Raw genomic sequence first — 288,358 nt, 5'->3', positions numbered from 1 at the left:
AGGAGCGCTGCTTAAATTTCCTATTTAATTTCATAGAGTGACTGTCTGATGACTATGGACAGGAGGATCATATTCTGAATGTAACCCTTCGCTCTGTTCTACATCTATCCTGTGAATCAAGGAGCCTGAATTTTATAACATTTGTTATTTGGCACCAAACAGGATATATTACAAATTGCATGGTTAACTATTTGCCAACCAGATTACGCTTTTCCATGGCAGTGAGGGATGCAGTCAATTTAAAGAGCGTGTTGCAACATCCCAGTCATTAATGCATGAGGTGTAGAAGATACGGTATCTCTGCATATGTGGGTTCTATTCAGAGGATGACCCTTAATGAAGCTGCAGAAATAAGGATATGCAATGTATATTTTATAATACCCAACGGTGAGAATTTGCATCGTCAAGATCTGAGAGCAAAATACAGGCTGTGCTTATATTATATCATCTGTATGCAGGTAGGGATCACAAGAAAGCTTCAGGGTGCTGGAAATTTCCCATACACCTGCAAGATATTCTTACATTAACTCATATTAGAGGTTTGAAGAAGTAGAGCTCAGCTGAAAATCTAAAAACTCTGATATGATTCTTTTAGTGCTAATGTCATATTCATGGACTAATGGGTCCAGGAGGGAGAAATGTGGGGAATTTTTGGTGAGATCTTTACACTGCAGTAGCCTGTAATCTCATACATTGTGAAAACCTGGGGGGTGAATTTACACGTGGCAGATTTCTGAGATTTAAAATCAATTCCTTGTATGGGAATGGAGTTGTTTCATCATCAAGGTCATAGTTTAGACGACTTGAATTAAAGGGGTTTATGGTCCAAATTGATAAGGCTAGGTTCACATTGCGCTAGGTGAGTCCGTCTAACGGACACGTTTTTAAGTAGTGAAAACCCAATGTAACGGACATTGTAACGCACCCATAGACTTGCATTGTCTGACGCAGCGTTTGTCACATTACGTTTTTTTATGACGGACCTGGGAGCGCGGCTTGCAGCGTTTTCAGGTCCAGTCAAGCTAACGCAAGACTAACGGAAACGTTAATTCTGCCATTGAAGGCTATTGCAAACGCAGCCAGACGCAAATCAGGCAAAATTCCCAAATAAAATCATATGTTTGAATTGCTTTTGAGGGTGGTCCATGTGGTCATGTGACAGGAAATATGATTTCAGCCATTTTTAGGAGGAGTGACAATACTACACAGTTTCCAGACGCCTGCAGCACATTGTGAGAGTGTATTGCAAGAGATCAGAGGCAATGTAAGTACAATTCTATGTATTATCTATAATATAACGGTGGGAGCGTCACTCTGTCCAAAGCCTTTATAGACTGCGCAAGCGCGATGCACCTGTGCAGCCAGGACCCCACAGACAGAGTGACGCAGCCGGGGACCCGCACAACAACTTCCTTATCCTCCCCCAATATACCGGCCATGGTGGCTCCGTGCTCCCCTGCATACCCGCAACATACCGGTCATGGGAGCTCCTCACACCCCTATATCCCTCCCAATATACCGGCCATGGGGGCTCCGTGCTCTGCAGCTCAGGTCAGGGTAGATTTAGATCCCAGCAGAGCTCCAGGACCTTCGATGATGTCACCACCATGTGATAAGTGTGGGCGGAGTCAGCCCTCCACTGTGCTGGCTTCAAGGGTGCTGTATCTTATATAGCTAGCCACACTCAGGCTGTAATTATAGCCGTCCTCCTCAGGCAGTACAGGCAGGCACGCTCTATATAGCCGCGCTCCTCAGGCAGTACAGGCAGGCATGCTCTATACAGCCGCCCTTAGGCAGTACATGCAGGCACACTCTATACAGCCGCCCTCCTCAGGCAGTACAGGCAGGCACGCTCTATACAGCCACCCTCCTCAGGCAGTACAGGAAGGCACGCTCTATACAGCCGCCCTTAGGCAGTACAGGCAGGCACGCTCTATACAGCCGCCCTCCTCAGGCAGTACAGGCAGGCACGCTCTATACAGCTGCCCTCCTCAGGCAGTACAGGCAGGCACGCTCTATACAACCGCCCTCAGGCAGTACAGGCAGGCACGCTCTATACAGCCGCCCTCCTCAGGCAGTACAGGCAGGCACGCTCTATACAGCCGCCCTAAGGCAGTACAGGCAGGCACGCTCTATACAGCCACCCTCAGGCAGTACAGGCAGGCACGCTCTATACAGGCAGTACAGGCAGGCACGCTCTATACAGCCGCCCTCCTCAGGCAATACAGGCAGGCACGCTCTATACAGCCGCCCTTAGGCAGTACAAGCAGGCACGCTCTATACAGCCACCCTCCTCAGGCAGTACAGGCAGGCACACTCTATACAGCCGCCCTTAGGCAGTACAGGCAGGCATGCTCTATACAGCCGCCCTCCTCAGGCAGTACAGGCAGGCACGCTCTATACAGCCTGTTGTGAATTCTGTTGTCGGGCTCCCTCCTGTGGTCATGAATGGTGCTTCGGCTGGTTCTGTCCATGGACTTCCTCTGGTGGGTGTTTCTGAGTTTCCTTCTACAGGTGACGAGGTTGATTCGTTAGCTGGCTGCTCTATTTAACTCCACTTAGATCTTTGCTCCATGCCACCTGTCAATGTTCCAGTATTGGTCTAGTTCACTCCTGGATCGTTCTTGTGACCTGTCTTCCCAGCAGAAGCTAAGTTCCTGCTTGTATTTTCTTTGGTTTGCTATTTTTCTGCCCAGCTTGCTATTTTTATTGTTGTCTTGCTTGCTGGAAGCTCTGGGACGCAGAGGGAGCGCCTCCGCACCGTGAGTCGGTGCGGAGGGTCTTTTTGCGCCCTCTGCGTGGTCTTTTTGCAGGTTTTTGTGCTGACCGCAAAGCAACCTTTCCTATCTTCAGTCTGTTCAGTCTGTTCAGAAAGTCGGGCTTCACTTTGCTAAATCTATTTCATCTCTGTGTTTGTATTTTCATCTTTACTCACAGTCATTATATGTGGGGGGCTGCCTTTTCCTTTGGGGAATTTCTCTGAGGCAAGGTAGGCTTTATTTTTCTATCTTCAGGGCTAGCTAGTTCCTCCTGTGCCGAGTTGCATAGGGAGCGTTAGGAGCAATCCACGGCTATTTCTAGTGTGTGTGATAGGATTAGGGATTGCGGTCAGCAGAGTTCCCACGTCCCAGAGCTCGTCCTTTATTATCAGTAACTATCAGGTCATTCCGTGTGCTCTTAACCACCAAGTCCGTTATTGTCCTGACCACCAGGTCATAACAGTACAGGTGGCCGTCTTTGTCACGGGATGTGTGTTCTTTTGTGCAGTCCTGTGGGACTTGTGCTCGGGCTAAGCCCTGCTGTTCTCATGCCAGTGGGTTGCTTTTGCCCTTGCCGGTCCCGAAGAGGCCCTGGACGCATATTTCTATGGATTTTATTTCGGATCTCCTCGTCTCTCAAAAGATGTCGGTCATTTGGGTGGTTTGTGATCGCTTTTCTAAGATGGTCCATTTGGTACCTTTGTCTAAATTGCCTTCCTCCTCTGATTTGGTGCCATTATTTTTCCAGCATGTGGTTCGTTTACAATGGTATTCCGGAGAACATCGTTTCTGACAGAGGTTCCCAGTTTGTTTCGAGGTTTTGGCGATCCTTTTGTGCTAGGATGGGCATTGATTTGTCTTTTTCCTCGGCTTTTCATCCTCAGACAAATGGCCAAACCGAACGAACTAATCAGACTTTGGAAACATATCTGAGATGCTTTGTTTCTGCTGATCAGGATGATTGGGTGTCCTTTTTGCCGTTGGCTGAGTTCGCCCTTAATAATCGGGCCAGCTCGGCTACTTTGGTTTTGCCGTTTTTCTGCAATTCTGGTTTCCATCCTCGTTTCTCTTCAGGGCAGGTTGAGTCTTCGGACTGTCCTGGTGTAGATACTGTGGTGGATAGGTTGCAGCAGATTTGGACTCATGTGGTGGACAATTTGACATTGTCCCAGGAGAAGGCTCAACGTTTCGCTAACCGCCGGCGCTGTGTGGGTCCCCGACTTCGTGTTGGGGATTTGGTTTGGTTGTCGTCTCGTTATGTTCCTATGAAGGTTTCATCTCCTAAGTTTAAGCCTCGTTTCATTGGTCCGTATAAGATTTCTGAGGTTATCAATCCTGTGTCATTTCGTTTGGCCCTTCCTGCTTCTTTTGCCATCCATAATGTGTTCCATAGGTCGTTATTGCGGAGATACGTGGCGCCTGTGGTTCCATCAGTTGATCCTCCTGCCCCGGTGTTGGTTGAGGGGGAGTTGGAGTATGTGGTGGAGAAGATTTTGGATTCTCGTATTTCGAGACGGAAACTCCAGTACCTGGTCAAGTGGAAGGGTTATGGTCAGGAAGATAATTCCTGGGTTTTTGCCTCTGATGCTCATGCTGCCGATCTGGTTTGTGCCTTTCATTTGGCTCATCCTGATCGGCCTGGGGGCTCTGGTGAGGGTTCGGTGACCCCTCCTCAAGGGGGGGTACTGTTGTGAATTCTGTTGTCGGGCTCCCTCCTGTGGTCATGAATGGTACTTCGGCTGGTTCTGTCCATGGACTTCCTCTGGTGGGTGTTTCTGAGTTTCCTTCCACAGGTGACGAGGTTGATTCGTTAGCTGGCTGCTCTATTTAACTCCACTTAGATCTTTGCTCCATGCCACCTGTCAATGTTCCAGTATTGGTCTAGTTCACTCCTGGATCGTTCTTGTGACCTGTCTTCCCAGCAGAAGCTAAGTTCCTGCTTGTATTTTCTTTGGTTTGCTATTTTTCTGTCCAGCTTGCTATTTTTATTGTTGTCTTGCTTGCTGGAAGCTCTGGGACGCAGAGGGAGTGCCTCCGCACCGTGAGTCGGTGCGGAGGGTCTTTTTGCACCCTCTGCGTGGTCTTTTTGTAGGTTTTTGTGCTGACCGCAAAGCAACCTTTTCTATCTTCAGTCTGTTCAGAAAGTCGGGCCTCACTTTGCTAAATCTATTTCATCTCTGTGCTTGTATTTTCATCTTTACTCACAGTCATTATATGTGGGGGGGCTGCCTTTTCCTTTGGGGAATTTCTCTGAGGCAAGGTAGGCTTTATTTTTCTATCTTCAGGGCTAGCTAGTTCCTTAGGCTGTGCCGAGTTGCATAGGGAGCGTTAGGAGCAATCCACGGCTATTTCTAGTGTGTGTGATAGGATTAGGAATTGCGGTCAGCAGAGTTCCCACGTCCCAGAGCTCGTCCTTTATTATCAGTAACTATCAGGTCATTCCGTGTGCTCTTAACCACCAGGTCCATTATTGTCCTGACCACCAGGTCATAACAACAGCCGCTCTTAGGCAGTACAGGCAGGCACGCTCTATACAGGCAGTACAGGCAGGCACGCTCTATACAGCTGCCCTCCTCAGGCAGTACAGGCAGGCACACTCTATACAGCCGCCCTTAGGCAGTACAGGCAGGCATGCTCTATACAGCCGCCCTCCTCAGGCAGTACAGACAGGCATGCTCTATACAGCCGTCCTTAGGCAGTACAGGCAGGCACGTACTATACAGCCGCCCTCAGGCAGTACAGGCAGGCACGCTCTATACAGCCGCCCTCAGGCAGTACAGCCGCCCTCAGGCAATACAGCAACCCTCAGGCTATACAGCCGCCATCAGGCTATACAGCTGCCCTCAGGCAATACAGCCGCACTCAGGCAATACAGCCGCACTCAGGCAATACAGCCGCACTCAGGCAATACAGGAACGCTCAGTATAGCTGCACTCAGTACAGCCGCACTCAGGCAGTACAGCCATGCTCAGTACAGCCGCACTCAGTATAGCCGCACTCAGGCAGTGCAGGCACGCTCATTATAGCCGCACTCAGGCAGCACAGCCGCACTCAGGCAGTAGAGCAGGAGAGAGAGAGATGGGAGCAGCATATGACAGAATGGGGGTGCAGGATGGGTGCAGCACATGACAGAATGGGGGTGCAGGATGGGTGCAGCACCTGACAGAATGGGGGCGCAGGATGGGTGCAGCACATGACAGAATGGGGCGCAGGATGGGTGCAGCACATGACAGAATGGGGGTGCAGGATGGGTGCAGCACATGACAGAATGGAGGCACCGGGTGGGAGCAGCACATGACAGGATGGGGTCCAGGATGGGACCACCACATGACAGGATGGGGGCGCAGGATGGGAGCACTACATGACAGGATGGGGGTGCTGGATGGGAGCACATGACAGGATGACGGCACCAGAAGAGTAGCACATGACAAGATGGAGGTGCAGAAAACAGGATGAGGGCGCAGGATGGGGGCTGCACATGACAGGAAGGGGGCGCATGATGGGAGCAGCACATACCAGGATGGAGACCATATACCAATATAAATGCTCACCACCCGGGCGTAGAACGGGTTTAATAGCTAGTTATATTATATATCTCTGTATACATCATGGGAGTGTGTAGTGCCCGTCGGATGTGTGTTTGCTAAAAATGTATTGTTTTGTTTGCACACAGATGTCGGATAGTGAGGCAAGCAGCAGCAGCAGCGTGTCTGCCGTGTTTTCTTCGCAAACGGTAGGCTTGCACTTTAAAAAGCCACAATAATGTTTTTGTTTGTCACTCCAGTGTATTGAGGTAAGCACGTGTATAATCATGTTTTTATTGCAAATAGGAGTCATCGGAGCCCGAGCCTGCTAGCCCCCCCCAAGAAACAGGCCAAAGCGACAAAGGTACATGGCACACATTTTGTAAATTTTTATTTTTTTTAACTACAACATAGGTTGTTGAACAAGGAGGACAGAGGAAAAAAAAAGCAGCCTCGCCGCCTGTCGTCGCCACACCTCCCAGTGGTAAATATCACGCTCTTAATGTTCCTTTTTGACACAAAGAAAAAAAAACCTTTCCCTTTTTTTGTATTTAAAAATCTACTATTTTTTTAGTATTAAAAAAGCTAATAAATCTACTAAAAAAAACTAATCAAACATATCCACTATTTATCTACTATCTATCCACTATCTATCTACTATCTATCTATCTATCCACTATTTATCTACAATCTATCTATCCACTATCTACTATCTATCCACTATTTATCTACAATCTATCTATCCACTGTTGTGAGTTCTGTTTTTGGGCTCCCTCTGGTGGTTACTGATGGTACTGGGTGACTTGTCTTTCCTGGGTCTCTGGGTTCCACCTGTTCCATCAGGATATGGGAGTTTCCTATTTAACCTGGCTTTGCTGGCATTTCCTCGCCGGTTATCAATGTATCCAGTGTGTCTTGTTACCTCTGCTCCCTGCTCCTAGAACCTTCTGGTCAAGCTAAGTTTGGATTTTCCTGTTTTGGTGTTTTGCTTTATTTGGTTTTTTAGTCCAGCCTGCAGATATGTGATTATTGCTGCTGGTTGCTCTAGTGGGCTGAAATTGCTCCTCATGTACCATGAGTTGGCACATGAGTTCAAGTAATTTCAGGATGGTTTTTTGAAGGGTTTTTCGCTGACCGCGCAGTTCACTTTTGTATCCTCTGCTATCTAGCTTTAGCGGGCCTCATTTTGCTGAAACTGTTTTCATACTGCGTATGTGCTTTCCTCTCTTTTCACCGTCATTATATGTGGGGGGCTGCTATTTCTGTGGGGTATTTCTCTGGAGGCAAGAGAGGTCTGTGTTTCTTCTAATAGGGGAAGTTAGATCTTCGGCTGGAGCGAGACGTCTAGGATCATCGTAGGCACGTTCCCCGGCTACTTTTATTTGTGTGTTAGGTTCAGGGTCGCGGTCAGCTCAGGTTCCATCGCCCTAGAGCTTGTTTGTATCTGTGCTTGTCCTTTAGTGATCCCCTGCCATTGGGATCATGACAGTATAACCGGCCCACAAAGTGTTAATTGTATTGGCTGAAGTAGGAGGATAAGTAGTCTGAGGAGGTTTTTTTTTTTTTTTTTTTTTTTTTTCCCTCAGAGTTTGCTGCCTAGCCTTATTGCAGCCTGGCTACTTCCTCCTCCTCTTAATCTTTGAATGGCTCTGATCCCAGCTGTTTATCATGGACGTCCAGAGTTTGGCTTCCAGCCTGAATAATCTTGCCGCTAAGGTTCAAAATATACAGGATTTTGTTGTACATGCTCCTATGTCTGAACCTAGAATTCCTGTCCCAGAGTTTTTTTCTGGAGATAGATCTCGTTTTCTGAATTTTAGGAACAATTGCAAGTTGTTTCTTTCTTTGAAATCTCGCTCCTCTGGAGACCCTGCTCAGCAAGTCAAGATTATTATATCTTTCCTGCGGGGTGACCCTCAGGATTGGGCATTTGCATTGGCACCAGGGGACCCTGCATTGCTTAATGCGGATGCGTTTTTTCTGGCATTGGGTTTGCTCTATGAGGAACCTAACCAAGAGATTCAGGCTGAAAAAGCTTTGTTGGCCCTCTCTCAGGGGCAAGATGAAGCAGAAATTTATTGTCAAAAATTTCGGAAGTGGTCGGTGCTTACTCAGTGGAATGAGTGCGCCCTGGCTGCAAGGTTCAGAGATGGCCTTTCTGAGGCCATTAAAGATGTTATGGTGGGGTTCCCTGCGCCTACTGGTCTGAATGAGTCTATGACTATGGCTATTCAGATTGATCGGCGTTTACGGGAGCGCAAACCTGTGCACCATTTGGCGGTGTCGTCTGAACCGTCACCTGAGATAATGCAATGTGATAAAATTCAGTCCAGAAGTGAACGGCAAAATTATAGGCGGAAAAAAAGGTTGTGCTTTTATTGTGGTGATTCAGCTCATGTTATATCAGCATGCTCTAAACGCACAAAAAAGGTTGATAAGTCTGTTGCCATTAGTACTTTACAGTCTAAGTTCATTCTGTCTGTGACTCTGATTTGTTCATTATCATCCATTTCCGTCGATGCCTATGTGGATTCAGGCGCTGCCCTGAGTCTTATGGATTGGTCATTTGCCAATCGCTGTGGGTTTAGTCTGGAGCCTCTGGAAGTCCCTATTCCTTTGAAGGGAATTGACTCTACACCTTTGGCTATGAATAAACCTCAGTACTGGACACAAGTGACCATGCGTATGACTCCTGTTCATCAGGAGGTGATTCGCTTCCTGGTACTGTATAATTTGTATGATGTTCTAGTACTTGGTCTGCCATGGTTACAAACTCATAATCCAGTCCTTGACTGGAAAAAAATGTCTGTGTTAAGCTGGGGTTGTCAGGGGGTTCATGATGATGCACCTCCGATTTCTATCGCTTCATCTACTCCTTCTGAGATTCCTGTGTTTTTGTCTGACTATCGGGATGTTTTTGAGGAGCCTAAGCTCAGTTCGCTTCCTCCTCACAGGGATTGCGATTGTGCTATAAATTTAATTCCAGGCAGTAAATTTCCTAAAGGTCGTTTGTTCAATCTGTCAGTGCCAGAGCATACTGCTATGCGGGATTATGTTAAGGAGTCCTTGGAAAAGGGACATATCCGTCCATCTTTGTCCCCTTTGGGAGCAGGTTTTTTTTTCGTGGCCAAAAAAGATGGTTCCTTGAGGCCTTGTATAGATTATCGTCTTTTGAATAAGATTACCGTAAAATATCAGTATCCTTTGCCATTGTTGACTGATTTGTTTGCTCGCATTAAGGGGGCTAAATGGTTCACTAAGATTGATCTTCGGGGTGCGTATAATCTTATACGAATAAAGCAAGGTGATGAGTGGAAAACCGCATTTAATACGCCTGAGGGCCATTTTGAGTATTTGGTAATGCCTTTCGGACTTTCTAATGCTCCTTCAGTCTTCCAGTCCTTTATGCACGATATTTTCCGTGAATATCTGGATAAATTTATGATTGTGTATTTGGATGATATTTTGGTTTTTTCTGATGACTGGGAGTCTCATGTTCAGCAGGTCAGGAAGGTGTTTCAGGTCCTGCGGGCCAATTCCTTGTTTGTAAAAGGCTCAAAGTGTCTCTTTGGAGTCCAGAAGATTTCTTTTTTGGGGTATATTTTTTCCCCTTCTACTATTGAGATGGATCCCGTCAAGGTTCAGGCTATTTGTGACTGGACGCAGCCTACATCTCTTAAGAGTCTACAGAAGTTCTTGGGCTTTGCTAATTTCTATCGTCGTTTTATAACTAATTTTTCCAGTGTTGTTAAGCCTTTGACGGATTTGACTAAGAAGGGTGCTGATGTTGCTAATTGGTCTCCTGCGGCTGTGGAGGCCTTTCAGGAACTTAAGCGCCGGTTTTCTTCTGCTCCTGTGTTGCGTCAGCCAGATGTTTCGCTCCCTTTTCAGGTTGAGGTTGATGCTTCCGAGATTGGAGCGGGGGCGGTTTTGTCGCAGAGAAGCTCCGATGGCTCAGTGATGAAGCCATGCGCGTTTTTTTCTAGAAAGTTTTCGCCGGCTGAGCGGAATTATGATGTTGGTAATCGGGAACTTTTGGCCATGAAGTGGGCATTTGAGGAGTGGCGTCATTGGCTAGAGGGTGCTAGACATCGTGTGGTGGTCTTGACTGATCACAAAAATTTGATTTACCTTGAGTCTGCCAGGCGTCTGAATCCTAGACAGGCGCGTTGGTCACTGTTTTTCTCTCGTTTCAATTTTGTGGTTTCATACCTGCCAGGTTCAAAGAATGTGAAGGCGGTGCTCTTTCTAGGAGATTTGTGCCTGACTCCCTTGGAAATTCTGAGCCCTCTGGTATCCTTAGGGATGGGGTGATTTTGTCTGCTGTCTCCCCAGACTTGCGACGTGCTTTGCAGGAGTTTCAGGCGGGTAAACCTGATCGTTGTCCGCCTGAGAGACTGTTTGTTCCGGATAATTGGACCAGTAGAGTCATCTCCGAGGTCCATTCTTCTGCGTTGGCAGGTCATCCTGGAATATTTGGTACTAGAGACTTGGTGGCCAGGTCTTTTTGGTGGCCTTCCTTGTCGAGGGATGTGCGTTCTTTTGTGCAGTCTTGTGAGGTTTGTGCTCGGGCTAAGCCTTGCTGTTCTCGGGCCAGTGGATTGTTGTCACCTTTGCCTATCCCGAAGAGGCCTTGGACGCACATTTCCATGGACTTTATTTCGGATCTCCCTGTCTCTCAAAAAATGTCCGTCATCTGGGTTGTGTGTGATCGCTTTTCTAAAATGGTTCATCTGGTACCCTTGCCTAAGTTACCTTCCTCCTCTGAGTTGGTCCCTCTGTTTTTTCAGAATGTGGTTCGTTTGCATGGGATTCCTGAGAACATCGTTTCTGACAGGGGATCCCAGTTTGTGTCTAGATTTTGGCGGACGTTCTGTGCTAAGATGGGCATTGATTTGTCCTTTTCGTCTGCATTCCATCCTCAGACGAATGGCCAGACTGAACGAACTAATCAGACCTTGGAAACTTATTTAAGGTGTTTTGTTTCTGCTGATCAGGATGACTGGGTTACCTTTTTGCCGTTGGCCGAATTTGCCCTTAATAATCGGGCTAGTTCTGCTACCTTGGTTTCTCCTTTCTTTTGTAATTCGGGGTTTCATCCTCGTTTTTCCTCTGGTCAGGTGGAACCTTCTGATTGTCCTGGAGTGGACATGGTGGTGGATAGGTTGCATCGGATTTGGAGTCATGTGGTGGACAATTTGAAGTTGTCCCAGGAGAAGGCTCAGCAGTTTGCTAATCGCCGTCGCCGCGTGGGTCCTCGACTTCTTGTTGGGGACTTGGTGTGGTTGTCTTCTCGTTTTGTTCCTATGAAGGTCTCTTCTCCTAAGTTCAAGCCTCGGTTCATCGGTCCCTATAGGATCTTGGAAATTCTTAACCCTGTGTCGTTTCGTTTGGATCTCCCGGCATCGTTTGCTATTCATAATGTGTTCCATCGGTCGTTGTTGCGGAAGTATGAGGTACCTGTTATTCCTTCGCTTGAGCCTCCTGCTCCAGTGCTGGTGGAGGGAGAATTGGAGTATGTTGTGGAGAAGATCTTGGATTCTCGTGTTTCCAGACGGAAACTCCAGTATTTGGTCAAGTGGAAGGGTTATGGTCAGGAGGATAATTCTTGGGTGGTTGCCTCGGATGTTCATGCTGATGATTTGGTTCGCGCTTTTCATAGGGCTCATCCTGGTCGCCCTGGTGGTTCTCGTGAGGGTTCGGTGACCCCTCCTCAAGGGGGGGGTACTGTTGTGAGTTCTGTTTTTGGGCTCCCTCTGGTGGTTACTGATGGTACTGGGTGACTTGTCTTTCCTGGGTCTCTGGGTTCCACCTGTTCCATCAGGATATGGGAGTTTCCTATTTAACCTGGCTTTGCTGGCATTTCCTCGCCGGTTATCAATGTATCCAGTGTGTCTTGTTACCTCTGCTCCCTGCTCCTAGAACCTTCTGGTCAAGCTAAGTTTGGATTTTCCTGTTTTGGTGTTTTGCTTTATTTGGTTTTTTAGTCCAGCCTGCAGATATGTGATTATTGCTGCTGGTTGCTCTAGTGGGCTGAAATTGCTCCTCATGTACCATGAGTTGGCACATGAGTTCAAGTAATTTCAGGATGGTTTTTTGAAGGGTTTTTCGCTGACCGCGCAGTTCACTTTTGTATCCTCTGCTATCTAGCTTTAGCGGGCCTCATTTTGCTGAAACTGTTTTCATACTGCGTATGTGCTTTCCTCTCATTTCACCGTCATTATATGTGGGGGGCTGCTATTTCTGTGGGGTATTTCTCTGGAGGCAAGAGAGGTCTGTGTTTCTTCTAATAGGGGAAGTTAGATCTTCGGCTGGAGCGAGACGTCTAGGATCATCGTAGGCACGTTCCCCGGCTACTTTTATTTGTGTGTTAGGTTCAGGGTCGCGGTCAGCTCAGGTTCCATCGCCCTAGAGCTTGTTTGTATCTGTGCTTGTCCTTTAGTGATCCCCTGCCATTGGGATCATGACAATCCACTATCTATCTACTATCTATCCACTATTTATCTACAATTTATCTATCCACTATATATCTACTATATCTATAAACTATCTATCAACTATCTATCTATCTGTCTATCTATCCATCCAGTGAAATTTAACCTTTCAATATAACGTTTTGTGTTTACATAGTCCAAGCCGCCCAGCAAAAAAAAAAAAAAAGGATTGTGGTTGACTAATAGCCCTTGGACATTCATAACGAGACGCTGATCAATTTAGTGGAAGCCAATCCATCCATAAGGGACCAAAGCAACAGCTCCCACCACGACATAGTCAAAAACAGGAAGTTGGGGGATAAAATTATATGCCATTTTGACCCACGATACATGGAGAAGTCGGCATCCTCTAAGAAAAAAATTGGTAAATATTGTTGAACTTAACTTGCAAAATGTAAAGATTGCAAACAGTCAAACTTTTTTTTGCAATATTTAAAAAAAAAAACAACTAAATCTACTAAAAAACTTACTAAAAATTTTTTTTTTTATTTATCTACTATCTATGTATCTATCTATCTATCTATCTACTATCTATCTACTATTTATCAACTATCTAACAACTATCTATCTATCCACTATCTATCTACTATTTATCTATCAACTATCTATCATTATCTATTCATCTAATTTGCTTTTCTTTAAAGCCGATGCTGTCCATACCCGTTGGAGATCGATTAGGGATCGCTTTGTACGTGACTTCCGCAACAGCCAAACCACACCCAGTGGATCTGGTGGCAAACGGGTCACCCCATATGTGCATTATGAGCAATTGCTCTTTCTGCAAAAAACTTCGTCGCAGCGCTCGTAGGTAAAAAGATTTTTTAGGTGTGCGAGACAAAATAGTTTAAATTAAAATAATTAAGTTTTTTTTTTGGTTACAGAACGATATGCAGTACCGCTGCGCCTAGAGAGGCAGAGGAACTGGAGCCATCTCCACTGCAACCAAGCCATCAGACGGGCGCTGAAGATGTGTCTGGCATGAGCAAGCCACGATCTTTGGAGAGAAGCACTGTGGCTTCTGGTGTCGGTGCCCGTTTGCAAGCACAGCGTGGACGCAAGCGAGCATCCCAAAAAGATGAAGCTGATGCCATAATTGTCGATGGACTCCAACGGGTAGAGGATATGTGTCGCAGTGAACACAGAGACCTGAGGCTGGAAATTACGGACTTGCAATCCCGTGAGTCTGTATATGCAGCCAATGAGTGGAAGCTCCTGTTTTTGTCCTATGTCCCTGTAGCTCAAAATATCCCAGCACACAGAAACATTATGTTTAGGCAAAGACTGAATGACCTACTTGAGGAATTTGTGGGCCCCCAGGAACCCACTTCCTCGAGAACAAGAAGCATGGACATGCCGGCCTACAACCCACAATACAGAGGCCGGGGTGAACCGAGCATGGAACAGCAGAGGCAATGTAGCAGTCCATCGTACAGTTGGGCAGACAATACGGCGCAGTATCACAGTCTATAAGTACTGTTTACTGTCACCAACCTGTTTTAATTTCATCGTTTACATTTTTTGTATTTAATTTCATTTCAGCCAATTTTTTGTGTATGTTTTTGTTCATCCCTATGGGATATCATATGTTAAAACCGTCTAGCAACACTGCGTTTGAAAAATTTTCTAACATTTATAGTAAACTGTTACTTTAAAATTTCATATTCTTGTATGGCTTTAACTTTTTACACTACATAATATGACTTTAACTTTTTACACTAGATAAATAAGGTTATGGGAACTCAAACAAACAAATATTGCCCCACACTTTTCATCTATAACATCAGGCTATAACATCAGGCTTCAACATTTTCACACGTGTATGTCTTGCCATGGAACAAGGCCTTCATGTGTGAAGTAACTAGCAAATTGATCACGAATCCTCATAATTTCAACTGTAGACCGAACAGCAGTCGAATCTATGCTGATGAGGTTCGACTCACAGTCATCGTGGTCAACCACCTGGGGTTCATGTCTGGAAACAAAATTGTGCAGGCAGATGCATGCCTTCCCTACACGGTCCACATAATGTCTTGCCCGGCTCAAGCGATAATTAAAAATGCATCTTGTGGAGTTTAGAGTACGGCTTGAGTACGGCTTTAGAGGATTTTGTCCGAGTTGGAACGCCTCATCCCCAACTAAAACATAGGGCAAACTTGGGCCTTCGGTCCCCGGAAGAGGTCATGCTGAGGGTATGTTGAAGTTGTTGCTGTACAAACATCTCCCCATGTTGGAGTCTCTGAAGACTCTGGAATCGTTCGTCCGGCCATACGCACCAATATCCACAGCAACAAAACGGTATCTAGCATCCGCAATAGCCATCAATACAATAGAAAAGTATTTTTTGTAGTTATAGTTTAGGGATCCACTATGCGCTGGTTTCTGAATACGAATGTGCTTGCCGTCCACGGCACCAATACAATTGGGGAAATTAGCCACATCCTCTAAATGTTGGGAAATCGCTAGCCACATTTCTGTTGTCGGGGTTGGTAGCACAAGTGGTTGCAAGTTGTTCCAAGTGGCATCACAAGTTTCCCGAACCAGTTGGCAAATGGTTGACTTCCCAAGTCTAAATTGGAAATGCAGTGACGCAAAAGATTCTCCGGTAGCCAGATATCTGTCGGCAATCACAAAGAAAAAAAAAATATTGTTAGGATTTTAAAGGACAACTAACAAAAAGGCTAGTTAAAATGGAATAATACAATTGCCTAAATGTACATAATTACGCCCCACGATAAATTACATGTTGTCTTTGTCAATAGAAGAATGTTTTAAAAAAAAATGATAATTACCTCAGAGTCACCACTAAACGTTGCTCCGCACAAATGCTTTCACGGAAAGTGCTGCACTGATGATGTATCTCATTCTTCACATGCGAGAGCAAAACACCAAAGGTCTCAATGGACATCCGTAGATAACGTTGGAATTTGAAGGGATGATCCCGAAGCTGAACACACAGGGTGTGAAAGGCACCATATGTATTCCATAAGAAATTCACTTCATGGATCCAATATCTCCTTTGAGAAATGCGCTTTCTCTGCCGAAGTCACAACCGCATCAAGCAAAATCTAACGAGTTCAGACACAAACATCTTGCTAGCAGAAGTTCACTCAATGCTTTCAAAATGGAGAATGTGTATGCACCCACAACCGACACTGACAAAAGGAAAAAACAAAAAAACAACTGTATTGATAGTGCCAAACGCAGACAAACGGATGCTTCACGAACGGAAATCAGAATGACATAAACACAGTGACGTGCGTTAACACAAGCGTTAACGTGAAGCCAAATTTTCAACAAATTTGGCTCTTTTCTGTACATGCATTTAACGGAATGTACTTAACGCAATGTGAACCTAGCCTAAGTCTGCAGTCACTCTGTGTGACTGCAGACTTATGATTCCCCCCCGCGCACGTACTGTGCGCTGCAATGATTTGCCGGTTTCTGACCCCAGAGTATAAATTGGCCTAGGCCATAATATGTCTGTGGTAAAATTAAGCCTAGGCTGCTTTATCCCCGGGTATAGTCTGGACTCGGGGTACACTATGGCCTGTTACACAGGTGTCAGAAACTGGCGAATTCCTGAAGCACACAATGTGTGCATAGTGACTGCAGACTTATCGATTTTGACCGGCAACCCCTTTAACCCCTTCCTGACCTCGGACGGGATAGTACGTTCGAGGTCAGATCCCCTGCTTTGATGCGGGCTCTGGCGGTGAGCCCACACCAAAGCCGGGACATGTTAGCTGTTTTATATATGGAAAATGTGATGTCCATATATATATTTGGACAGAGACAACATTTTTCTAATTTTGGTTATAGACATTACCACAATGAATTTTAAACAAAACAATTCAGATGCAGTTGAGGCTCAAACTTTCAGCTTTCATTTGAGGGTATCCACATTAAAATTGGATGAAGGGTTTAGGAGTTTCAGCTTCTTAACATGTGCCACCCTGTTTTTAAAGGGACCAAAAGTAATTGGACAGTTGATTCCAAGGCTATTTCATGGACAGGTGTGGGCGATCCCTTTGTTATGTCATTCGCAATTAAGCACATAAAAGACCTGGAGTTGATTTGAAGTGTGGTGATTGCATTTGGAAGGTTTTGCTGTTTAGTAAACATGCGGTCAAAGGAGCTTTCCATGCAGGTGAAACAAGCCATCCTTAAGCTGCAAAAACAGAAAAAAAATCATCCGAGAAATTGCTACAATATTAGGAGTGGTAAAATCTACAGTTTGGTACATCCTGAGAAAGAAAGAAAGCACTGGTGAACTCATCAATGCAAAAAGACCTGGGTGCCCATGGAAGACAACAGTGGAGGATGATCGCAGAATAATCTCCATGGTGAAGAGAAACCCCTTCACAGGAGCCAACCAAGTGAACAACACTCTCCGGGAGGTCGGCGTATCAATATCCAAATCTACCATAAAGAGAAGACTGTATGAAAGTAAATACAGAGCGTTCACTGCACGGTGCAAGCCACTCATAAGCATCAAGAATAAAAAGGCTGGACTGGACTTTGCTAAAAAACATCTAAAAAAGCCAGCACAGTTCTGGGAGAACATTCTTTGGACAGATGAAACCAAGATCAACCTCTACCAGAATGATGGAAAGAGAAAAGTATGGCGAAGGCGTGGTCCAGCTCATGATCCAAAGCATACCACATCATCTGTAAAACACGGTGGAGGCAGTGTGATGGCTTGGGCATGCATGGCTGCCAGTGGCACTGGGTCACTAGTGTTTATTGATGATGTGACACAGGACAGAAGCAGCTGAATGAATTCTGATGTATTCAGAGACATACTGTGTGCTCAGATCCAGCCAAATGCAGCCAAACTGATTGGTCGTCGTTTCATACTACAGATGAACAATGACCCAAAACATAAAGCCAAAGCAACCCAGGAGTTTATTAAAGCAAAGAAGTGGAATATTCTTGAATGGCCAAGTCAGTCACCTGATCTCAACCCAATTGAGCATGCATTTCACTTGTTAAAGACTAAACTTCAGACAGAAAGGCCCACAAACAAACAGCAACTGATAACCACCGCAGTGAAGGCCTGGCAGAGCATCAAAAAGGAGAAAACACAGCGACTGATGATGTCCATGAGTTCAAGACTTCAGACAGGCATTGCCAACAAAGGGTTTTCAACCAAGTACTAAAAATGAACATTTTATTTAAAATTATTTAATCTGACCAATTACTTTTGGTCCCTTTAAAAACAGGGTGGCACATTTTAAGGAGCTGAAACTCCTAAACCCTTCATCCAATTTTAATGTGGATACCCTCAAATGAAAGCTGAAAGTCTGAACTTCAACTGCATCTGAATTGATTTTTTTTAATTCATTGTGGTAATGTCTATAACCAAAATTAGAAAAATGTTGTCTCTGTCCAAATATATATGGACCTAACTGTATATATATATATATATATATATATATATATATATATATATATATATATATATATATAATTTGTATATATATATATATGTATGTATATATATATATATATACATACAGTGCAGAGCAAAAGTTTGGACACACCTTCTCATTTAAAGATTTTTCTGTATTTTCATGACTATGAAAATTGTATATTCACACTGAAAGCATCAAAACTATGAATTAACACTTGTGGAATTATATACTTAACAAAAAAGTGTGAAGCAACTGAAAATATGTCCTATATTCTAGGTTCTTCACAGTAGCCACCTTTTGCTTTGATGACTGCTTTGCACATTCTGGGCATTCTCTTGATGAGCTTCAAGAGGCAGTCACCGGAAATGGTTTTCACTTCAAAGGTGTGCCCTGTCAGGTTTAATAAGTGGGATTTCTTGCCTTATAAATGGGGTTGGGACCATCAGTTGTGTTGTGCAGAAGTCTGGTGTATTCACAGCTGGTAGTCCTACTGAATAGACTGTTAGCTGCTTTTTTCTTGCCATAATACAAATTCTAAGTGAAGAAAGGTCAGTCAATCCGAAAAATTGAGATAACTTTGAAAGTGTCACCAAGTGCAGTGGCAAAAACCATCAAGTCCTACAAAGAAACTGGCTCTAAGGGGACCGCCCCAGGAAAGGAAGACCAAGAGTCATCTCTGCTTCTCAGGATAAGTTTATCCGAGTCACCAGCCTCAGAAATCGCAGGTTAACAGCAGCTTGGATTAGAGGTCAATGCCACACAAAGTTCTAGCAGCAGGCACATCTCTACAACAACTGTTAAGAGGAGACTTTATGCAGCAGGTCTTCATGGTAAAATAGATGGTAGGAAACCACTGCTAACGACAGGCAACAAGCAGAAGAGACTTGTTTGGGCTAAAGAACACAAGGAATGGACATTAGACCGGTGGAAATCTGTGCTTTGGTCTGATGAGTCCAAATTTGAGATCTTTGGTTCCAACCACCGTGTCTTTGTGCAACGCAGAAAAGGTGAACGGTTGGACTCTACATGCCTGGTTCCCACAGTGAAGCATGGAGGAGGAGGTGTGATGGTGTGGGGGTGCTTTGCTGGTGACACTGTTGGGGATTTATTCAAAATTGAAGGTATACTGAACCAGCATGGCTACCACAGCATCTTGCAGCAGCATGCTATTCCATCAGGTTTGCGTTTAGTTGGACCATCATTTATTTTTCAACAGTACAATGACCCAACACACCTCCAGGCTGTGTAAGGGCTATTTGACCAAGAAGGAGAGCAATGGGGTGCTATGCCAGATGACCTGGCCTCCACAGTCACCAGACCTGAACCCAATCGAGATGGTTTGGGGTGAGATGGGGTGAGATGGAGTGAAGGCAAAAGGGCCAACAAGCGCTAAGCATCTCTGGGAATGCCTTCAAGATTGTTAGAAGACCTTTTCCGGTGACTACGTCTTGAAGCTCATCAAGAGAATGCCAAGAGCAGTCATCAAAGCAAAAGGTGGCTACTTTGAAGGACCTAGAATATAAGACATATTTTCAGTTGTTTCACACTTTTTTGTTAAGTATATAATTCCACATGTGTTAATTCATAGTTTTGATGCCTTCAGTATGAATGTACAATTTTCATAGTCATGAAAATACAGAAAAATGTTTAACTGAGAAGGTGTGTCCAAACTTTTGGTCTGTACTGTATATACTGCTCAAAATATAAAGTGAACACTTTAACAACACAATGTGACTCCAAGTCAATCACACTTCTGAGAAATCAACCTGTCCAGTTATGAAGCAACACTGACTGTGAATCAATTCCTTCTGCTGTTGTGCAAATGAAACAGACAACAGGTAGAAATGATAGGCAGTTAGCAAGACAACCCCTATAAAGGAGTGGTTCTGCAGGGGCTGACCACAGACAGTTTCTCTGTTCTCATCCTTTTTGGCTGTTGTTTTGGTCACTTTTGCATTTTTGTCATTGCTCTCACCCCTAGAGGTACTGAACAGCAGTATGAAACGTTGTCTACAACCCACAGAAGTTGCTCAAGGATGGCACATCAATGCGAGCTGAGCATGAAGCAGATACCGAGAGACAGGCCAGTACACCAGGAGATGTGGAGGGGGCGGTATGAGGGCAGCAACCCAGAAGCAGTCATGAAAATACAGAAAAATCTTTAAATGAGAAGGTGTGTCCAAACGTTTGGTCTGTACTGTACATAAATATATACATAATGTGCAAACACACACGCTAATATATATATATTTATTTATTTTTTCCTGAGCTGTATACAGAGCAATAGCCTCCTACTTCCATTACATTTTTTAGATCCATTTATGATAACTGGGTATGAGAATTAATTATCATTTGTCATGGTAGTTATAATTTTTGTTCAATAAGAGAAATCTATAGGGTATAACGAATTTCCATCTTAGTTTCTGTACTTATTGCTATGTACCTGGGTGTTTGTGTTCTCCTGCGATCCTTCGCTAACTGCAATCCCTTAGGGTACCGTCACACAGTGCAATTTTCATCGCTACGACGGTACGATCCGTGACGCTCCAGCGTCGTAACAATATCGCTCCAGCGTCGTAGACTGCTGTCACACTTTGCAATCTACGACGCTGGAGCGATAATTTCATGACGTATGTGCGATGTAGAAGCCGTTGGTTACTATGCGCACATCGTATACGATATATGTTACACCATGCAATCATACCGCCACAGCGGGACACTAGACGACGAAAGAAAGTTTCAAACGATCTGCTACGACGTACGATTCTCAGCGGGGTCCCTGATCGCAGGAGCGTGTCAGACATTGCGATATCGCTCGAACGTCACAGATATATCGCTCGAACGTCACGAATCGTGCCGTCGTAGCGATCAAAATTTCACTGTGTGACGGTAACCTTATCCCTCTTTACATCACAGATTACGCTTTTGTATTTCAATACTGCAGTGCAGTGTACGTTCACATGTACAAATCCCTTGCGGTAGCAGTCAGTATGGATCTGGGCTGTATGCCACTTTTGGTAGCGCAGAGCTGAGAGATATTGATCATAGATGACCAATCCTGCAGCCTTAGCTGATTAATCGCAGCATATCTACATTGACTGCAGAGCCAGACTGCAGTCAAACAAAAGGAGCAACGTTTATTCCTTTTTATCCTTCATGGCTTACTCTTTATGAGCACCCCCCCTCCCCCCCTCCCAGCGCCTCCACATTGCAGTTTGCTTTGTGAAATAAATTTGCCATTCCTTTTGGAGCTACTGAGAAACTAAGCGATCTAGCGTTCCCTGGTTCATAAAGAGTAAGACACAAATCCAAATGTAGTAAAAAGTACTGAGGGATTGGTGGATGCAGACAGGGCTATCATTCATGGTAGTAGCGGCGTACCAAACTCCATCATAAAGCTCTTTTAGTATAATAGAGAGGGGGATGTCCAGTCTACTATCTAAAGAGAAAAGCCCAGACTGGCACAACTCCAAGGGCAGTGTCCCAAGACTGTAGATTCTGTCATCCGAGAGAACTGGGTCAATTATGCAGATTACACTCAGATCAAACTCTGATCAGAGTGTGATCATAGTGCGATCCGATTCTCCATTCTATTATTTTCTCCATCTTCTCCATTCTATCAGTAGAAATTGGACAGCACTCAGATGTCATCCAAGTGCAGTCCGAGGTGTTCCACAGATTCATAGACTTGCATGGCCGAGTGAGATCCGAATATCACGCATGCAGTCATTTTTTTTTTCCCTTGGACAGGCTCTGCTAGAGGAAAAAAATTAGACATGTGCACAGCTCCATAGGATAGCATTGGTCCAGGCACAATCCAATGTTTTGTCGGATCACACGTAAACCAAAAATACGCTGGTGTGTACCTGCCCTAATATGGAGAAATGTACAGTAAGTAGAATGCCTTAGAATCAAGGGAAAGGAAAAATAGCTTTTACCACCACCATTTTTCTTAGTTAATCCCTTTCAGATATTGGGCGTAATAGTACGCCCATGTCGGAATCCCTCCCTTTGATGTGGACTCAGGTGGTCGGCACTCATGGCAAGGGAGCATTTCTGTTACGCACAGGCGATCTGATCATCGCCTGTGTGTGGCACAAGCGATCAGACAACTGCAGCTTCTAGTCTCCCATGGAAATATTGAAGCATGCAAAAAGTAAAAAAAAAAAAAAAAAGTTTTAAAAAATATTTAAAAAAATATAAAAGTTCAAATCACCCCCCTTTCACCCCATTAAAAAAAAAAAAATCAAACATACACGTTTGGTATCGTCGCATTCCGAATTGCCCGATCTATCAATATAAAAAAATAATTAACCCAATCGGTAAACGGCGTAGCGAGAAAAATTCAAAACGCCAGAATTACTTTTTTTTTTGTTGCTGCCACATTGCAATAAAATGCAATAACGGGCGATTAAAAGATTGTTTCTACACCAAAGTGGGATCAGTAAAAACATCAGATCGGCATGCAAAAAATAAGCCCTCACCCAACCCGAGATCACGAAAAATGGAGATGCTACGGGTATCGGAAAATGGCAACATTATTTTTAAACAAAGTTTGGATTTTTTTTCCGCCCATTAAATAAAAAAGAACCTAGACATGTTTGGTGTCTATGAACTCGTAATAACCTGTAAAATCATAATGGCAGGTCAGTTTAAGCATTTAGTGAACATGGTAAATAAAAAAACTAAACAAAAAAACACTGTGGAATTGCATATTTTTTTTTTTGCAATTTCACCGCACTTGGAAATTGTTTCTCATTTTCCAGTATAAGCTATGTTAAAACCAATGGTGTTGTTCAAAAGTACAACTCGCCCCGCAAAAAACAAGCCCTCACCTGGTCATTTTGACTGAAAAAATAAAAAAGATAGGGCTCTGGGAAGAAGGGGTGGTGCAGAAAACGAAAACACAAAAACGAAAATACCTACGGTCGTTGAGGGGTTAATATCACTTTTCTTTCTTGACAAAATGTATGGGGCATCTCCACACAATGTTTAATTCATATAGCCTTGTTCTGGCAAATCACCACTAATCGGAGATGCCTTCCCGAATTAGACATTTATGAAATATGCAACTTAAGAAGGGTTTTTTCTTAAACAAACAAGATACAGCTGACCGCACCTCCAGGACGCCAGCTAGCAGGCACACCGGACCCGACAAGCAAGGATTGCAGCCGAACAGACAAGACTTCGGGTGCTGATGCCGAGAAAGTCCAACATACAGGAATCCAAGGGAAAAAGAACCGGCAGCACTCACCAGTCTTGACGGCAGGTAATAGTTTATTGGTGCATATTCCTCACGGCTCGGGGGTGCATATATACAGAGAAGTGTGCAGGTAAAACGACGGCCGTTTCACGCTACTCGAGCGCTTCAACAGGTATATATATATCTTTCCTGTATATCTACATGGACATTTCCCTTGTTAGCAATTGTTAGCAATAGATGTGGCTTGGACGCACATATCAACCCAATTCCCACTTGGGTTATGATGTCCAACTATCACCGGGTCGGTGAAGCAGCCCTTGCGGAGAATAGCATTACGCTCAATGACCTCCAGATTACATGACCTTTCCTGCGGATGTGTTATGTATGTTCCGACAATTAAGAAACAAAATACAGATTACAGATGGACATTATATTAATGTGGTCTCCTTTCTCTGGGTGTCCCAGTTCTTCTCAGCCCTTATCCACATGCATGTCACTTGACAAACGGTAAGGTTAGGACCGTTCCAGTTAGAGTCACCGTGAAGTGGTGGGATGGATTTTGCTTTTTTTTAATCAATATTATTTTCATGCACGATGATATTTATTTATTTACTGCAGGGTATTCAATCATTATCTTTGGTTTTTCCTTGTGGGCATTAGTTGTGGTTTGGACCCACAAATGAACCCGGTTCCCACTTGGGTTATGATATCCAACTATCACCGGGTCGGTGATGCGGCGCTTGCAGAGAACAGCATCCTGCTGAATGACCTCCAGATTACATGACCTTTCCTGCGGATGTGTTACGTATGTTCCGACAATTAGGAAACAAAATACAGATCACAGATGGAATAATAAGAGCTGAGCGTCAGTCAAGTGGTTGATACATTTAATCTCTGCCAGCTGCAGTCATTTGTAAAGCTGGATTATTTCGTCCGATTTACTGGCTTCCAGAGACAGACTGTGAAACAAGAGCAGACTCCAGAGGATGGGTAGGGAAGCTGAGGAGGCGCAGCTAGAATATCACTTTAGAGATTTAATGTCTCTTTTCAAAACCGCATTATGTTAGGGAATCCACCCCCAACAGCAACTGGGAAATGTTCATGCAGAGTAATTTTGTAGCCTAATTGTTTAAGATGATTTAAGAACCTACTCAAGTGAAAAGTAGCCCGGATGTAAAAAGATGAAAATTAGCGACAGTGACTGAAATTGCAGTGTATCAACATTGCATTTAATGATTTCCTATGGTGCTGCATAGTCTCCTGCAATTTAGTGACAAATTAGCAGATGTTTCCAAATATGTTGGATTTTCCATTGCTGGTCGCACGCCGCATGCAACTAACTTGCCATAGACTTCACGGTAAGTTGCATACGACTTCAATTTGCATGCAACTTGTCTGCAATTTGGTTGATTTCTTTACACCAGAATCGCAGCTCTAGAATAGTGACCCCACAGAAAGTTACAGCTAAGTTGGCCAGATAGTTTTGGTCAGGCGACTTGTCTGAGAATTTCTGTAGCACACCACGTTGCTGTGCAGCCCTAGTATTTGACTGGTGTCAGCAATCTGTGTTTTGCAATTCGAATACAGACTGTAATGCACGGGATGGCTAGAGTTTTTTCAGGAGGAGAAACTCTAAAACCAACAAGAGTTCAAAAATATGACTTTTGATTGGAGAACTGGAGCTTTTCTTCTCCATAAACTCAGAGAGAACATACACTTATTGGCATATATGAGGCTGTTGAGTTCACTGCCATCCATGGCTGACCCATGCATTGAGGTCCATACTTGGACTGCGAAACACAGATTTTCTAAACTGCCCTTAAAATGTATTTGAAGAGCTGCAACTTATAAAATATCACATTCTGAGTATTTAGAGAGGTTCTCCACATAAATCTATTTTTTTTTTTAAATATTGTTAACCTGGCTGCAAATTGCAGGGAAAGGAATAGGTTAGATATATCGTTATCGTTAGCCTTATGCAACATACTAACTGTGTTTCAACACTTTCTGAATTAGATATTTCATGAATGATCTCTTGGAGCAGTATGTCTTAAACTATCTGGATCACCGTTAATTTTTTCCTGAGACGTAGACTTTAATCAAGATCGTGTTGCTCCCTTTGGAAGAGAATAAAGGCAAGGCGCACAGCTATATACATGTAATATTAACTAGGAGGGTGCAAAAAGCAGTAATAAACAGAACCAGAAAAAATATGTAGAAAAAAGCATCACTGCATAACATGCACACCATCCAAATAATAACAAATGTGTAAAGAAAAATATAGTTTATTAATACATCTAAAACACACCAAAGAATAAATAAAACATACTTAAAAACCAAAAGCAAAACATCACAGGTTGAATAGCTATACCAAATAAGGCAAACACCAATACCTAACCTAACTGGCTCATATAATGATATCCCATGCGGCTATAACAGAGTAGACCAGCCACTAATACCGATCCAGCAGGGGAAGATAAATACAGTATATCCCCACAGGTACATGGCCATGGCCAGATTGGTGACCAAAGTCCTAAAATAGGTAGGACAAAGGGTAGAAACAATCAGCCATATAAGCAGCACAAATAAAGGCTCATAGTGAGATCCAAATGTGCATACAACCTGGTGTAATCCAATATGGATATTGGATTACACCAGGTTGTATGGATATTTGGATCTCACTATGAGCCTTTATTTGTGCTGCTTATATGGCTGATTGTTTCTACCCTTTGTCCTACCTATTTTAGGACTTTGGTCACCAATCTGGCCATGGCCATGTACCTGTGGGGATATACTGTATTTATCTTCCCCTGCTGGATCGGTATTAGTGGCTGGTCTACTCTGTTATAGCCGCATGGGATATCATTATATGAGCCAGTTAGGTTAGGTATTGGTGTTTGCCTTATTTGGTATAGCTATTCAACCTGTGATGTTTTGCTTTTGGTTTTTAAGTATGTTTTATTTATTCTTTGGTGTGTTTTAGATGTATTAATAAACTATATTTTTCTTTACACATTTGTTATTATTTGGATGGTGTGCATGTTATGCAGTGATGCTTTTTTCTACATATTTTTTCTGACTCCCTTTGGAAGAGACTGCAACAAAATCACCTTTATGCCAAGTTGGAAAAGTTTCTTCATTCGTCAGATACATAATCTCATCTGGAGGTGTAAGCATGAATCTAGAAAAAGTTTCCACTATTTTGGATTGGTCATAAACTGTTGGTCTCAAAGCCCTTCAAAAATTCCTAGGCTTTTCAAATTGTTACAACCAGTTCATTTAAAAGTTGTCTGATGTGGCTCTTCCTTTCTAAAGCTCTAACATGGAAGGGAAGGAAGGGCACATGTTTCTGGAACTTAAAGTAGATGCCTCTGTTATTGGTGTGGGAGCAGTTTTCTTACAGAATTCCTCTGGAGCAAGAAATTATTTCTGTGGATTCTTCTCAAAGAAATTTCTTCCAGCAGAACAGAATGATTCCATCGGTAACCTTGAGCTCTTAGAAATAAAATTAGCCCTTGAGGAATAGCAATCTACTTGATGGAGCTAAATTTCTAGTGACCACTGTGAGGGATTGACTCATTGACTGCTTGCAATGGTAGACACAGGAACACTTCTTGAGTAAGTCCTCTACTGATGTATTATAACACAGCATAAACCATGGCAGGGTGTAACAAAATAAACATGGCCTTTCAGGCAAAATAGCAAACAAAAGATAAAGTATAGCAAAGTCCTTGTGTTGGCAGGACTGGCCCACAGAGAACACCATAAGTCTTCATGGCTGGTTATCCCCTTCAGCACATAGCATGCTGGAGAGAAACTTATGGGTTTTAGATCACGGAAGAAAGCAATCTTTGTGACACATATCTCCCCTCACATACAGTGCCAGTGACCCTGACACACCACTTATACTGACCTAAAAAATCTGAAGTAAAATTAGTCCATAGGCTCAACTTAATGCCTTCCAAGTTTGATGGTCTCTTCTCATGGTTTGACCTCATTGTCACCTACAATCCTGTTGAGAACACCTCAAGGCCAACACCTTATCATTTGACCCATGTGATGCTTCTGATGTACCCTTATGTGTAGTTGAACCTAAGCATGTTCTTGATACTACTTCGTCATCTTCCCATTTTGATTCTGCACCCAAAGGTCATTCTCTGATCTCAAAAGCAACATGCCCTGTCTGAGGAACATAAAGTGTTTGTAGCATGGAGTATGTACAGTGAAGAGCAAAAGGGTAACAATGTTTTGAACGTTTGACTTTCAAGCTCCATATCTCACCAGCATGTGGGGGTGCACGCAAGCGTCCCAGCAGCAAAGCGTCACGAAGCTAAGCGTCATGATACAGCAATTATTCCATGGCAAAGAACTAACATCCATCTTCTCTCTTCACACAGGCACAACTTTCCACCTCTGCTTGCTGTCTCATCTGCTGCAATAGACTCTAATGGTATAACTTCCCACCTCTGCTTGCTGTCTCATCTGCTGCAATAGACTCGAATGGTATAACTTCCCACCTCTGCTTGCTGTCTCATCAGCTGCAATAGACTCCACCAACCTCAACCCCTACCCTACCTCACATCGAAACCTTAATAATCTTACTAATATTAATTGCACTCCTTCATCTCCTTCTTTTAATTGCGCCCTTTGGAATCCACGGTCTATATGTAACAAGCTTCCTTTCCTACACAATTACTTTCTGAAAAACTCTCTGAATCTGGTGGCCCTCGCGGAAACCTGGATTCAGGATTCTGACACTGTCTCTCCTGCTGCCATTTCCCATGGTGGCTTACAATTCTCACATTCTCCGAGACCCACAAACAGACATGGTGGTGGAATCGGTATACTTCTCTCCCTACAATGCACCTTCCAGGTCATCCCCCAGTTCCATCACTCATTCCCTTCTTTTGAGGTCCACACCATCAGGCTCTTTCGTCCCCTCTCCCTCAGAGTAGCGGTCATATACCGGCCCCCAGGCTCACCCACCCACTTCCCGGACCATTTCTCTGCCTGGCTGCCACACTTCATGTCCTCAAAACTACCAACCCTTATCCTGGGAGACTTCAACATCCCCACTAACAGCCCCACTTCCACATCTGCATCCCAGCTTCTATCACTAACCACTTCCTTAGGCCTCTCACAGCTCTCAACATCTGAAACACACAAAGACGGTAACACCCTGGACCTGGTCTTCGCCCGGCTCTGTTCAATCTCCTACCTAGATAACTCACTGCAATCTCTAGAATCCGCCCTTTTCTCACCATGGAAACAACAAAAACGCTCACTGTCACCCTGATCCACTCCTGCCTGGACTAATGTAATGCTCTATTAATTGGCCTCCCCCTCACTCGACTTTCCCCTCTCCAGTCCATCCTTAATGCAGCAGCCAGGGTCGTCCATCTGGCTAATCATTACTCGGACGCGTCCGCTCTTCGCCAGTCGTTACACTGGCTGCCCATTCATTACTGGATACAATTCAAAGTACTTGTTCTCACCCACAAAGCTCTCCACAGTGCGGCACCACCTTACTCCCTCATTTCTGTCTATTGGCCTAACCGACCACTGCGCTCTGCAAATGACTTTCGACTAACCTCTGCACTAATCCGTACTTCCCACTCCCGACTCCAAGACCTCTCCTGTGCTGCGCCAATCCTCTGGAATGCTCTACCCCAACATATAAGGACCATCCACAATTTGCATCGTTTTAGGCGCTCGCTCAAAACACATTTGTTCAGAGCGGCCTACCACGTTCACTAACCAAAGTCATTTTATATTTGGGGGAGTGTGTAGCCCAGTCACTATCTCCATCTATCTATTTTGATAAATCCGCAGGGCAAAAGAACTGCGTTTTTCCTGCGGATTTATCGCGGATTTTACGTAGTTTTTGTGCGGATTCTACTGCGGTTTTTCACCTGCGGTTTTTTAATATGGAGCAGGTGTTAAACCGCTGCGGATTCCGCACAAAGAATTGACATGCTGTGAAAAATAAGCCGCAGCGTTTCCGCGCGTTTTTTTCTGCAGCATGTGCATAGTGGTTTTTGTTTTCCATAGGTTAACATGGTACTGTACACCGCATGGAAAACTGCTGCAGATCCGCAGTAAAAACCGCAACGTGTGCACATACCCTTAAGCTGTAAAGCGCTGCGGAATATGTTGGCACTATATAAATAAAGATTATTATTATTATCCACTATTGCTTAGATCGTAAGACTAACATCATTTTATAGACAATCATCTTGGCTTTCTCATATATAAATTTGAATTGCAACTATTTAGCATATGATTAGTTATGCAGATTCTTGTCATTTCACTGCATTGTTATTGTGTTGGTCCTGGTGGTCAAAAAATATTTTTCTTCCTGAATACTACAAGATACAACCTGTTCTCACATTCCCTAATAGCTCAGTGTGTTATTTGGTTACTTCCAAAGTGAAAAGTGACAGGTTTGATTCGATGAGTAGTCATGAAAACAACTTCCCAAAAAAAGAGAAAGAGCATCACCCAGCTCATTGATAGTGGTCTCTTGGCCAAGAAAATTGCCAAACTGCATCATGTGAGCACCATGACAGTTGGAAAAACATGAAATGAAGGCCGTCCATCCATTGAGAAGCCAAATGGTTTACATCCAGGCAAAATATCAGAGTTAACAAGTAGGCTCATCAATTCTGGCGCGATAAACAAGCAGAAGAGGTGGCTCGTATGCTTCATAGTAGAGAGATCACAGACGTCGATGCAAGCACCGTGAGAAGCACAGGAATGGAGGCTCAAAAAAAGGTGAAGAAACCTCAACTTCAATATTGCCATAAGAAGTGTCTGCTTGAGTTTGCAAACAAGAACAAAAAGTGGACATTTAAAGATTATAAATGGGTGATTTGAAGCGATGACACAAAAGTCGACAGACTAGGCTCCTATAAGTGAAAATGGATCTAAAAGAAACAGTTGAAAAAGGGGCTAACGAATTAAGAAATTGAAGGAAATGTCAAGTTTCGTGGAAGAAGCCCGATGATTTTTGGTTGTTTCACAGCCAATGGTATTGGCTAGAGTTGAGCGACTTTTACTTTCTTCGGATCGAGTCGGGTTTCGCGAAACCCAACTTTGTCAAAAGTCGGGTCGGGTCAAATCGGCCGATTATTGCAAAAAGTCAGGGGCCGACTGAAACAGGAAATCCAATGCAAGTCAATGGGGAATCAAAGTTGGCAGTGAGTGGAGGACAGGGAAGCACCTACTGCCCATTTTAATGCCAAAAACATCAATTCTTATTACTTAAGCTTGTCAATCTTAATTTACTTTATAATAATAGTTAGGCGTTGAAAACTGGGGGTCATTTGGCTAAAGTTGTGGTGGGGTAGGGCAAGCTCAAGATTTTCGTGGGCCCAGAAAACGCGGAATACGTCACGGCGGTGGAGCAGGGAGAGGTAAGTATTTCAACTTTGCAAGTGCTGTGATCCTGGGCAAGCAGGGGGGACCCACTCATTGGTACTGGCACAGGGCCACTCATAGTACGGCTGTGTGTTTGACGGTGGGGGCGCCTCCCACTGGCAAAGACACTTTTGCGTACTATGAGGGGCCCTGTGCCAGTGATGTCGCCAACATGTATGCCCCCCCACCTGATGAAGGAACCTGCACTTTCATGTGCACCTTACTCTTTGTCCCCGTGTAAGGTGGTATAGTATGTGGGAAGGTGAACCTGACTTTCAGCAGGGTCAGATTCTGGCCTTGTAGAGTGCAAGGGGAATGTAATGGTCTGGGTCAATGTACCAGCAGACTCATCTAGCAGTGGCTGGACAATGGGCAGGATGAGGAGGAAACACAGATATAGGCCCAAATAATAAAATGATTAAGACGTTAGTCGAAACGCGTCGGAAGAACGCTGCCATGTGTGCATAATGCTGTAAGAAATTATACTTATTTACAAGTGGTGTACCATAGGATACAACCCTTTCCTTTTTTTTTAAATGAAGAAATAAATTTAGTGATTTTACTACATTCCTGCTGGATTCATCGATTTTTCTGTGGACTGAGTGCTCAACTTTTCCATGCAGGAACAGGTGTGGAATAGCCGATATTCAGGTGAGCTGACTATCTTTTGTTTTTTTGCAAATAATAAAGTAGGCTAAATGCAGTTCAAAATTGGTAACAGGACTAAACTGGCGGCATTGCTTTGTTGAGTGGAGGACAACTGTAATGAGTGGCAGACAAAGTAGGCCCAAATAATAAAGTAGGCTGAATGCAGTTCAAAATTGGTAACAGGACTAAACAGGCGGCAATTGTTATGAACAGGTGATTCAGAACCCCAATGGACCTGGTGGTTACGAGCACAGAAAATGACCTGAAAGTTGCTAATCACATAGGACGAGCTCTGTTGTGATAGACAATTCAGTAACACAATGTAAATAGCGATCAGAGCACATACAGTGATCTGACAATAACCCAAAAATAATAGAACGAGCTCTGAGACGTGGAAACTCTGTAAACCGCAATTCCTGATCCTCTCCAAACACAACTAGAGGCAGCTGTGGATTGCGCCTAACGCTCCCTATGCAACTCGGCACAGCCTGAGAAACTAACTAGCCTGAAGATAGAAAAATAAGCCTACCTTGCCTCAGAGAAATACCCCAAAGAAAAAGGCAGCCCCCCACATATAATGACTGTGAGTAAGATGAAAAGACAAACGTAGGGATGAAATAGATTCAGCAAAGTGAGGCCCGATATTCTAGACAGAACGAGGATAGGAAAGATAACGGCACGGAGGTACACCCTTTGCGTCCCAGAGCTTCCAGCAAAACAAATAGACAAGCTGGACAGAAAAAATAGCAACAAATAGCAAAGAAGCACTTAGCTATGCAGAGCAGCAGGCCACAGGAATGATCCAGAGAAACACAAGTCCAACACTGGAACATTGACAGGAAGCATGGATCAAAGCATCAGGTGGAGTTAAGTAGAGAAGCAGCTAACGACCTCACCAGATCACCTGAGGGAGGAAACTCAGAAGCTGCAATACCACTTTCCTCCACAAACGGAAGCTCCCAGAGAGAATCAGCCGAAGTACCACTTGTGACCACAGGAGTGAACTCTGCCACAGAATTCACAACAGTACCCCCCCTTGAGGAGGGGTCACCGAACCCTCACCAGAGCCCCCAGGCCGACCAGGATGAGCCACATGAAAGGCACGAACAAGATCGGGAGCATGGACATCATAGGCAAAAACCCAGGAATTATCTTCCTGAGCATAACCGTTCCATTTAACCAGATACTGGAGTTTCCGTCTTGAAACACGAGAATCCAAAATCTTCTCCACAATATACTCCAATTCCCCCTCCACCAAAACCGGGGCAGGAGGCTCAACAGATGGGACCATAGGTGCCACGTATCTCCGCAACAATGACCTATGGAATACGTTATGTATGGAAAAAGAATCTGGAAGGGTCAGACGAAAAGACACAGGATTAAGAACCTCAGAAATCCTATACGGACCAATAAAACGAGGTTTAAACTTAGGAGAGGAAACCTTCATAGGAATATGACGAGAAGATAACCAAACCAGATCCCCAACACGAAGTCGGGGACCCACACGGCGTCTGCGATTAGCGAAAAGTTGAGCCTTCTCCTGGGACAAGGTCAAATTGTCCACTACCTGAGTCCAAATCTGCTGCAACCTGTCCATCACAGTATCCACACCAGGACAGTCCGAAGACTCAACCTGTCCTGAAGAGAATCGAGGATGGAACCCAGAATTGCAGAAAAACGGTGAAACCAAGGTAGCCGAGCTGGCCCGATTATTAAGGGCGAACTCAGCCAAAGGCAAAAAGGACACCCAGTCATCCTGATCAGCAGAAACAAAGCATCTCAGATATGTTTCCAAGGTCTGATTGGTTCGTTCGGTCTGGCCATTAGTCTGAGGATGGAAAGCCGAGGAAAAAGACAAGTCAATGCCCATCCTACCACAAAAGGCTCGCCAAAACCTCGAAACAAACTGGGAACCTCTGTCAGAAACAATATTCTCTGGAATGCCATGCAAACGAACCACATGCTGGAAGAACAAAGGCACCAAATCAGAGGAGGAAGGCAATTTAGACAAGGGTACCAGATGGACCATCTTAGAAAAGCGATCACAGACCACCCAAATGACTGACATCTTTTGAGAAACGGGAAGGTCAGAAAAAAAATCCATAGAGATATGTGTCCAAGGCCTCTTCGGGACCGGCAAGGGCAAAAGCAACCCACTGGCACGAGAACAGCAGGGCTTAGCCCGAGCACAAATCCCACAGGACTGCACAAAAGTACGCACATCCCGCGACAGAGAGGGCCACCAAAAGGATCTAGCCACTAACTCTCTGGTACCAAAGATTCCAGGATGACCAGCCAACACCGAACAATGAAGTTCAGAGATAACTCTATTCGTCCACCTATCAGGGACAAACAGTTTCTCCACTGGGCAACGATCAGGTTTATTAGCCTGAAATTTTTGCAGCACCCGCCGCAAATCAGGGGAGATGGCAGACACAATTACTCCTTCCTTGAGGATACCCGCCGGCTCAGATAAACCCGGAGAGTCGGGCACAAAACTCCTAGACAGAGCATCCGCCTTCACATTTTTAGAGCCCGGAAGGTACGAAATCACAAAGTCAAAACGGGCAAAAAACAACGACCAACGAGCTTGTCTAGGATTCAAGCGCTTGGCAGACTCGAGATAAGTCAAGTTCTTATGATCAGTCAATACCACCACGTGATGCTTAGCTCCTTCAAGCCAATGACGCCACTCCTCGAATGCCCACTTCATGGCCAGCAACTCTCGGTTGCCCACATCATAATTTCGCTCAGCAGGCGAAAACTTCCTGGAAAAGAAAGTGCATGGTTTCATCACTGAGCAACCAGAACCTCTCTGTGACAAAACAGCACCTGCTCCAATCTCAGAAGCATCAAACTCGACCTGGAACGGAAGAGAAACATCTGGTTGACACAACACAGGGGCAGAAGAAAAACGACGCTTCAACTCTTGAAAAGCTTCCACAGCAGCAGAAGACCAATTGACCAAATTAGCACCCTTCTTGGTCAAATCGGTCAATGGTTTGGCAACACTAGAAAAATTACAGATGAAGTGACGATAAAAATTAGCAAAGCCCAGGAACTTTTGCAGACTTTTCAGAGATGTCGGCTGAGTCCAATCATGGATGGCTTGGACCTTAACCGGATCCATCTCGATAGTAGACGGGGAAAAGATGAACCCCAAAAATGAAACCTTCTGCACACCAAAGAGACACTTTGATCCCTTCACAAACAAAGAATTAGCACGCAGGACCTGAAAAACCGTTCTGACCTGCTTCACATGAGACTCCCAATCATCCGAGAAGATCAAAATGTCATCCAAGTACACAATCAGGAATTTATCCAGGTACTCACGGAAGATGTCATGCATAAAGGATTGAAACACTGATGGAGCATTGGCAAGTCCGAACGGCATCACTAGATACTCAAAATGACCCTCGGGCGTATTAAATGCAGTTTTCCATTCATCGCCTTGCCTGATTCTCACCAGATTATACGCACCACGAAGATCTATCTTAGTGAACCAACTAGCCCCCTTAATCCGTGCAAACAAATCAGATAACAATGGCAAGGGGTACTGAAATTTAACAGTGATCTTAAGAAGGCGGTAATCTATACACGGTCTCAGCGAACCATCCTTCTTGGCTACAAAAAAGAACCCTGCTCCTAATGGCGACGATGACGGGCGAATATGCCCCTTCTCCAGGGATTCCTTCACATAACTGTGCATAGCGGTGTGCTCAGGCACGGATAAATTAAGCAGTCGACCTTTTGGGAATTTACTACCAGGAATCAAATTGATAGCACAATCACAATCCCTATGCGGAGGCAGGGCATCGGACTTGGGCTCATCAAATACATCCCGGTAATCAGACAAGAACTCTGGAACCTCAGAAGGGGTGGATGACGAAATTGACAGAAATGGAACATCACCATGTACCCCCTGACAACCCCAGCTGGACACCAACATGGAATTCCAATCCAATACTGGATTATGGGCTTGTAGCCATGGCAACCCCAACACGACCACATCATGCAGATTATGCAACACCAGAAAGCGAATAACCTCCTGATGTGCAGGAGCCATGCACATGGTCAGCTGGGTCCAGTATTGAGGCTTATTCTTGGCCAAAGGTGTAGCATCAATTCCTCTCAATGGAATAGGACACTGCAAGGGCTCCAATAAAAACCCACAACGTTTAGCATAATCCAAGTCCATCAAATTCAGGGCAGCGCCTGAATCCACAAACGCCATGACAGAATACGACGACAAGGAGCATATCAAGGTAACGGACAGAAGAAATTTTGACTGTACAGTACCAATGGTGGCAGACCTAGCGAACCGCTTAGTGAGCTTAGGACAATCAGAGATAGCATGAGTGGAATTACCACAGTAGAAACACAGCCCATTCAGACGTCTGTGTTCTTGCCGTTCAACTCTGGTCATAGTCCTATCGCACTGCATAGGCTCAGGTTTAATCTCAGGTAATACCGCCAAATGGTGCACAGATTTACGCTCATGCAAGCGTCGACCGATCTGAATGGCCAAAGACATAGACTCATTCAAACCAGCGGGCATAGGAAATCCCACCATGACATCCTTAATAGCTTCAGAGAGACCCTTTCTGAAAATGGCTGCAAGCGCAGATTCATTCCATTGAGTGAGCACGGACCATTTTCTAAATTTCTGGCAATATAGCTCTATCTCATCCTGAGCCTGACAAAGAGCCAGCAAATTCTTTTCTGCCTGATCTACTGAATTAGGCTCATCGTACAGCAATCCAAGCGCCAGGAAAAACGCATCGATATCACTCAATGCAGGATCTCCTGACGCAAGAGAAAACGCCCAGTCCTGAGGGTCGCCGCGCAAAAAAGAAATGACGATCCTAACCTGTTGCGCTGGGTCACCAGAGGAGCGAGGTTTCAAAGCCAGAAACAGTTTACAATTATTCTTGAAACTCAGATATTTAGTTCTATCTCCAAAAAACAAATCTGGAATAGGAATTCTAGGTTCTAACAAAGAATTCTGAACCACAAAATTTTGAATATCTTGAACTCTTGCCGTGAGCTGATCTACACATGAAGACAGACCTTTAATGTCCATTGTAACACCTGTGTCCTGAACCACCCAAATGTCTAGGGGAAGAAAAAGACAAATCACAGTGCAAAGGAAAAAAAATGGTCTCAGAACTTCTTTTTTCCCTCTATTGAGAATCATTAGTACTGAGGCTTCCTGTACTGTTGTGATAGACAATTCAGTAACACAATGTACATAGCGATCAGAGCACATACAGTGATCTGACAATAACCCAAAAATAATAGAACGAGCTCTGAGACATGGAAACTCTGTAAACCGCAATTCCTGATCCTCTCCAAACACAACTAGAGGCAGCTATGGGTTGCGCCTAACGCTCCCTATGCAACTCGGCACAGCCTGAGAAACTAACTAGCCTGAAGATAGAAAAATAAGCCTACCTTGCCTCAGAGAAATACCCCAAAGGAAAAGGCAGCCCCCCACATATAATGACTGTGAGTAAGATGAAAAGACAAACGTAGGGATGAAATAGATTCAGCAAAGTGAGGCCCGATATTCTAGACAGAACGAGGATAGGAAAGATAACTTTGCGGTCTACACAAAACCCTAAAGAAAACCACGCAAAGGGGGCAAAAAGACCCTCCGTACCGAACTAACGGCACGGAGGTACACCCTTTGCGTCCCAGAGCTTCCAGCAAAACAAATAGACAAGCTGGACAGAAAAAATAGCAACAAATAGCAAAGAAGCACTTAGCTATGCAGAGCAGCAGGCCACAGGAATGATCCAGAGAAACACAAGTCCAACACTGGAACATTGACAGGAAGCATGGATCAAAGCATCAGGTGGAGTTAAGTAGAGAAGCAGCTAACGACCTCACCAGATCACCTGAGGGAGGAAACTCAGAAGCTGCAGTACCACTTTCCTCCACAAACGGAAGCTCCCAGAGAGAATCAGCCGAAGTACCACTTGTGACCACAGGAGTGAACTCTGCCACAGAATTCACAACAGAGCTCTGAGACGTGGGAACTCTGCTGACCGCAATCCCTAATCCTATCACACCACACTAGAGGTAGCCGTGGATTGCTCCTAACGCTCCCTATGCAACTCGGCACAGCCTAAGAAACTAGCTAGCCCTGAAGATAGAAAATAAAGCCTACCTTGCCTCAGAGAAATTCCCCAAAGGAAAAGGCAGCCCCCCACATATAATGACTGTGAGTAAAGATGAAAATACAAACACAGAGAAGAAATAGATTTAGCAAAGTGAGGCCCGACTTACTGAACAGACCGAGGATAGGAAAGGTTACTTTGCGGTCAGCACAAAAACCTACAAAAAGACCACGCAGAGGGCGCAAAAAGACCCTCAGCACCGACTTACGGTGCGGAGGCGCTCCCTCTGCGTCCCAGAGCTTCCAGCAAGCAAGAAAACAAATTAAATAGCAAGCTGGACAGAAAAATAGCAAACCAAAGAAATACAAGCTGGAACTTAGCTTCTGATGGGAAGACAGGTCACAAGAACGATCCAGGAGTGAACTAGACCAATACTGGAACATTGACAGGTGGCATGGAGCAAAGATCTAAGTGGAGTTAAATAGAGCAGCAGCTAACGAATTAACCTCGTCACCTGTGGAAGGAAACTCAGAAACACCCACCAGAGGAAGTCCATGGACAGAACCAGCCGAAGTACCATTCATGACCACAGGAGGGAGCCCGACAACAGAATTCACAACAGGGGAGACTGAACTAAAACTCAGGCCCAGTGTATATAACAATGCAATCTAAGTGGCAGAAAGTGGCTGGCTGATATACGACAAACTAACAGGACTGAAGTATTTCCACTTTGTGAGAATTTGAATCTCACTTTTTTGGGGGGAAACTGAACAAAAACTCAGGACAATGATAAATGTTCTTTTCCTCAAGAAATCCCGCTTAATTCTGTTACACTGTTTGACTCCCATATTTTGCACCGTTATCTTTTCAGTTCATTTTCTACTGTTTTCTACCTGCGAGGAGAATATTGTCCCTATTAATAAATTCCCCCCAACAGTTGGTCTGTCTGTTCCGTGGTGACATACTCAACCCTGCACCCTATTACACTAGTAATACATGTGTGTAGGATTTACCTTTGGCCACCTGGATGTGCATACGCCAGGGTGCATTGTACTATGATCACCTTTAGTAAACTTGGCGGAAATTTGTGGGTTACCTTCACATATAGGATGCACTTCTTTATAATATCCATTAGGTCAGTTGGCAGCAAATATTTGGTGTTATTATATTTTTTCAACTGATCATGAATTAATATTTGCATATTTCAGTGCTGTCCTGTGTATATTAACAATAACCTGCTCTGCTTATTGCCTTGTGGAGACTTTCTAATGGCTCCTTTAGCCGTTTTTTTGTGTTTTAAATGATTTTAACTGTGTCCTGGTTTGCCTTTTTGTATTATTATATTTAATAAAATTTACTATTGAAGGTTGATCCCATTAGTTTGCACACATGGAGTGTTTGTGGCGTATAGCACGGAGTGTGTGTAGTATGACGTCTGTGTGGTTTGTAGCATGAAGTGTGAAGCATCCAGATTTAAAAATACAGGCAGTGCAGATAAACTTTAGGTGTAAATGTCTTCAAACATCTAACAAATGAATAAAATGCACATTCATAAAGTGATTGGTTTGTTTATTTCTGAAAAAAAATCACTGTTCATGGCAGCAAAATGTACGATGACCCCGGGAAATTTACTGCCAATAACATGATACTGTAAGGCAAGGGCGTGGAATCTCATTTCTGCCAAGGGCCATCCTTCGGGGGCCATACATATTCCATGTTAACTTTGCCCACAAAGTATGTTCTGAAGCTGTCACTAGTGTCAGGAAATAATCTTTCATTGCACACACCTTAGCTTTCAGTAGTGACTAGTGAACACTGCATGCGCGTGCTTACAGAACAAGAATGAACTAATGGGCTGACAGCCGGCAAAATACAACTGCCGGCTCAAGCAGTGCAGTCCCTGGGAATCTGCCCGGAGGCCGGATAAAAGGACATCAAGGTCCTTAAATGGCCCACGGTCTGAGGTTCCCCACCACTGCTGTAAGGGGACAGATCGAATGTATTAGCGATTGTTCTGTCCCCATCATTCTTCGCTAGCCTGTGTAAACAAGCGCCCAATGACTTGAATATAGTCGAACAACTCTCTTTTAATGGTCGAAATCACACTGTGTAAATGATGCTGTAATATATTAGCATTTTAGGTTTAACTTTTAATTTTGCCCATGATTACACTTAGTCAAATACTGGTCTTGCCCCTATTATTCAGTTGAAAGCTAAAGATAGGTCCTCCAGAGGTAGGACATTCTCTGTAACCACTCTCCACTCAACCCAAGAGATAATGATCCTGAATAAAGAGGTCCCTCTATTAACTCAAAGCACCACTCCAGTGGTTTTTTTTTTCATTTTACTGCTGGACTGGTGCCACTAATTTAAGTTCCCTACCCCTAGTATTATGCTTACCAGTCACCGTCCTCATCTCTTATTGGCGCCGCTAAAGACGGTCTGCAGCAGATTGTGAAGTGTGATTGTGATCGCTCCAGTGTTTGTTTGGTGATCCAGTAGTCACAAATCAAATGTAAATGTATGAGGCCAAAATGAAGCTCTCATAGACTTACACTACGAGCTTGTTAACTCTGACTTCCATTACCTCTGACTAAATGCTTTTCTCGTCATGATGAAGAAGACTGTAGTACTTTGAAACGCATTGACTAAATAAAGAAAAAACGCATGTACTTTCTGTAAGATTTTGGATTATATCTTCCTTATCTGTGTCCACCTCTGACTTCCGGTCAGTCAGACGTTGCGATCACAAGATGACGGAACAGGACTGGAGAGGCGCTGAGAAGACGATGGCTGGTAAGTACAGTATAAGACTAGGGACAGGGAACTTAAATTAGCAGCACCACTCCAGCACTGAAATAAAAAAAAATGCTGGAGGGGTACTTTAAAATTTACTAATGGGGTGTATGATAATATCTTTTCTTATATGGGATGTGTCACTAGATTTGCCAAAATAAAGTGTAAACATTATTAAATGGACATCTTAGACCTGATGAGGGTTATTTATTTACTTTCGCATTAGGATTATACAGCCATTATGACATGGAGTTTCAAGGATGCGCATTCTATGAGTTCCAGGTAAAGTTGGAATCATAAAATTCTCATTTCAGGTAGGAATGCTTTCCAAAAGGATTATACGGCTGTTTTGATATTTTCATAAATACACCAGCCTCATTTGGGCTGAGAAGCATAATAACATATGCAGTTTGTTTTGCAAAATCTGCATTAACTCGACCATCCTTTTACGGCTTTTATGACCTAATAAATCCTACCCCTAGGTCAGTGTTCCCCAACTCCAATCCTCAAGAGCCACCAAAACATCATGTTTTCAGGATTTCCTTAGTATTACACAGGTGATACTTGCATCAGCTGGATGACCAAGAATCCCATCACCTGTGTAATACTAAGGAAATCCTGAAAACATGACCTGGCTGACAAGGCTCTTGAGGACCAAAGTTGGGGAACACTGCCCTAGGTGATAGCAAAATACGATCTGCTAGATGAATGTCACAATTCCACCAGTACTAATGCTGGTATTCTTGTCACCACTTGATTCTGCAGGCTGCATAGCCAAATTACGAAATATTAGATTTTTCACTCACTTACCTGCATTTATTTTACTCATATAGAGCCATCATATTCTGCAGTGCTTTGCAGACATCATCATCCCCATTGTGGCTCACCTTCTAGATTCCCTATCAGTATGTCTTTGGAATTTGGGAGGAAACTGCAGAACCCAAAGGAAACCCACGCAAACAAAGGGAGAACATACAAACTTCTTTCAGATCCAGTCCTTGGATGGATTTGAGCCCAGTACTAGAGATGGGCAGACCCCTGAATGTTCGGGTCTGACATGTTCGGCCAAATAATTAAAAAAGTTTGGGTACCAGAACAGTACCTGGACAGCATTCACTTGAATGAGTGGCATGAATATCCAGTGTTTTCCGCACTGTCATGCAAACACTGCTTCTGATCGGTGGTAAAATCATTACTGCCTGTCAGACAGCCGCGGTTCCCATTCTGTTAAATGATAATGTGAGCCCCCAGCTGTGATCAGAGGTATAAAGTTTACCACTGGTCACTGGTGTGGGCTGACGGGACTACTGCTCCCATCAGCCTATGCCTGCTGATGCTAATATCAGTGAGGGCTGGAGCGGTTGATTGGAGTATTAATTAGTTTAGTTCCTGGATCCTGTAAGAAACCGACATCCCATGCGTGAGAGCAAATGATTTAGACCACATCTCATCCATAATTTCTTTATTTAACTCCTTTTGCCACTGGACCATACATTTGAGTAACCCGTCTCCCATCCCCTCCGACACTATCAGACCATAATTCAAGGATACAGCGTGTGCTGAGCCCTGTGGAAGAAAGCATAGGCGCTCAAAAGAAGTAGGCACATGTGGAGGTGTCCACTCCGGGACCAGGGACCTAATATAACTCTGAAGTTGAAAGTATTGTAGCCAAGATCCCGGAGCCTGTCTCCTATCTCCCAAAATGTCCCCCATGGATCTAATACCCCTCTGGTCAATCCCATCTTTAATTTGTGGTATTACTCCCTGAGTGATGGGAGGTATGAAAGAAGTTGATCCTTGTAGAACCGTAGGGAGTTGGGGATTATCTATTAAAGGAGTCCCAGTATTATTGCCAACGAGAAACGTTTTGCATAACGTCTCCAAGCAAGTACTATAGTGTATAATGTAGGAGACATATCAAACTTCTTCAAATCAATATCGTATGGTAGCCAGAACACCCCCTGGTAGAGACTCGGGCACAATTCATGTTCAATGTCAACCCACAGTTTGGATGTCTTGCTCTTGGGTCTGGAAGGCCCGTCTCCTCGTTTTCCTTGTGTCTGACCAGTTGGGTGTGACTTAATCGAGAGCCACCGCTGTACCAAACAAATTTCCTCAATATTTTGCGTAGACTATCAAAAAACAGTTTGTCTATATCCCATGGAAAAGTCTGAAAAAAATATAATATTTTGGGCAAAATATCCATTTTTAGGGCATTGATCCTTCCAAACCATGAGAGTGGAAGATTCTGCCAAGTTTCAATCTCCTTTTCCAAAGTTCATTTAAGAGGGAGGGGAAATTGAGATCGAATATTTTCGGAGTGTCTGCAGGGATACTAATACCCAAATATTTAATATGATGTTGACTCCATCGGAATGAAAAGTCAGACTTGAGCTGATCTACTTCATATTCAGATAAAGTGATGTGGAGCAATTCTGATTTCTGGAGATTCACCTTAAAGTTACTCAATCTACTGAACTTTTCAAATTCTTTCAATACAGATGGAAGACTGACTTTAGGAGAGGTAATATACATCAAAAAATCATCCGCGAATAAGGCTAACTTATGTTCTGCATGTCCCACTTGTATTCCCTTTATAGATGAATTCTGCCTAAGGATTCCATTATTATAATATATAGATATGGAGACAACAGACAGCCCTGTCTAGTCCCATTCCCTATGGTGAACAGGGTCAACAGGCACCCATTTATCCTTACTCTGGCCGAAGGATCATAGTATAGGGCCATAATCCAATGTCTCATTCTTTGCTGTATACCAATTGCCTCTAATGCAGCCTCCATGAAACTCCAGTTCACCCTGTCAAATGCCTTCTCGGCGTCTACCGAGAGTAGGCATAATGGAATCTTCCTAATTCGGAAACCTCGAGATCAGTGACATAGTTTTTATAGTGTTGTCCCTTGCTTCTCTGCCCGGTACAAACCCCACTTGCTCTCTATGGATTATATTTGGAATATGGGGGGTTAATCTTAAAGCTATCATCTTGGAATATAGCTTAATATCAACATTGATCAAAGATATCGGGCGAAAACTAGAACATAACGAGGGGTATTTAACTTCTTTATGTACCACTGTAATATGTGCCTGTGTGGAATGAAATGGGAAATGGCAGGTCTGAGATATTGTGTGGAAAGCTTTCAACATTAACGGAGAGCATAACTCCTGACATGTTCTAAAGAACTTGGGTGTAAACCCATCAGGTCCCGGAGTTTTCCCTACTTTTAAGTTCTGAATAGCCTCTTTTAGCTCCACATCAGAGAAGTCTTGTTGTAATGAATGAGCCACCTCCTCTTGGAGAGCACTTGGAGAATAACTGTCTAAATACTCCACTATTTTCTGTTTTGTGGTTGAGGTAGGAATATTACCCTGCTGGGGTAAATTATATAAACCAGCATAGTATGTTCTGAATTCCTCTAAAGTTTCAGATGTGAACTAAAGTCCCAGATGAAGAATTTATATTGAAAGCAAGTCTAGGATGGAGCGATCTTGCCAGTAAGCGTCCACATTTGTCCCCAAATTCAAAATAATTTTTACGCATCTTGTCCCTTATACATAAAGTCTTTTGTTCCAAAATAGAAAGAGCTTATTGTCTAAGAGACAAGATTTCTGCTTTAAGTATATCATTGGGGGCCGCCTAATTGGCTGCTTCTTTGGTTCCCAGCAAGACGAGAGTATCCATTAAGGTTTGGGCCCTTTCTTTCTTGAGTCTAGAACCATGAGCTATGAAAATTTCCTTCAGTATACATTTTAGGGCTTCCCATTTAATGGGTTCCGGTGTGGGGTTATTAGAATGGTCCACTGAGAAATGATTAACCGCCCTCTTAATGTCCGTCATACACGATTCGTCCTTTAGAAGATTGTCATTCAGTCTCCATGTGTATTTCCCACCCCTTCTCTCTTCATGTATCTCCAACTTTCCATATGGAGCGCCCCCAGACACAGGGCCACGAGTTCTCGGTACCGGGCCTCTCTGGTTCGGTTCTGAGACTGTCACGGTGGCTAGACCCGGTCCGCGACCCTGCTAAGGGGCGTCCAATAAAGGTGGTACAGTCTGTCAGGGATTCGTGACGCCACCTGTGGTGTTCGGTCAGGGTGACCAACGCTGCTGTGGGGTCCGCTGGGGTGATGGAATGGCAGCTGGATGGTATACCTTCCCACAGGTGAAGTATGTCCCCAGGGCTTCCCAGTAAGGTGGATGGTGATGGTGTGAGGTGCAGTCAATAACGAGGACACAGGGTTGCAGTCTCTTTCCCTCTTTACTGAAGACTTCAGGATCCTCAATCCAGAGCACGCTTAACAGGGCTATCTGAGATTGGCCGGTCCGATGGGCACTTCCAGAGTTCCCTTTGCAGGTGGAAATCAGTGCCTACCACTAGCACCTGTGTGTTGTAGTGCTACCCTGCTGAGCATTCGGAATAGTCCTCACAACTGCTGTTCTCGTTCATTCCGTTCTTTCTAATTCTCTCTCGCTTGTTCCAGATGTTACTAGTTTCTCATCCCCCAGTATGTTATGGCTAGGACGCACCAGTATGACGGGAAGGCTCGGAGCTCTTCCAGGACCCTAGAGACGCCCCTCTCCACGCGTTGCCCCCTATGTCTTCATAGGAAATTTAAGGTAGACAGCCAACCTATAATTAACTGTCCTGCGGAGTTCGAAGTAAGGCCTAGAGTCAGTTACTCCCGCGGTGTTCCGGCCACCAGCTACGCGCCTCAGTAGGATGTTGCCTCGGTCTCATGGCACGACTCTTACTGGTTCTCCTTTGTGCTTGATCTCGTTTCTCACTGTTCCACAATATTCTTCCCTTCATGTCAGTTTCTTAGGATACCGCCGTGGGGTGTGCAGGTGCGGTTCCGTAACGTTCTGCTCTGTTCGCTAAGCACCTGCCAGGTTCCCACGCCTGACAGGGACTCCCCTGTGCCTTCTCTCTGCAACACCCCCTGCCACGGGATGTTGCCTGAATCCAACCCAGTCAGCTTCTGACTAACTTCCTATCCAAACCCTAGTTTTACCAGTGTGAGGAGTGGCCCAATAAAGCCTTTTTCTCCTCCTAGTGGCCAGAGTGTGAAGTGTAATGTGTGCTGGTGATACCTGGTCAGTAGAATTCCTTCAGTGCCATCAGACATACCATCGCTCCCCTTAGTGGCAGTGTCATACTGCAACGACCAGATCTCTGGGGTGCTGCACTCCCCTGTTGTGAATTCTGTGGCCAAGCTCCCTCCTGTGGTCGTGAGTGGTACTGCGGCTGGTTCTGTCTATAAGCTTCCTTTGGTGGATGAGAGTGGTACTGCGGCTTCTGAGTTTCCTTCCTCAGGTGATGAGGTTAAGTCGTTAGGTGCTGCTCTATTTAACTCCACCTGGTGCTTTGATCCTGGCCTCCAGTCAATGTTCTAGTATTGGTCTTGCTTCCTCCTGGATCGTTCCTGTGGCCTCTCTATCCTGCATAAGCTAAGTTCTGCTTGTGTTATTTTTGTTTGCTATATTTTCTGTCCAGCTTGCTATATTGGTTTTTTCTTGCTTGCTGGAAGCTCTGAGACGCAGAGGGAGCACCTCCGTACCGTTAGTCGGTGCGGAGGGTATTTTTGCCCCTCTGCGTGGTTGTTTGTAGGTTTTTGTGTTGACCGCAAAGCTATCTTTCCTATCCTCGGTCTATTCAGTAAGTCGGGCCTCACTTTGCTAAATCTATTTCATCTCTGTGTTTGTATTTCATCTTTACTCACAGTCATTATATGTGGGGGGCTGCCTTTTCCTTTGGGGAATTTCTCTGAGGCAAGGTAGGCTTATTTTTCTATCTTCAGGGCTAGTTAGTTTCTCAGGCTGTGCCGAGTTGCATAGGGAGCGTTAGGCGCAATCCACGGCTACCTCTAGTGTGGTGTGTTAGGATTAGGGATTGCGGTCAGCAGAGTTTCCACGTCTCAGAGCTTGTCCTATGTTTTTGGTAAATGTCAGTTCACCTTGTGTGCTCTGAACTTCAAGGTCCATTGTGGTTCTGAATTACCTGTTCATAACACTCCCCCCCGGTTAAATCCAGTACTCCTGGACTGGGAAGAAGAACAACAATACATTTCAGCAAAAGACATACAAAATTTTTGAAATGCTTCAAACAAGTAAATAGAACAATTCTTCCCTTTATGGGAGGTGAGGACACTTGAACGTTACAAACAAAACAAGGTTAAATATTTTTTTTAAATAACATTTTATTCTACAGACTATAAATAACTCTTATCACCCAGCCGGGTATTCTACTAAGTGCAAATTCTGAACAATAATTTAACTTTTCCTTTAAGGGCGTATAAGCTGAACCCACTAAAGGCCTACTATAAAATACTATAAAATAACTCAACTTGTCTTTCCTTTCTAGCTTCACCAATGCAGGACCGCCTAGCTCCTGGGCCAGGCCTACTGTCATTGTCTCTCTTCCAACAACCAACTGTCGTTCTACGGTTCTCAGGAGGACTCTCTCTCTAACCCCTACGGGTTCACTTTCAATCTTTCCTGTCCTCAATCTCTATTAACATTATCAAACTTTTCTAAATTTCAACATTATCAACATTTCAACCTTTCCTAAGGCAACATGTAAACATTCCCTTTAAGAGGGAGCCGAGTCTCTAGGAGGTAGTGTAGATTCTCCCTGTCTGCAAGTCCAATGAAAGAAAGACTTTCTGCATCATGTCCAGAAGCATTATCTTCGCAAAGTCTTCTTTCTTTTGTAAAACCAGTAGGGAGCACCTTTAAGAAGGTGCAAACTATATACAAAACAGTTTTGGAATCATTCACTGTTCATGATCCGGCAGTCTTTGGGAAACAATGATAACTTGTGCAAACATAGAAAAAGAAATGTAAAACAATAGGGATCCCGGGTAAACGAAGGGACCCCTTTAAGAGATAACCCTGGACGGGTTTAAAGTAGCAGTTTGAAGATAAAGAGTTAACTATGTACATACTCGGTTCTTTGAGGTTTATTGCTGCGACGGTTGCGGTCTTACCTCGCAGACCACCCCTCTCGGCCGAGGACGGGTGGGACCCCCAATGACACGCGGGGCCTGGTCTGTCTGGTGGTCCTCAGCAGGGGCTTCACCCTCGGGAACCTCAGCTGCGACCTGAAGGACTGCGCATCGCTGTACACCCCTGGCCACCCAACCGGTCTCCCTCTGCCATCGGGTGTAGGTCACAGCATCCCCAGGTCTCAGGTCACGATCCTCATCGACCGTTCCATAACAGGGCTCCACCTCGCTCCGGTTGACACGGACCTGCAAGGGCTCTCCAATCTCCTGGATGACCCCCTCTCCTCCTTGGAGTTATAGAAGACCACCACCCCCCACTGTGATGGTGGGACCTTCTCCACTTCTGTGAGGTCAATCATCGTCACAGGTCGAGGCTGTTTCCTCCATGCCACTAGGCGTCGCTGGTGTTCCGTCACCGGCAGGATCCTCAGGTCCGGCTCCTGCGGAGCGCGATTCCCTAGTCGGGTGCGGGGATCTGACGCGGCCGGGGTGGGTAGAGGAGGGGACACGGGGGAGAGACGAATCTCCGTCGGGTGGCCCAGCCGGGAACTCACCCGAGCGCGGGCCTCCAGGCAGCGCGCCAGCCACCGAGCCTCAGCGGCGGCCACCCAGCCATCAGGCATCCGTCCGCCGGGTTTTCCTTCAGGCAGCTCCACAGTGGTCGATCTCTGCAGCGGCGGTGACTCCGGAGTCGCCGCGGGTGATGCAGGCCTGCGCCTGGCCGGGTCGTCTCCATGTGGTGGCCTGGAAGTCGCCATCTTTGTCCCCTCCTCTGGATCTTCTTCCCGGGCTCTTTTTTGGGGGCGGCTCCGTCCCCACTGTCCCCACCCTCCATAGAGGATGAGAAGGCGGACATCAGCGGCTGACGGGCCCGCCCTCAGGATACAACAATACTTAGACTGGGCGGCCATTATCTTTCGCGCTCTTCAGCTCTTTCACGCCCACTTCCACGCCCTTCTTCTCCTGCGCTCCTTGTGGCGCGGTAATGGCGGCGGTTTTGGCGGGAATCTTGCGGCAGATAGCAGTACACAGTCTATGCAATAAATCACAGTCCAAACACGTTTCAATCACAGTTCCAAGGCACACATGACCTGCTTCTCAGGCTTAAGTACGATCCTGTTCGTGACGCCAAGTTGGATCGCTCCCAGACACAGGGCCACGAGTTCTCGGTACCGGGCCTCTCTGGTTCGGTTCTGAGACTGTCACGGTGGCTAGACCCAGTCGGCGACCCTGCTAAGGGGCGTCCAATAAAGGTGGTACAGTCAGTCAGGGATTCGTGCACCACCTGTGGTGTTCGGTCAGGGTGACCGACGCTGCTGTGGGGTCCGCTGGGGTGATGGAATGGCACCGGGATGGTATACCTTCCCACAAGTGAAGTATGTCCCCAGGGCTTCCCAGTTAGGTGGATGGTGATGGTGTGAGGTGCAGTCAATAACGTGGACACAGGGTTGCAGTCTCTTTCCCTCTTTACTGAAGACTTCAGGATCCTCAATCCAGATCACGCTTAACAGGGCTATCTGAGACCGGCCGGTCCGATGGGCACTTCCAGAGTTCCCTTTGCAGGTGGAAATCAGTGCCTACCACTAGCGCCTGTGTGTTGTAGTGCTACCCTGCTGAGCATTCGGAATAGTCCTCACAACTGCTGTTCTCGTTCGTTCGTTCTTTCTAATTCTCTCTCGCTTGTTCCAGATGTTACTAGTTTCTCGTCCCCCAGTATGTTATGGCTAGGACGCACCAGTATGACGGGAAGGCTCGGAGCTCTTCTGGGACCTTAGAGACGCCCCTCTCCACACATTGCCCCCTATGTCTTCGTAGGAAATTTAAGGTAGACAGCCAACCTATAATTAACTGTCCTGCGGAGTTCGAAGTAAGGCCTAGAGTCAGTTACTCCCGCGGTGTTCCGGCCACCGGCTACGCGCCTCAGTAGGATGTTGCCTCGGTCTCACGGCACGACTCCTACTGGTTCTCCTTTGTGCTTGATCTCGTTTCTCACTGTTCCACAATATCCTTCCCTTCGTGTCACTTTCTTAGGATACCGCCGCGGGGTGTGCAGGCACGGTTCCGTAACGTTCTGCTCTGTTTGCTAGGCACCTGCCAGGTTCCCACGCCTGACAGGGACCCCCTGTGCCTTCTCCCTGCAACACCCCCTGCCACGGGATGTTGCCTGAATCCAACCCAGTCAGCTTCTGACTAACTTCCTATCCAACCCCTAGTTTTACCAGTGTGAGGAGTGGCCCAATAAATAAAGCCTTTTTCTCCCCTTAGTGGCCGGAGTGTGAAGTGTAATGTGTGCTGGTGATACCTGGTCAGTAGAATTCCGTCAGTGCCATCAGACATACCATCACTCCCCTTAGTGGCAGAGTGTCATACTGCAACGACCAGATCTCTGGGGAGCTGCACATATACCGGGGCATGATCTGACCATAGGATGGTATCTACAGAGCAGCCTGGGTTATTGTCTAGCAGAGCACGTAAGATGAATATATGATCCAAGCTAGAATAGCTGTTATGTGCCAATGAATGATAGCTATAGTCCCTGATCCCCGGATGAAGCACCCGCCACATGTCCACCAGGCTAAGAGCCAGTAGATCCTATTTTAATTTATGCAGTGCCAGAAGGGAGACAGAGGACCTACCCGAAGATGAATCCAATGAAGGGTCCAGAGCGAGGTTGAAATCTCCTCCCAAAATGATGTTAGAGCCATCTGTAAATTCAGTCAGCAGTTGCAGGACCCCAGAACCAAAACTCACTTGACCCTGGTTCGGAAAATATATATTAGCAAACATTTATAGAGTTCAAGAAAGTAAGCTTAAGGAAGATAAATCTCCCTTCTGGGTCTATCCTTGTGGCTGTTACCTTAGGTTGAAATGTCTTGTGGAATGCGACAGAAACCCCACAAACCTTACGAGGATGACAGTGATACCAGACTGGGTAGAATTTAGGGACACACTTAGATACATTGGTGGCTAAGAAGTGGGTTTCCTGAAACATAACTACATTTATTTGTTTCTTATGAAAGTGATATAGTACTTGTCTCCATTTCTCAGGTTTATTAAGACCCCTTGCATTATATGTGCAGAACGTTAACCCCGACATCCACAGATGTCATCAGGAGAATTAGAGAAGATAAAGGAAAGATATAGGAAGTAAAAGCAGAGAGAAAATAAGGGGTTATCATCAGAGTAATAACCCCAGAAGGTTTCTAATATAGACAATTGTCTAAAACAGCAATTACGCTGCAAACCCTAGGTGAGGTAACGAGGCTGCACACGGTCAGAGGCGATCTCTTCGCGTCCCAGTATATATATATATATATATATATATATATATATATATATATATGAGACCCTTCGGGTCATCTGCATAGAGAGGCATATAATGACATATTTACCCAGTATATAAGAACAAAAAAAAAGGGAATATGTGCATTAAATCAGTTCCTTTCCAGAAACTTCTGGTGAATTGTGCTATAATATTTCCTTATCTTACTGGTACAGTAACACTAAACATAAGAACAGGTACTATTGGGAACATAGATCAAATCGAGATAAAACTAAATACGTAGTTAAGACTGTTTCCATCGTTTCGGATTTAACTGCACAGTGGAAAAGCCGCTTCCAAGAGTCATTCTCCAAGCGATATAGAAGTGTCTTGAATGGATCGAAGTCGACATCCCTTCAAAGAACAACCGGGGATCGATTACCTCCCATCTGCCTTGATCGTGGAGAGGCTGGTTGCCCTTGTTCTCTGGGAGGCAGGTGTTTCGGGGATCCCAACGTTGGCCAGTCTGGGAGTTTCATCATGGGTATTTCAAATATTCCAAGAAACTTTGAAAGATCACCTATATGATGAAAAATTGTCGTCTTTCCACCTTTTCTGGCAATCAATTGAAAGGGATATCCCCAGCGATATTGAATATTCCTGTCTTTTAGCGAGCTCAATAGAGGCTTCAAAGTCCGGCGTAGTTGTATTGTTCTGCGAGCCAGATCGGGGAATACTATGAGAGGAGTGTCTTTATATGAAATGGGATCTCTATCCCTGATTCCTTTTAGGATTGCTTCCTTTTCTTTATAAAAATGAATCTGGCATATAACATTCCAGGGTCTGGTTATATCTGTGGGTTTGGGCCCCAGAGCTCTATGTATGCGGTAAATTTCAATATTGCCCTGTTTTGTATTTTGCAATATGTCACTGAAAATTTTTTGGGCCCATTTTTCCAGTTGTGGAGGTTCCACTTCCTCACTAAGACCACGAATACGTAAATTATTACGCCTGTGTCTATTTTCGATGTCATCTAAATGAGTGAGGATATCATTGATTTGGATGGAGTGATCTTGTAGCACTTGTTGGTGACAGTATAGCTGTTGGTAATGCTATTCCTGTATACCCTCCATGTCCGCAATAAGCTGTCCCTCATGTTGTATTTCTCTTTTGAGAGTAAACATGTCCTCCTTATAAGAGGCTTCCAGTTTATGTAATAAAGAATCCATCTCCTGCTTGGTTGGAATGGCTTTGATATGCACTTTCCAGTCCCATTCGTCGTCTGCCATCTGCACCTGTGAATTTTGCCTGTGTCCCGAGTACATGCTGCGGGGGAAGGATGATGGTGATAGGTAGTTCTCGCCGTGTCCAGGCGGCTGAGCCCGATATGACATGTGGGGTGGGGATTCTTTTGGAGTGGTGCTGCTCCCTCTTGTTCCTGCTCCCTTCCCCTGTCTGGTACCTGTCAGAATCTCGCAGCCTCGAGTCTCCACCACATTCTCCTGTTGTGCACGAGGAACGCCAGCCGGCGTCATCTTGGACAGCATGTCTCCGGTCTGCTGGAGTGCAGAGTGTTCAAAAAAGCAGGTAATTTCACCTTTTCCTCTGGTCGGGGGTGCTGTAGCTAATGAAGATCTCATCTTACGTCTCATTCCAGGGGCTTTGTTGCTATCCTATGCCTCTATGTTGGGTTTATTGCTGGAATCACGCCGGAGCTCTGCCCCTCTGCTTCCCATCTGGCCATGAGCAAGCCACGCCCCCTTTTAAAATTATTTAAATAAAACATTAAAAAAAACACGTGGTGTCCCTCCCATTTTTGACAACCAGCCAAGCTAAAGCAGACAGCTGGAGGCTGGTATTCTCAGGCTGCTAAGGGGCCATAAATATTGCCCCCAGCTTAAAAAGAGCAGCCCTGCAGAAATTTTGTTGTAACCTTGGCCAGATCTGTGCCTTGCCACAATTCTGTCTCTGAGCTCCTTGGCCAGTTCCTTTGACCTCATGATTCTCATTTGGTCTGACATGCACTATGAGCTGTGAGGTCTTATATAGACAGGTGTGTGCCTTTCCAAATCAAGTCCTCTCAGTTTAATTAGGTTGATGGATAGAAAATCTGGCACTCAACTTAATTGTAAAATAGTGAAGAACTTTATTCAGTCCATAGAGAGTAGTACAGCAAACGTTTCGGTCAAACCTGACACATTGGTATACTCATTTACTTCATGTGCAGTTTCTTGTTGCGTGTGATCATTCCCCCTTCGTCTGTGCTTTCTCCCCCCCACCTGTTGCGTTTTTTGTCTGGCGGTGGTTATTCTTTGGAGTGCACATCCTATTTTCGTTGAGGGAAACGTCTGAAGCACTGTCCTGATTATCCGATGAATCTGGATCTGACGAGGTAACGTATACATGCGATTTTGGTTTTTTCTTGAAGCTTTTACGTTTTTGGTGAGACTGGCTTTGTTTAAGTATCGATTTCGGGGTCTTATTCACATTAGTCCAATTGCCCCAGTCGTATACCTTATTGGAGGAATAATCATTGGAATCCCTTGTAAATTTTCTTTTTTTGCGATCCATGATTTGTTCCTCCATAGCCATTAGTAACACACAGATGGAACAAAAGCCATACATATGTTTCCAATATAGCCCCCAATTCACTAAAATCAAAGATATCATTAGCAGGTATTTACCCATCCTATATGAAGACCCACAATTGTATGACATATTGAATTCTGGTGTAAATGTGGTATCCAGAAGGGCCCCGACAATCGGCAACAAAATAGCCCCCAGTATGTTCTGTTCAAAAACTAAACCAATAAAAACCTGGTTAAATTAACCAGGGTTCTTTAGATGTGGTACACACAATTGCAGCACCTGTAAATTTGCTAGTATTGAAAAAACTTTCTACAATGCAGATGAATCAATTAAATTTGATATAAAGCAGTACATTAACTGTAACTCATTTAATGTGGTGTATAAAATCAAATGTACAGAGTGCAACCTATCATATGTGGGCTGCACGTCCAGAAAACTAAAAACACGTATTAGAGAACATTTGTATGATATAGGTAATACCCTCAATGAAAACAGGAACATGTCGGCAGCGTCCAAACATTTTGTAATGCACCATGCACGTAGTACTGTAAGTCTCAAGGTCCAGGGAATAGAACGGGTTAATGCGTCTCCCCGCGGTGGCGATATTAGACGCCGGCTTCTCACACGAGAAGCATATTGGATTTTCCAACTAAATACCCGTGTCCCAACAGGATTGAACAAAAGACATGAAACTATGCTACACTATTGCTGATTGTGAGTTGATTATTTTCATTTTTTATGTTGTTATATTGTTAATAATGGTTTTAGAAGAAAAAAAAAAAAAGGACCTTTCAAATTGTCATGTGATCCACATAAGTGATCTGGTTGGGTGAGTCTCCTCATATAGAGGAAGCGCTACCAGATCCAGGTATGGCTTTGATAAAGATCATCTTGATCGAAACGCGTTGCCGTTAGTCTCTGTCACCTTGGGCACTTACCGATGGGAGTCTGTACACTATGGACATTTGGATTTTATGCTTGGATTCAATAAACGGATTGTTTTAAGGAGCTGGAACTCAATCTTTTTGTTCTCCCTGATGATCGTCACGTCTACCTGCAGCGGAGTTCCGTGCACCTGCGGTGATTACTGGTGAGCTGGCTACAAACTTTTCTATATATAGCAATACAAAGGTGACATCAACCCCACAAATATGAACCCCACTTGCACTTGCTACCGCTACAGGGCAAGTGGGAAGAGCCGGGCAAAGCGCAATAATTGCAAGGCTGGTTGTCAAAAATGGGAGGGACCCCATATCGCTTTTTAAATTATTGATTTATTTAATATAAAAAAACAGCTTGGGATCCTTCTATTCTTGATAACCAACCATGCTAGCTGTTAGTTTTACCTGGCTGATTATCAAAAATACAGGGGAGCCCCACGCCGCTTTTTAAAAATATTATTTAGAGCGTAGGGGCCAGCTGATGAATACGTTCATAAGCTGCTCCTGCTCTCGCTGTTATTAGTGGCAGCAGGCGTAGCGTGATGGGGGCAGTAGACCTATCAGACCACGCCAGTGACCGGAGGTAAGCTTCGTACCACTGAACACAGCTGCGGCAGCATGGGAACCGTGGCAGTCTGACCGGCGGTAATGATTTTACTGCCGGTCAGAAGCAGTGTTTGCACATGACAGCGCAACAAACACCCGGTGTTTGGGGGGCCGAACCCGAACTGTAACACTGACTTCCTGGTGAAGTCCGTGTTGGATTTCCGTGCCTGAACAGTAGGTGTTCGGTACGACCGCTGAACTTTACTGTTTGGGTTCGTCCATCTCTACCGAGTACCCCAGCGCTTCAAAGCCACAGTGCTAACCACTGAGCTACCTAAAAGTAAGAATACTATAGTGTCATAGTGGTATGTATTTTGTGAGTGTTGATGCTTCCTCCATTTCAATTCTGACTCGGCAGTTTCACATGTAAGAGTATATGACTTCTACTGTATGTGACTTCTTATTTTTAGTTTCCCTGAATTTGCTGGTGTGATGCATCCTTGGAACTTACTACTAGGGCTCATTCACACGACCGTATTTTCAGTCCAAGTGCTGTCCGTGGAATAAACGAACAGCACTTGGACCAATGTTATCCAGTGGGACACTGCAAATGAGCGATTTGTTTTTCACTGCGTGTGAATAAATTCTCAGCATGAACTAGTTTCTTCCATAAATTTGATGAAACTCACCCATTTACCGTAAGTCTATGGGTGCGTAAAAAAAAATCTAATGCTGTACGGAGACACAGTATGGCATCAGTCTTTTTTTTTACGGATACACTGCAATTCTGTAACATAGGAAACTGTAAATGATTAATAGCTGCTATAAAAAAAAAAAAGATTGTTTACGGATGACAAGTAAGAAATAAATGGTTGTGTGAACCTGCCCTATTACAGTTGTAAAGTACAGACTTTGAAGGAGAGTGCTAAACACCATCAGCTCTAGCGAATCTTTCATCTATGGTGAGAAACATCGCATCATCTATTTACATAATAAAACAAACATACTGTGACTGTGTAATGTATTATTTTCCTGCTCCGTATCCTTTTCAGTTAACTATAGCTGTACATCTACTTGTACTAAAAGCATTTTATGGAAAAAGCAAATATATTTGTTATCTGCCGTCTTTTATCATACAATATATTGCTCCACTCGAGGGCAAATTGCACTGGTGGCAAAGTATATATCTACTTAATGTTAAATTATAGATAGCGCCATAAATAAAACCGCGTCGCGGGCTGTCATTATGCACGTATCAGCAACGTACTGTAGCTATTATTTACAAAGCCTGGAGCAAGACAAGTGCGGCAAAAGTAAGGGATTCGTGGTGATTTATGTTTTTATCACCATAATTAAATTGATGCATGATCTTTAATTTTGAGGCTTATTTTTCCGTTATCAGACACAGATCAGATTCTTCCGGGCATGCTGAGAGTTCTAGTTCCACCCGATGTACTGATTGTAACCTAGCATTGTCGGCAGATTATCCCAGTAGTATCTTTACACATGTCCGACAGTCTATAAATACATCATGATATAAAATAGTCAGGCAAGGACACCCGGTGACATTTCTGAGAATCTGATTCGTGTTCCGAGAACCTCCACGGAAGCTTGAAAATGTCAATGTGTCTATTTGCCCAGCATTAGGCCCCATTAATTGCGTTATTCAGGCGCACGGCTGCAAGTCTACGGACGTAAAGGTCACGGAATTATTCAACAAAAATGACACGGCTCAACGAGACCCATTACATGTTTATTACATATTTCACCAAACAATACATAGGTGTATCCCACCTGGCACGGCCAGTGGGACCCACATAATATTCCAAATGCAGAACAAAGCACCTGCATAGCAAGGATAGAGAGCCCTTTTGATTGCATAAGTGCAGTTTAGTAGATAAATGAGAAGCTAGAGACAGGATCCTCTTCCCTGGATAGCATCAGATACTTATGGAGAGATTTAGGTGCCTTCCTACCTGGTTGTGTGGTATAGCAGCCACCTTCAGATTGATAAAGGAGAAACCGGACTTTATATCACCCCATAGTAAGACTGAGAAGTGTAAACTGCAGGTACTGATATTCGTCATTAAGTCCAGTAGCAGCAAATGTCCATCAGTTATGATTACTACAGCGCCACAGTCCATCACTATGCAGGTCAATCACTTATCACTATAGTCAAGCTAAGTAGAGTCACATCACATAATCACCGGATTTACATTCAGAGCAGTTTCACAGTTCTATATCTCTACAGCCGTGTAATTAGTCAGGTTATTGCAGTCAAACAGTCCTATAAGAGAACAGGTCAAGGTCAGAATAGTCAGTAAGCCACAAGGATGTAGCATGGTGTGCTAACAGTGGAGATACTTGTCATGCAGGCAGTTAGATACAGATTTGGGACTCTCTGGAGTCCTGTCTTATCATCTCCCACATGCTTCTGTTTGTGTTAAGTTACAGCAGCCTTAGCTTTTTTCTGGCTGTTATAACTTGATGCAGGCAGCAGCTCTGACAGAACAGATAGAGGAGTGAAGGGGGATGGAGAGAAGAGAGCAAATCAGGCAGGAAGCAAGTCTGCTCATCACTGCTCCTGCTGTGAAGTTACATCAGCCTGAGCTTTTTGCTGGCTGTTATAACTTGATGCAGGCAGCAGCTCTGACAGAACAGATAGAGGAGTGAAGGGGGATGGAAAGAAGAGAGCAATTCAGGCAGGAAGCAAGTCTACTCATCACTGCTCCTGCTGTGAATTTACACCAGCCTAAGCTTTTTGCTGGTTGTTATAACTTCATGCAGGCAGCAGTTCTGACAGAACAGATAGAGGAGTGAAGGGGGATGGAGAGAAGAGAGCAATTCAGACTGGAAGCAAGTCTGCTCATCACTGCTCCTGCTGTGAATTTATATCAGCCTAAGCTTTTTGCTGGCTGTTATAACTTGATGCAGGCAGCAGCTCTGACAGAACAGATCGAGGAGTGAATGGGGATGGAGAGAAGAGAGCAATTCAGGCAGGAAGCAAGTCTGCTCATCACTGCTCCTGCTGTGAATTTACACCAGCCTAAGCTTTTTGCTGGCTGTTATAACTTCATGCAGGCAGCAGGTTTGACAGAACAGATAGAGGAGTGAAGGGGGATGGAGAGAAGAGAGCAATTCAGACTGCAAGCAAGTCTGCTCATCACTGCTCCTGCTGTGAATTTACATCAGCCTAAGCTTTTTGCTGGCTGTTATAACTTGATGCAGGCAGCAGCTCTGACAGAACAGATCGAGGAGTGAATGGGGATGGAGAGAAGAGAGCAATTCAGGCAGGAAGCAAGTCTGCTCATCACTGCTCCTGCTGTGAATTTACATCAGCCTAAGCTTTTTGCTGGCTGTTATAACTTGATGCAGGCAGCAGCTCTGACAGAACAGATCGAGGAGTGAATGGGGATGGAGAGAAGAGAGCAATTCAGGCAGGAAGCAAGTCTGCTCATCACTGCTCCTGCTGTGAAGTTATATCAGCCTGAGCTTTTTGCTGGCTGTTATAACTTGATGCAGGCAGGAGCTCTGACAGAACAGATAGAGGAGTGAAGGGGGATGGAGAGAAGAGAGCAATTCAGGCAGGAAGCAAGTCTGCTCATCACTGCTCCTGCTGTGAAGTTACATCAGCCTGAGCTTTTTGCTGGCTGTTATAACTTCATGCAGGCAGCAGGTCTGACAGAACAGATAGAGGAGTGAAGGGGGATGAGAGAAGAGAGCAATTCAGGCAGTAAGCAAGTCTGCTCATCACTGCTCCTGCTGTGAAGTTACACCAGCCTAAGCTTTTTGCTGGCTGTTATAACTTCATGCAGGCAGCAGGTCTGACAGAACAGATAGAGGAGTGAAGGGGGATGAGAGAAGAGAGCAATTCAGGCAGTAAGCAAGTCTGCTCATCACTGCTCCTGCTGTGAAGTTACACCAGCCTAAGCTTTTTGCTGGCTGTTATAGCTTGATGCAGGCAGCAGGTTTGACAGAACAGATAGAGGAGTGAAGGGGGATGGAGAGAAGAGAGCAATTCAGACTGGAAGCAAGTCTGCTCATTACTGCTCCTGCTATGAAGTTACAGCAGTTTACAAAAGGAAGTATATAAGTATATCCATGTGTGTAATGATTACATGTAAGCATTTATATAAGTGTGTATATTATCTATGTTCAATATGTATTGTTTGTAATGTATGCATACATGTATTGTATTTGCATGTGTGTAATGTGCATACAGTCATAGCTGAAAGTGTTGGCACCCTTGAAATTGTCCCAGAAAATTATTGCAATTGCACGTTTTGTTATACACATGTTTACTTCCTTTGTGTGTATTGGAAAAACACACACAAAAAAAAACCGGAAAAAAGACAAAGCTGACATAATCTCACACAAAACTCTAAAATTATTGGCACCTTCAGCTTAATATTTAGGTGCACACTTTTTTGAAAAAACCATTCTAGGTGAAATACTTCATTTTATGGAACAATTTCAGGGGTGCCAACACTTCCAGCTATGATTATATATGTGTTTAATGTGTGTGTGTGAATTGTGTCCATGTGTGTGTAGAGTGTGTATCATTTATCAATACTGTATATTGTGCAGTATAACAGTACTATGTATGTATGATTTTGCTGCACAATGTATCTGTACATTGTAAAAGCAGATTGGAGGTTACCACGCTTGTGGAATTAGAATCCACGGGAGGAAATAAATGATGGGTGCCATGTCTCCTGCTGGTGTAGTGCAGCAATAGTAGAAGAGAAGAGAGCGGCACTGACGCGTTTCCTGCTATGATTAAGGGCATCAGTTTTTTATCCTGTATGTCAGTTTTGAGGCTTGATAAATAAAGATACCGTTTTTAATCAGCTGATTGAAGTGCCGCTCTCTTCTCTTCTTCTAATGCCTCTATACAGTATAACTGCATTATGTACGTGTGTGGTACAGCGGTACAACATATGTGTGCGCTATACCTGCACTGTGGTATGTGGATAGTAGCACTATGTATGTGTGAGGTGTTGTAGTACTATGCATGTAGGCAAATTCATCATGGCTAATTGTTTAGGTAAGTGACTTCGGCACAGATCACTGAGCAAACTTAGATAACGCTTTCCGTAAAAGTCAAGAGTCAACTCCAGTCTATAAGTTCCTATGGTCTAAGGGGTTTTTATAAAGTCTATTGCAAATGAAAGGAGTTGGTCACTACTTGGGCAAACCCTTCCTATTCCCCCATTTACTTGCCTTCCGCACCCATGTTGTTCCAGTGCTGTCGGCACCGGGTTTCCCACCATTCGCGTGACATTGTTATGCCACGTCAGCGCTGTAGCCGGTCTATCCAAATTTTATTTGAGGGAAGCGTGAGCAGTGTAGCCCCTTAGCAGCCCCTGGGGTGGCATGAGAACGTCACATAAATTCTGTCTTGACACTGGCGTCGGTGTGGGAGATGAGTATCTGTTTTTTGGGGTGGGAGTTTAAACCAGGAGATCAACATTTATAAAGGGAATGTTCAACAGAAACCTCAGAAAATATGGCTACCCTCAAAATCATTTACAGAAAAAATAGTTAAAAATGCAATGAAATAAGTCAGAAACTAAAAACAGATTTAAAAAAAAGAGTAAATCAGTATCTAGTTTAATTTGTAAAAAAACACACAAAAATAAGTGATAAATTCCCTTAAGCCTCACGGTCTAATATCTAAATGTAGCATAATTTCTGTTTCTTAGTACCAGACAGAACTGGTACCGTTACTCAGTTGTTGTCAGCGCCATTAAGGGTCAGGGGTTTATTAGTCACTTCCACACCTGAAAATCTTAAAATAAGTTATTTTTCGTGTATTTTGTTTCTTAGTAATTCCCATCTCATGATTTACAATAAATAAAATAATTTATCAATGTCTGGGGAAGTTTTCCAGCTTCTACTAAAGTGCATTTATTGCAGCAGGGCATAGGCGTGCAGCATACACTTCCATGGCCCATTGAACCAGCATGCGTGGGATATGGAACCATGGCACCAGGACAATTCATTGAACCAAGAAGCTTACAATCTTCCCACCTGAAACAAGTAGAAAAAGTGTCATGTTTAAGATGTACAAACATTCCAAACACTGAAATTCATAACATCATTTGTAGTGGCCCTGTGGGGCCCATTTCACTAGTTAAGCATCGATTTTCCCTTCTATATCAGATATGACTCTAAAGGCGCAGTCAGTTGGCCGTACAAATCAGAGTGAGACCTGAACGCGGTGTACAGACTGGCCAGCGGCTCTCCCCTCCCAAGCGTGACAGTTGCATAGAAATACATGAAGCTGCTATGTTTGGGTCAGGAGAGCAGCCAGCCAGTCTGTTCACTGGGCTCCGATCCATATGGCCATTACAATGCAAATAACAGTGATTGGTTCCCTGTAGGGGTCAATTCAGTAAACAAGGCTTACATTTAAAAATTCCTTGCCTTTTGATTAGTAAATCTAAAATGCAATTTATGCAATAGAGATGAGCGGGTCGATTTCCGGGACTAAGGTCCAGCATCCACAACAAGAGTCCCATGAATCTCTTACCTTCCAGCATCCACGACGTGGAAATTCATGTGTCAATCAATATATTCAATGTGCGTGTAAATTTTAGTGTTTGCTGAAAAATTTGCTTTTGTATTGCAGTCACAGAAAATTTGAACCTGCAAATTTATTTCGCTCTCAGAAGTGACAACTATGTTTTTAGCAAAGTACATTCCAGAATGGTGACAGCCTCCATCTTGGCTGAGAACTTCTCCGATCTGTCCAAACCTGGTTTAAATTAGATCAGACTTGAGCTTTTTTCCTACCCACCTTGAATTCATTTTCATGAGAGGTGAGACTGTTTAGTGTAGGGTTGTTCCAGGTGGACTTGACATGTGCACTAAGATCCTCACATTTAGGCCTCGTTCAGACATCTGATTTTTAGAGTGCTAGCTGTGTTTGTATGTGGAAAATTGCAAAGAAATATCTGACTTTGATCCAAAGATCGGATCAAAATCGGCAACGCAATTCAATGAATCTGAAAAAAATCGGACCGAAAAATAGATAACCCTTGGACCAAACTCTGATCAGAATAATTCATTCCCCCGTGGCTAAGTGGTTAGCAGTACTAAAGTCATAAAGTCATGGCCATCCACATTAAGTTTTAATAATGTGTCTAATTTTGTTTTACATATTTTAGGTCTGCAAATTTTAAGGTACGAGCTTTCAATGTAAAGGAGGGAAAATGCTGTACCTATAAAGGTTTTTTACTGCCTCTGACCCTGAATATCTGACTACATATTTTCTTCCATTGAATTCATACATGGATGTTGAGTCATAAAGATGTTCTCCTCTGGAAGCAACATCATCCTCTTTATGCAATAACATAAAGCTATAGGGACATGATCTGTTCCCGTACGGTACAGATATTCAAACTGGGACTGTAGACTCTCGTGGACCATCCACAAATTCATATTTCACTTCAAATTACAACAAAAAAATTGTCTATAGCAGATCTTAAAAGAAAAAATGAAGCAAATACTGTTCAAAAGTTTTAGGCAGGTGTGGATATATGCTGCAAAGTGAGAATGCTTTTCTAAGTGTTAATAGTTTATAGTTTCAGAACTAGCAGCAGTGAGTGGGATCCAGATACTGGTAAAACAAGTCTGGCTAGAAGTGCCCTTCATAGACCAATGGCAGTACAAAAACATACATTTGACTAGGAAACAAGGCCAAGTGACTCAACTATGACTGATAACATAACTGGGGTGAAGAAAAATGTCAGCAGGTACCCTGGACTGAGGAGTCAAAATGTGAAATATTTGGCTGTAACTGAAGGCAGTTTGTTAACCGAAAAGCTGGAGATCAGGACGATAATGAGTGTCTGCAGGAACAGTGAAGCATGGTGGAGGCTCCTTGCAAGTTTGGTCAGCATTAATGTTGGTCAGCATTAATGATTATCTCAATACTAAGAAATACAAGAAGATACTTTTCCATCTAGTATACCATCAGGAAGGCATGTGATTGACACCAAATTTATACTGCAGCAGGACAATGACCCCCAAACCAACATCCAATGTCATTAAGAACTATCTTCTGCGTAAAGAAGAACAAGGAATCCTGTAAGTGATGATACGGCCCCCACAGAGCTGATCTCACATTATCCAATCTGTCTGGGATTACATGAGGAGACAGAAGGATTTGCACAAGCAACATCCACAGAAGATCTGTGGTTAGTTCTACAAGATGTTTTGAACCTCCCTGCTGAGCTCCTTCAAAAACTGTTTGTGACAATGTACCTAGAAGAAATGATGGAGGCAAAGGGTGGTCACACCAAATATTGATGTGTTTTAGATTGCTCTTTTATTCATTCACTTTGCCTTTTGTTAATTGATAACAATAAAGTATTAACATTTGTATTTTTTTATTGCAGTCTTATTTATTGGCACAAATGACAAAGTTAGAGGTAGGTGAAAGGTCCTTAAAAACGATTTCAGGGAATTATGCTGCAAGCTGAAAGCAAGGACCTCCAACGTGGTATTTTCTGAAATACTACCTGTACCACGTGCCACGCCAGAGAGGCAATGGGAGATTAGGGAGGTTAATAAGTGGCTCAAGAATTGGTATGGGAAGGAGGGGTTTGGGTTCCTGCAGAACTGGGCCGACTTCTCAGTTGGCTACAGGTTCTACGCTAGGGACGGGCTGCACCTCAGTGGGGAAGGTGCAGCTGTGCTGGAGGAGAAAATGGCTAGAAGGTTGGAGGAGTGTTTAAACTAGGGAATTGGGGGGAGGGTATTCATTTTATAGGAGGGGAAGATAGTGCAGATAGAGACCTGGGCACAAATAAGGAAGTTGGGGGTGGCGGTGGCATGGGCGGTGGGGTTAGAACAATTATTAATTTAAGAAAGAATAGAGTTAGAGATACATAAAGTGTATGTATAATAATGCCAGAAGCCTCGCCAACAAAATGGACGAATTAGAATTAATGTTGTTGGAGCATAATTATGACATGGTGGGGATATCTGAAACATGGCTGGATGAGAGCCATGACTGGGCTGTTAACTTGCAGGACTATAGTCTGTTCAGAAATGACAGAACGGATAAGCGAAGGGGAGGTGTGTGTTTATATGTAAAATCATCCTTAAAACCCATCCTGCGTGATAATATAGGTGAATCTAATGAAAATGTAGAGTCCCTGTGGGTGGAGATAAGAGGAGGGGGAAAAAATAATAAATTACTGATAGGTATTTGTTATAAGTCTCCAAAAATAATGGAAGCAATGGAGTATATCCTCATAATGCAAATAGATGAAGCTGCGACTCAAGGAGAAGTCATTATTATGCAGGACTTCAACTACCCTGAAATAGATTGGGGAACAGAGACCTGCAGTTCCAGCAAAGGTAATCGGTTTTTGAAAACTATGAGAGAAAATTACCTTTCACAACTGGTTCAGGACCCAACAAGAAGGGGGGCACTGCTAGACCTAATATTAACCAACAGGCCAGACCGCATATCAAATATAAGGGTTAGGCTTGGTTCACATTGCGTTCAGGGGCAATGTTAAACGGAGTACACCGCAGCATAATGTGTGACGGATCCGAGTGACGGACCCGAGTGACGGACCCGAGACGCTGGCTGCAGCGTTTCCGGTCCAACACTGCTAGCACAGATGGAGCTAGCAGAAGCTCCATCTGCGCTAGCGTGATGTAGCGCCGGCACTTGCGTTAGCAGCAGCCCGTTAGCGTATGTGCTGAATGCAATGTGACCCTAGCCTTAGGGGTCACTTGGGGAATAGTGATCACAAAATAATAAGTTTTCATGTATCCTTCAATAAGATGTGTAGTAGAGGGGTTACAAGGACACTAAACTTCAGGAGGGCAAATTTCCAACGGATGAGAGATGATCTTAGTGCAATTAACTGGGACGATATCCTGAGACATAAAAATACACAAAGAAAATGGGAGACGTTTATTAGCATCCTGGATAGGACCTGTGCACAGTATATAACGTATGGGAATAAACATACTAGAAATAGGAGGAAACCAATATAGCTAAATAGAGCTGTAAGGGGCGAAATAAGTGACAAAAAGAAAGCATTTAGAGAATTAAAGGAAGAAGGTAGTGAGGAGGCATTAAATAAATACAGAAAATTAAATAAATTCTGTAAAAAGCAAATCAAGGTTTCAAAAATTGAGACAGAGAGACTCATTGCCAGAGAGAGTAAAAATAATCCCAAAATATTCTTTAACTACGTAAATAGTAAGAAACTAAAAAATGATAATGTTGGTCCCCTTAAAAATAGTCTGGGTGAAATGGTGGATGAGGATGAGGAAATAGCCAATATGCTAAATGACTTTTTTTAATCAGTATTTACACAAGAAAATTCCATGGCAGACAATATGATCAGTGATAACAAAAATTCCCTATTAAATGTCACCTGCTTAACCCAGCAGGAAGTACGGCGGCATCTAAAAATCACTCAAATTGACAAATCTCCGGGCCCGGATGGGATACACCCCCGAGTACTGCAGGAATTAAGTACAGTCATTGATAGACCATTATTTTTAATCTTTAAAGACTCCATAATAACGGCATGTACCACAGGACTGGCGTATAGTAAATGTGGTGCCAATATTCAAAAAGGGGACAAAAGCTGAACTCTGAAATTATAGGCCAGTAAGCTTAACCTCTACTGTGGGTAAAATCCTGGAGGGCATTCTAAGGGATGCTATACTGGAGTATCTGAAGAGGAATAACCTCATGACACAGTATCAACATGGGTTTACTAGGGACCGTTCCTGTCAGACTAATCTGATCAATTTCTATGAAGAGGTAAGTTCCGGACTGGACCAAGGGAACCCAGTGGACGTAGTGTATATGGACTTTTCAAAAGCTTTTGATATGGTGCCACACAAAAGGTTGATACATAAAATGAGAATAATGGGGATAGGGGAAAATATGTGTAAGTGGGTTAAGAGCTGGCTCAGGGATAGGAAACAAAGGGTGGTTATTAATGGAGCACATTCGGACTGGGTCGTGGTTAGCAGTGGGGTACCACAGGGGTCAGTATTGGGCCCTCTTCTTTTTAACATATTTATTAATGACCTTGTAGGGGGCATACAGAGTGGAATTTCAATATTTGCAGATGACAGTAAACTCTGCAGGGTAATCAATACAGAGGAGGACAATTTTATATTACAGGATGATTTATGTAAACTAGAAGCTTGGGCTGACAAATGGCAAATGAGCTTTAATGGGGATAAATGTAAGGTCATGCACTTGGGTAGAAGTAATAAGATGTATAACTATGTGCTTAATTCTAAAACTCTGGGCAAGACCATCAATGAAAATGACCTTGGCGTATGGGTGGATGACAAACTCACATTTAGTGGCCAGTGTCAGGCAGCTGCTACAAAGGCAAATAAAATAATGGGATGCATTAAAAGAGGCATAGATGCTCATGAGGACAACATAATTTTACCTCTATACAAGTCACTAGTTCGACCACACTTAGAATACTGTGTACAGTTCTGGTCTCCGGTGTATAAGAAAGACATAGCTGAACTGGAGCGGGTGCAGAGAAGAGCAACAAAAGTTATTAGAGGACTGGGGGGTCTGCAATACCAAGATAGGTTATTACACTTGGGGCTATTTAGTTTGGAACAACGAAGGCTAAGGGGTGATCTTATCTTAATGTATAAGTATATGAGGGGACAGGACAAAGACCTTTCTGATGATCTTTTTAATCATAGACCTGAGACAGGGACAAGGGGGCATCCTCTACGTCTGGAGGAAAGAAAGTTTAAGCATAACAACAGACGCGGGTTCTTTACTGTAAGAGCAGTGAGACTATGGAACTCTCTGCCATATGATGTTGTAATGATTGATTCATTACTTAAATTTAAGAGGGGACTGGATACCTTTCTTGAAAAGTATAATGCTACAGGATATATATACTAGATTCCTTGTTAGGGTGTTGATCCAGGGAACTAGTCTGATTGTCGTATGTGGAGTCGGGAAGGAATTTTTTTCCCCAGTGTGGAGCTTACTCTTTGCCACATGGTTTTTTTTTGCCTTCCTCTGGATCAACATGTTAGGGCATGTTAGGTTAGGCTATGGGTTGAACTAGATGGACTTAAAGTCTACCTTCATCCTTAATTACTATGTTACCATGTTACTACGTTACTGTTTTAAGCAAGTGTGTAAAAAAAGTACTGTAATTTCCTGCGATTTATGTCTACAGCTTCTTTGCAGATCTCTTTTTCCGTGGAAACAGACTTCAAGCAAACAGTATGTAGTCTGATCCTGCAATAACCCGCTCTTCCGTCTGTTTCTTAAAGGGTTTCTCTAGTGCCTCTCACATCCACATCAGGCACAGCCGGTAAGTAACCTAAACTTTTCTTGTTCAAGATATTTGCTAACTGTGCACAAGGTTTGCCTGGCACTTGTTGTCCCAAAATTATTAGCGCCTCCACCTCCCGATGTGGAAGTAAGAGGGGCCAGTGAAACCTTTTAAGTGAACGTTTACAAAACTGTATTGCAGCCATAATTCTTTGTTTTTCGTACAACTGCATTTCCTGGCTTCACGGTAGTCTTGTGACCCAAACTAACCCCATAATCGGCATATATAATTCTATTAGTTTGGGTCACTAGACTCTCGGTCAAATCGGGAATTGTAGCTGTAATGGTGCCCAGAAAAATGGCTGCAATATTGTCGTGAGTACCTTTCCTTATTCATACTAACACACCATATATTTGCTAGTGAGCAGTGAAACAGATATAGTTACATAGTTACATAGTTATTAAGGTTGAAGGAAGACTATATGTCCATCTAGTTCAACCCATAGCCTAACCTAACATGCCCTAACATGTTGATCCAGAGGAAGGCAAAAAAAACCCATGTGGCAAAGAGTAAGCTCCACATTGGGGAAAAAAATTCCTTCCCGACTCCACATACGGCAATCAGACTAGTTCCCTGGATCAACGCCCTATCAAGGAATCTAGTGTATATACCCTGTAACATTATACTTTTCCAGAAAGGTATCCAGTCCCCTCTTAAATTTAAGTAATGAATCACTCATTACAACATCATACTGCAGAGAGTTCCATAGTCTCACTGCTCTTACAGTAAAGAATCCGCGTCTGTTATTATGCTTAAACCTTTTTTCCTCCAAACGCAGAGGATGCCCCCCTTGTCCCTGTTTCAGGTCTATGATTAAAAAGATCATCAGAAAGGTCTTTGTACTGTCCCCTCATATATTTATACATTAAAATAAGATCACCCCTTAGTCTTCGTTTTTCCAAACTAAATAGCCCCAAGTGTAATAACCTATCTTGGTATTGCAGATCCCCCAGTCCTCTAATAACCTTGGTCGCTCTTCTCTGCACCCGCTCCAGTTCAGCTATGTCTTTCTTAAACACCGGAGACCAGAACTGTGCACAGTATTCTAAGTGTGGTCGAACTAGTGACTTGTATAGAGGTAAAATTATGTTCTCCTCATGAGCATCTATGCCTCTTTTAATGCATCCCATTATTTTATTTGCCTTTGTAGCAGCTGCCTGACACTGGCCCCTGAATATGAGTTTGTCATCCACCCATACACCCAGGTCTTTTTCATTGACGGTTCTGCCCAGAGTTTTAGAATTAAGCACATAATTATACATCTTATTACTTCTACCCAAGTGCATGACCTTACATTTATCCCCATTAAAGCTCATTTGCCATTTATCAGCCCAAGCTTCTAGTTTACATAAATCATCCTGTAATATAAAATTGTCCTCCTCTGCATTGATTACCCTGCAGAGTTTAGTGTCATCTGCAAATATTGAAATTCTACTCTGAATGCCCCCTACAAGGTCATTAATAAATATGTTAAAAAGAAGAGGGCCCAATACGGACCCCTGTGGTACCCCACTGCTAACCGCTACCCAGTCCGAGTGTGCTCCATTAATAACCACCCTTTGTTTCCTATCCCTGAGCCAGCTCTCAACCCACTTGCACATATTTTCCCCTATCCCCATTATTCTCATTTTATGTATCAACCTTTTGTGTGGCACCGTATCAAAAGCTTTTGAAAAGTCCATATACACTACATCCACTGGGTTCCCTTGGTCCAATCCGGAACTTACCTCTTCATAGAAACTGATCAAATTAGTCTGACATGAACGGTCCCTACTAAACCCGTGCTGATACTGGGTCATGAGGTTATTCCTCTTCAGATACTCCAGTATAGCGTCCCTTAGAATGCCCTCCAGGATTTTACCCACAGTAGAGGTTAAGCTTACTGGCCTATAATTTCCGAGTTCAGTTTTTGTTCCCTTTTTGAATATTGGCACCACATTTGCTATACGCCAGTCAGTATGAATACAGGATCATGCAACAAGGATGGGTTTGAAGTCTGTAACCATGGACACACATAGATCTACACAGGAGCTGTGTACACAAATGAAAGGACATTTCTACACAAGATTTTTAGCCTAATTTTTTTTTCTTCATTCTTTTTTTATGTATTGCAACAATATAAGAAATGTGGTCATGAATGTGGATACCATGTTCAAATTATTTATATGTCACAGTTAAATGTTGTGAACAGGCAGGAACGTCTCCAGCCATTTCATTCTCCAACACCAATCCTAAAAAAACTCACAGGGACTCGAAAAAAAAATTGAAAATGTAATAACCTGCCCAACCCAAGCAGTAAGACTTTTATAATCCACAATTAACACATTATGGTACCTGAGTCTTGTCCTACAGACAAGTGCACACATGGGCGCAGAGCTCTACTGCGGAGAGGAAATGAAAGCAAGGACTCTTGACAAGGATAGTTATAGGCAGTGGGTATCTATGTAAGAGGTTGATCAGAGCAAGTTAATAAGTCCAAGGTGTGTAGGGGCAATGAGAAGATTCTATCTGAGAGTCAACGTGCAGTTTCAGACTTTAATTAACAGGAATACCATTATCTGCTTCATCTCGTACGTTCTGCTCCAGGGATTCTGAATCCATCTCCTCTAACCAGAGCTTGTTAAAAAGGTAGCATGTGGCCAGATGATATAATGTTGTGGTTGTAGGGGGGTGATGTCTACCTTCGACCTATTCACATTAAAAGACGTCACCAACATAGATGGTAAACTAAAGTTATTTTTTAACTAAATAATTGTTTTTAGACATATTTTACCAACCTTTTCAGCCCCCTTGTGAATGGAGATCACCTTTGTTCCGGAACTCATGTCTGCTCATTTGGAACTCACCACGACCACTGCAGCCTGTGATTGACTGCAGGAGTTGGGTGACTGGAAGAGCACTACATTGGACATTTCTCCTAGTTACTTGACTGCCGCAACCAATCACATGCTGCAGCGGTCATGGTGACCAATGGAGCAGAGCACATAGCGGCCTTTGCTGGATCCGCGGGACTGCTGATAGGGGAGTATGCATCCACTTATCATTTTAAAACCATTCATTACTAAAAAATATATTTTTATGTTAGAGAACCCCCTTATATTGTAACCATATATTGTTTTAATTGTGGTAGCTGAATTCATAGGGGGGGGGGGTCTCTGTGTACCATGGAGGATACCAAGCAGCTGCTCTTTTGTAATTGGAAAATGTACTTAAAGGGGTTGCACACCACCTTCAAACATTTTCTCAATGTGCCCAGGGGGAAAAGGCGGACTGGACAGCATGTGAAGGCTGCAATGGATGCGCTCCCATGGCTGCAGTGGATCCGTGATTCTCCTCGCCAGATGTTGATGCCATGAGATTCCACACATTGGGACATAGGCCCCATTCTTTACAGATGTAGGCATTCTTAAAATGACAAAAAAATCAATCAGAAAGATCTCTCAGCACCTAAGAGTGTGCCTCGACATCTAACAATACAAATTCAATGCTTTTGCTAATTGTTGAAGAGTTAACTTTCTTATGTATTAGTTTAAGAACGGTTTCATCCATAGGTGAATGTCCTCTTTTTTTTGTCTTCTCACAATGGGCACATTAAGAAATATGCTTGAAAGTGGCAGATAAGCACTTCAGGTCATGTAACTGGAAGAGTGGCACAAGAACATGTCTTGTATGGTCAGGGATCTGGGGGATTGTCTATCAGTTCCTTAAAACAAACTAATTCTTATCTTTGCTGTAGGGCTCATCCGCTTGTATATCCACTACAGATACCTGCCAAATAAAGTTGGTACAATTATACGACAGTAAATACTGCCAGCTATATTTTCATTAAATCCTTTTCTGAAAATGTGCATTGCACAACCCTCCGCCTGTTCAAAATCTCTGAGTTAGGTGAGCTCGTTCGGATGCCTCTCCTTAAAAGGCACTTGACATGAGAGCTGAACTTCAAAGGGATTGTTTCCTAAACAGGGGGAACAACTATCTTCATCAGTCTCATAGAAAGTGAATAAAGTGGTGATCAATCATGCATTTGCATTGCCAAGTGGCGTAACTTGAAGCTTGAGGGCCACAATGCAAAATCTCCAATGGGGCCCTCACAACTAAGGCAGGTCTTTAATAGTAATAGTCTTTTCACATGGGGCAAAGGGATCTTTGGAGACCCATAGGCTCCAGGGGCTGGGTGCAATTGCTACCCCTGCACCTACTATAGTAATGCCCCTGGCACTACCCCTCCAAAACAGAGCCCTCAAGGTTGATATTAGTCCTACCAGCTGGACCATCAATCTCTCACTTATCCACATGAAATATGTTTATAGAAAGAAAGCCCCTTTAAATGTTTGCATGACCCTCACATCTTTCCTTGCTACAATTGCACATCTTCTGTGACTTTCATGGAAAGGTATGTCGCACCGTCTGTCATTCTGTGTGCTGCAATCCTATCCTGATGATTAATGTGTGTTAGGACAGTGTCCGTGCCCTCAGCATTGGCCTACAGCTGCAGAAAACATCTTTATTCGATAATTGCGGGGCGGGGGGGAGGCGTACTGCCAAATGTTGGTGAGATTCCCAGAGGAAGAATTTCCGATTTTGGCTTAACTTCCTTGATTAAATTTGTCACCACTTATTTTCAACTAAAAGGATTATCAGGTCTTACAACAAGTTCTGTTAAAGCCTATACTTTACGGAAAGATTTTTGAATCTGCCAGGGAGGCTGGAGGTGAGAACGCTCCACTGCCTCGCTGTGCCAGTCTAGACGTAGGATTTCACTGCGTAGAATAATCTGTTTAACGCTCGCGAAAATTGGTAGAGGAAGCGGCAAAGATGGAGGTGGGGGCGACTGAATGCGCTGAAGAGATTAATGGCTTCTGAGAATTTTACACATGAACCATCGGTAATTCTATTAACAAGAAAACAGGATAATTGCGTTCATTTGTTCTGCATAATATTAGCTTGATACATGTTCTTGATAAATGAAGCATAATTATTCCATAGAGGCAGCGTCTTATAAGCACTATGGTTTAGACAGTGACCTTGACAAACAGCGCGGACGCTTTTAGTCCTTTAAGTGTTGGCTTCCTGAGCGCAAAGCAGTTTTTTTCTTGTTGCAGCTTTTATTTTTAATCCTATCTAGAATTTAATGTGACCTTGTCACGTTGAACATGCTGATCTATCTGCAGGCAGGATGAGTAGATCAGATTGATGTATCGCTATATGGTTCAACCATGGAGAGATTTCGAAATGGCATGAGAAGTGAATATCTACCCTTGTACACTATTTTTTCATATGCCCAGGATTTTGTGTTGGTTCATTCCTTAATATATTTTATGCTGATTTGACATAAAATTTTCTAATTCAGGTCTTCAAAGTCAAAATCCTACAGTCCCCATTAGGGGGCGCTCAGTAGCTTCCTGCATACTTTTTATTCATTGTTTTCAATAAGAACAAGAAGTAAGCTCCTAAGCTCCCTCTAGTGATGACTGCAGGCAAACAAAATTTTAGAATTTAAAAAATATTAAGAATCTGTCACTGAATGCTGGGAGTCACAATAGAGACCAAGGCTCTAGACAGAGTGTGCAGATATACCAATCACACTAATAAAGGGTATGATATACTTTTCTTTGATTATGCAGCCAGGCTTATAAAAACATTACTGTAATCACAAAATGACTATATCACCAAGCAGGGAACCAATCACAGTCCATTCACTGTTCACCTACATCATATTTAAAGAGGACCTGTCACTTACTCAAAAATATTGCGATAAATACCGTGTAAAAATCCCTGAGCTTCCCAGATTCTGCCACTTTTTTTAGTTTTGCGCCATGTTGCTCCATTGCAGAGATAATCACATTTGTTTCTTCTGGAACACAGTATGTGAAATCTCTTCTTAAAGTCCATCTGGGCATTGTCACGGTCTTATATGGGGGTGTGTGCCTTCACAGCCAATCAGCACTGCCAATCAGCAGATAATCCATCAATGTCAAATGCTGCTGAGCTGTGATTGACAGCGTCTGCGAGGGAGGGGTGAAAGCGACACTCCCAGAGTAGACTGTTAAGATACTCCCAGTTGCACCACAAGCATAGATTTCACATAATCCTTTCCTAAAGCAACAAATGTTAATATCTCTGCGATGGAGCGACGCATTGCAAAACAGAAAAGAGCTGCAGACTTAGGGGAGCTCTAGGACTTTTACAGTGTATTTTACTAATTTTTTGGAGCAGTTTCTCTTTAAGGTTGAACTACTATCATAGATATATACAGTGAACAGAGAATTACAGTACAAATATTATCTCAACCAATGAAAGCAGCAAAATTATGATACATTCGGAATAATAATTGGAAAACATCCCAACAATTCACTAGCGTGGTTTCTAATGGAGATGTGTAAAATATTGAACAGATTTACCTTTTTATAGCGACTATTCCATATTTATCTTATATGTGAATTAAAGAACAAATCCAATCAGAATTAATTTTCTAATCCTTGATGTCAAATCAAATATGTTAACTTACTTTCAATTTTTCTGAATGTTGGACCCATCAAGGCACCAGATTTCATATTTTTTTTACTCTTGGGAAAGTTTTTCAGTGCCCCCCGTCCCACAAAGAAAAAGAGGAAAAAACTATGTGACAACAGTTTTGAGCATAATTCTGGCTCACAAAAGTAGCTACCACTTTTCAAATTGAATGAGTTGATGCGTGCCCCTTGTGGACAAGAATACAACTGCAATAATTCTACGGCATATAGACAAAACTATAATAACTATAATACTGCCCCCGGTGGACAATAATATAACTACTACAATAATACTAACCCCTGTATAGAGCAGAACTTGGAGCTACAGTGCTCATATGGAGAATTTTATTATCTGACTGGGGTTGTCCTTTAAACATATAGGCAACTCTCGTTGCCGTCAGGGATTTCCTTCCTCTTTAGTGTTTAGAGGGTCTCATGGTATATGCTAGTTTACAATACATTCCTTGGGTAAATCAATTGGCAATCCCAATTATTGTCTCATAGCATTAGATAAATCTTGCTGCAAAATTAAGCTCAAAGTCAGTGAAGACAAAAGCATTTCTGTATAGGTGAGTGAGGGAGCCCAGAACTGGCCGCGTCCCAGGCAGACATTCAATGAGTCGTTCTGCTAGCACAAAAATATGTGGGACATGAACCTGCATCCCGCAAAGCAGCATGTTAAGGTCACAGAAAACATTGGAGCAAGCAGAGGAAATCTGTACAGGAGGTTACGAAAAAGGAGAATCCGTTAAGATCCAATGTCGACCACTGAGAGACATCCACAAAGGAGCCGTTCACCAAACAAGTCCACACTACACTCCAGACAGAAACACGACTAAAATGACAATATTCTTAGCAATAAGGCACTCCTGCAAGCAGATTGCACTGTTCCCCTTCTTTTCATACCAAAATATATTACTTTTTTGTAATTTCTAATGTTCCCCACACTGCACTTTTACAATAGATGAACATTAAATATGAAGGCTGTAAGATGTACAAAGCCACTGCTTGGTGCGGTCCAGGGTCCAGAAAGTGGCACATGATCTTATATGAAGGCAAAAAAGTTCTAGAGGATCAGATACTATTGATTATGTGTGTCCCTCTTTGTCCTAGTCACCTATATGTTGCAGCCTACACCTACAAGTTGGCTGCTTACTCATAAAAAGCACCCATTGCCCGTGGTATAACTTGAAGTTGGGTCCAATAAAAGATCTACCGGTATATTGTGGCTAAAGCCAAATGCCAATAATATTCTTCTATGGGTAAACTTTAAAAGGAATCTGTAAGCAGCATTTCTCCCCCATCTATTTACTGTATATGCGCACGTAACTCTTCAAAGAGAAGTTCAGCAATAACTTTTGATGGCCAGTCCATCCCTCTTACTGAGAAATCAGGGTCTGAATTGACATGCAAGTGATGCTGAAGAACTATGGTAGATCTGAAGCCTCTGTTATTTCAGCTCTATTCTTTTCCCAGAACTGCCTCCTTCTGCTTGATTAACAGCCTCTGTACTGTATGACTTCAAACAAAGGAGCTGTTGGTCAAGCAAGAAAAGGCAGCGCTGAGTGCAGAATAGAGCCGGAGTGACAGAGGATTCAGATCTTCCATCTAATTTGCATATCAATTCAAATGCTGACTCCTCATTAGTGGAGGAACGGACTGACCATGTAAAGGTATCGCTGGACTGGTCTTTGAAAGAGCTAAGTGCGAATATAAATTGTTTGAGAGTGAAATTCAGCTCAGAGATTCCCTTTAATGCAGTGTAACTCCATATTTTAATGACCCCAATCATAGTCACATATCTATAGCCAAATCTCTGATTATATGGTATCTCATCCACTGGAAGCCACGTGGGCAATCCACATGCTTCAAAGTATATCATGTTCAGACGAGAATATTTTATAACTGGTAGTGCCATCTTTAGTCAAAGACTATAGCTTGGTCTATTGTCGTTAATAGTAGATGGGATTCTGGAATTTTGTTGTTCTACTTGGAAACTACGGATGATTAAAGTTCAGTTTCTTTACTTAGGAGCAGTGAACATAAAATGGTTACTGCCAGAAGGGAAGCTCATTCTTAGCTACTTGGGACATGACACTCCATTTGTTTCCCATTTAGCATAGCCATAACCCATAATATTCCATAATAAATTATACAATCCTAATAAATATTTTCAAGGCCTCCATCATACACACCAAAATCATCCAACCAACATTAAAATTGAGGTCTGCAACACTCACTACAAACCCACTCTCCTTTTGTCTATGCTCCAGATCACACAGCTACCTTTACCAAGGTCAGAAGAGGTAGAAGTCCTTAGTAGTAAAATGTCCTATATCTTCACACCTTCTGAGGACCACCAGAGCTTACAATCATCTGTACTTTGAGCATCACTGATCAAGGAATGCATACTCTCAGTGGGCATTGGATCCACGTCCATTCAGCATCTTGTAGGGCACAGAAAGAATTATCACGGGCACAATTAAAAAGTCAACTAGTTCTCTGCACTTCTGCCCAAGGGACACTCTTCTTACTTTGATGGTTTGTTCACGTAGGCTGGCAATGTGGCCCGTGTGAGAAGCTTTATACATGGGTTGCTTCCAGAAACTTAATGTAAAGTCATAACTCTCATAATCGCCATTTGCCTTTGGCAACAGAAATGTCTTTCTTTTTATTTTTTTTTTACGATTCCTTGCAGTCTGGAGCAAAGTTGAGCAAATCCCCAGAGATGAAAGGCTTATATTTTTGAGGCTTCAAATATATAGGATACATTATATATACATATACATAATGTATATTTAGATAGAGTATATACATGTAACAGTGTCTATATACAAATCAGAAAGGCTTTAAGTAAGGGCAACACTAGGAACAACAGTTAAGGCTGCACGAGTGTAACTTTCTCAATAAATCAGATGTGGATGGATACAAGGGTGAAGACCTATCAAGTATCTATAGAGAATATCACCTACGAGTCTGAAAAAAGGCTGTAACAAACTTTTTAGTCTGGATTGTGTGGTTTAGTGAAAAAAAAGGGTTTGATCTTACAATTGTGCGAATGTAACTTGTCCAGTCTCGCAAAAAGTTGTGCCTTGTTAGACATGATTGTTTTTTTAATTACGGGTTTGAGAAACATCAGAAAGAACAACTTGATATAGGGAGTTCTATCTTTCGATCAGTCTAAACATTTTAAGAGAAGTTACACTTAGCAAGATGCAATGACACCAATTTGAGGAACGTCATACAGAACATTGACCAAAATGATGAACCCATGTCTCTGATGTCTTCAAAAATGAAGCTTCTGAATGAAGATAAAAGATACTTCATGGATGTAGTTTGATTTTTCTGTCCAGTACACATTCATAGCTGATTCTTAGGTGTCTGTATGAGTTTAATGAGACAATTCTGGAAGAGAATTCCATCTGCGTGGAGGAACAACTGCGATAGGACATAAGACCATTACGGTTTTGGTCATTTATCTCAAAATGAATATCTTCCAGTTTCAGACAACATACCGAGTGCATGTGCAATATATAATTGTAATACATAACAATGTATGTACACATTCACGGATAACGAAATTTTAAGCTGTATATATGCGAGGTGGAGGGGAACAAATCCCCAAAAGGTGGTTTCTGCTCCTCTGGAGCAAATTAACTTAGGACTCTTAAAAAGTCTTTGATTCTTGTACAGACTATAGTTAGAGAGTTAGAGTATTTTAATTTCAACAGGGAGGGTGAAAATCTGCTGAAGAAGATATTGCCCTCATTTTTTGTCTATACAGTAGTGAGATTTAAGTCGGCAGAACCCTAGTTGAAGTGTCTCTCCTCTGCTCTTATGAGAAGTTGACCAGTCCTATATTAAACAACCAATGGATTTCCACTTTATTTCCATTGTATATATGAATTGCATCCAAACGGAGGTGTTTTTTTCAGTACACCTCCATCATCTTGGTCACAAAGCAGTGATTTGTGTTAGTTCTGCTTGTGGATTAGTCCCCACTTGGTCTATTTCTCCGCCCAACATGGGCAGTTCCATGCCTAGTCATGCTGGATTATTCGGTCCATCTGAGTTCTTGCAGGCGTAGGCAACATCTTTGGCAATGCTGCACATGCGGTTGGACATTTGCAACTCGGCACGAAAAGCCGAGGGGAAGCAGAATTTCTTGAAGCATGCTTTAAAGTTCTCATCTAAGAAGGCATAGAGAACAGGGTTGAGACTGCTGTTGATATAGCCTAAAGCAATGCAAAAATGAAGTATGGCCACCTTGACATCACTGTTGGGCTTAGCTCCAAGGCTCTGCACTAGCACATAAATCTGAATGGGGGTCCAACAGATAATGAACACAGCTACAACCACCAGGACCAGCCTTGTAATCCGTCGAAGGTTTCGGTCCTTCTCTCTTGACCCAGACAAGACTCTGACTTTTTTCAACCTTCTGATCATCAAACTGTAGCAGATGGTGATGATAAGGACAGGTATTACAAAAGAAAAAAGGAAAACGCAAGTACCAAAGACTGGTTCCCAATAATGTTCTGGATCAGGAAGCTGCACCATGCACTCAATATCTGTAGGGAAAGAAGACACAGTGTTATAGAAGACATGCCAGAGAATGCAGAGCGATAAAACTGCCTAGTTACATGCAAATTGCCAATAATTCACACACAATGGGCACAGGAAAATTACAGGTTCAATCGTCCTCTGCCGCACAAACACAATGTATCCAGAGTAACTCTGTAATTTTCTGCCTTAGAAATATTATATCAGTTTATACCTATTGATTTCTACTGTTATTGCAGTTTCTGTATTTTTCCCCCATACCTGTATATTTTCAGCCATCTCTGCTCTATTACTGTGACTTGTGACTGGAGGATGATTACCTAATACTCTACATTATAAGCAAACCTGGTCTGGAAATGAATTAGACCTTCTCAATTTTTCCACAACATCATAGTAAAAAAATCACCATTGTTGCTTCTCTCTTAAAAATCAGCTCTCACCTATTTGACCACAACGATTATGTCCTTCACTTATGATCGCATTATCCAATGAAATATTGATGTTTTTACAATGGAAAAAAAGACCCAGAGATTGAAAACTGCACCACTGAAAGGTTTAGCTTGAAAGGAAATGATCTGCAGGACACGCAGGGTATTTGTGCAATGTTTTCGTCTGGGGAACAGGGGAGCACAACAAATGAAAATCTGATGTGCCATTGGGGAGCACATTGGAAGTTCATCTCCTACCATTGTACTCAAAAGTGCTATAGAAAAAAACCTCATGAGTTCTTATTTGTCATCAATGGCCCAGTTGTAGGTGGAAATCTTCTAATTCATGACCGACACTTCAAAAAGTTATTCAATGGGTGCAAATATATCACTATATTAGTTTATAGCAGACATCTTCTATATAATGCCGTAATCAAAAGAAAGCTTGTGCTGGAGAAAGGACTTCTTTATTCTACTTCTGCAGTTTGTGGCTTGGTCTTAAAGCTCCTACACACATTAAAGAGTGTTTTACTGGTCGAACGATCATTTGACAATGATCATAAGACTGACACAGTAACATACATTTCAGGCAATATTGCCTATTATTGTCATTCAACCTTCCAGTTCATGTTCAGCGAGACGGAGTGATGATTGAACTAATCATTCTGAGAATGAACTGTCAACCGCCAAAGAATTTTATCACAGCCGGTTTCATTTTAAACAATGACCATCTTGTGATTGGGGTGTAAAATGATGACTAGTTCCTTAGTTTTTACCTGATGAGGAACACTCATTTTGGTTGAAATCATTAATTGTCTCAATTTTATCCTAATGTGTTGAGTGACCCTAGGGACCTTTGAAGGACTGAGTAATGGAAAGGTTTACTTAAATGGTTTAGCTTGATCCTACCACTTAAATATTTTTAGTTTCAGTATGGATTTGGCTTTTGGGAATGTTTGACATCAGTCCACATTGCTACCTAGTTATCAGGGGAAGATGGGCTCGGGTGGAATAACAAAGAACAGTTGAGTCCACCTGAAACTTCAAGATGCCAAGACTACGCTCATGTCAATCTGGGTCTGCAGTATAGGGGTCTTTCAAATATGAAGGTTAAGTATAATACAGGTTTGTTCTGATAGTCGGTATATAGCTATTAATTAGATCTTTTTATATCTTGTATGTTTCTTATTGTGTTGTATGTATTTATAATTTTCATTTTTTCGCAAACTGTACTATTTCACTTAGCCATTTTGTGTCATGGCTGAAGGGAGGTAAGAACATTTCTAAAACAATCCACAGCGAGGAGATTGGAACAAAAAAAAATCCTCTAAACTGCATGCTCGCAAACGCCAGAAGCCTGACAAACAAGATGGAAGAACTAGAAGCAGAAATATCTACAGGTAACTTTGACATAGTGGGAATAACCGAGACATGGTTAGAGGAAAGCTATGACTGGGCAGTTAACTTACAGGGTTACAGTCTGTTTAGAAAGGATCGTAAAAATCGGAGAGGAGGAGGGGTTTGTCTCTATGTAAAGTCTTGTCTAAAGTCCACTTTAAGGGAGGATATTAGCGAAGGAAATGAGGATGTCGAGTCCATATGGGTCAAAATTCATGGAGGGAAAAATGGTAACAAAATTCTCATTGGGGTCTGTTACAAACCCCCAAATATAACAGAAACCATGGAAAGTCTACTTCTAAAGCAGATAGATGAAGCTGCAACCCATAATGAGGTCCTGGTTATGGGGGACTTTAACTACCCGGATATTAACTGGGAAACAGAAACCTGTGAAACCCATAAAGGCAACAGGTTTCTGCTAATAACCAAGAAAAATTATCCTTCACAATTGGTGCAGAATCCAACCAGAGGAGCAGCATTTTTAGACCTAATACTATCTAATAGACCTGACAGAATAATAAATCTGCAGGTGGTTGGGCATCTAGGAAATAGCGACCACAATATTGTACAGTTTCACCTGTCTTTCACTAGGGGGACTTGTCAGGAAGTCACAAAAACACTGAACTTTAGGAAGGCAAAGTTTGACCAGCTTAGAGATGCCCTTAATCTGGTAGACTGGGACAATATCCTCAGAAATAAGAATACAGATAATAAATGGGAAATGTTTAAGAACATCCTAAATAGGCAGTGTAAGTGGTTTATACCTTGTGGGAATAAAAGGACTAGAAATAGGAAAAACCCAATGTGGCTAAACAAAGAAGTAAGACAGGCAATTAACAGTAAAAAGAAAGCATTTGCACTACTAAAGCAGGATGGCACCATTGAAGCTCTAAAAAACTATAGGGAGAAAAATACTTTATCTAAAAAACTAATTAAAGCTGCCAAAAAGGAAACAGAGAAGCACATTGCTAAGGAGAGTAAAACTAATCCCAAACTGTTCTTCAACTATATCAATAGTAAAAGAATAAAAACTGAAAATGTAGGCCCCTTAAAAAATAGTGAGGAAAGAATGGTTGTAGATGACGAGGAAAAAGCTAACATATTAAACACTTTCTTCTTCACGGTATTCACGGTGGAAAATGAAATGCTAGGTGAAATCCCAAGAAACAATGAAAACCCTATGTTAAGGGTCACCAATCTAACCCACGAAGAGGTCCGAAACCGGCTAAATAAGATTAAAATAGATAAATCTCCGGGTCCGGATGGCATACACCCACGAGTACTAAGAGAACTAAGTAATGTAATAGATAAACCATTATTTCTTATTTTTAGGGACTCTATAGTGACAGGGTCTGTTCCGCAGGACTGGCGCATAGCAAATGTGGTGCCAATATTCAAAAAGGGCTCTAAAAGTGAACCTGGAAATTATAGGCCAGTAAGTCTAACCTCTATTGTTGGTAAAATATTTGAAGGGTTTCTGAGGGATGATATTCTGGATTATCTCAATGAGAATAACTGTTTAACTCCATATCAGCATGGGTTTATGAGAAATCGCTCCTGTCAAACCAATCTAATCAGTTTTTATGAAGAGGTAAGCTATAGGCTGGACCACGGTGAGTCATTGGACGTGGTATATCTCGATTTTTCCAAAGCGTTTGATACCGTGCCGCACAAGAGGTTGGTACACAAAATGAGAATGCTTGGTCTGGGGGAAATTGTGTGTAAATGGGTTAGTAACTGGCTTAGTGATAGAAAGCAGAGGGTGGTTATAAATGGTATAGTCTCTAACTGGGTCGCTGTGACCAGTGGGGTACCGCATGGGTCAGTATTGGGACCTGTTCTCTTCAACATATTCATTAATGATCTGGTAGAAGGTTTACACAGTAAAATATCGATATTTGCAGATGATACAAAACTATGTAAAGCAGTTAATACAAGAGAAGATAGTATTCTGCTACAGATGGATCTGGATAAGTTGGAAACTTGGGCTGAGAGGTGGCAGATGAGGTTTAACAATGATAAATGTAAGGTTATACACATGGGAAGAAGGAATCAATATCACCATTACACACTGAATGGGAAACCACTGGGTAAATCTGACAGGGAGAAGGACTTGGGGATCCTAGTTAATGATAAACTTACCTGGAGCAGTTAGTGCCAGGCAGCAGCTGCCAAGGCAAACAGGATCATGGGGTGCATTAAGAGAGGTCTGGATACACATGATGAGAGCATTATACTGCCTCTGTACAAATCCCTAGTTAGACCGCACATGGAGTACTGTGTCCAGTTTTGGGCACCAGTGCTCAGGAAGGATATAATGGAACTAGAGAGAGTACAAAGGAGGGCAACACAATTAATAAAGGGGATGGGAGAACTACAATACCCAGATAGATTAGCGAAATTAGGATTATTTAGTCTAGAAAAAAGACGACTGAGGGGCGATCTAATAACCATGTATAAGTATATAAGGGGACAATACAAATATCTCGCTGAGGATCTGTTTATACCAAGGAAGGTGACGGGCACAAGGGGGCATTCTTTGCATCTGGAGGAGAGAAGGTTTTTCCACCAACATAGAAGAGGATTCTTTACTGTTAGGGCAGTGAGAATCTGGAATTGCTTGCCTGAAGAGGTGGTGATGGCGAACTCAGTCGAGGGGTTCAAGAGAGGCCTGGATGTCTTCCTGGAGCAGAACAATATTGTATCATACAATTATTAGGTTCTGTAGAAGGACGTAGATCTGGGGATTTATTATGATGGAATATAGGCTGAACTGGATGGACAAATGTCTTTTTTCGGCCTTACTAACTATGTTACTATGTTACTATGTTACTATGGCCGTGGCCACGCTGAATGCAAGTGTATTGAGTGATGCCGGACACAGTTTAGTTGGAATGTGGCCAGAATTATGCAAATCACATACTTGCAGTTTGATGACCGCCCGCTTCTGGTGCTTGTACCAGAGAATCCTCACAAAGTGCAGTGTGCACATACCCCAAGGCCAGACAACCCTTTTAATGGCAGATATGTTCTTCTTTAATCAGATTCCACCAAACATAAAATACTAAACACTTATTAAAGACTAAATCCTTCAGAAAGATCCACGCCATCCTTATTTGAACTCATCAGTGAATGTAAATGACTTTGGAAGCCAGTTCCTCACTTGGCGACTCATCTGCCAATAGCCAAGTGCACATCACAGGCAGCTAAATCGAGACACTAATCCCAAGGTGATTAATCTTCACTTACTTCATTTTGTCTCTCAAAAGTCACAGCTACTGACTTAGGCTTGTGAAATATAACTTTAATAACACTCCCTGTTAGTAGAATATAAAACCCTTTGAGAATGTGAAAATAAAGTCAGCACTAAGAAAGCAGGAGGCGACTGTCACCAACGACAGCTGGAAAAATAGTAAGCATAGGGACATGTTTGCCAGGGCTTGTTCTGCCTGGGCAATTTACTTGTATAAAAGAAGCATTTGCTCTTCAAGCGGCAGTGAACGATGGATTTTATCGGCGTCTCATCTTGGTCCTCTGTATGTGTTGTGTTGATCACAGCAGGGAGAGGGCTCTACAATGATACTGGCTTAATAAGATCTTATTTCCCCAGAGACTGTTGTCTTTCCCCCACCTCTTGCCCAGATCCGGCAGTGCAACTGCAGACAAGATGCTTTTATTACCACCTGATGTCTTTGTTTTTATAAACCTGCAAAAATCAAAGCTAAAAAAGGAAATACAACGACAGGGGAAAAAAATCCCAATAATGAGATATCTACACAGGGATCTTTAGCCGAATCAATAAATACATATAGCATTAAGGGCAAAATAAAAAAAGAAATAAAAACACCTCTAAATCCTTAAAGGGAATCTGTCAGTAAGATTAAGCCTCCTAAGCCGTCTATATGGGTATGCAGCTCATAGGAACTGAATAAAATGATACCTTGATATCTGCAATCTGATGTCTTGTTCCATAGAAATCCATGTTTTTCTTAATGAGTAAATGAGCAGTTAAAAGATCTATGGGCTGGACATAGATCTCTCATCTGCCCCCAGAATTTATTTTAAATGAAGTGGGCATTACCAGTATGATACATGTAGATCAGGAGAGCCGACTGTCACTCAATACATGTCTCACACTTAATTCAAAATAAGCTCTGGAGGCAGATTCTCAATAAGATATATGCCCACCCAGAGATCTCAACAGCTCATTTACACATTAGGGAAAATGAGGATTTCTCTGGAATAAGACATTGTATGGCATATATCAAGGTATACTTTTATTCAGCTTCCTATGATCTACATGCTCATATAGATGTTTTAGGGTTGATCCTACTGACAGATTCCCTTTAAAACATTTTTCTTCTCTCCATAGGATTGCTACAGAAAATAGCTTCGCTTTTCTACTTCCTGCAAAAGGGAATAAACTCCTCCGAACTCGTTCACCAATTCTCTTTGGAGATGCTACAGATATTCATGGTGCCATTTCTTACAAGTGCAGTGCTAATCCAAATTCAGGTATCAAGGACCTTTCCAGTCTGGTAATTAGTCTCGGTTTAAAATTTAAAGACTGCCACCGATATTTTCTTCAAAAGATGACTTAACTGCATCCTAATAAATATGCACAGGACACTGATAGTGTAGGTACATTAATGCGCTGGATGCTTGAGCATAGAGTAAGATGCTCACCAGCTTCTTTCTGCTCTAACATCCTTGTAATTAGGAGCGTGACGGATCATTTAAGACGTCTCCATTATACGAGTGACATTTCTACATATTAATCTTTTATTGTGCTGGTATTTATGCATAAGAATGACATTTCCGATGTGAAGGTGAACAATGTGTCTTATTAAAATTGTAATTTGAAAGCGTCAGCTGTACATATAGTGAAAGCCAGGACACATCAATAAGTTTGCGCTTACCATCTGCAGGAACGGCTCCTTTGCATTGCCTCAATAAAGTAGGCAAGTCTGCACAGAGTTGTTAAGCTTGGCGAAAAGAGGGTACAAGAACTGGATATGTTATTATTGGTTAGATTGGGACCTTAGTTTCATTGTCCCACTGTTTAGTGCATGAGGCTCTGTGTAAAGTCGGGGTCACACTTTCGTGTGCAATGCGAGAAACTCGTGCCAATACCTGGCACTGCCGCTAGCACTTGGGACCGGCTGCATGTATTTCTATGCAGCTGAATGTTCTGCTCTCGAGTGCCAGCAGCAGTGCCGAGTATTAATGTGAGAGACTTGCGCGAGTTTCTCGCATTACACATGCAACTGTGACCCCGGCCTAATAGGAGGAAACATTGCACCTAAGGGTATCTTTCTGATACTAGGTCATAAAAAAGTCAGTAGTAAATGTTACTATTGATTGGGATTGAAGCAGAAGAAAAGTGGGAAAATTTGGACGAAAAGTGGATTAATGGTCCCAATGGATCCGATACTCAGATGACATCTCTCTGTGCCATAATCATAAACTCAGTTGTCATTGGTAGGGATGAGATGACCCATAGAAGTTCAGTTCTGGTCTGGAACCCTCTACCACAACACATCAGACTCTCGCCTACCATCGAAGCCTTCAAAAAGAACCTGAAGACCCACCTCTTCAGACAAGCTTACAACCTGCAGTAACCACCGATCGACCAAACTGCTGCATGACCATCTCTACCCTCACCTACTATATTCTCACCCATCCCTTGTAGATTGTGAGCCTTCGCGGGCAGGGTCCTCATTCCTCCTGTACCAGTTATGACTTGTATTGTTTAAGATTATTGTACTTGTTTTTATTATGCATACCCCTCCTCACATGTAAAGCGCCATGGAATAAATGGCGCTATAACAATAAATAATAATAATAATAATAATAATAATAATAATAGTACAAAGTTCCGTTAAGGTACCAGAACTTTACTCAAACTTGAACCAGAACCCGAACCCCATTGAATTGTATAGGAACATGAACTTTGCAGCTGGAAAAAATCACTGTTTCTCATAAACACCTGGATTTATGAGTCACTACATGGATACAATTCATACCTTCACGAGATGGACTCAGGATAACTAAGAACATTATTCCCACTGCCTCTCCATTTGTAAGAAAATGCCTAATTTGATTACCTTGGCTTATCTTTAGGAGGCATCACACTTTCCCACTTTCCCACCACCCTGAGCAAATGTCCTCCTGTAGTATTCTCTAAATGTTGTGCTTGTTTCTTATTAATCTATTTGTAATCTTGCCTGAAGAAGAAGCCACTGTGCTCTGAAAGCTTGCAAACATATTATTTTCTGGTTAGCCAATAAAGTTATCACTCATAGAACACTTCTGTCATCATTGGGCAGAAAAGTATTCACATCGACCAATATGTGGGAATCTCCTTATTAAACAGATGGAATTATCAGTTTTTTTTCTTCACATGTTCTTGAGTTTATGTTGAGTTTATTAACAAACACAAACCATTGGACTTTATACATTATATCTAATTTCATGCCTAATTTGTTGAATTATACAGTCATATGATGTAAATCTGATTGTGCTTAATAAAAACTTTGAAATAGGGAAAAGTTGATAAAATTGGTGGAGATTTTAAGAGTTCGGACTTCCAATGACTGCAGGACCTAATGAACCTAATTGCTTCTGTGGCTCCAAATGCAAGGTTTTTCTGCTGTGGGAAACAGAAAAGTAATATCATTCCTCATTCATGGATTTATCACAGTCATGTTTGGTGTGGTCAGGATGGTAAAAATATACTTGGAAACATGGCGGCCATATTATTCCACGAGGGAGATAATGACATAAAGTCGAATTAGGCCTTAAACTTTGTTTTTCTTTACATATTACTATCTTCCTCTTACCCCATAAAGTATGTGTTAGGTGTCGGGTTCCCGCCTCTGCACAGTGGGAATCTCGAGCCATCTCCGCTGCGGTCTCCCATTCTTCTCCAGCCGCAGTGGAGCCTGCTCAGCAGAGATGTCGGTCCCAGCGTCTGACACAGGCTGATACTGGGCGACTGGTTACTACTGTTATTCCAGGCTCTGCCTTTGTAGCCAGCGCTGATCAGCAGTGAGCAGATCTTTCTGGGAATAAGTCCTGCTATTCCCATATTGGGCATGCCCATGGCACGTCCTCCCATTGGAGGTCGAGGGTCACATGCGCAGGTCCTGAAGCGGTTCCTGTTGGACCACTTGGAAGGTCCTTGAGTGCTAAAACTATAAAAGGTTCGCATGGCCGCACTGTAATGCACTAGTATCAAACCTATGCTATGAGCTCAGCGGCAGTGTGGTCATGGTTGTATGTGGTCAGGGTTTGGCTGAAATAAGCTCCTAGAATACCGGCACCTCCGGTGAGGAATTTTGTGTCTGTGGATTCAGGGCTGGCGTATAGCCATTAGAATTCCAGCTCCACAGGAGAGGAGTTGCTTGTGTGCTCTTCTGATTGCATGACCACTGTTGGTTCTGTTAGGTAGCTGTGATCTCCTGTGAGGTTAACAGGGCACGGCATTCTCTTTTCGTAGTGAATCTGTGAAGTAACAGAGTTCGCTTATACCGCCATATAGCACCACCTGTTACTAGCAGCAGGTTCCTCTTCTGCACAGTGGTCCCCGGGTTGCGAAAGCACCTACTATCTTATATATACAGTACAGACCAAAAGTTTGGACACACCTTCTCATTTAAAGATTTTTCTGTATTTTCATGACTATGAAAATTGTACATTCACACTGAAGGCATCAAAACTATCAAATAACACATGTGGAATTATATACTTAACAAACAAGTGTGAAACAACTGAAATTATGTCTTATATTCTAGGTTCTTCAAAATAGCCACCTTTTGCTTTGATGACTGCCTTGCACACTCTTGGCATTCTCTTGATGAGCTTCAAGAGGTAGCCACCGGGAATGGTCTTCCAACAATCTTGAAGAAGTTCCCAGAGATGCTTAGCACTTGTTGGCCCTTTTACCTTCACTCTGCAGTCCAGCTCACCCCAAAGCATCTCGATTGGGTTCAGGTCTGGTGACTGCGGAGGCCAGGTCATCTGGCGTAGCAGCCCATCACTCTCCTTCTTGGTCAAATAGCCCTTACACAGCCTGGAGGTGTGTTTGGGGTCATTGTCCTGTTGAAACATAATTGATGGTCCAACTAAACGCAAACCGGATGGAATAGCATGCCCCTGCAAGATCACTCCCCTTGATAAAGCGTTGCTGGGAGCACGCAAAACGCGCGTCGGGGTGTTTTCTTTGGGGTCATCCAACATCCTACTCGGGGCGTATTGACTTCTGCCTATGGTAAGACTTTTCCCTCAGGAAAAATATTTAATGTTGGCAATGATTTTCTGAGACTTCTTATGTAGGGGGCGGCTTCTTTACCAATAATGGCTCATGGTACTACATAAGCACCTTAGAACCTTATGAAAATGTTTGCACAATCGGGCAGCGGCAATATGTAGCCTCCACCATGTCTCTACACTTTTTTATGTGTGTTTTCTTCCTGTATTTGTCTTAATATTTGATGGATTTTTGTGATGGTTTATGGTTACTGGATCTACTGGTCGTGATCTTACTATTAATAAATAATACTTTGATAAATCGTACCTGGTTGCTCCTGTTTCTCCTTGTATGTGTAAGATGCTGTGGTAGCCTTGCTGGTTCAGTGTGCCTTCAATTTTGAAAAAATCCCTAACAGTGTCACCAGCAAAGCACCCCCACACCATCACACCTCCTCCATGCTTCACGGTGGGAGCCAGGCATGTAGAGTCCATCTGTTCACCTTTTCTGCGTCGCACAAAGACACGGTGGTTGGAACCAAAGATCTCAAATTTGGACTCATCAGACCAAAGCACAGATTTCCACTGGTCTAATGTCCATTCCTTATGTTCTTTAGCCCAAACAAGTTTCTTCTGCTTGTTGCCTGTCCTTAGCAGTGGTTTCCTAGCAGCTATTTTACCATGAAGGCCTGCTGCACAAAGTCTCCCCTTAACAGTTGTTGTGGAGATATGTCTGCTGCTAGAACTCTGTGTGGCATTGACCTGGTCTCTAATCTGAGCTGCAGTTAACCTGCGATTTCTGAGGCTGGTGACTCGGATAAACTTATCCTCAGAAGCAGAGGTGACTCTTGGTCTTCCTTTCCTGGGGCGATCCTCATGTGAGCCAGGTTCTTTGTAGCGCTTGATTGTTTTTGCAACTGCACTTAGGGACACTTTCAAAGTTTTCTCAATTTTTTGGACTGACTGACCTCCATTTCTTAAAGTAATGATGGCCACTCATTTTTCTTTACTTAGCTGCTTTTTTCTTGCCATAATACAAATTCTAACAGTCTATTCAGTAGGACTATCAGCTGTGCATCCACCAGACTTCTGCACAACACAACGTATGGTCCCAACTCCATTTGTAAGGCAAGAAATTCCACTTATTAAACCTGACAGGGCACACCTGTAAGGTGAAAACCATTCCCGGTGACTACCTCTTGAAGCTCATCAAGAGAATGCCAAGAGTGTGCAAAGCAGTCATCAAAGCAAAAGGTGGCTACTTTGAAGAACCTAGAATATAAGACATAATTACAGTTGGTTCACACTTTTTTGTTAAGTATATAATTCCACATGTGTTAATTCATAGTTTTGATGCCTTCAGTGTGAATGTACAATTTTCATAGTTATGAAAATACAGAAAAATCTTTAAATGAGAAGGTGTGTCGAAACTTTTGGTCTGTACTGTATATATATTCAGACCTAATAAAACATCTTATCAAGAGAACCTCAGGGTCAGACCCAAGGATAAACAACATATATTGCAGATCATGGGCAGCACGGTGGCTCAGTGGATAGCACAGCAGCCTTGCAGCGCTGGAGTCCTGTGTTCTAATCCCACCTTGGACAACATCTGCAAAGAGTTTGTATGTTCTCTCCGTGTTTGTGTGGGTTTCCTCCCACATTCCAAAGACATACTGATAGGGAATTTAGATTGTGAGCCCCATCGGGGACAGCAATGATAATGTGTGCATGTGTGTAAAGCGCTGTGGAATGTGTTAGCGCTATATAAAAATAAAGATTATTATCTACGTTTTCCAAAGCGGTCTCTCACAGATCCAATCCGTAAGACATTTCTGTTTTTAACCCTTTTATACAATATTGTTTTTGCCTTGTGTGTATGTGTTTTTAATACTTAGTCTTGTCATAACTTTTTTTAAGCCCTGTACCAAATTTTTCATATATTAAATCTAAAATGTAATAACATAGTAACATAGTAACATAGTTAGTAAGGCCGAAAAAAGACATTTGTCCATCCAGTTCAGCCTATATTCCATCATAATAAATCCCCAGATCTACGTCCTTCTACAGAACCTAATAATTGTATGATACAATATTGTTCTGCTCCAGGAAGACATCCAGGCCTCTCTTGAACCCCTCGACTGAGTTCGCCATCACCACCTCCTCAGGCAAGCAATTCCAGATTCTCACTGCCCTAACAGTAAAGAATCCTCTTCTATGTTGGTGGAAAAACCTTCTCTCCTCCAGACGCAAAGAATGCCCCCTTGTGCCCGTCACCTTCCTTGGTATAAACAGATCCTCAGCGAGATATTTGTATTGTCCCCTTATATACTTATACATGGTTATTAGATCGCCCCTCAGTCGTCTTTTTTCTAGACTAAATAATCCTAATTTCGCTAATCTATCTGGGTATTGTAGTTCTCCCATCCCCTTTATTAATTTTGTTGCCCTCCTTTGTACTCTCTCTAGTTCCATTATATCCTTCCTGAGCACCGGTGCCCAAAACTGGACACAGTACTCCATGTGCGGTCTAACTAGGGATTTGTACAGAGGCAGTATAATGCTCTCATCATGTGTATCCAGACCTCTTTTAATGCACCCCATGATCCTGTTTGCCTTGGCAGCTGCTGCCTGGCACTGGCTGCTCCAGGTAAGTTTATCATTAACTAGGATCCCCAAGTCCTTCTCCCTGTCAGATTTACCCAGTGGTTTCCCGTTCAGTGTGTAATGGTGATATTGATTCCCTCTTCCCATGTGTATAACCTTACATTTATCATTGTTAAACCTCATCTGCCACCTTTCAGCCCAAGTTTCCAACTTATCCAGATCCATCTGTAGCAGAATACTAGTTTGTTCTTTGCTGCTCTAAATGTACCCAAAACCTCGAAGAGGGAAAATATGGCCTGGTTGTGTTACCTTTGGTATGCCAGAGTGAGAGAACTGTACCTGTCAGGTGCTTGGGAAAGTTGGCATCCTGCTGGCCTCGTGGTTGCGGCAAAAAGTCTAGAGTGAATGTGTAGACTGGCTGTGGGGTTGTGCATAGCTCCTTGCCAGCCTATTGTGATATGTGAATGGACTAGTAAGGAGCGAAGTCCCCTTTTACAATTACAATCGAGTCACGTGTGCAGCGAGTGACAAGTTTTATCACCAGTTCCTAGCATACTTCATTGTTCCTCCAACTCTGGAAGGAGATGACATCATTAATGGTCATTTTGGCTTGGTGGCATTGTTTGTACAGGTAAGAAAATGCTCCTTATAGACTATATTTCCAATCTGATTCTGCAGTCACGGAGTGAACACTGCAGGCAGTTGTCCGCATTTGCATTCATATATTTCACCCTGCAGCAAGCACCCTGCAGTATGAGCAGAGGACATGAATTATAGATGTGATTGTAATATCACATAGCGTTCAGTGATAGGGATGTGGTGGCGTTAAACCTCGGCAGATCAGTTTCAGAAGCGTCTCCCCCCCACCTCTCTCCACTCTTTCTCTTCCTCAATCCGCTGTGCATGCACTTTAGACAATAAGCAGCCACATTAATTGCAGCTTCAGCTGAAAATAAAATTGAATCATTTTGGAAAAAAGAAAAAAATAATATAATTTTTTTCTCCGCAACAACATAAAAGCGGGTCATGAGTTACACTAGCCACGGATAATTATAAACTTGGCGAAACTAACCTTCTTTACAGATAAACCTTAATTATAATAATATTTCACTGCTGGAGAGAACAAATTCACTCCGCAGATTAGGTTTAATTGCAGTAAGTCACAAACAACCTCTATTTTACTAGACTCATTAACTCTTTCATAGAACCAATGTTGGTTAATAGACAGTCACAAAGAAATCGGTAATTTCGGGTACAGCCTACCGGTCATTAAAAATACTGCCTTTGTTGGAAATCATCTAAAATAATAGTTCAGATAAAAACTCAGACACTAATTTTCTACATATTAGAACAATTATTTTCTAAACTCCAAATCCTTAAATGTCACAGGATTATATCCTGGCTGCTTGCAGCCACCACTAGGGGGCGCTTAGTGCATACAGTTTTCTTATTGAGTTCACTGCATAAGTGGAATACATATATCTTCTACTAGTGGTAAATACAGACATACACAGAATTTGATCATTTTAAGGTCATCTTTAGATGTGATCACAACTCAACTATTGTCAGTACTGGATCATGGCAGGTAAACTTCCATTTTGAAAGCTTCCTGTGTTGTTACATGACCAGTGCTGTGTGTGAAGGAGTTCATTTCAGCAGACTGTAGACTTGTAAATCCTCACAAAGCATGCACTGTGTGCTGAGGATTCTCCAGTGCCGATGTCGGAAGCAGTGGGTACATGATCGCAAATATATGATTTCCATACATGCGATCACATGCCGACTAGATGTGTGCAGCTTTGCTCAATACAAGCAAATTGAGAGAGGCAGAACATGTCTAGTCAGAATGTGGCTGGAAGAATGCACTCCTGGCATCGGCAACAGAGAATTCTCATAGTCTGTCCACACTATGTGAGGATCCACAGGCCTGCAGTCACAGAGTGCCTGCATATTTGTAGATAAAGATTTTGAAAATTCACCACACACTCTTTGTGGATTATTTTTCCAAATGGCTTGCAATTTTATTCATACAATAAATCAGGGAGCGCAGCAATAGCTTAAGAATAACATTGGTTAACATACAGGGGTTGGCCAAAATAATGGAAACACCTGGAAACATCAACAAAAGTTAGTTTAATAAGGTGTAGGTCCACCTTTTGCGGCTATCACAGCCTCAATTCTTCGAGGTATGGATTCATACAAGGTGTGAATTGTTTCCAAAGGAATTTTAGCCCATTCTGCAGTTAAAACACCCTCCAGTTCTTTGAGCGACGATGGCGGTGGAAATCGACGTCTAACTTGAATCTCTAAATTCGACCATAAATGCTCAATAATGTTGAGGCCTGGGGATTGTGGAGGTCAGATGAGATGCTCAACTTGATTAGGATGTTCCTCGTGCCATGCTTTAACAGTTCTAGCTGTATGAATTGGTGCATTATCATCCTGAAAGATGGCGTTCCCCTCCGGGAACGGTGCTTGAACCATTGGATGCACTTGGTCGCCCAAAATGCCTAAATAATCTCGGCTGTTATTTCTTCCATGAAGAGATATCATTGGCCCGGCGGATCTCCAAGAAATAGCACCCCAGATCATTACAGAACCTCCACCATGTTTTACGGTTGGGAGAAGGCAGTCTGGATGGAATGCTTCTTTCGGCTGTCTCCAAACGTACAATCGGCCGGAGGTCGGAAATAGGGTAAACGATGATTCGTCTGAGAATATCACATGTTTCCACTGCTCGAGGGACCAATTCCGGAGGTTTCTACACCACTCTAAACGCTTGGAAACATTTGTCATTGAGAGCAGCAGTTTTGTATTTGCAGCTCTTCTGTGGAATCCAGCTTTGTGCAGCTCCCGACGAACAGTTTTCATGGAAACTGGGTTCTGTAGGTGTTCATTGAGCTTACCAGTGATTTTCGGAGCCGTGGTCTTGCGATCCTCTCTCACAATTCGCTTTAGAGTCCGAAGATCTCTCTGTCAACTTCGACTTTCAGCCTGACCTGTGCTTTGCTGCGGACGTTTTTCTTTCTCTTTCCAACGGAGTCATTACTTTGGAGACAGTACCTCTTGACACGCCAAGCATTCGGGCACTTTCTGTTACACTAGCTCCTGCCATACGAGCACCAACAATTTGGCCTCTTTGAAAATCAAAGAGGTCTGCCATTGGTATCAGGTTCTCATCAATGTTCTTACAAATATGCAAAACAAACAGATAATTTACATACACATATCACATAACACAAATAATCAACTACAAAACATTACCATATGTCACGGTTTGCATGTTTATCACATTTATCACATTGATTATTATGCCAAAACGTTAGGTGTTTCCATTATTTTGTCCAACCCCTGTATATATTTTTCTAAATATCCAAATAGTGTAAGGCAGTGGCCAACCAATGCAAAATATGGACCCAATATGGAAAAATGGTCAACTGAATCTAAAAAAACACAGAGAACTCATAACAATCACAAAAGTCCAGCAAATTATGAATATAAAAATTATACTTTATTAACCAATAATACAAAAATGCAGGGGATATTACAGTAACTGTGAAACACACATGAAAAACACTTGGGGGCTAGCAAGACCCAGAGGACCAGACTCCAGGTATTATAAATGTAGTATTGAAAGCTGGCATCACAAAGGAAAGGGGGTATTAAATAAACACCCTTGTATAATAACACCATACAACAATATTGTAGGGGTACATATACAACAGTCTAACGTCATAGCATCATACATTTAAAACTGTTGTGTAGTATATATGTCCCCATAAGCAGCAACATCACTGCTCATCAGTATATCAATGACTGATTTAATCAGATAACAGGTTGCATGGCCACAACACAACACAACACAACACAACACTACACAACACAACACAACACATCTAGCATAGAGTGCTAAGGTATAAAGCAGAAGTGATGCACAATCGATTATATACATAGTTCCCAAAATTATCAGATGTTAAAGTTTATGGCCCAGAGGGTCCAGCTGCCTGCCCCGACGCACGTTTCGGATGGCACCTTCGTCAGTTTTAAATGAATGATGCTATGATGCTAGACTGTTGTATATGTACCCCTACAATATTGTTGTATGGTGTTATTATGCAAGGGTGTTTATTTTATACTTCCTTTCCTTTGTGATGCCAACTTTCAATATTATAATAACTGGATTCTGGTCCTCTGGGTCTTGCTAGCCCCAAGTGTGTTTCATGTGTGTTTCACAGTTACTGTAATATCCTCTGCATTTTTTGTATTATTGGTTAATAAAGTATAATTTTTATAATAATAATAATAATCTTTATTTTTATATAGCGCTAACATATTCCGCAGCGCTTTACAGTTTGCACACATTATCATCACTGTCCCCGATTGGGCTCACAATCTAGAATTCCTATCAATATGTCTTTGGCATGTGGGAGGAAACCGGAGTGCCCGGAGGAAACCCACGCAAACACGGAGAGAACATACAAACTCTTTGCAGATGTTGTCCTGGGTGGGATTAGAACCCAGGACCCCAGCGCTGCAAGGCTGCAGTGCTAACCACTGCGCCACCGTGCTGCCCAAATTATATTCATAATTTGCTGGACTTTGGTGATCGTTATAAGTTCTCTGTGTTTTTTAGATTCAGTTGACGATTTGTCCATATTGGACCCATATTTTGCATTGGTTGGCCACTGCCTTACACTATCTATTTGGATATTTAGAAAAATATATATGTCAACCATTGTTATTCTCAAGCTATTGCTATGCTCCCTGATTTATTGTATGAATAAAATTGCAAGCAATTTGGAAAAATAATCCACAAAGAGTGTGCGGTGAATTTTCATAATCTATGCTTAGGACCTTTGGTCCATTACACCAGCACCTCGTGATTTTTGGGCTGAGTGCATGCTAAAAATTAATTTCTATATTTGCAGATAAAGGCCGGACAACCATTTTACGCCAGTCCTCTACTTAGCATGTGTATTGGTCATAATAGTAACATAGTAACATAGTTAGTAAGGCCGAAAAAAGACATTTGTCCATCCAGTTCAGCCTATATTCCATCATAATAAATACCCAGATCTACGTCCTTCTACAGAACCTAATAATTGTATGATACAATATTGTTCTGCTCCAGGAAGACATCCAGGCCTCTCTTGAACCCCTCGACTGAGTTCGCCATCACCACCTCCTCAGGCAAGCAATTCCAGATTCTCACTGCCCTAACAGTAAAGAATCCTCTTCTATGTTGGTGGAAAAACCTTCTCTCCTCCAGACGCAAAGAATGCCCCCTTGTGCCCGTCACCTTCCTTGGTATAAACAGATCCTCAGCGAGATATTTGTATTGTCCCCTTATATACTTATACATGGTTATTAAATCGCCCCTAAGGGTTTTCCTTAGCCAGCCCCCTTAACACACAGCGCCAATAATGTACCAAAACAAGAATGAAAAAAACCTTAAAGTATAGCTGCCAGGATACAGGATCGATAACATATGAGTAACTCATTTCTATTTCGTTTTCAACACATTTTTGTTTCATTTTTTAACATATCTTAAGATCATTTTCTGACCAATTCCTTTAACTCCAACAGCAGTATCTGGAATAATAATAACATCTTATCTTTCCAAATTACCTCCATACTGACCTTCATTATCCATTTCTGCTGATCCCATGACCATTACAGGGACCCCAATGAAGGAGGCCAGAATCCAGATACAGACATTGACAACTTTTGCTTTGTGCGGTGTGCGGATGTCAAGGGCTTTGACAGGATGACAAATGGCAATGTACCGGTCCACGCTCATCATGGTCAGTGTAAAGGTGCTGGTGAACATGTTGTAGTAATCGATAGCGATGGCAATCTTACAGAGAGCATTGCCGAAAGGCCAGATTCCCATGATAATGTCCGTCCCTTGGAATGGGAGAGTTATCAACACTAAGGCATCGGCCATGGCCAGGTTAAAGATGTAGATGTTGGTGGCGGTTTTCATCTTCGTATACCTGAAATTAACCAAAAGATGTGTTATTAGGTGCAATGGCTTATACAAAAAATGTAGTATCGCAGAAACCAGTGACAACCCAGAGTTCTGGCATGTATCCAAATAATGCTTCATTAGTGGAAGATTCAATTTATAGATAGCATAGAAGGACCTTTTATATAAGATTATGTGTTTCATTACTGACGTCTTTATCAAGTCAGAAAACACGACAGATGACCTGCCATTTTTTTTTACTTGATAAAGATGCCGGTACAGTTTTGAAACGCATTGTCGTATATAAAAGAACCTTCTTTGTTATCTCCTTGCAACAATAACTCTTTTTCCATCAGCGCAGCCTATTTTTATAAGTAATAATCCTTTTATGAACATTTTATCTTGGAATCCCTCTCCAGCCACGAGGCAGCAGCAGGTGCAATTTTTAACATGGCCACCGAATTATCCCCTAGGTGAGCGATACATTGTTTTTCATTTTAAATAGGGTCACCCTTTTGAGTGCGCTTTCCCCACAGCTCCTACTATCAATTTATAGGTAGACACCAGAAGATCTGACAATTGTGCTTTCTAGGACATAAAGGGGTTGCCCACTATTGGACAACCACTTATAAAATGGCCATAGGAAGATAAACCAAAAAATATAACACCTTTCGGACCGGCGCTGGTATTCTGTGCTCATTGTTGCATCCCCTGCCGGTCTGCTAGCTTCTTCCGCTCAGGAGAAATCTGAACGCTGCAGCTGATCAGAAGCGGTAGACACATTGCTAAGTATGGAGGAACAGTGCCAGTCTGAGAGGTGAGTATCAATTTCTATTTTTCACCTCCTTATGCCAGTTAATAAGGGGTTGTCCAGTGGAGAAAAAACTGGAAAACCCCTTTAACAAAGCAAACTAAAACTGCCCATACATGACAGATAGCTGTAAGATCATGGGGATATCTAATCCAATCCAACCTCCATACTCAGCCGAGTATCTAGAGAGAAGGAAGTAACGAAGGCGTGGCCAGACCAGACACCTATGATAGCAATTTATCTTCCCTGGAAATAAAGGGATACCATGCCCGATCCTTAATTCCTCCAATATCATTTGTCAGAGGTGAGTAGGCACACCCTCATGTATATCAGATGTATGGACAGCCAAATTAAAAATGGCAGATTTGGCTGACATTATTTAACAATTAAGGTCCGACAGGATAGATGATAAATGTGTAATTGCTGGAGGACCGTCAATTAAGACCATCATTATTCCCGAAAATGGGGGCCAAAAGACCCTTGTGTGAATCAATCGATAGTAAGCATGTGTAGCCAATGCTACATTAACTGTCCTGAGGAGTTACAGACCCTCACTATGGTTGCATTCACACAACGGACTTTAGGCCCAATGTGGGTCTCCACAGTCAGACCTCCAATAATGATACATTTATCACCAATCCTATGATTAGGTGATACATTTTATTTATAGGACAACCCCAATAAAGGGAAGGTGCCGTGATTTTTATTTTTGTATTAATAATTATTGATTATATAATGAATTATTTTTAATACAAAATTAAATGCATTGGTGTTTAATAGTTTTTTTTAATTAATAATTTATGCAGCCATTGAGGGCTGCCATTTTCATTTTCTGGTGAGTAAGTGTCTGAGCACAACACATAAGCGGTTGGTGTCTGACCACATCTCCTACGCTGTGGCTGCCTCCAGCTTTGACCTTGCCGCTCCTCCTGGCCTGCCCAGTCTACAGCTGTTGGAGGAGATGGGTGCCATTTTGTTTAAGCCGCAGCTAAGCTATGAGCTAGAATTTCCGCCCATCACCGATCACAGTGCTCAGCACTCTGATTAAAACATTAATACTTTCAATCTTTTAAATTGTAAAATAAAAATATTGCGGTCATATTCCCTTTAACTCTGTAGAACAATGTATCACTATTTTCTGAGCTGAGCACAGACGAGACTAAATTAAACTATACCAAAAGTAAATGTTGGGGACACGATTCAGAGCCTTCTAGGGATGAGCCAACACATAAAACCTGTTGCCAGAGTTTTCAGTTCCATGCGTCCGGATTAAAAATTTCTGCCTTGGCAGGACTGTCTGCCACACGTACGTAATACATATCCAGGACTGCACAGAGGAGCTTTGCATTTTATAGGATTAGTTCTACGTAGTGTTGGAAAGCTCAGCGGGGAAATTTTATCATCAGATTACGGTTTCTCACTGCATTCAATGGTGGAACGACTTTCTATTATATTAGCTGCTGAATTTTATCAGAGAAATATACTGTATATGACATTTTACAGGTCAGTGTGTCATGTAATACAAGGTGGCTCAGTGGTTGCCACTGTTGCTTTGCAGCACTGAGACCCTGGGCTCAAATCCCACCAAGGACAGCATCAGTTTGCATGAGATTGTGAGTCCCAAAGGGGACAGTGATGATGTCTGTAAAGCGCTGTGGAAACTAATGCCGCTATATAAAAAAATAATATAAATAATACTGTGTCTTACTGCTGCCTTTTGCATAAGTCCAATGCTGCCCCCTTAACCTCAGTTGGGCACATATTATACAGAACAACATCTGTCTGATGTGAAACGATTCATATAAAATAATTCACCAGTTAGATATATAGCACTTGAAATAAGTGTTGAATAAGTCAACAATTCTCTAAGTACATTTACAGTATATCAGTGAGTACACCTCTCAAATTTTTGTAAGTATTTTATTATATGTTTTCATGGGACTGAAGCGATGGCCGGGGGACCTCCACTGTGCAGGAAGACTACTGTACACAAGATGAGGTGCAAACAGCAAAGGGTAGATTTATTGGAAGGCAAGGAATGAAGTGGATGAGGAAGATACAAAAAGGGTATGCAATGGCAAAAGATAATGTACAAGAGTTATATTCTTTAGCTTGTCTGTAAAATAGCACGGTGCTCCAACTGTCACAGACTCAATATATGTCACACAAGTAAATGCAAACAATAAACAAAGAAGGATTTCCAGGTTTCCCTGGCCTTTACTAAGCAGGCCTCATGGCTGCTGTGTTCTGACTACTGAAGCCTTCACTAGGCCCTGACATGTGCACAAAACAAGAACAAACTCACGGTGATGTTGGGGACTCAGATCCATTCCCAGGGGGCCCCTGTTGTTAATTCTGTTATCGAACTCCCTCCTGTGGTCTTGAATGGTACTTCGGCGAGTTCTGTCCATGGACTCCCTCTGGTGGCTGTGAGTGGAGTTGCTGGTTCTGAGGTTCCTTCCACAGGTGACCTAGGTTATTCTTAGGCTGGCTTCTCTATTTAACTCCACTCAGATCGTTACTCCATGCCAGCGGTCAATGTTCCTGTACTGGTTCAGTTCGCTCTTGGATCTTTCTGGTGACCTGTCTCTTCCTGCAAGAAGCTATGTCCCCAATTGTTATTTTCTGTTCATTGTTTCCTTGTCCAGCTTGCTTTCATGATTTTGCTTTGCTAGCTGGAAGCTCTGGGATGCAGAGTGGCACCTCCGCACCGTGAGTCATGCGGGGGCTTTTTGCACACTCTGCGTGGTCTTTTGTAGTTTTTTGTGCTGACCGCAAAGATACCTTTCCTATCCTCTGTCTATTTAGTTAGTCTGGCCTCCCTTTGCTAAAACCTGTTTCATTTCTGTGTTTGTGACTTTCATCTTAACTCACAGTTAATATTTGTGGGGGGCTACCTTTTCCTTTGGGGAAATTTCTCTGAGGCAAAGTAGGCTTTATTTTCTATCTCTAGGGCTAGCTAGTTCTTAGGCTGTGATGAGGCGTCTAGGCCATGTCAGGTACGCTCCACGGCTATTTCTAGTGTGTGTGATAGGATTAGGGATTGCGGTCAGCAGAGTTCCCACTTCCCAGAGCTTGTCCTGTATTGGTTTAACCATCAGGTCATTTCGGGTGCTCCTAACCACCAGGTCATAACAGGCCCCCTACAGTCTAGTACGGTGGTGCGCACGGCTTTCAGCCAGCTCCGTGAAACGTGGTCTTCTCCTTGCTTCGGGATCCTGGAGGTGCTCCTGGAAACTGTAAATTCCTTTCTCGGTATCTTCGTGGCTCCTCGAACTAACACAGGACAGCCACCCTCATGGCACCCGGAAAAGTCTGTGAAATCTCACAAGTCCCTTCGTTACAGGCTGGGGGTCCCCTCTTGCAGCTATATCTGCAACACAGTTCTCCTCTCTTGCAGCTATAAGCACAAAGTTCTCTCTGCAGAAGCCTCAGCTCACACACGCTGTTCAGGCTCCACCCCTGCCATCTCCACAGTCCATTTCATTCACACAGTATATCCCAGGGGAGAAGCAAAACATTCCATCCTGCCAGACAAGGGGGTGCAGTCTCTTAAAGTAACAGTGTGTCCCTCACTGTCCATAACAGCACCACCCTCCTACAGGACAACACTGAACATGACACTTTAATACAATGTAGTCAGTTTACAGCTTGTACAACAGTGTAAATTTGGTGTGCTCTTTAAATAACTCAACACAGCCATTAATGTCCACTGGCAGCAAAAGTGAGTACACCCCTAAGTGAAAATGGCCAAATTGTGCCCAATTAGCTATTTTCCCTTGCCGGTGTCATGTGACTTATTAATGTTACGGTCTCAGGTGTGAATGGGGGGCAGGTGTATTAAATTTGGTGTTATCACAATCACACTCTCTCATATTGGTCACTAGAAGTTTAATATGGCCACACCTCGTGGCAAAGAACTCTAAGGATCTGGAAAAAAAATTGTTGCTGTACATAAAGATAACCTAAGCTATAAGATGATTGCAATCACTCTGAAAATGAGCTGCAGTATAGTGGCCAAGACCATACAGCAGTTTAACAAGACAAGTTTTCACTCAGAACAGGGTTCGCCATTGTCGACCAAAAAAGTATAGTGCACGTTCTCAGTGTCATATCCAGAGCCTGTCATTTCAAAATAGATGTATGAGTGCTGCTAGCATTGCTGCAGATGTTAAGGGAATGGAGGTCAGCCTGTCAGTACTCAGACCATAAGCCACACAAACTGCATCAAATTGGTCTGCATTGCTGTCGCATCTTCTAATGATGATGCACAAAAACGCCCACAGTTTGCTAAAGACAAGCAGACTAAGGATATGGATTACTTGAACCAAGTTCTACGGTCTGATGAGACCAAGAAAAACTTATTTGCTTCAGATAGTGTCAAGCGTTTGTGGCAGCAACCATGTGAGGAGAACAAAGACAACTGTGTCTTACCTACAGTCAAGCATGGTGGTGGGAGTGTCATGGATTGCTGCTGCATGAGTGCTGCCGGTTGTGAGGAACTATAGTTTATTGAGGGAACCATGAATGCCAACATGTACTGTGATATACTGAAGCAGAGCATGATCCCCTCCCTTAGGAAACTAAGCTGCAGGGCAGTATTCCAACATGATAACAACCACAAACACCTCCAAGACAACCACTCCTTGCTAAAGAATCTGAGGATAAAGGTGCTGGATTGGCGATGCAAGTCTCCAGACCTAAACCCTATTGAACATCTGTGGGGCATCCTCAATCGGAAGGTCTTTAACATCCACCAGCTCCGTGATGTCATCATGGAGAAGTGGAAGAGGATTCCAGTGGCAACCTGTGAAGCTCTAGTGAACTCCATGCCCAAGAGAGTTAAGGTAGTGCTTGAAAATAATGGTGGCCACACAAAATATTGACACTTTGAGCACAATTTGACCATTTTCACTTAGGGGTGAGCTCACTTTTGTTGGCAGCTGTTTGTTGAGATATATAGAGGGCACACCAAAATTACACTGCTATACAAGCTGTACACTGACTACTTTACATTGTATCAAACTATTATATCTTCAGTGTTGTCCCATGAAAAGATATTGTAAAATATTTAAAAAAATGTGAGGGGTCTACTCACTTTTGTGATATACTGTTATTCTCACTATTTGTGGGGAACAGGCTAAAAAATCAAACCATAGATGTCCATATATTAAGTTATGTGTAGTAATGAAAAATGAAGCAGGGAAAAAGTATTGAACCCATCAAAACTTATGACACCATCTGAAATCTAAGTATCAGTAATTAGAAAGCAATCCTGCCACTTAATATGAGGTAGTCCAATTGATGGTCTATAAATGGTGTTTCATTACTAAGGACCCACACAAGAAACATTTCATGATGGATAAAACCAGTGAGCTGTGTCAAGACCTTTGCAAACTTATTGTTGCAAAACATTCTGGTGGCATTAGTTACACAAGAATTTCTAAACTGCTGAAGGTTCCAGTGAGCACTTTTGGGGCCATAATCCGGAAATGGGAAGAACATAATTTCACCACAAACCAGCCATGATCAGGCCCTCCCCACAAGATTTCATACAGAGAAATGAAAATAATTCCCAGAAGAGTTGTCCAAGAGCCAAGGACCACCTGTGGATAGCTACAGAAAGACCTGTAATCAGCAGGTACAAGGTTTTCAAAGAAATCAATAAGTAACAAAATGCATGTACAAGCGCGCTTAAAATTTCCTCAACAACATTAAGACAAACCTGTGAAATACTGGGAGAATAAGGTCTGGTCAAATTAGATTAAAATGAACTCTTTGGATGCCATAATACACACCATGTTTGAAGGCCAAAATGCACTGCATATCATCCCCAAAACACCAAACCGACAGTGAAGTTTGGAGGTGGGCAGTGGCAAACTTCAAATAATTGAAGGAAGGATGAATGGACAAATGTACCAGGAAATTTTTGAGAAAAATCTGCTGTCATCTACCAGGATGATGACTATGAAACAAGAGTGGTCACTTCAGCAAGATAACGATCAAAAACACACAGCCAACGAAACTCTCGATTGGTTTCAGAAAAAGAAAATAAAGTTGCTGGAACAGCCCGGCCAATCACCTGACCTGAATTCAATAGAAAATGTATGGAAGGAACTAAAGCTCAGAGTCCATAGAAGGAGCACACAGAACCTTCAGGATTGGATGAGTGTTTGTGTGGAACAATGGGCAAAAATCACGGGATTTGGATGTTTAACCCCCTGCAGTTCGCCCCCAGCAGCTCGCCCCCAGCAGTTCGCCCCTGGGTACATTTCACCCCCACATTTCGCCCTCAGCATTTCGCCCCTGGGTACATTTCGCCCCCGAACATTTCGTCCCTAGCATTTGGCCCCCAGGACATTTCGCCCCCGCACATTTCACTCCCGCACATTTTGCCCCCAGCAGTTCGCCCCCAGCAGTTCGCTCTTGGGTACATTTCGCCCCCGCACATTTCGTCAAACATCAGGGGGTGAACTTCTGGGGGTGAACTGCCGGGGGCGAAACATCCGGGGGCAAACTGCCAGGGCGAAGTGGGCGAACTGCTGGGGACGAAATGTGCGGGTGTGAAATGTGCGGGGGCGAAACATCCTGGGGGCCAAAAGCTGGGGATGAAATGTTCGGGGGCGAAATGAACAAACATCCGGGGGCGAACTGCTGGGGGTGAACTGCTGGGTGCGAAACATCCTGGGGGCCAAATGCTGGGGACGAAATGTGCGGGGGTGAAATGTACCCGGGGTGAACTGCTGGGGGCGAACTTCTGGGGGCGAAATGTGCGGGGGTGAAATATGCGGGTGCGAAACATCCTGGGACCAAATGCTGGGGATGAAAGGAGTGGGGGCAAATGTACCCAGGGGCAAACTGCTGGGGGCGAACTGCTGGGGGCAAACTGCTGGGGGCGAACTGCAGTGGCAAAACATCCTATAACCCAAAATCACACTTGAACAATGCATGTAACTATGGTAGTTTCTCCATAAAAGAGGATTTTGTACGAAGTATTAATTACATTGCGGTAAGCATGTTCAATACTTTTTTCCTGTGTCATTTCTTATTATTACACATCCAGTTGTTGCTGATAGTGTTGGCATCCTAGAAATTGTTCCAGAAAATCAAGTATTCTCCCACAAAATTATTGCAATTACACATTTTTTGTTATACACATGTTAATTTCCTTTCTGTGTATTGGAACAATACAAAAATAGAGAAAAGAAGGCAAATTTTACATAATTTCACACAAACCCCCAAAATGCGCCGTACAAAATTGTTGGCACCCTCAACTTACTATTTGCACACAATTTGGAATAAATAAGTGCAATCAATCACTTCCTACAGTCATTAGCAAGCTTATTACACCTTACCAGGGGAACTTTGGAACACTCTTATTTTGCAAATTGCTCCAGGTCTCTCATATTTGAAGGGTGTCTTCTACCAAAAGCAATTTTACGATCTCTCCACCGCTGTTCAATGGAATTTAGATTCAGATTTATTGCTGGCCACTTCAGAACTCTTGGAAGCTTTGTTGACATCCATTTCTGGATGATTCGTGAAGTATGTTTGTGGTCATTATCCTGCTGGAAGACCCATGACTTAGGATGCAAACCCATCTTTCTGACAATGGTCACTGCATTGCTGACCAAAATCCTTTGGTAATCTTCAGATTTCATGATGCTTTACCAACAGTCAAGCCACCCAAGAGGCAGCAAAACAACTCCATAACATCTTTGAACCTCCACCCTATTTGACTGTAGGTACTGTGTTCTCATTCCATTTTCGATAAACAGTAGAATTATGTGTTTTACGAAAAAGCATCTGTCCACAATAAATTTTCCCGGAAGGATTTTAGCTTACTTATGTATATTTTGCAACTTCAGTCTAGCTTTTTTATGTCTCTGTGTCAGCAGCAGAGGGCCTCCTGCATCTCCTGCCATAGCATTTCATTTCATTCAAATGTAGACGGATAGTTTGTACTGACATTGATGCACCCTGAGCCTGCAGGAGAGCTTGAATTTCTTTGGAACTTGATTGTGGCCGGGTTATCCACCATCTGGATTATGCTGCGTTGCAACCTTTCAATTTTTCTCTGCCATCCACATGCAGGGAGATTAGCTACAGTGCCATGGATTGTAAACTTCTTGATCATGTTGTGCACCGTGGATAAAAGAACATCAAGATCTCTGGAGATGGGGCTGTAACCGTGAGGTTGTTGACATTTTTCACCAATTTTGCTTCTCAAATCCTTAAACAGTTCTCCTCTTTCTGTTCTTCATGCTTAGTGTGGCACACACATATACACACAATGCAAAGATTTAGTCTATTTCTCCCCTTGTCTGATTTCAGGTGTGATTTTCATATGACCCACCTCTGTTACCTGCTACAGATGAGTTTGAACTGGCATCTCATGCTTGAAACAAAGTTGTTTATCCACAATTTTGGAAAGGTGCCCGCAATTTTGTCAGGCCCATTTTTGGGGTTTTGTGTGAAACTATGTCCAATATTCCCACTTTTTCTCCGTTTTTTTTTTTTTGTGTTGGTCCAATACACATAAACAAAATAAACATATGTATAACAAAGCATGTGTAACTGCACTAATTTTCTGGGAGAAATACTTAATTTTCCAGAAAAATTTCAAGGGTGCTAACACTTTCGGCCATGACTGTAACTTGATTTCTTTGCCTGTGTCGATTGGATGGGTTGTTACCGACATCTGGTGAGAATTTCATGTCAGTAGCATCTTTAGAAATATATTTACTTGGAAAATTAGTGACATGTTCAATACTCAATTTACCTGTTGTAAATTTGGAAATATTCAGAATAGAAGAAGCAGTGATCCACAGGGGACCGGTCATAAAGGGAAGTATTACCAAGAAAATCCCACCTAACACCATTGCCATCAAAATATGTTAGAAGATATCTGCAGTGGGGCTCTGCGTCCTGTCATATCCAGATCACTAGAACATTGGTTGACCAGGTTGACCTCTGATTATAATGCCTTGGTCCATCTGAGAGATTATTGATTGTATGCGTTCATTCGCTACAATAGGACTGAATCCACATTACAGCCCCAGTGCATTAAGTGGAGTCCACTGTCCGCACTAGTATGTATCTCATAGGTGTCTGTATTTATAGTGCCACATCTCAGTAGCATAATGCATTGTAGATTAATTATAGGGAATACTCTCGTAAACTCCCATTAATAACCTCCAAAAGTGGGAGTTGATGTTAAATTATATCCTGTTTAGAGAGCAGGCAGATTTTTCACTAATTCATCTTGATGAGGTATCTTGCAGTTGTAGTGACAAAACTGTAACGGTGAACTGTTAGTGGAAGACTAGCAGCACTTAAAAGGCCATCCATGGACTAGCTTTATCCAAGGACAACCCTGGCCTTCACATTTTAACCTCTATACAAGTATCTGGATTTACACAGTGACCCCTTGGTTGAGTCCACTTAATGGCTGCTGGTTGGTGGAGTGGTGTGGCAAGGGATAGTCAGAAAGTCAGGTCAGTAGCGGGACAGTCAAAATACAAGCCAAAGTCAGACACAATAAACAAACTAGCTGCTTAGCAGCAGAGTAAAAGAAGTGAACCAGGGTAAATAGAACTTATAATTGGCACTGGAGGTAGGGAGCTAGGGGTTTAAGTGGGCTAATGCCCCATCCAAAACTCAGAGCAGGGAGCTAATGAGACAATTAACCCACAAGTGCTGCACTGTCTTCCTGCATGGTCCACAACAAAGGTGCGGCACTACCCAGTGACAGTGCCAGATGGAGCAAGTACAAGCATGGATGTCACACAAACGCAGATTATTAATTTTATATATCAGCCCTGGCTATACTATAGGTGAAAAAGTGAAATTAACCTCTTGCCTAACATGATCCAAGCAGGAAATAATGAATTTTAAGGCATGTGAGCATCAACCAAAGATAACAGAACAATTTGCTGCAATAGGATAATCCCATGACACATATTTCACTGACTCGAATACAAGATACTTTATTTCCCACCTGCATTGCAAATCCCATTTGAATTGATGTAACGATATACAGCAGATTTTTCACATTATAACCTCGGTTTCTTCATTCTTGACCCCAAAATGTAAAGCAAATAGAATACTTTCAGCCGGGTAAAGGTTTGGTCCTTACATGAAGACATGCTACAAGTAGAAGTAGGCAGCAGTGCGACAAGATCACAGGGTATAAGACCACTATGTGACTTATTGAGTTGATGTTCCAACATAATATGGTAATGGTTTTAGCTGGAAGTCTCTCGGTGCACACATTTGGGCCGTTCTTGATTTCCCTCGAGCTATTTCCACCCTTGGGCTGTGAATTATTGAAATTACATGGAAATGAGGGTTGGTGCAGAGCAGATGTAGCCGTCATTTAAAACACACGCTGAGCCTTCCTGCTGATCTTTGTAGTAGAGGATATAACACAGAGGCTGAATATGTACAATGGAAATACAGAATACCTGTCACGGAGTGATGAAATAGACCCCAGCACGCATAAAAGAAAAGAATATATTAAGAAGTAGATTAAAGGACCACTAGACCTAAATCATAAATGGTATTAAAAAGAGGATATTACAGTGAAGCTTGATGTTAGGATATCTGCTGTCGATCTCATATAAGTGCATGAGTGATTAAAAGAATGTCCTCTTCTCTTTTATGGTAAAGAAATGGAAATTAATGAATTCACTAACTATCTATTGTATCATTACTATGTGGGTAAGTACGCTGACAAAACTAACCATCTCACAAGTTGAGGGTTCATTGCTGACTTGGCTCTGGTACACAGTGTCTACAAGATATAGTGTTGGGAGTCTTAGGGCACATCTATTATTTTGATTTCAAAACTAGCTCCAAGAGTAGGGTGCTCTTGAAACACCGTTTCTTTTCTGTCTCTATGTACCAGTACTCACATGAAGAGATATCATCAGACAGCTTGACAGAGGCATGTATGAAGATTTCCAGAAGAAGATTTATTTTCAAGTTGATTCTTGTAGTTATGCACAAATACAGTTTGGAAAAAAGTCTACACTGAACAGGCATACAAGGCAAGAGCTTCTTAAGATGGCTGACATATTCAGAATGTGGAAGAAGAAAGGAGGGGTTACTGATATCAGAGCTAGTGAAGCAGACAGGGAAACCTTATTGCATAGCAACGCAACAACAATAATACAATACAATACTGTATAATTCCCAAGTCAGGGGATATGACATCAATTGACCATGGAATTTTGGGATTTTGAGCTTGGCACAATAGTAGTAATATAGATCAGAATGATTACAACTACTACTTTTCCCACCTCCTGGAAAAGACCACATTATAATCTGGTGGAGCACAGGGGAGGGCCCTGTCAATTACTGCTAATATAGAAAAGCATTGAATATGTGGACCCAGGTTGTAGCAGAATTATCTCTCCCATATTTTCCTCAACCTGTTTTGAAGGAAATCATCTTTGATTTCATAAAAAGAGAGAAGACACAAGCGTTCAACGCGTCAAAGACACAAAACTGGCTAATAATGGCTCAGTTACAGCTCTGGCAAAAATGAAGAGACCACCACATCAAAATCCTGTCATGGGCAGCCCAATCTCCAGACCTGAACCCCATTGAAAACCTCTGGAATGTAATCAAGAGAATGATGGATAGTCACAAGCCATCAAACAAAGAAGAACTGCTTACATTTTTGCACCAAAAGCAGTGTGAAATACTGGTGGAAAACATGCCAAGACGCATGAAAGCTGTGATTAAAAATCATGGTTATTCCACAAAAAATTGATTTCTGAAGTCTTCCTGAGTTAAAACATTAGTATTGTTGTTTCTAAATGATTATGAACTTTGCATTATTTGAGATCCGAAAGAACAGGTTTTTTTTTTAATTTTGACCATTTTTCTTTGTCACAAAAAAAATACAAAATTAATTGCTTGGAAATTCGGAGACATGTTATCAGAAGTTTAAAGAAAAAAAGAACAATTTATATTTTACTCAAAAATATACATATAAAGAGAAAAATAAGACATGCTGAACATTTTGCAGTCTCTTAATTTTTGCCAGAGCTGTATTCTTTAAAGCTGATAAATGACCAGATACTGTAAATCTGATTATCTTGATTCTCTTCACTTCAATATCAAGTCGATTAAGTGCAATAAGTACAGTGGCCATATGTTTTCTTCTGTATTCAAAACTGTTAAGAGCATTATCATGCAATTTCATTTTAAAAGATTTTACAGAAGTTTTGCTGTACTACACAATGTAACTAGAAAAAAGCTCAATAATGGTAGACTGAATAGCACCTTGGCCCTGATGCATAATCTGTACCTGATACCACCAATTCTCACATTCCTTCTAAACCAATATATTCCTATCCTCTTATGTGACAAAGGTGCTCCATCGTTTTCCAGCACCAGAACTGGACACAGTATTCCAGATGAGGTCTGACCAAGGAGAAGTAGCGGGGGATAATTACTTCAAGTGATCTAGACTCTATGTTTCTCTTAATACATCCTAGAACTGTGTTTGCATTTTTTGCTGCTTCATCACATTGTTGACTCATTTGCTGCTGTGATCTATTAGTAAACCCAAGTCTTTTTCACACATGCTGGTCCTCTCATTCCATAGATGTAATTTTGTTTTTTCTTGCCCAGATGTAGAATCTTGCATTTCCCCCATTACATACCATTCTGTTAGTTGTTGCCCATTGTTCAAGCTTAGCCAGATCCTTCTGAATCCTTTCTCTGTCTTCTCTAGTGTTAGTTATCCCTCCTAGTTCCTAGCTTTACAACATCTGGAAATTTGATCAGTTTACCTTCAGTTTCCATATCTAAATCATTTATAAAAACAACACTGGTACCAGGACAGAGCTTTGTGGTACCCCAATTAAAACACACTTGGATGTACAACCATTTATTACCACTCTTTGAGTACGATGACTGAGCCAGTTATGAATCCACCTAACCATAGCCTTGTCAATCCAATACTTGGCCATTTTTTCAGTAAGGATAGTATGAGATACTTTATCAAATGCTTTGCTATCTACCACATTTCTCTGATCCACCCAGTCAGTGATTCCTTCAAAGAAGGAAATTATATTAGTCTGGCATGACTTGTCTGCTACAAAATGCCATGGCTCTGGTTAATTACTATATTCTTATCCAAGTACTTACATACATGCTGTTTAATAATTTGTTCAAAGATCTTTCCTCGTATAGAGGCAAGGCTCACTGGCCTGTAATTTGCTGGCTCCATCTTTCCTTTTTTGAAGACACGGACAACATTTGCCCTTCTCCAATCTTCTTGGACTTCTCCTGTTCTCCGCGATTTTTCAAAGATTCTTGCTAATGGTTCTGCAATTTCCTCTGCTAACTCTTTAAGTACATTAGGATGTAATTCATCTGGATCTGGCAATTTAAATTAATTTAAATTATCTATGTGTTCTCTCACCATCTCACAGTTTATCTCTTATTCCTTCGACACTGAGAAGGCAAGTTGATGTTACAATTGCTTCCTTAGTGAACACATGCAAAATAGGAATTTAAACCCCTCATGACATGCGCCGTACTAGTACTGCTCTGCGGGAACTGAGTTCCCGCAAACCGCAGTACTAGTACGGCGGCACGATCGCACGGCCTCATGCTGAGCGCCGCGGCGATCGCGTGAGGGTGTCAGCTGTATATGACAACTGACACCCCGCAGCAATAGTGACAGCAACATAGAGGGGCATCGCACAGGGACGGGGGCTCCCTGCGCTCTCCCACCGGAACAACACGATGTGATGCTAGGGTTAGGGTTGGGGCTAAAGTTAGGTTTGGGACTAAAGTTAGGGTTAGGGTTGGGGCTAAAGTTAGGGTTTGGATTACATTTACAGTTGGGATTAGGATTGGGATTAGGGTTAGGGGTGTGGTTAGGGTTATGGTTGGGATTAGGGTTAGGGGTGTGTTTGGGTTAGGGTTTCAGTTAGAATTGGGGGTTTCCGCTGTTTAGGCACATCAGGGGCTCTCCAAACGCGGCATGGCGTCCGATCTCAATTCCAGCCAATTCTGCGTTGAAAAACTAAAACAGTGCTCCTTCCCTTCCGAGCTCTCCCTTGCACCCAAACAGGGGTTTATCCCGACATATGGAGTATCAGCGTACTCAGAATAAATTGGACAACAAATTTTAGGGTCCAATTTCTCTTGTTACCCTTGGGAAAATACAAAACCGGGGGCTAAAAAATAATTTTTGTGGAAAAAGAAGGATTTTTTATTTTCACGACTCTGCGTTATAAACTGTAGTGAAACACTTGGGGGTTCAAAGTTCTCACAACACATCTAGATAAATTCCTTGGCGGGTCTAGTTTCCAATATGGGGTCACTTGTGGGGGGTTTCTAATGTTTACGTACATCAGGGGCTCTGCAAATGCAACGTGACGCCTGCGGACCAATCCATCTAAGTCTGCATTTCAAATGGCGCTCCTTAACTTCCGAGCTCTGCCGTGTGCTCAAATAGTGATTTTCCCCCACATATGGGGTCTCAGCATACTCAGGACAAATTGGAGAACAACTTTTGGAGTCCAATTTGTCCTGTTACCCTTGGGAAAATTAAAATTTGGGAGATAAAATATCATTTTCGTGGAAAAAAATATATAATTTATTTTCACGGCTCTGCGTTATAAACTGTAGTGAAACACTTGGGGGTTTAAAGTTCTCACAACACATCTAGATAAGTTCCTTTTGGGGTTTAGTTTCCAATATGGAGTCACTTTGTGGGGGGTTTCTACTGTTTAGGTACATCAGAGGCTCTGCAAATGCAATGTTACGCCTGTAGACCATATCCATCTAAGTCTGCATTCCAAACGGCGCTCCTTCCCTTCAGACCTCTGCCGTGCACCCAAACAGTGGTTCCCCCCACATATGGGGTATCAACATACTCAGGACAAATTGGACAACAACTTTTGCGGTGCAATTTCTCTTGTTACCCTTGGGGAAAAAAATTGTGGGCTAAAAGATCATTTTGTGGAAAGAAAAAATGATTTTTTAATTTTCACGGTTCTACATTCTAAACTTCTGTGAAGTACTTGGGGGTTCAAAGTGCTCACCACACATCTAGATTAGTTCCCTAGGGGTTTTCTTTGCAAAATGGTGTCACTTGTGGGGGGTTTCCACTGTTTACGCACATCAGGGGCTCTCCAAACACGACATGGTGTCCGATCTCAATTCCTGCCAATTATGCATTGAAAAGTCAAACGGCGCTCCTTCCCTTCCAAGCTCTGCCATGCTCCCAAACAGTGGTTTACTCCCACACACGGGGTATCAGCGTACTCAGGACAAATTTCACAACAACTTTTGCGGTCCAACTTGTCCTGTTACCCTTGGGAAAATAAAAAATTTGGGGCAAAAAGATCATTTTTTTGTGAAAAAAATATGATTTTTTTTTACGGCTCTACATTATAAACTTCTGTGAAGCACTTGGAGGTTTAAAGTGCTCACCACACATCTAGATTAGTTCCTTAGGGGGTCTATTTTCCAAAATGGTGCCACTTGTGGGGGGTTTCCACTGTTTAGGCACATCAGGGGCTCTCCAAACGCGACATGGTGTCCGATCTCAATTCCAGCAAATTTTGCATTGAAAAGTCAAATGGTGCTCCTTCCCTTCCGAGCTCTGCCATGTGCCCAAACAATGGTTTACCCCAACATATGGGGTATCGGCGTACTCAGGACAAATTGTACAACGACTTTTGTGGTCCAATTTCTCCTGTTACTCTTGGTAAAATAAAACAAATTGGATCTGAATTAAAAATTTTGTGAAAAAGTTAAATGTTCAATTTTTTTAAAACATTCCAAAAATTCCTGTGAAGCACCTGAAGGGTTAATTAAATTTTTGAATGTTGTTTTGAGACCCTTGAGGGGTGCAGTATTTAGAATGGTGTCACTTTTGGTGTCATATAGACCCCTCAAAGTCACTTTTGGTTTTGCAAATTTTGTTGTAAAAATGAGAAATCGCTGGTCATTTTTTAACCCTTATAACTTCCTAACTTAAAAAAATTATATTTATTAACTAATTTGTGTGCTATGACTCTCTAATTTAAGGGCATAAGAACTAAAAGTTTAAAAATTGCAGAATTTTCAAAATTTTCGCCAAATTTCCATTTTTTTCTCAAATAAACCCAAGTCAAATCGAAGAAATTTTACCACTATCATAAAGTACAATATGTCACGAGAAAACCATCTCAACATCATTTTTGACCACTTCACCCTTTTAATCCTGTAAAAATCATATAACATAGTATAATAATCCTTCTTTACTGCTTTACTGCTTCCTTGCAAGCCTCACTTAATAACTATGCCCCCTCTTTCCATTTAATATACCTTTCTTTTTTCTTTTTAACAAGTGATTAAATTCTGTGTTCATCCATCCTGGACTCTTTAAAAGGGAACCTGTCAGCAGTTTTGGCCAATATAAGATACGGCAACCGCCTTTCAGGGCTTATCTACAGCATTCTATAATGCTGTAGATAAGCCCCCCCCCCCCCCCCCCCCCCCGGTCTGACCTGCAAGATAGGAAAAATAGGTTTTATTATAGTCACCCGGGGGAGGGGGGACCTGCAGGTCTGGGGTCCGGTGGCTTCCATCTTCTTGCGGTGCTGCCCTGCTGTTGCTTCATCGCCCCCCCGTTGAGGGCAAAGTACTGCAGTGCGAAGGCACCAGGAAAGATCAGAGAGGCCCAGCACCTGCACACTGCAGTACTTTACTTTGCCCTCAACAGGGCAGATAAGTACGCCTGTGCAGGAGCGCGATGCTGAGGAGCGATGAAGCAACAGGAGGGCGGCATCGCAAGTAGGTCATAAAATTGATGAGCAGTGGAGTCATGCCAGCGCTGTGCCCCCCTCCTACCCCAGTTCTGCCCATTTTGGCAGAGCTGGGAGAAACTGGTGTGAAAACGACAAAAGTGGGAAAAAAATTTGCACAACTCTGAATTGACCAATTTTGTGTCTTTTCAAAGCAGTTTAGGACAGAGTTCTGGCAAAATTGCTTTGATGAATTGGGGCCATTGTTAGGGCTGTGAAGTCAGTAAGCCAAACCTCTGGCTCAGACTCCTCTATTTCCTTGACTCCCGACTCCGACCCCACAGCACTGCCCTCATTACTGAGCATGTACATAAAGTGCAGCACAGATTAATCTCAACTAGAAGCCCAGATCGTTAGATAAGGAATAGAACAGACATTTATAGAACATTTCATAACTTTCCTAAATTCTTATGAAAAAATGTACAGCTGATCCTACATTCTACTACTGTACTCAATATATTATAAATTTTAGGAGTCACAGTCGGTCCTTTTTATACTGACTCCGGCTCCACCAAAATGGACACTGACTCTGGCTCCACGACTCTGACTCCACAGCCCTGGCCATTGTAGCTATCTTCAGGGTTGGTTTTAGAGAAAGTTGGGCCCTGGGAAAAACTTTAAAGTGGGGCCCCAAATGCTCACATATTCCACATCACACATACATTTAGGCTGTATTTAGAGGTGCAGAGTTCAGGCCATTAAACGAGCGTGATCGATGGCATTGAAGTTGATTGACACTTGTTTCTGAGTTTCTTTACACTGGCTGAGGAAGAATGATGGGGACAGATAGTCCTAGATGCAGTATAATGCACTCCCCATGGTCTTTGATAGAGTATAATGCAGCCCCCACAGGGTATACTCCAGCCACCCATAGAGTATACTACAGCTCCCCTCATAGAGTATACTGCAGCCCGCTCATAGAGTATACTGCAGCCCCTTTCAGAATGTACTGCAGCCCCCTCAGAGTATACTGCAGCTACCCACATACACAGCACACACAGTATAATTCAGCTCCCTTCCACACACAGTATAGTGCATCTTCCCACACGCACAGTATAGTGCAGCCCCCCTCCACAAACAGTATAATTCAGCCCCACTCCGCACACAGTAAAATTCAGCCCCACTCCACACACAGTATAATGCAGCCCCCCTCCACACACAGTATAATGCAGCCCCCCTACAACACACAGTATAATTCAGCCCCACTCCACATACAGTATAATTCAGCCCCACTCCACACACAGTATAATGCAGCCCCACTCCAAACAGTATAATGCAGGCCCCCTCCAACACACAGTATAATTCAGCCCCACTCCACACACAGTATAATGCAGACCCCCTTCACATACAGTATAATGCAGCTCTCACCCAAAACACAGTATAGTGCAGCTCCCCTCCAACACACAGTATAATGCAGTTCCCCCAACACACAGTTTAGTGCAGCTCCCCCAACACACAGTATAGTGCAGCTCCCCATCACACAGTATAGTGCAGCTCCCAGCAGCTCCCCCAACACATAGTACAGTGCAGTTCCCTCAACAAACAGTACAGTGCAGCTCCCCCAACACACAGTATAGTGCAGACGCGCACACACACAGTATAATGCAGCCCCCCGCATTCTCACACACACACACACACACACAATAATGCATATACTGTATACACACACACTTGCGCAATACTCACCCCTCCTCCTTGTTCCCCGCTCTGCTCCAGGCTCTGGTGCTCCCTTCTCATTGACTCCACTGCTGGCAAAGCGTGGCGCATGATGAAGTGACGTTATCGCGTGCCTGCTGAGTCACAAGCAGAGGGGGAGTGATGGGAGAGGGACCTCATTGATGACATGACCTTTGTGTACAATGATGAACAAGGTTATGATACAATTACAATATGGAGGATCAGCCCTTAGAATCATATCCTCTTAGACTCAGTCCGAAACTTTTATACTCTAAAATGTATATCACACTTCAGAAACAGGAGAAAAACCGGAGTAACCAATAATAAAGGTAAAAGGGTATAAATTTTATTAGAATATAAATTTAATTTTACAAGAATCAAACATGACAAACAACAGGAAAAGAACACGATAATACACTCAACGGCAGTGTGCACAGAGTGTTAATAGTACAATTAATAATAATATAGTATTCCCATAGTAGGGATGGGTTTTATATACAGAAAAAGAAGGCAAGCCCGGCCACAAACTGCATACAAGCGTAAAATGGGCAAAGTGGATAGCCACAGATTAGAATCAATAGTCAGTAAATAAGGGCAGAGCTTGCCAGATCACAGACCCAGAGACAGATGGCAGGAGCCCCGAAGCGTTTCGCATCCACACAGGCCGCTTTCTCAAAGGGATGTACAAAAATGCAGTGGCAAGGACCTTATGAAGCCATGGTGGCTTTTGTTATTTTTATCGTTTTTGTGTCTTTTTTATTGTAATAGCTATTTTAATATGTATTTTCGTTTAGTGCCACTAACACTCATTGAGTGGTCAAGTTTCCCCTTCTGATGCTCAATCTGCCATCACCTTTACAAGTGCTACGCCCTGCAGCAGCTTTGCATAATATGATGTTGATGATCTACAGACATGTTGCCTTTAATACGCCTTATATTTACCCCCTTCTTTTCTTGTCCTAATTACATATTATATGTTGCTGTATGCACCTCTGAGATGATACTGTGCCTATACGGTTCTGGTAATACTATTACACATATACTTTTATAGTTGTCACTGTTATTATCTTTACTAACATTATGTGCTGCAGTATCCTTTGCATAATATGGTGCTGTTTTTCTACGGACATTATGCCTTTGTGGCGACCCTGAGGGTCCAGTCGCCACAGAGTACTGCACCTCACCCAGAGATGTGGTATTCCACCCTCAGGTAAGGCATGGCACAGAACCCTACACCTGCATCCAACACTAGACACTTCAGTCAGGGCACAGCCTAAGGGAGGAAGGCCTCATCCCAGTCTGGATAGGAAATGGTGTTGGAGGAGTGGGTGGAGTAGGTAGAATAGGGGAGGAGCTAATTAGGAGGGAAAGTTAGGCAGATTGTGAGAGGAGGGGAGCTGAGCAGACCTGAGGGTCTGCAGCTCCTAACAGCTTGAAGAGAGAAGAGAGAGAGATTGAAGGAAGCTCACAGAGGGACAGAAGGGGTCCTAGAGGCACGGATAGTGAGAAGTCCACCTGTGGGGCTCGTATTCACACTGACCAGAGTCAGGTGAAGGGACCAGGTCGCAGGCAAGGGGGCCGGCCCCATTATAGTGGAGAAACTGTCTTACCGCTGTCTCTAACATCATGTCCTCCCTCTATCTGAAACTGAACCTGTCAAAAACTGAACTCCTCGTGTTTTCTCCCTCTATTAACCTACCTTTGCCTGACATTGCCATCTCCGTGTGCGGGTCCATCATTATTCCAAAGCAACATGCCCGCTGCCTTGGGGTCATACTTGATTCCGAGCTTTCATTCACCCCCCACATCCGATCACTGGCTCGCTCTTCTTATCTGCATCTCAAAAACATTTCTAGAATTCGCCCTTTTCTTACTTTCGACTCTGCAAAAACTCTTACTGTTTCACTTATTCATTCTCGTCTGGACTATTGTAACTCTCTACTAATTGGCCTCCATCTTACAAAACTTTCCCAGCTCCAATCTGTCCTGAATGCTGCAGCCAGGATCATATTCCTCACCAACCGTTACACCGATGCCTCTACCTTGTGCCAGTCATTACACTGGTTACCCATCCACTCAAGAATCCAGTACAAAACTTCTACCCTCATCCACAAAGCACTCCATGGCTCAGCACCACCCTACATCTCCCGTGCCCTCCGCTCCGCTAATGACCTCAGGTTAGCATCCTCAATAATCAGAACCTCCCATTCCCGTCTCCAAGACTTTACACGTGCTGCGCCGATTCTTTGGAATGCACTACCTAGGTTAATACGATTAATCCACAATCCCCACAGTTTTAAGCGTGCCCTAAAAACTCATTTGTTCAGATTGGCCTACCACATCAACGCATTAACCTAACTATCCCTGTGTGGCCCATTCCAAAAAAAAAAACATAATCAGGTTCCTCGCAACATGTTCTCATACACTTTATGCAGTTATTAGCCCTCTGTGTCTGTACTGCTACATACTTAAGCAGTTAACTGGTTCATGCAGCTTTACATGAACACCCGAGCCTTACACTATGGCTGGTCCGAATAACTAAAGCAATTGTTACCATCCACCTCTCGTGTCTCCCCTTTTCCTCATAGTTTGTAAGCTTGCAAGAAGGGCCTTCATTCCTCTTGGTATCTATTATGAACTGTGATTTCTGTTATGCTGTAATGTCTATTGTCCCCTCTATAATTTGTAAAGCGCTGCGGAATATGTTGGCGCTATATAAATAAATTATTATTATTATTATAAACTAAGGACTTAGCTAAATAACTGGAGACTGTGGCTTTTGCAGGACGCACAGTCACATCTGCACACATTCGCTGAAAAAGCAGCCATATAGGATCCAGGGGGACTTAAAGCTCGCAGCCAGACAAGATCCGAGGCTGTGTGGCAGGTGCAGGGCAGGAGAGGCGAAGCCAGCGCAGAGAGATGGCCAGAGAAAGGAACATAGAAAGAGGGTTCTGGAAAGTGCATCCAAATTGCTTGAGAGCTGGCTGGACTACAAACCTGGAGGACACAGATCCCCAGCTGGGGCAACTAAGAACTGTGAGCAAAGCATTGGAAACTGCACCACACTGTGTCCTTACATTTTTTTACTGCACCATTCACCCTGCACCACATCCACCATCAGCATCACCACCAAAATACAACCTAAGTGCCCTGGGACTAAAGCTCTGCCTGTGGAGAGCTGTACCAATTCTGCTGCATCACCATCAGCCCCAGCGGTCTCTTCAAGCAGCTTCGGCTAACATCTTACATTTGCCGAATACCACAGGTAGTGTCACGAACATTTCATCCCATAAACTTTAATTCCCTTTTCACATTTTTTACTGGATGCCCAGGGCCACGGACCGGGTCACTGCTGCCGTGACCACATCCCCTTTAAGATCTGTCCGACCCGGCCCGGGTACCCCACAGCCCTTGGTACCCCACCTTTAATATGTTTTAAATGTACCCCCTTTGCTCCTGTTCCAACTACCTACTATGAATTGTTGTATGCTGCCTTAGAGGGCAGTGTATCTACATGGTCTTAATAACATTATTAAACATATCTTATATCTTTGTGGCTGTGCGTATGCGTGCTGCTGCCCCCCTGTCCCACATGGGGCTGAGCGTCTTTGGTGCCTCCTATGCATGCCTGGGGACTATCATCTCCCCGCACGTGCGCAGTGATGCCCGATGCTCAGTTCTCCTCTTGTCATGACCTGCTGGGCGCACTGCGCATGCACCAACAGTGCATGGTCAATTATTGGTCAATTATGACCAGGTGATGGGCCATGTGATTTGTTTCCATGGCTTCATAAGGTCCTTGCCACTGTATTTTTGTACATCCCCTTAAGAAAGCGGCCAGTGTGGATGCGAAATGGGCGTCGGGGCTCCTGCCATCTGCCTCTGGGTCTGTGCACAGTTCTGGTAAGCTCTGCTCTTATTTACTGACTACTGATTCTAATCTGTGGCTATCCACTTTGCCCATTTTACGATTGTATTCAGTTTGTGGCCGGGCTTGCCTTCTTATATATACGGTATATATATATATATATATATATATATATATATATATATATATATATATGCATATATATATATATATATATATACAACCCATCCCTACTATGGGAGTACTATATTATTGTTAATTGTACTATTACCACTCTGTGCACACTGCCCTTGAGTCTATTATCATGTGCTTGTCCTGTTGTTTGTCATGTTTGATTCTTTTAAAATTAAATTGATATTCTAATAAAATTTATACCCTTTTACCTTTATTATTGGTTGTTCCAGTTTTTCTCCTGTTTCTGAATTGTATGGTGGAGTTCAATATATTTTGATTATGGTGGGGTACTGCTTAGAAGAAAACCCAGTTGCATTTTAGATTCAGAAAGTGGGAATACTTTGTATTTTTTTTCCTAAAATGTATATACAGAATACCCAAAATTGTACTCTGACATTTCTCAGAACTCACAAATTACCGTATAGCTGGCTTGTATAAGAATCTACACGATATACTGATAACAATTATAATTGTTATCAAACAGAATAAGTAAATGTCCCTTACAAAATAGACCTAAGGAGAAAGCCTCCAGATATTCATCCCCTTTTAACCTCTTGTGCATCCCTACAGGAGAAAACATCAGTTATTCAGAGGAATATAGGAGCCAGGTAGAGGTGTAATATGAATACTGGAGATTATAGACGCATAAATGATGAGCGATGGAAAAAGAAACATTGCAAGATCAATCATCAGCCATATTCTAATGAAAATCAATTAATTCTCCTTGTACTGGATAAAATAAAGCATAATTATTTTGTAACTTCTTACATGTTGTTGTATCAGATCATTGCGTCCTTGAACCTTGGTTCATTAATCTGCATTACTGAAGGACTATGTGCACACGGTGCATTTTTGCGCGGAAATGGGCCAAAAACGTTATGGAATCCTTATGCAAGCTAATTAAATAACAATCCTGAAGTGCTGTGCACATGATCAGTAAATTTCCTTAGAGTATTTGCAGTGTGTTTTTTTCTGCAGCATGTGAATTCTTTGTGCAGATTTGTAGCGTTTTCCACACATTGACTTCAAATGAGTCAGTCGAATCCACAGCAAAAACACAGGTATAAAAATGACTGTGGATTTGCTTAGTGTATGTTTGTGTTTTTACCAGTTTCTTATGGTGCTTCCCACACTATCATCTGTGTGACAGCATGGGAAACACTGGAGTGGTGGTTCTTATCGGTGGTAACGCTACCGCCGGTAAGGCCATCGGTCAGAGCGCTGCGGGGTCATGCTGTCAGATGTCAGCGTGACCCCGCAGAGATTCTGTGACCCGCAGTGGTGACCTGCGGTAAAACGCTTACTTACTGAGCTGCCATGAGAGAGAGAAAAATTCTCACGCAGCGGTGGTGCTGGAGCTGATCAGCTGATGAACTATGGTGAACTCTCTCACAGCAGCTCAGTGACACACTGCAGGAGAGAATACCTCTTGTCAGTGTCTAGTTGACTGTCCTTGGGAGCACTCACATCAGTGATTGCTCTCAAAGTCATCAGGATTGTTGTGGGACATTATGGATTATCTTCTTTGCGGACAGGTGAAGAATATGGTGGTTTATTATTTTATTTTTGTTGCAGGAGATGTTGGTGTTAGTGGATTAGGTGTCCAGTAAGTTTGGTTTAATTTGGATTTAATAAAGGAGTCTGTGTCGTTTGTTTTTATAATATCACTATGGGGTTAGTAATGGGGGAGTCTTATTGACGCCTCTTCATTACTAACCTGTGGGCTTGATGTCACCTGATAATACAAAGGTGACATCAATCCCTTCAACCATCATCCCACTTACCACCGCTACAGGCCAAGTGGAAAGATTGAGGCTAAGCACCAGATTTGTCGCATCTTATAGATGTGCCTTTTCTAGGGCTGTTGAGAGCTGATGTTTTTAGCCTGGGGGATACAATATCCATGGCCCCTTCCTAGGCTATTAATATCAGCCCGCAGCTGTCTGCCTAGCCTTTGATGGTTAGATTTTATAGGGGGACCCTATGTCAATTTTTTCCTGGGGTCACCATGTAAACTAGCCAGTAAAGGCTAAGCAAACAGCTGTGAGCTGATATTGATAGCTTGGGAACTTTTAAGGCTATTAGCTCCTTGCCAGAATATGAACATCAGCCCTCAGCTGTTGGCTTTCCCTCTGCTGGTTACGAAAATTACACAAGAGCACATGCAATGTTTTTTTCTTTTGTTTTTTTTCTTTAACCCATTCACCCCGAAGCCTGTTTTCAACTTCCTGACCAGGCCATTTTTTTCAATTCTGACCACTGTCACTTTATGACGTCACAACTCTGAAATGCTTCAATGGATCCTAGTGATTCTGAGATAAAATTTCTTTGATATGACTTGCGCTTATTTGTGAAAAAATGGAAATTTGGGGAAAATTTTGAAAATGTCACAATTTTCAAACTTTTAGTTTTTATGCGCTTAAAGTAGAGAGTCATATCACACAAAATAGTTAATAAATAACATTTTCTGCTTTACATCAGCACAATTTTGGAAACATATTTTTTTTGTTAGGAAGTTATAAGGTTTAAAAGTTGACCAGCGATTTTTCATTTTTACAACAAAACTTGCAAAACCATTTTTTTAGGGACCATCTCACACTTGAAGTGACTTTGAAGGTGCCTATATGACAGAAAATGCCCAAAAGTGACACCATTCTAAAAACTGCACCCCTCATGGTACTCAAAACCACATTCAAGAAACTTATTAACCCTTCAGGTGCTTCACAGGAATTTTTGGAATGTTTAAAAAAAATGAACATTTAACTTTTCTTCACAAAAAATGTACTTCAGATCCAATTTGTTTTATTTTACCAAGGGTAACAGCAGAAATTGGACCCCAAACGTTTGTCGTACAATTTGTCCTGATTACGCTGATACTCCATATGTGGGGGTAAACCACGGTTTGGGCGCACGGCAGAGCACGGAAGGGAAGGAGCACCGCTTTACTTTTTCAAAGCAGAATTGGCTGGAATTCAGATCGGATGCCATGTCGCATTTGGAGAGCCCCTGATGTGCCTAAACAGTGGAAACCCCCAATTCTAACTCCAACCCTAACACACCTCTAACCATAACCCTAACTACACCCCTAACCCCAACACACCCCTAACCCTAATTCCAACCCTAGCCATAATCCTAACCACACCCCTAACCCTGACACACCCCTAACCCTAAGACCAACCCTCACCCTAATTCCAACCGTAAACGTAATCCCAACCCTAACCCTATTGCAAACCCTAACCCTAACTTTAGCCCTAACCTTAATTGGAAAATGGAAATAAATATTTTTTTATTTTCTTATTTTTTCCTAACTAAGGGGGTGATAAAGGGGGTTTGATTTACTATATACAGCGGGTTTTTATGTTTTGCAGCTGTCACACACTAATTGATGTTTTTTATTGCAAAAAATAGTTTTTGCATCACCACATTTTGAGAGCTATAATTTATCCATATTTTGTCTCAAATGTGAGACATGTGAGGTCTTGTTTTTTGAGGGATGAGTTGACGTTTTTATTTTTTATTGGTACCATCCCTGGGCATCGCTTTTTATTCCGATTTTTGGGAGGCAGAATGACCCATAACCAGCAATTCAGGAATTGCTTTTTTTTATACCGTTCTGCGTGTGATAAAATTGATAAGGCAGTTTTATTCTTTGGGTCAGTATGATTACAGCGATACCTCACTTATATCTTTTTTTCATGTTTTGGTGCTTTTACACAATAAAAACTATTTTGTAGAAAAAATAATTATTTTTGCATCGCTTTATTCTGAGAGCTATAACTTTTTTTTTCTTCTGATGGAGCTGAATGGTGGCTTGTCTTTTGCAGGACAAGATGATGTTTTCAGCTGTACCATTTTTATTTACATCCATCTTTTTTATCACGTTTTATTGCACTTTTTGTTCGACAGTATGATGATAAAGTATTGTTTTATGCCTCGTTTTTTGTTTCTTTTTTACGGTGTTCACTGAAGGGGTTAACTAGTGGAATCGTTTTATAGAGCGGGTCGCTACGGACATGGTGATACCAAATATGTGTACTTTTATAGTTTTTTTTTACATAAATAAATGGATTTATTGGAAAAATATATATATATTTTTTTTCTTTATTTGGGGATTTAAAAAAAATATATTTTTACACATTCTATTTTTTTTTATTAACTTTATAACATTGTCCCAGGTTGAGACATCACTATATAAAGTCAGATTGCTGATCTGACACTTTGCATAGCACAGTGTCAGATCAGCGATCTGACAGGCAGTGTAGGAGGCTTGCCGGCACCTGCTCTCAACAGGCGCTGCCAAGCCACCTCACTGAAGGACCTGAAAGGACCCCGCGGCCATTTTGGAGCTGGGGGTCTCCATGGAGACCACAGGAAAAACGCGATCATATCTGCCTTACTAGTACTGTGGTTTGCGGGAACACAGAGAAACATTTGCTGTATTTTTGCAGCACTTTTTACTATCTCATTGCTTCTATGTGTGAAAAAAACACTGCAAAAAAGTAAAAGAATTGGCATGCTGCAGATTTTTAAAAAAAGCTGCAGTTTTCAAATTCAATGAAGAAAAAAAACAAGCATGTGTTAGGGGTCGAGTTCCCGCTTCTGCACAGGGGGAATCTCGAGCCACTTCCGCTGCGGTCTCCCATTCTTGTCCAGCCGCAGTGGAGCCTGCTCAGCAAGGACGTCGGTCCCAGCGTCTTGCTCATTCTCACTCTGTTCTGAGAGTTAGTGCTGCTTCTCCAGTCTCTGCCATTGAGGTCAGTGCTGGTCAGCAGCGAGCGGACTTCTCTGGGACTAAGTCCTTGTCTGCATGTACTGAGCATGCCCAGCGTAAGGTCTCCCGTTGGAGATCGAGGGTCATGTGCTCAGGCTCTGCAGCACATTCCATTGGTCCTCTTGACAGGTCCTAGAAGGGCAAAAGTGCTGTGGCCACTTCCTGTGCTGCTGCTATATAAACTGCGCATGACCGCACGGCCATGCGCTAGTATTGTCAAACAATTGCTAATGTGTGTATGTTGTGAGTGCAAGTCGTCCTTGGAAACCCCTACCCTATTGAATGTCTGTTCGCGGAAGGTGTATGGCTGCTATCTAGCGCCCGACTTAGCCTACAGCACTAAACACACATCTCAGCGTCCTGTAGCTGTGCCTGCCAGTACGGCGCCGTGCGCCTGCCTTGCGCTTTCCATACCCGAGTCTGGGTGGTTAGTGGCGTCCGTTAGTGCGGCATCGCTCGCACTCTTGTGCACTTATATTTCCTAAGGTTCTCTACACACCCAGTTGCGGTGTTACGCCAGCAAGGGTCTAATCGGGCTCCAATCCCTTCTGGGGTTAAGTCCGCTGACCACTTGCTCGCGCACTAGTGCGGTACTGCGGTCCTGTGAATTAACAGGATCGCTTTCTTCACGCTGGGTGAGGTTTAACCCACGCGTGTATCCTTTAGTGTACCGCCATATTGTCCGTCTTGCTAGCTGCAGGGTCTTTTACCTGCACGGTGGACCTCGGACTGCGAACGCACCTAGTTTCTTACCATCTATACTTGGTGCGTTCCGCCAGTCCTTAACAGCATGTGCATGAGATTTCTGAAATCTCATAAGTTTTGCTGGTAATGTAAAAATCAGATTTTAATTTACATTAAATAAGCAGCTGCATGTGGACATAACCTAATACATTTGTATACTAGACACACCTCTACAGCTAGCTATGGCGTTCTGGCCATATAGCCCAAGGCCAAAAACTATAAGTTACTAAGTCAATCACTTAGGACAAGAGAAGTCAAAAAGAAAAAGAAAAAAAAAATGGAAACTCTACAGTTGCTTCATAAGGACAATGTACCAATTTACCCAGATGTCCTGTCCCAACATAAAACCTTAACTACTGGTCATGACAAGATGCAATAGTGCAGATGGCACCTCCTCCCAAAAATAAAAATACTTGTTTATCATCTGCCTTTAACTTCTGGCTTAAATCCATGATAACCTTTCATCTGCTTTAAGTATAACAAATTCTTCTCTGCTAATACTGGGGTTGTTCTGGGGTATCTGTTCTGCAAGCTTATATAGAGCTTGCCTGTTCATCACTACTGCCTGTATTCATTTGTTGATTGCATAAGTCTCTGCCATTGATTATCAGTCTGCTTGCAGTATACAATGCTGCCATTAACCATCTGACTGCTGCAAGTCCTGGATTCACTATATATCTACTGTTCCTGTAAATACTCACACTTTTGGCCCTGTGACAACTGGTGTTTCTGTTCCACTTGTCTGCCTGCTGTCCTGTATACCCTGATATCCTGGCCTGGCTTGTATGCTCACCCTGACCTACTACTTAGAGAATCCACCTTACCAGGTAAGTCCATAACTCTACCATTGTCAGCCATATGCATGTTCATGCCAGCTGGTCATCAAGATGGTCTACTTTCACTGAGATTTCACCCCAATCTCAGCTTGGCAACTGATCTACCAGTACAGCAGTCTCAAACGCTTCCGCGCTGTAATTGGCAGTATCTGGGAGGGAGGATTGAAGGCCCAAGCACCCAAAAAAACTCTGATGAAATGGTCAATGGAATGACATAGATTTTACACACTGCGCTCCAGAACCAAAAAATGTGAATATCTCTGCAATGGAGTTACGCAGTGCAAAATGTAAAAAAGCGGCAGAATCATGCTAGCTCACAGATTTTTACAAGGTATTTAACTCTTTTTATTATTTTAGCAAGTGACAAGTCCTTTTTAAAGGATAACTGTAATTTCACCCAAAACCAGAATGACATGCTCTTGTTACCCTTATTCCCCAGCAAAATAAAACTGGGAGCACATAACAGTCTAAAATGTCAAGGAAAGAAGCGTCCTAATTATCATGATCTGTAATCTGCCATGCACTGTTTTGAGTACCCCTTCATCAGCATTATGTCAGCATTAAAAGTGCTGTGACTTCCTTTACCTCATATTCTAGCATGCACTGTGTCCACCATTGTCCAATGACTTGTCTTCCCTCAACATTGGTAGGTAGCAGAGAGCTGTATAATATTGCAGAAAAACCTAGGCTTTTTTTCTGATTTTTTTTTTTTGTCCTTTTGCTACGTTTTTACTATGTAAGGTTATGTTCACACGTTGCGTTTTTGCTGCATTTTTTTCCACAGCAAAACCTGCTCTCTTGGCAGTAAGAAACTTGCTGCACAAAAGCAGGTTTTGCTTGGTTTTTGTTGCCTTTTTTGCTTCGTTTTTGTTATGCTACATTTGTCTCTTGTGCATACTGATAAACGTTAGTGCCCCCCAAACAATCTGATTCTACTTCATCAGGTGTGGGCACAAAAAAACACAGCAAAACCTGATACCTGCATTTTTTATTCACCACCCATTACTTTCAATAGGTGAAAACCGCTAAAAACCGCTGAAAGAAGTAAAATGCTCTAGTCTGAAAAGCCCATGGTTTTGCACAAAAGACCAAAAAGACAAAAAACAACAATCTGTGTGCATGAGATTTGTGAAATTTCATAGACATAAGAGGCTGGTACCACAAAACGCTGCTAAAATTAGCATTAAAAAAAGCTGAAAAAAGGCAAACCAAGAACGCATACGTGTGAACATACAGTACAGACCAAAAGTTTGGACACACCTTCTCATTTAAAGATTTTTCTGTATTTTCATGACTATGAAAATTGTACAGTCACACTGAAGGCATCAAAACTATGAATTAACCCATGTTGAATTATATGCTTAACAAAAAAGTTTGAAACAACTGAAATTATGTCTTATATTCTAGGTTCTTCAAAGTAGCCACCTTTTGCTTTGATGACTGCTTTGCACACTCTTGGCATTCTCTTGGTGAGCTTCAAGAGGTAGTCACCGGAATGGTCTTCCAACAATCTTGAAGGAGTTCCCAGAGATGCTTAGCACTTGTTGGCCCTTTTGCCTTCACTCTGCAGTCCAGCTCACCCCAAACCATATCGATTGGGTTCAGGTCTGGTGACTGTGGAGGCCAGGTCATCAGGTGTAGCACCCCATCACTCTCCTTCTTGGTCAAATAGCTCTTCCACAGCTTGGAGGTGTGTTTGGGGTCATTGTCCTGTTGAAAAATAAATGATGGTCCAACTAAACGCAAACCGGATTGAGTAGCATGCCACTGCAAGATGCTGTGGTAGCCATGCTGGTTCAGTATACCTTCACTTTTGAAAAAATCCCCAACAGTGTCACCAGCAAAGCATCCCCACACCATCACACCTCCTCTTGCATGCTTCATGGTGGGAACCAAGCATGTAGAGTCCATCCGTTCACCTTTTCTGCATCGCACAAATACACGGTGGTTGGAACCAAAGATCTCAAATTTGGACTCATCAGACCAAAACACAGATTTCCACTGGTCTAATGTCCATTCCTTGTGTTCTTTAGCCCAAACAAGTCTCTTCTACTTGTCGCCTGTCCTTAGCAGTGATTTCCTAGCAGCTATTTTACCATGAAGGCCTGCTGCACAAAGTCTCCTCTTAGCAGTTGTTGTAGTAATGTGTCTGCTGCTAGACCTCTGTGTGGATTGACCTGGTCTCTAATCTGAGCTGCTGTTTACCTGTGATTTCTGAGGCTGGTGATTCAAATAAACTTATCCTCAGAAGCAGATGTGACTCTTGGTCTTCCTTTCCTGGGGCGGTCCTCATGTGAGACAGTTTCTTTGTAGCACTTCATGGTTTTTGCAACTGCACTTGGGGAAACTTTCAAAGTTTTCCCAATTTTTCGGACTGACCTTCATTTCTTAACTCCTTCCCGACCTGTGACACAGCGTATGCGTCATGAAAGTCGGTGCCAATCCGACCTGTGACGCATATGCTGTGTCACAGAATGATCGCGTCCCTGCAGATCGGGTGAAAGGGTCCTCCCGTGGCTACGATTGCTCTGATTGGCTGTTGAAAGTGAAACAGCCAATCAGAGCAATTTGTAATATTTCACCTATGAAAAGTGGTGAAATATTACAATCCAGCCATGGCCGATGCTGCAATATCATCGGCCATGGCTGGAAACCCTGATCTGCCCCCCTGCCACCGCCACCGATCTCCTCCCCAGTCCTCCATTCTGTCCTGTACTGTGGTCCGCGCCCCTCCATCCTCCTGTCCACTCCCCTGTCCTCCTGTCCGCTCCCCCTGTTACCCTTGTGAAAATAAAAAATTGCTTGCTAAAACATCATTTTTGAGGAAAGAAAAATTATTTTTTATTTTCACGGCTCTGCGTTGTAAACTTCTGTGAAGCATTTGGGGGTTCAAAGTGCTCACCACATATCTAGATAAGTTCCTTGGGGGTCTAGTTCCAAAATGGGGTCACTTGTGGGGGGTTTCTACTGTTTAGGCACATCAGGGGCTCTGCAAACGTAACTTGATGCCCGCAGACCATTCCATCAAAGTCTGCATTCCAAAACGTCACTACTTCCTTTCCGAACCCCGACATGTGCCCAAACAGTGGTTCCCCCCCACATATGGGGTATCAGCGTACTCAGGACAAACTGGACAACAACGTTTGGGGTCCAATTTCTCCTGTTACTCTTGTGAAAATAAAAAATTGCGGGCTAAAAAATAATTTTTTGAGGAAAGAAAAATGATTTTTTATTTTCACGGCTCTGCGTTATAAACTTCTGTGAAGCACTTGGGGGTTCAAAGTGCTCACCACACAACTAGATAAGTTCCTTGGGGGGTCTAGTTTCCAAAAGGGGGTCACTTGTGGGGGGTTTCTACTGTTAAGGCACATCAGGGGCTCTGCAAATGCAACGTGATGCCCACAGACCATTCCATCAAAGTCTGCATTCCAAAACGTCACTACTTCCCTTAGGAGCCCCGACGTGTGCCACGGCTCTGCGTTATAAACTTCTGTGAAGCACTTGGGGGTTTAAAGTGGTCACCGCACATCTAGATTAGTTCCATGGGAGGTCTAGTTTCCAAAATGGGGTCACATGTGGGGGAGCTCCAATGTTTAGGCACACAGGGGCTCTCCAAAGGCGAAATGGTGTCCGCTAACGATTGGAGCAAATTTTTCATTCAAAAAGTCAAATGGCGCTCCTTCCCTTCCGAGCCCTGCCGTGTGCCCAAACAGTGGTTTACCCCCACATGTGAGGTATCAGTGTACTCAGGAGAAAGTGCCCAATAAATTTTAGGATCCATTTTATCCTCTTGCCCATGTGGAAATGAACAAATTGAGGCTAAATGAAATTTTTTGTGAAAAAAAAAGTACTTTTTCATTTTTACAGATCAATTTGTGAAGCACCTGGGGGTTCGAAGTGCTCACTCTGCATCTAGATAAGTTCCTTTGGGGGTCTAGTTTCCAAAATGGGGTCACATGTGGGGGAGCTCCAATGTTTAGGCACACTGGGGCTCTCCAAATGCGATATGGTGTCCGCTAACGATTGGAGCTAATTTTTCATTCAAAAGTCAAATGGCGCTCCTTCCCTTCCGAGCCTTGCCGTGTGCCCAAACAGTGGTTTACCCCATATGTGAGGTATCGGTGTACTCAGGAGCAATTGCCCAACACATTATAGGATCCATTTTATCCTGTTGCCCAAGTGAAAATGAAAAAATTGAGGATAGAAGAATTTTTTTGTGAAAAAAAGTACTTTTTCATTTTTACGGATCAATTTGTGAAGCGCCTGGGGGTTCAAAGTGTTCACTATGCATCTAGATAAGCTCCTTGGGGGTCTAGTTTGGGGGTCACTTGTGGGGGAGCTCCAATGTTTAGGCACACAGGGGCTCTCAAAACGCGACATGGTGTCAGCTAAAGATTGGAGCCAATTTTTCATTGAAAAAGTCAAATGGCGCTCTTTCCCTTCCGAGCCCTGTTGTGCGCCCAAGCAGTGGTTCCCCCCCCCCCCCCCACATATGTGGTATCAGCATACTCAGGACAAATTGTACAATAACTTTTGGTGTCCAGTGTCTTTTTTTACCCGTAGGAAAATAAAAATATTGTTGCTAAAAGATTATTTTTGTGACTAAAAAGTTAAATGTACATTTTTTCCTTCCATGTTGCTTCTGCTGCTGTGCAGCACCTGAAGGGTTAATAAACTTCTTGAATGTGGTTTTGAGTACCTTGAGGGGTGCAGTTTTTAGAATGGTGTCACTTTTGGGCATTTTCAGCCATATAGACCCCTCAAACTGACTTCAAATGTGAGGTGGTCCCTAAAAATAATGGTTTTGTAAATTTTGTTGTAAAAATGAGAAATTGCTGGTCAAACTTTAACCCTTATAACTTCCTAGCAAAAAAAAAAAGTTTTGTTGTTTGTTGTGCTGATGTAAAGTAGACATGTTGCTAATGTTATTTGTTAACTATTTTGTGTCACATAATTCTCGTTTAACAGAATAAAAATTCAAAATTTGAAAATCGCGAAATTTTCAAATTTTTAGCCAAATTTCCTTTTTTCTCCAAATAAACGCAAAAATGATCGACCTTAATTTAACTCTAACATGAAGTCGAATATGTCACGAAAAAACAATCTCAGAACCGCTAGGATCCGTTGAAGTGTTCCTGAGTTATTACCTCATAAAAGGACACTGGTCAGAATTGCAAAAAACGGCCAGGTCATTAAGGTCAAAATAGGCTGAGTCATGAAGGGGTTAAAGTAATAATGGCCACACATTTTTCTTTAATTAGCTGCTTTTTTCTTGCCATAATACAAATTCTAACAGTCTATTCAGTAGGACTATCAGCTGTGTATTCACCAGACTTCTGCACAACACAACTGATGGTCCCAACCCCATTTATAAGGCAATAAATCCCACTTATTAAACCTGACAGGGCACAACTGTGAAGTGAAATCCATTCCCGGTGACTACCTCTTGAAGCTCATCTAGAGAATGCCAAGAGTGTGCAAGGCAGTCATCAAGCAAAAGGTGGCTACTTTGAAGAACCTAGAATATAAGACATAATTTCAGTTGTTTCACACTTTTTTGTTAAGTATATAATTCCACATGTGTTAATTCATAGTTTTGATGCCTTCAGTGTGAATGTACAATTTTCATAGTCATGAAAATACAGAAAAATCTTTAACTGAGAACGTGTGTTCAAACTTTTGGTCTGTACTGTACCTTAACTGAAAATCCATCTCTCCATTATACATGAGTGCAGTTTTAAAAACCCCACTTCCTGTAATGGATCTCACTGTTTCTGCTGTTAAAGATGGATTATACATAACAACAGGCACTAGACAGAAAACATCCTAGAAAGAAAACACCTAGCGTTTGGCACTTTGAAGTGATTTTTGAAGCTAAAAATATCAGTTTTGGTAAATAAAGTCGTTTGCGATTTTGCTAGTTATTGCTTTAGCCATCAGAAGTAACAGCCATCCCTCTCATTGTACATGAAATTGTCTTTTCAGAGAGAAATAGGACTTGAACTCTAGTGCCACCTATTGGAACTTGCAATCCTAAAAGTCAATATAGACCCTTTTTAGTATTGCTACTTCCAGTAGGTGGCACCAAAGTGTAGGTTCTCTTCCTATCTGAAGCGGCAATTTGCATATTTAATTTCCCAAAGTAACACAGCATGGCCTATAAGTCTCCTTACACTGGACTGCCAGAAATATTGCTCTCCACAAGGAGAAATGATATCTATTAGATCTCATTCTACAGATACATTATGGAATAAATGATTATATGTCCATTTGCCCCTCCGGACTGTGTCAGGATGACCAGATCCTTAACAGTATTTTATAGCAAATATGATTTACAGGGGTTTATTTAGTTGAAGAACAAGCAAGGCTGAGCGGTGTAGTTCAACTGTGAATTTTGCAAAGAATGTAGGTAACGTCTCTCCTCTTAATACTTGGATTTATCAAGAATGAATATAGTCTGGATCATCACTTTATTATATATTTATTGTATGGAATTGTATGGGTATGCAATGGAATTGTTAGCAGTTAGAGGATTAATTGGCCACCTTGAGACATTAACAAGAAACTCTGGGAATAAGCTTTAAACTATTGGATAAATTATATAAAAGGTCTAAGAATAATGCCAAAATGTGCTATAATTAGGACTGTATTGTGTCCTGTTATTGTTATATCTATCTAAACAGCAAAGGTGATAAGCTCGAGTACAACAAAGAATAAGTCAATAATAAAATCAATAGTGAATGACCGGGCATTGTCATGCCCATAGCCAGCATTGTCAGTGAGAGCGTATGTGCTAATTTGTATCTAGAAAGCTGCTGAGGCCAATTTATAGTGTGTGAACAAATAGGGTCATTCTGCATCTTATACAAAAATTGACATTTTGGAGGGATTTGGGTACTTGAATATTACTTATTCTCAAAAAAAAGTTATTTGGCAGTCCAGTAGACCATAAATGGAGTGGAGGTCATGCTACATTCAGGATAGAGCTGCAGAGCATCATTCTCGGGGTTCTATAGTCACAATCTTGAAATTGCTGGGGTTGCCCCCGGGCGAACCCCTGAGATCGGTAAGTTTTCCCTTAATTCATGAAGTGCTGGGTCCTGGGATCAAATCCCACCAAGGACAACATCTGCAAGGAGTTTATATGTTCTCCCCGAGTTTGCGTGGGTTTCCTCCGGGTCCTCCAGTTTCCTCACACTCTCACACTCCAAAGACATACTGATAGAGAATCTAGATTGTGAGTTCCAATGGGGATAGGGCTGATAATGCCAGTAAAGTGCTGTGAAATCAATTGTGCTATATAAGCGAGTACAAAAATAAATAAATAAATCCATGAATAGGGGATAATCCTTCAAAAATATTAGTTATCGTCAAGGGTCACTGTTATGATCTGGTGGCCTTGGAGCAGCATGAGACATACTCTGGAGAAGGTGGTCCCTGTACTGACCACAAACCCTGAACCTAGCAGCGCAACTAGAAGTAGCCGTGGGGGGTACCTAACACTCCCTAGACCCCTCGGCACAGCCTAAGATCTAACTACCCCTTAACACAGAAACAGGAAACCTATCTTGCCTCAGAGAAAATCCCCAAAGGATAGATAGCCCCCCACAAATATTGACTGTGAGAGGAGAGGAAAATAACATACGCAGATATGAAATCAGATTTTAGCATAGGAGGCCATACTAGCTAAAAAGAAAGAATAGAACAGAGTACTATGCGGTCAGTATAAAAACACTAGAAAATATCCACCGCAGAAAATACGGATCACCACATCTGACTAAAGACATGGGGGGTATATCTGCATCTCCAGAGAAATAGCTAGGCTGCAAAAAATCCTACACAGACCAAGCTGGACAAGACAAAAACATGAAAATGCACAGAACTATAAGGTCCACTGCAGGTGGACAGCAAAAACAAAGCCAGGACTTATCTTTGTAGAAAAACACAGCAAACTGGAGAGACCAGCAGGGAAGTGAATCCTTCAAGAACAATGGACAACTGGCACTAACTAAAGGATCCAGCAAAGCTATATACCCCAGTCAGTTTTGCAATTAGTAGATACACCTGTCCACTCCTGCAGTCCAGGCACAACTGCATTAGCCTCTACAACCACCGGAGGGAGCCCAAAAGCTGAATTCACAACAGTACCCCCCCCTTGAGGAGGGGTCACCGAACCCTCACCAGAGCCCCCAGGCCGATCAGGATGAGCCCGATGAAAGGCACGAACCAAATCAGCAGCATGGACATCAGAGGCAGAAACCCAAGAATTATCCTCCTGGCCATAACCCTTCCACTTGACAAGGTACTGAAGCTTCCGCCTCAAAAAAACGGGAATCCAAAATCTTCTCAACAACACATTCCAACTCCCCATCGACCAATACAGGGGCCGGAGGATCAACAGAGGGAACAACGGGCTCCACATATTTCCGCCACAAAGATCTATGGAAGACATTATGAATAGCAAAAGAGGCCGGAAGCGCCAGGCGAAAGGACACCGGATTAATAATCTCATAAATCCTATGAGGACCAATAAATCGAGGCGTAAACTTAGGGGAAGAAACCTTCATAGGAACATGACGGGAAGATAACCAAACCAGATCACCAACCCGAAGCCGGGAACCAACACACCGACGATGGTTAGCAAAACGCTGAGCCTCCTCCTGAGACAGCACCAAATTGCCCACCACACAAGCCCAAATCTGCTGCAACCTGTCAACCACAGAATCCACACCAGGAAGGTCAGAAGGCTCAACCTGCCCAGAAGAAAAACGAGGATGAAAACCAAAATTACAAAAAAAGGCGAAACCAAAGTAGCCGAACTAGCCCGATTATTAAGGGCAAACTCGGCCAATGGCAAAAAAGCCACCCAATCATCCTGATCAGCATACACAAAGCATCTCAAATAGGTCTCCAAGGTCTGATTAGTTCGCTCAGTCTGGCCATTTGTCTGAGGATGAAATGCAGAGGAAAAAGACAAATCAATGCCCAGCTTGGCACAAAAGGCCCGCCAAAACCTAGAAACAAACTGGGAACCTCTGTCGGACACAATATTCTCCGGAATACCATGCAAACGTACCACATGCTGAAAAAACAACGGAACCAAATCAGAAGAAGAAGGCAATTTAGGCAAAGGCACCAAATGAATCATCTTAGAAAATCGGTCACAGACAACCCAGATAACCGACATTCTTTGGGAAACAGGAAGATCGGAAATAAAATCCATAGAAATATGCGTCCAAGGTCTCTCAGGGACCGGCAATGGCAAAAGCAACCCACTAGCGCGGGAACAGCAAGGCTTAGCCCGCGCACAAATCCCACAGGACTGCACAAAAGAATGCACATCCCGCGACAAAGAAGGCCACCAAAAGGACCTACCAACCAAATCTCTGGTACCAAAAATCCCAGGATGGCCAGCCAACACAGAACAATGAACCTCAGAAATCACTTTACTAGTCCATCTATCAGGAACAAACAGTTTCCCCACAGGACAGCGGTCAGGCTTATCAGCCTGAAATTCCTGAAGAACCCGTCGCAAATCAGGGGAGATAGCAGAAAGAATCACCCCTTCCTTCAAAATGCCGACCGGCTCAAGAACTCCAGGGGAATCAGGAAAAAAACTCCTAGAGAGGGCATCCGCCTTAACATTCTTAGTACCAGGAATATACGAGACCACACAATCAAAACGGGAGAAAAACAGGGACCATCGAGCCTGTCTAGGATTCAGCCGTTTGGCAGACTCGAGGTAAATCAGATTCTTATGATCGGTCAGGACCACAATACGGTGCTTGGCCCCCTCAAGCCAATGTCGCCACTCCTCAAATGCCCACTTCATAGCCAACAACTCCCGATTGCCGACATCATAATTGCGTTCCGCAGGCGAAAACTTCCGAGAAAAGAAGGCACACGGTTTCATCAAGGAACCATCAGAATTCCTCTGAGACAAAACAGCCCCTGCCCCAATCTCAGACGCGTCAACCTCAACCTGAGATGGAAGAGAAACATCTGGCTGACGCAACACAGGGGCAGAAGTAAATTGGCGTTTAAGCTCCTGAAAGGCAGAAACAGCCGCGGAGGACCAATTCGTCACATCAGCGCCTTTCTTGGTCAAATCGGTTAGAGGTTTAACCACACTGGAGAAGTTGGCAATGAAACGACGATAAAAATTAGCAAAGCCCAAGAATTTCTGAAGGCTCTTCACAGATGTGGGCTAAATCCAATCATGAATGGCCTGAACCTTAACCGGATCCATTTCTATAGATGAGGGAGAAAAAATGAAACCCAAAAATGAAACCTTCTGTACTCCAAAGAGGCACTTTGACTCCTTCACAAACAAAGCATTATTACGGAGGATCTGAAATACCATCCTGACCTGTTTCACATGAGACTCCCAATCATTGGAAAAATCAAAATATCATCCAAATATACAACCATGAATTTATCAAGATAACTCCGAAAGATATCATGCATGAAGGATTGGAACACAGATGGGGCATTAGAGAGTCCGAATGGCATCACAAGGTATTCAAAATGGCCTTCGGGCGTATTGAAATTTAACCGTGATCTTATTCAAGAGGCGATAATAAATACAGGGTCTCAAGGAGCCATCCTTCTTGGCAACAAAAAAGAACCCCGCTCCCAACGGTGAAGAAGATGGCCGAATATGCCCTTTCTCCAAAGACTCCTTAATATAGCTCCGCATGGCGGTATGTTCAGGCACAGACAGGTTGAAAAGTCGGCCCTTAGGGAACTTACAACCTGGAATCAAATCAATAGCACAATCACATTCCACAATGCGGTGGAAGGGAACTGGATTTGGGCTCATCGAATACATCCTGGAAGTCAGACAAAAACTCAGGAACTTCAGAAGAGGGGGAAGAGGAGATTGACATGAAAGGAACCTGATCATGAACCCCCTGACAACCCCAACTAGTCACAGACATGGATTTCCAATCTAACACCGGATTATGTAGCTGCAACCATGGAAAACCCAGCACAATATCATCATGCAAATTATGCAACACCAGAAAACGACAATCTTCCTGATTGGCTGGCGCCATGCGCATGGTCAGCTGTGTCCAAAACTGAGGTTTATTTTTAGCCAAGGGTGTAGCATCAATGCCCCTCTAAGGAATAGGGTTCTGCAAAGGCTGCAAGGGAAAACCACAACGTCTGGCAAATTCTAAGTCCATTAAGTTCAGAGCGGCGCCTGAATCCACAAATGCCATGACAGAAAATGATGATAATGAGCACATCAAGGTCACAGATAACAGAAATTTAGGTTGTATAGTACTGATGGCAACAGAACTAGCGATTCTCTTAGTACGCTTAGGGCAATCAGAAATAACATGAGCAGAATCGCTGCAGTAAAAACACAACCTATTCTGACGCCTGAATGTTTGACGTTCAGCTCTAGACAAAATCCTATCACACTGCATAGGCTCAGGGCTCCGCTCAGAGGACAACGCCACAGTGTGCACAATTCTCCGCTCGCGCAAGCACCGATCAATCTGAATGGCCAGAGACATAGAATCACTCAGAACAGCAGGCGTGGGGAACCCCACCATAACATCTTTAACGGATTCAGAAAGACCCTTTCTGAAAATTGCCGCCAAGGCATCCTCATTCCATTTAGTCAGTACAGACCATTTTCTAAATTTCTGGCAATACAATTCTGCCGCTTCTTGACCTTGACACAGGGCTAACAAGATTTTCTCAGCCTGATCCACAGAATTAGGCTCATCATACAACAACCCCAATGCCTGAAAGAACAAATCAACATTAAGCAAAGCAGGATTGCCAGATTCCAGGGAAAATGCCCAATCCTGTGGGTCACCACGCAGCAGAGATATGATGATTTTAACCTGCTGAATAGGATCACCAGAAGACCGGGGTCTTAATGCAAAAAACAGTTTACAGTTATTTTTGAAACTCAAAAATTTTGATCTGTCACCAAAGAATAAATCAGGAGTGGGAATCTTAGGCTCTAAGGCAGGAGTCTGAACAATGAAATCTGAAATACCCTGTACCCTAGCAGCAAGCTGATCCACCCGAGAAACTAACTCCTGAACATTCATGTTAATACTAGACTCCGTAGCCACCCAGAGGTAAAGAGGGAGGAACAGACCAAACAGGCTAAGGAAAAAAAAATGGCTCAAAATCTTTCCACCCTTCTTCTGAGATGCAATTAACTCATTGTTGGCCAGTTGTACTGTTATGATCTGGTGGCCTTGGAGCAGCATGAGACGTACTCTGGAGAAGGTGGTCCCTGTACTGACCGCAAACCCTGAACCTAGCAGCGCAACTAGAAGTAGCCGTGGGGGGTACCTAACACTCCCTAGACCCCTCGGCACAGCCTAAGATCTAACTACCCCTTAACACAGAAACAGGAAACCTATCTTGCCTCAGAGAAAATCCCCAAAGGATAGATAGCCCCCCACAAATATTGACTGTGAGAGGAGAGGAAAATAACATACGCAGATATGAAATCAGATTTTAGCATAGGAGGCCATACTAGCTAAAAAGAAAGAATAGAACAGAGTACTATGCGGTCAGTATAAAAACACTAGAAAATATCCACCGCAGAAAATACGGATCACCACATCTGACTAAAGACATGGGGGGTATATCTGCATCTCCAGAGAAATAGCTAGGCTGCAAAAAATCCTTCACAGACCAAGCTGGACAAGACAAAAACATGAAAATGCACAGAACTATAAGGTCCATTGCAGGTGGACAGCAAAAACAAAGCCAGGACTTATCTTTGTAGAAAAACACAGCAAACTGGAGAGACCAGCAGGGAAGTGAATCCTTCAAGAACAATGGACAACTGGCACTGACTAAAGGATCCAGCAAAGCTATATACCCCAGTCAGTTTTGCAATTAGTAGATACACCTGTCCACTCCTGCAGTCCAGGCACAACTGCATTACCCTCTACAACCACCGGAGGGAGCCCAAAAGCTGAAATCACAACAGGTCACGTCTCTTTACATTTTATTTTGGCAGGCCTGAATTACATTGTTTTACTCTACAGGTAACAGACGATGGATGACAACCATTAGCGGCTGTCCGGTCAGTGCATCTAGGGGTTGTCGATATACTTTCCACAGACCCTAAATGGTAAAATAATCGTGTTCAGACCTGTTCAACAGTTCTTAAGAAGGTTTGTCACCAGCTAAGACATCAATCCCCACTATAAAAAAAAACTTTATAAGTAGGTGTGTATATATTTTATGCAACTTGATTTCACTAGATAGATTATGGCTAATGACCTAAATAGACAAAGTGAAAATCATATTATGTAATGATGTCATAATTCTAAAAGAAGTCACTCAAAGATGCAAATCACTAGATGATTCTCTTCTGTCTAAGTTGCTGTCCACTGCCTGTTGTCAAGCGCAATCCATATTCAGCAGAAGAAACACTAAGACTGATTACAGGAAACGTAGACAGGTTTTTGTCTCTGATCATGATCTCCTTTCTGTCAAGCTGCATAAAGGCATAACAGAGAACCAGGCTATTGATTAAGGGCAGACAAACCATCAATAATGATAAGTCTAATGACTGGAAATGAGTAAAATGAAGTTCCATTACCTATAGTGCAAACAAAAATCTAAAGATGAGGAACAGTCCACTGAAAATGAATGAATGGCAAGTTACAGATCATAAGAATTAGGACAGTTATTATAGCATATACATCAAGAGCAGTATTATCTTGTTATGAGGACAATAAAAGTATTCTTTTCTAGAGGTTTTATTCAGAAGGACAAGTAAATATCAAAACCAGCATGTCCCTCATGGGTAATACGATGGCCTGATTTTATCATTCCAATCATTTTTGTATATTGTTTTGATGAATGAATGCCAGCATGATGCTGTGCTGGTCTACAATACAGCACTTAGGCTCAGCTCCTAAGCAGGAACGCTTCTTGATTTTCAGAAGCAGTGATTCATTGCATGGTTGTGTTAAGACACCAGCTGATTCATCACAGTTTGTTTAACTGGAGCAAATGAATTTATTCCCCATTCAATCGTATAACGACAACTGAGAAAGTGTCACGAATAACCTATATTCTATTCTTTATATTCAAATTGAGAACATTAATAAGATGGGCTGTGACCGTAAGGATTATCTTCTCATGAGAGTATACAGCTGAAAATTATCAGTATATTTTCTTACTGCCAGTTACTTTGCTTGCTTTTAGGATGGAAAAAAATATTTAGAAAAGTAAATGATGTTCTATGTACACTTACAGTTGTGCTCAAAAGTTTACATACACCAGCAGAATTTTTGCTTTCTTGGCTTTTTTTCAGAGAATGTGAATGATGACACCAAAACTTTTTCTCCACTCATAGTTAGTGGTTGGGTGAAGCCATTTATTGTCAATCTACTGTGTTTTCTCTTTTTAAATCATAATGACAACCCAAAAATTCCAAATGACCCTGATCAAAAGTACACATACCTCATTTCTTAATACCGCGTATTGCCCCCTCTAACATCATTGGCAGCTTGAAGTCTTTTGTGGTAGTTGTGGATAAGGTTCTTTATTTTCTCAGATGGTAAAGCTGCCCACTCTTCTTGGCAAAAAGCCTCCATTTCCTATAAATTCCTGGGCTGTCTAGCATGAACTGCACGCTTGAGATCTTCGCAGAATGGCTCAATGATATTGAGGTCAGGAGACTGAGAAGGCCACTCCAGAACCTTCAATTTGTGCTGCTGTAGCCAGTGACAGAACATCCAACTACGTCCCATATGCAGCTTCCGGGTTGATGAGTGCAAATTTGCCTCCAGTATTTGCTGACAACGTGCTACATTTACATCTTTCCTTCAACTTTGACCAAGTTCCCTGTGCCATTGTAGCTCACACATCCCCAAAACATCAGTGATCCACCTCCATGCTTTACAATAGGAATGGTGTTCTGTTATGGACCTGGTGGTTAGGAGCACCCGGAACGACCTGATGGTTAAACTCACACAGGACAAGCTCTGGGAAGTGGGAGCTCTGCTGACCGCAACCCCTAATCCTATCACACAACTAGAAATAGCCGTGGAGCGTACCTAACACGACCTAGATGCCTCTTCACAGCGTAAGAGCTAACTAGCCCTAAAGATAGAAAATAAAGCCTACCTTGCCTCAGAGAAATTCCCCAAAGGAAAAGGCAGCCCCCCACATATATTGACTGTGAGTTAAGATGAAAGTCACAAACACAGAAATGAAACAGGTTTTAGCAAAGGGAGGCCAGACTTACTAAACAGACTGAGGATAGGAAAGGTATCTTTGCGGTCAGCACAAAACCCTACAAAAAAAACATGCAGAGTGTGCAAAAAGACCTCCGCACCGACTCACGGTGCGGAGGTGCCACTCTGCATCCCAGAGCTTCCAGCTAGCAGGGCAAGATCATGATAGCCAGCTGGACAAGGAAACAATGAACAAATAAATAACTAGCAGGGACTTAGCTTCTGCTGGAGTAGACAGGTCACCAGAAAGATCCAAGAGCGAACTGAACCAGTACAAGAACATTGACAGCTGGCATGGAGTAACGATATGAGTGGAGTTAAATAGAACAGCCAGCCAAAGAATAAACTACGTCACCTGTGGAAGGAACCTCAGAAGCAGCAGCTCCACTCACAGCCACCAGAGGGAGTCCATGGACAGAACTCGCCGAAGTACCATTCATGACCACAGGAGGGAGTTCGATAACAGAATTCACAACACTGTTCCTTTCATCTTAGGCCTTGATGACCTCTCTCCAAATGTAATGTTTATGAGTGTGGCCAAAAAGTTCAATTTAAGTCTGTATTTCAGGTGATGTTATTTGTGGGTTTTTCTTTGCATCCCGAACAATTTTCCTGTCAGTTGTGGATGACATTTTTGTTAGTTTATCTGACCATGGTTTTGTTTTTACAGAGCCCCTGATTTTCCATTTATTAATCACAGTTTGGACACTGCTGACTGACATTATCAATTCCTTGGATATCTTTTTGTATCCATTTCCTGTTTTATACAATTCAACTACCTTTTCCCATAGATCCATTGACCATTCTTTTGCTTTCCCCATGACTCACAATCCAGAAACGTCAGTGGCTGGATGAAAGATGCAAGAGTCTGTCTGGATCCCAGAAACTCACTCAGCTTTTATACACACACTGATTACAAGCAAACAGGTCACAAAATCACCAGGATATTTGAAAATTTGATCAGGGTCATTTGAATGTTTTGGGTTGCCATTAAGATTTAAAAAAGACACAATCAGGGAGTCAGGGAGTTTCCAAGGGAGGAATTACTGAATTGCTGTCTGATTTTTATTAATACTTTGTATTTATTTATTTATTTATTTTTTTATTGAACTGTTCTGTCTGGTGCAATCCCCATTAGGAAATGTGCTCCACTCTTGTTAATGCCATCCAGTGCACATCTTGCCACATGTATGCAATCCTTGAGCAGCCGATCGAGGGTGCATACTGCTGTGCGAGATGTGAGCACGTTGTGCATTTGGAAACCCAGATTCTGACTCTAAATGTGCAGCTGGCAACACGGAGATCCATAGACAATATGGAGAGGAGTCTTCTGCTCACGGAGCAGACGCTCAATGGGACAGATGAGGGGGGGGATGGTGGGATGGAGCTGCAGGACAATGAAGTAGCAAGCTGGGCGACAGTTAGGAAGCGGGGTAGAGGGAAGAGTGCCAGGGAGGCTAGTCCTGACCTGGCACACCCCAATAAGTTTGCTAAGTTGGCAGATGAGGGGGGTGCCAGTACAGGGGTAGCACTGCTGCAGCCAGGCATGTCCTCTGAAAGCCGGAGGAGTGACTGCTCCAGTAAGGAGGGAAATAGGAGAGCAGGGCAGGCCAGACAGGTGCTGGTAGTGGGCGACTCAATTATTAGGGGAACAGATAGGGCAATCTGTCACAAAGACAGGGATCGTCGAACATATTTGGGTCAGTCCAAAACTTTGATCCTATTTTGGCAAAGCTATTCTTGTGTTAATTTGGAGGTATGCTTAGGGTGGTTGTTGTGGTAAAAAGCACAATTCCCCTTCATCTTGAGCTTTTAAGCAGAGGCCTCAAGGTTTTGTTACAAAATTGATATTTGACACTGCTCATATTTGATCCACCATGACTAAAGTATCAGTTCCAGTTAATGGGGACCTGTCAGCAGGATTGTGCACAGTAAACTACAGACAGTGTCAGGTCGGCGCCATTATACTGATTAAAATGATATGTTGGTTGATGAAATCCATCTTGTGGTTGTTTAATCTTTATTTTCAGTTTTTAGTTAATGATATGCTCGTGTTCTGGGGCTGCCTTTGGGGGGTCTTCATGTGGTGCTCTGATTAGTTATTCATAATGCAGACTGCTGACACTGATCCCTCACTGACCTGCCCCCTAGTTCACATAATGAATATTATATACAGTATATAAAAAAAATCACCTGCATGTAGGTGGAGGGAGTAACGGCGCTGGATCCTGAGCGCTAGTAGTGCAGAGCAGAGGAGAGCGACGCCGTTACTCCCTCCAGGCTTTGTGCCTCTCCTCTGGCGCTTCACCTTCCTTTGTGATCCTGCAGCAGACTGCAGCTCCTATATCCCGTGCTCTGGCTGACGCTCATTCAGGCTTATTAGCTTCCTCATCCAGTCAATGTCTAAGAAACGCTCTGACGAAGGTCCGGTGTGGACCGAAAACGTTTAGCGGTTTTGTTTGTCTGGATGCATCAATAAACTAAGAAGCTTTTCTTCTCAAAAATTGAGTGCCAAGTTTCATTCATCTTTAATATACGGGGTGGACACCCTACTTGAGCACCGCCAACCCTCATATCTACTGAGTGCCGTGTTTCCTTACAGTGACCTGTCATAAGCCATACACATGAATACCTAATCAGAGCACCACATGAAAACCCCCCACAGGCCGCATATCATTACCTTAAAACTGAAAATAAAGATTAAACAACAACCACAAGACGGTTTTTAGCAGCCAAGGTATTATTTTAACCCCTTCATGACCCAGCCTATTTTGACCTTAAAGACCTTGCCGTTTTTTGCAATTCTGACCAGTGTCCCTTTATGAGGTAATAACTCAGGAACGCTTCAACGGATCCTAGCGGTTCTGAGATTGTTTTTTCGTGACATATTGGGCTTCATGTTAGTGGTAAATTTAGGTCAATAAATTATGCGTTTATTTGTGATAAAAACGGAAATTTGGCGAAAATTTTGAAAATTTCGCAATTTTCACATTTTGAATTTTTATTCTGTTAAACCAGAGAGTTATGTGACAGAAAATAGTTAATAAATAACATTTCCCACATGTTTACTTTACATCAGCACAATTTTGGAAACAAAATTTTTTTTTGCTAGGAAGTTATAAGGGTTAAAATTTGACCAGCGATTTCTCATTTTTACAACGAAATTTACAAAACCATTTTTTTAGGGACCACCTCACATTTGAAGTCAGTTTGAGGGGTCTATATGGCTGAAAATACCCAAAAGTGACACCATTCTAAAAACTGCACCCCTCAAGGTACTCAAAACCACATTACAGAAGTTTATTAACCCTTCAGGTGCTTCACAGCAGCAGAAGCAACATGGAAGGAAAAAATGAACATTTAACTTTTTAGTCACAAAAATGATCTTTTAGCAACAATTTTTTTATTTTCCCAAGGGTAAAAAGAGAAACTGGACACCAAAAGTTATTTTACAATTTGTCCTGAGTATGCCGATACCCCATATGTGGGGGGAACTACTGTTTGGACGCACAACAGGGCTCGGAAGGGAAGGAGCGCCATTTGACTTTTTCAATGAAAAATTGGCTCCAATCGTTAGCGGACACCATGTCACGTTTGGAGAGCCCCTGTGTGCCTAAACATTGGAGCTCCCCCACAAGTGACCCCATTTTGGAAACTAGACCCCCCAAGGAACTTATCTAGATGCATAGTGAGCACTTTGAACCCACAGCTGCTTCACAAATTGATCCGTAAAAATGAAAAAGTACTTTTTCTTTCACAAAAAATTTATTTTTGCCTCAATTTGTTGATTTCCACATGGGCAACAGGATAAAATGGATCCTGAAATGTGTTGGGCAATTTCTCCTGAGTACACCCATACCTCATATGTGGTCACAAACCACTGTTTGTGCACACGGCAAGGCTCGGAAGGGAAGGAGCGCTATTTGACTTTTGAATGAAAAATTAGCTCCAATCGTTACCGGACACCATGTCGCGTTTGGAGAGCCCCTGTATTCCTAAACATTGGAGCTCCCCCACATGTGACCCCATTTTGGAAACTAAACCCCCCAAGGAACTTATCTAGATGCATAGTGAGCACTTGGAACCACCAGGTGCTTCACAAATTGATCCATAAAAATGAAAAAGTACTTTTTTTCACAAAAAAAATTCTTTTAGCCTCAATTTGTTCATTTCCACATGGGCAACAGGATAAAATGGATCCTAAAATGTATTGGGCAATTTCTCCTGAGTACACTGATACCTCATATGTGGGGGTAAACCACTGTTTGGGCACATGGTAAGGCTCGGAAGGGAAGGAGCGCCATTTGACTTTTTGAATGAAAAATTATCTCCATCGTTAGCGGACACCATGTCGCGTTTGGAAAGCTCCTGTGTGCCTAAACATTGGCGCTCCCCCACAAGTGACCCCATTTTGGAAACTAGACCCTCCAAGGAACTTATTTAGATGCCTAGTGAGCACTTTAAACCCTCAGGTGCTTCACAAATTGATCTGTAAAAATGAAAAAGTACTTTTTTTTCACAAAAAAATTCTTTTCGCCTCAATTTTTTCATTATCACATGGGCAATAGGATAAAATGGATCATAAAATTTGTTGGGCAATTTCTCCCGAGTACGCCGATACCTCATATGTGGGGGTAGCTCCAATTGTTAGCGGACACCATGTCGCGTTTGGAGAGCCCCTGTGTGCCTAAACATTGGAGCTCCCCCACAAGTGACCCCATTTTGGAAACTAGACCCCCCAAGGAACTTATCTAGATGCATATTGAGCACTTTAAACCCCCAGGTGCTTCACAGAAGTTTATAACGCAGAGCCATGAAAATAAAAAATAATTTTTCTTTCCTCAAAAATGGTTTTTTAGCCTGGAATTTCCTATTTTGCCAAGGGTAATAGGAGATATTGGACCCCAAATGTTGTTGTCCAGTTTGTCCTGAGTACGCTGATAACCCATATGTTGGGGTAAACCACTGTTTGGGCGCACGGCAGGGCTCGGAAGGGAAGGCACGCCATTTGGCTTTTTAAATGGAAAATTAGCTCCAATCATTAGCGGACACCATGTCACGTTTGGAGAGCCCCTGTGTGCCTAAACATTGGAGATCCCCCAGAAATGACCCCATTTTGGAAACTAGTCCACCAAAGGAACTAATCTAGATGTGTGGTGAGGACTTTGAACCCCCAAGTGCTTCACAGAAGTTTATAACGCAGAGCCATGAAAATAAAATAAAAAAATTATTTTCTCAAAAATGATCTTTTAGCCTGCAATTTTTTATTTTCCCAAGGGTATCAGGAGAAATTTGACCCCAAAAGTTGTTGTCCAGTTTCTCCTGAGTACGCTGATACCCCATATGTGGGGGTAAACCACTGTTTGGGCACATGCCGGGGCTCGGAAGTGAAGTAGTGACGTTTTGAAATGCAGACTTTGATGGAATGCTCTGTGGGCGTCACGTTGCGTTTGCAGAGCCCCTGATGTGGCTTAACAGTAGAAACCCCCCACAAGTGACCCCATTTTGGAAACTAGACCCCGAAAGGAACTTATCTAGATGTGTGGTGAGCACTTTGAACCGCCAAGTGCTTCACAGAAGTTTATAATGCAGAGCCGTGAAAATAATAAATACGTTTTCTTTCCTCAAAAATAATTATTTAGCCCAGAATTTTTTAATTTTCCCAAGGGTAACAGGAGAAATTTGACCCCAATATTTGTTGTCCAGTTTCTCCTGAGTACGGTGATACCCCATATGTGGGGGTAAACCACTGTTTGGGCACATGCCGGGGCTCGGAATTGAAGTAGTGACATTTTGAAATGCAGACTTTGATGGAATGCTCTGCGGGCGTCACGTTGCGTTTGCAGAGCCCCTGATGTGGCTAAACAGTAGAAACCCTCCACAAGTGACCCCATTTTGGAAACTAGACCCCGAAAGGAACTTATCTAGATGTGTGGTGAGCACTTTGAACCCCCAAGTGCTTCATAGAAGTATATAATGCAGAGCCGTGAAAATAATAAATACGTTTTCTTTCCTCAAAAATAATTATTTAGCCCAGAATTTTTTAATTTTCCCAAGGGTAACAGGAGAAATTTGACCCCAATATTTGTTGTCCAGTTTCTCCTGAGTACGGTGATACCCCATATGTGGGGGTAAACTACTGTTTGGGCACATGCCGGGGCTCGGAATTGAAGTAGTGACGTTTTGAAATGCAGACTTTGATGGAATGCTCTGTGGGCGTCACGTTGCGTTTGCAGAGCCCCTGATGTGGCTAAACAGTAGAAACCCCCCACAAGTGACCCCATTTTGGAAACTAGACCCCGAAAGGAACTTATCTAGATGTGTGGTGAGCACTTTGAACCCCCAAGTGCTTCATAGAAGTATATAATGCAGAGCCGTGAAAATAATAAATACATTTTCTTTCCTCAAAAATAATTATTTAGCCCAGAATTTTTTATTTTCCCAAGGGTTACAGGAGAAATTGGACCCCAAAAGTTGTTGTTCAGTTTCTCCTGAGTACGCTGATACCCCATGTGTGGAGGTAAACCACTGTTTGGGCACACGTCGGGGCTCAGAAGGGAAGTAGTGACGTTTTGAAATGCAGACTTTGATGGAATGCTCTGCGGGCGTCACGTTGCGTTTACAGAGCCCCTGGTGTGCCTAAACAGTAGAAACCCCCCACAAGTGACCCCATTTTAGAAACTAGACCCCCCAAGGAACTTATCTAGATATGTGGTGAGCACTTTGAACCCCCAAGTGCTTCACAGACGTTTACAACGTAGAGCCGTAAAAATAATAAATCATTTTTCTTTCCTCAAAAATGATGTTTTAGCAAGCATTTTTTTATTTTCACAAGGGTAACAGGAGAAATTGGACCCCAGTAATTGTTGCGCAGTTTATCCTGAGTATGCTGGTACCCCATATGTGGGGGTAAACCACTGTTTGGGCACACGTCAGGGCTCGGAACTGAGGGAGCACCATTTGACTTTTTGAATACGAGATTGGCTGGAATCAATGGTGGCGCCATGTTGCGTTTGGAGACCCCTGATGTGCCTAAACAGTGGTAACCCCTCAATTCTACCTCCAACACTAACCCCCCCCCACACCCCTAACCCTAATCCCAACTGTAGCCATAACCCTAATCACAACTCTAACCACAATTCACCCCTAACCACAACCCTAACCCTAAGGCTATGTGCCCACGTTGCGGATTCGTGTGAGATTTTTCAGCATCATTTTTGAAAAATCCGTGGGTAAAAGGCACTGCGTTTTACCTGCGGATTTTCCGCGGATTTCCAGTGTTTTTTGTGCGGATTTCACCTGCGGATTCCTATTGAGGAACAGGTGTAAAACGCTGCGGAATCCGCACAAAGAATTGACATGCTGCGGAAAATACAACGCAGCGTTTCCGCGCGGTATTTTCTGCACCATGGGCACAGCGGATTTGGTTTCCATATGTTTATATGGTACTGTACACCTGATGGAACACTGCTGCGAATCCGCAGCGGCCAGTCCACTGCGGATCAGCAGCCAAATCCGCACCATGTGCACATGGCCTAATTCTAAAGGTATGTGCACACGCTGCGGAAAACGCTGCGGATCCACAGCAGTTTCCCATGAGTTTACAGTTCAATGTAAACATATGGGAAACGAAAATCGCTGTACACATGCTGCGGAAGAACTGCACGGAAACGCAGCGGTTTACATTCCGCAGCATGTCACTTCTTTGTGCTGATTCCGCAGCGGTTTTACAACTGCTCAAATAGAAAATCGCAGTTGTAAAACCGCAGTGAAATGCGCAGAAAAAACGCGGTAAATCCGCCATAAATCCGCAGCGGTTTAGCACTGCGGATTTATCAAATCCGCAGCGGAAAAATCCGCAGAGGACCAGAATACGTGTGCACATACCGAAACCCTACCCCTAACCCTAACCCTAACCCTAGCCCTAACCCTAGCCCTAACCCTACCCCTAACCCTACCCCTAACCCTAGCCCTAACCCTAGCCCTAACCCTACCCCTAACCCTACCCCTAGCCCTAACCCTAACCCTAGCCCTAACCCTACCCCTAACCCTACCCCTAACCCTAACCCTATTCTAACATTAGTGGAGAAAAAAAAAATTCTTTATTTTTTTATTGTCCCTACCTATGGGGGTGACAAAGGGGGGGGGGTTTATTTATTATTTTTTTTTTTTTGATCACTGAGATAGATTATATCTCAGTGATCAAAAAGCACTTTGGAACGAATCTGCCGGCCGGCAGATTCGGCGGGCGCACTGCGCATGCGCCCGCCATTTTGGAAGATGGCGGCGCCCGGGGAGAAGACGGACGGACCCCGGCAGGATCGGTAAGTATGATGGGGTGGGGGGGAGCACGGGGGGGGGGGTCGGAGCATGGGGGGTGAATCGGAGCGCGGGAGGGGTGGAACGGAGCACGGGGGGTAGAACGGAGCACGGGGGGTAGAACGGAGCACGGGGGGTGGAACGGAGCACGGGGGGGTGGAACGGAGCACGGAGGGGGGTGGATCGGAGTGCAGGGGGGGTGATTGGAGCACGGGGGGGTGATTGAAGCACGGGGGAGCGGACAAGAGCACGGGGGGGAGCGGAGCACAGGACAGAGGGGAGCTGGAGCAGTGTACCGGACAGATCGGGGGGCTGGGGGGGGCGATCGGTGGGGTGGGGGCACATTAGTATTTCCAGCCATGGCCGATGATATTGCAGCATCGGCCATGGCTGGATTGTAATATTTCACCAGTTATAATAGGTGAAATATTACAAATCGATCTGATTGGCAGTTTCACTTTCAACAGCCAATCAGAGCGATCGTAGCCACGAGGGGGTGAAGCCACCCCCCCTGGGCTAAACTACCACTCCCCCTGTCCCTGCAGATCGGGTGAAATGGGAGTTAACCCTTTCACCCGATCTGCAGGGACGCGATCTTTCCATGACGCCACATAGGGGTCATGGGTCGGATTGGCACCGACTTTCATGACGCCTACGTGGCGTCAAAGGTCGGGAAGGGGTTAATCAGTAAAACGGCGCCGACCTGACACTGTGTGTAGGTTACTGTGCACAATCCTGCTGACAGGTTCACTTTAACAAAAACAGCCCCAAAGCATAATAGTGATGCGCAGTGTTGGCTTTGTGCCAAACATACCTTTTGGAATTATGAGTTCAATCTCGGTCTCATCAGACCATAACACATTTTCCCACAGGCTTTTGACAGACTTGATGTATGTTTTGGCAATTGCCACAACTTGATGTCATACGTCTTACACCATGGCAAGACTGAGCACAGTAAAAATACACAAGGTAGTTATTCTGCATCAGCAAGGTCACTTCCTGGTAAAGATTTCAAAAGAGAATGGAGTTTCAAGATATGTGCTCTGGACTGATGAGTCAAAATTTGAACTATTTGGTTGTAAGAGGAGGCAGTTTGTTCTCCGTAGGTCTGGAGAGCAGCACAATAATGAGTGTCTGCAGGCAACTTGGTAAAGGTTCCTTGCAAACTTTGGGTTTCATTTCAGTAATTGGAGTTGCGAATTTGGTCAGGATTAATGGCGTCCTCAATGCTGAGAAATACAGATACTTATTATTGATGAGCGAGTATGCTCGTTACTCGAGATTTCCTAGCATGCTCGGGTTGTCTCCGAGTATTTTGGGCGGGCTCCGAGATTTCGTTTTTGTCGACGCAGCTGCATGATTTGCAGCTGCTAGACAGCTTGAACACATGTGGGCATTGCCTGTTTGTTAGGAAATCCCCACATGTTTTTAGCTACAGCGGCAAAAACTAAATCTCTGAGCATGCCCGGAATGCCCTGAAAACTCGAGTAACGTGCATATCCCCTCATCACTAATACTTCTCTATCAAACAATATAATCAGGGAGGCGTATGGCTCCAAATTTATTCTGCAGCAGGCAATGACCCCAAACATCCAGCCAATGTCAAGAGACTGAAAGATATGCACAAGTCTACACTCATCTGCGGCTAGTAGTGATGAGCGAACGTGCTCGGATAACGTCTTTTCCGAGCATGCTCAAGTGTTATCTGAGCATCTGGGAGTGCTCGGAAGTTATGTTCGAGTCCCTGTGGTGGCATGATTTGCTGTTGTTAGACAGCCTGGACACATGTGGGGATTCCCTAACAATCACACAATCCCCACATGTGTTCAGGCTAAAAGCCTAGAACATTACGACCACTAGCAACTAGCTAACTGTCAGTACATCAGTGGCTGTAACCATGGATACCTAAGGTCCTGCAATGCCTGCACATGAGGAAAGAGACATAGCGAATCAGAATAATTATACTACATTTCTGATTGGAGGTGTTTGCAAATATTATTATTATTATTACACCTACTACATATTGGGATAGGATCTTGGGGATGAGAATACCCCTTTAACCTAAGGTGCTGTATAACTAATTATCCCCACACTGCAATTTATAGATATGCAACTCTACAATGCAAACAGGCTGCAAGTGTCTTGCTCTATTCTACAAACCCACATATAGAGGTCACAGTGACACTGACATTTTTGTGAGCTGTCAGTATAACCACTATACTTGATTGACACAAGTGACTGAAAGAAGCAAGGTAATCTGTCAATCATACCTTTGGATAGGTCAGAGCTATAGTATCCGTGTGAATGTCATTATGATGCATTAAACTCCAATGTGAAAGTGCTCTGCAGATTGCTTGAGAAACCATCTCATTTCCCAGAAAACAGCAATCCAGTATAATGAAAATGAAGGTGGAAGAGAGATGGATTATGGAATATTGGGGACACTGTGGCTAAGCCGCTGTCCCCTGACTGCCGCGCCTCTCCCCCCGTGGATTGCAGAGATCTCCCTTCCAGCGACGCTGACGAGGAGTTAAGCCACGCTCCGTTATGGGCGGGCTTGCCGTTCAAAGTTGCCTATGGGGGGATGGATGTCACATCCGGTCTCCCAGTACCCGGACCTGTGGGGCAGCCGGCAGCATGGACCCGCTCCAAGACGCGGTGAGGGACAGGATCAGCAGGGAAGGCAGCACTTGGCTAGCAGCATTGCTAGCCGGGAGCGACTCCTTCCCTGCCACAGCGCAGGCGATGCCGCCGGGCAGCCGGCGACCTTGCAGAGCCACCCGGCCTTTGGCGCGGCTTAGCCCGCCATTCCATTCAAAGAGGAGCGTGCGCAGCTCGCATGCGCGCGCTTCCTCTACTCTAGGCGCCAAACTTACTAGCGCGGCTACAGGGGGTGAGAAGGTGCAGGTGGAAAAAACAGGAAGGTCTGCGGTAGGGAAACTCATTGATTTACGCCCCGCTGACCCGGAAAGTTACAGAGGGAGCTTAGTACAGCAAGTACCGTCACACTAAGAACGGGGCAGTTACTTGCTAATAATATGAGGGGAGTTCAGGGGTCATCTTCTTCCTCTCATTACTCAGGAGCAGCAGATAGTGGCTTAGGGGCTCCACAGGGAATTAACCCATCAATTTCACTGCAAGTGGGCGAAGCAATTACTAATGCTGACATAGGGAGGGAGATGATAGTACCAGCCCAGCAAAATATAGTGTCATCTAATGCTACGTCAGGACCCGGACAGCAAAATGTTTATAGCCAGTCAAATGTCAGGGGTGAATCGCCTTTTCCCTTATACCCAGTCATTTTTAGCACACCTCAGTCACAAATATGCGGCGGTCAAATAGCCCCATCCCAGACAGCGCCAGGAGAACATCAGAATGCCCCGGCGATATTATCGCTGTTGGCATCCGGTGTTGGTGCGCTTACTCACGGTGCTGGTAAAGTGGCTCTAAACAGCAGACAGAGTGCGGGTAAGGCTACATTCACACTAGCGTTGTGCGCCGCTGCGTCGGCGACGCGACGCACAACGCACCGAAAAACACGTGCAAACGCACACAAAAACGCTGCGTTTTTCGACGCGTGCGTCGTTTTTTGACGAAAATCGGACGCAAGAAAAATGCAACTTGTTGCATTTTCTTGGTCCGACGCTAGCGTCAAAAAAGACGCACGTGTCGGAAAACGCAACAAGCAAAAACGCATGCGTCCCCCATGTTAAACATAGGGGCGCATGACGCGTGAGTCGCCGCTGCGTCGCCCGACGCTAGCGCGACGCACACTAGCTGAACGCTAGTGTGAACGTAGCCTAACCGCTCCGCACGCAGCTTTTCATCATCATCATCATCCTCAGAGGGTTACCGTAGAAGCAGGAATAGGCGGTGTGAATGTTACAATAGTAAGCGACGTTCTCACAGATCCAGATCCAGCCGACGCAGCAGACGATCTAGAGCCTCACGATGGCGTTCGCCATCTTCATCCAACAGTTCGTCCGGCAGGTCTCGTAGGCAGGAATCTTCCCGTCACAGGTCCACGCCTCGCACGGCGCGACAAAGTACTAAGAATCCCGTGACACAAGATCAGAGCCGTCCGGAACCGAGTACGCAAAATGGTGAGTTCCCTTTCATTGGAGCTTGGTGCGGTAATAGAATTATTGCTAATTTATCTGACACAGTAGCTAGTGCGAACTTAGGTAATAGAATCTATGTGAACCCAAAATTATTGCAACCAGCAGGCCCATGCAGGCCCTCTCCCCCTCCCCGCCCTGGATGTTTATAAAGACGGCCTTTTCTGTGGGGTTTCCCCGCTAGGATCTCACTTAGACACTAATATTAAGGAATAACTTTGGGCGAATGAGTTTATCGACATATGGTCTTTGGTATCCACTGACCAGCACTCAATCGACAGAGAACGGCGTGTTGGTGATAAAACGTACGAACGGAAACCCAAAGTGGCTAAGACCATTAACAATTGGCTGCAAGCCTTTGCGGTTTTGGGTTGCATGATGAGGGAAAAACACCCGGAAAGGTGTTCCAAATAATTGATCTACCTAGACAGCATTTACAACTCCTAAGATTTTCGTCGTCGGCTGGCCGTCAACCCACAATTAGGTTGGGGAGTCAAAGCCACTGATTCATGGCTTCGCCTGATGATGGCCCAGAAACACACCCAATCCTTTCTCAGGTCAAATGCCGGATCTAGCAATAACACGGGTTCAGCGGCCATTCGAAGACCAGGCTCATGCTGGCTATTTAACGAAGGTCATTGCAAATTCTATGGCCTCTGTAAATACAAACATGAGTGCTCAATTTGCGGAGGACCCCATTCTGCAACTAAATGTACACAAACTTCCCAAAAAGCAAATAACGGTAAGACAGCCGCCGCTGGCGAAACTCACGACGCCGGTGAACGTAAAAAGAATGGGGCCGTGGTTGGACAAATACCCCAATAAATCGGCCATGGCACAACTCCGTTTTGGTTTTTCTTTTGGTTTTTTCATTCCGTTTAATTTCTTGCACGAACCACAGTTAGCTCCGAACTTAAAATCAGCGAGGGAATCGCCCGGCATACTATCCGATAAATTAAACAAAGAAATCAAGTTGGGGCGTTTTAAGGGCCCTTTCAAAACCCATCCGTTTTCCAATTTATGAGTTTCCCCACTGGGTATAGATCCCAAAAAGGAGCAAGGGAAGTACCGGTTAATTCACCACTTATCCTACCCTAGAGGGCTATCAATGAATGATGGCATCCCCAGTGAAGACACTGCCATCACATATATTTAATTTGACAAGGCTGTCGAGTTAGTCCGGAAAGCCGGCCCGGGTGCCCTTATGGCCAAATCGGATATAGAATCCACCTTTCGACTACTGCCGATCCACCCGGATTGTCATCACTTACTGGGAGCTAAGTTCGAAGGTTTATATTATTATTAACATAGTAACATAGTTAGTAAGGCCGAAAAAAGACATTTGTCCATCCAGTTCAGCCTATATTCCATCATAATAAATCCCCAGATCTACGCCCTTCTACAGAACCTAATAATTGTATGATACAATATTGTTCTGCTCCAGGAAGACATCCAGGCCTCTCTTGAACCCCTCGACTGAGTTCGCTATCACCACCTCCTCAGTCAAGCAATTCCAGATTCTCACTGCCCTAACAGTAAAGAATCCTCTTCTATGTTGGTGGAAAAACCTTCTCTCCTCCAGACGCAAAGAATACCCCCTTGTGCCCATCACCTTCCTTGGTATAAACAGATCCTCAGCGAGATATTTGTATTGTCCCCTTATATACTTATACATGGTTATTAGATCGCCCCTCAGTCGTCTTTTTTCTAGACTAAATAATCCTAATTTTGCTAATCTATCTGGGTATTGTAGTTCTCCCATCCCCTTTATTAATTTTGTTGCCCACCTTTGTACTCTCTCTAGTTCCATTATATCCTTCCTGAGCACCGGTGCCCAAAACTGGACACAGTACTCCATGTGCGGTCTAACTTGGGATTTGTACAGAGGCAGTATAATGCTCTCATCATGTATATCGATGACGTCGTGGTCACGTGAGTGGTCCTGTGACCGGTCACCTGACCGCGAAGTCATCGAAGTCCTTCACTCTCTGCATTCTTAGGAACAGAGGCAGACGCTTGCAGCGGTGACAGCCAGGGTTCGTCGGAGGGGTGAGTATATCCATATTTTTTATTTTTATTCTTTATTTTTTACATGAATATGGATCCCAGGGCCTGAAGGAGAGTTTCCTCTCCTTCAGACCCTGGGAACCATCCAGGATAGCTTCCGATACTTGTGTCCCAATGACTTGCATTGGTATCGGGTATCGGTATCGGCGATATCCGATATTTTTTGGATATCGGCTGATCCCATCCGATTCCAATACCTTTGAGTATCGGAAGGTATCGCTCAACACTAATTATTATGACACATGCCTACCGATGGGGTGTTCAATTTCTTGTTTTTACTTCGAAATGTTTAGCACTTTTTTAGAGTGGGTCGCGCGCGAGATTACGCATTTACCCTCCATCACACAATACCTCGATTATTTATTGTTAGTAGGACCAGCGAATTCGGAGGTATGCTCCCAAGCCTTAGCACAGTTTAAAGACATTATGGCGTATTTCGGTGTCCCTTTATCCCCCGAGAAGACAATAGGCCCTATCTCGGTAATTACTTTTCTCAGTATTGAAATTGATTCGATCGCCATGGAATTCAGGTTGCCACGGGAAAAGATTGACAAGCTAGTAGAGCTCATTAATGGTTGCCTATTTGTCGGTAAGGTTTCCTTAACCCAAATGCAGTCTTTACTTGGCTCTTTAAATTTCGCTTGCAGGACACTAGCTACTAGAGACATAAAACAACCTCACCATAGGATCAGGATCACGGCACAGCTGCGGCATGATCTGATTATATGGAAACACTTTCTCAGCACTTACAACAGGAGAACCTGTTTCCAGGAAGAGGAGTGCACGAACGGTGATATAAATTTGTTTTTCGAACCTGCGGGTCCCGGCGGTTTCAGTGTTCGCTTTGGTAGCCAAGAATGCGCAGACAAATGGCCTGACTCATGGGTCAGCAGGGCTTGGACTAGGGACTTAACCCTTCTCGAACTGTTCCCTGTGGCGGTTGCCATAGTAGTGTGGGGACCACAATTAGCCAATAAACGAATACGTTTACCACTAGACTACTGATGGTGCTGCACATGCCATAAACTACTTGTCATCTTCTTCTCCGCAGGTCATAGATTTGATCAGGTTTATTGTTTTAAAAAGTTTGATCTTCAATGTTTGGTTCAAAGCAAGTGTATGTATCAAGAATAATGACGACTTAACAGTTATAACAAATTGGACGGTTTCACAGGACCAGCCTGGTCGGCGAGTGCAGGAGAATCTGGAGGAGCTGGAATGCCTGTCTTTGATTTGGGATGTCCTGGAGACTTAATCCCCCTGGTGCGATCATCAATAGCCCCGTCCACTTGGAGAGCCTATGGTAAGGCGTGGGAGGAGTGGTGTCCGTTAGCAGCAGATAAGCCGGTGGGTTCTTCAGATGATTTAAGGATGCAGGTGACAATGGCATTTTTTATCTCAGATGAGTGCCAAAGGGGTTTCAGGAGCAGTTGCGCGTAACAGAGTATCCGCATTAGCGTTTCATTTCAAACTGCGGGGTTGGACGGATTCTACTAAACATTTCCTAGTTGGGCAGTTATTGAAAGGATGGCGTATAAAAGATAGTCATAGCGACAACAGGCGCCCTATTTCGTTTCAGCTTCTTTTAGCCAGTTTAGTCAAGGATACAAGATTCGTTTGCGACTCAAACTATGAAACTGCTCTTATATCAGCAGCTTTCAGCGTAGCCTTTTTCGGGGCCATGCGGATCAGTGAGCTCTTACCCCCCCGCTCTAAGTAAAGCAGGTGGATTTCGTCGGAAAGACATTTTAATTTGCGACAATGGCTTGAGGATTAGAATTCGATCCAAGACCGATCAAAAGGGGAGAGGCACATGGTTCCCAGTGTTTGCCATTGAAGGGAATATTTGCCCATTAGTTTTAATTAACAAGTACATGTTGGTCAGGGATAATGGGGCCCAGTTTTTTATCCACGAGGATGGACAACCGTTGCTGTCGGGTCAATTTTTAGCACTACTGAGATGCACTTTGTTATTTTTGGGGCTGCCTGCAGCCGAGTTTGGTACGCATTCCTTTCGGATAGGGGCAGCGACGGAAGCTTCTAGGGCTGGGCTATTTGAGACAGACATTCAAAGAGTTGGCAGATGGAAATCTCGATGTTTTAAAAGGTACATCAGGCCTGACTTAGTGTTATAAAAAAAAAAAAAAAAGGGACATATATATGGATGTAGCATTAAAGCTTTTCTAAATTTACAACTTTATTTCCTAAGATGGAATGCGGCCCAGTGTATGGTTTGCACGTCATTCTTACATTTATTGGGCGGCTCGGTGGGCTGAATTGGGTCCAGAAGGAAGATCGTTGGGTTTTACCGAATTGGATGTGATCTGGCGTGGCACGAGAGGTCTTATGTGGTCTCAAGTTCTTCCAGAGGTAGTCCGCATCGCACGAGTGGCTTCATCCCCAACAGTGGTTGTCATACATGCCAGAGGGAACAATTTGGCTTCATCTCCTCTTGCTGAACTGTTGACTCTCATGAGATCGGACACGGACAAATTTCTGAGCTTCTTTTCTGCAATGCGGTTAGTTTGGTCAGAAGTCATCCCAAGGCTAGTATGGTGGGGCGCCAGAGAGCTAAACGCCATGGAAAGATCCAGGCGTACCCTGAATCAGCGAATATCGCGCTTTGTCAGATTTAAAAATGGTGTGGTAGTAAAGCACCATCGTCTTGAAGGGGACAATGCTGGTTTTCTTCTTCCGGATGGAGTTAATCTTAAAGGGAAGGTGCCACCAGTTTTCTTGTATTTTGTTTTTTTGTGAAATTAAGCTTAAAATAGTAATTAAAATGTATTAATGCAATGTTTGCACTGTTTGCAAACATTTCTATATGAAAAATATTATATATTTTTCTACAAATATACATATTTACCACTAGGGGGAGCATTTTCCGTTTTAGACCTCAAGCAGCTATAGTAAGATTTAGCAGCAAAAAAAATTGGGGCAGTAACTGCTGACATCACAATTTCCCTCCCCTTTTGGGTGGTCTAATATCCCTGGGGCAGAATGAAGAGCAGCATCACAGGGCAGCACCATTTTGTGTGTGACTGCCCTGTGACCTGCTATCACCAGCACTTACTGCATCAGAGGCACAGCTTGTTTACAGAGGAGCAGAACACAGTGGGCTCAGCAACATTTTTTTGTGAATAACATTCTTGCCATCCCCCTTCCCCTTAATCTCTGTCCTGTCCGCTGCCCTGCTCTCTCTCTCCAGGTGTCACCTCCCTCTCTGCAGGCTGTGAGTGCATCTTATGCACACAGGGCAGCGTGTGAGGAGCAGAGGATGTCTGCCCAGGACGTGCCTGCCTGGAGTACAGAGGAGCAGTGAGGGCTTCTTCTGTCCCGTGATAGAGAGTAAGTGGTGCTCGGCAGATAGCACAGGGCTATAATAAAATGGCAGCTAGTCACACCTACAGCATACCTCCCAACTTTTGAAGCTGGGAAAGAGGGACAAAGTTTGCGGTGCGCAACGCGCGCCGCGGCAAATTTTAGGCCATGCCTCTGGCCACACCCATTCACTAGCCACACCCATATTCACGTCCCAACCACACCCATTTAGCACTGCTGATCACACTGTTCATAAAGAATAATTATAAACAAAAAAATATGGCCACACAGTGCTCCATACTGTATAATGGCCACACATGATGCTCCATACTGTATAATGGCCACACAGTGCTCCATACTGTATAATGGCCACACATGATGCTCAATACTGTATAATGACCGCATATGATGCTCCATACTGTATAACGACCCCACATGATGCTCCATACTGTATAATGACCGCACATGATGCTCCATACGGTATAATGACCGCACATGATGCTCCATACAGTATAATGACCGCACATGATGCTCCATACGGTATAATGACCGCACATGATGCTCCATACTGTATAATGGCCACACATGATGCTCCATACGGTATAATAATGACCGCACATGATGCTCCATACTGTATAATGGCCACACATGATGCTCCACACTGTATAATGACCGCACATGATGCTCCATACGGTATAATGACCGCACATGATGCTCCATACCGTATAATGGCCACACATGATGCTCAATACTGTATAATGACCGCATATGATGCTCCATACTGTATAATGGCCCCACATGATGCTCCATACTGTATAATAGCCGCACATGATGCTCCATACTGTATAATGACCACACATGATGCTCCATACTGTATAATGACCGCATATGATGCTCCATAATATATAATAGCCACACATGATGCTCCATACTGTATAATAGCCACACATGATGCTCCATACTGTATAATGGCCACACATGATGCTCCATACTGTATAATGACCACACATGATGCTCCATACTGTATAATGACTGCACATGATGCTCCATACTGTATATTGGCAGCACATGATACTTCGTACCGTATAATGGCCACACATAGCTACTCCTACACACGCGGCTGTGCTCCGTACACTTTGCACACACGGCTCCGCTCCGTACACACGGTTCCACTCCATACATCTCATACACACACGGCTCCGCTCTGTACACCTCGTACACATTCAGCTACGCTCCATACACCTCGTACACATTCAGCTCCGCTCCACACACCTCATACACACACGGCTCCTCTCCATACATCTCGTACACACGGCACTACTCCGTACAACTCGTACACACACCGCTCCGCTCCATACACATTGCACACGCTGCTCCGCTCCGTATACCTTGCACACACACAGCTCCGCTGCGTACACCTCATACACATACGGCTCCTCTCCATACATCTCGTACACACACGGCACTACTCCGTACACCTCGTACACACACCGCTCCGCTCCATACACATTGCACATGCTGCTGCGCTCCGTATACCTTGCACACACACGGCTCCGCTGCGTACACCTCATACACATACGGCTCCTCTCCATACATCTCGTGCACACACGGCACTACTCCGTACACCTCGTACACACACGGCTCCGCTCTATACACATTGCACACGCTGCTCCGCTCTGTATACCTTGTACACGCATGGCTCTGCTCCACACACGTGGCTCTGCTCTGTACACCTCGTACACATGTGGCTCCGCTCCATACACCTTTCACACTCTGCTCTGATCCGCACACCTCTTACACACACGACTCCGCTCCGTACTCCTGTCACATGCTGCTCCGCTCCGTACACCTTTCACATGCTGCTCCGCTCCGTACACCTCGTACACACGCGGCTGTGCTCCGTACACCTCGTACACACGGCTCCGTACACCTCTTACACACGACTCCGCTCTGTACACCTCGTACACACGTGGCTGCGCTCCGTACACCTCGTACACACGCGGCTGCGCTCCGTACACCTCTTACACACGCGGCTTCGCTCCGTACACCTCGTACACACGTGGCTGCGCTCCGTACACCTCGTACACACGCGACTGCGCTCCGTACACCTCGTACACACGCGGCTGCGCTCCGTACACCTCGTACACACGGCTCCGTACACCTCTTACACACGACTCCGCTCCGTACACCTTTCACATGTTGCTCCGCTCCGTACACCTCGTACACACGCGGCTGCGCTCCGTACACCTCGTACACAAGGCTCCGTACACCTCTTACACACGACTCCGCTCCGTACACCTTTGACATGCTGCTCTGCTCCGTACACCTCGTACACACGCGGCTGCGCTCCAAACACCTCATACACACGCGGCTGTGCTCCATACACCTCTTACACACGACTTCGCTCCGTACATCTTTCACATGCTGCTCCACTCCGTACACACGCGGCTGCGCTCCGTACACCTCGTACACACGCGGCTGTGCTCCGTACACCTCGTACACACGCAGCTGTGCTCCGTACACCTTTCACATGCTGCTCCGCTCCGTACACCTCGTACACACGCGGCTGTGCTCCGTACACCTCGTACACACGTGGCTGTGCTCCGTACACCTTTCACATGCTGCTCCGCTCCGTACACCTCGTACACACGCGGCTGTGCTCCGTACACCTCGTACACACGCGGCTGTGCTCCGTACACCTCGTACACACGCGGCTGCGCTCCGTACACCTCTTACACACGCGGCTTCGCTCCGTACACCTCGTACACACGTGGCTGCGCTCCGTACACCTCGTACACACGCGACTGCGCTCCGTACACCTCGTACACACGCGGCTGCGCTCCATACACATGCGGCTGCGCTCCGTACACCTCGTACACACGCGGCTGTGCTCCGTACACCTCGTACACACGGCTCCGTACACCTCTTACACACGACTCCGCTCCGTACACCTTTCACATGCTGCTCTGCTCCGTACACCTCGTACACACGCGGCTGCGCTCCAAACACCTCGTACACACGCGGCTGTGCTCCGTACACCTCTTACACACACCGCTCCGCTCCATACACATTGCACATGCTGCTGCGCTCCGTATACCTTGCACACACACGGCTCCACTGCGTACACCTCATACACATAAGGCTCCTCTCCATACATCTCGTGCACACACGGCACTACTCCGTACACCTCGTACACACACGGCTCCGCTCTATACACATTGCACACGCTGCTCCGCTCTGTATACCTTGTACACGCATGGCTCTGCTCCACACACGTGGCTCTGCTCTGTACACCTCGTACACATGTGGCTCCGCTCCATACACCTATCACACTCTGCTCTGATCCGCACACCTCTTACACACACGACTCCGCTCCATACTCCTGTCACATGCTGCTCCGCTCCGTACACCTTTCACATGCTGCTCCGCTCCGTACACCTCGTACACACGCGGCTGTGCTCCGTACACCTCGTACACACGGCTCCGTACACCTCTTACACACGACTCCGCTCTGTACACCTCGTACACACGTGGCTGTGCTCCGTACACCTCTTACACACGCGGCTTCGCTCCGTACACCTCGTACACACGTGGCTGCGCTCCGTACACCTCGTACACACGCGACTGCGCTCCGTACACCTCGTACACACGCGGCTGCGCTCCGTACACCTCGTACACACGGCTCCGTACACCTCTTACACACGACTCCGCTCCGTACACCTTTCACATGTTGCTCCGCTCCGTACACCTCGTACACACGCGGCTGCGCTCCGTACACCTCGTACACAAGGCTCCGTACACCTCTTACACACGACTCCGCTCCGTACACCTTTGACATGCTGCTCTGCTCCGTACACCTCGTACACACGCGGCTGCGCTCCAAACACCTCATACACACGCGGCTGTGCTCCGTACACCTCTTACACACGACTTCGCTCCGTACATCTTTCACATGCTGCTCCACTCCGTACACACGCGGCTGCGCTCCGTACACCTCGTACACACGCGGCTGTGCTCCGTACACCTCGTACACACGCAGCTGTGCTCCGTACACCTTTCACATGCTGCTCCGCTCCGTACACCTCGTACACACGCGGCTGTGCTCCGTACACCTCGTACACACGTGGCTGTGCTCCGTACACCTTTCACATGCTGCTCCGCTCCGTACACCTCGTACACACGCGGCTGTGCTCCGTACACCTCGTACACACGCGGCTGTGCTCCGTACACCTCGTACACACGCGGCTGCGCTCCGTACACCTCTTACACACGCGGCTTCGCTCCGTACACCTCGTACACACGTGGCTGTGCTCCGTACACCTCGTACACACGCGACTGCGCTCCGTACACCTCGTACACACGCGGCTGCGCTCCATACACATGCGGCTGCGCTCCGTACACCTCGTACACACGCGGCTGTGCTCCGTACACCTCGTACACACGGCTCCGTACACCTCTTACACACGACTCCGCTCCGTACACCTTTCACATGCTGCTCTGCTCCGTACACCTCGTACACACGCGGCTGCGCTCCAAACACCTCGTACACACGCGGCTGTGCTCCGTACACCTCTTACACACGACTCTGCTCCGTACACCTTTCACATGCTGCTCCACTCCGTACACCTCGTACACACGCGGCTGTGCTCCGTATACCTCGTACACACGCGGCTGTGCTCCGTACACCTTTCACATGCTGCTCCGCTCCGTACACCTCGTACACACGCGGCTGTGCTCCGTACACCTCGTACACACGTGGCTGTGCTCCGTACACCTTTCACATGCTGCTCCGCTCCGTACACCTTGTACACACGCGGCTGCGCTCCGTACACCTCGTACACACGCGGCTGTGCTCCGTACACCTCGTACACACGGCTCCGTACACCTCTTACACACGACTCCGCTCTGTACACCTCGTACACACGTGGCTGTGCTCCGTACACCTCTTACACACGCGGCTTCGCTCCGTACACCTCGTACACACGTGGCTGCGCTCCGTACACCTCGTACACACGCGACTGCGCTCCGTACACCTCGTACACACGCGGCTGCGCTCCGTACACCTCGTACACACGGCTCCGTACACCTCTTACACACGACTCCGCTCCGTACACCTTTCACATGTTGCTCCGCTCCGTACACCTCGTACACACGCGGCTGCGCTCCGTACACCTCGTACACAAGGCTCCGTACACCTCTTACACACGACTCCGCTCCGTACACCTTTGACATGCTGCTCTGCTCCGTACACCTCGTACACACGCGGCTGCGCTCCAAACACCTCATACACACGCGGCTGTGCTCCGTACACCTCTTACACACGACTTCGCTCCGTACATCTTTCACATGCTGCTCCACTCCGTACACACGCGGCTGCGCTCCGTACACCTCGTACACACGCGGCTGTGCTCCGTACACCTCGTACACACGCAGCTGTGCTCCGTACACCTTTCACATGCTGCTCCGCTCCGTACACCTCGTACACACGCGGCTGTGCTCCGTACACCTCGTACACACGTGGCTGTGCTCCGTACACCTTTCACATGCTGCTCCGCTCCGTACACCTCGTACACACGCGGCTGTGCTCCGTACACCTCGTACACACGCGGCTGTGCTCCGTACACCTCGTACACACGCGGCTGCGCTCCGTACACCTCTTACACACGCGGCTTCGCTCCGTACACCTCGTACACACGTGGCTGTGCTCCGTACACCTCGTACACACGCGACTGCGCTCCGTACACCTCGTACACACGCGGCTGCGCTCCATACACATGCGGCTGCGCTCCGTACACCTCGTACACACGCGGCTGTGCTCCGTACACCTCGTACACACGGCTCCGTACACCTCTTACACACGACTCCGCTCCGTACACCTTTCACATGCTGCTCTGCTCCGTACACCTCGTACACACGCGGCTGCGCTCCAAACACCTCGTACACACGCGGCTGTGCTCCGTACACCTCTTACACACAACTCTGCTCCGTACACCTTTCACATGCTGCTCCACTCCGTACACCTCGTACACACGCGGCTGTGCTCCGTATACCTCGTACACACGCGGCTGTGCTCCGTACACCTTTCACATGCTGCTCCGCTCCGTACACCTCGTACACACGCGGCTGTGCTCCGTACACCTCGTACACACGTGGCTGTGCTCCGTACACCTTTCACATGCTGCTCCGCTCCGTACACCTTGTACACACGCGGCTGCGCTCCGTACACCTCGTACACACGCGGCTGTGCTCCGTACACCTCGTACACACGCGGCTGTGCTCCGTACATCTCGTACACACGCGGCTGTGCTCCGTACACCTCGTACACATGGTTCTGTACACCTCTTACACACATGGCTCTGCTCCGTACACCTTTCACATGCTGCTTCGCTCCGTACACCTCGTACACACGCGGCTGTGCTCCGTACACCTCGTACACACGACTCCGCTCCGTACACCTTTCACATGCTGCTCCGCTCCGTACACCTCGTACACACGCGGCAGCGCTCCGTACACCTCATGCACACGGCTCCGTACACCTCTTACACACATGGCTCCGCTCCGTACACATCTTACACACACAACTCCGCTCCATACACCTTTCACACGCTGCTCTGATCCATACTGTTGTGAATTCTGTGGCTGAATTCACTCCTGTGGTCACAAGTGGTACTGCAGCTTCTGGGCTTCCTCCCTCAGGTGTTCTGGTGAGCTCGTTGGCTGCCTTGTTATTTAACTCCACCTGATTCTGTCTTCCTTGCTCCTTGTCAATGTTCCAGTGTTGGATCAGAGCTTCTGGATCTTTCCTGTGGCCTGCTGATCTGCTTAGATAAGTGCTTCTTTGCTTTTGTTGCTGTTTTTTCTGTCCAGCTTGTCTTTTTGTTTTTGCTGGAAGCTCTGAGACGCAAAGGGTGTACCGCCGTGCCGTTAGTTCGGCACGGTGGGTCTTTTTGCCCCCTTTGCGTGGTTTTTTGCTTTAGGGTTTTTTGTAGACTGCAAAGTTCTCTTTGCTATCCTCGCTCTATCTAGAATATCGGGCCTCACTTTGCTGAATCTATTTCATCCCTACGTTTTGTCTTTTCATCTTGCTAACAGTCATTATATGTGGGGGGCTGCCTTTTCCTTTGGGGTATTTCTCTGAGGCAAGTCAGGCTTGTATTTCTATCTTCAGGCTAGTCAGTTCCTCAGGCTGTGCCGAGTTGCATAGGTAGTGTCAGGCGCAATCCACAGCTACCTTTAGTTGTGTTTAGGATAGGTTCAGGTATTGCGGTCTACAGAGATTCCACGTCTCAGAGCTCGTTCTATTGTTTTTGGGTTATTGTCAGATCACTGTATGTGCTCTGATTACTGGCACACTGTGTTACTGGATTGCCTTCATAACAGTACAAGGAGCCCTACTAATGATTCTCAATATAGGGAAAAAAGAAGTTTTGACATCATTTTTTTTTCTCAGCTCTGTGTTCAGTCTTTTTTTTCCCCTAGACATTAGGGTGCTTCAGGACACAGCTGTGGACATGGATATTCAGGCTCTGTGCTCTTCAATGGATAATCTCGTTATAAATGTACAAAAGATTCAAGATACTATTGATCAGAAATCTATGCTAGAACCAAGAATTCCTATTCCTGATTTGTTTTTTGGTGATAGAACTAAGTTTCTGAGCTTCAAAAATAATTGTAAGCTATTTCTGGCCTTGAAACCTCATTCTTCTGGTAATTCAGTTCAACAGGTTTTGATTATTATTTCTTTTTTGCGTGGCGACCCTCAGGACTGGGCATTTTCTCTTGCGCCAGGAGACCCTGCATTGAGTGGTGTCGATGCGTTTTTCCTGGCGCTCGGATTGCTGTACGATGAGCCTAATTCAGTGGATCAGGCTGAGAAAAATTTGCTGGCTTTGTGCCAGGGTCAGGATGATATAGAAGTATATTGTCAGAAATTTAGGAAGTGGTCAGTACTCACTCTGTGGAATGAATCTGCGCTGGCAGCTTTGTTCAGAAAGGGTCTCTCTGAGGCTCTTAAGGATGTCATGGTGGGTTTTCCGATGACTGCTGGTTTGAATGAGTCTATGTCTTTGGCCATTCAGATCGGTCGTCGCTTGCGCGAGCATAAATCTGTGCACCATCTGGCGGTATTGTCTGAGATTAAACCTGAGCCTATGCAGTGCGATAGGACTATGACCAGAGTTGAACGGCAAGAACACAGACGTCTGAATGGGCTGTGTTTCTACTGTGGTGATTCCACTCATGCTATTTCTGATTGTCCTAAGCGCACTAAGCGGTTCGATAGGTCTGCCGTCATTGGTACTGTACAGTCCAAATTCCTTCTGTCCATTACCTTGATATGCTCTTTGTCATCGTATTCTGTCATGGCGTTTGTGGATTCAGGCGCTGCCCTGAATCTGATGGATTTGGATTATGCTAAACGTTGTGGGTTTTTCTTGGAGCCTTTGCGGTGTCCTATTCCGTTGAGAGGAATTGATGCTACACCTTTGGCCAAGAATAAACCTCAGTACTGGGCCCAGCTGACCATGTGCATGGCTCCTGCACATCAGGAAGTTATTCGCTTTCTGGTGCTACATAATCTGCATGATGTGGTCGTGTTGGGGTTGCCATGGCTACAAACCCATAATCCAGTATTGGATTGGAACTCTATGTCGGTATCCAGCTGGGGTTGTCAGGGGGTACATGGTGATGTTCCATTTTTGTCTATTTCGTCATCCACTCCTTCTGAGGTCCCAGAGTTCTTGTCTGATTATCAGGATGTATTTGAAGAGCCCAAGTCCGATGCCCTACCTCCGCATAGGGATTGTGATTGTGCTATCAATTTGATTCCTGGTAGTAAATTCCCTAAAGGTCGTTTATTTAATTTATCCGTGCCTAAACACACCGCTATGCGCAGTTATGTGAAGGAATCCCTGGAGAAGGGACATATTCGCCCATCGTCATCACCACTGGGAGCAGGGTTCTTTTTTGTAGCCAAGAAGGATGGTTCGCTGAGACCGTGTATTGATTACCGCCTTCTTAATAAGATCACTGTTAAATTTCAGTATCCCTTGCCATTGTTATCTGACTTGTTTGCTCGGATTAAGGGGGCTAGTTGGTTCACTAAGATAGATCTTCGTGGTGCGTATAATCTGGTGAGAATCAGGCAAGGAGATGAATGGAAAACGGCATTTAATACGCCCGAGGGTCATTTTGAGTATCTAGTGATGCCGTTCGGACTTGCCAATGCTCCATCTGTTTTTCAGTCTTTTATGCATGACATCTTCCGTGAGTATCTGGATAAATTCCTGATTGTTTACTTGGATGACATTTTGATCTTCTCAGATGATTGGGAGTCTCATGTGAAGCAGGTCAGAATGGTTTTCCAGGTCCTGCGTGCTAATTCTTTGTTCGTGAAGGGATCAAAGTGTCTCTTCGGTGTGCAGAAAGTTTCATTTTTGGGGTTCATCTTTTCCCCTTCTACTATCGAGATGGATTCGGTTAAGGTCCAAGCCATCCAGGATTGGACTCAGCCGACATCTCTGAAAAGTCTGCAAAAGTTCCTGGGCTTTGCTAATTTTTATCGTCGCTTCATCTGTAATTTTTCTAGCATTGCCAAACCATTGACCGATTTGACCAAGAAGGGTGCTGATTTGGTTAATTGGTCTTCTGCTGCCGTGGAAGCTTTTCAGGAGTTGAAGCGTCGTTTTTGTTCTGCCCCTGTGTTGTGTCAACCAGATGTTTCTCTTCCGTTCCAGGTCGAGGTTGATGCTTCTGAGATTGGAGCAGGGGCGGTTTTGTCACAGAGAGGTTCTGGTTGCTCAGTGTTGAAACCATGTGCTTTCTTTTCCAGGAAGTTTTCTGCTGCTGAGTGTAATTAGGAGTGGGCATTCGAGGAGTGGCGTCATTGGCTTGAAGGAGCTAAGCATCGCGTGGTGGTATTGACTGATCATAAGAACCTTACTTATCTCGAGTCTGCCAAGCGTTTGAATCCTAGACAGGCCCGTTGGTCATTATTTTTTGCTCGCTTCGATTTTGTGATTTCGTACCTTCCGGGCTCTAAAAATGTGAAGGCGGATGCTCTGTCTAGGAGTTTTGTGCCCGACTCTCCGGGTTTATCTGAGCCGGCGAGTATCCTCAAGGAAGGAGTCATTGTGTCTGCCATCTCCCCTGATTTGCGGCGAGTGTTGCAAAAATTTCAGGCTAATAAACCTGATCGTTGTCCGGCCGAGAAACTGTTCGTCCCTGATAGGTGGACTAGTAAAGTTATCTCTGAACTTCATTGTTCGGTGTTGGCTGGTCATCCAGGAATCTTTGGTACCAGAGAGTTAGTGGCTAGATCCTTCTGGTGGCCATCTCTGTCACGGGATGTACGTACTTTTGTGCAGTCCTGTGGGATTTGTGCTAGGGCTAAGCCCTGCTGTTCACGTGCCAGTGGGTTGCTTTTGCCCTTGCCGGTCCCGAAGAGGCCTTGGACACATATTTCGATGGATTTCATTTCTGACCTTCCCGTTTCTCAAAAGATGTCAGTCATTTGGGTGGTCTGTGATCGCTTTTCTAAAATGGTCCATCTGGTGCCCTTGGTTAAATTGCCTTCCTCCTCTGATTTGGTGCCTTTGTTCTTCCAGCATGTGGTTCGTTTGCATGGCATTCCTGAGAATATTGTTTCTGACAGAGGTTCCCAGTTTGTTTCAAGGTTCTGGCGAGCCTTTTGTGGTAGGATGGGCATTGACCTATCTTTTTCCTCGGCTTTCCATCCTCAGACTAATGGCCAGACCGAACGAACCAATCAGACCTTGGAAACATATCTGAGATGTTTTGTTTCTGCAGACCAGGATGATTGGGTGTCCTTTTTGCCGTTGGCTGAGTTCGCCCTTAATAATCGGGCCAGCTCGGCTACCTTGGTCTCTCCATTTTTCTGGAATTCTGGGTTCCATCCTCGTTTCTCTTCAGGACAGGTTGAGTCTTCGGACTGTCCTGGTGTGGATTCTGTGGTGGACAGGTTGCAGCAGATCTGGACTCAGGTAGTGGACAATTTGACCTTGTCCCAGGAGAAGGCTCAACTTTTCGCTAATCGCAGACGCCGTGTGGGTCCCCGACTTCGTGTTGGGGATCTGGTTTGGTTATCTTCTCGTCATATTCCTATGAAGGTTTCCTCTCCTAAATTTAAACCTCGTTTTATTGGTCCATATAGGATTTCTGAGATTCTCAATCCTGTGTCCTTTCGTCTGACCCTCCCGGACTCCTTTTCCATACATAATGTATTCCATAGGTCGTTGTTGCGGAGATACGTGGCACCTATGGTTCCATCTGTTGAGCCTCCTGCCCCTGTTTTGGTGGAGGGGGAATTGGAGTATATTGTGGAGAAAATTTGGGATTCTCGTGTCTCTAGACGGAAACTCCAGTATCTGGTTAAATGGAAGGGTTATGCTCAGGAAGATAATTCCTGGGTTTTTGCCTCTGATGCTCCAGATCTTGTTCGTGCCTTTCATGTGGCTCATCCTGGTCGGCCTGGGGGCTCTGGTGAGGGTTCGGTGACCCCTCCTCAAGGGGGGGGTACTGTTGTGAATTCTGTGGCTGAATTCACTCCTGTGGTCACAAGTGGTACTGCAGCTTCTGGGCTTCCTCCCTCAGGTGTTCTGGTGAGCTCGTTGGCTGCCTTGTTATTTAACTCCACCTGATTCTGTCTTCCTTGCTCCTTGTCAATGTTCCAGTGTTGGATCAGAGCTTCTGGATCTTTCCTGTGGCCTGCTGATCTGCTTAGATAAGTGCTTCTTTGCTTTTGTTGCTGTTTTTTCTGTCCAGCTTGTCTATTTGTTTTTGCTGGAAGCTCTGAGACGCAAAGGGTGTACCGCCGTGCCGTTAGTTCAGCACAGTGGGTCTTTTTGCCCCCTTTGCGTGGTTTTTTGCTTTAGGGTTTTTTGTAGACTGCAAAGTTCTCTTTGCTATCCTCGCTCTATCTAGAATATCGGGCCTCACTTTGCTGAATCTATTTCATCCCTACATTTTGTCTTTTCATCTTGCTAACAGTCATTATATGTGGGGGGCTGCCTTTTCCTTTGGGGTATTTCTCTGAGGCAAGCCAGGCTTGTTTTTCTATCTTCAGGCTAGTCAGTTCCTCAGGCTGTGCCGAGTTGCATAGGTAGTGTCAGGCGCAATCCACAGCTGCCTTTAGTTGTGTTTAGGATAGGTTCAGGTATTGCGGTCTACAGAGATTCCACGTCTCAGAGCTCGTTCTATTGTTTTTGGGTTATTGTCAGATCACTGTATGTGCTCTGATTACTGGCACACTGTGTTTCTGGATTGCCTTCATAACACCATACACCTCGTACACACACGGCTCTGCTACATGCACACTGTAAACACCTCCTGACCTCACACCACACACATACACTTACCCTCCTCCGGCGCCCATGGCAACCAGCAGAGTCCTGTACAAGGATGTCCTTCCGATCATGTGACCCCTGACTCCTCCCATCCTGTGACCTCATCACAGGTCTTGTGCACAGAGCAGCTATTATGTGGTTGCTGCTGTGCGGGCCGGGTGCAGGGACTCGGAGCTCTCAGCTGACCGGGTGATATCCCATACCTCCCAACCAGTGCGGGACAATTAATGTCCCGCCCGGTATCGCGGGGTTGACTGTCAAAATCAGGACAGTCCCGCTGGATCCGGGACGGTTGGGAGGTATGGGGCAGAGTGCTGGACAGAGATGGGGCAGAGTGCTGAACAGAGATGGGCAGAGTGCTGGACAGAGATGGGGCAGAGTGCTGAACAGAGATGGGGCAGAGTGCTGGACAGAGATGGGGCAGAGTGCTGGACAGAGATGGGGCAGAGTGCTGGACAGAGATGGGGCAGAGTGCTGGACAGAGATGGGGCAGAGTGCTGGACAGAGATGGGGCAGAGTGCTGGACAGAGATGGGGCAGAGTGCTGGACAGAGATGGGGCAGAGTGCTGGACAGAGATGGGGCAGAGTGCTGGACACTGATGGGGCAGAGTGCTGGACACTGATGGGGCAGAGTGCTGGACAGAGATGGGGCAGAGTGCTGGACAGAGATGGGGCAGAGTGCTGGACAGAGATGGGGCAGAGTGCTGGACAGAGATGGGGCAGAGTGCTGGACAGAGATGGGGCAGAGTGCAGGACAGAGATGGGGCAGAGTGCAGGACAGAGATGGGGCAGAGTGCTGGACAGAGATGGGGCAGAGTGCTGGGCAGAGATGGGGCAGAGTGCTGGGCAGAGATGGGGCAGAGTGCTGGGCAGAGATAGGGCAGAGTGCTGGGCAGAGATGGGGCAGAGATGGGGCAGAGTGCTGGACAGAGATGGGGCAGAGTGCTGGACAGAGATGGGGCAGAGTGCTGGACAGAGATGGGGCAGAGTGCTGGACAGAGATGGGGCAGAGTGCTGGACAGAGATGGGGCAGAGTGCTGGACAGAGATGGGGCAGAGTGCTGGACAGAGATGGGGCAGAGTGCTGGACAGAGATGGGGCAGAGTGCTGGACACTGATGGGGCAGAGTGCTGGACACTGATGGGGCAGAGTGCTGGACAGAGATGGGGCAGAGTGCTGGACAGAGATGGGGCAGAGTGCTGGACAGAGATGGGGCAGAGTGCTGGACAGAGATGGGGCAGAGTGCTGGACAGAGATGGGGTAGGATTGGAAACAGATGAGGCAGAGTGCTGGACACAGATGGGGCAGGATTGCACACAAACTGGGCAGAGTGCTGGACACAGATGGGGCAGGATTGGACACAGATGGGGCAGAGTGCTGGACACAGATGGGGCAGGATTGGAAACAGATGGGGCAGAATGGAGACAGATGGGGCAAGATTGGAGACAGATGGGGCAGGATGGATACGATGGAGACAGATGGGGCAGGATGGGGAGATCATATGCGGCAGAATGGATACTCATGAGGGCAGGATGGGAGAACATATGGCTGGAGCCTGGAATGAGACACACGGGGGCTAGGATGGCGAATATTACCATAGGGGCTAATTAAAGGATATTATTATTGCAGTGATGTATTTATTTTATTTTTTGAGTATACTGTTTTAAATGGGGGGGGAGGTCCTGTTACTGTGTAGAGTGATACTATGTTGCCTTCTTCATGTGGTGTAATGAAGAAGTTGGGAAAATTAAGTAATGTGTTCTACAAGCGGAACTCCAAATAACTGTTTTATTTCCTGCAGAGACGAGTCCTGGCTGGATGAAGTGATGGCGGTCTGTGCTGGATGAAAGATGAAGGACTTCACCTAGAGACGTCACTGGTGAGTCAGTGTTACCTATACACTGACACTATACATTGTATACTATATACAGAGGTCCTGTGTACAATGTCACCAGTGATCACTGTATTACCTATACATTATATACAGAGCTCCTGTGTATAATGTCACCGGTGATCACTGTATTACCTGTACACAGACACTGCTTACTAATTACAGATCTCCTGTGTATAATGGCACTGATGGTGATAGTATTGTGGGTTTTTTTTTATTACTGATCAGTATTGTAGTATTCAGTCATTTGTGGTTATATGCGGTCTGGTCATGGTGTAGCGGTATTTGTTCCTTCTATTTTATATTATTCGATCACTGTGGTGGTAATATGTCATCTGTTCATAGTGCTGTGGTATTTGTTCCTTGTATGTAGTATTATAGGTCATTTTAAAAATTGAAAAATAAATAAAAATATACCTAAATTGTATTGCATATTTTAACAAATATTTAGTAGGTTACAGTAGAGTAGGGCCCGGCCAAAAGTGTCTACCGTGTTATGGTGGCGGCTTAAAAAATCTTTTGGCCAAAACAAAAGCTGCCGGCTATATGTGTGATCTGGTGATGGGAACTGTCAATGTGTGATAGGTGAGAAGTGGAGATTTTCCAAGAGAGAGCGGTGGGACTGTGGACAGTTCGTGGGGTGGAGCCTGGAGGCGGGGCTGGGGTGGAGCCTGGGCGGAGTTTCAAGGGGGCCCCGAAAATTTTGCCAGTATGGGGCCCCAAAATTTCTAGTGGCAGCCCTGCCACAGAGCCCTGATCTCACATCATCCAGTGTGTCTGTGATTACATGAAGAGACACAAGGATTTGAAAAAGCGACATCTACAGAAGATATGTGGTTAGTTCTGCAAGATGTTTGGAACAACTTCCCTGCTGAGTTCCTTCAAAAACTGTGTACAAATACAAGTGTACCTAGAATAATTGATTAACCGATGCTGTTTTGAAGACAAAGGGCTTTCACACCAAACATTGATGTTATTTAGATTTCTCCTTTTCTCATTCACTTTGCATTTCATTAATTGATAAAAAATAAACTATAAACTGTTGCACGGTACTGTATCTCCATTCACTATAAACCAGTAGCAAATATATATTATATAACGTGTATCATCATGACTTAAATATATATAGATATACTATTGGAAATGTTGAAACATTAATTAAATGCAGACTTTTGAGACTGAAAAACCAATACAAGTGGCAAGAGATAGAAATGCATAGCATCTAGAGATTGTGAGCGAGAGAGTAGCTCGCGCTCAGCGGACAATATAACGTGAGTGTGGGTAATTATGTGATTCATGGACAGATAAAACAAGATGTGAATGCAGAGACCAAGAGCATAAAGTTCCTATATCAGGTGGAATAACTGTCATTGAGTATTCTCAACCCAGGAGCTTCATTAACACCCACCACTTTTTTTCTTTGTCTTTGTGTCTTGTAAGGATCAGGAAGCAGAATCATGCTGGGAACAAAGTTTTGGCTAATTAATCTGAACAAACCATTATTGATTTACAGCAAGCTCAATCAATATATACATTTTATTAAAGTACAAGTGAGTCATGAGAATAGACAATGCATGCCCCATTCCTAAATATCAAAGAAAAGGTTTCTAAGTACAGTCTTCTGCACACAGACCTGGGATCTGTTCTTTTTTATAAAGTAAAAGGATAAAATGCTTCCATATACAGGCAAAGTTAAAGTGCAAGTTCAGGCATATGAAACTCTTTATGTCTCTTTTGATTCATATTTTTATCTATATGGGGCAGTATTATATTAGTCATATTCCTGTACATAGGGAGCAGCATTATAGTAGTTATATTCTTGTACATAGGGGGCAGTATTATAGTAGTTATATTCTTGTACATGGGGCAGTATTATAGTAGTTATATTCTTGTATATAGGGGCAGTATTATAGTAGTTATAGTCTTGTATATAGGAGGCAGTATTATAGTAGTTATATTCTTGTACATAGGGGCAGTATTATAGTAGTTATATTCTTGTATATAGGATGCAGTATTATAGTAGTTATTTTCTTGAACATAGGGGCAGTATTATTGTAGTTATATTCTTGTACATAGGACAGTATTATAGTAGTTATATTCTTGTGCATAAGGGGCAGTATTATAGTATGTATATTCTTATACTTAGGGCAATATTATATTAGTCATATTCCTGTAATAGGGAGCAGTATTATAGTAGTTATATTCTTGTACATAGGGGGCAGTATTATAGTAGTTATATTCTTGTACATAGGAGCAGTATTATAGTAGTAATATTCCTGTACTAGTATTATAATATTTATGTCCTTATAAATAGGGAGCATTGTAATAAATTACTTTACTGTACATGGAAGCAGTATTATACTAGTTATTTTCTTGCATGTAGGAACAGTATAATCGTAGTTATATGTTATTAAGGTGATTCCCAATACACAGATTCAAAAATACTGAAAAAAAACAGGTAAAGATTATTAACCTGTTATTTATGGAGCAGATAAAATTAAGATTTTTTCAATTAGTTTTTTATCAAAACAAATTTTGTTTTATTTGATCAACAAATACAAAAACTGCCACAAACATTACGGTAATTTACAGAAACCGAAAATCGTCTAGTATGTGAATAATAATACTAGAACATAATTTCCTCTTGGCCAATATCTCATCATCTGCTGGCGCTGGACCATGTATTAATATGTCCATATTTCTAATACTTTAAAACATCTGCAATGATCATCTGGATTCAGATAAGCTTGACTGGCGTCAAAATAATTTTCTTCTGCTGTCACTGTAATCGATCAGTTTATCTCTTTCATTAATAAATGATCTAGTCCATGTGGGTGTATCAGTTATGTCTACACAACTGGCAGTAAAGGGGATCAAGAAAAAGACCCATGAACCTGACTGAAAAATTTTCTAATTGCATTTGGATTTGCAATTGAAGGGTACAGATCGAAACTCTTCCTACACAACCCCCCTTTGACATTTCTCTTGTTAACCTGTAGAAGAATAATGTTGGAATGTCGCCGTACTGTATAATTTGATTACTTTGGGCCCTCTCCTCCAAGCTAGGAGAAATCCAATTACTTTTTCATGCATTTGAAGTACATTTTTAATGCAAATACCCGGAAAACATCATCATCAATCAATCTCTAAATTAGATGGGTGACCAGTTACACATATTAATTTTGACATTTGCTTAACCCTCTTAATTAATTAAGAGTATGAGCTCTGGAGGCAACTACAACCTTTGATAATATCTAGATCTCCAAAACTTAAGTAGTGCAGCATTATTTCATGACAGATATGGGGTTATATCATGCTTCATTAAAGTGTCACTAAACTTCGAACATGTTTTTTTATATTTTACAGGCATTTTAATTTCCTAAAATGTGTAAGGGATCCGGGTCCCAAGACCCCCATCAGTCACTCAATAGACTACAGAACAGTGCGCAGTTCTTGTGTGAGCATGCACACCTCTTGTCTGAGAACGCACAATATTCTTGCACGTACAGGGCAGTCTTAGGCCCTCTTCAAAAGTCAATGTCTCTAGTAAGTGTGATTACAGTTTTCACACGTACTGGAGACACCTACACATGGAGACCCATTTAAATCTATGGGCAGCTCACATGTCTGTGTGTCCACACAGACCGTGTGTCCGAGTGACTCACAAGTGAACATGTCCTTTTTATTCCGGTAGCATAGACGTCAATACGTCCTGCACACATGCACACTGATGACTGACAAAGTCACTGGTAAAGTGCTGGAGGGGAGATATGTGTCACTACGCTTAATGGCATCAGTGATATAAAACCCAGAGTTTTATCTTCAAGTACACTAAGTGCCATGAGGGGTTAAGCTAATTTATATAATGGGCTGGCTTTTATGGGGACATCCATAGAGCGGGTGAGAGGAGATCCACCTTATCTCCACCCCAGGGTGTGGTCTAAATAGCTGGGCTTGTCTTGGAGGCAGTCTTGGTTCAGCAGGACTGGCGAGAGGATCTCCAGTGGTTTGTGTCCTGAGGAGGAAAGACTAAACCTGTAGTGCTGCAGAGTGGGAACCTCCCCGCAAATGTATTGACTGTGTACAGCATTTTTGTTTTCTTTGTTGTTTTCCTGTTTTTGCCTAAAGAACTGTGTTTACTTCCCCTTCTTGTTGGTTTATCCAACCATATAATAAACCAAAGAAAGATTTAAAGAGACAGTGTTCCTGTTTTCTACCTCCGTGTACCGCTGAATGAGTTGAACTGCCTCATGAAACACGGACATCAATGTGTCATCTGTGGGACACATACTGCAATGAAATGCTCTGGCGGCATGAAGTTTTCTGCTTTTCCCTATCACGCATTAAATAAATAATTAAATAAAAAAAACTTTGTGGGGTCCCCCCCTATATTTTAAGACCAGCACAAATAAAGCAGACAGCTAGTGATGAGCGAGAATACTCGTTGCTTGGGTTTTCCTGAGCATGTTCAGGTGGTCTAGTGCTTGGAGATTTTGTTTTGTTGAGGCAGCTGCATGATTTACGGCTGCTAGACAGGCTGAATACATGTGAGGAATGCGCTGAATACATGTGATGAATGCCTGTTTGTTAGGGAATCCCCACATGTATTTAGCCTGTCTAGCAGCCATAAATCATGCAGTTGTGTCGACAAAAACTAAATCTCCAAGCACTAACAAATACTCGGAGACCACACGAGCATGCAAGGGGAGACCCGAGCAACAATGCTATTCGCTTATCACTACATACAGCTGCAGCCTTCCAGTATCTGGCTGAGACGGTCTATAGTTATTGGCCCATCCCCAGCCAAAAAATAGATGCCCGCAGCCGCCCCAGAATTTGCGCTTTACCCGGCTCATACCGATGGTATGGTGGCAATCGGGGTAATATATAGGTTTGATGACAACTGTGATTTGTCAAAAATCACAGGTGACATCAAGCCATGGGCTTAGTAATGGAAAGATGTCAGTCAGACACAAACATTACTAATCCTGTAAGTAAAAATCATTAAGCACACTCAGAAAAGTCCTTTATTTTAAATTAAAAACCAAAACACCCTCTCTCACCCATTTTTTATCAGTAATGTAACCACTCACCACGCCCGCTGAAACACACTGAGAGTAGCAAACAGCATTGACATCATTAACCCCTTCATGACCCAGCCTATTTTGACCTTAATGACCTGGCCGTTTTTTGCAATTCTGACCAGTGTCCTTTTATGAGGTAATAACTCAGGAACGCTTCAACGGATCCTAATGGTTCTGAGACTAATTTTTCGTGACATATTGGGCTTCATGTTAGTGGTAAATTTAGGTCAATAATTTTTGTGTTTATTTGTGAAAAAAATGGAAATTTGGCTAAAATTTTGAAAATTTCGCAATTTTCAAATTTTGAATTTTTATTCTGTTAAACCAGAGAGTTATGTGACACAAAATAGTTAATAAATAACATTTCCCACATGTCTACTTTACATCAGCACAATTTTAGAAACAATATTTTTTTTTGCAAGGAAGTTATAAGGGTTAAAATTTGACCAGCGATTTCTCATTTTTACAACGAAATTTACAAAACCATTTTTTTTAGGGACCAACTCACATTTGAAGTCAGTTTGAGGGGTCTATATGGCTGAAAATACCCAAAAGTGACACCATTCTAAAAACTGCACCCCTCAAGGTGCTCAAAACCACATTCAAAAAGTTTATTAACCCTTTAGGTGCTTCACAGCAGCAGAAGCAACATGGAAGGAAAAAATGAACATTTAACTTTTTAGTCACAAAAATGATCTTTTAGCAACAATTTTTTTATTTTCCCAAGGGTAAAAAGAGAAACTGGACACCAAAAGTTATTTTACAATTTGTCCTGAGTATGCCGATACCCCATATGTGGGGGGAACTACTGTTTGGACGCACAACAGGGCTCGGAAGGGAAGGAGCGCCATTTGACTTTTTCAATGAAAAATTGGCTCCAATCGTTAGCGGACACCATGTCACGTTTGGAGAGCCCCTGTGTGCCTAAACATTGGAGCTCCCCCACAAGTGACCCCATTTTGGAAACTAGACCCCCCAAGGAACTTATCTAGATGCATAGTGAGCACTTTGAACCCACAGCTGCTTCACAAATTGATCCGTAAAAATGAAAAAGTACTTTTTCTTTCACAAAAAATTTATTTTTGCCTCAATTTGTTGATTTCCACATGGGCAACAGGATAAAATGGATCCTGAAATGTGTTGGGCAATTTCTCCTGAGTACACCCATACCTCATATGTGGTCACAAACCACTGTTTGTGCACACGGCAAGGCTCGGAAGGGAAGGAGCGCTATTTGACTTTTGAATGAAAAATTAGCTCCAATCGTTACCGGACACCATGTCGCGTTTGGAGAGCCCCTGTATTCCTAAACATTGGAGCTCCCCCACATGTGACCCCATTTTGGAAACTAAACCCCCCAAGGAACTTATCTAGATGCATAGTGAGCACTTGGAACCACCAGGTGCTTCACAAATTGATCCATAAAAATGAAAAAGTACTTTTTTTCACAAAAAAAATTCTTTTAGCCTCAATTTGTTCATTTCCACATGGGCAACAGGATAAGATGGATCCTAAAATGTATTGGGCAATTTCTCCTGAGTACACTGATACCTCATATGTGGGGGTAAACCACTGTTTGGGCACACAGCAGGGCTCGGAAGGGAAGGAGCGCCATTTGACTTTTTGAATGAAAAATTAGCTCCAATCGTTAGCGGTCACCATGTCGCGTTTGGAGAGCCCCTGTGTGCCTAAACATTGGAGCTCCCTCACATGTGACCCTATTTTGGAAACTAGACCCCCCAAGGAACTTATTTTTTAGCCCGCAATTTTTTATTTTCACAAGAGTAACAGGAGAAATTGGACCTAAAAAGTTGTTGTCCAGTTTGTCCTGAGTACGTTGATACCCCATATGTGGGGGGAAACCACTGTTTGGGCACACGTCGGGGCTCAGAAGGGAAGTAGTGATGTTTTGGAATACAGACTTTGATGGAATGGTCTGCGGGCATCATGTTACGTTTGCAGAGCCACTGATGTGCCTAAACAGTAGAAACCCCCCACAAGTGACCCCATTTTGAAAACTAGACCCCCCAAGGAACTTATCTTGATATGTGGTGAGCACTTTTAACCCCCAAGTGCTTCACAGAAGTTTACAACGCAGAGCTGTGAAAATAAAAAAATAATTTTTCTTTCCTCAAAATGATGCATTAGCAAGCAATTTTTTATTTTCACAAGGGTAACAGGAGAAATTGGACCCCAATAGTTGTTGCCCAGTTTGCACTGAGTATGCTGGTACCCCATATGTGGGGGTAAACCACTGTTTGGGCACACGTCGGGGCTCGGAAGGGAAGTAGTGATGCTTTGAAAAGCAGACTTTGATGGACTGGTCTGCGGGCGTCATGTTGAATTTGCAGAGCCCCTGATGTGCCTAAACAGTAAACCCCCCCCCACAAGTAACCCTATTTTGGAAACTAGACCCCCAAAGGAACTTATCTAGATATGTGTTGAGCACTTTGAACCCCCAAGTGCTTCACAGAAGTTTATCACGCAGAGCCGTGAAAATAAAAACATAATTTTTCTTTCCTCAAAAATGATGTTTTAGCAAGCAGTTTTTTATTTTCACAAGGGTAGCAGGAGAAATTGGACCCCAATAGTTGTTGCCCAGTTTGTCCCGAGTATGCTGGTACCCCATATGTGGGGGTAAACCACTGTTTTGGCCCATGTCGGGGCTCGGAAGGGAGGGAGCACCATTTGACTTTTTGAACGCAAGATTGGCTGGAATCAATGGTGGCGAAATGTTGTGTTTGGAAACCCCTGATGTGCCTAAACAGTGGAAACCCCTCAATTCTAACTTCAACACTAACCCCCCCACACCCCTAACCCTAATCTCAACTCTAGCCATAACCCTAATCACAACCCTAACCCCAATACACCCCTAACCACAGCCCTAACCCAACACACCCCTAACCCTAATCCCAACCCTAAACATAATCCTAACCCTAATCCAAACCCTAACCCCAACACACCCCTAACCACAACCCTAACCCCAACACACCCCTAACCATAACCCTAACCACAGCCTAATCTTAACCCTATTTCCAACCCTAGCCCTAATTCCAACCCTAACTCTAATTCCAACCCTAACCCTAAGGCTATGTGCCCACGTTGCGGATTCATGTGAGATTTTTCTGCTCCATTTTTGAAAAAATCCACGGGTAAAAGGCACTGCGTTTTACCTGCGGATTTACCGTGGATTTCCAGTGTTTTTTTGTGCAGATTTCACCTGCGGATTCCTATTGAGGAACAGGTGTAAAACGCTGCGGATTCCGTGCAAAGAATTGACATGCTGAGGAAAATACAACACAGCGTTCCCGCGCGGTATTTTCCGCACCATGGGCACAGCGGATTTGGTTTTCCATAGGTTTACGTGGAACTGTAAATCTGATGGAAAACTGCTACGAATCCGCAGCGGCCAATCCGCTGCGGATCCGCAGCCAAATCCGCACCGTGTGCACATAGCCTAATTCTAAGGGTATGTGCACACGATGCGGAAAATGCTGCGGATCCACAGCGTTTCCGCCGCTGCGGGTCCGCAGCAGTTTCCCATGAGTTTACAAAAAACGCTGCCAAATGCTGCGGAAAAAACTGCGCGGAAACGCAGCGGTTTACATTCCACACATTTCACTTCTTTCTGCGGATTCCGCAGCGGTTTTACAACTGCTCCAATAGAAAACCACAGTGAAATCCGCAGAAAAACCGCGGTAAATCCGCGATAAATCCGCAGCGGTTTTGCACTGCGGATTTATAAAAAACCGCTGCGGAAAAATCCGCAGAGGACCAGAATACGTGTGCACATTCCCTAACCTTAACCCTAACCCTAGTTCTAACTGTAGTGGAAAAAAAATTTTTTTTCTTTATTTTATTATTGTTACTACCTATGGTGGTGATACAGGGGGGGTTCATTTACTTTTTTTTTATTTTGATCACTGTGATAGGTTTTATCACAGTGATCAAAATGTACATGGAACGAATTGGAAGATGGCGGCGCCCATGGAGAAGACGGACGGACACCGGGAGCCTCGGTAAGTATAAGGGGGGGAGATCGGGGCAGGGGGGCCTCGGAGCACGGGGGGTGGCATAGGAGCACGGGGGGAGCGGACAGGAGGACGGGGGAGCGGGGCACAGGACGGAGGGGAGCGGACCACAGGTCGGTGGCTCGGGGGGGCGGTCGGTGGGGTGGGGGGGGGCACATCAGTGTTTCCAGCCATGGCCGATGATATTGCAGCATCGGCCATGGCTGGATTGTAATATTTCACCAGTTTTTTAGGTGAAATATTACAAATCGCTCTGATTGGCAGTTTCACTTTCAACAGCTAATCAGAGCGATCGTAGCCACGGGGGGGGTGAAGCCACACCCCCTGGGCTGAAGTACCACTCCCCTTGTCCCTGCAGATCGGGTGAAATTGGAGTTAACCCTTTCACCCAATCTACAGTAACGCGATCTTTCCATGACGCCACATAGGCGTCATGGGTCGGATTGGCACCGACTTTCATGATGCCTACATAGCGTCATGGGTCGGGAAGGGGTTAATGTTATCGCAAGTCACAGCTGGCGATTATCATGGCAGCCTCTGTGTGAGTCGGTCAGCTGTGAACTGCGGTGAACTCCAAAAAGTGACCACAGATGGCAGGCTCACACAATGTCCTCTGCCTGTCCTTTGAGTATGATCAACAAGCCATCTGTGAACTGCTGTAACCTTAGGAAGTTCACGGCAGTTCACAGCTGGCGGATCACACAGAGGTTACTGGTGACATCACGTTACTGAGTCGGAGATCATCGTGGGGCCTTCATATGGACTTCGGCGGACTACTGTGGATTATTCTTTTTTGGTAATAAATTGGTAAAAGAGGTAATTTGTCAGAGAGTGCCTTTTTGTTGGGGAGTGCTTTTTACAAATGATGGACTTTTGTGTGTGTTTCTTTCTTTTGACTATGGAGTTAGTAATGGGGGTTTCTGATAGACACCTCTCCATTACTAACCCTTGGGCTTTATGTCAGCAGACATTACACAGCTGACATCAGCCAAAAAATCATTACCCCGATTGCCACCGCATCAGGGCAATTGAGAAGAGCCAAGACTAAGGGCCTGGATGCGCCATTTCTGGTGCAGCTGAGCGCTGGACTTATCAGGCTGGGAAGGGGCTTTTATCCATAGACCTTCCCAGCCTATTAATATCAGACTGCAGCTGTCTGCTCAGCCTTTGTTTATTATTAAAAATAAGGGGGCCCTCACGTAATTTTTTAGTGTCCCCCCTTTTAATAACCAGTAAAGGCTGAACAGACAGCTGTGAGCTGATAATAATAGGTTGGGAAGCTTCATTGGTCCCTTCCCTGGCTATAAAGACAAGCTCACAGCTGTCCGCTTTCCCCTAACTGGTTATTAAAAATAAGTGGGACTCCATACCATTTTTTTCATTCATTTATTTATTTATTACCTAAATACATGTACAGTAAACTACACATGCACTACAATAATTATATATCTCACAGATATATTTCTATGTATATCTAGCTATCTATCATCTATTCCATTATACTACAGGGTGGGCCATGTATATGGATACACCTAAATAAAATGGGAATGTTGTTGATATCAACTTCCTGTTTGTGGCACATTAGTGTATGGGAGGGGAACACTTTTCAAGATGGGTGGTGACCATGGCGAACATTTTAAAGTAAGCCATTTTGGATCCAAATTTATTCTTTCCAATGGGAAGAGGGTCACGTGACAAATCAAACTTATTTACATCAGCGCGCTGAATTTGCAGAATGGACAAAACAAAAATTGGAACAGGACCCTCAGTTTTCACAGAACATTATGTTCAGTGATGAGGCAAACTTTTTTGGGTGAGCCATTTATATGGATACACCTAAATCAAATGAGAATGGTGCCATATTTCTTGCGTAGGGTGTCTTGCATTGAAATCTGCTGCAATGACCCGGGTACTGCATTCACCAGATATCAACACAATTTCTATCTGCTCCTCACGTGTTAAACTCTGCAATATGTCAATGGCTGTAAACAAAGAGAAACTTGTAAATAACTCATGAAAGAATAAAGTTACGTTAAAACCAAACACACCATTGTTTTTCTTGTGAAATTCTCAATAAGTGTCACATGACCCTCTTCCCATTAGAAAAAATAAAGTTTGATCCAAAATGGCCAACTTCAAAATGGCCGCCATGGTCACGACCCATCTTGAAGTTTTCCCCCTCCCATATACTAATGTGCCACAAACCGGAAGTTGATATCACCAACCATTCCCCTTTTATTTAGGTGTATACATATACATGGCTCACCCTGTAGTTACAGTATGCTCTTGTATATAGGGGCAGTATTATAGTCCAGAGGAAGTCCAGCTTCACTTTAACGGTAAATGCCTTATTTCCAGTGTGAATGAGCACAATATCATCGGTGCAGATAAAATATCATGATAAATTAAAATTCTATCCAAGTATTATTAAAGTAGTTATATTCCTATACATTGGGGAAGTATTACAAAAGCTATATTCTTGTACATAAGGAGCAGTATTATAGTAGTTATATTTTTGACAGTTTGAGGTAGTATTATAGTTGTAATATTCTTGCACATAGGAGGCAGTATTATAGTCCAATGGAAATTGCGGGAGTCCAGCTTCATGATGACAGTAAATGCCTTCCAGTGTGAAGAAGTACAATAACATCGGTGCAGGTAAAATATCATGATAAATTAGAATTATATCCAAGCAATATTATAGTAGTTATATTTCTACACATAGGGGAAATATTATGACAGCTACATTCTTGTGCATAGGGAGCAGTATTACAGTAGTTATATTTTTGCCAGTTTGAGGTAGTATTATGGTTGTAATATTTTTGCACATAAGAGGCATTATTATAGCAGTTATTTTCTTGTACAGTATATAGGGGGTCAGTATTATAGTAGTTATATTCTTGTAGATACAGCAAGTAAGATAGCAATTATATTCTTGTACATAGGGGTCAGTATTATAGCAGTTACATTCTTACACATAAATGCATCATAGCTACAGTAGGACAATATTATAGTAGTTATATCATTGTGCATATGGGGCAGAATTATAGTAGATATATTCTTGTATATAGGAGCAGTATTATAGTAGTTATATTCTTGTACATAGGAGCAGTATTATAGTAGTTATATTCTTGTACATAGGAGGGAGTATTATAGTAGTTATATTCTTGTACATAGGGGGCAGTATTATAATAGTTATATCATTGTGCATAGGGGACAGTATTATAGTAGTTATATTCTTGTACATATGGGGCAGTATTATAGTAGTTATATTCTTGTATATAGGAGCAGTATTATAGTAGTTATATTCTTGTACATAGGAGCAGTATTATAGTAGTTATATTCTTGTACATAGGAGGGAGTATTATAGTAGTTATATTCTTGTACATAGGAGGCAGTATTATAGTAGTTATATCATTGTGCATAGGGGACAGTATTATAGTAGTTATATTCTTGTACATATGGGGCAGTATTATAGTAGTTATATTCTTGTACATAGGAGGCAGTATTATAGTAGTTATATTCTTGTACATAGGGGACAGTATTATAGTAGTTATATTCTTGTACATATGGGGCAGTATTATAGTAGTGTAGAGGTTTGTACTCACTCATCTGCAAATGAGGTAGGCACAGGAAATGGTATTGCTGTAATGTCCAGGCAAGTTTATTTAAAGTTTATAAACCGCTCCGGATAGCAAAACAAACCAGAGCCTTTTCTGGCACAAAGTGAAAACAAACTGAAAATGAGTAGTCCATATAATACTGAGGGTCCGCACGCTCAGGTCAGTGCCTTTAGCAATACACACTGGAGGTCTCCACACCTCCAGCCACAGACACTGAATGAGAGACTCCGCCTGCATTTTATCTGCCAAACCACGCCCCTGGGGTTGGGATATGTGAGCATTCATCCCCACCCATCTCTTATGGCCCTAGAGTGGCGAAATAACTCTCTCAGCACTACATGTGTTAGGGCATGCTTCCGAGCTCACATCAGCGCAGCTAATAGTCACGATGACACATATCTCCCTTCAAGGACTCGTCCGGGTTTGCCTGGCCTATGCTCCACATGGAAGTTAAAATTCTGAAGTGCTAGAAACCACCTGGTCACTCGGGCATTGTTCCCTTTCTTCTCCCTCATCCACTTCAGTGGGGCATGGTCGGACACTAGTCTGAACCTCCTGCCTAAGAGATAATACCTTTGAGATTCCAATGCCCACTTGATGGCTAAACATTCCTTCTCCACTATGAAATAGTTTTTCTCGAAAGATGACAACTTCTGGCTAAGATACATTATGGGGTGCTCTATGTTTTCTTTTTTCTTTGTACATAGGGGGCAGTATTATGGTAGTTATATTCTTCTACATAGGGCAGTATTATAGTAGTTATATTCCTGTACATAGGGACAGCAATATAGTAGTTATCTTCCTGTACATAGAGGCAGTATTTAGGTAGTTACAGTATATCCCTGTACATAGGGAGCAGTATTATAGTAGCTATATTCTTGTACATATGAGCACTATTATAGCAGTTATAAATGTGTACATAGGGGCAGTATTATAGTAGTTATATTCCTGTACATAGGGGTAGTATCACAGTAGTTATAATCGTGTAGATAGGGGCAGTATTATAGTAGATAGGTTGTGCATAGAGGGGACATTATTATAGTAGTTATATTCTTGTACATAGGGGCAGTATTATAGTAGATATATTCTTGTACATAGGGGGAAGTATTATAGTAGTTATATTCTTGTACATAGGGACAGTATTATAGTAGTTATATTCTTGTACGTATGGAGCAGTTTTATAGTAGTTATATTCTTGTACATAGGGACAGTATTATAGTAGTTATATTCTTGTACATAGGGACAGTGTTATAGTAGTGATATTCTTGTACATAGGGGCAGTATTATAGTAGTTATATTCTTGTACATAGGGGGCAGTATTATAGTAGTTATATTCCTGTACATAGGGGACAGTATTATAGTAGTTATATTCTTGTACATAGGGACAGTATTATAGTAGTTATATTCTTGTACATAGGGGCAGTATTATAGTTGTTATATTCTTGTACATAGGGACAGTATTATAGTAGTTATATTCTTGAACATAGGGGCAGTATTATAGTAGTTATATTCTTGTACATAGGGGGCAGTATTATAGTAGTTATATTCCTGTACATAGGGGACAGTATTATAGTAGTTATATTCTTGTACATAGGAGCAGTATTATAGTAGTTATATTCTTGTACATAGGGGCAGTGTTATAGTAGTTATATTCTTCTACATAGAGGGGACAGTATAGTAGTTTTAGTCTTTTTAATACGATCCAAGATAATAGTACTGTAGATATATTTTTGCCAATAATTGTTAAATGGGCTTAAAAAGTGACCACTTCTATGATCCACAGATCACACAAACCTGTAATTATTTTCATCGCTCACTTCTGTTTGAATAAAGTATCATTTTCATTTTTTTGGCTTTGCTTCGGCCTTTTGTACTCAGTACATTTGGTGGTGGGTCCCCTTTGGGCTGTGCACCTTTATCTACTCAGCTTTCCACAGGCACGTGTTAAACACAGTCCAGCACATGTCCTGCTTTGCCATCCAGATTGGGTACATCTTGTCGCACTGGGATGGCTTTTACACTTTTTTTATAAAAAAAAAAAAAGTCAACTAAGTACCCGATTTTCTTTTGCATGTGTTACTATTTATTTTCTTATTGCAGTGCTTTTATGCAATGTTTTTATTCTCGATGATAAAAACCATTTAATGTGTATGGGGATGTCCCAACTCTTCGAAGGTAGATTTGGAGGAAAGAAGGACATGTTTGATTTCAATGTGGCTGTCCTTATGTTCTCAACGGAGAGAAACTACTGCCAATGGATTCTGGAACCAGCCTATTCCCCTCTTCCCAGTGATGACAAAAATGTATAGGGCGAGGTCAATAGGAATCACTGTCAACCGAATAAGATTTAGCTGCCTGCTATTTAAGGTGTATCGCCACCTAAAATCTGTGCTCTATCCTGAATAATGATGGGAGTGACATTAAATGGAGTGTAGTCGAGCTGTAACGTAATTCCTCCATCTAAATGTCCCCAGCAAAACAGGCTATAAATGGTGCTTATGGTCAGTGTGGGAGGACTGAGGACTTTATAGCCGTATACCTATGTTAAAATGTTGTTAACAGACAATATTACACATATAGGTCATTGGGTAAGATCTGTTTTGCATCCACGGAATAGTATTCTGGTATTTACAGATTAAGTGATGATTTATAGCAGTGGGTGAGATCCTGAGTCATGCTATAATCATAATCTTTATGTTGGCTGCTCTCAAAAGTTCCACAGAAGCTGACTGACTCCCTCTAGAAGTGGGAGTATCTATATTTGGCAGTGAATCTAGGATTTAATACCATTTTCAACCTTTAAACTCATTTTAAAACTTAGCCCTTTAAATGTCCTCATCCATTACCGGATTCAATGAATATTATGCAAAAATGTCAATATAGTCAATGAATATTCTGATTTACCACTAGTGAGGTCACTGCCTCATCTGCCATGATGTCACTGCAACCACAACGATGATGTCACTTTATGTGATATGCTTACCCAATCAAGACTGTATACTGATTCACACAGTACCCCAAGACTGGACTTTATTAACTATGCTATCCAACATGTATATTCCCTTTCTGAATACAGTCTGCCCTTCCACAGACGACGGCAGGGATCCAGGATATCTTGAAATTCATTGGCCCTGTTGCAAAAACCGTAACAAAGCACCTAAAAAACACATGTAAGTAAAGCAACTGATACCACATTAAAGGGGTTATCCAGGATTCTATTAATTTTTTTACTGTGTGCCTAAGAACTTACAGGCAGATAGCTGTGACTGGTGCCGATCCCTGCACCACTCCTGTCGGCGATTCTGCGAATTCCAATGTCGTCACATTGACAGCAATGGCTTCTCTCCCGCTCTGTTCACGGGGCATGACTGGCGGTATCATACTGAGTGACAGCCGGCTCCCTGCTACCTAACTGCGGAGAGCCAGCTGTCAATCAGCATGACGTCCTAAGTCACTCCCTGTCGACAGAGCAGCCCAGAACAAGAAGTGCTGTTCTGTTGACCAGGAGAAGCTGAATCACCAGCAGCAGGAGTGGTCGGTGACTACTCTGAGTCAGCACCAGGTAGAACAGGCAGGTTATTTTTTTGGCTTATAGTAAAAAATAAATAGATAACTAAATAAATTTAGTCCTGGATAACCTCTTTCAGGAGCAGAAGGACTTTTTAGTCTTGGTTGAGACTGCCCCCTTTAGTACCTATTGACATGTTGGGTTTTTGAACGCTTTTTCTACATGCTTTTTCAAGGGTAAAAAAATGTACCAGCAAAGTGAGTGTGATTTCTGAAATGTCATGCTCAGGATTGTTCACAGAATAATATTCCTGATCAAAACCGGACTCCTTTCGCAGGAAATCCGCTCTCGTTTTTTTCACATTTTTTTCCAGAGCTTCCCAATACAATAACAAAACTGCAGATTTTCCGCAAAATTAATGAACATGCTGTGTTTTTTTCCGCGGTGTTTTTTTTGCGGAAAAAAACGCAACATGGGCACAAAAATTGCAAATGCATTAAAATAATGGGATGCTTAATGTAAGCGTTTTTTTAAGCGTTTTTGCAGCAGAACATCACCACAAGAATGCTAAAAAAATGCTAAAAATCTGTGGGCACATAGCCTTAATCTTCAACATTTCAAATCTCAGCGTTTTTGTAGAGAAAAAAATAATGCAAGTAAAAAATGAGCCAAAAGCACACATAAAACCTTGTCAAAAACAAGTGGATCGCCCCCGTAGGGCAGTGGGGTACTCGGACCTGGGCTCTTCTGTAGTCAATTGGGATGTCACGGTGGATGAGCCGGTCCGTGGCCCTCGGGAGGTCCGTTGATGAAATGGGGGGAAGGTCTTTAAAGGGAGATTGTTCGTGACGCCACCTGTGGTATTTGGTCAGGGTGACCGATGCTGCTTAGGGGTCCACTGGGGTGATGTTATGGCAGCTAGATGGTATACCTTCCCACAGGTGAAGTATGTCCCCAGGGCTTACCAAAGTGTAGATGATGGATGGTGTGAGTCGCAGTGAATAACGAGGACACAAGGTTGCAGTCTCTTTACCTTTTACTGAAGGTTCAGCATCCACAGTCCAGAGCAGGGACCACAGGGTAGGCAGAGTCCAGCCGGTCTGAAGGCAAATCCAGAGTCCCCTTGTCCAGGAGGAATTCAATAGCCTTCCCCTTGCGCACAGTAACATAGTAGGTCCCTACTTCCATAAGCTACAATAAGGTCCTCACTGTTGTTACTTCTCTCTCTGTCCCCCAGATGATACAGATAGGACAAAACCTATGACAGATGGCCTGAGGCTTGTTTATAGGGACCCTAGAGACGCCCCGACCCCCACAAGTTGCCACTGTGTCTTCTTAGGTATAAAGGTCGGACAGCCAACTTGGACTGCCAGTCTCTGAAGTAACGGCATAGAGCTCTTTACTCCCTCGGTATTCTGGCCACCGGATCTCCACTTCAGATGGAGGCAGCCTGCTTCTAGCTGGTCTCCCACTGATGTTTCACTCTTGTTGCTATGACTTCTTTTCTCACTCACTACAGCACAATTCCTTTCTTGTCCTTTCTTAGGATGCTGCCGCATGGGTTGCAGGCGCAGCTCCGTGTCCTTCTTTCCTTCCTCCTCAGACTTCAGTCTGGATCTGAACAGGGATCACGCCAGCCAGCTCCACAGGGAGACCTTTCCTCGTCGGTCCCCAGCCAGGAACTCTCCTCTCCTCCTTCTGATACTCACTAACTTCCTAACCAACCCTCCAGTTTTACCCTATGTGAGGAGTGGCCTAATAGATAGAACCCTTAGCTCCCCCTGGTGGACTGGCGTGTGAAGTGTGTGTGTGTGGCTGTGATACCTGGACAGTAGATTTCCTTCATTGCCTTCAGACATAACATCACTCCCCCTGATGGAAGAATAACATTACTGCAACGAACCAGGATTCTGGTGCGCTGCACAAGCGTATTTTTCACAGAGTATTTCCTGCCAACACTCTGGTGGAGAAAAAATCTGCTGCAAAAACTCAATGTGTGCACATAGCCCTTGCAAAGATGGAGTCCTATGACTCCAGAATATGTCAAAATGTGACTGTTTGTCTGCAGTCTCCAATATCATGTCCGTTCTCTATCTGAAACTCAACCTTTCCAAAACTGAACTTCTTCTGCTCCCGCTGTCTAATAACCTCCCTCAATCTGACATCTCCCTCTCCGTGGGTGGCTGCCCATTCATTATAGGATCCAATTCAAACTGCTTGTTCTCACCCACAAAGCACTCCACAGTGCGGCACCCCCCTTACATCTCATTTCTATTTATCGGCCTACCTGCTTGTTACGCTCTGTAAAAGACTTTCAACTAGCCTCTGCAATAATCCGTACCTCCCACTCCGACTCCAAGACTTCTACCATGCTACGCCAATCCACTGGAATGCTCTACCCCAAGAAATTATGACTATCCACAACTTGCACAATTTTAGGCACGCCCTCAAAACACATCTGTTCAGAACAGCCTATCACGTTCCCTAATCAAAGTCGATCATCATTGTAAATACACACCAGTACTTTTGTGTCTCTAACCACCTCATTGTAGATTGTAAGCTCTCATGAGCAGGGTTGTCTTATTTAGCTTTAACCCCTTCCTGAAATGCGCCGTACTAGTACTGCTCTGCGGGAACTGAGTTCCCGCAAACCGCAGTACTAGTATGGCGGCACGATCGCGCGGCCTCACAGTAAGCGCTGCGGCGATCGCATGCGGGTGTCAGCTGTATATGACAGCTGACACCCTGCAGCAATGCCCACGATCAGGGAATTTAACCCCTCTGATGCCGCTCTCAATAGTGACAGCGACATAGAGGGACATCGCGCAGGGACGAGGGCTCCCTGCGCTCTCCCATAGGAACAACGCGATACGATCGCGTTGTTCCGGTGATCCGGAAGGAGTCCCCGGATCCAAGATGGCCATGGGACTACTTCCGGGTCATGAAGTGAGGTGGCTAGCCAGCGCCTGGCCGGAAAGCCTCCTGCACAGCCTGTCAGATCGCTAATCAGACCCTGTCAGATCGCTAATCTGACACAGTGCTATGCACAGTGTCAAATCAGCGATCTGATCTAATATAGTGATGTACCACCATGGGACAAAGTTAGAAAGTAAAAAAAAAAAAAAATAGAACGTACAAAAAAAAAAATCCCCAAATTAAGAAAAAATTTTTTTTCCCAATAAATCCATTTATTTATGTAAATAAAAAATAAACAATAAAAGTACACATATTTAGTATCACCGAGTCCGTAACGACCCGCTCTATAAAACTTTCCCACTAGTTAACCTCTTCAGTGAACACTGCAAAAAAAATAAATAAAAAACGAGGCAAAAAACAACGCTTTATTATCATACCAGCGAACAAAAAGTGGAATAACACGCAATCAAAAAGACGGATATAAATAAACATGGAACCGCTGAAAACGCCAACTCATCCCGCAAAAAACAAGACCTGACATAACTCTGTGGGCCAAAATATGGATAAATTATAGCTCTTAAAATGTGGTGATACAAAAACTATTTTTTGCAATAAAAAGCGTCTTTTAGTGTGTGACGGCTGCTGATCATAAAAATCCGCCAAAAAAACGCTATAAAAGTAAATCAAACCCTGCTTCATCACCCCTTTAGTTAGGGAAAAATAATAACATTTTAAAAAATGTATTTATTTCCATTTTCCCATTAGGGTTAGGGCTAGGGTTAGGGTTAGGGATAGGGTTAGGGCTAGGGTTGGGGTTAGGGTTGGGGTTAGGGTTGGGGTTAGGGTTGGGGCTAAAGTTAGGGTTGGGGTTAGGGTTGGGGCTAAAGTTAGGGTTGGGGTTAGGGTTAGGGTTGGGGCAAAAATTAGGGTTGGGGCTAAAGTTAGGGTTTGGATTGCATTTACGGTTGGGATAAGGGTTGGGATTAGGGTTAGGGGGTGTGGTTAGGGTTAAGGTTGGGATTAGGGTTAAGGGTGTGTTTGGGTTTCAGTTAGAATTGGGGGGTTTCCACTGTTTAGGCACATCAGGGGCTCTCCAAACGTGACATGGCGTCCGATCTTAATTCCAGCCAATTCTGCGTTGAAAAACTAAAACAGTGCTCCTTCCCTTCCGAGCTCTCCCGTGCGCCCAAACAGGGGTTTACCCCCACATATGGAGTATCAGCGTACTCAGGACAAATTGGACAACAAATTTTGCGGTCCAATTTCCCCTGTTACCCTTGGGAAAATACAAAACCGGGGGCTAAAAAATCATTTTTGTGAAAAAAAAGGATTTTTTATTTTCACGGCTCTGCGTTATAAACTGTAGTGAAACACTTGGGGGTTCAAAGTTTTCACAACACATCTAGGTAAGTTCCTTGGGGGGTCAAGTTTCCAATATGGGGTCACTTGTGGGGAGTTTCTACTGTTTAGGTACATCAGGGGCTCTGCAAATGCAACGTGACGCCTGCAGACCAATCCATCTAAGTCTGCATTCCAAACGGCGCTCCTATCCTTCTGAGCTCTACCGTGCACCCAAACAGTGGTTCCCCCCACATATGGGGTATCAGCATACTCAGGACAAATTGGACAACAACCTTTGGGGTCCAATTTGTCCTTTTACCCTTGGGAAAATAAAAATTGGGGGCTAAAATATCATTTTCGTGGAAGAAAATATATTTTTTATTTTCACGGCTCTGCGCTCTAAACTTTAGCAAAACAATTGGGGGTTCAAAGTTCTTATAACACATCTAGATAAGTTCCTTGGGGCGTCTAGTTTCCAATATGGGGTCACTTGTGGGGGGTTTCTACTGTTTAGGTACATCAGGGGCTCTGCAAATGCAACGCGATGCCTGCAGACCAATCCATCTAAGTCTGCATTCTGAGCTCTGCCGTGCGCCCAAATAGTGGTTCCCCCCCACGTATGGGGTATCAGCATACTCAGGAGAAATTGGACAACAACTTTAGTGGACCAATTTCTCCTGTTCCCCTTGGTGAAAAAAATTGCGGGCTAAAGTTCATTTTGTGGAAAGAAAAAATGATTTTTTAATTTTCATGGCTCTGCATTCTAAACTTTAGTGAAACAATTGGGGGTTAAAAGTGCTCTCCACACATCTAGATAAGTTCCTTAGGGGGTCTTCTTTCCAAAATGGGGTCACTTGTGGGGGGTTTCCACTGTTTAGGCACATCAGGGGCTCTCCAAACGCGACATGGTTTCCGATCTCAGTTCCAGCCAATTTTGCATTGAAAAGTCAAACAGCACTACTTCCCTTCCGAGCTCTGCTGTGCGCCCAAACAGTGGTTTGCCCCCACACATGGGGTATCAGCGTACTCAGGACAAATTGCTCAACAACTTTTAGGGTCCAATTTGTCCTGTTACCCTTGGGAAAATAAAAAAATTGGGGCGAAAAAATAATTTATTGTGAAAAAAATATGATTTTTTTTACGGCTCTACATTATAAACTTCTGTGAAGCACTTGGAGGTTCAAAGGGCTCACCACACATCTATTTTAGTTCCTTAGGGGGTCTACTTTCCAAAATGGTGTCACTTGTGGGGTGTTTCCACTGTTTAGGCACATCAGGGGCTCTCCAAACGTGACATGGTGTCCGATCTCAATTCCAACAAATTTTGCAAAGTCAAATGGCGCTCCTTCCCTTCCGAGCTCTGCCATGTGCCCAAACAATGGTTTACCCCAACATATGGGGTATCGGCGTACTCAGGACAAAATGTACAACGACTTTTGTGGTCCAATTTCTCCTGTTACCCTTGGTAAAATAAAACAAATTGGATCTGAAGTAAAAATTTTGTGAAAAAAGTTAAATGTTTAATTTTTTTAAACATTCCAAAAATTCCTGTGAAGCACCTGAAGGGTTAATAAACTTTTTAAATGTGGTTTTGAGTACCTTGAGGGGTGCAGTTTTTAGAATGGTGTCTCTTTGGGGCATTTTCTGTCATATGGACCCTTCAAAGTCACTTCAAGCGTGAGGTGGTCCCTAAAAAAAAGGTTTTGCAAATTTTGTTGTAAAAATGAGAAATCGCTGGTCAACTTTAACCCTTATAACTTCCTAACAAAAAAAATGATGTTTCCAAAATTATGCTAAAGTAAAGCAGACATGTGGGTAATGTTATTTATTAACTATTTTGAATGATATGTCTCTCTAATTTAAGGGCATAAAAACTAAAAGTTTAAAAATTGCAAAATGTTCAAAATTTTTGCCAAATTTTCATTTTTTTCACAAATAATCGCAAGTCAAATTGAAGAAATTATACCACTATCATAAAGTACCGTATGTCACGAGAAAACAATCTCAGTATCACCAGGATCCGTTGAAGCGTTTCAGAGTTATGACCTCATAAATTGACAGTGGTCAGAATTGAAAAAAATGGCCTGGTCAGGAAGTTGAAAACAGGCTTCGGGGTGAAGGGGTTAATTATTGTATTATCTTTAACGTTGTTACTTATGACTTGTGTATGAACTGTTTAACTGTAAAGCGCCGCGGAATATGTTGGCGCTATATAAATAAAGATTATTATTGTGTCCACCAGAGATTAATGCCTAATGTGTTATGGTCCAACCTGACTGTACTTCATTACGATTCAATGTGGAGTATGGCTCTGTTTCATGGAGTGATGATTGACAGGCCTGGTACTATTCCTAGCTGCCTTAACGGTGAATAATGAGTTTACAGTTGTGTCCTTGCGTAGAAAGTCTTGTAGTTCGAAGCTGCGGACTCCTGCTGGGCCTCCATGTAAACACATAGCAGAAGTTATGATACTATTCGCTGCGCTTGGTTGCTGCTGCTCGTCTTATTTAGTCAAGCGTTCCCTAAACTGAGCAGCCAGAGAGATGATGGTGAAGAAATCTCCCAACCCATAATTCTGCCTTCTGTAATAGTCATCAGAACATTCTGTACTACATGCTACACATTATTCTTCATTCTATAGGGACAACGAATGATTCAGGAGTATGTTCTGCTCCTCAAATATACCAACTCATGTGCCACAAGCCCTTGGCTATCAAAAGGTGGCCATAAAAAATTGATGAAAAGATGCCCAAAAACATGCATTTTGGCTGGACTGGATGACCTTCAGGTGTAAATTGGGAGTGTTCTAATTCACACTTGAGAGTCAGCCAGAGTAGATGTTGGATGAAAGAACGGTGGGAAATGTTGGATTCCAATATGCCTGATCCATTTGTTTTCATCGAAGACAACCAATATAAGAGGTGTTTAGCAGGTACCAAACAAAAACATTAGGTGAAAGTTAGCTGAACCTAATAATTTTAGTGGACCGGCAAAACATCTGATTTGACCAACCATCAGTGTATGGAGCCTCCTAACCCTATCTTGAGAGTAGGTTCACATAACTGGTTTCTTCACGTCAGAGAAAAATGGTCCAACTTTTCTGATCAGTGGTTGATCACAGTGGCATCAATTTTTCTCCACCTTCTCAGACATCACTCGGATGTTGTCGGAGTGCGGTCCTTTGTTTTTCACGGACTCATAGTCTTGCATTACTGATTTTGATCCGACAGTTGGATCAATATTGAACTTGTCTCAAATTTGTCCACGAACCACTAAATTCAAGGAAGAAATTGGAGATGTACACAGCCCCAAAGAATATTATAGGCATGGGTAGCACTCGTATGAGAAATGATAGAAAATTATATATATTGTATATGTGGGTAGCTGCTCCTGGTATGCAACTACTCACACTAGTTTGGATGTGCCAGTCGTTTTTCTGTCATTTCTATGTTAGCTTACTGACTGAGCACTCCTCCCTTCACCATGTGTTTTTTAATTACATCTAATCACACTTGGTTCCGGCCAACCCATATGTGCAGGCTTTACTGAGAGAGGTGTCCACATTCACCCAGGCATATAGACATTACTATGTAGGGACCCATAAGATTAATGAGACCACCTTGACGATAGTTGATGGGCTGACACTATTTGGCCAAATTCTGTGCAAAGCGTCTCACATATTTTTCCTTATGTTCAAATAGCCATTTTGCTATTCATATGTCATGTATTTTATATTCGACATGCTTTGGCATATATATATATATATATATATATATATATATATATATATATATATATATATATATATATTATCGCTATAGAGTGAATTTGCTCCAAAGAAAATTCTGTGACCATAGCCTAAGTCATTTTAAACTCTCCCATCCAAAACAACTCACTGACTGATGGTCAATTGACTCATTCTACATCCAGCAATAGACAGTGCACCACAAAGGCCATGGAAGGCAAAAGATGCAAACATTTGTCCTAAATGTATCTGTGAACATTAATTGAAGGAGTGGCTTCAGTGATCCCAGTTGATGTTTTACACTCAAATCTTGGGTAAACTGTGTATTCAGTGAAGACAGATTTTCTCATTCCTGAGATAAGAGATGACAGTTAGTGCTTTTATAATTCTATGGAGGAAGGAGGAGGAGCTAGAGGCAGACATTCTGCTGCAAGTTCTCCTAAAACTACAGTTACAGTTCTCCATAGATCTTAATAAGCACCGACTGTCATCTCCTATCACAGTAATGGGAAAATCTGTCTTCATTGCATGTAGATTTTACTAGATGGAGGCCTGATGCTATCAGTAATGTCACGATGGGGGCAAGCTTTGCAGCATTGAGAATCTCCCCCCCCCCATGTGCTCACCCACCTATCCACTCTCTTTCCCCATGTGCTGACTTCTCCCGTCTGTGCTCTCTTCTTTGACCTGTCTACCCCATGTGCTATCCCCCTTGTCTGCTGTCTCTCTCCTTCCTGTGCTGTGTTCTCCCCTCATGTGCTGTCCTGGTTGAGCTGTCTCCCCCTGTGCCCTGTCTCTCTCACCCCTGTGCGCTTTCTCTCTCCCCCATCTGCTGTCTTCTCCTTTCATGTCATCTCTTCTTTGACCTGTGTACCCCATGTGCTCTAGTGTACGATCAGACACAGACAATTTTTAAAATGAACTTTCGTTTGTGCGAAAACCCCTTTAATGTGACTGGCTTCCTCTGTCTGTAGACACATTGCGCATCTGCTGCCATGATCAGCCGAATGATTCACTGTGCCTGCACGGAATTCACGCAGGCGCAGTAAATCAGACTGCCGGCACATACAGTGTGTGTGTATGTGTGTGTGGTGCGACAGTGTTCTGCTGGTGGTACCGCGCAAGAGGCTGGTACCACCAGCAGTTTCCATATTAAGACACCCATCACTTGGGTGTCCCAATATGGCGGTCGGTGAACTTCCGCCGCTTGGAATTCTGGGATCCGGACACATCTGGACGGAACAGGATGTGAAGACATTACAAGGCAAGTATACATTAAGATACGTGAACTGAGAGTAAAAGACTGGTCCAGAAGGAGAAAGAAGCAGATTTCTCTAATAATATATATTACAAAGTTGCTTATTTTCACATTTATTATTCATTTATGGAGAAAAAATTTTTTTAATCTAGATACAAATTTAACTTTTGTATTTCCAACTACAAGACAAGCAAAGTTTGTGCCTTTTGTTATCTCTTAGCTTTGCCATCACTTTTTAGACTTTTTCTCGATAGATTGGATGAAGTTCTTCTATACGTTTTCCCACCCATTGCCCCACTGTGTGACGCCTGGGGTACACAATCTACATTATAATGTGAGTTTTACATTCAGCTGTGATTTGATGCAGTTATTCATGGTTGCTGTTGCCATGGTAGCGAAGCAGTCGGACAAATTATATTGCCAACGTTCCAGCTACACTAAGATTTATATACGTATATATTACCGGCTGATGATTGGATGAGTGCGGGAAAAGTGAATTGCTTGCAATCAAATATTACCAAACCCTTCAAACCGGCTGTCATATGGGTAAAAGAGCAGTGCAGACAACAGTATCCAACATATTATTTGATTTAGTTGGATGGTCATTAAGAGGCATGGGAAAGGAGCTTACAGCACACGTAGGTAAGCGATTATTGGGAGAGAAGCGCCAATCCTGGTAACAACTGACATTACTTAAAGGAGCTATCCAGGATTTATACACTGATGAACTATCTTTCATATTAGTCATCAATATCAAATTGGTGGGGGTCCGACACAAGGCAACTCTACCTATCGGCTGACTGCAAACCCCACAATGGCCAGATGTGAACAGTGTATGGAGAAGGGAACATTAAATCTCCTACTGAACTGGTTTCCGACTCTGCCTGGTGTCATCTTCCTCCCACTTATCTGATACTTATTGGAGGATAGGTCATCAATTTATAAGTCCTCGAAAACCCCATTAAAATGGTTTGAATAAGCTTTCAACTGGAATGAAATGCAGAGTTTCACCTCTTGTCAGCTCCATTTGCACAATGGGTTCAAAACACGGGAAAAAGTTCACCTCCGCTGTGGCTGTGTATGCAAATTGAGAGGAAAAAGACTAGAAGTCTAGTGCCACTTACTGGAAGCAGCATCCTAAAAGTCAATATCGAACCTTAAACTAAACTTTTCATAAAGTTAGGATTAAAGCCAAGCCAGACTTTCAATATACAGACATGTGTTTCGGGGTGTTGCGCCTTCTAAGTGCAAAGCATGAGATTTGATTTTGAAATCTCTGACTCGGGTCAAAGAGAAAACGATTCTCCTTGAAGAGAGTGACGGCACAGAACCAGTGGTGTGTATGAAAGGGACTGACTGCCTCATTACAAAAGCTAAGCCAGCCCTCTTTTTCAGTCTATGGATTAGTTATGACTGAGAAGGGGGTTGGCTTAGTTATCGAAGTAAAGTAGGTGCTAGTCCCCTTCCTCACGTCAATAGGCAGTGCAGACTAGAAGGAAGCTCAAATTGTAAGTGGATCTGCAAGAACCTAGGATGGGAAGTAAAATCGAGCCATTGGTGAATTTAAAAAAAAAATAAATATTACCTACTGAAAGTAGGGTCATACAATATCATTGTGTTATTAATTAAAATGTAACATTTTTAATTTATATTAAAAACAGCAAAAATGAGTTTCAAAACAGAGATATTAAAAATTATATAAGTTGCAAAAGTATGAATGCAAAAACCCTCAGACATGTTACCAGACACCCATCTACTTTGCTTTAGTTCCCCATCCAAGATTTCACATGATCACTTCACCATACCATATCCAGAATTTCACTACTTCCAAAGAGAATCAAATAGGGAATGCATTGCAGCCCCTTGTGCATGCCTATTACAGAGGAGGATACAGTGCCTCTCGGTTGCACCATACATGTACCGAAACATGTATCATAGAATCATAGTTGGAAGGGACTGCCAGGGTCATTGTGTCCAGCCGCCTGCTCAAGGCAGGATTCACAAACCATCTCAGACAGATGTCTGTCCATGTAAGTGCTTAGAGACACATAATATGGTCCTCTAAGGACTTGAAAGTTTAGCACTGTATAGGGTCAGAGTGTATAGTGTCATGCGCCGAGGGTTACCAGGTTATGAACCAACGTATAGACTAATCTGTCTACAGTTTTAGCTCAATTGGCAAACAAGCAAGTCACAACTAAGAAATCTACCACTATGCAAGTCATCTCAACATTACATGTACACGCAAAAAAATACACCTCACAGTAATACCACTATGCATTTCATCAACATGAATGTCATGTCAATTTCACAACTGGTAGGAGCATTTTATTGGAATAATTACACAATTTGGCATTCTATAGCTAGAAACATTGAATGTCTTACCTAATAATGACGTACATTACGGCACAGTTGCCCACCAGGCCCACCACACAGACAATCAGATACACCACGACGATGGTGACTTGGATACCCAGTGGTAGAAACCTGTCTCCTGTCCCATTGAAGAAACTGCCATTTAGGCTGGAATTGAGTAAGAACGCTCTGAGGAAGGCAGCCTCGTAGGGCAAGTCCGGCAGAGGGAAATCCATCTGTCAGCAGAGACCTGAGGGGCAGAAGAAGACAAGTTCAAATGGAGACCAGTAAGCCACATCCACCGTGCTTTGGTTAGAAGTTTTACATATGACCCACCAGGAGGCACCAGAAGGTGATCCTGTCACTGCACTGAGCTCAGAATCTAATGCATTATACATGGAAGAGCAGAGCAATAAAACATCTTACCTGAGAATCTGCTGAGCCATAAAATAAAATGTCACTGAGCACATGGTCTGAACACATCCCCTGACGCCAGCTTTCTAGCCATTTACACTTAGAATATGGTCGCACTCGAGCCAGCTTGTCGGGACATTGGGCACCGAGGGCTCCTTGAATTTTTAGAGTGTATAGTACATGATCAAGAGCTTAATGACCAAAGCTCCATGACTACAAGATTGTAATGATGCCATTCACATCCAGGATCTGTTTACCTTTATTAATCAATCCCTACAATTCATTCCAGTTCATGGTTATAAGTAAACATTTACAAAAGGAGACGATATAAAATGTTAATATGTAATATAAAATGTAAATGAGCAAATTAGAATGAAACTCAAGATAAAGAACATTCAGCTACTAGGTACCTATGGGGTCATGAATTTGCATTGTGCCATTATTACAAGGACGACAGCTCACGTGGTTCATGATTTTTGAGCAAAGCAAAAATGTTCTTTACTTTACTTTAGTTGTTAACCTTTTTTTCTTTTTTCAACAATAAATTTTTATTGAAAATTTGCGATTTACATATGGTGCATTAATAAAGTATCATTACAAAGCTGTAACTATAACATATGCACAAATGCATGTAAACAAGTAGTATGCAATCCTATATACTAACAACAATGGGGGGTAGGGGGAGGAGGGAGTAAGAAAAGGGGGGAAAAGAAAAAAGTGTGGGGGGGGGGGGGGGAAGGAAGGGGGAAAGGGGGCCGGGGGTAAAATCACTTTGTGCGTGATAATTGCGGAAAGTCATTCTGAGTCCGATGGTTCAGTGTTAGTTAAGTAAAATGTAGGTACGGCAAAGGGAGTGTGATTAGTACATTCTGCCCAGGGATGCCATACTTTCTCAAATTTACCCACTTTGTCCATGAGAATAGCTGACAGTTTTTCATTGACCATGTACCAGGAGAGGTGTGTTTTAACTGCGGAGAAGTCTATGGTTGGTTTTTTCCAAGCCAAAGCTATAGTTTGCTTGGTTGCTAAAAATATGAATGATATAAGAGCCTGGGTATGTTTGGGAATGTTGGAGATACTTTTATTGAGTAGGGCTTCCCAAGGGTTTTTTCTGAGATTTATATTTGTGACAGAGAACACTAAATGGTAGATTCTGATCCATAGTCTCCTGACAGTTGGGCATAGCCACCAGATATGGAACATGTCTCCAATAGAGTTACAACCTCTAAAGCAGTTTGGGGAGTAGTTGGCAACTGCCTTGGCCACTCTAGCTGGGGTCAGATACCAACAGGTCAGCACTTTATAGTTGGTTTCCAGCATGAGGGTATTTAGTATTCCTCCAGTGGAGGAGGACCATATTTGGGACCACTCTGAGTCAGACAGGCTAGACCCAATATCGGACTCCCAGTGAGAGGTATATTTCAAGCAGTTTCTATGTGAGGGGGAGTTTAATTGTGAGTAAAGGAGAGATATAGTACCTGAGGCGTGGGGGCTTTGACGACACCTTTGTTCGAATGAGGTAAAGGAGTATGGAGGGCTAGAATTTTTCAATAAAGAGCTGACAAAGTTTTTTAGTTGTAAGTATCTAAATATCTCTCCAGGGGGGAAACCGTGTTTTTCTTTAAGGGCCGGGAATGGGATAATCCCGTCCACATTGAAGAGATGGTGAACTCTAGTTATCCCCGCTTCAACCCACTTTTGGAAGTATCTAAGGGATCTCATGCCTGGGGGGAATAGGTTGTTGTCCCATAGTGGAGCGAGGGGCAAAAAGGGTGAAATTAGCTTTGAAGAATATTTATGCGAGTCCCAGATTGCAAGAGAGTGTTTTATAATGGGGTTCGAGATATGTTTGTGTTGGGTTGGGAGAATCCATAAAATTGTATCTATGGTGTCGGGTTGTAGCTCGGAGGCCTCTAAGGATAGCCATAATGGAGGTTCAGTGTAGGCATGGTATAGGGTCAGTTGGCCCAACTGGGCGGCACGGTAATACTTAGAAAGGTTAGGAACACCCAAGCCCCCTTTCAGGCGGTGGCGGTAGAGGGTGGCTTTATTTACTCTGGGGAGACCTCCTCTCCAAACAAAAGTATCTATTGATCTTCGGGCCATTTTAAGGAAGTGCGAAGGGATAGGGATTGGCAGGACACGGAATAGATAAAGTAGCTTGGGGAGAATCGACATCTTTAAGGCGCGCACTCGGCCTAGCCATGAGAGGTGCAGCTTCTCCCAAGATTGAAGCAGAAGGCGAAGTTTACGGAGCATAGGTGGATAATTGGCCGTGTAGAGGGAGTCTAAATTAGCCGTCAGTTTTACTCCTAAATAGCCCAAATATTTAGTAACCCACTGGAATGGAAAATCTTTTTGGAGTTGTGTTATAGTTGATTGCGGGAGGTATACATTCATTGCGTAAGATTTGGCAGTATTTATTTGCAGAGCGGATATAGATTAAAAATCTTGTAAGGTTTGAATAAGGGCCGGTAAGGACGTCTGAGGGGACGATAGAAGGAGTAGAATATCATCTGCAAACATAAATAGCTTGTGTGGGACTGTTGCCACCTCTACGCCCTGTATTTTGGAGTTGAGACACAGCTGGATAGCCAGTGGTTCGAGCGCTAGGAGAAACAATAGGGGTGAGAGGGGACAACCCTGTCGGGTACCTCTGCTTATTGGGAAGAGTGTAGAGGAGAAGCCGCTGTAGCGCATGTAGGCGGAAGGGGAAATATAGAGAGCATGGATCCAGGAGAGGAAGTGGTCCGGAAACTTCCATCTCTGCAGCACCGCAAACAGGTAAGGCCACGACACAGAGTCAAAGGTTTTTTTGATGTCTAATGACAGTAACATGCTTGATATGTTGCGATGCTTACAGAGATGTAGTAAGTAAGAGACCCTCCGTATGTTGTCTGAGGCCTGTCGGCGCGGGATGAAGCCTACTTGATCTTTGTGTATTAATGCACCTAAGCCTTAATTCAACCTTTGAGATAGGATTTTAGCCAGTTTTTTAAGGTCTATGTTAACTAGAGATATTGGTCTATAATTGGACCAAAATAAGTGGTCTGGATTGGGCTCAGGTATCATAGATATTGCAGCCATTAATGAGCCTGTGCCTGGTTTATTACCATCTCTCAGGGAGTTGAAATAATTAGTGAGGTGTGGGGTCAGTGCCTGGGCATATTTTTTTATAGTAAAGGGCCGTAAACCCATCAGGGCCTGTTTTTTGTTAATTTTCAAATTTTTAATGGCTATCTCGATTTCATTAGGGGTTATGACTTGGTCATGAAGTTCGACCATATCAGAACTAAGGGCTGGGAGGGGGACAGAGTCTAAAAAGTTCTCCACGGTATCTATATTTGTGGTAGATGGGGCGTTATACAGCTGTTTTAGTTTTTGCTGGAAAATATGAATATTTTGCTGCGGGTTAGTTGTTACACCTGTGGATGTGCGCAAGCATATGGGGGTCTAGGTAGTGGGTTGCATTTTAAGCGGCGAGCGAGGTTAGAATTATTTTTATTATTAAGGGCGTAGAAGCGTTGCTGTGACCAACGTATAGCACGGTTGGCGTTCTCAGAGAGGTGAAGGTCTAGTTCTGTCCGAGCGTGGAGGTTTCGATATGTGGTGGGTGAAGGTGTGGTTTTCATCTGGGACTCCAAAGCTGACACCCTGCTCTCCAAATCGAGTATTTTCGCATTTCTACCTTTTTTCTTGCGAGAGGCTTCTAGGATGCAGAGACCTCTAAGTACTGCTTTGTGTGCTTCACATAAGGAAATCGGCGAAGAGGCTGATTGTTTGTTCAAAGAGAAATATTCATCGATATGATTTTTCAATTTTTGGGCGATTTCAGGATAGGAGAGCAGTGAATCATTAAGGGTCCAGTTGAATGAGTGGGGCCGCGGGTGGAGTGTTGAGCATGTGATTAGATTTGGGGAATGGTCCGACCAGGGAGTAGATTGGATTGAGACATTTGATACATTTGGGATAAAGGAAGGATGAACCAGAATATGATCAATTCTGGTGTACACTAGGTGGCGTGCGGAGAAAAAGGTGAAGTCTCTTTCAGTGGGGTGAAGTTCCCTCCATAGGTCTATCCAGTGGTATTGGGAAAGGAGTTTGTTGAGGGCGGCTGAGTCTGCAGAAGGGTATGGTGGCGGAGGAGTAGATGAGTGGGGGGCTTAAGGATTTGTCTAGGCTAGCTTTAAGTACACAATGGGAATCTCCGCATAAGATTGTGGTGCCTTGGGCATGCTCTGAAATCAATTCTAGTAGTTGAGAAAAGAAGGCGGCTTGGTGGGTATTAGGGGCATAGTAGGAAACAAAGGTCACCAGTTCGTCAGTTATTGTGCCCATCACCATGATATAGCGACCTTCCTTATCAGCTACTGAAGATTTAAAAACAAATGGGACAGATTTCTTGAAACAGATAGCTACGCCTTTAGTTTTGTTTGGGGCGTTTGCTGTATAGAAAAGCGGGTAAGACAAAAATCTAGGGCAAGATTTAGTTGAGAAATGCGTTTCTTGAAGACATACCACATCGGCCTGCTGGGATCTATAGTAGCGGAAGGCCTTGGTGCGTTTATGTGGGGAGTTAAGTCCCCTCACATTGTGCGATATGATTTTGAGTGGCATTTCAGAAAGTTGCGTGATTTGCTTGTGGTTATCGTTGATTGTGGTTTATCAGTAGGAATAGAGGAGGTATTGCAGAATGAACTGTGCAGGTAGTTTGGGCCCGGGTAAGTGGTTGGGTTGGGAAATATGGTAGATTGAAAGCTGTTTATAGTTTGCGTAGGGTGAGAAAGCCTGTTGAGGGGAAAGGGGTGACTGTAATGTTGGCTAAGCACTATGTGCTGAGCGGCAGTGTGTGAGGACACTGTGGGGTCATAAAGGTCTGCCAGGGGCAGCACAAGAAAGAAAAACTTTATGTGATCGTAACGGAATACGGAAATGTAGTCAAGTACGTGATAAAGTCGAACTGGGGGTCTGATTCAACTTTCAAGGGGGTGTTCAACGATGTTCTATCTTATCAACCTATTGTAGCGGCTAGTAACTAGAGGGCATAGGTCGGGTTACGAAAGATAACTACTACGACCAATAGCATAACTAACTGAAGCCGTTATATAACTTTGTGTTGTATTTGAAACATTGTGGTAGAATGGAATGTATGTAACCTGTCGCTAGAACTTAACAATCAATAGGCAAAAAAGAGGGGAAAAAAAACACTATATTAGCTTATGGGTTGAACATATTCACATGTTTGTAGTGAAGATCAAGTCAGGAGGTAGATTCACTCCAGTCCAGGGTTTCAGTAGACGTAAAAGGCGCAGTAGTATCCGATGAGGGAATGTTAGAGTTGTGCAGTTCAGGAACTTCTGCGAAAATAAACTGAAAAACATATATAACCATGTCATCTTGGAACTGTAGGAGTGTCAGGCAGAGTTGCCTGTATGGTATCAGAGGCCCAGAATAAAGCCAGCGGTTGCATTGCTCATCACGGGGGATCAGGTGGAGCTCGTGGTCGAGATCGGCGACTCTCTGGCCGAGGCTGAGAGGAAGCAAGCAGGGGGGGTAAAGAGGGATCCATGAGTTGTAGTTTGGCCAAGCAATAACTCGCTCCTTTGGGGGAGAGAACTGTGTGAGTCATATCAAGGTGGGAGAATATCAGTTTAAAGGGGAATCCCCAGCGACATTTGATGTTATTAGATCGTACAATCTCCAGGTATGGCTTCATAGCTCGTCGCTTGGCGATGGTGGTAGGGGCCAGGTCTGAGAACAGCTCGTATGGGTGACCTTGGAATGATAGCGGTGCAGATTTTCTTGCCGCTTGTAGGAGCTGTTCTTTAGTTTTGTAAAAGTGCATTTTAAGGATGATGTCTCGCGGCGGACCATCTGCCTTACGCCTACTCAAGGCTCTGTGGATGCGGTCTGTTGTGAATTCTGTGATCAAGCTCCCTCCTGTGGTCACAAGTGGTACTGCGGCTTCTGAGTTTCCTTCCTCAGGTGATGAGGTTAAGTCGTTAGGTGCTGCTCTATTTAACTCCACCTAGTGCTTTGATCCTGGCCTCCAGTCAATGTTCTAGTATTGGTCTTGCTTCCTCCTGGATCGTTCCTGTGGCCTGTCTGCTCAGCATAAGCTAAGTTCTGCTTGTGTTACTTTTGTTGCTATATTTTCTGTCCAGCTTGCTTTTTTGGTTTTGCTTGCTTGCTGGAAGCTCTGAGACGCAGAGGGAGCACCTCTGTACCGTTAGTCGGTGCGGAGGGTCTTTTTGCCCCTCTGCGTGGTTGTTTGTAGGTTTTTGTGTTGACCGCAAAGCTATCTTTCCTATCCTCGGTCTATTCAGTAAGTCGGGCCTCACTTTGCTAAATCTATTTCATCTCTGTGTTTGTATTTTCATCTTAACTCACAGTCATTATATGTGGGGGGCTGCCTTTTCCTTTGGGGAATTTCTCTGAGGCAAGGTAGGCTTATTTTTCTATCTTCAGGACTAGATAGTTTCTCAGGCTGTGCCGAGTTGCATAGGGAGCGTTAGGCGCAATCCACGACTACCTCTAGTGTGGTTTGATAGGTTTAGGGATTGCGGTCAGCAGAGTTTCCACATCTCAGAGCTCGTCCTATGTTTTGTGGTTTTTGTCAGGTCACTTGTGTGCTCTGAACTTCAAGGTCCATTGTGGTTCTGAATTACCTATTCTTAACAGTACTGGAGGCCCAAAGTACTATGCTTCTCAATAGAGGGAAAAAAGAAGTTCTGAGACCATTTTTTTTTCTTTGCACTGTGTTTTGCCTTTTTTTCCCCTAGACATTTGGGTGGTTCAGGACACAGGTGTGGTGATGGACATTAAAGGTCTGTCTTCATGTGTGGATCTTCTCACTGCAAGAGTACAAAATATTCAAGACTTTGTGGCTCAGAATTCTATGTTAGAACCAAGAATTCCTATTCCTGATTTGTTTTCTGGAGATAGAGCTAAATTTTTGAGTTTCAAAAATAATTGCAAACTGTTTCTGGCGTTGAAACCTCGCTCCTCCGGTGACCCAGTTCAACAAGTTAAGATCATTATTTCTTTATTACGTGGCGACCCTCAAGACTGGGCATTTTCCCTTGCGCCAGGAGATCCTGCATTATGTAATATTGATGCGTTTTTTCTGGCGCTCGGATTACTGTACGATGAACCTAATTCAGTGGATCAGGCAGAGAAAAATTTGCTGGCTCTGTGTCAGGGTCAGGATGAGATAGAGATTTATTGTCAGAAGTTTAGAAAGTGGTCTGTGCTCACTCAATGGAATGAATGTGCTTTGGCAGCAATCTTCAGAAAGGGTCTCTCTGAAGCCCTTAAGGATGTCATGGTGGGATTTCCTATGGCTGCTGGTCTGAATGAGTCTATGTCTTTGGCCATTCAGATTGGTCGACGCTTGCGTGAGCGTAAATCTGTGCACCATTTGGCGGTATTATCTAAGCATAAACCTGAGCCTATGCAGTGCGATAGGACTTTGACCAGAGCTGAAAGGCGAGAACACAGACGTCAGAATGGGCTGTGTTTCTACTGTGGTGATTCCACTCATGCTATCTCCAATTGTCCTAAGCGCACTAAGCGGTTTGCTAAGTCTGCCACCATTGGTACGGTACAGTCGAAATTTCTTTTGTTCGTTACTTTGATCTGCTCTTTGTCTTCCTATTCTGTCATGGCATTTGTGGATTCAGGCGCTGCCCTGAATTTGATGGACTTGGAGTTTGCTAGGCGCTGTGGGTTTGTCTTGGAGCCCTTGCAGTGTCTTATTCCATTGAGAGGAATTGATGCTACGCCTTTGGCCAAGAATAAGCCTCAGTATTGGACCCAGCTGACCATGTGCATGGCTCCTGCGCACCAGGAGGATATTCGCTTTCTGGTGTTGCAAAATCTGCATGATGTGGTCGTGTTGGGGTTGCCATGGCTACAAGTCCATAACCCAGTATTAGATTGGAAATCAATGTCTGTGTCCAGCTGGGGTTGTCAGGGGGTACATGGTGATGTTCCATTTCTGTCTATCTCATCATCCACCCCTTCTGAGGTCCCAGAGTTCTTGTCTGATTACCGGGATGTATTCGATGAGCCCAAGTCCAATGCCCTACCTCCGCATAGGGATTGTGATTGTGCTATCGAGTTGATTCCTGGTAGTAAGTTTCCTAAGGGTCGACTGTTTAATTTATCTGTACCTGAGCACGCCGCTATGTGGAGTTACGTAAAAGAATCCTTGGAGAAGGGTCATATTCGGCCGTCGTCATCGCCATTGGGAGCAGGGTTCTTTTTTTGTGGCCAAGAAGGATGGTTCGCTGAGGCCTTGTATTGATTACCGCCTTCTAAATAAAATCACGGTCAAATTTCAGTACCCCTTGCTGCTGCTATCTGATTTGTTTGCTCGGATTAAGGGGGCTAGTTGGTTCACCAAGATAGATCTTCGTGGTGCATATAATCTTGTGCGTATTAAACGGGGCGATGAATGGAAAACTGCATTTAATACGCCCGAGGGCCATTTTGAGTACCTAGTTATGCCATTCAGACTTGCCAATGCTCCATCAGTATTTCAGTCCTTTATGCATGACATCTTCCGAGAGTACCTGGATAAATTCCTGATTGTATACTTGGATGATATTTTGGTCTTCTCGGATGATTGGGAGTCTCATGTGAAGCAGGTCAGAATGGTGTTCCAGGTCCTGCGTGCTAATTCTTTGTTTGTGAAGGGATCAAAGTGTCTCTTTGGTGTTCAGAAGGTTTCATTTTTGGGGTTCATTTTTTCCCCTTCTATCATCGAGATGGACCCTGTTAAGGTCCAGGCCATTTATGATTGGACTCAGCCGACATCTCTGAAGAGTCTGCAAAAGTTCCTTGGCTTTGCTAATTTTTATCGTCGCTTCATCTGTAATTTTTCTAGTATTGCTAAACCATTGACCGATTTGACCAAGAAGGGTGCTGATGTGGTCAATTGGTCTTCTGCTGCTGTGGAAGCTTTTCAAGAGTTAAAGAGTCGTTTTTCTTCTGCCCCTGTGTTGTGTCAACCAGATGTTTCGCTTCCGTTCCAGGTTGAGGTTGATGCTTCTGAAATTGGAGCGGGGGCTGTTTTGTCGCAAAGAGGTGCTGATTGCTCGGTGATGAAGCCATGCGCCTTCTTTTCCAGGAAGTTTTCGCCTGCTGAGTGAAATTATGATGTTGGCAATCGAGTGTTGCTGGCCATGAAGTAGGCATTCGAGGAGTGGCGTCATTGGCTTGAAGGAGCTAAGCATCGCGTGGTGGTCTTGACTGATCACAAGAACTTGACTTATCTCGAGTCTGCCAAACGGTTGAATCCTAGACAGGCTCGTTGGTCGCTGTTTTTCTTCCATTTTGACTTTGTGGTTTCGTACCTTCCGGGCTCTAAAAATGTGAAGGCGGATGCCCTGTCTAGGAGTTTTGTGCCCGACTCTCCGGGTTTGCCTGAGCCGGCGGGTATTCTCAAAGAGGGAGTAATTGTGTCTGCCATCTCCCCTGATTTGCGGCGGGTGCTGCAAAAATTTCAGGCTAATAAACCTGATCGTTGCCCAGCAGAGAAACTGTTTGTCCCGGATAGGTGGACGAATAAAGTTATCTCTGAGGTTCATTGTTCGGTGTTGGCTGGTCATCCTGGAATCTTTGGTACCAGAGATTTGGTGGCTAGATCCTTTTGGTGGCCGTCTCTGTCGCGGGATGTGCGTTCTTTTGTGCAGTCCTGTGGGATTTGTGCTCGGGCTAAGCCCTGCTGTTCTCGTGCCAGTGGGTTGCTTTTGCCCTTGCCGATCCCGAAGAGGCCTTGGACACATATCTCTATGGATTTTATTTCGGATCTCCCCGTCTCTCAAAAAATGTCGGTCATTTGGGTAGTTTGTGATCGCTTCTCTAAGATGATCCATTTGGTACCCTTGTCTAAATTACGTTCCTCCTCTGATTTGGTGCCATTGTTCTTCCAGCATGTGGTTCGTTTACATGGCATTCCAGAGAACATCGTTTCTGACAGAGGTTCCCAGTTTGTTTCGAGGTTTTGGCGAGCCTTTTGTGCTAGGATGGGCATTGATTTGTCTTTTTCCTCGGCTTTCCATCCTCAGACAAATGGCCAGACTGAACGAACCAATCAGACCTTGGAAACATATCTGAGATGTTTTGTTTCTGCTGATCAGGATGATTGGGTGTCCTTTTTGCCGTTGGCTGAGTTCGCTCTTAATAATCGGGCCAGCTCGGCTACCTTGGTTTCACCATTTTTCTGCAATTCTGGGTTCCATCCTCGTTTCTCTTCAGGGCAGGTTGAGTCTTCGGACTGTCCTGGTGTGGATACTATGGTGGACAGGTTGCAGCGGATTTGGACTCATGTAGTGGACAATTTGACCTTGTCCCAGGAGAAGGCTCAACGTTTCGCTAATCGCAGACGCTGTGTGGGTCCCCGACTTCGTGTTGGGGATTTGGTTTGGTTGTCATCTCGTTATATTCCTATGAAGGTTTCCTCTCCTAAGTTTAAGCCTTGTTTCATTGGTCCGTATAGGATTTATGAGGTTCTTAATCCTGTGTCTTTTCGTTTGACCCTTCCAGATTCTTTTTCCATCCATAACGTATTCCATAGGTCATTGTTGCGGAGATACGTGGCGCCTGTGGTTCCATCTGTTGATCCTCCTGCCCCGGTTTTGGTGGAGGGGGAGTTGGAGTATATAATGGAGAAGATTTTGGATTCTCGTGTTTCGAGATGGAAACTCCAGTATCTGGTTAAGTGGAAGGGTTATGGTCAGGAAGATAATTCCTGGGTCTTTGCCTCTGATGTCCATGCTGCCGATCTTGTTCGTGCCTTTCATTTGGCTCATCCTGGTCGGCCTGGGGGCTCTGGTGAGGGTTCGGTGACCCCTCCTCAAGGGGGGGTACTGTTGTGAATTCTGTGATCAAGCTCCCTCCTGTGGTCACGAGTGGTACTGCGGCTTCTGAGTTTCCTTCCTCAGGTGATGAGGTTAAGTCGTTAGGTGCTGCTCTATTTAACTCCACCTAGTGCTTTGATCCTGGCCTCCAGTCAATGTTCTAGTATTGGTCTTGCTTCCTCCTGGATCGTTCCTGTGGCCTGTCTGCTCAGCATAAGCTAAGTTCTGCTTGTGTTACTTTTGTTGCTATATTTTCTGTCCAGCTTGCTTTTTTGGTTTTGCTTGCTTGCTGGAAGCTCTGAGACGCAGAGGGAGCACCTCCGTACCGTTAGTCGGTGCGGAGGGTCTTTTTGCCCCTCTGCGTGGTTGTTTGTAGGTTTTTGTGTTGACCGCAAAGCTATCTTTCCTATCCTTGGTCTATTCAGTAAGTCGGGCCTCACTTTGCTAAATCTATTTCATCTCTGTGTTTGTATTTTCATCTTAACTCACAGTCATTATATGTGGGGGGCTGCCTTTTCCTTTGGGGAATTTCTCTGAGGCAAGGTAGGCTTATTTTTCTATCTTCAGGACTAGCTAGTTTCTCAGGCTGTGCCGAGTTGCATAGGGAGCGTTAGGCGCAATCCACGGCTACCTCTAGTGTGGTTTGATAGGTTTAGGGATTGCGGTCAGCAGAGTTTCCACGTCTCAGAGCTCGTCCTATGTTTTGTGGTTTTTGTCAGGTCACTTGTGTGCTCTGAACTTCAAGGTCCATTGTGGTTCTGAATTACCTATTCATAACAGCGGTCCATTTCTAAGCGCTCGATGGAGATCCCCGGTGGTAGTTCTTGAAACAGAGCTGTCGCTGTGGACTGGAGGTCGGTGACCTTTTTTGGTATTCCTCTAATCCTAATATTGCTCCTATGGTCTCGGTTTTCAAAGTCTTCTAGCTTGCTGTTTAGGGTGAGGATCTCGTCCTGTAAAATTTCGATATCCTTTTCATGAGTTACAAGATTTACAAGGGTCAAGTCCATTTTATCTTCAAGGTCGGAGGTACGGGAACCAAGTTCTCTGATCTCTTTGGTTAAGTCCTTAGTCAACTTGTCCGACATCTTGAGCAATTCAGAATGTAAGATAGATTGGAACTGCGACAGTAGAGCCATGTGGTCCGGAGTAGGGGTGTTTGGGGTTTTGGTGGTAGAAGCCGGAATCATCTCAGAGTCTGCTCCATCAGGCATGGAAGAGTTGGAGGACTCCGACTGGGAAAATGGTCCACAAGACATGTTAGCATCCAAGTCTGTTCATGCAGCAAACCTGTTACTAGGTTGTTTGTTTTGAATTAGTTCTACGCGCTTTAGGCATGATGCCGATTAGAATATGGATGGAAGTAGATCCCCGTGATGTATATTCCGTATTAAAGAGAGTGAAGTCTAGGATATGGCATATTGCGCTGTATCCCCTAACAGTTGTATGAGAGGAAGGTTAGGGCATTGCAACAATTACGGGGTATTTTGTAGGCTGGGTCTTACTAGGCAGGTGTTGCATTAGAGCCAGTGGAGAAGGATTAGCAGATCGGGAGGCCGGTGGCGTGGGGTGCTTTCAGCGGGAGCCAGAGCACTGCAAGAATTCCAGACTCTCACGACTTGTGTGCGCCTAGCCTGGGGGGATGACAGTTCCCCAGCCTCCAGATCCCACTCCCCTCACAGGTAGTTCAAGCAGAGGGGGGTATAGCAAATGTCTCTCACCTTTGCTAGTAGATGCTGGTAGGCCTGCCGTCCACTGGAGGGTGCTGGGTCTTCTGTGGCAGAGCTGTTCAGGGCAGCAGCCCCAGGGATCCGGTGTGCTGCACCCGCAAATCCGCAGCTAGTGGCTGTGTGACTCCTGGGGATCCGGCCATCAGTGTGGGCCACCCGCCTCCCAGCAGCAACAGCGATCACCGCAGGGCCCACACTTCAGAGAAGAGCGGGTGGGGGAGCGAGCGGTACAGTCCAGCAGGGGCTCCAGGACGTCACCTCCAAGGAGCGGGGGAGGCCGAGCAGGGCACGGTCCCGCGGCGCCGCCGCGGCTCACCGTGTGGCGGCCTCCAGCCGCATCTAGGCCTCGGCGGCGGGGGTCCCTCCGCTCCGGGCGCCTGGGACGGGCTTCCCAGGGAGGCACAGTCCGGGCAGTTCCAAAGGGGCAGGGAGGCGCCAAAAGCCTCCCGGCTGGAGATGGGCTATGTCGGCGTCTCTCAGGCCTCACAGGCTTCAGGCCCGGCAGTAGGCCCCAATTCGGCGCCGCGACTCCGGTCCGCCACTATCACCACTGCAGCCCGGTTTTGCTTCTGTGGCCTAGGGGCTATGTGCTGCTGCTTTTTGCAGCTTGGATGGGCCTCTAAAGTGCCGAAAAACCGGTGGATTGTCACCGCAGCTCAGGGAGCTCAGAGAGGCACGTCCTGCTCCTTTGGCTGCTGGCCACGCCCCCCAGTTGTTAACCTTTTTTTGCAACTTTTAACGGCAAGAAGTTACATGTTACGTTAAAATGGCACAAAACGTGCAGAAAAAATGATAGACGTACATAAAATTACTCCAGAGGGAAGTGGAGTACATTGTTTTTTCTCAAAATTTTTGGACTTTTTAAAAAATTTGCAATTGATGAATCAGCACAAACATCTGGAAACACCAAACCCACAATAATTAACATAAAAAAACAAGGTGAACACCTATAATATAGACTTTTAAAAAGGTGCAATAATAATTTGAAAATGAAAAAGAGGCAAAAAAAAGCACCAAAAACTAGACAAAACAAGGTTCAATTGCAATAATGAATTGCATGTGTCTCTTCTGGAAATATAGTAATATAAATTTGCACAGAAACTGGATGATGTTATATAGAGGAATTGCATTGCAAGAGGAGAACAATTCTACAGTGGCACATACAGTAGACTGCCCACAGCTCAGGGAAGCCTGCAGCTCAGGAATAGGGAGGACTCTACAGAACAAGCACTGATGTCATTTGGAGGACTCCTGACTCAGTCCTTCAGAAAGAACAACATAAACCTGGTGACAATTTTCACTTTCAAGACCTCTCCCCGCTGTCAGAGAATGGAAACCCCCCTGGCTGTAGCATGGAAAGGGGGCAAAGCTTTATGCATATTGTGAATGGTAGCAAAAAAGAACCAGAAACCAAACAACTGTCACGACCCGCAAGTGTCAGTCTAGCGGACGGCACAACAAAAACCAATGACGGGGATGGAAAAAGGGAGAGGAAGACCCTAACAATAGGGAACGAGGGATGGGGCACCTCCTAACACAGCCTGTGCCTAACCCTAAGCTCAACTAATGCCCTATGCGGGTCCTTCCCCCCTCTGCCATCACGTGCCTAGTCCCCAGCTGTCACCTCAATATACCCTGGCTAGTGCACTGGCCGGCAAGGACACTAGCCTCACCACTGCAGATGGAGTAAACACAGGGGTTAGTGACAAACACAAGACAAAGACAAGGAACAAGAAAACGTAGCTTTCAAGCTTCTGCTGCAAGCTCTATACAGCAGAAGATACGGAACCAGGACCTCAAGCAGCTGATACACACTGGCACCAGAGAGCTCCCAACTCCTCGGCTGGTCTCCAGAGAAAAACTCTATCACCCACAGTCAGCTGATGCCTCAGGTGACTAGTTAAAGGATGGAGGGAGTGGTCACCACACTCATCAGCTGATCAGCCAACACAGCAGCTGCCAGCAAGGAAACTGACATTAACTTTTGCTGGCCCAAAAGGAAAAACCACGTTTAAATTAAAGCAGAACCAGAGCTGTCATGACTTCCACAAAATGAGTTGTGACAACTACTGTACTTTCAGCTTTGATTCCACCAGATGGAAAAGTGTGCAGGACGTGCACATGACCATATATACGCAGGTCACTAAGCCAGAGCAACAAGGCTCTAAGAGTGCAAAGTGCTATATGTATTCAACACCAGTCAAAAGTTTGGACACAATTTTCATGCAGTGGTTTGCCTTGTTCATATTGCAATGTGTATATTGTAGATTCAGACTGGAGCCAAGAAAAGTATGAAGGGACACGTGAAAACAAGAGTAGAGAAACATGTGAAACAAATCAGAATTTATGTTAACTCTTAGATTCTTCAAAATACTCCCATTTTACATTGATGATGGATTTACACCCCATTTACATTCTCTAAAGCAGCTTCATCAGGAATCACATGGAATAGATTTCAACGATTTTGAAAGAGCTCCCAGAGGTGCTGAACACTTGGCTTATTATCTTTCCCAAACCATCTCAAATGGGCTGAGGTTGAGTGATACTTGAAGCCTTGTCATGTCCATTCCTCTCCTTTTTGGTCTTGTAGCCCTTACATGGGCTGGGAGGGTTTTGGGTCATTGTCCTAATGCAACACAAATTATGGTCCCACTAAATGCAAATTAGATGGATAACATGTCGCTGTGGAATGATATGGTAGCCATGCTGGGACAGTGTGTCTTTAATTTTGAATATATCACCAAGCGCACTCCCATCCCACCCCGCTGCTTCCATGTTTGATTATAAGAACCACACATTTACAAACCATCCACTCAGGTTGTCTGTGTCTCACAAAGACAAGGCATTTGGTACCAAAAATCTCACATTTTGACTCATCAAACTACAGTATATATTTCCACTAATCTAACGTGCAGTCCTTGTGTTGCTTGGCCCAAACAGGTATCTTCTCCTTTGTAGTCCTCAGTAGTGGCTTCATTGCAGCAATTCGATCATAAAGACTCTGGACAGCTGATGTGGACATGTATCTGCTACCTGATGTCTGTGCATTATTTATGAAGGCTGTTATCTGAGGTGTTGTCAGTTTGTGGTTTCTGGGGCTGGTAATTTATTCTCTGCAGCAAAGGCAATTCTCAGCATTTCTTTCCTGGGTCAGTCATCATGAGAGCCAGTTACTTCTCATAGTTGTGGTTTTCATGACTGCATTTTAGGATACCTTCAATGTACTACTCATTTTCTAAAATTGACCCACCTTCAAGTCTTAAAGTGATGATGGATTGCTGTTTGTCTTAGTTGACTGGTTCTTGAGATATTCTAACTTACAACAGTTTTGCAATAGGGCTCAGCATTGTATGGAGCTGTGCACCAAGACTGCCTCTGCAAAACACATCTGATGGTCATAAACTCTTTCTGAAGGTCAGTGCTTGATTTCACTACTTAACTCTTGGCGAGTCATAAATGTTCATTAAAAGCAATTCCTGGTGACCCAAAACACAACTTCAGACTATGTGAGAGCTATATGACAAAAAGGAGTGGGATGGAGACTGCGTCAGATGACATGGCCTTCATAATCACCCAAAAGCAACCAAATTTAAATGGTTTGGGATGAGATGAACGCAGAGTGAAGGCAAAGCAGCAACAAATGCTCAGCATCACTGGAACCTCCGTAGACACTGATAGAAGCAATTCCAGGTGACACCTGATGCAGATGTTTGACAGAATACCAGGGGATTATGAAACTGTCATCAGTGGAAAAGGGGGGTACTTTGAGGAATCTGAGATTTACCACATATTCTGGTTTGCTTTCTTTACTAATTGTGCTCCTTCATGGCTTTGCTGCCTTCAGTCTGAATCTATAATGTGCACATTCCGATAAGTACAAGGGAAACCACGAACAGTTCTATAAAAACAAAATATGGGGAACAGCCCAGGGTCTATGTTCTTCTTGATCATCCACTCAAGGCAACATTTTGTAAAGCAGCTGATGCAACCCGACATTGCTGAGTCATCAGTTACTTTGATGCAAAGTCCTCTTTTGCCAAAACCAATGCACAGTGCATTTGTTAATTGGTAGTGTAAGATAGTATACGATTCAGGAATAGGATGTTGGCCAAGACCACCATTATCTGTGGGATTAGCCGACAGTCTAATGTGTATGGGGGCCTCTCAAACCTCCTCTGACAGAAGATGTAAGAGGAAAGAAGGATCTAGTCTATTGGATTTTCAACAGCCAATCCTTTTGTTTTTCATGGAGATAAGACGATGGTAGAGGAGACTCATATAGAACACAGGTGTGCTTGGCCAAACCGAGCACTTCTGTGCATGGCGAGTCAGGAATGATAGTTGTGGCATTTGGATGTTTTGCCCCCAGCAGTTCGCCCCTGGGTACATTTCGCCCCCGCACATTTCCTCACCAGCATTTGGCCACCAGGATGTTTTGCCCCCGCACATTTCACCCCCGCACATTTCACCCCCAGCAGTTCGTCCCCAGCAATTCACTACCCAGCAGTTCGCCCCCAGCAGTTCACCACCAGCAGTTCGCCCCTGGGTACATTTCGCCCCCCGCACATTTCTTCTCCAGCATTTGGCCCCCAGGCAGTTCGCCCCTGGATGTTTCGCCCTGGCAGTTCGCCCCAGATGTTTGCACCCTTGTGGTTCATGAATTCCCGTCCATCATCAATGTTTCCCCAGCATTTGGCCTCTGGATGTTTCGCCCCCCGCAGCTCACCCCCGAATGTTTGTACCCTTGTGGTTCATGAATTCCCGTATGTCATCAATATTTCACCCCCAGCAGTTCGCCCCCGGCAGTTTGCCCCCGGATTTTTGTACTCTTGTGGTTCATGAATTCCCATCTGTCATCAATGTTTCGCCCCCAGCAGTCCGCCCCCAGATGTTTCCACCCTTGTGGTTCATGAATTCCAGTCCATCATCAATATTTCGCCCCCAGCAGTTTGCCCCCGGCAGTTCGCCCCCGGATGTTTGTATCCTTGTGGTTCATGATTTCCTTTCCGTCATCAATGTTTCGCCCCCAGCAGTTCGCCCCCGGATGTTTGTACCCTTGTGGTTCATGAATTCCCATTCGTTATCAATGTTTCACCCCCAGCAGTTTGCCCCGGATGTTTGTACCCTTGTGGTTCATGAATTCCTGTCCGTCATCAATGTTTCGCCTCCAGCAGTTTGCCCCCGTCAATTCGCCCCCGGATGTTTGTACCCTTGTGGTTCATGAATTCCTGTCCGTCATCAATGTTTCGCCCCTAGCAGTTTGCTCCCGGCAGTTCGCCCCCAGATGTTTGTACCCTTGTGGTTCATGAATTCCCGTTCGTCATCATTGTTTCGCCCCCAGCAGTTCGCCCCCGGCAGTTCGCCCCCAGATGTTTGTACCCTTGTGGTTCATGAATTCCTGTCCATCATCAATGTTTCGCCCGCAGCAGTTCGCCCGCAGCAGTTCGCCCCCAGATATTTGTACCCTGTTTTGCCCCCAGAATTCTGTGTTTGGATGTTTTACCAGTTTGTCCTTGTGGTGCATGAATTCCCATCCGTCATCAGTCCACATGCCACAAAAGTACTGTACAGAGCGCTGCACTTTTGTGATGTGTTAAATCAACTGTTTCCATCTGTTAACCTCACAACTGATTGAATTATACTGTCAGAGCATTTTTCCCGCAAATTTAACGAGACATTTTCCAAAACTTTTCTAAAACATTTTTGTGTTACAAAAAACATAACACGAAAAAAATAAACGGATTTAAAAAATGTAGTGTGAATGAGGCCTGATTTAGGTGGGGAATGCAAACCACTCTAAAATCAAAACATTTTGTGAACTTTTACCTGACCCAGCACTGACCTGCTTGTTTGTAAGTTTTGTTGCAGATGTAACAATTTTCATGTCAGGTGTCCTGCAAGTTACATTAGACTAGCTCAGAGGGAAATGTCAGAGAGGCCCGACACCTGCGCACTGCAGTACTTTGCTCTGCCCTCAATAGGGCAGGCAAAGTATGCCTGCACCGGAGCCGCAGCGTGAAGACAAGAAGAGGACATCATCGTATGAAGATGGGAGGCCCCGGACCGGACCGCGACGCCCATAGGACTGGACCACAGCGGGACCGCCCCTGGGTGAGTATAATCTAAACTCTTTTTCTCATCTTTCAGGATACATCGGGGGCTTATCTACAGCATTACAGAATGCTGTAGATAAGCCCCTGATGCCGGTGGGCTTAGCTCACCTTTGATTTTGGGGGTGACAAGTTCCCTTTAAGGATTCTACTCCTCTTTGGTCAGACCTCATCTGGAATACTGTGTCCAGTTTTGGGCACCACATTTTAAAAAAGAAATCAACAAACTGGAGCAAGTTCAGAGAAGAGCGACCAGAATGGTGACCGGTCTGCAAACCATGTCCTATGGGGAATGGTTACAAGATTTGGGAATGTTTAGCTTGCAAAAAAGAAGACAGATGAGACTTAATAGCTGTCTACAAATATCTCAAGGGCTGTCACATTGTAGAAGGATCATCTTTATTCTCATTTGCACAAGGAAAGACTAGAAGCAATGGGATGAAACTGAATGTGAGGAGACACAGATTAGATATTAGAAAAAACTTTTTGACAGTGAGGGTGATCAATGGGTGGAACAGGCTGCCACAAGAGGTGGTGAGTTCTCCTTCAATTGAAGTCTTCAAACAGAGGCTGGACAGACACCTGTCTGGGATGATTTAGCGAATCTTGCTTTGAGCAGGGGGCTGGACCAGATGACCCAGGAGGTCCCTTCCAACTCTAACATTCTATGATTCTGATTCTATGATTCATTAACATGTCTCCTAACCTCTGTGGGTTGTCCACAACTGTAGATCTACAGCTATTCTGGTGTAGATAATTCTACACCAAAATCTCTATCTAGCTCTATGGATTTAGGTGCAGGTATTAGTGCAGGATTTTAGCCCCTTGTATGAATGGCTGGAATCTTCTTTGCATAATGGCAGCATACATTCACATGCAGTGACAAAAGTAGCTTGGCCCTGGCCCAATAGCAAAGTTTTCTCCACGATGCCCTCCCCCTATGTGGGATTTTGAACTATCTGCAATCCAGGCATTTGAGAATGAATTCCCCAACCTCAAGAAAACCAGTTGCTTCTTCCACTTATCACAGTCAGTTTGACGTAAAGTTCAAAATGAAGGACTCAAGGTGCAATATCAAGGTGACCATGAATTTGCTCATTGGATATGCATGATACCTGCCCTTGCCTTTCTACCAACACAGAATGTTGTGTTAGGGCTAGCGGAACGCACCAAATAATAGGACAGATAGAGTATGGTGCGTTCGCAGCCCGGGGTCCACCGTGCAGAGATGGAACCTGCTGCTAAGTAATGACGGACTATATGGCGGTACTCATAAGTATACACACGTGGGTTAAACTTCACCCAGAGTGAAGGAAGCGATCCTGTTGCGTCACAGGATCGCGGTACCGCACATAGAGCGCGAGCAAGTAGTCAGCGAACTCAACCCCAACTAGGATTGAAGTCCGATTAGACCCTTGCTGGCACAACACCGCAACTGGGTGTGTAAGGAAGCTAAATATTAGGGCACAAGAGTGCATGCGGTGCCGCACTGACGAACGCCACTAACCACCCAGGCTTGGGTAAGGAAAGCACAGAGGAAGTGCACGGCGCCGTACTGGCGGTCACAGCAACTGGACGCTGTACTGTGTGATTCGTGCTGTAGGATAAGTCGGGCGCTAGATAGCAACCATACACCTTCCGCGAACAGACATTCAATAGGGAAGGGGTATCCAAGGACGACTTGCACTCACAACAAACACACGTAAGCAAATGTACACTAGCGCATGGCCGTGCGGTCATGCGCAGTTTATATAGTTGCAGCACAGGAAGTGGCCACAGAAACTTTGCCCTTCCAAGACCTGCCAAGAGGACCAATGGAATGTGCTGCAGAGCCTGAGCACATGACCCTCGATCTCCAACGGGAGATCTTGCCCTGGGCATGCTCAGTGTGTGCAGACAAGGACTTAGTCCCAGAGAAGTCCGCTCGCTGCTGACCAGCACTGGCTTTAATGGCAGAAGCTGAAGAAGCAGCAGTAACTCTCTGTACAGAGTGAGACTGAGCAAGACGCTGGGACCGACGTCCCTGCTGAGCAGACTCCACTGCGGCTGGATAAGGATGGGAGACCACAGCGGAGATGGCTCGAGATTCCCCCTGTGCAGAAGCGGGAACTCGAGACCTAACATATTGTGCCTTCATTTGAAGAGTTAGTGGAAAATTCTGACTTTCCACAAGAAGTCATACCCATTGCCAACTATTTTGAAGATACCTATATTGGTCAAATGACTCGCAGAGGACGCAGGGCACCTTTGTTTCCAGTTGAATTTTGGAATATGTATGAACGAACATTAAATGATCAACAGCGAACAAATAATGACGTTAAAGGATGGCACCGTAGCTTTCAAGAAACATGTGGTATTCTTTTCCCAAATATATACCGGTTCATTAACTGTCTGAAACATCAGCAAGAGCTCCACAGTTTAGAAATTATTCAGATAATAACAGGAAATCCCCCCACTGCAACAAAAAAAAAAAAATGCTGCAATTTCAGCAAGGGTTAAACGTAATGTGCAAGATTTTAACAATAGAAGCTTGATAGATTATAATCTGAGAGGCATCGCCTACATCATTGAATTTTACTTGATGGTCACATATTTAGCTGTAAAATAATTCAAACATTAATACATGCAATTTTTCTTTGCTTTCCTCTTTTTCTCTAACCCTTCCCCCTTTATACCATTTATGTTTCTTGTTTAACAGTTTTAATTTATACAGTTAAAGCGTAACTCTAAAAAAAAACAAGTTTTGCTATGTTATAGTACCTGTGGCACTGATCTTCTTTTCCAATGGAGAACCCCTTCCAGCAACTTCATTTCTGTGTGAAAAGTCCCATCCAAGTTCCAGCAGCAGGCTCCATGTGATGCAGGATTTCAGTGGCTAATAAGGAGGTCGTTTCGCCTTAGTAGCAGAACTTGTGGATGGACTCTAGGGAGCATGGCTACATGGGACGTGCAACTGTCAGGTCTCTTTCAGACTAGCGGTTTTGCCGGCGATTATCGCAGCAGTTTAAAACCGCGGCGGTAGTCGCCAGCAAAACCACTACATAGCACTCGATTTGCTCAATGCAAGTCAATGGGCTCAAATCGCGGGAAAACTTTGCAGCAGAAAGCAGCACGGTTTTCCATTTTAAAAAATGTTTTATCTTCCTGGCGACTACCGCCGCGGTTTTAAACTGCTGCGTTAATCGCCAGGAAAACAGCAAGTCTAAAAGAGGCATCAACGTGCTCCCTATGTTGTAGGGTTGCTGGTTTACAGCCCCCTGCAAAGCTCCCCAACGCCCTATGTGCTCAGTCCTTTACTGGCTTCACACAGGGGGGAAGCCCTCCTCTTGTCCAGGATCTAGCACATGAGGGGAGGGGGAAGGGGAACTTTCCAGAGGGCTGTGATGGAACAGCCCTGAATGTATGACAGGAACCCTGAATCCGTCCACAATTTCTGCTACCAATGGGGCACGACTTCCTTAGTAACCACTGAAATCCTGCAGCACATAAAGCCTGCTGCTGTAACTTGGATGCAACTTTTCACACAAAACGAAATAACATTTACAAAATATTATATTAAAAAAAATAAACTAAAGCTGCTGGAAGGGGTTCTCCATTGGAAAAGATCAGTGACACAGGTACTATAACATATCAAAAGTTTTGGGGCTTTTTTTAGAGTTACGCTTTATATTGTTCTGCAATGTTGGTTGGTTTGACCAATTGTTAATCTTTTTCTGTCTGTAAAGTTACTTATCTAGAAAACTCAAGTTTTGGAATAAAAAAAAACTGTAACTTGATCACATTTATACATTTTAGACCCAAAATATAATTAGTGAGAAGTGAACCTGCCAGATTCAGCACCCCCAAACTATCATCTCTATTGAACTCAATGGATATGGAGACTCAGAGGAGTGGAGGATCTGTCCACCACATCCTCATCACTGACCAGATAGTAAAAAGAAAATATATATATTGCTATTTACCCCTTTGCTGAGGTACCGGCAGATGCGGAGGGTCCTCTTCAGTCCTTTTCCATGCACTTCCACATTGTGTGAATAGGTCATCCTACCCGAGGGAATCCCTTTCAGGATTCCTAGCTAGGGATTCCCTTGGCCAAGAAGACTCTCCACACAGCTCGGTACCTCAGCAAAAGGGAGAGAAGTGATTTTTATTTTCTGATGAGCAAACTCCGAACATTGCCTGTTTGGGATTGGTGTGGTTGAACCCGAGCAGGCAATGTTCGATACGAACCCTGAACTTTCCAGATCGGGTTTGCTCACCACTAGATACAGTATGATATATAATGGATGACAAAAAGAAGCCATTAAGTGTGACACCACTAGTACATGACAGTAAAATGATGGTCACTTGTCTTAGATCAGGGGTGTCAAACTCATATTCACCAAGGGCCACACCAATTTAATGGCTGTCCCCAAAGGGCCATTTGTTGCTGAAAGACCGGATGTACACAACCGAGTCCCATCCAGAACATGCATTTCTCTGCACAGAGCAGTGCATGCCCCTGTATATGGCATGTCACGGTGGATCAGCTCTTTGCCAGGTGCTGTCACATCTACCCTGGATCTCACTGGAATCATGGAGAGCTATGGCTGCAGCTTCCAGTCACTTGTCATTGTCATTAGTGCTGAAAGTTGCAGTTCAATGCAGAATACAACTGAGGAATGGGCATCAATAGAAAAAGGGATCCTGAAGTGAGAATACCACTTTTATCTGCTGCTCCATTGTTTTGTATACTGGCAGAGTGTTCTGTGAGGGCTAATCCCAAAACCCCCCTTCTGAAGACCTGATAAAGAGGTTCTGTAGAAGCTGGTTAAACGCCACTTAGGTTCAGCAAAGCCAATATCTCAGTTCTGCAGAGATGGTTGGTGGGAATAACCCTGTAGTTAGTCAACAATCCCCGTGCTTCCATGCATAGCCTGCATTAAAAGGGTATTCTCATGCCGAACAGCAAAATCAAAATAAGGCAGCATGCTTCAGCAATCATGTTGTGGTAAGCATGCTGCCGATCTTCCCCTTCTGGTACTTACCTAGAGGTCTTCTGCTCATCTTTGCCTGATCTTCTCCTGGCTGTGTGGGCTGGCGATGGCCATGCTGGATCCGGAGGCCACCACAAGTCTTAGTGACAGGAGAGGCATCCTGCCCCCTGGATTGACTGATGATTGGGGCAGGAGTGACATCATGTCAGTGAGCGGCCTGGAGACATTCGGCCTCACTGCTGCGGCATTCATCATGCTTCATGGATCAGTGATCCAGGGAAGATGAAAAGACAGCCAGAAGCAGGAGAAGACATCACGGGGAACTGCTAGACTGCACTCCGTGACCCAAGGAGCTGCAGCTGCAACAGGTAAGTATGTCAGTGTTTTTTTTTGTTCTAGGGTAATAATACTCCTTTAAGGCCAACCAGAAGAGACACTGGGTGAGCTGCTGAAAAGGCAGCCACAGGAATCCCCAGCAATTGGGGTCCTGTATATTTTACCCCAGGTATGTTCAGCCCTAGATATTTTGATCCCTACATATTCACCCCAAAAGTTGAGGGTGAAACATCTGGGGTCAAAATGTTAAGTGCGAAACATCAGATGGCGACACATCCTGGGACAAAATGCTGTAGGAGAAACATTCGGGGGCGAAACATCCGGGGGCGAACTGCTGGGGGCAAACTGCTGGGGACGAAACATTGATGACGGACGGGAATTCATGAACCACAAGGGTACAAACATCCGGGGGTGAACTGCCGGGGGCGAACTGCTGGGGGCAAAACATTGATGATGGACAGGAATTCATGAACCACAAGGGTACAAACATCTGGGGGCGAACTGCTGGGAGTGAACTGCCAGGGGCGGAGCATCCGGGGGGCCAAATGCTGGGGATGAAATGTGCGGGGGCGAAATGTACCCAGGGGCGAACTGCTGGGGGAGAACTGCTGGGGGAGAACTGCTGCGGGAGAACTGCTGGGGGAGACATGTGCGGGGGGTGAAATGTGCGGGGGTGAAATATTCTGGGGGCCAAATGCTGGGGACGAAATCTGTGCGGGCGAAATGTACCCAGGGGCGAACTACTGTGGCGAACTGCTGTGGGCGAATTGCTGAGGGCGAACTGCTGGGGCGAAACATTCTAGAACCGATAGTTGTTGACCAAAAGCTTTCTAGTATGTATTGGTGACCCAAATCTTTGCTCTGTCGGGATAAAGCCTAACTGCAGTAAGATTTCTGACTTAGTGTACCTCTAGGGGCGCATGCCAGATTCACAGAGTGGAGTACACCTCGTCATGAATGAGGAGCATCTGACTCCAGCACTCCCCTGTTATCAAGACCAGCATGAACAACGCCAGTCTTGATGAAATGGGCCCAAAGTCTCAAGTTTATTGTGTATTTTAAGTTTTGAGGCTTGTCTCTGTGCTGTTTTGCGTATTGTAGGCGAGATACTTTGTGGCATTCACGCAGTAAAGGCTTTCTTCGGGCGACTCGACTATGCAGCCGATTTTCCTTCAAGTGTCTCCTTATTGTGCATCCTGAAACAGCCACACCGCTAGTTTTCAGAGAGTCCTGTATTTCAGTTGATGTTATTTGTGGGTTTTTTCTTTGCATCCTGAACAATTTTCCTGGCAGTTGTGGACAACATTTTTGTTGGTCTACTTGACTGTGGTTTTGTTTTTATAGAGCCCCTGATTTTCCATTTGTTAATCACAGTTTGAAAACTGCTAACTGGCATTATCAATTCCTTGGATATCTTTTTGTATCCCTTTCCAGTTTTATGCAGTTCAACAACCTTGTCCTGTAGATCCGTTGACAATTCTTTTGCTTTCCCCATGACTCACAATCCAGAAACGTCAGTGGTTGGATGAAAGATGCAAGAGCCTTTCTGGATCTCAGAAACTCACTCAGCTTTTATGCACACACTGATTATAAGAAAATAGGTCACAGGTGAGGATGTTACCTTTAGTAGCCATTCAAATCCATTTGCGTCAATTTCTGTGCATGTTATAAGGCCAAAATTACTAGGGTATTTAAACTTTTGATCAGGGTCATTTGGATGTTTTGGGTTGTCATTATGATTTAAAAAGAGAAAATACAGTAGTTTGACAGTAAATGGCTTCACCTTACCAGTAGCCATGAGTGGAGAAAAAGTTTTGGTGTTAGCATTCATATTCTCTGAAAAAGGCCAGGAAAGCAAAAATTCTGCAGGGGTATGTAAACTTTTGAGCACAACAGTATATAGATCCATTAATTTCACAGCAATTTACAGACATTATCCTCATTGTCCCCACAATCGAGATTCATTATCACTATGTCTTTGGAATGTGGGAAGAAACCAGAGAAAACCCAAGCATACACGGGGAGAACATACAAACTACTTCCAGATGTTGTCCTTGGTGGGATCTGAACACAGGACCCCTGCACTGCTAACCATTAAGCCACTGTCCTGCCTTATGTAGCACATGAAATGCACTATTAAGATCATTTTGAAGCACTTTGCACCATTGTTGCAAACTATTGACTAAATGCATCCTTCAACACTATTGCAAAATATCATCAAGAAATACGGTCATTAGCTGTACAGTATATAACCAATAACACTTTAAATTAGTAAGAATCCCAATCATCTTAGATTTCTAAAAATCTGTAGGAGGGCTACATTAGGAACTGCGTAAGTGCTGTTGAAGTTGGGCCCTGAGACTTGAAAGACCCAAAAGACTCAGAGAGAGAGATATTGTACATTGTAGGTCTTAGTGCATATCATGCGTTGGAGCTTGGGAGTTTAAAAAAACCTCTAGCTGCCATAATGTTGACCAAAGGATTGGATGTCAAATGGTCTGTAATGATACAAACCAAAATATAGATCTTTCTATAACATGTATGCTTCCAGTGTTGGACTCGAGCACCTTGGGCCCACCAGAGAAAATCATTCTTGAGGCCCACTATGTAGCTACATAGAAATAAATTCAAGACCACCAATTGTGTGGTAAAACACACTAATATCAGGGTATAATATAAGGTAGTGAACGTCTTAATTATGTAGGGGGGTTGGGGTAGCCCCCTCGTAGAATATAAAATAGCCCCCTCATAGAATATAATGTAGCCTCCCTCATGGAATATAATGCAGCCCCCCTCATAGGGTACAATACAGCACCCCACAAAATATAGTGCAACCCCCTCATAAGGTATAATGCAGCCCCCCCATGGAATATCATGTAGCACCCTCTTATGGCATAATGCAGCCCCCCTCATATAGTATAATGCAGCCCCTCTACAGAATATAATGTAGCCCCCTCAGAGTATAATGCAACCCCCTCATAAGGCAGCCCCCCATAGAATATACTGTAGCCCCCTCATAGGGCATAATGCAGCTCCCCACATATAGTATGATGTAGCCCCATGAGAGAATAATGCAGCCCACCACATGTAATATAATGCAGCCCCTCCACAGAATATAATGTAGCCCACTCAGAGTATAATGCAACCCCCCTAATAAGGCAGCCCCCCATAGAATATACTGTAGCCCCCTCATAGGGCATAATGCAGCTCCCCTCATATAGTATGATGTAGCCCCCTGAGAGAGAGAATAATGCAGCCTCCCACAGAATTCTAATGTAACCACCTCATAGAGTATAATGCAGCCCCCTGAAAGGGTATAATGCAGCCCCCCTCCATCACCATCACTGTTCTCCCCCTCCACCCCATCATTGAACTCATCATCACCTCCATCATTGCCTTCTCACCCACCACCTTCATCATTGCCTCCTCCCCACCACCATTGTCCTTTCCACCACTACCATCTTTGTCCTTTACACCACAACCATCATTGCTTTCTCCCCCTCCACCCCATCATTGCCCATTCCATCACCTCCACAATTGCCTCCCCCCACCATCATCATTGCCTCCCCCTCACTACCATCATTGCCTCCCCCACCACCCCATCATTTCCAATTCTAACACCTCCATCATTGCCTCCCCCACCACCACCATCATTGCCTCCACCACCATCATCATTGCCTCCACCACATCATCATTGCCTCCCCCACCACCATCATCATTGCCTCCCCCCACCACCACCATCATTGCCTCCCCCACCACCATCATTGCCTTCTCCACCACCACTCCCATCATCCACATCATTGTCAATCTCCAATATACACACAGACACAACACCACTATCACACAGACAGCACCGCACCACTCTCTCTCACACACACACACAGCACCGCACCACATACATACACACAGCGCACGCACGCAGGCAGACACACACACACAAAGCACCGCACCAAATACACACACAGCCGTACATACACAGGTAGGCAGGCAGGCAGAAATACACACACAGCACCCACTCACCTCTCCGCACGTTCCCAGCAGCCAAAGCACATCCCAGCAGCTTCCTCTCTGAAACAGCCGTGCTGAATGATGACGTCATCCAGTCGCGCTGAGTCAGACAGGAAGTGCCGGGCAGGTGGGCAGGAAGGAGGACAGCGTCGGATCCCTGCAGCTTCGCTCCAGTCCTAAGCTGCAGGGATCGCAATCAGGGTTCGCTGCCCTTTAGGGGCCCTGATTCAGCAGCACCTGCGGGCAGTGTTAGCCTCAGCATGCAGCTAACGCTGCCCGCTATTAAAGTGTAATAGTATTCACTCCTCTCCACGCCCATGGGGGCATGGGGAAGCGTGAATATTCATTTCTCTTTAGCGGGGGGACAGGCTCCTGTCTCCAGCTGCTGCTCTCTGGCACCGGGAGGGCTTCCCTTGACTCAGGGGCCCCAAAGCAGCTGGGTGTGCCGCTATTAGCGACATGCCACTGGCTGGGGGGCCCCTGGAGCAGTGGGGGCCCTAGGCAGCTGCAGACCAATATGCCAGCAGGTGTCAGTGTCTGGGCCCACTGGAGAATCCTCCTTTTCTCTGGTGGGCTAGTACGACCCTGTATGCTTCTAACACTTACCCACTGATCACAGAAAAAAATAAAACATTTTTACAAACCTATAGATATGTGAAATGTAGCATGGTAGTTACTACAATCAGCTCCTAACAATAGTTTGTATAGACAACCACAAGTGAAATGAAATCCTTAAAATGACATGATGAGGTAGTAAAGGGCATTGTCTTCTTGGGTCATCATTTTTTTAAAAGAGCGAACAGCTCAAGAACTTCTTAAAGGAATTGTCTAGCTATTTAAACTAATGGCCTATCAGTATGATAGGTTGTCAATGCCAGACGGTGCGACACCTGGTATTCCCATCAATTAGCTGTTCCCGATGCTGATGCTCAGTTGCAAAGCTGCACAGCAAGGCTCAATCAACTGAATAGTGGCCGTGGCCAGGTACTGCACATCTGCTTCTATTCGAATGAATAGAGTTGGATCTTGAGCTGGCCTCTCTGGCAAAAAAAGGCGAGTCTGAAATGTTTCAAAATTTTTGCACAATTGATAGTTGCACAAAAATTGTGCTTCTTTTTGGCATTTTTACACAAGTTTCTGACAGGTGCTCCAACTTTTTAAGAAGTGGGCAAAGCTTAGCTGGGAGGGGCAAGGTCAAGCGTTGTAGGCAGATTCATCATAATATACAACACAAAATAGCTTAAATTAGGACAAAAAAATATATACTCCAATACTCTTATTTTCGCAGTGGCGCATGGCAGTTTAAAATCAAAATCATTAAGAGGCACACTGTTCATCAAGGGGCAAACATACCATTGGTACAATCTGTGCCGCCGGACTTTACCCAAGAGATAACGGGGCCCAGATCCACCTCTATAGTAGGAGGAATTGTTCATTATGATGAGCAACTGGACTGCATTGGGTCCATCTACTGTTCTTGCAGAGCAACAAAGGGCCCTCTTCTTTCTGTGTCCACTCCTGGTTCATCATCAATCTTAGGCTGGTTTCACACTTGCGTTTCAAAACGCAGGCGTTTTAAAAAAAAAACGCATGGTGAAAAAACACATGTAAACGCGTGCAAATGCTGTGTTTTTTTGACGCATGCGTTTTTGCATGTGGTGAAAAAAAACGCAGCATTTTGACGCATTTACATGTTTTTAGGGTTTGGGATAGGGTAAGGGATAGGGTTAGGATCCCTTTAGGGTTAGGGTTAGGATCCCTTTAGGGTTAGGGTTAGGGTCCCTTTGGGGTTAGGGTTAGGATCCCTTTATCACCTTTATGGTGGGGGGTGGCATATCAGTGTGTTTTCTGTTTTTTTTAATAAAAACGCATGCGTTTTTAAAGCAAACAAACGCATGTGCTTAAAAACGCATGCATTTCCATTGACTCCAATGTATTTTTTGACACAAAAAAACGCATGAAAACGCATGCGTTTTTATGTGTCAAAAAATGCCTCTCAAAAATACTACAAGTTGCATTTCTGAAAAAGAATGCATGCAGCAAAAAAACGCATGCGTTTCAAAACGCAACCAAACGCGTACAACAAAAAATGCATGCATTTTCAATGTTAAATATAGGAGAAAAAAACGCTGCAGACAAAAACGCAAGTGTGAAACCACCCTTAATGAATTAGGTCACCCCACAGAGGCACCCTCTGCTAGCGCATTTTGCACCATGGCACACACAGGAGAGATGTCTTGGCTCAGATTGAACCCATGTACCAAGGCACCTGCCAATAACAGAAAGGTAAAAATTCCCTCAGGACAACTTAAATTGTCCTCCTGTCCTAAGAGACGGGTGCTGAGGAATGAGCCAGCACCAGAAAGGAAGAAGACGTTTTGATATTTGCTGTTTGTCCTGTTTCACTACACTTATGCTATGTTCACAAGTTGCTTTTTTGCTGTTTTTTTTCTGCAGGCAAAACCTGGTCAAAGCTGCCTCAAAAAAGCAGGTTTTGCTACGTTTTTTCGCTACTTTTTTTGCTGCACTTTTATTTCCTCTTGTGCATGTTGATAAAGTTTAGTGGCCCCAAAAAATCATGATGCAACTTCATTAACATTTTTTGCACCAAAAATGCAGCAAAAACTGATACCTGTGTTTCTGTACATACCCATTCTATCCTATGGGAGAAAAAAATGCTGCAAATACGAAGAGAAAAGCAGAAAGAAGTGACATGCAGCACCCCTTGGATCCCGGTCAGACACCTCTCACCCAGCCAAACCAGATCTCACACTTTGAGCTGATGAGGGGCAGTACCCCAAAACACAATTTCTGCAAATTGAGATTTTGGTTTTGGCTTTTATCCTAAGTCATGTGACAAGGCTTGTTAAAGGGTGGATATTGAATTTTAGGATTACTACTTCCAATAGGTGGCACTAGAGTTCTAGTCCTCTTCCTCTCTGAAGATACAATTTGCAGTTTTCAAAAACGCAGCAGTCGGAAAATAAAACCACTGTGTGTGCATGAGATTTCTGAAATCTCATAGGCTTTGCTGGTACTATGAAATGCAGCTTAAAATTGGCATTAAAAAAGCTGCAAAAATGCAAAGTGTGAACATAGCCTTACCCGTGTTTTACATCACCTTTCAATTCCCTTCATCACATTCCCACATTAATGCCATAAAAGATGGATTTCTTGATCCACTGTGCGCAGATTATTAGTGAAAGTTGTATTATCATAGATTAGTAACTTCTCTTATGACCATTAGATGCCACATTGGAACATACCACATCAAAAATGTATGTAAAGTACATAAAGAGGACCTGTTGTTACACACCTGTCCCAGGTTTGGGCCTTGCTTCCCTCACCTCGGTCTGTTGGCCTCAGTTGCCCCGCATGTGACATCATCTATCCTTAGGCCTTTTAAGGCCCATCAGGACACATACCTGAGTTTTCAGATTGTTATCCTAGACTTTAGTTTGTTTCTTGCCTTCTGTTACTTGCTTCAATTCCTGCTGACCTCTCTTCATCCTTCCTGCTGTTCTCGAAAATCCTGTGTGTCCATGTCCATGCTGCACCGATGCCCGGGGTCCATGTACCCACTGGAAATGATGCTTAGCAGATCCAAGTCACAAGGTGAACCTTACACCTGTCACTTGGTCAAAAGTGGCCAATATTGGTCTTACTTTATTCCCAAAGCTCCCGAGCGTTCCCTGGGGGTGTGGCTCACAGGATCCTCCGGGGCGTATCTCTAGGTTGCTTTGCATATTTATCCTGTGAGCCACGCCCCCCCCTTGGTATAGACTATAAAAATTAGCTCTGAATAAAAAAGGCCCACATCCCTTAAACCATATGGTGGGTTATATAATAAACACAGATTGCTCAGGGGAACCGTGGGAATAAAATAAGAACAAAAACCTGCAGCTCGTGATCTGGTAGTAGGTTCTCTTTAAAGGACCAGGAAGAAATGCAAAGTACTTAAGTCAAGTAACAGATATGAGAGCATCTCCCTAAAAGCCCTCATCAATGTAATAGAATTGAAAAATAAAAGTGAAGCTTTGTGGTTCAGCATGCTATAAAGTGTGACACTGGCCCCCTAATTTTGATCTACTGACTTTTTTTCTACAGGTGTGAGAGGATTGGATGACACTTTTAGGTGTGAGACTGTACTGTAGTTCAAATAAGAAAATATGTCCATAGGGACTTCGGGTTCTAGATTTACAATCTCAAAGAAAAGAGCTTATCTTCAGTATTAAACTACAGATGTAGGTCTGCCCTAGTGTAGCATGTACAAAGACCCTGCAGCCCCTCTATAGTCACAGCCGTCTCATTACATGACATGGGACATTTACAGAAGGGTCACAGAACCCAAAGTCTGGAGCTTCTCAGCACTGGAGATTTGTGATAGCGCGTAGTGATCATGGGTGGCGAGAAGTTTTTGTCACTCCTCGTCTGTCTGTCATCCCATTGAAGAGCAGGGAGCTATGACAGACTGCACAGTACACAGTAGACCATAGGTCTAGCGTTCCTGCTTGGTATACCTGCTGCTAAATTCTGTACATCCCCAAGTGTCATCAATGGGTATCCAAAGATGCAACTCTGGATACACCTAGAGGCTGAAAATAATTATATACGAAACCAATGCCAAGCTATATCTTGCAAGATAGCCAGGCAAAATAATACAGTGTAAGCCCTTGTGCCTAAGACGAGCAGTCTCTATAGGTATATAGATCAGTGCATGTGTACATATATATTAACACAGAAAATGAACCAGATAAGTAACTTCTCCCTCTATCACTGATATGCAAGGTATCCATATCCCCAAATGTCACAATTCCTTTCATATCCCAAGGGTGATGTCACTTATATGTCACAACATAGCAGACCCCCCATCATAATGGTAATTGTGTATATGGGAGGGGGTCAGCCTTCTGCTACAGTGCGGTGTCAGAAAAAAACATCTCATACGGTATCACTTAGTAGGAAGGGTCAGACAGACAGACGTCAGGTACACAGCACTGTGAATGGCCTTTGCAGGGTTGGAAACATTGCACACACTGCTGTCTGCGGCACATCCATACAGTCTGCAGCACATTCGTACAGTCTGCAGCACATCCATACAGTCTGCAGCACAAAACCTGCTCTGAAGGTGCAGTATCATATATATATATATATATATATATATATATATATATATATACATATATATATATATATATATATATATATATATATATATATATATGCCCCAACGTAGTGTGAACAGCTTCATAAAAGTCTGCATAATGTGACACCTAATATGTAGTATACAACCCAATGTGTCTGTATAGTAAGACAGCAAAATGCACATTGCACATATATAAGCAACCTGTAGCTTCTCTTTTTGTATGACTTGCTGGAACTTGTAGTCCCCCAACTACTGCAAAGCTACAGGTTATCAAATCCAACATATGTACAGTAGCCAAACCAGAAAAAGCCATCACTGGGCATCCCCTATAGGAGACCGTATGAGGGTAATGCAGAGGATTCCACATGGGGGTCATTACCCCAGTGCTGGGTAAGTTGATGGGGTGACACTTTGCTGGTCCCAGAAGTTAGGCTGTAGTTGGGGGCTCTCTGCTGCAGAGCATCTCACACTGCACCACACATCCCTGCACCAGTACATAGCAACAGGGCACTTGGTGCAGACTGCATGACAGCAGAGCATCCCACAGCAAGGCAGGCCTGTCAAGACGGGGCTGGAGGGGTACCCCAGGATAACACAATCCCAGAGGGGATTCTGGAGGCAAGGGGCTGGAGGAGAAGGATGGGACTTACCCTGTCTGGTTGCACCTTGATTTGCAGTGTGATGTCTGGAGTCTCCCTGCTTCTCAAGCTGATGATGATGATGATGATACCTCCTTCCCCAAAACAGAGACAGCTGCAAAGCCCTGACCAGGGAGGGAGAGGGGGGATAATCACATCGATGCTTCGGAGGGGAGCACAGGCACAGGAAAGGAGGGGGTGCTGGCTGCAGAGAGCAGGGCTGGAATTCTGCATTAACTCACTGTGCTGCTGATGCTACACAGACAATAGGAGAGGAGGAAGCACCAAGGCTCAGACCTGGGCTGGAGGGGAGGAGAGGAGACGCTCATTACACAGACATAGACCTGTGCAGTGACTGATACTGTTGTGGGGGTCCACCCTGCACATGGAGATGTTGCTCTGTGGCAACTCAAGGGTTAATAGCGCTGCAGAAATGCCCTTGAGTGGGAAGGGGTTAAAAGGATTGGTTATAGTCTCTTCCATCCATGGGTTTGATGGAAGCAGCCCCAAGCACCTCAGACTAGTACTACATGGTTAAGGTGATTAAGGGAGGCAAGGAGTTAATGTCAGGGGACTTATCTAAAGTGTTAGAGTTACACTTTTGGCCCTGAAACCTAGGGGGGCCCATAAGATCCCGCTAGTCCGTAAGAAAACCAATACTATTAGAAACTCAAGAACATTGAGGGCTATGTTGGCGATCCTTCAAAGTATGCCACTGGTGAATGCCAAAATATGGTGCAAGATTCATTGGAGGGGACCAAGGTGACAGAAAATAAAGGTGAAAGAAAAGTGACTTAGGCCACGTTCACACAATCAGTAGTTGGTCAGTATTTTACATCAGTATTTGTAGCCAAAACCAGGAGAGGAACAACCAGAAAAAAGTATAATAAAACATATGCACCACTTCTGTATTTATCACCCACTCCTGGTTTTGGCTTACAAATACTGAGGTAAAAAAAAATCACCAAATACTCAATGTGTGCACATGTAAAAGTTCGGGCCACAGGAAAATTAGGGTTCACCATGATTTCTGTAAAATTTTAGGAGACTTTTTTTTTTCCGGAAATGATGCCCCACAATGAGACTAAAAATTTCAGGCGCGTTCAGGATAAGCTACTTTCCCATAATGAGCAAATACCAGGCAGTATCAGAAACAAAGCAACTGTATTTAAAGAATGACATCCCAAAAAAAACAAAAAAAAAGCCATAAAATCACGTGTTAAAAAAACGTAATGAAAAAAACCAACCATAATTTGTAGAAATGGTGCAGACATTCTAAAGCGTCCAAAACTCACTGTGCCAGGACAAATGCAAGTTCTGCAAATATTGCATCTCTTGTACTTTATGGCCACGGATACTAACCTGTAGGAGGCGCTACAAATCACTAGAATCTTCATATGGTTCTGCTCTCTTGCGATTTGGAGTTGCAAAAATCCAATAATGATTCATGTCCCCTACTGCAGTATAAGGGACAAATTATAATATTGTGATCCTCCACAATCAGCTCAGATCCCCTGTCCAACTGATTGCAAAAAAAAAAAAAAGAAGAGCATTATTTTGACTTCACTAATTGCACCCCCAGCCAAGATAGGTTCCCTACTGCTCAACAACTTTAACCCCTTAAGGACCAGGGGTATTTCCATTTTTGCGTTCCATTTTTTGCTCCCCTTCTTCCCAGAGCCATAACTTTGTTATTTTTCCGTCAATATGGCCGTGTGAGGGCTTGTGTTTTTGCAGGACAAGTTGTACTTTTGAACGACACCATTGGTTTTACCATATAGTGTACTGGAAAATGGGAAAAATATTCAAAGTGCGATAAAATTGCAAAAAAAGTGGAATTTTACGATTGTTTTTGGGATTTTTTTTTTACCATGTTCACGAAATGCTAAAAGTGACTAGTGACCTGCCATTATGATTCTCCAGGTCATTATGAGTTTGCAGATACGAAACATCCAAAGGTTGTCAAAAAAAGCTGCGATTTTCCAAGACCCGTAGCGTCTCCAATTTTCGTGATTTGGGGCTGGGTGAGAGCTTATTTTTGCGCACTGATCTGACATTTTTATTGATACCATTTTGGTGTAGATACGATCTTTTATCGCCTGTTATTGCATTTTATTGCAGTGACCAAAAAAAACGTAATTCTGGCGTTTTGATTTTTTTCTCGCCACGCTATCCACTGATAAAATTGATTCTTTACATATATATTGATAGATTGGGCAATTTTAAATGTGGTGATGGTGATTTAAAATTGTTTTATTTTGAATTTGGCGAATGGGGAGTGTTTGAAACTTTTATAATTTTTTTTGTTTTTTTAAAAAAACATTTTTTTTAGTTTTTACTTGCTTCAATAGTCTCCATCAGAGACTAGAAGCTGCAATCATACAATCACTTGCGCTACATAGAGCATGGCTCCACTGTCCCGCATGGCTCCACTGTCCCACATGGCTTCCAACATCTCGCATGGCTCCCATGGTCCCGCATGGCTCCCACAGACCTTCATCCTACTCACCTTCCTCGTGCGTCCCTGCATCTCTGTCCAGGCGCTGGCAGCTCTGCCTTGTTCCTGTGCTCAGCGGTCATGTGGTACCACTCATAAAGGAAATGAATATGCGCTCCACATCTATGGGAGTGGAGACGCGCCCATATTCATTACCTTAATGAGCGGTACCACCTGACCGCTGAGCACAGGAACAGAAAGAGCTGCCGGTGCCGGGACAGAGATGCAGGGACTGAGATGCAGCGACGGAGGGTGAGCAATTGATGTCTTCTGGAAGCCGGCGGCTGCAACTGACGCTGTGCTACAGCCGGTGACTCCCCGCTCCCCCTCCCCTGCCGGCTTTCTGGACAATGACTCGTGAATAAGCCGAGGGGGCATTGTACCCTGTATTCAAACAAAAATAAAAAACAACAATATCCCTCACCTCTCCGAAGTTGAAAGAATCCAGAGTGTCCTATGCCATAATCCTGTGCAACATTTGCTCATCAGCATGATCGGTGAACAGGAGGTGACCGCTCACGCTGAAGAACTGGAGAGAATGACTCACTGCAGCGAGAGCAAGCCTTACGATGTACTGTGGTGATGTCAATGAGATCACCACTAGCACCGTGAGAAAAAGTCTCACGGTGCAGCTCTAAGCTCTGTGAGTTCACCATGAGAATTTCTGAGCTCAGTACTGCACTGTGACACTTTTTCTCCTGGTGCAAGCGGTGATCTCACTGAGGTCCACGCAGTTCATGGGCCTGGCTGGAAATGCTGCCTCAGTGACCTGCGGTAACCTTAATGAGGTGACAGCTTGTCCCTGACACTGTGCTTGCAGTAGCTCATTCTCCAGTGGTTTTCAGCCTGGACGGTCGCATCTTGGCACAGTCCAGGTTGAAAGCTATTTATTGCAGACAAGGATTACGGCTAGGGACAGAACGTCAGACAGGTGAGAGATGGCTGTTTTTTATTTTTGTTTTTTACAGGAAGCGATGGCTTCAATGGATTGGGCATTAGGTGAGTATTTTTGTTGTTTATTATTTTCTGTAACTTACCGGAGACGGCTTCCATAGAATGGGTGTAAGGTGAGTATAAGGCTGTGTTCACACGTTGCGTTTTTTTGCGGTTTTTCCCGATAAAAACGCTATAAAACCGCAAAAAAAACGCATACAATAAGCATCCCATCATTTAGAATGAATTCCGCATGTTTTGTGCACATGATGCGTTTTTTTCGCGGCAAAAAACGCAGCATGTTCATTAATTTTCCGTTTTTTTTTTGCGGATTTCCCACTCCAAAATGCATTGGGAAGTGTCCGGAAAAAACCGCGGCAAAAACGCGTCAAAACCGCGGCAAAAACGCGGCAAAACCACGGCAAAATCGCAGCAAAAACGCATGCGGTTTTCTTGCGGATTTCTTGCAGAAAATGTCCGGCATTCTCAGGAATTTTCTGCAAGAAATCCTGAACGTGTGCACATAGCCTTACTGTGTTTGTTATTTTTAAATACGAAAGTAAAAGTGTGGATTTGTTTTTATTTCAAATAAAGTGCTTTATTCTGGCTGTGTGTTTATCTACAATATGACTATAGTGTTAGTAATGGACAGCCTCTTATAGACGCCTCTCCATTACTAACCCGTGGGCTTCATGTCAATGGACAATACAAAGGTGACATCAACCCCACAAATATTAACCCCACTTGCCACCGCCTTTGTGGTGCGGCTGCAGTCTGCTATTTTTACCTGCCTGAGAATAACTGAGGTTGTCAAAAATAGGTGGGCCCTATGCCATTTTTTTCAAATTATTTATTTTAATAATTAAAAAAAAAGCATGAGGACCCCTATATTTTTCATAACCAACCTTGCTAAAGCTGACAGCTGAGAGTTGCAGCCCATAGCTGTCAGTTTTGCCTGGCTGGTTATCAAAGATACAGGGGAACCCATGTCATTTTTTAAATTATTTATTTATAGCGCAGGCGCCAGCTGATGAATAGTCCTATCAGCCGCCTCCTGCTCTCGCTGTTATCAGCAACAGCAGATGTAGACAAAACATGGCACTCAGTAGGTTGCGGTGAAAAATAGATGGGTTGTTTAATAAGCAATCTGTATTAAAATTAATGTTTCGGTCCTACATTGGACCTTCATCAGAACTGCATAGAACATAAAAAATGGAAAATAATAGTCAATGAAATTATACAATATTTGCATATAAACAGTTTCAAGGTAATACAGCAAACATATCTTTAGAATGCTTGATAGTGCAGAAATCCCTTTATCACTAGGTAGTATCTGGTCTCTTAGAATTTATGAAATACAGTGACTACTGCAGAGAGATGCAAATACAAATCATCATACATATATTGAGATATACTAACTTTGGGACATATTGAAAAAAGGATATGATGTGATCTAGTTTTTGGTCTGTGTCGAGGATCCAGATTTTGTCACGTGATGGTAGCTTGTCCAAGACTAGGAGGTGTTCGTGCAAGTCTATGGTTTGGAAAATCCTTAATTTAGGAGAGAAAGAGTCAGCACCTACATGTTATAATGGAAGAAAGAAGAAAATGCAGAGAACTCCTGGAGAGAATAACATCATGGTCAGAACCATGGATTTTAATAATGTTGTCTACTATATTACTTATGGGTTGGAACCCTACTTGGGCACCTCTTCACACTCCAGGAGTGCCATATAGTCTTCTCTTCAACACTACGTGTGACAGGAGGGAAACTTTCACCTTTGGACAGGTGAGGGAGGTTATTTTTTTAAATTTTTGTTTGTTTACAAGTGACAATGGATTCAAGGGATTAGGTGTTTAGGTGAGTATAACTTGATTTTTTATTATTAATTTTACACTTGAAGACAACTATCAACATTGTCCCCTGCTCTTGCTGATTTTCAGGCAGAGCAGGAGACAATGATGCAAGCTGTCTTCAGTAGCCAGCGCTGGGGAACAGCGCAAACAGTACCACTGCTTCCCAGGTGCCATTACGTGTCACACTGATGACACACGGATGCATGTGCAGTATGTTTTTGTGACCTGTACTGTTGCTAAAAACGACATATCAGCGTGTTTTGTCCATGGACACACGGTCCGTTGACACACGCTGACATGTGTGCAGACACATTCACTTGAATGGGTCTACGTGTGTAAGTGTCTCTGGTAGCTGTGAAAACTGTCACCAGAGACACTGACTTGTGAAAGAGCCTCAAGGGTGCAGTTATCATATTGACACGGCTGGGGAAATGGGTAAAAATGGCACCAAAATTTGTCACACAATTTCTACTGAACGTGGACATACCCCATATGTGGCTATACACTGTGTTCCAAATTATTATGCAAATTGGATTTAAGTGTCATAAAGATTTAATTGTTTTGTTTTTTTCAAATAAACTCGAAGATGGTATTGTGTCTCAGGGCTCAATGGGTCACTGAAATCAATCTTAAACACATGTGATAATTTTTCCAGGTGATTCTAATTAAAGGAAAACTACTTAAAAATTATGTTCCACACTATTAAGCACGCCACAGGTTTCAAGCAATATGGGAAATAAAAAGGATCTCTCTGCTGCTGAAAAGCGTTAAATAGTGCAATGCCTTGGACACGGTATGAAAACATTAGATATTTCACTAAAACTTAAGAGTGATCATCATACTGTGAAGAGATTTGTGACTGAAACAGACCACAGAGTTTATGCAGATAAAGGCATAATGAGGAAGGTTTCTGCCAGACAAATTCATTGGATTAAGAGAGCAAATGCCAAAATACCATTACAAAGCAGCAAACAGTTATTTTAAGCTGCTGGTGCCTCTGGAGTCCCTCAAACCTCAAAGTGTAGGATCCTTCAAAGGCTTGCTGTGGTGCATAAACCTACTATTTGGCCACCCCTAAATAGTGTTCACAAACAGAAACGGTTGCAGTGGGCCCAGACATACATGAAGACTAATTTCCAAACAGTCTTGTTTACTGATGAGTGTCGAGCAACCCTGGATGGTGCAGATGGATGGAGTAGTGGATGGTTGGTGGATGGCCACCATGTGCCAACAAGGCTGCGATGTCAGCAAGGAGGTGGATTAGTCATGTTTTGGTCAGGAATCACGGGGAAACAGCTGGTAGGGCCCTTTAAGGTTCCTGAAGGTGTGAAAATGACCTCTGTAAAGTATATAGAGTTTCTGACTGTGTCAGCGTTTTGGATTAAAATGTAACCTTTATTTTATATCTCTAAAAGGCAAAATACTCAAAACAACAAAGGGAAAAAAAGGAAAACAGGGGGAACCCACTTACTCAAAGTGCAAGGTGTATAAGTCAAACAATACTCATAAGCTGTGGAGTGCATATAGACATATGGAGTTATAAGTGTATGAACTCCTATTAGAATATATTGGTCTGTTCCTTTTAAGTATTACTGCATTACAAGCAATTCCCGCAAATTTCTCTGCATAGGTTATATATACAGACAATACTAACTGGATAAGACCCAATGGGCAATCCTAATAATACTCTCTTGCCCATTTACTGCACTTTCCACATCATACATATATATATATATATATATATATATATATATATATATATAGTCACAAACACCCATTAAATATGCTTCTATTATCCACTGATATGAACAATGAAACGCATCGGGAGAAAGGGGGAAAGTATCCACCGCTGAACCTGGATAGGGGTCGTCTTTCTGACAGTAGCAAAGAAAATGTTCAGCACAGTCTAAGGCTACGTTCACATTAGCGTTGCGCCGCTGTTGCGTCGGCGACGCAGCGGCGACGCAGCGGCGACGCGCCCCTATGTTTAACATAGGGGACGCGTGCGTTTTTTGGGTGGCGTTTTTCGCCACGTGCGTCGTTTCCGACGCTAGCGTCGGACGCAAGAAAATGCAACAAGTTGCATTTTCTGTGCGTCCGATTTTCGTCAAAAACGACGCACGCGTCGCAAAACGCGCGCGTTTTTGTGCGCGTTTGCGCGCGTTTTTCCGTGCGTCGCGCGTTGCGTCGCCGACGCAGGGCGGCGCAACGCTAATGTGAACGTAGCCTAAGGTGGAGGTGCCTGGAAGTAGGTTCCCAAACATTAAATAGTGGTATAATATATACTTAGCACACTCCGGAAGGTCTGATGCAAAAAGGGTGTTTAATATGATACATACAGTAGTCACAAACGTTTCGGTCTGCAAGGACCTTCATCAGTATGCTATAGATAAGTGTTATGATTAGGCAACTCAGTACCACAGTGAACATAGAGGTCAGAGCACATACAGTGATCTGACAATAATCCAAAAACATAGAACGAGCTCTGAGACGTGGGAACTCTGTTGACCGCAATCCCTAATCCTATCCAACAACACTAGAGGCAGCCGTGGATAGCGCCTAACGCTACCTATGCAACTCGGCACAGCCTGAGAAACTAGCTAGCCTGAAGATAGAAAATAAGCCTACCTTGCCTCAGAGAAATACCCCAAAGGAAAAGGCAGCCCCCCACATATAATGACTGTGAGTAAGATGAAAAGACAAACGTAGAGATGAAATAGATTTAGCAAAGTGAGGCCCGACTTTCTGAACAGAGCGAGGATAGGAAAGGTAACTTTGCGGTCAACACAAAACCCTAAAAACCACGCAAAGGGGGCAAAAAGACCCTCCGTACCGAACTAACGGCACGGAGGTACACCCTCTGCGTCCCAGAGCTTCCAGCAAACAAATAGATAAGCTGGACAGAAGAAAAGCAAACAAAATAGCAAAGGAAAACTTAGCTATGCAGAGCAGCAGGCCACAGGAACGATCCAGGAGGAAAACAAGTCCAATACTGGAACATTGACAGGAAGCCAGGATCAAAGCACTAGGTGGAGTTAAGTAGAGCAGCACCTAACGACCTCACCACATCACCTGAGGGAGGAAACTCAGAAGCCGCAGTACCACTTCCCTCCACCAACAGAAGCTTACAGAGAGAATCAGCCGAAGTACCACTTGTGACCACAGGAGGGAGCTCTGCCACAGAATTCACAACAGCACCCCCCCCTTGAGGAGGGGTCACCGAACCCTCACCAGAGCCCCCAGGCCGACCAGGATGAGCCACATGAAAGGCACGAACAAGATCGGGAGCATGGACATCAGAGGCAACGACCCAGGAATTATCTTCCTGAGCATAACCCTTCCACTTAACCAGATACTGGAGTTTCCGTCTTGAAACACGAGAATCCAAAATCTTCTCCACAATATACTCCAACTCCCCCTCCACCAAAACCGGGGCAGGAGGGTCAACAGAAGGAACCATAGGTGCCACGTATCTCCGCAACAATGACCTATGGAATACGTTATGTATGGAAAAAGAATCTGGAAGGGTCAGACGAAAAGACACAGGATTAAGAACCTCAGAAATCCTATACGGACCAATGAAATGAGGTTTAAACTTAGGAGAGGAAACCTTCATAGGAATATGACGAGAAGATAACCAAACCAGATCCCCAACACGAAGTCGGGGACCCACACAGCGTCTGCGATTAGCAAAACGTTGAGCCTTCTCCTGGGACAAGGTCAAATTGTCCACTACCTGAGTCCAAATCTGCTGCAACCTGTCCACCACAGTATCCACACCAGGACAGTCCGAAGACTCAACCTGTCCTGACGAGAAACGAGGATGGAACCCAGAGTTGCAGAAAAATGGCAAAACCAGGGTAGCCGAGCTAGCCCGATTATTAAGGGCGAACTCAGCCAAAGGCAAAAAGGACACCCAGTCATCCTGATCAGCAGAAACAAAACATCTCAGATATGTTTCCAAGGTCTGATTGGTTCGTTCGGTCTGGCCATTAGTCTGAGGATGGAAAGCCGAGGAAAAAGACAAGTCAATGCCCATCCTACCACAAAAGGCTCGCAAAAACCTCGAAACAAACTGGGAACCTCTGTCAGAAACGATATTCTCTGGAATGCCATGTAAACGAACCACATGCTGGAAGAACAATGGCACCAAATCAGAGGAGGAAGGCAATTTAGACAAGGGTACCAAATGGACCATCTTAGAAAAGCGATCACAGACCACCCAAATGACTGACATCTTTTGAGAAACGGGAAGATCTGAAATAAAATCCATAGAGATATGTGTCCAAGGCCTCTTCGGGACTGGCAAGGGCAAAAGCAACCCACTGGCACGAGAACAGCAGGGCTTAGCCCGAGCACAAATCCCACAGGACTGCACAAAAGTACGCACATCCCGCGACAGAGATGGCCACCAAAAGGATCTAGCCACTAACTCTCTGGTACCAAAGATTCCAGGATGACCAGCCAAGACCGAACAATGAACCTCAGAGATAACTTTATTCGTCCACCTATCAGGGACAAACAGTTTCTCCGCTGGACAACGATCAGGTTTATTAGCCTGAAATTATTGCAGCACTCGCCGCAAATCAGGGGAGATGGCAGACACAATTACTCCCTCTTTGAGGATACCCGCCGGCTCAGATACACCCGGAGAGTCGGGCACAAAACTCCTAGACAGAGCATCCGCCTTCACATTTTTAGAGCCCGGAAGGTATGAAATCACAAAGTCAAAACGGGCAAAAAACAACGACCAACGAGCTTGTCTAGGATTCAACCGCTTGGCGGACTCGAGATAAGTCAAGTTCTTATGATCAGTCAAGACCACCACGCGATGCTTAGCTCCTTCAAGCCAATGACGCCACTCCTCGAATGCCCACTTCATGGCCAGCAACTCTCGGTTGCCCACATCATAATTTCGCTCAGCAGGCGAAAACTTCCTGGAAAAGAAGGCGCACGGTTTCATCACTGAGCAATCAGAACCTCTGTGCGACAAAACAGCTCCTGCTCCAATCTCAGAAGCATCAACCTCGACCTGGAACGGAAGCGAAACATCTGGTTGACACAACACAGGGGCAGAACAAAAACGACGCTTCAACTCTTGAAAAGCTTCCACAGCAGCAGAAGACCAATTGACCACATCAGCACCCTTCTTGGTCAAATCGGTCAATGGTTTAGCAATACTAGAAAAATTGCAGATGAAGCGACGGTAAAAGTTAGCAAAGCCCAGGAACTTTTGCAGACTTTTCAGAGATGTCGGCTGAGTCCAATCATGGATGGCTTGGACCTTAACAGGATCCATCTCGATAGTAGAAGGGGAAAAGATGAACCCCAAAAATGAAACCTTCTGCACACCAAAGAGACACTTTGATCCCTTCACAAACAAAGAATTAGCACGCAGGACCTGAAAAACCGTTCTGACCTGCTTCACATGAGACTCCCAAACATCCGAGAAGATCAAAATGTCATCCAAGTACACAATCAGGAATTTATCCCGGTACTCTCGGAAGATGTCATGCATAAAGGACTGAAACACTGATGGAGCATTGGCAAGTCCGAATGGCATTACTAGATACTCAAAATGACCCTCGGGCGTATTAAATGCAGTTTTCCATTCATCGCCTCGCTTAATTCGCACAAGATTATACGCACCACGAAGATCTATCTTGGTGAACCAACTAGCCCCCTTAATCCGAGCAAACAAATCAGATAACAACGGCAAGGGGTACTGAAATTTAACCGTGATCTTATTTAGAAGGCGGTAATCTATACAAGGTCTCAGCGAACCATCCTTCTTGGCTACAAAAAAGAACCCTGCTCCTAATGGCGACGATGACGGGCGAATATGCCCCTTCTCCAGGGACTCCTTCACATAACTGCGCATAGCGGCGTGCTCAGGCACAGATAAATTAAACAATCGGCCTTTTGGGAACTTACTACCAGGAATCAAATTGATAGCACAATCACAATCCCTATGCGGAAGTAGGGCATCGGACTTGGGCTCATCAAATACATCCCGGTAATCAGACAAGAACTCTGGAACCTCAGAAGGGGTGGATGACGAAATTGACAGAAATGGAACATCACCATGTACCCCCTGACAACCCCAGCTGGACACCGACATGGATTTCCAATCTAATACTGGATTATGGACTTGTAGCCATGGCAACCCCAACACGACCACATCATGCAGATTATGCAACACCAGAAAGCGAATAACCTCCTGATGTGCAGGAGCCATGCACATGGTCAGCTGGGTCCAGTACTGAGGCTTATTCTTGGCCAAAGGCGTAGCATCAATTCCTCTCAATGGAATAGGACACTGCAAGGGCTCCAAGAAAAACCCACAACGCTTAGCATACTCCAAGTCCATCAAATTCAGGGCAGCGCCTGAATCCACAAATGCCATGACAGAATACGATGACAAAGAGCAGATCAAGGTAACGGACAGAAGAAATTTTGACTGTACTGTACCAATGGTGGCAGACCTAGCGAACCGCTTAGTGCGCTTAGGACAATCAGAGATAGACGTCTGTGTTCTTGCCGTTCAACTCTGGTCAAAGTCCTATCGCACTGCATAGGCTCAGGTTTAAGCTCCGGTAATACCGCCAAATGGTGCACAGATTTACGCTCACGCAAGCGTCGACCAATCTGAATGGCCAAAGACATAGACTCATTCAAACCAGCAGGCATAGGAAACCCCACCATGACATCCTTAAGGGCTTCAGAGAGACCCTTTCTGAACATAGCTGCCAGCGCAGATTCATTCCATTGAGTGAGCACGGACCACTTTCTAAATTTCTGACAATATAACTCTATCTCATCCTGACCCTGACAAAGAGCCAGCAAATTTTTTTCTGCCTGATCCACAGAATTAGGCTCATCGTACAGCAATCCGAGCGCCAGGAAAAACGCATCAATATTACTTAATGCAGGATCTCCTGGCGCAAGAGAAAATGCCCAGTCCTGAGGGTCGCCACGCAAAAAAGAAATAATGATCAAAACCTGTTGAACTGGATCACCAGAGGAGCGAGGTTTCAAGGCCAGAAATAGTTTACAATTATTTTTGAAACTCAGAAACTTAGTTCTATCACCAAAAAACAAATCAGGAATAGGAATTCTTGGTTCTAACATAGATTTCTGATCAATAGTGTCTTGAATCTTTTGTACTCTTGCCGAGAGCTGATCCACACATGAAGACAGACTTCTAATGTCCATTGCTACACCTGTGTCCTGAACCACCCAAATGTCTAGGGGAAAAAAAAGGCAAAACACAGTGCAGAGAAAAAAAAATGGTCTCAGAACTTCTTTTTTCCCTCTATTGAGAATCATTAGTACTTTGGGCCTCCAGTACTGTTATGATTAGGCAACTCAGTACCACAGTGAACATAGAGGTCAGAGCACATACAGTGATCTGACAATAATCCAAAAACATAGAACGAGCTCTGAGACGTGGGAACTCTGTTGACCGCAATCCCTAATCCTATCCAACAACACTAGAGGCAGCCGTGGATAGCGCCTAACGCTACCTATGCAACTCGGCACAGCCTGAGAAACTAGCTAGCCTGAAGATAGAAAATAAGCCTACCTTGCCTCAGAGAAATACCCCAAAGGAAAAGGCAGCCCCCCACATATAATTACTGTGAGTAAGATGAAAAGACAAACGTAGAGATGAAATAGATTTAGCAAAGTGAGGCCCGACTTTCTGAACAGAGCGAGGATAGGAAAGGTAACTTTGCGGTCAACACAAAACCCTAAAAACCATGCAAAGGGGGCAAAAAGACCCTCTGTACCGAACTAACGGCACGGAGGTACACCCTCTGCGTCCCAGAGCTTCCAGCAAACAAATAGATAAGCTGGACAGAAGAAAAGCAAACAAAATAGCAAAGGAAAACTTAGCTATGCAGAGCAGCAGGCCACAGGAACGATCCAGGAGGAAAACAAGTCCAATACTGGAACATTGACAGGAAGCCAGGATCAAAGCACTAGGTGGAGTTAAGTAGAGCAGCACCTAACGACCTCACCACATCACCTGAGGGAGGAAACTCAGAAGCCGCAGTACCACTTCCCTCCACCAACGGAAGCTTACAGAGAGAATCAGCCGAAGTACCACTTGTGACCACAGGAGGGAGCTCTGCCACAGAATTCACAACAGATAAGCGAGGTAGGGTATATGTAGTTTAACCCTTAAAAGAATATTTTGCATCAATAAATAGGATAAACAGAAGATCTTGTTAAGATGGTGGGACAGAAAAATGGCCAGTCAAGCCAGGGCAGGCTAAGAGGTGAGAAAGAGACGCGGTATCCGCTGCACTCTCCACATCATACATATAGTCACAAACACCCATTAAATATGCTTCTATTATCCACTGATGAGAACAATGAAACGAGTCGTGAGAAAGGGGGAAAGTATCCACCTCTGAACCTGGATAGGGGTCGTTTTTCTGACCGTAACTGATGCAGGTAAGATCTTTCTGGTTTGTTTAATATGCCGATTGTATATGCTGTAGCAGTCCCTTCCGACTTTAGGGCAGAAGTGGGAGATTTACGCTCAAAAGCAGAGGCATAGCTAGGGTTTTGGGTCAGGGGGCGAAGCTTCTGAGTGGGCCCCTAACCAGGTAACCATGATTACAACTTGATGACGCACCCTAATAGTGGAGGATGACCTCAACAGATGGCAGATGTTGCTGAAAATAATCTCTATATAAAGACCAATATTGATATTACCGCCATATGGTCAGTGGTAGATACCAGTCCTACAGAACATATAAGAGATCACAGCACAGTTAAGGATAATGTCTTACCGTTGACGTTCTTTATGATGGAATCGTTTATTTTTCCCATCTTTTTGCATCTGGCCCAGACCAACATGACAACTTCTTCCAGCCAGGGCAAGTGTCAGCACCCGGCGTACCCGGGCAAGTGCCGGGGCCCTGGCGAGACAAGGGGCCCATTCAGGGCCAGCGTTAGGGGCAGGCAGCTGCCTAGGGCCCCCACTTCCCCAGGGGCCCTCAGCTAGCAGCACATCACGCAGCTGCTATGGGGCCTCTGTGAGGCAGGGGGGCCCGCCTGTCGTTAGTGCCAACTCCCTCGCCGCTGCATTGAACTATACCGGCGTCTGCCGGTAAAGTTCAAAGCAAATGATGGCAGAGAGAGCGTCACCTGACGCTCCCTCTCCCATCATTCCCCACTCTGCCTCTGACACTGCCGCTGCAGGTGTGCGATGACGTCATTACGCACTCGCTGTGTGTCAGGCAGTGCAGCGGCAGCCGTCGAGACCGGAGACCGGAGCAGGGAGCAGCGCGGGCACGTTGAGAGGTGAGCAGTGTTTTTTTTTGTAACTATAACAGTGAATACTGGACTATGGGGCCATTCTTGGGGGAGGGGGGCTGTGCTGTATACTACATGTCTGTGCTATCGTCCAGGGGTGACAAAGCTTTCCATAGCGAAATGCGCATCGGGTGTCGTGGGTCCCTGGCTGGTGGTTTATACTCGGTAAATATGGTCCTTCTTTTGTATATACTGTGAATGTTATATGAATGTGGGGCGGCATTCAGCGATGCTGCTGCTGTTGGTGATTTTGTACCTTATATTACTATGTATTTGCAGCGCCCCAGAGTCCTGGTCGTTGCAGTAATGTCGCTCTGCCACTAAGGGGAGCGATTGTTATGTCTGATTGCACTAAAGGAGTTCACCTGACCAGGTATCACAGTCACACACTACACTTCACACTTCGGTCACCAGGTGGAGCAAAAGGCACTATGTACTAGGCCACTCCTCACACTGGTAAAACTGGGGGTTGGATAGGAAGTTAGGTGAGAACACAGCCTGGGAGAGCTCCAGGGAGGACCTGTCAGAACTGGGAACCTGGCAGGTACCTAGCAGAAAGGACAAATTGTTAAGGGACCGCGCCTGCACTACCTTGCGGCGGTATCTCAAGGAAGGACACGAAGAGAAGGATATTGTGGAGAAGTGAGAAGTGGGATCATAGTACGAAGGAGATAGAACCAGAAGGAGTCGTGCCCCGAGATTGGCAACATCCTTCTGAGGCGCGTAGCCGGTGGCCGGGGCACCGAGGAAGTAACAGACTCCACGCATTACTTCAAACAGCAGCAGGACAGTTGATTACAGGTTGGCTGTCTGACTTAAATCACCTAGACGGACATAGGAAGCAATCGTGGGAGAGGGGCGTCGCTAGGGTCCCAGAATAACTCCAGGCCTACCTGTCATAAAGGTGCGTCCTAGCCATATAATCTGGGGGACGGAGAGAGAGAAGGAACAGATACGACAGTTGTGAGGACTATCCCGTGGTGCTCAGCAGGGAAGGACTACAACACACAGGCGCTAGAAGGTAGACACTGATTCCCACCTGCAAAGGGAACTCTGGATGTGCCTTCGGACCGGCCGGTCTCAGACAGCCCTGTTAGCAGTGCTCTGGACTGTGGACCCCGAAGCCTTCAGTAAAGGTAAAGAGACTACAACCCTGTGTCCTTGTTATTCCTCGCACCTTGCACCACGCACCATCACCTTTCATTGGACCGGGTCACGGACCGGGTCTAGCCACCGTGACAACCCCGGATCGAGTACCCCGTGGCCCTGTGTCTGGGGGCGCTCCATATTTATACCTTGTGATTTTGCACATTTATGATCTATGTTAAACTATAGTAGAATATATATATTTGGCATATCTTTTTTATATTTATGGTGCGTTATCATTAACGGCTGCGGCATTGTATGTATTGTCAGCCTTAGTTACAATATTTACTTACAGATGTACATATATATTATGTGGTTTTTGGAAGGTCACGTTTTTGTACATATTTTCTGCCATTTTTACAGCCATACCTGCCAATTGTTTCTGCACTTTTTCTGCTCCTCTATTTTTCTATATATTTGATATATGTTTTTAGATACGTTTGTAATAAAGTTGGTATACTTTTACATCTTTTTGGCCTAGTGTTCTTTTTTAATGTTTATGGTAGTTATCGCTTGGCATAATTCAGATTGGTTGCGATATTATAGGTGTTAATAATGTCTGTGCTATATACTACATGGCTGTGTTATATACTACGTGGGCTGTGCTACATACTATATGGGCTGTTATATGCTACGTGGGCTGTGCTATATACTGCATGACTGTTCTAAATACTGTGTGGGCCTTGTTATATACTACGTGGCTGTGCTATATACTACATGGCTGTTCTATATACTTTGTGGGCCTTGTTATATCCTATGTGGCTGTGCTATATACTATATGGGCTGTTATATTCTACGTGGGCTGTGCTATATACTACATGGCTGTTCTATATACTATGTGGGCCTTGTTATATACTAAGTGGCTGTGCTATATACTACATGGCTGTTCTATACACGATGTGGGCCTTGTTATATACTATGTGGCTGTGCTATATACCATATGGGCTGAGCACATCATTACCCTAAACCATCTAATCTATTTACTTGCACACCGGCTGATTCACTGTTGTCAGGTAATACTCTTGATATTAGTTTTGTCACGTGATAATTACGCATGATATATGCTCTATTCGGGCACTGTTGAAAGCTTAGAACTTTATTGTACATACTGGGCGCAAACAGTAGGACTTGTTGATAGCATGCACGCAGCAGGATTTCTCTGATAGCACATATTTAACATCATGTTTTTTTAGTGGCTATGTTCTGTGCTATATACCAAAGTGAGTAGGTAACAATTTTTGCACCAGGTGTTACATATGAGGATAGTTTAACAAGCACGCCCGGTGCTAGGCACTAAATGAATATTGGCATAACTTTACCTCAATATACACTCACCATATATGACAATGTTACCACAGCATTAGCTAAATTGATATCATGTCCTGCTATACATTGTATTTTATACACTTTGTTGCACCTGCTGTATTTTTTTCGCTCTGCATGTAATTTTTTTTGTATTTTTTTTATTTTCTGGCGCTTGGTGTTATACAAGAGAATAGCCCCATAGGTACGCCCTATGTTGGGCACTAAATAAATAATTTTGATCTCAGTATATACTCCACATATATGGCTATATCAGTCAAATGGACATTATGTTTCATTGTACGCTGTGTTTTTCAGCATATATTTAAGCAACATTAATCAGGGTAATGACCCTTAGTCTCCCCTGGGTATTTTTTGTATTTTATGTACCATACTTTTTATCTTTTATGTCTTTGATAAAATAAGTTTATATTTTTGATAAATCTTGGTCCTCTTCTTTGGACTCGGAGGTAAATTCCTACTGAGCTTCCTGCTTGTTGTACATATATACTATATGGGCTGTTATATGCTACGTGGGCTGTGCTATATACTACATGACTGTTCTATATATTACGTGGGCCGTGTTATATACTATGTGGCTGTGCTATATACTATATGGGCTGTTATATGCTACGTGGGCTGTGCTATATACTACATGGCTGTTCTATATACTACGTGGGCCGTGTTATATACTATGTGGGCTGTGTTATATAATATGTGGCTGTGCTATATACCATATGGGCTGTTATATGCTACGTGGGCTGTGCTATATACTACATGGCTGTGTTATATACTACGTGGGCTGTGCTATATACTATATGGGCTGTTATATGCTACGTGGGCTGTGCTATATACTACATGGCTGTTCTATATACTACGTGGGCCTTGTTATATACTATGTGGCTGTGCTATATACTATGTGGGCTGTTATATGCTACGTGGGCTGTTATATACTACGTGGGCTGTGTTATATACTATGTGGCTGCGCTATATACTATATGGGCTGTAATATGCTACGTGGGCTGTGCTATATACTACATGGCTGTGTTGTATACTACGTGGGCTGTGCTACATACTATATGGGCTGTTATATGCTACGTGGGCTGTGCTATATACTGCATGACTGTTCTAAATACTGTGTGGGCCTTGTTATATACTACGTGGCTGTGCTATATACTACATGGCTGTTCTATATACTTCGTGGGCCTTGTTATATCCTATGTGGCTGTGCTATATACTATATGGGCTGTTATATTCTACGTGGGCTGTGCTATATACTACATGGCTGTTCTATATACTATGTGGGCCTTGTTATATACTAAGTGGCTGTGCTATATACTACATGGCTGTTCTATACACGACGTGGGCCTTGTTATATACTATGTGGCTGTGCTATATACTACGTGGCTGTGTTATATACTACGTGGGCTGTTATATACTACGTGGGCTGTGTTATATACTATGTGGCTGCGCTATATACTATATGGGCTGTAATATGCTACGTGGGCTGTGCTATATACTACATGGCTGTGTTGTATACTACGTGGGCTGTGCTACATACTATATGGGCTGTTATATGCTACGTGGGCTGTGCTATATACTGCATGACTGTTCTAAATACTGTGTGGGCCTTGTTATATACTACGTGGCTGTGCTATATACTACATGGCTGTTCTATATACTTCGTGGGCCTTGTTATATCCTATGTGGCTGTGCTATATACTATATGGGCTGTTATATTCTACGTGGGCTGTGCTATATACTACATGGCTGTTCTATATACTATGTGGGCCTTGTTATATACTAAGTGGCTGTGCTATATACTACATGGCTGTTCTATACACGACGTGGGCCTTGTTATATACTATGTGGCTGTGCTATATACTACGTGGCTGTGTTATATACTACGTGGGCTGTTATATACTACATGGCTGTGTTATATGCTATGTGGCTGTGTGATATATACTACATGGGCTGTGTTATATACTACATGGCTGTGTTATATGCGATCATGAATCATGGTATGTGTTAAAGGGGGGGGCCCACTGAGACTCTTTGCCCAGGGCCCTCAAAAACCTTGAGCCGGCCCAGCTTCCAGCCACGACTCGGCTGCAGAGAATACAACATTTCACTTCTCATATTCCAGCCCCATCACCATCTATTCCCAACCTGCACAAACCCCTCATCCTGCTGATACGCCAATACTGAGCCCCTGCTGCCGTATGTGTCCCTATTACTGCCCCTGATACCCCAATGCTGAGCTGCTGCTGCTTTATGTGTTCCTATTACTGCCCCTGCTGTGTGGTTCTCTGTGCCCTCTAAATTCTAAAGCACCCCTCTATAATATAGTAATGCCAGGTGCAAGTGCCCTAGAAAACAGTGCCCACATTTTGCCCCCTAGAAAGTAATATTGCCATGTGTGCCCCTTTGATAGTCACAGTAACTTGAGTTCCCCTATAACAATAAGTGCCCATTTTATATTTAATAATGTCCCGAGTCTCCCCCTGTACAGCTCCCATATACACAGTATGATGCTTTCTTATACACAGTATACTGACCCATTAGTAGCCTCCAAACTGTTTGATGGCTTCAACACTGTATGATCGCCCTTTCACTGTAATCCCCACACTGTATGATGTCCCCCTCACTGTAATCTCAACACTGTATGATGCCCCTCTAAATAGCCTCCATATAGTATAATGCACCAGATCATCCTTAATTTAGTGTAATGCACCAGATAGTCCTCAATATAGCATAATGCACCAGATAGTCCTCAATATAGTATAATTCACCAGGTAGTCCTCAATATAGTATAATGCACCAGATAGTCCTCAATATAGTATAATGCACTCCCCATAGGCCTACTCTATATTGTATAATGCACCCCCCATAGGCAGACTCTATAGCACAAGGTAGCACCCATAGGCAGACTCTGTAGTATAAGACAGCACCCCATAGGCAGACCCTGTAGTATAAGGCAGCACCCCCATAGGCAGACCCTGTAGTATAAGGCAGCATCCCGCAGGCAGACCCTGTAGTATAAAGCAGCACCCCCATAGGCGGACCCTGCACTATGAGGCAGCACCCCCATAGGCAGACCCTGTACTATAAGGCAGCACCCCTATAGGCAGTCCCTGTAGTCTAAAACAGTACCCCTATAGGCAGACCCTGTAGTATAAGACAGTACCCCCATAGGCAGATCCAGTAGCATAAGACAGCATTTCCATAGGCAGATCCTGTAGTATAAGGCAGACCCCCATAGGCAGACCCTGTAGTATAAGGCAGACCCCCATAGGCAGACCCTTTAGTATTAGGCAGACCCCCATAGGCAGACCCTTTAGTATTAGGCAGACCCCCTAGGCAGACCCTGTAGTATATAGCAGACCCCCCATTGGCAGACCCTGTAGTATAAGGCAGACCCCCCATAGGTAGACCCTGTAATATTATTTTAGGCAGACCCCCATAGGCAGACTCTATAGTATAAGGCAGCCCCCCATAGGCAGACCCTGTAGTATTAGGCAGCACCCCATAAAAAATAAATAAGTACTCACCTCTCTTCTTCATGGTTCCTGCGCTGCTCTGAGCGCCGGCTCATCTCCTGACAGCGGGCGCCGGGCGGTGACATCATCGCGCCCGCTGTCAGCATCGCCGACGTCAGACGCTGACAGGGGGATATGGGGAAGGAGCGCAGAGCTCCTTCCCTCATCATTGCGGTCAGCTGTATCGGCTAAATGACCTTGCGATGACAAGCCCCCTGCCTGCTCAGAGGCCCCATAGCGGCCGGCGGCAGAGCAGGGAGATCGATTCTCCCTGTTCTGCGCAGAAGGTAACTGTATCAGCACGCTGCACGCACCGATACAGTTACAGTAGCGTAGCTCCGGGTGGGCCCCCTCTGAGCACTGGACCAGGGGCGCCCGCAACCTCTGCCCCCCGGTAGCTACGCTACTGGTCAAGAGGATGCACTGATGAAAGGATGTGATGCATCGATAGGTGATACCACCCAGGGACTGTTACTGATTACATTGTTGACCCAGTAATTTGCCGCATAATGTTATTATTTTTGTACATGTGGTCATAGTAAAGGGTCTTATTTGTGGCAAGCTGACGGACCTAATATTATTTAAGGGTTCCTCAATAGATAATAGTCACACTCAGTAATATGGATATTATCTCCCCAGGAGTATGATATATGCATGCACGGACAATAGAAGCATATTTAATGGGTGTTTGTGACTATATATACTGTTTGATTTTTATATGAATGATGTGGAGAGTACAGTATTGGGCAAGAGAGTATTATTCGGATTGCCCATTGGGTCTTATCCAGTTAGTATTGTCTGTATATATAACCTATGCAGAGGAATTTGCAGGGATTGCCTGGAATGCAGTAACACTTATAAGGCACAGACCAATATATTCTAATAGGAGTTTATACACTTCTAACTCCATATGTCTATATGCACTCCACAGCTTATGAGTATTGTTTGACTTACAGTATGCACCTTGCACTTTGAGTAAGTGGGTTCCCCTGTTTTCCTTTTTTTCCTTGTTGTTTTGAGTATTTTACCTTTTAGAGATATAAAATAAAGGTTACATTTTAAACCAAAACGCTGACACATTATATTAGTTGGATTTACCACTGGCTAATTTCAGAATTTCTGACTGACAACTTTCTTCCATGTATAAAAAGCAGAAACGTGCCTTCAGGAGCAAAATCATCTTCATGCATGACAATGTACCATCTCATGCTGCAAAGAATACCTCTGAGTCATTGGCTGCTATGGGCATAGAAGGAGATAAACTCATGGTGTGGCCACCATCTTCCCCTGACCTCAACCCTATAGAGAACCTCTGGATTATCATCAAGCAAAAGAAATACAAACAGAAACGCTCCAAAAACTCACAAGTTCAATGGATGCAAGAATTGTGAAGCTGATATCCAAGAAGGGTCCTATGTTAACATGTAACTTGGCCTGTTAGGATGCTTTTGGAGATAAATAGCTTTTTTGTTCAGTGAATGTGACCTCCTAATGCTGCAAATTCCACAAATGAGCATTTTCAGTTCTTTAAAACATATTAAATGTTTAGAAATTCTACTGTGCCTAATAATTTGGAACAGTGCATTTTGAGTTTTTATTCATTTAGGAGATTATACTGTTATTAGAGTTGAGCGACCTTGACCTTTTTAGAGTCGAGCCGGGTTTCGCGAAACCCGACTATCTCAAAAGTCGGGTCGAGTGAAATCGGCCGATTATGACGTAAAGTCGGGATCGACTGAAACACGAAACCCAATGCAAGTCAATGGGGCAGCATAGTCGGCAGTGAGTGGGGGCCAGGAAAACACCTAGAGTGCCCATTTTAATGTCAAAACCATCCATTCTTCTTAATAAAGCTTGTCAAGCGTAATTTACCTTATAATAATTGGAAGGCATTTGAAATTGGGGTTCATTTGGCTAAAGTTGTGGTGGGTAGGGCTGGTTCAAGTAATTAGTGGGCCCAGGAAATCTGGACCACGTCACGGCAGTGGAGCAGGGAGAGGTAAGTATTTCAACTTTGCAAGTGCTGTGAACCTGAGCAAGCAGGGGGGGCCCACTCGTTGGCATTGGCACTGGCACAGGGCCCCTCAAAGTACAGCGGTGTGTTTGCACGGCGGGGGCGCCTCCCACTTTTGCGTACTATGAGAGGCCCTGTGCCAGTGATGTCGCCAACTAGTATTCCTCCCCCCACCTGATGAAGGAACCTGCACTTTCATCTGCACCTTCCTCTTTGTCCCCGTGTAAGGTGGTATGGTATGCGGGAAGAGCAACCTGACTTTCAGCAGGGTCACAATGTTGTTGTGTAGCGTGCACGGGGAATGTTGCGTTATGGGTCAATGTACCAGCAGACTCATCTATCACTGGCTGGGCAATGGGCAGGATGAGGAGGAAACACAGATATAGGCCCAAAGAATAAAGTTGGCTAAATGCAGTTCAAAATTGGTAACACAGGAATAACCAGGGGGCATTGCAGTGGAGGACAACTGGAATGAGAGGCTGACACAGAGAGTAGGCCCAAATCAGTAAGTAGTCGAAATGCAGTTCAAAATTGGCAACCGTAGTAAACAGGCGGCACAGCTTTGTTCAGTGGAGGAGAACAGCAAGGAGTGGCAGACACCGATAGTAGGCTGTTGTGAATTCTGTGGCTGAATTCACTCCTGTGGTCACAAGTGGTACTGCAGCTTCTGAGCTTCCTCCCTCAGGTGTTCTGGTGAGCTCGTTAACTGCTCCATTACTTAACTCCGCCTGATGCTGCTATCCTTGCTCCTTGCCAATGTTTCAGTGTTGGATCTGAGCTTCTCCTGATTGTTCCTGTGACCTGCTGCTCTGTATAGCTAAGTGCTTTTTGCTTTTTGTTGCTTTTTTTCTGTCCAGCTTGTCTTTTGTTTTGCTGGAAGCTCTGAGACGCAAAGGGTGTACCGCCGTGCCGTTAGTTCGGCACGGTGGGTTTTTTTTGCCCCCTTTGCGTGGTTTTGCTTTAGGGTTTTTTTGTAGACTGCAAAGTTCGCTTTACTGTCCTCGCTCTGTCCTAGAATATCGGGCCCCACTTTGCTGAATCTATTTCATCCCTACGTTTGGTCTTTTCATCTTACTCAAAGTCATTATATGTGGGGGGCTGCCTTTTCCTTTGGGGAATTTCTCTGGGGCAAGTCAGGCCTATTTTTCTATCTTCAGGCTAGCTAGTTTCTTAGGCTGTGCCGAGTTGCCTAGGTAGTTGTTAGGCGCAATCCACAGCCGCTTTTAGTTGTGTTTAGGATAGGATCAGGTGTGCAGTCTACAGAGTTTCCACGTCTCAGAGCTCGTTCTTGTATTTTTGGGTATTTGTCAGATCACTGTGTGCGCTCTGATCGCTAAGCACACTGTGTTTCTGGATTGCCTTCATAACACCTGTCATTAGCAAACATAACAGTACAAGGAGCCTAACTAATGATTCTCAATAGAGGGAAAGAAAAAGTTCTGACATCATTTTTTTTTTTTTTCTGCTCTGTGTTCACTTTTTTTTTTTTTCCCCTAGACATTTGGGTGATTCTGGACACAGGTGTGGACATGGATATTCAGGGTCTGTGCTCTTCAATGGATAATCTCGTTATAAATGTACAAAAAATTCAAGATACTATTGATCAGAAATCTATGTTAGAACCAAGAATTCCTATTCCTGATTTGTTTTTTGGAGATAGAACTAAGTTTCTAAGTTTCAAAAATAATTGTAAGCTATTTCTGGCCTTGAAACCTCATTCTTCTGGTAATCCTATTCAACAGGTTTTGATTATTATTTCTTTTTTGCGCGGCGACCCTCAAGACTGGGCATTTTCTCTTGCGCCAGGAGACCCTGCATTGAGTAGTGTCGATGCGTTTTTCCTGGTGCTCGGATTGCTGTACGATGAGCCTAATTCAGTGGATCAGGCTGAGAAAAATTTGCTGGCTTTGTGCCAGGGTCAGGATGATATAGAAGTATATTGTCAGAAATTTAGGAAATGGTCAGTACTCACTCAGTGGAATGAATCTGCGCTGGCAGCTTTGTTCAGAAAGGGTCTCTCTGAGGCTCTTAAGGATGTCATGGTGGGATTTCCTATGCCTGCTGGTTTGAATGAGTCTTTGTCTTTGGCCATTCAGATCGGTCGACGCTTGCGCTAGCGTAAATCTGTGCACCATTTGGCGGTACTGCCTGAGGTTAAACCTGAGCCTATGCAGTGCGATAGGACTATGACTAGAGTTGAACGGCAGGAATACAGACGTCTGAATGGTCTGTGTTTCTACTGTGGTGATTCCACTCATGCTATTTCTGATTGTCCTAAGCGCACTAAGCGGTCCGCTAGGTCTGCCGTCATTGGTACTGTACAGTCCAAATTCCTTCTGTCCATTACCTTGATATGCTCTTTGTCGTCGTTTTCTGTCATGGCGTTTGTGGATTCGGGCGCTGCCCTGAATCTGATGGATTTGGATTATGCTAAACTTTGTGGGTTTTTCTTGGAGCCTTTGCGGTGTCCTATTCCATTGAAAGGAATTGATGCTACACCTTTGGCCAAGAATAAACCTCAATACTGGGCCCAGCTGACCATGTGCATGGCTCCTGCACATCGGGAAGTTATTCGCTTTCTGGTGTTGCATAATCTGCATGATGTGGTCGTGTTGGGGTTGCCATGGCTACAAACCCATAATCCAGTATTGGATTGGAATTCCATGTCGGTATCCAGCTGGGGTTGTCAGGGGGTACATGGTGATGTTCCATTTTTGTCGATTTCGTCATCCACCCCTTCTGAGGTCCCAGAGTTCTTGTCTGATTATCAGGATGTATTTGAAGAGCCCAAGTCCGATGCTCTACCTCCGCATAGGGATTGTGATTGTGCTATCAATTTGATTCCTGGTAGTAAATTCCCTAAAGGTCGATTATTTAATTTATCCGTGCCCGAACACGCCGCTATGCGCACTTATGTGAAGGAATCCCTGGAGAAGGGACATATTCGCCCATCGTCATCACCACTGGGAGCAGGGTTCTTCTTTGTAGCCAAGAAGGATGGTTCGCTGAGACCGTGTATTGATTACCGCCTTCTTAATAAGATCACTGTTAAATTTCAGTATCCCTTGCCATTGTTATCTGACTTGTTTGCTCGGATTAAGGGGGCTAGTTGGTTCACTAAGATAGATCTTCGTGGTGCGTATAATCTGGTGAGAATCAGGCAAGGAGATGAATGGAAAACTGCATTCAATACGCCCGAGGGTCATTTTGAGTATCTAGTGATGCCGTTCGGACTTGCCAATGCTCCATCTGTGTTTCAGTCTTTTATGCATGACATCTTCCGTGAGTATCTGGATAAATTCCTGATTGTTTACTTGGATGACATTTTGATCTTCTCAGATGATTGGGAGTCTCATGTGAAGCAGGTCAGAATGGTTTTTCAGGTCCTGCGTGCTAACTCTTTGTTTGTGAAGGGATCAAAGTGTCTCTTCGGTGTGCAGAAAGTTTCATTTTTGGGGTTCATCTTTACCCCTTCTACTATCGAGATGGATCCAGTTAAGGTCCAAGCCATCCAGGATTGGATTCTGCCGACATCTCTGAAAAGTCTGCAAAAGTTCCTGGGCTTTGCTAATTTTTATCGTCGCTTCATCTGTAATTTTTCTAGCATTGCCAAACCATTGACCGATTTGACCAAGAAGGGTGCTGATTTGGTTAATTGGTCTTCTGCTGCTGTGGAAGCTTTTCAGGAGTTGAAGCGTCGTTTTTGTTCTGCCCCTGTGTTGTGTCAGCCAGATGTTTCTCTTCCGTTCCAGGTCGAGGTTGATGCTTCTGAGATTGGAGCAGGGGCGGTTTTGTCACAGAGAGGTTCTGATTGCTCAGTGATGACACCATGTGCTTTCTTTTCCAGGAAGTTTTCGCCCGCTGAGCGTAATTATGATGTGGGCAATCGAGAGTTGCTGGCCATGAAGTGGGCATTCGAGGAGTGGCGTCATTGGCTTGAAGGAGCTAAGCATCGCGTGGTGGTATTGACTGATCATAAGAACTTGACTTATCTCGAGTCTGCCAAGCGCTTGAATCCTAGACAGGCCCGTTGGTCGTTATTTTTTGCCCGCTTCGACTTTGTGATTTCGTACCTTCCGGGCTCTAAAAATGTGAAGGCGGATGCTCTGTCTAGGAGTTTTGTGCCCGACTCTCCGGGTTTATCTGAGCCAGCGGGTATCCTCAAGGAAGGAGTCATTGTGTCTGCCATCTCCCCTGATTTGCGGCGGGTGCTGCAAAAATTTCAGGCGAATAAACCTGATCGTTGTCCAGCAGAGAAACTGTTCGTCCCTGATAGGTGGACTAATAAACTTATCTCTGAACTTCATTGTTCGGTGTTGGCTGGTCATCCTGGAATCTTTGGTTCCAGAGAGTTAGTGGCTAGATCCTTCTGGTGGCCATCTCTGTCACGGGATGTACGTACTTTTGTGCAGTCCTGTGGGATTTGTGCTAGGGCTAAGCCCTGCTGTTCTCGTGCCAGTGGGTTGCTTTTGCCCTTGCCGGTCCCAAAGAGGCCTTGGACACATATTTCGATGGATTTCATTTCTGACCTTCCCGTTTCTCAAAAGATGTCAGTCATTTGGGTGGTCTGTGATCGCTTTTCTAAAATGGTCCATCTGGTGCCCTTGGCTAAATTGCCTTCCTCCTCTGATTTGGTACCTTTGTTCTTTCAGCATGTGGTTCGGTTGCATGGCATTCCAGAGAATATTGTTTCTGACAGAGGTTCCCAGTTTGTTTCAAGGTTTTGGCAAGCCTTTTGTGGTAGGATGGGCATTGACCTATCCTTTTCCTCGGCTTTCCATCCTCAGACTAATGGCCAGACCGAACAAACCAATCAGACCTTGGAAACATATCTGAGATGTTTTGTTTCTGCAGACCAGGATGATTGGGTGTCCTTTTTGCCGTTGGCTGAGTTCGCCCTTAATAATCGGGCCAGCTCGGCCACCTTGGTTTCTCCATTTTTTTGCAATTCTGGGTTCCATCCTCGTTTCTCTTCAGGACAGGTTGAGTCTTCGGACTGTCCTGGTGTGGATTGTGTGGTGGATAGGTTGCAGCAGATCTGGACTCAGGTAGTGGACAATTTGATCTTGTCCCAGGAGAAAGCTCAACTTTTCGCTAATCGCAGATGCCGTGTGGGTCCCCGACTTCGTGTTGGGGATCTGGTTTGGTTATCTTCTCGTCATATTCCTATGAAGGTTTCCTCTCCTAAATTTAAACCTCATTTTATTGGTCCGTATAGGATTTCTGAGGTTCTCAATCCTGTGTCTTTTCGTTTGACCCTCCCAGACTCCTTTTCCATACATAATGTATTCCATAGGTCGTTGTTGCGGAGATACGTGGCACCTATGGTTCCATCTGTTGAGCCTCCTGCCCCGGTTTTGGTGGAGGGGGAATTGGAGTATATTGTGGAGAAGATTTTGGATTCTCGTGTTTCTAGACGGAAACTCCAGTATCTGGTTAAATGGAAGGGTTATGCTCAGGAAGATAATTCCTGGGTTTTTGCCTCTGATGTTCATGCTTCCGATCTTGTTCGTGCCTTTCATGCGGCTCATCCTGGTCGGCCTGGGGGCTCTGGTGAGGGTTCGGTGACCCCTCCTCAAGGGGGGGGTACTGTTGTGAATTCTGTGGCTGAATTCACTCCTGTGGTCACAAGTGGTACTGCAGCTTCTGAGCTTCCTCCCTCAGGTGTCCTGGTGAGCTCGTTAACTGCTTCATTACTTAACTCCGCCTGATGCTGCTATCCTTGCTCCTTGCCAATGTTTCAGTGTTGGATCTGAGCTTCTCCTGATTGTTCCTGTGACCTGCTGCTCTGTATAGCTAAGTGCTTTTTGCTTTTTGTTGCTTTTTTTCTGTCCAGCTTGTCTTTTGTTTTGCTGGAAGCTCTGAGACGCAAAGGGTGTACCGCCGTGCCGTTAGTTCGGCACGGTGGGTTTTTTTTGCCCCCTTTGCGTGGTTTTGCTTTAGGGTTTTTTGTAGACTGCAAAGTTCGCTTTACTGTCCTCGCTCTGTCCTAGAATATCGGGCCCCACTTTGCTGAATCTATTTCATCCCTACGTTTGGTCTTTTCATCTTACTCACAGTCATTATATGTGGGGGGCTGCCTTTTCCTTTGGGGAATTTCTCTGGGGCAAGTCAGGCCTATTTTTCTATCTTCAGGCTAGCTAGTTTCTTAGGCTGTGCCGAGTTGCCTAGGCAGTTGTTAGGCGCAATCCACAGCCGCTTTTAGTTGTGTTTAGGATAGGATCAGGTGTGCAGTCTACAGAGTTTCCACGTCTCAGAGCTCGTTCTTGTATTTTTGGGTATTTGTCAGATCACTGTGTGCGCTCTGATCGCTAAGCACACTGTGTTTCTGGATTGCCTTCATAACACCTGTCATTAGCAAACATAACAGTAGGCCCCAACCCAACTAGTAGGCCAAATGCAGCCTAACATTAACAACTACTTAACGAGCGCCTGAAAACGGAATTTCAGGACAGGAAACCAGGAGAACAGCAAGGAGTGGCAGACACCGATAGTAGGCCCCAAACCAACTAGTACGCCAAATGCAGTTGTTCCGTTTAACCACAATTTAATGAGAGCCTGAAGATAGAAGTTCAGGAAAGGCAACCTGGAGAACACCTTGGAGTGGAACACACCATCTCTCTACACCCCATACCCAATTTGTAGGCCTAATGCAGCGTAGTTTCCAACAACTACTAAACGAGAGCCGGAAGATCGAAGCTCAGGAAAGGCAACCTGGGGAACACCTTGGAGTGGAACACACCATCTCTCTACACCCCATACCCAATTTGTAGGCCTAATGCAGTGTAGTTTCCAAGAACTACTAAACGAGAGCCGGAAGATCGAAGCTCAGGAAAGGCAACCTGGAGAACACCTTGGAGTGGAACACACCATTTCCCTACACCCCATACCCAATTTGTAGGCCTAATGCAGTGTAGTTTCCAAGAACTACTAAACGAGAGCCGGAAGATCGAAGCTCAGGAAAGGCAACCTGGAGAACACCTTGGAGTGGAACACACCATCTCTCTACACCCCATACCCAATTTGTAGGCCTAATGCAGCGTAGTTTCCAACAACTACTAAACGAGAGCATGATGATCAAAGCATTGGCGAGGAAACCTGGGGAACACCTTGGAGTGGAACACACCATCTCTCTACACCCCATACCCAATTTGTAGGCCTAATGCAGCGTAGTTTCCAACAACTACTAAACGAGAGCCGGAAGATCGAAGCTCAGGAAAGGCTACCTGGAGAACACCTTGGAGTGGAACACACCATCTCTCTACACCCCATACCCAATTTGTAGGCCTAATGCAGCGTAGTTTCCAACAACTACTAAACGAGAGCCGGAAGATCGAAGCTCAGGAAAGGCAACCTGGAGAACACCTTGGAGTGGAACACACCATCTCTCTACACCCCATACCCAATTTGTAGGCCTAATGCAGCGTAGTTTCCAACAACTACTAAACGAGAGCATGATGATCGAAGCATTGGCGAGGAAACCTGGGGAACACCTTGGAGTGGAACACACCATCTCTCTACAGTGGAACACACCATCTCTCTACACCCCATACCCAATTTGTAGGCCTAATGCAGCGTAGTTTCCAACAACTACTAAACGAGAGCCGGAAGATCGAAGCTCAGGAAAGGCAACCTGGAGAACACCTTGGAGTGGAACACACCATGTCTCTACACCCCATACCCAATTTGTAGGCCTAATGCAGCGTAGTTTCCAACAACTACTAAACGAGAGCCGGAAGATCGAAGCTCAGGAAAGGCAACCTGGGGAACACCTTGGAGTGGAACACACCATCTCTCTACACCCCATACGCAATTTGTAGGCCCAATGCAGCGTAGTTTCCAACAACTACTAAACGAGAGCATGATGATCGAAGCATTGGCGAGGAAACCTGGGGAACACCTTGGAGTGGAACACACCATCTCTCTACACCCCATACCCAATTTGTAGGCCTAATGCAGCGTAGTTTCCAACAACTACTAAACGAGAGCCAGAAGATCGAAGCTCAGGAAAGGCAACCTGGGGAACACCTTGGAGTGGAACACACCATCTCTCTACACCCCATACCCAATTTGTAGGCCCAATGCAGCGTAGTTTCCAACAACTACTAAACGAGAGCATGATGATCGAAGCATTGGCGAGGAAACCTGGGGAACACCTTGGAGTGGAACACACCATCTCTCTACAGTGGAACACACCATCTCTCTACACCCCATACCCAATTTGTAGGCCTAATGCAGCTTAGTTTCCAACAACTACTAAACGAGAGCTGGAAGATCGAAGCTCAGGAAAGGCAACCTGGAGAACACCTTGGAGTGGAACACACCATCTCTCTACACCCCATACCCAATTTGTAGGCCTAATGCAGCGTAGTTTCCAACAACTACTAAACGAGAGCCGGAAGATCGAAGCTCAGGAAAGGCAACCTGGTGAACACCTTGGAGTGGAACACACCATCTCTCTACACCCCATACCCAATTTGTAGGCCCAATGCAGCGTAGTTTCCAACAACTACTAAACGAGAGCATGATGATCGAAGCATTGGCGAGGAAACCTGGGGAACACCTTGGAGTGGAACACACCATCTCTCTACAGTGGAACACACCATCTCTCTACACCCCATACCCAATTTGTAGGCCTAATGCAGCGTAGTTTCCAACAACTGCTAAACGAGAGCCGGAAGATCGAAGCTCAGGAAAGGCAACCTGGAGAACACCTTGGAGTGGAACACACCATCTCTCTACACCCCATACCCAATTTGTAGGCCTAATGCAGCGTAGTTTCCAACAACTACTAAACGAGAGCCAGAAGGTCGAAGCTCAGGAAAGGCAACCTGGGGAACACCTTGGAGTGTAACAAACCCTCTCTCTACACCACGGAAGGGCTGATTCTTAGGAAGGAAGGCTGTCGGAAAGAAGCAGGGCGCGTCCGAGGGTGATTATATTCCTATTAGGTATATACTCACCCTCGGACGCGCCCTGCTTCTTTATTTGTAATGAATGTTTACTTGCAATGTGGTTTTGACTTACTCTATTTTTTTGGTAAATAATGATTTTATTATTTTCATTGTTTTGCATCTTCTTGGCAATAATATAAAGAAGACGCGACAGGACAACACTCGGTGGATGCCATATCTGTGTTTAAAATTGAAAAAAACTTTCAGTTAACTACTTGCAGGAGAAAGTTATTGTAGCTGGTGGCCATTTTTAGTACTGTACCAGATTTTTGTTGTATGTGTTTGTTTTCAATGTTAAAATGTCTGCATTTGATATCTCTCCAGTATTTTCTATTTTATAAGCAAAATACTTATTTTTATATTTTCTGATGTTGGTTCCAGGGGTACACGGGCAGCAGTGGTGTGGTCAGTGGAGGCCTAGTGGAAGGAGTGACCACAGACAGGCATCGAAGGCCTAAAATAATAACACATGGCTGTAGGCAATTTTAAATTGGTTCCAGGGGTACACGGGCAGCAGTGGTGTGGTCAGTGGAGGCCTAGTGGAAGGAGTGACCGCAGACAGGCATCGAAGGCCTAAAATAATAACACATGGCTGTAGGCAATTTTAAATTGGTTCCAGGGGTACACGGGCAGCAGTGGTGTGGTCAGTGGAGGCCTAGTGGAAGGAGTGACCGCAGACAGGCATCGAAGGCCTAAAATAATAACACATGGCTGTAGGCAATTTTAAATTGGTTACAGGGGTACACGGGCAGCAGTGGTGTGGTCAGTGGAGGCCTAGTGGAAGGAGTGACCGCAGACAGGCATCGAAGGCCTAAAATAATAACACATGGCTGTAGGCAATTTTAAATTGGTTACAGGGGTACACGGGCAGCAGTGGTGTGGTCAGTGGAGGCCTAGTGGAAGGAGTGACCGCAGACAGGCATCGAAGGCCTAAAATAATAACACATGGCTGTAGGCAATTTTAAATTGGTAACAGGGGTACACGGGCAGCAGTGGTGTGGTCAGTGGAGGCCTAGTGGAAGGAGTGACCGCAGACAGGCATCGAAGGCCTAAAATAATAACACATGGCTGTAGGCAATTTTAAATTGGTTCCAGGGGTACACGGGCAGCAGTGGTGTGGTCAGTGGAGGCCTAGTGGAAGGAGTGACCGCAGACAGGCATCGAAGGCCTAAAATAATAACACATGGCTGTAGGCAATTTTAAATTGGTTCCAGGGGTACACGGGCAGCAGTGGTGTGGTCAGTGGAGGCCTAGTGGAAGGAGTGACCGCAGACAGGCATCGAAGGCCTAAAATAATAACACATGGCTGTAGGCAATTTTAAATTGGTTCCAGGGGTACACGGGCAGCAGTGGTGTGGTCAGTGGAGGCCTAGTGGAAGGAGTGACCGCAGACAGGCATCGATGGCCTAAAATAATAACACATGGCTGTAGGCAATTTTAAATTGGTTCCAGGGGTACACGGGCAGCAGTGGTGTGGTCAGTGGAGGCCTAGTGGAAGGAGTGACCGCAGACAGGCATCGAAGGCCTAAAATAATAACACATGGCTGTAGGCAATTTTAAATTGGTTACAGGGGTACACGGGCAGCAGTGGTGTGGTCAGTGGAGGCCTAGTGGAAGGAGTGACCGCAGACAGGCATCGAAGGCCTAAAATAATAACACATGGCGGTAGGCAATTTTAAATTGGTTCCAGGGGTACACGGGCAGCAGTGGTGTGGTCAGTGGAGGCCAAGTGGAAGGAGTGACCGCAGACAGGCATCGAAGGCCTAAAATAATAACACATGGCTGTAGGCAATTTTAAATTGGTTCCAGGGGTACACGGGCAGCAGTGGTGTGGTCAGTGGAGGCCTAGTGGAAGGAGTGACCACAGACAGGCATCGAAGGCCTAACATAACAAAAATGTCAATACAATGGTATTGTCAGTGGCAGGCATTGAAGGATGTCAGCGCATAGACTAAACATTGGTGGAGCTGTGAGATAATTTTGCAAGTGGTAGAGCACTGTTTGAGCTGGGGAGGGGGAACTGTCTTGTGGCCGGCGGTACAGGCCCAGGGCCCCTCATATTACAATGGTGTGTCTGACGTTGGGTGCGCACCACCACCGCCAGAGACACTTTATTGTACTATGAGGGACCCAGTGGCAGTGCCGTCGACCAAAAGCGGGCACACCCACCTCTTCAGACAAATTGCACTCTCACGGGTGCTGTCGCCAAGTGTCGATACCACGGCCCCGTGTGGGGAGTTTGGCCATTTAGTGAGGTGTAAACATGTCGTATGCTGGACAATCAGGTGCAGAAAATTACGAGATTGGAAAAGGCATTCAGAATAGTCCACAGGCAAGACCTTTTCATAGGAAAGCTAGGTGTCAGCCGGGCAAGGTGGGGCAAAAGATTTCGAAATCCAGTTGTGGTTCATTTTAATGAAGGTTAGATCATCTACATTTTGGGTAGCCAGACGAGTCCTTTTTTCTGTTAGTATTGAACCTGCAGCACTGAATACTCTTTCTGATAGGACACTAGCTGCCGGGCAAGCAAGCTCCTGCAATGCATATTCTGCCAATTCTGGCCAGGTGTCTAATTTTGATGACCAGTAATCAAATGGGAATGACGGTTGAGGGAGAACATCGATAAGGGATGAAAAATAGTTTGTAACCATACTGGACAAATGTCTCCTGTCACTTTGAATTGATGCTGCAGTACCTGTCCTGTCTGCGGTCATAGCAAAATCACTCCACAACCTGGTCAGAAAACCCCTCTGGCCAACGCCACTTCTGATTTCTGCCCCTCTAACTCCTCTGGTCTGCTGGCCCCTGCAGCTCGTGTGAGAACGATCACGGGCGCTGTGTGCAGGGAATGCCAGAAGCAAACGGTCAACAAGAGTTGATTGTTTGGTTGCTAATATTAGTTCCAAGTTCTCATGTGGCATTATATTTTGCAATTTGCCTTTATAGCGAGGATCAAGGAGGCAGGCCAACCAGTAATCGTCATCATTCATCATTTTAGTTATGCGTGTGTCCCTTTTGAGGATACGTAAGGCATAATCCGCCATGTGGGCCAAAGTTCCAGTTCTCAAATCTGCGGTTGTGCTTGGTTGAGGGGCAGTTTCAGGCAAATTCACGTCACTTGTGTCCCTCCAAAAACCAGAACCCGGCCTTGCCGCGCCACCAATTTCCAGTGGCCCCGGAAAAGCTTCCTCATTAAAAATATAATCATCCCCATCATCCTCCTCGTCCTCCTCCTCCTCTTCGCCCGCTAACTCGTCTTGTACACTGCCCTGGCCAGACAATGGCTGACTGTCATCAAAGCTTTCCTCTTCCTCAGCTGCAGACGCCTGATCCTTTATGTGCGTCAAACTTTGCATCAGCAGACGCATTAGGGGGATGCTCATGCTTATTATGGCGTTGTCTGTACTAACCAGCCGTGTGCATTCCTCAAAACACTGAAGGACTTGACACATGTCTTGAATCTTCGACCACTGCACACCTGACAACTCCATGTCTGCCATCCTACTGCCTGCCCGTGTATGTGTATCCTCCCACAAAAACATAACAGCCCGCCTCTGTTCGCACAGTCTCTGAAGCATGTGCAGTGTTGAGTTCCACCTTGTTGCAACGTCTATGATTAGGCGATGCTGGGGAAGGTTCAAAGAACGCTGATAGGTCTGCATACGGCTGGAGTGTACGGGCGAACGGCGGATATGTGAGCAAAGTCCACGCACTTTGAGGAGCAGGTCGGATAACCCCGGATAACTTTTCAGGAAGCACTGCACCACCAGGTTTAAGGTGTGAGCCAGGCAAGGAATGTGTTTCAGTTGGGAAAGGGAGATGGCAGCCATGAAATTCCTTCCGTTATCACTCACTACCTTGCCTGCCTCAAGATCTACAGTGCCCAGCCACGACTGCGTTTCTTTCTGCAAGAACTCGGACAGAACTTCCGCGGTGTGTCTGTTGTCGCCCAAACACTTCATAGCCAATACAGCCTGCTGACGTTTGCCAGTAGCTGCCCCATAATGGGAGACCTGGTGTGCAACAGTGGCAGCTGCGGATGGAGTGGTTGTGCGACTGTGGTCTGTGGACGAGCTCTCGCTTCTGCAGGAGGATGAAGAGGAGGAGGAGGGGGTGCGAACGGCTACAGCCAACTGTTTCCTAGACCGTGGGCTAGGCAGATCTGTCCCAAACTTGCTGTCCCCTGTGGACCCTGCATCCACCACATTTACCCAGTGTGCCGTGATGGACACGTAACGTCCCTGGCCATGCCTACTGGTCCATGCATCTGTTGTCAGGTGCACCTTTGTGCTCACAGATTGCCTGAGTGCATGGACGATGCGCTCTTTAACATGCTGGTGGAGGGCTGGGATGGCTTTTCTGGAAAAAAAGTGTCGACTGGGTAGCTCGTAGCGTGGTACAGCGTAGTCCATCAGGGCTTTGAAAGCTTCGCTTTCAACTAACCGGTAGGGCATCATCTCTAACGAGATTAGTCTAGCTATGTGTGCGTTTAAACCCTGTGTACGCGGATGCGAGGCTAAGTACTTCCTTTTTCTAACCATAGTCTCATGTAGGGTGAGCTGGACTGGAGAGCTGGAGATCGTGGAACTAGCGGGGGTGCCGGTGGACATGGCAGACTGAGAGACGGTGGGAGATGGTATTGTTGCCGCCGGTGCCCTAGATGCAGTGTTTCCTACTACGAAACTGGTGATTCCCTGACCCTGACTGCTTTGGCCTGGCAAAGAAACCTGCACAAATACTGCAGGTGGTGCGGAAAATGGTGGCCCTACACTGCCGGAAGGGATGTTGCGTTGCTGACTAGCTTCATTGGCCGAGGGTGCTACAACCTTAAGGGACGTTTGGTAGTTAGTCCAGGCTTGCAAATGCATGGTGGTTAAATGTCTATGCATGCAACTTGTATTGAGACTTTTCAGATTCTGTCCTCTGCTTAAGGTAGTTGAACATTTTTGACAGATGACTTTGCGCTGATCAATTGGATGTTGTTTAAAAAAATGCCAGACTGCACTCTTTCTAGCATCGGATACCTTTTCAGGCATTGCAGACTGAGCTTTAACCGGATGGCCACGCTGTCCTCCAACAGGTTTTGGCTTTGCCACGCGTTTTGGGCAAAATACGGGCCCGGCAGATGGAACCTGTTGTGATGTTGATGCCTGCTGCGGCCCCTCCTCCTCCGCTTCAGAACTGCTGCCGCCTGCACCCTGTTCCCCCAATGGCTGCCAATCGGGGTCAAGAACTGGGTCATCTATTACCTCTTCTTGTAGCTCGTGTGCAACTTCGTCTGTGTCACCGTGTCGGTCGGTGGTATAGCGTTCGTGATGGGGCAACATAGTCTCATCAGGGTCTGATTCTTGATCATTACCCTGCGAGGGCAATGTTGTGGTCTGAGTCAAAGGACCAGCATAGTAGTCTGGCTGTGGCTGTGCATCAGTGCACTCCATGTCAGATTCAACTTGTAATGGGCATGGACTGTTAACTGCTTCACTTTCTAAGCCAGGGACGGTATGTGTAAAGAGCTCCATGGAGTAACCCGTTGTGTCGCCTGCTGCATTCTTCTCTGTTGTTGTTTTTGCTGAAGAGGACAAGGAAGCGACTTGTCCCTGACCGTGAACATCCACTAACGACGCGCTGCTTTGACATTTACCAGTTTCACGAGAGGAGGCAAAAGAGCTAGAGGCTGAGTCAGCAAGATAAGCCAAAACTTGCTCTTGCTGCTCCGGCTTTAAAAGCGGTTTTCCTACTCCCAGAAAAGGGAGCGTTCGAGGCCTTGTGTAGCCTGACGACGAACCTGGCTCCACAGCTCCAGACTTAGGTGCAATATTTTTTTTCCCACGACCAGCTGATGCTCCACCACTACCACTACCCTCATTACCAGCTGACAATGAACGCCCCCGGCCACGACCTCTTCCACCATACTTCCTCATTGTTTTAAAAACGTAAACAAACTAATGGTATTTGTTGCTGTCACACAAATTACACGGTGAGCTATAACTTCAGTATGATTTAGCTACCCCTTTACAGGTGAGTGAGACCACAACGAAAATCAGGCACAATGTTACACACTCTGTTGTTGGTGGCAACAAATGAGAGATGCCACACACGCAGGACTGTCACTGAAGCACAAATGTAAATATTAATCTCCCACTGATTTGATTTTTTTTTTTTTTTCAGGGAGACTTTAGGAAAAAAAAAATAGAATAAAAAGATTTTTTCAGGAAGAATTTAGAAACCAAATAAAATAAAATGATTTTTTCAGGGAGAATTTAGAAAACAAATAAAACAAAAAAAGGCTTTCTATGGCCCACTGAGTGAGAGATGACGCACACAGGAGTCAGGAGTGGCACACAAGCCCAGAGGCCAATATTTATCTCCCACTGATTGATGTAGTGATTTTTTCAGGTAGATTTTGGAACCCAAATCAAGCTAAAAAAATAATAGGCTTTCTATGGCCCACAATTGGAGAGAGAGAGAGAGATGGCACACCCAGGAGTCAAGACTGGCACACAAGCAGAAAGGGCAATATTAATCTCCCACTGATTGATGTAGTGATTTTTTCAGGTAGATTTTGGAACCCAAATCAAGCTAAAAAAATAATAGGCTTTCTATGGCCCACAATTGGAGAGAGAGAGAGAGATGGCACACCCAGGAGTCAAGACTGGCACACAAGCAGAAAGGGCAATATTAATCTCCCACTGATTTTTTTTTTTTTTTTTTTTTTTCAGGGAGACTTTAGGGAAAAAAAATAATAGAATAAAATGATTTTTTCAGGAAGAATTTAGAAACCAAATAAAATAAAATTATTTTTTCAGGGAGAATTTAGAAAACAAATAAAACAAAAAAAGGCTTTCTATGGCCCACTGAGTGAGAGATGACGCACACAGGAGTCAGGAGTGGCACACAAGCCCAGAGGCCAATATTTATCTCCCACTGATTGATGTAGTGATTTTTTCAGGTAGATTTTGGAACCCAAATCAAGCTAAAAAAATAATAGGCTTTCTATGGCCCACAATTGGAGAGAGAGAGAGAGATGGCACACCCAGGAGTCAAGACTGGCACACAAGCAGAAAGGGCAATATTAATCTCCCACTGATTTTTTTTTTTTTTTTTTTTTTTCAGGGAGACTTTAGGAAAAAAAAAAATAGAATAAAATGATTTTTTCAGGAAGAATTTAGAAACCAAATAAAATAAAATGATTTTTTCAGGGAGAATTTAGAAAACAAATAAAACAAAAAAAGGCTTTCTATGGCCCACTGAGTGAGAGATGACGCACACAGGAGTCAGGAGTGGCACACAAGCCCATAGGCCAATATTTATCTCCCACTTTTTTTTTTTTGTTCCAGGGAAAATTTATAAACCCAATAAAAAAAGTAATAAATAGGCTTTCTATGGCCCACTATCTGAGAGACAGAGAGAGATGGCACGCTTAGGACTGGCACACAAGCCCAAAGGCCAATATTAATCTCCCTTTTTTTTTTAAGGGAGAATTTATAAAACCAAAAAAAAAAAAAATAGGCTTTCTATGGCCCACTATTTGTGAGAGAGATGGCACGCTCAGGACTGGCACACAAGCCCAGAGGCCAATATTAATCTCCCACTCTTTTTTTTTTGGTTCCAGGGAAAATTTATAAACCCAATAAAAAAAAATAAATAGGCTTTCTATGGCCCACTATCTGAGAGAGAGAGATGGCACACTTAGGACTGGCACACAAGCCCAAAGGCCAATATTAATCTCCCACTGATTGATTTATTGATTTTTTCAGGTAGAATTTAGAACCCAAATAAAGCAAAAAAAAAAAAAAAAAAATGGGCTTTCTATGGCCCACTGAGTGAGTGATGATGCACACAGGAGTCAGGAGTGGCACACAAGCCCTGAGGCCAATATTTTTCTCCCACTGATTGATGTAGTGATTTTTTCAGGTAGATTTTAGAACCAAAATCAAGCAAAAAAATAAATAGGCTTTCTATGGCCCACTGACTGAGAGATGGCACACACAGGAGTCAAGAGTGGCACACAAGCCCTGAGGCCAATATTTTTCTCCCACTGATTGATGTAGTGATTTTTTCAGGTAGATTTTATAACCCAAATCAAGCAAAAAAATAAATAGGCTTTCTATGGCCCACTGAGTGAGAGATGACACAGACAGGGATGGCACTCTAGCAGAAATGTCAATCTTAATCTCCCACAAAAAAAAAAAAAAAAAACAGGGAGTGTCCAACAATTACTATCTCCCTGCAGTAATCTCAGCCAGGTATGGCAGGCAGCAATAAGGAGTGGACTGATGCACAAATTAAATAAAAAGTGTGTACAAACAAAAAAGATAGCTGTGCAGAAAGGAAGGAACAAGAGGATTTGTGCTTTGAAAAAAGCAGTTGGTTTGCACAGCGGCGTACACACAGCAATGCAGCTATCAGGGAGCCTTCTAGGGCAGCCCAATGAGCTACAGCGCTGAGGGGAAAAAAAAAATAAAATGTAGCTTCCACTGTCCCTGCACACCGAAGGTGGTGTTGGGCTATGGAAATCGCTACAGCACAAGCGGTTTGGTGGTTAATGGACCCTGCCTAACGCTATCCCTGCTTCTGACGAAGCGGCAGCAACCTCTCCCTAAGCTCAGATCAGCAGCAGTAACATGGCGGTCGGCGGGAACTCCCTTTTATAGCCCCTGTGATGCCGCAGACAGCAAGCCAATCACTGCAATGCCCTTCTCTAAGATGGTGGGGACCAGGACCTATGTCATCACGCTGCCCACACTCTGCGTTTACCTTCATTGACTGAGAAATGGCGCTTTTCGCGTCATTGAAACGCGACTTTGGCGCGAAAGTCGCGTACCGCATGGCCGACCCCGCACAGGGGTCGGATCGGGTTTCATGAAACCCGACTTTGCCAAAAGTCGGCGACTTTTGAAAATGAACGACCCGTTTCGCTCAACCCTAACTGTTATCATTGGGAGGTTTCTTCAATAAAATTCGATGCATAATCTAAAAGGTGATGACTTTTAGTCATTTGCACCGACCATTTAGGAAAATCCGAGAAAAATATAATTTGCATAATAATTTGGAAACTGGTGTACAGTACTGCTTAGCCACACTGCGAGACCCGAGAGGGACGGAGCATTATTTTCCTCCTGGAGCACAGATTTTCCTAGAATAGTTTGCAGACTCCATATACAGGACCCCGAAATGCTGGAATAGCAGAATACCCCCTCAAGTGACCTGTACTATTCATGAGTTACAGTATATCCTGTATTATACTCCAGAGCTGCACTCACTATTCTGCTGGTGCAGTCACTGTGTACATACATTACATTAATTATCCTGTATTGATCCTGGGTTACATCTTGTATTATACTCCAGAGCTGCACTCACTATTCTGCTGGTACAGTCACTGTGTACATACATTACATTACTGATCCTGAGTTACATCCTGTATTATACTCCAGAGCTGCACTCCCTATTCTGCTGGTGCAGTCACTGTGTACATACATTACATTACTTATCCTGTACTGATCCTGAGTGACATCCTGCATTATACTCCAGAGCTGCACTCACTATTCTGCTGGTGGAGTCACTGTGTACATATATTACATTACTTATCCTGTAATAATCCCGAGTTACATCCAGTATTATACTCCAGAGCTGCACTCACTATTCTACTGGGGGAGTTAATATGCACATACATTACATTACATATTTGTGTTATACTCCATAGCTGCACTCACTATTGTAAACTGTGTCTGATGCAATGACGATTGTAAGGTGAAATATTTTTAAAAAATGGACAATCGCCTTAACCACTCTCTGCGTTCTAATTCCTTCCCTATAAATATTCAGAATGCAGAATTCCTTAGCAAACTCTTCTGCAGACTTCATTGCTAATATACATGTTGTAAGACTGCAGAGATAAAACACCTTCTGCTAGGCTCATCAATGCTAATTGCCGTATTTGTATGACTAAGCATTACATCCCCATATATTCTCCATACATCTGTGAGATACTGTAAAAGTCTCCAAGGCCGCAAGCCCCAACAAATTAATATTACATCAACTTGTTCTGTTTTGCACATCACAAATATCTCTTGGCGATGTCTCATCACATCAAAAGCCCTCCTCTGTCTGGTCTGGTTTATGTAGATAACATTTTGCTTCATATTTTAGTTCTGGAAGACTAAAAATTTCTTGTTAATGTCATTGGGTGTCACAGGATAAAGGCCCTGCCACCGGGCCGCTGACACAAAAGAGTGTTGTCGTCATTACGCAGACCATAACCATGGCAGTCACACGTATTAGGCAAGTTCCAACTGAAATAGTGTGGCTTCAGATTTGGTGTTGGATTAAACTAATGAGCCAATGGAAAGATCAACTGTAAAAACAATGCATATAATGGTCAATATACAAATTGAAAGAAGGGAATCAATGTATCATGGTTAGGACATGGTTAATGTCCTGTTCTCTCAGGGTTAATTTTGCTGGCCCCTCTTTCGATCTGGGAGAGGTATTTATACTCACTCCAGACTAGGATTTGCTGTCAGCTATACTTTCTGTTCTAGTCATTGTGCCAGACCTCTGGAGTGTGTGCCCGGTTTGCAGTTGTTTTCTTTGCTCTCCGTGCGTTGCTCTGTTTGTTCTTCTGGATTCCTGACCTCTGGCTTCACTTCTGACAATCCCATCTCACCCCTTTGGTAGTTCGTGATCTCCTGGCTCCGATCTTAGCTTGTTCGACTACTCTCTTGTGTTTATCCTTTCTCTATTCCCTGGCATCTGGCTCCGCCACAATCACCTCCCACTCTGTCACATGGTTCAGGTCATTTTTGTACCTGGTTAGTAGCCCGGCGCTTTACTCAGCTCCCTTGCTGCTGGGTGCAGCGTTTCCCACATCAGTATTACCCGGGAGCCGTGACACAATGTAATGTCACTAGATACGCTATCTAATATTTTAAGGTACCTTCACATTAAGCGACGCTGCAGCGATCCAGACAACAATCCCGATCGCTGCAGCGTCGCTGTGTGGTCGCTGGAGAGCTGTCACACAGACAGCTCTCCAGCGAACCAACGATGCTGGTCCCCTGGTAACCAGGATAAACATCGGGTTACTAAACACGGGGCCGCGCTTAGTAACCCGATGTTTACCCTGGTTACCAGCGTAAATGTAAAAAAAAACAAACACTACATACTTACATTCCGGCGTCTGTCCTCTCCGGCGCTCTGCTTCTCTGCACTGAGCGTTGGCCGAAAAGCAGAGCACAGCGGTGACGTCACCGCTGTGCTTTCTGGCCGCTGCGCTTACACATTGTTTTTTTAGTGTTTTTTTTTTTTTTACATTTACGCTGGTAACCAGGGTAAACATCGGGTTACTAAGCGCGGCCCTGCGCTTAGTAACCCGATGTTTACCCTGGTTACCAGTGAAGACATCGCTGAATCGGCGTCACACACGCCGATTCAGCGATGTCTTCGGGGAGTCCAGCGACGAAACAAAGTTCTGGCCTTCTAGCTCCGACCAACGATGGCACAGCAGGATCCTGATCGCTGCTGCCTGTCAAACTGAATGATATCGCTAGCCAGGACGCTGCAACGTCACGGATCGCTAGCGATATCGTTCAGTGTGAAGGTACCCTTACTCTCTCTATTTCTTATGCAATCAGTCATGTACAATTCTTGGTCATTCTATCGATCATCACTCGCCAGGTAGTTCTATTCCGCATTGCTTCTTTCAGTTTGCCAATGGTCATTCTCATGTTGCTCATAATGGTATTGATCCAGTGAGTTCTTGGCCGTCACCTTCTTTTTCTACGACTGACCGATCCAAGCAGGACATCTTTCTCCAATGACTGACTGCACATAATTGTGGCCCAAATAAGATAAATTTTGTTTATCTTAGCATCCAGAGACAGTTTTGGTTTGACTTGGCCCAAGACATCTCCATTGGTGATCCTCACACTCTCATCCTGCTTCAAAGTTCAAATGTGTGAATTGCTTATGGTCAGCTATCTTCAGATGCACATTAGATACATGGGAACCAAAATACTGATTAGTGTTTGTCCCAAATGGATATATAATATGTATCCACAGTCAACTAACATGATGTCCCTATGCCAACTAAATTAGAATCAACTACTGGTTTCCAAGCACTGTCTTGGTATATAGATCCTGTTGGAATAGCAGTTACGGTGACAACTATAGATACTGAGTAAGGGTTTGTTTAGTGGAGAGAGGAGACCCTGGTAGGGCCTCCCACGCTATCTCACAGACTTCCAGACTAAACTTCCAGGTATGCAGTTTCTCACGGCAGTAACTCAAATGCATTCCAATCACCATGCTACTCACTGCGCTCACCGCTCTGCTCCTTCCTGTGTCAGTTCCCTTTGCTGAATTGGCTTATGTAGCACTTTCTGCTCTGCTGTATCTTATGGCTGTTTCCACCTGGCTATATGGAGGTGCTTCCAGATCCTGCAGGAATTTATTCCTGCATTGCTCTGCAGGGTCTGGCTTCCCAAACCTATCCACTGCCAGGCCAGCAGGGGATATAAAAAGAGGAAGTGAAAAAGCTGCTACGCAAAATGCACATCAAGGGGCAAGCAGGGAGGTAAGTGGACACTGCCATTTTTTATGGGTAAGGTGGATTAATTCTTTGTGTCCTATGAGCCTGGTGTTAAATGTATCATATGGATAGTGACTAATCAACGATTTTCTCTATGTACCTTTATCACTCGTTGCATCCATTCTGATACATGTTTCCACTTGCCCTTGGTTATTTAAGTGCTCTCTTTCTCCCTGCTGTACTAGTATGTCTTCTCACCCTTTTGTCATCTCTGTGCCACTTTGTATGATATATTCTAATATTGTTGTATACGATATTGAAATAAAAATACGTTGTTTTTTACATTTTCGGTGGTGTCCTTGTACTCCATTTTCTTTGTGTGTACCTTTTGGGAGTATTCAACATTTTCACTATTTATTCTGGTGAAATTACACTGGGAGTGAGGTCTTTTCCTCTCTTGGCCTCTGCGATATAAATAGCTTATTTGACTCTTGTCTAAAGACTTGCATATACAATATATGGTAATCTATAATGCATAAGCAATGCGTTTAGTGTACAGTGTAGGATTTAGAACATAGGATAGATATTGACTATAGGGTAATCATTATAAGTGTGATCTATTTAATGTATAGAATGTAAGAAGTTGTATAATGCTTAATGTGAAAGTGATCTGCCCAGCTACATACTGTGGGGACGGGCATAGTTAAAGTTTGGGACTAGCCCATAGTAGAAGGAGGATAGCCCCAGTAAAAAGGGACAGCTTTCTGGTAGATAGATAGTGAGGTACAGTAAGCAAGGTCAAGTTCAAAGGCAGTGGGCTACTAGTGTCAGCAGGGATCTATCGTTCATGGCAGTGGGAACCCCTACTGGAATCTCTTGCCGACATTCCTGCATGTCTGGAGCTGAATACTCGGTACGGGAACTATGGAGAAGAAGTGTTGTGCCCAATACTGCCTGTTACAATCGGGTGAACTTGAACCGTCCAGTAAACTTTTGGTTGTTAAAAAGAATATTGTGTCCATTGATTTATGTGCAGCAGCTCCTCAATATGGAGGCCTGGAGAAGGCAAAGGCTTGTGATACACCCCACACTTGACAACACATTGGGACTGGGACTTGACTTTCCTGTAAATGGCCAGGGCATTATGGAGCAGCAGTTTGCCCACGGCTACCTCTCTCGGTCACTTTACAGTAACCCCACATCTAGTGGGAGGTTATAAAAGGACTAATCCTATGAGAATCCTAAGACATTGGTTCTCACTAGAGAAGGTCAATTCTTTTTCCTTCCTGTGCAGAATTTGACCCTTTATGCAAGATAGCTTCTCTGCCTGGCTACCCCTTAGCATCCTTTATCTGGTCACTTCCCCCTTCTTTGTAAATATTCCATGTTCAAGGCTGTCTGCACCGCTCCCGGCACTTTAACCCCATAAATGCTGCAATTGAACTTGCATAACTCTGTGGGCCAAAATATGGAAAAATTATATCTCTCAAAATAAGGGTGAATTTTGCAATACAAAGCATCTTTTAGTGTGTGATAGCAGCCAAACATAAAAACCCAATATAAATCTGGTATCACCAACCAGAAGAGTAAAGTCGTCTAATCACTAATACCACATGAGGAACGGCGTAAAAAGAAATAAAGCCAATTCTTTTCCTGCTGTTTTGTTCATTCTGTCTCCCAAAGATTGTAGTAAGGCCCGAACTCATTTATCCTGCGCTCTGCACTGAGCACTCACACCGGGGTTTCCTTGTAAATCTCTGAAATACATCATTCACACAGAACCCCTGGCAGAAGATTCCCTATAATGAGGCAGATGGAGGCACTGTGGATGCCATAAGACCTGTGATCCGGCAGTATTCGTCTTTTTAGGATTGCAAAAAAGTTTCGTCGGGGGTTTCATCTGAATCACATCACTCAGAGAATTACATGGAAACCCCAATGTAAGTGCTCAACGTAGATAGCCGGATAAATATGATCCCAAATGTTATGTAAAATATTCCCAATAAAAGCTTTGACTCAATCCACAAAAAAATCAAACCACATTTCAGGTCTGTCATTTGTTTATGAAAATATAGGGGGCTTCCACGTTACTGGTAGTACAATAGCCCTGGAAAAGCAAAATTACTCTGGACTCCATCTTGCCTCTTGCACTTTTATGCAATCCTAAAAGACGAACACCGCCAGATCACAGGTCCTATGGCATCCACAGTGCCTCCCTCTGTCTCATTATAGGGAATCTTCTGCCAGGGGTTCTGGCTGAATCATTTGTTTCAGAGATTTCCATGGAAACCCTGGTGTGAGCGCTTAGAGCAGAGCGCAGGATAAATGTGTTCTGCGCCTTACTGCTATCTTTGGGAGGCAGAAAGAAAAAATCCACAGCAGGTGAAGAATTGGGTTTATTTATTTTTTACGCCACTCCTCTTGCGGTTTAAGTGATTGAACAACTTTATTCTTCTGGTCAGTGTGATAACAGCGATACCAGATTTCTATCGGTTTTTTATGTTTGGTTGCTATCACACACAAAAAGACAATTTTTATTGCAAAAACTAGTTTTCGCATCCCTATATTGAGAGATATAATTTTTCCATTTTTCGGCTGACAGAGTCATGTTAGGGATTGTTTTTTCCAGGAGAAATTGACGTTTTTATTGGTACCATTTTAGGGCACATGACATTTTTTGATCGCTTTCTATTCTAATTTTTGGGAGGCAGAATGGAAAAAAACAGCGACTCAGGAATTGTTTTTTAGGTTTTTTTTTTATGTCGTTCCGAGTATGGTAAAATTGATAAGGTAGCTTAATTCTTTAGGTCAGTATGATTACAGCGATATCTAATTTCTATTTTTTTATGTTTTGGCGCTTTTCTACAATAAAAACAATTTTATAGAAAAAATATTTTTTTGTATCGTTTTATTCTGAGAGCTATAACTTTTTTATATTTCTGCTGTTGCAGCTGTATGATGGCTTGGTTTTTTTGCGTTGGTGACGTTTTCAAAGGTGCCATTTTTATTTACATTCTTTTATTGATCACGATTAATTGCACTTTTTGTTCAGCGATATGATGATAAAGAATTGTTTTTTGCTCTTTTTTTTTTACGGTGTTCAGTGAAGGGGTCAGTTTTATAGAGCCAGTTGTTACGGACGCGGCAATAAGATATGTGTACTTTTATTGTTTTGTTTGTTTTTTTACATAAATAAATGTATTTATTGGAAAAATATTTATTTCTTTTTTGTTATTTATTTGGAGATTTAAAAAAAATATTCTTACACATTTTAATAATTATTTTTTTTACATTGTCCCATCCTGGGACATCACTGTATAGCATCAGATCGCTTCTCTGATACTCTGCAATGCGTCTGCACTGCAGAGCAATAGTACAGCATCTGACAGGCAGGGAAGGAGGCATGTCAGCGCCTGCAGAGAGCAGCCACCTTCCCTGCAGTACCCTGAAGGACCCTGCCGCCATCTTGGGGCTGGGGGTCTCCATGGAGACCACTAGAAAAACACATTCGCATCGCGTTGTTCTGATGGGAGCACTCAGGGAGCCCCCTCCCTGTGTGCGATCTCCTCGATGTCGCTATCACTATTGACAGCGGCATCAGAGGGGTTAGATGCAAGCGATCGGTGCTAGCATCGATCGTGGGCATTCTTGCGGGGTGTCAGCTCTCACACAGAGCTGACACCTGCACCCCATCACCGCTGCGCTCAGTGTGAGGCCGTGTGATCCGTGAGCCGTACCTGTACTGCGGTTTGCGGGAATGCAGTTTCCGCAGAACAGTACTAGTATTACTATAAACTTTCTTTATGGGAAAACCTCTTTATGAATTTGTTTGCAACAACATGACGTGATGGTTGATTTTCTAAGGAAGAGCCTTGATGCCGTTCTTAACCCCTTAGCCCACCAAGGGTGGTTTGCACGTTAATGACCGAGCCAATTTTTACAATTCTGACCATTGTCCTTTTATGAGGTTATAAGTCTGGAATGCTTCAACGGATCCCACTGATTCTGACATTGTTTTCTCATGACATATTGTACTTCATGATAGTAGTAACATTTATTTGATATTACCTGCATTTATTTGTGAAAAAAGCGAAATTTGGCGAAAATTTTGAAAATTTCGCAATTTTCCAACTGTGAATTTTTTTTGCCCTTAAATCACAGAAATATGTCACAAAAAATACTTAATAAGTTTAATTTCCCACATGTCTACTTTAGATCAGCACAAATTTGGAACCAAATTTTTTTTTGTTAGGGATTTATAAGAGTTAAAAGTTGACCAGCAATTTTTCATTTTTACAACACCATTTTTTTTAGGGACCACATCACATTTGAAGTCACTTTGATGGGTCGATATGATAGAAAATACCCAAGTGTGACACCATTCTAAAAACTGCACATCTCAAGGTGCTCAAAATCACATTCAAGAAGTTTATTAACCCTTCAGGTGTTTCACAGGAAATTTTGGAATGTTTAAAAAGAAATGAACATTTAACTTTTTTTTCACAAAAAAATTAAAATTAGCTCCAATTTGTATTATTTTACCAAGGGCAACAGAAGAAACTGGACCCCAAAAGTTGTTGTGCAATTTGTCTTGAGTATGCTGATACCCAATATGTGGGAGTAAACCACTGTTTGGGTGCATGGCAGAGCTCGGAAGGGAAGAAGCTCCATTTGACTTTTCAATGCAAAATTGACTGGAATTGAGATAGGACACCATGTGGCTTTTGGAGAGCCTCTGATGTGCCTAAACATTGAAACCCCCACAAGTGACACCATTTTGGAAAGAAGACCCCCTAAGGAACTTATCTAGATGTGTTGTGAAAACTTTGAACCTCCAAGTGTTTCACTACAGTTTATACGACAGAGCCATGAAAATAAAAATTCCTTTTTTTCCACAAAAATTATTTTTTAGCCCCCAGTTTTGTATTTTCCCAAAGGTAACAGAAGAAATTGGACCCCAAAAGTTGTTGTCCATATTGTCCTCAGTATGCTGATACCCCATGTGGGGGGAACCACCGTTTGGTCGCATGGCGGAGCTCGGAAGGGAAGGAGCGCCGTTTGGAATGCAGACTTAGATGGATTGGTCTGCAGGCGTCACGTTGCATTTACAGAGCCCCTGATGTACCTAAACAGTAGATACCCCTACAAGTGACCCCATATTGGAAACTAGACACCCCAAGGAACTTATCTAGATGTGTTGTGAGAACTTTGAACCTGCAAGTGTTTCACTACAGTTTATAACGCAGAGCTGCAAAAACAAAAAATCATTTTTTTTCCACACAAAATATTTTTAGCCCCCAGGTTTGTATTTTCCCAATGGTAACAGGAGAAATTGGACTATAAAAGTTGTTGTCCAATTTATCCCGAGTACGCTGATACCCCATGTGTGGGGGGAACCACTGTTTGGGCGCATGGCAGAGCTCGGAAGGGAAGGAGCGCCATTTGGAATGCAGACTTAGATGGATTGGTATGTAGGCGTCACGTTGCATTTGCAGAGCCCCTGATGTACCTAAACAGTAGAAACCCCCCACAAGTGACCCCATATTAGAAACTAGACCCCCCAAGGAACTTATCTAGATGTGTTGTGAGAACTTTGAACCCCTAAGTGTTTCACTACAGTTTATAACACAGAGCAGTGAAAATAAAAAATCTTTTTTTCCACAAAAATTATTTTTTAGCCCCCGGATTTGTATTTTTCCAAGGGTATCAGGAGACATCGGACACTAAAAGTTGTTGTCCAATTTGTCCTGAGTATGCTAATACCCCATATGTTTTGGTAAACCCCTGTTTGGGCGCACGGTAGAGCTCGGAAGGGAAGGAGCACTGTTTTACTTTTTCAACGCAGAATTGGCTAGAATTGAGATCGGACGCCATGTCGAGTTTGGAGAGCCCCTGATGTGCCTAAACAGTGGAAACCCCTGAATTCTAACTGAAACCCTGACCCAAACACACCCCTAACTCTAATCCCAACTTTAACCATAACCATGTAATCCAAACCCTAACTTTAGCCCCAAGCCTAACTCTAACTTTAGCCCCAACCCTAACTTTAGCCCCAACCATAACCCTAAGCCCCAACCCTAACCCTATCTTTAGCCCCAACCCTAATCCCAACCCTAACTGTAGCCCTAACCCTAACTTTAGCCCCAACCCTAATCCTAACTTTAGCCTCAACCCTAACCCTAACTTTAGCCCCAACCCTAACCCTAACTTTAACCCCAACCCTAACCCTAACTTTAGCCGCAACCCTAGCCCCAACCCTAACCCCAACCCTAACTGTAGCCCTAACCCTAACTTTAGCCCCAACCCTAACCCTAACTTTAGCCCAAAGCCTAACCCTAACTTTAGGCCCAACCCTAACCTAACCCTAACTTTAGCCCCAACCCTAACCCTAACTTTAGCCCCAACCCTAACCTTAACCCTAATGGAAAAATGGAAATAAATACATTTTTTTAAATGTTATTATTTTTCCCTAACTAAGGGGGTGAGGAAGGGGGGTTTGATTTACTTTTATAGTGGGTTTTTTAGCGGATTTTTATGATTGGCAATCGTCACACAATAAAAGACGCTTTTTATTGCAAAAAATAGTTTTTTGCGTCTCCACATTTTGAGAGCTATAATTTTTCCATATTTTGGCCCACAGAGTCATGTGAGGTCTTGTTTTTTGCGAGACGAGTTGACATTTTTATTGATACCATTTTTGGGCATGTGACATGTTTTGATCGCTTTTTATTCCAATTTTTGTGAGGTAGAATGAACAAAAACCAGCTATCCATGAATTTCTTTGGGGGGCACTCATACCGTTCCACGTTTGGTAAAATTGATAAAGCAGTTTTATTCTTCGGGTCAGAACAATTACAGCGATACCTCAGTTATATAATTTTTTTATGTTTTGGCGCTTTTATACGATAAAAACTATTTTATATGATAAAAACTATTTTATGTAAAAAATAATTATTTTTGCATCGCTTTATTCTGAGGACTATACCTTTTTTATTTTTTTGCTGATGATGCTGTATGGTGGCTCGTTTTTTGCGGGACAAGATGACATTTTACTCCACTTTTTGTTTGGAGGTATGATAATAAAGCGTCGTTTTTTGCCTCGTTTCTTTTTTTAGTGTTCATTGAAGGGGTTAACTAGTGGGACAGTTTTATAGGTCGGGTCATTATGGACGCGGCGATACTAAATATGTGTACTTTTATTGTTTTGGGTTCTTTTATTTAGATAAAGAAATGTATTTATTGGAAGAATATATTTTTTTTTTATTTAGGATTTTTTTTTCTACATATGTTAATATTTTTTTTTTTACTTTTTTACGTTGCCCCAGGGGGGGCATCACATTATATTGACAGATCGCTGATCTGACACTTTGCAGTGCACTGTGTCAGATCAGCGATCTGACAGGCACTGCATGGATGCTTGCCGGCACCTACTCTGAGCAGGCGCTTGCAAGCCACCTCCCTGCAGGACCCGGAAGGCCCCTCGTAGCCATTTTGGATCCGGGCCTGCAGGGAGGAGAAGGTAGGAGACCCTCGGAGCAACACGATCACATTGCGTTGCTCCAAGGGTCTCAGGGAAGCACAAAGGGAGCCCCCTCCCTACACGATGTTTCCCTGTGCTGCCGGAACGCTGCGATCATCTTTGATCTCAGTGTGCTGGGGGTTAATGTGCCAGCAGCGGCCCGTAACCACTCCTGGCACATAGTGCCGGATGTCAGCTGTAATAATCAGCTGACACCCGGCGGCGATCGGCCGCGCTCCCCCCCGTGAGCGCGGCTGATCGCCAATGACGTACTATCCCGTCACTGGGAATTAAGTCCAAGGTCTCCTCGATGGGATAGTACATCATATGGGATAAAGGGATTAAAAAAATGTATTACATGTCATGGGTACTAGACTCTGGAGATGGGAAATGGATCCAGGGAACTAGTCTCTTTGTCATATTTATAGTCAGTAAATAATTTTTTTCCCAATATAGGTCCAATTAGCATCTTCCCCATTGGCGTTTAGTAGTCCTCTGGATGAACATGTCAGGTTATAGGTTGAACTCGGACCTGTGTCTTCTTTCAACCTAAAAACTACTGTTATAAAAGTTATTATGTTTTACACATGATGAGGAAGTGAGACCAATGTAACTTTAAGAGCTGAATAAGTTTGATTTATTAAATGAATTTGCTGATCAGACTTTCTAACTAACAGCTAACGGGTAATTGTTGTCTTTGATTTTCGATTGTTTAGAGACTAATTACCAGTTGCAATTAGTCTGACAGAAATTCTTGGAATTCAGCTGGTAAATGAATTGAGAAACACATATGCACAACC

General features: G+C 44.0%; 1 protein-coding gene across 2 annotated transcripts; it reads right to left on the bottom strand.

Annotated features, from left to right (window-relative positions):
• Positions 1–76,310: 76,310 nt before the first annotated feature.
• OPRL1 (opioid related nociceptin receptor 1) lies at positions 76,311–236,224 on the bottom strand. Of its 2 annotated transcripts, none has more exons than XM_069751103.1 (4): positions 235,954–236,224; positions 201,749–201,968; positions 96,498–96,865; positions 76,311–78,194 (listed from the first exon to the last, which is right to left on the bottom strand). In XM_069751103.1, exons 2-4 carry the CDS (start codon positions 201,952–201,954, stop codon positions 77,671–77,673), a joined length of 1,098 nt encoding a protein of 365 aa, XP_069607204.1. In that variant the 5' UTR covers positions 201,955–201,968; positions 235,954–236,224; the 3' UTR covers positions 76,311–77,670. The 2 variants fall into 2 exon arrangements, with proteins under 2 accessions (XP_069607204.1, XP_069607205.1); XM_069751104.1 differs by having other exon boundaries at positions 96,510–96,865; positions 235,954–236,202.
• Positions 236,225–288,358: the final 52,134 nt, after the last annotated feature.

The sequence above is a fragment of the Ranitomeya imitator genome, chromosome 2, assembly GCF_032444005.1.
Source record: "Ranitomeya imitator isolate aRanImi1 chromosome 2, aRanImi1.pri, whole genome shotgun sequence".
Lineage (NCBI taxonomy): Eukaryota > Metazoa > Chordata > Amphibia > Anura > Dendrobatidae > Ranitomeya > Ranitomeya imitator.
This window is presented reverse-complemented; position numbering and strand designations above follow the sequence as displayed.

Excerpts from the sequence above, each read along its gene's own strand:
- OPRL1 (XM_069751103.1), bottom strand. The coding sequence starts at position 201,954 with ATGGATTTCCCTCTGCCGGACTTGCCCTACGAGGCTGCCTTCCTCAGA. Across the intron at positions 96,866-201,748 it reads GTAATGTACGTCATTATTAG|GTATACGAAGATGAAAACCG; the intron begins GTAAGACATTCA and ends GGTTAATTTCAG. Across the intron at positions 78,195-96,497 it reads TAATGAAGGTCAGTATGGAG|ATATTGAGTGCATGGTGCAG; the intron begins GTAATTTGGAAA and ends CTTTCCCTACAG.